The 283,897-nt window shown below is 46.2% G+C and overlaps 7 protein-coding genes and 1 non-coding gene across 24 annotated transcripts; 4 read left to right on the top strand and 4 right to left on the bottom strand.

The window, feature by feature from the left end:
* Window positions 1-99,302: 99,302 nt before the first annotated feature.
* KLHL28 (kelch like family member 28) lies at window positions 99,303-112,863 on the bottom strand. 3 transcript variants are annotated; one of them, XM_074821219.1, is made up of 6 exons: window positions 112,778-112,863; window positions 110,465-110,564; window positions 109,295-110,193; window positions 106,176-106,619; window positions 103,857-104,065; window positions 99,303-103,266 (listed from the first exon to the last, which is right to left on the bottom strand). In XM_074821219.1, the coding sequence occupies exons 3-6, from the start codon at window positions 110,191-110,193 to the stop codon at window positions 103,103-103,105; spliced, it is 1,716 nt and encodes a 571-aa protein (XP_074677320.1). In that variant the 5' UTR covers window positions 110,465-110,564; window positions 112,778-112,863; the 3' UTR covers window positions 99,303-103,102. The 3 variants fall into 3 exon arrangements, with proteins under 3 accessions (XP_074677320.1, XP_074677319.1, XP_074677318.1); XM_074821218.1 differs by lacking the exon at window positions 112,778-112,863 and adding an exon at window positions 111,016-112,716; XM_074821217.1 differs by lacking the exon at window positions 110,465-110,564 and having other exon boundaries at window positions 112,778-112,858.
* Window positions 112,864-113,226: 363 nt separating this feature from the next.
* On the top strand, window positions 113,227-158,788 carry TOGARAM1 (TOG array regulator of axonemal microtubules 1). 3 transcript variants are annotated; one of them, XM_074821213.1, is made up of 22 exons: window positions 113,227-114,772; window positions 127,249-127,405; window positions 128,755-128,889; window positions 130,867-131,163; window positions 133,214-133,479; window positions 135,324-135,556; window positions 138,167-138,267; window positions 140,653-140,814; window positions 142,761-142,859; window positions 143,301-143,458; window positions 144,642-144,795; window positions 145,121-145,255; window positions 145,984-146,137; window positions 146,742-146,847; window positions 147,250-147,485; window positions 150,906-151,064; window positions 151,627-151,753; window positions 152,042-152,160; window positions 153,565-153,754; window positions 154,688-154,907; window positions 156,256-156,342; window positions 157,905-158,788. In XM_074821213.1, the coding sequence occupies exons 1-22, from the start codon at window positions 113,264-113,266 to the stop codon at window positions 158,156-158,158; spliced, it is 5,058 nt and encodes a 1,685-aa protein (XP_074677314.1). In that variant the 5' UTR covers window positions 113,227-113,263; the 3' UTR covers window positions 158,159-158,788. The 3 variants fall into 3 exon arrangements, with proteins under 3 accessions (XP_074677314.1, XP_074677315.1, XP_074677316.1); XM_074821214.1 differs by lacking the exon at window positions 140,653-140,814; XM_074821215.1 differs by lacking the exons at window positions 154,688-154,907; window positions 156,256-156,342; window positions 157,905-158,788 and adding an exon at window positions 154,032-154,664.
* Window positions 158,789-158,912: 124 nt separating this feature from the next.
* PRPF39 (pre-mRNA processing factor 39) lies at window positions 158,913-174,209 on the top strand. 5 transcript variants are annotated; one of them, XM_074821206.1, is made up of 14 exons: window positions 158,913-158,994; window positions 162,085-162,448; window positions 162,725-162,850; window positions 163,491-163,609; window positions 164,369-164,536; window positions 165,313-165,478; window positions 166,138-166,245; window positions 168,279-168,443; window positions 168,761-168,887; window positions 168,981-169,249; window positions 169,843-170,027; window positions 171,389-171,463; window positions 172,045-172,165; window positions 173,456-174,209. In XM_074821206.1, the coding sequence occupies exons 2-14, from the start codon at window positions 162,119-162,121 to the stop codon at window positions 173,504-173,506; spliced, it is 2,010 nt and encodes a 669-aa protein (XP_074677307.1). In that variant the 5' UTR covers window positions 158,913-158,994; window positions 162,085-162,118; the 3' UTR covers window positions 173,507-174,209. The 5 variants fall into 5 exon arrangements, with proteins under 5 accessions (XP_074677307.1, XP_074677309.1, XP_074677310.1 ...); XM_074821209.1 differs by lacking the exons at window positions 158,913-158,994; window positions 162,085-162,448 and adding exons at window positions 163,029-163,097; window positions 163,201-163,363 and having other exon boundaries at window positions 162,734-162,850; XM_074821211.1 differs by lacking the exons at window positions 158,913-158,994; window positions 162,085-162,448 and adding an exon at window positions 163,254-163,363 and having other exon boundaries at window positions 162,739-162,850.
* On the top strand, window positions 169,340-169,425 carry LOC141923655 (small nucleolar RNA SNORD127). The gene has a single exon (XR_012623371.1). It is a non-coding gene; the product is annotated as a small nucleolar RNA SNORD127 (small nucleolar RNA).
* A 370-nt stretch (window positions 174,210-174,579) lies between the features above and the next one.
* Window positions 174,580-178,282, bottom strand: FKBP3 (FKBP prolyl isomerase 3). Its single transcript, XM_074821212.1, has 7 exons — window positions 178,135-178,282; window positions 177,949-178,050; window positions 177,759-177,866; window positions 177,263-177,398; window positions 176,237-176,304; window positions 175,247-175,344; window positions 174,580-174,786 (listed from the first exon to the last, which is right to left on the bottom strand). The coding sequence occupies exons 1-7, from the start codon at window positions 178,243-178,245 to the stop codon at window positions 174,732-174,734; spliced, it is 678 nt and encodes a 225-aa protein (XP_074677313.1). The 5' UTR covers window positions 178,246-178,282; the 3' UTR covers window positions 174,580-174,731.
* A 106-nt stretch (window positions 178,283-178,388) lies between these two features.
* Window positions 178,389-250,415, top strand: FANCM (FA complementation group M). 8 transcript variants are annotated; one of them, XM_074821201.1, is made up of 24 exons: window positions 178,389-178,938; window positions 179,625-179,797; window positions 181,531-181,608; window positions 182,302-182,460; window positions 204,380-204,511; window positions 205,297-205,429; window positions 207,306-207,434; window positions 207,950-208,051; window positions 212,969-213,165; window positions 213,838-214,044; window positions 216,932-217,166; window positions 221,975-222,132; window positions 222,738-222,890; window positions 234,828-236,790; window positions 238,735-238,814; window positions 238,931-238,999; window positions 239,525-239,653; window positions 242,328-242,484; window positions 243,448-243,554; window positions 245,407-245,973; window positions 246,915-247,278; window positions 249,031-249,322; window positions 249,496-249,642; window positions 250,198-250,415. In XM_074821201.1, the coding sequence occupies exons 1-23, from the start codon at window positions 178,500-178,502 to the stop codon at window positions 249,635-249,637; spliced, it is 6,165 nt and encodes a 2,054-aa protein (XP_074677302.1). In that variant the 5' UTR covers window positions 178,389-178,499; the 3' UTR covers window positions 249,638-249,642; window positions 250,198-250,415. The 8 variants fall into 8 exon arrangements, 6 of the variants coding, with proteins under 6 accessions (XP_074677302.1, XP_074677303.1, XP_074677301.1 ...); XM_074821202.1 differs by lacking the exon at window positions 250,198-250,415 and having other exon boundaries at window positions 212,972-213,165; window positions 249,496-249,727; XM_074821200.1 differs by lacking the exon at window positions 250,198-250,415 and having other exon boundaries at window positions 249,496-249,727.
* LOC141922107 (heme-binding protein 2-like) lies at window positions 184,358-197,160 on the bottom strand. Of its 2 annotated transcripts, XR_012622884.1 has the most exons (6): window positions 196,921-197,160; window positions 191,393-191,484; window positions 189,955-190,096; window positions 188,458-188,641; window positions 187,786-188,019; window positions 184,358-185,178 (listed from the first exon to the last, which is right to left on the bottom strand). XR_012622884.1 is itself a non-coding variant. In XM_074821199.1 (5 exons), exons 1-5 carry the CDS (start codon window positions 197,144-197,146, stop codon window positions 187,848-187,850), a joined length of 816 nt encoding a protein of 271 aa, XP_074677300.1. In that variant the 5' UTR covers window positions 197,147-197,160; the 3' UTR covers window positions 184,358-187,847. The 2 variants fall into 2 exon arrangements, 1 of the variants encoding a protein (XP_074677300.1); XM_074821199.1 differs by having other exon boundaries at window positions 184,358-188,019.
* Window positions 250,416-250,514: 99 nt separating the features above from the next.
* On the bottom strand, window positions 250,515-276,817 carry MIS18BP1 (MIS18 binding protein 1). The gene is made up of 16 exons (XM_074821315.1): window positions 276,313-276,817; window positions 273,240-273,368; window positions 271,724-272,232; window positions 269,964-270,040; window positions 268,023-268,153; window positions 262,325-262,415; window positions 261,846-262,006; window positions 260,495-260,661; window positions 259,464-259,569; window positions 256,491-257,349; window positions 255,545-255,717; window positions 253,365-253,507; window positions 252,023-252,174; window positions 251,522-251,606; window positions 250,979-251,030; window positions 250,515-250,855 (listed from the first exon to the last, which is right to left on the bottom strand). Exons 1-16 carry the CDS (start codon window positions 276,815-276,817, stop codon window positions 250,758-250,760), a joined length of 3,438 nt encoding a protein of 1,145 aa, XP_074677416.1. The 3' UTR covers window positions 250,515-250,757.
* Between the last annotated feature and the right edge of the window lie 7,080 nt (window positions 276,818-283,897).

Here is a 283,897-nt window from a genome sequence, read left to right as displayed (position 1 = left end):
ACCACCTCCGAGGAGAGGCAGGAGAACACTGTGCCAAGGAAATTACATAAAGAAAGCTCCAATTAAAGTGCCAACTGTATGCTCAGGAGAGAATAACTGTTCACCCCATGCACACAGACTTTTTTTTTTTTATATGGCATTTTCTTAGCCTTGAAGTTTAAAAAATCCCACTCTGTAGCTCTCAATGTACCTTGCTGTTTGTGTTCATGTCGTACTTTTTCCAGTCTTCTTCCCTCCCCCAGGGCCCGGAGACAAGTGAAAGCCTCATGAACTAGTTACCAGCCTATCTCCTGATATCAAAAGTCTTCTTTAAAGGCTGCTCCCTCACAGGGGATCCCTCATCCCTTCTGGGCCAGCAGCTCCAATTTGCATTGAAATACAGGTAGTAAAAAAATTGTCTTAGCTGTCAGCCTGCTAGAAACACCCACCGGCAGAGTCGGAAAAAGCTGCATTCTGTCCTAATTCTGGACTTAAAAAGCAGTGGGTGAAAAACAACAGTAAGGAAAGTGTGAATGCCCACCCCACAACCTGGAGCGATGCTCTGACAGAGCAGACAATGGGAAAGTCAGCTCGTGGATGCACGGTGGCCTTCCACAGAGCAGCGTGGCTTTGCCTCCGCACGACACGATTGCTCAGCTTCCTGCAGCCCTGGGGACCACCAGTGCCAACACAGCACAACCTGCACAGGGTCTGATGGAGGCATTTTACTCACATTATTTTATAGCACTGAAGAAAGTGAGCCACTGCGAAAAATGAGTTATAATGAAATCCTTGCCACAAAAACAGCTGAATGAAAGAGTTAAAACAGCGGCCAGCAGCTTGACTGAAACCCCAAGTAAAACTGACAAGCCAGCACAGACTGAGAGCTCCGGCAAGGAGCGAGGCACCGGCTGTGGGGAGCTCACTGGCACTGCAGCTACATCTCCAGCCGGGCTGTCACCGCAGCAGCAAAGGTATGTGAGACATCGCTCAGCACAGTGTTTCCTGAGCCCACTCGCTTGCTTCTTGAAAGGAGCTGCAGGACTAGGGATTTTAGGAAAAATGCAAACTTGAGCCATGAGATATTCAACCAAGAAACAGCACCAGTCACAGGAATAAGGCAGCAGCCAGGGAAAGGCTGAGCGATCTCCCATGAACATTAGAAGTTATGGCCAAAGAGACTGTTACACATTTGTACCCAAGGCCAGTGGTTTAGACAAGCCCATCAAAACAAGATCTCCAGAATCTGAACTGGCAAATAAAAGCACTTAAGTCCTGGAAAGTCTGCAGACTTGAACCTCTTGACACCTGGAATGCAGGTTTGGATGGGTTTTGGGTTTTCTTCATTTTGAATTGTCGTGATAAAAATCGTACCAACATAAAAAGCCAGCTGGATTTTGTACACATGCAAATCACCACTACACCCTGGAAGCCTGATACCAGGCTCATTCCTTCATCTTTCAACAAAATGTTTTGGGTTTTTTTACCACCAGCACTCCTGTGAGCATCAGCAGCAATGCTGAGGGGGCACCGGGACCAACAGGAGATCTGTCACTCAAGGGACTGGGATAACTTCCATAGAAAGCATAGAAAACACCATAGAAAGACACATTCTATCACAGAAATCTAATCAGACTACACAAAAGGATGCTGAGTTACAAATAGGATCTTGTGGCAAAGGGACCACAAGACCTGAGAAGAATTTCCCAAAAAGACCAAGCATACTTTTCACCACCGTCTTTGAGTAATGTACACAAAAACATTCAAGCCATCAGTTGGATTAGGGAGAAACAAAAAACCCAAGAGTCTACCAGTGCAACACACCTCAGGCAGAGAGCAGGGCAAAAGCCAGCTTGCTCAGCCCCATGTTGAGCAAGGGCTTCCAGGGGGGTGAGACAGGGGACACCAGCATGAGAAAAGGCACATGGAGCCTTGCAGAGGCAGAACAGACCAGGGACAAGCCACAAGGCTTCAGGCAACTGTCCATCCTCTCAGAGAGACCAAGAGTAGGGCTGCTCCACAAGGGATGACGAGCCAGGGGCTTAGAGTGACCACAGCACAAGCAGAGCCCTCACCAACCTGGTGCATCCAGCAGCATCCCAGTCAGGGCAGGTTGAGGACAGCGAGAGGCATCCCTGAGAACACGGCCATCTTCAGCCAAGGTGAGGCCTAGAATCCAGGGCAGCAGAAGACAGGACAACCTACAACATGGGCCTGGACTAGATCAGGAAACTGAGCACAAACACAACCAGCAACAAATCTCCAGCCAGGGCTCTGACCCAGGCTGGAGCTTAAATGGAGGTCAGCTGATTGCCAGGGTGGGTGGAGCTGCAAGGTGGTGAGGCTCCAGGTGGAGCTGGAGTGGCTCCAGGTGGCATTGGCCAGGACAATTGGGACCTACAAGGGCCACACACTTTGTAGTGTCCCTTGCTGGGAGGCTTGGGGTCAGCATTGCTGCCACCAGCTGCACACACCGTGCACCGAGGCAAGCAAAAAGCTGATGTGAGGTGTTGGGGAGCAAATGCCGCTTCTTCCCTCCTCACCTTTTTGGGGTCTTCCCATCAGCAAACCCTCAGCTCTGTCAGATGCCCCTTCCCTACCCTTGCAGGGAGAAACGTTGGGGCACACGTAGCCCATTGCCACAGGACGCATCCCTGAAGCCCCTGGGAATGGGTCCCTCCTGGGGTTTAACACCCAAAAACCATGCATAGGCCAGCCCTGGCACAACAATGTGCCAGGGGTGAGGGGTCCCGCAGGGCTGCCCCTTGAGCCCAGAGACACCCGCAGTGGGCTGGAGGAGGCAGAGGTGTTTGCAGCAGCTGTTCTTTGACATTGTAATGTCTTTGTTGTAAAGAGCATCCCCAGCTCTGATGCAGCTGTAGTGTGGGGACCTGAACAACTCCCTCAGACATGAGAACAAGCCATCACCTGCTTCGCTGTATCATGAAAATGAAAAAAGAAATCAGCAGCTGTTTTATTCTTCTGAGTTAGTTTACCAAAAGAGCATTTCTCTTGACTTTGGTACTCAGTTGCTAGCACAACCTTCTCCAGAACAATTTATTCCCAGCAGTGAATAATAAACGTGCAAGATTCTGTCACCTTGCAGTTAAAAAAGTCAGAAATGAAGAACTTCTGAGCGGTACTGGGAAGGAACATTTTGGAGCCAGTACCACAGACACTGCTGCATCAACACCAAACTTCTGGTGCCTCTGGTTTGGTATTTTTTTGAGCTTTTTGAGATGGCCGGGGGAGGCTTGCCAGAGCAGGGCAGAGCCTGGCGAGGAGGTGGCAGTTGCACATCTGAGCCCAGAGGTCCATGCAAGGGGTGGGACATGATGAGACGGGTAATGAATTATTGATCATAAAGAGGCAGCACGAGAAAGGAGGGTTCGAGGGACAGCTGTGACTCAATGGCAGTCGCATCCCAAAACCGTCTCTGCAGGGGCTGCGTCCATCCTGGCGTCAGATTGACTGCGCCCGGGGCAGCGTGACTGGCTGCTTGGCATTTCTGGTCTCCCTGGGAAAACTCCTTTGCTCACTGCTATGTGGTTCGGTGGCAAAAACAATTACTCTTACTGGTTAGTTGGGAACTGCACACACAGCTCCTGTACCTCAGACCGGCACCGTTAATATCGCCATCCATCTCCCCCGCGCCACGCACCTCATGGGCTGTAACATCTGAGAGGCAAAACCTGCACATCTAGAAATACACAACAAAGTCCTCAGGCGTCTTTGTGATAGCGCTGCTATTTGCTAACCACGATGGCAAGTGCGTTGTGTATTTTTATAAAAGAGGAAGCAAGCATAGCAGAACTGGAGCGCCCATCATCCTGCCGAGAGCCAGGACCCATCGCAGCATCGCCCAGGCTCGCAGGCAGGATCAAAACCTCTCTGGGACATCTGAGTGAGCCTCCCAGTGCCCAGGAGTGCTGAGCATCGCTGTCTCAAGGATCTGAGAAAAATGCTTCCCCACGTTTAGCCAGCCCAGTTTCTCTGCAGTTTACCCTGTAAGGTCTGCAGGAGCTCAGAGCAGACTTTTTGAGGGTCATGAACATTTTGGGTGTTCACCGTGGGAATGGGTGCCAGCCTCCAGCTGCCTTTAGTGACTCAAATGCATCTCATATCGCTTACCTGTAGCCTGCGTATGTGACAGAACCCATATCTGGAAATGCCTCGATATGTTTTGAAGCACATGCAGCTTAGCCCCTTTCTCTGATCCTTTTGCCATGAATTATCTGCCTCATGCAGACAAAAAAGTGCATGCATGCAAATGCTTAAATTCCTTAAACTATAATTCCATTGTATTATCAGCTTGGTAGTTCTGAGTCTATATATCCACCTAAAGGCTAACGCATTTTCAAGATTAAAAAGGAAAACAAAAATCACTCAGTAACTTCCAGCTAGGAGAAAAATATATTATTCACTTCATTAATCAAAATCTAGGTCACTTACCAAATACACATACTATTAAGGGAGACAAATTAAAATTTTCGCTTAATAAAAGCCACTATTTCAGAAACAGTTTTATGCTAGAAAGCTGATCTGCAAAAATTTCAGTACCATCAGCCAGCTCCGACACATTGCTAAGAACTAAGCTTCTTGCTGACCTTGTAACATGGATGTAACGACAGGAAAAGCCTTTTCACTGAACATGCCCAGTGTGGTGAGGCTCTCCCAGAGATGTAACAGGGTAAAGCCCTACGGAGCCCCCAGTGCCGCCTGCGCAGGGTTGATGAGTCTGGTAATGAGATGGGTCTGCATGGAGGAGGAGGTGAGAAGCCGGCAAGTCACCATCTCGTCCTTACCTTGGGTAAAAGTGCTGCCCTCATCCTGCCCAAGGGGCTGTGGCAGAGCCTGGGGAGAGGAGACTGATGGCTGGGGATATCCGTGGGGCGCATGGCCGTGGGCCAAAGCTGCGAACAGCGATATTTTCCAGGGAACGGGCCACTGCGATGCATTCTGGTGCTTATTTTTTCAAGATATTCCCTGAAGGATATACGCATTCAGGTCTATGAAATAGTCTAGGTCTGCAGGACCAGGAGGAGTGACCACCAGACAGAGAGGGGGCAAAGCAGATGCGCTTCTCTCCCTGCTCATGGAAGACACGAGCCTCATGGAGGGCAAAACTGTGCCCACCTGGTACCTCTGAGTATCTCCCTGCCTGGCCAAACAGCTCCCGGGCTGAGTCAGTAAAACCTCCATAAAGAAACAGTTCAACATGCATAAATACAAAAGGTGAAGCAAAACCCAAATCAGGCTCTCTGCTGCCATCCAAGAATCCTTCTCCCCGATTTCCTTTAATGAATGTGAAACACCATGCTACAAATCTTAATTAAATTCACATTTGTCAGTATTCAAGTATGTTGCCAGAAAATGTTCAGCTGGGTCTTTCCATGGGAGCACAGAGAAGCTTTTTAAGTTTTTAGGATTTGTCTTCCTATTTTCATTCTTAAAAAGTACTTTATATTCTTCATTCTTTCAGATCTAGACTCCAGGCACCCAGGTTTTGCAACTTGTACAAGTTTTTTCCATCATAACCGATGTAGTCTTAAAAAAAATAGCTATAATTCAAAAGTTTCTGTTTTTCACTCAAACCTTGTTTTTCTCAGCTGTCTCCTGGGCTGACTATACTTTTTATGCAAATTTTCTGTGATTATGCAAAAAGATCTAATTAGATTGATTGATATTGTCATATCAACAAAACCCAGACCTACTTTCAAATTCCCATGAAATATGTGTACCAGGCAGTATTATCGTTCCAGGCTTTTTCTTTGGGGACTCTGTTTTGCATTTGTTATTGTTTCAGAAACAGTGGTTGCTCCTCACATCACCTTGCTTGGAGATCATATTTCTTTAATCAGAGCTTTCACTTGTGGTGCTAATAATCTCAAAATTTTCCAGCTGGCTTTGATGCTGTCAAGGTAAGGAGAGGGGTGTTGGGCTGTTGTGCCTGCACAGAGAGCAGCAGTCACTGTGCTGCTACGAGACCCAGGGCCAGAGATGAGCACATCTGAAGTTTTTCTTGAAAATATAAATTCTGGGGGTCCTAGTTCCCAGAGAAATAGGAGCTGGCTAGTCCCCAGGTCAGATCAATGTAGCTCGTAGCTTGAAAATGAAGCTTTCTTGGGTGGAAGAAGCAGGAAGAACCAGTCTTTAAATATGAGATGATGTGTGTCTGGTACATCCCACACACATGAGGAGCCATCAAGACAAAAGGGGAACTTTTCTTCCCCAGCACTGCTGGGTCTGGGAGACATTGGGTCCCCAGTTTGAGCATCTGCAGTGCCTGAGCCCGTCCCACACCCCACAGCCAGCCTGCACTTGGCCACTCTTAGCCATTCATTATCAACTCAGAGAGGTCAGAGGGGCAGGAAAGGTGCACAAAACCAGGCAGGGAGCACAGTGCCCGGTAACTAACCCCCCCCAGTCCCCCCATCCAAGTGCCATACAGACATGGCCAAGGTGTCCAACACCACTTACCCTGAGCCCTGCAACTCTCATCCGCCAGAAAAACCTCTCTTGCTACTGTAAGTCTATGATAGGGAGCAGCATCCCAGGGGTGACCAACACTCTCCGGTGTTTGCCACGTCAGCCACGCAAAGCAAAGAACAACCTCATCTCTCCTTCGTCCTCTCCCTCCCTGGCTCTCATGAGAGGTGGAGAACAAGCTCAGCTGGGTGAAAACCTGCAAGTTGCTGAGGGGGGAACACACCTCCCTATAAAACCCCACCTGGTTAATTTTTCTGGGGAGTAAGAGGAGAGCAGCAAGCTCTGCAGATTTTCAAAGCAATGCAGAAACGTTGTGAAACAGAGGTTGACAGTGTGTCTGAGCCACTGACTCTCCCCATTCCACAGGACTCCTGAGGAGCACAGGGACAGGAGCGTGGGCATCGGGTGATGCTGTGCCTGGGGTGCACCAGGATTGCAGGAACTGATCCTCCAAGGGTTTCACACAGCTAATTAATGGCTGCACAGGTGTTAATGGTTGGACTAGATGATCTTCAAGGTCTTTTCCAACTTAGATGATTCTGTGATTTAAGCAGCTAAGAATATGGACTGTTTTTAACTCTGTTTGCTCCACACCACTGAGCTTGAAGGAGGAAAGCAACCAGTGTAATTTTTACAGTGGGAGACCTTTATCTCTTATGAGTGGGAACCAGCTGCTTAAGAGGAGACTGGTTAAACCCAGCCTATCTGGAGATACAAGTTATGGTAATGACTTTTTCTAAGGGGTAGGAGAGTCCAGATGGACAGTGACAGAGGCGGGAAAAGGAACTCCTGCATCTTCTCATTTGTTGCATTTAGCTCTAGGCTGCACAATACAGTCTGCAATGACACAGACTTTGTGGGCTGACACTCCAAAATCCCCACCACCCATGGGGGGACACACACTGGACAGAATAATAAATAACCTCATCCCATCCACCTGTCAATAACCCCCTCACTTTGCTGGATGCCTGTGTGTTCTCCAAGAGCCCTCCCAGAAAACAGGAGTTTTCTCCTCCGTTCATTACCAGTACATTTTCTTTTTCCAGAGTTTCTCTATGGCCGTGTTTCAGCCTCTAGCTTAACTCAGCAGCGATGATACCAGCTCCCTCCTCTCCAAAATGCAAAACGCAGCCTGTGCTTGGGACCCGACACTGTGGTCATTGGCACTGCACTGCAAAGAGGGGCAGGGACAGCAGATGACTTATTTTACCGGAGGCTCCGTGCTGACAGGAGCAGCAGACTGGGCTGCTATTCCCAGCCCTGTCACCGGCACCACAGGAAAGCCCAGCTGCATTACTGACAACTCTGTACTGCCTCTTCCCCCTCTGCAAAAGAAGGGAGAGAGATGCTAATATTGACATAACTTTTCAGAGAGGCTTGGAAACCCATGGCTAGAAAGTGATTAAGTTAGCATTTCCCTGTTAATTCACATAAGTGGAAAGATTACCAAGAAACAGAGTGAGTGTAATGCTCTGCAATTACCCTGCAAGTAGAGGCACATGATAGCTGGGAAAAATCTGCTTAAACAAACACCAAGCATGCTTAGTGAGCCAGTTCACGGGAGGGTACCTACAGCTGCGACTCGACAGTTTTCTGTTCACCTAATTCTTGCGTTTTAACACACCAGAAATATGTATAGTGATAAATATTTGTGTCTGACAATAAAAAGAAGTGCCCAGATTACAGAGTGCCAAATAAGTTCTTTCCTCTCTGCTTTGCTCAGCAGTGTGAGACCTGCGGATGCTCGTGATGCCTGTTGGGGTCTCCAGGACAGATGAGGGGATGGGACTGGCCAGTACTGACAAATGGAGGGAGGTTAGGAGACAAAGCTTTAATTTCCAATGAGAATGAGAAACACAAAGGCGTAAAGAAATAAAATATTACCTAGCTTGGAAAGCTGCTAGTCACCTACCTGAGGAAATAAGGAGAATAAAGATAAATACACTGCATAAGGAAAACATCAAGACTTTTAGGAGAGCTGACATTTTCCCAGTACGAAGCAGGAGAAAAAGCTCAAGAAAAGGAGCAGGTAACATCTAGTTAAAAGTGTCTTTAGTTTAAAGCCATGTGTTAAAAGTATCCAGTTTAAAGACATGTTTCTTAGTACTTCCTAAGATACTAGTATTTTACCCCATTTCTGCTATGCCAGTGCTGAAGATTATCCAACTCTTACTCTACTAGAAGGATGCTTCCCAGCTCATCATTACCAACACATTCCCTTGGCATGTTGTTGTACCAGCGTTGTTAATGAAAATATTAATGGTCCTTACTCTTGTCTTTCAGAAAATCCACCGGTAACTCCCTCCAGTCTAGGACTTCCACTAACACTATTGTTTTTCATCTCTCCTCTAGGCAATTATTCATCTCCTTGGTCATATTATGGCTTTTCATCATTATCCATCCTCTCCTATTTAAGCAGTAATATCCCATCTGGTACAGTGACAACTGTTTTATTCCCTTAGTCACTACTTTTAACATAAACCATCCTTATTGAAAATAGAGATGATGTATATGCTTCACTTTGACCAGTGTGCAAGTGACCTTTAAATTCTGTCCATCCTCTCTACTTCTTCCTTTATTCCTTTTTACTTTTATGAACTTTTATTTATATGAACATTTAGTGTTTAATATCCCTTATGAGAGCCAGCTGAGCCTGTCTGGAGGCACTCGTCGTTTCTCTCTACATTTCCTGACCTTGGAGCTGCTGGATTTGACTGTCAGTTCTTTCCTTCATTCGTTGAAGACTTATCCTTAATCCCTTTCGGAGGTGGATTTGCATTTGTTACCTTGAGACAAATTTTGCATAGTTTTGGTACTGTGGACTCAAAAAAGAAAAAGGGGTTTTATCAATATTCAACTACCTGAGTTGTTCTAACCACGTAACTTTACTAACAAACTCTGTGTTTCTCAGTTTGTCCCTTTGAAATCCAGAGTTCAGTTGAGAGCTTGCTCTCTTCATTAACAGCATAGCTCCAGCCTGGCTTTTTAATTCTTTCAAACACTGTAATTTAAACTGAAGTGACTTACATGTGTTCAGTTCAGGCCTTTTTCTCAGAAAAGATACCAGTTGTTTACAATGTTCTGCTCCCTGCTTACCCAAACACTCAAAATACCATTATCTCCTATTGATCAACTGACTGCCAGGTAAATAAATCATTTGACTACTATGCTCTGAAGTATTATTGACTTGCCATTATTGCTGCAACTTTTTTTTTGTCTTATTTATCCCTGAGAAGATAAAGTCTCTTCTAGTGATTTGATTCTCATTTACCCATATGAGGACAATAAATGTGCATACTTTGACCTGCCTCCATACCCTCCTCGAGGTTCCTCTGTTACTCCACAGAATCATTTTATCCACTTTTACTTCTTTTTTTAACCTTGTCATCCAAACACTCACCCTCTTTTCTTTAGCTATTGCTGTTTGTTATTATTGTCTGATTATCTTATGTCTCTGGGCCATGGATTCAGAGTAATACAATGAAAAATGTCAAAAGAAGGAATGTCAAAAAATAAAATACTTAATGCTCCTTAAATATTTTGAGAACAATATTCTAAATGGAAGGAGCAGAGGCTGCTGGCAATGCTCCTTTGAATTAATGCTGCTTAAATATACCAAATTTTGCTTTGATCTTATTAATTCCAATCACAAATGAAGCACAGCTTTTTTTCCTGAAAAAGATCAAAATATATCTTGTGTCCAGAAATTAAGCAGTTTGTTTCTGAGCTCCACAAAGTTTAATATTCCACTTGAAATGCAAGGGTAGGAAGCTTATTAATAGGAAATATATTAACCATGATTTATGCTGAGCTTAAACATTATGCAGTGATACATTAATATGATTTTGACTTATTTAAAGGTTTCTGACAAGTGAAAAGGCAGAACAATGTTGCCCCTAGACAAGAAGCGACGTGCAGTTCAGAGCTTCAATCAAAATCATCTGTAGGACGTGTTTCTGAAATTTTTTAAAAAAACAACAAAACACAAACACAGAGCATTCCAATGCTGCTCTCCTTGCGTGCTATTTACCCATGCTTTAACTGTGCACTGAGTGCTTTGTGCAGCTACAGATAATGCATTATGGAAATGCTTTAATTAAGAATCCCACGTGGAACGAGCCTTTCACCTATGCAGGTTTTCCCAGGCAGCCGCTATGCAGCAGCTCAGCCTCAGAACCATCGCTTTTGTTGGACTTTCTCTTCAGAAAATAACAAGTTGAGCCCTTTGTAGGTAGTTAGAACATAAAATCAAGGAATATTAGTTTACCTTACAAACTCAAAGACAGAGGGAACATTAGATAATGTATTCCTGCTCCCTTTACAGCAGTATTCAGGGGCTGTAATTTTTCTTTTTCCCGGAGCACTTTGATAAGCTGAGATAAAGCACACTTGCTAGAAGTGTAACCCCACTTGATGTGAATACTGCAGGAGATGGAGCGTCCACCCAGTTTATCGGTGTTTCATCCCAACAGCTCGTTCAACAACAGTAGAGTATTTAGCAAGCAAAACACCACGGTTACCCAGAGATCCTTTATCAGCCGTGATTGTTCTCGGGGCTGGGGAAGGTTCTCTGTGCTTTGTACGGCTCGTCCTCAAAACAGCTTTTCTCAGATGGCAGTGGCACAGCAGCAGCACCTATGAGGAGCTAAGATGCTTTCTCAGAGGAGCTTGCATGATTGTGCAGGAAAACAAATAATCAGGTAGGTCCCCTGCTGTACCGGGTAGGAGTGTTCCCCGGGGTACCAGACCTGTCCAGTCCCCTCTCCACAGTGGAAACACGTCCAGTAACTCCCGCTGCCATCAGATGATCCTCCCCAGTTCCATCAGGCAGCTTGTCCACCCTGGCGCAGCTCTGCACCCATCATCTGACATGCTCAACAACACGCATTTATTCTCTAATAAAGTTCAGCAAAAAAACAGTATTTGCTTTCTGTTTTGGTGTTTCATCTCGCTGCTGACTTTTATGGCACTCTCATAAAGCTTAAAAGCTCATCTTGTAGTGTAATCAAGCTAAAAAGTCATGTTATCACAACAATGTGATTGCTTATGCAATATGTTAGAGGCATTTTAAAAAAAACATATGTTCAGTCTGTTATAGAAGAGCAACAGGATGTTGTAAAGTTGATGCCTGTTGTTAAATCTGTCATAAACTATAACATTTTATTTAACTCCGAGTAAAACTCAGCTGACAAAAATACTTTATGGTTGCCTATTAATGTGAATAGGAACCATGCATCATCACTAATGCAGGAAACAAATCATGTGGGCCAGCTGTTTAATAAGAAATATCTTTTGCACTGTGTTTATCTTTGCCATCTAGCCCAACAGCTTTATCTTGTGTAAAGGTTCTTCCCTTGTCTTGTTTATACTGAATATTTGATATCACTGCTAAATGTATTAATTTCTGCTGAAGAGAAAAGAAATATTTCCCTAAGTTTGTCGTGGTGTCAGAATACAGACAAAATGGCTAAAACTTATGCACAAATCCCACTGAGAAAAATTCAGCATAACCTCCCAATGAGCAGCATTCCTCCCCCCCCAGGGCAGCCCAGAAGAGCAGCTCTACAGCTCGAGCCAGGAGGCATCAAACCTCCCGTCCACTGCTCCACTCCCAGGCACTCGTGTCCTCCTGAGACTGCTCCATCTGCTGCTGATGAGCCACGACAAGAAGCAGACTGATTTTAACATCAAACTTGCCTCTTTTTGCCTAATTACAACACAAATTGTTTTGCAGAGGTGAAAACCTTGCCAAAAAAACCTCCATCCTTTCGTCTTACCCAGCTCCACCGACCAAAGGAGACAACCCACGCAGCAGTCACACAAGTGTTGTCTGATCAGGCTTTCAGCATATGCTAAGGGGAATGTAAGACTGTGTAAGTTGCCAAGCCCCTGTAACACTACTTTAAATACTATTTTGTGGCATAGGACAAAGAAGCAGCAATAACAAGTTTGGCCAATTGAATATTTAAAGATCAATAATCCCCCTACTCAAACAACAGCACAGCATCAAGCCCAAAGAACCGGCTCTTTGTAAAACAACTGTAGCTCATTCAGGCAAGAACACACATTAGTAACACCAGGTACCTGATCGATGGCTCTGCTCTTCAGTCCACCCATTAATTAATTAATTAATTAAGCAGTGCCAGAGAACAGCCTGAGCCCCATCCCAGTAGTTCGCTCTTGGCTGTAGGTTCGTCCCTGGCGTGGGCTGGGGTGTGATGGTGGGACATCACGGGCACGGGCCCCCTGGATCCAGCGTGGATGAGGCCAGCTTGTCCAGCTGGGAAAGACATTCTGGTGAGCTGTGCAACGACGCTTCCCTCTGGAGCCAAAAGCCACACATTATTATGGGCTGGGGTGTGATGTGTGGGGCTCATTCTGTTTACTAGCAGGCAGAGCAAATGGTTACCTGTGGTGGAAAAGTGGTTTATGAGTCTGCCAGCTACATCAATTTGTTGCGAAATTAGTGATTATGGATCCTACACGACTTTGAGGTAGCAGCAATTTAAGATTCATTAAAGTTATTACGTAAATCACAAGATTAGGTTGTATGGTTTTTAACAATACTTAATCCTCAAACAATTACCGGAGTGATTTAATAAAATTTGCTCTAATCAACACAGCCACTTAGTTAAAGATTTGAAAATGGCAAGGTTCATGCAAGACTTACGACAAAGTTTCCTAAATCGAATTGCATACACAAAACACACACAGCTTAACCTATGATCAAGACTTTTCTCTCTTTGCAAATTGTAGTAAATTATTAGTACCAAATGATCTTTGGAACCTCACAAAATCTAATTGTAGTGAATTAATTACTACTCTCCTTCATCAGCATTTGTCAGCAGAGAAACTTTGAACCCTCTTCATCAGCATCTGTCAGTGAACAATCTTGGAAATCCTCATGAAGAATATTCTTTGAAATCCTCACAAAATCTACCCTGAGAAGTGTCCCAGCTCAGCGGATCTACAGGGTCATAGCCCGCTGCCATCCCAGAGAGCTCAAAGGGTCTCACTTAGGGTCACTTTTTATAGGATCATGACATGATTGACTTTGTTCAGTATTTTTCCATTTTGGTCACAATTCTCGTCAGGTAATTCTGGTACCTTCCAGAGCGGGCTGTGACCCAGACAGCAGGAGTTTCAGGTATGGTTGGGGAGTGCCTAATTGTCCCAACTCACTGCATTTGTACCCAAGACAAGAATACAATGTTGACTAGTCCTGACATCACAACGTGGCCCAGAGGGTCTGCATCCCCACATTACCATATCCTTGCTAAGCCTGGTGAGAAATAGCACAAAATCAAGTCTGTGGAAGCCGGGTCAGGTTAATGTCCTGCTGCACTGAACAGCAGCTCCAGGCGTACACTGCCTGCCTCCTCACCTGCCTATTTCACAGCTCGTGACAAAAATCAAGTGTTAGCTGGAGATATGGAACCCAGAGCCAAACCCAAGTTTTCCTGCATGCCCGGGATGTGTGGGTTTTGTTCATTCCAGAAAAAGTTTTGGGAACCAGTGGTAAGTCTTTCATCTGGAGTTTAGGTTTCAGCTCACCCCTGCAAGGTGTCGTTTCATTTGCTTTGAGGAATGTTTTCTTATGATACAACACCGCCTTGTCTGTGTAAATTATTTATACTGCTATTACAAAGTATTCAAAAGATCTGTTAAAGATACAAAAAAAAAAGAAATTATCTGGAGACAATCTCTTAACAATGAGATATTTGAAGGCACAATATTCAGAGTAGGAAAAGTGATGATGTTCACAGCTGGTTACATCCGCCACCATCAGAAATTGCTAAAAGAAGGGAGATCAACACAGGCCTGAGCAGGCAGGGAGAGGAGTGGCTGCCCGGACAGATCCCGAGTGCCTCCACCGAGCTTTTCCCAAATCAGAAAGCAAAGGAGGGTACAATCACTGCCTGACCCTTGGCATTGGGTCATTTGATTTTGTTGAAAGGTACTTCAAACGAACAGAGAAACTCCATTTAAAGTTTGAAGAAGGAAGAAACATACTCAATGTGTGAAACCATCAGTTATATCGGATGTATGGGATAATGGGCCCTGAGAGCAAGCTGCAAGAAATAAGGAAGTTCTTACCTGGGGATCATTAGTCTCAGTACCTACGTACATTCACTCTCACATATGTATGTATATAGTAATATAGAAATCCACTTACAGCAGAGGAGGGGCTACATTTTCAAACTACCATGTTTTACAAGAATGTAAATGTAAATTCCTACATCATCGATAGCAGAGAAGCATTTGTAATGCGGATGTGCACCCTGCTCTGGGGCGTGTGTTAACCCCATCTTCTCACCAAAATGTCCCTTTGAAGTGTTAGTGTTACCACCACCCCAGGTCAGCAAAGAGCAAACACTCCCAGAGTATTTCTGATGAAAATATGAGGGGACTCAGCAGGACCCTGCACACTGAAACCCCCACTAGAAAGTCATGGCGGTGCTTCAACCCGGACAACAGCGGCTGTTAGAGAAGTTTGTGCAGGACTCTCCCTGGGAAAGCAGACAAGGAGAATGTGGAGTCTCTGTGCCACCTTTTCCCAGCAGTAAAAAAAAAAAAAGAAAAAAGAAATGGGAATGGGAAACATTTTATTAAGCAGCTAATTTTGCCACAAAACTCAGCTTGATGCGATCTGTGACTCACAAGAGTGATACACTGTGGAAAGAGGACTCACGTGAAGCTGTGGTGGAGGCATGCACACGTAGAGGGGCAGCATCGTCAGAGTCTGTGTCGGAGCAGGAGGAGGTGGGAAGACCCACTAAATCCTCTGCCTGGGGCTGTGCACACACTCAGCTGCGATGCAGCAGCGGGAAAGAGGAGGATGAGGGTCAGGCTGGAGGGACTCGTGCTCCCATAGCCTGTTTCTATACCTGCCTTTCAGGCCCTCCCTTCCTACAGTTCCCCAGAATTTTTTAGCTGAGGTTGCAGCGAAGCTGATGGCTGCGGTGGTGCAACTCTGGGAGCTGCTTTTGCCAGAGGCAGCGCGGGGGGAACGAAGCTGGAAGATGCCCGTGGAGCGGTGGGTGAGGTCTCTGCTGTCAGCCGAGCAGAGGATGCCAGAAAGGGGGGAACAGTGCCCCAGGGCACGCACGGGCTGCGTGCCACTGATGGGAGGTGAAAGGGGAGCTGATACCTACACTCTCCTGTCAGAAACCACTAGGCTCAAAGGAGTCAAGCTGGCAACTTCCATATCTCCTCGGAGAGGGAAAAGGTCGCTGTACATTAGTTGCTCTGTCCTCTCCTGTCCCGCTGCAGCAGGGGAGCATCAGATTTTGTGATGGAAATGCAACCCATGGACATTGCTAGCAAAACTGATGGGATTTGTGCACATCTGAAGTGGAAGTAGTCTAGGCAAGCACTCAGAGGACAACTGAGCACCTCTCCTCCCAGTGCTTGGTTGGCTCAGTACTCACAACACGTACGATTCCTCTGAGCAGCATATCAGAAGTAACCACAGGTTAACCCAGAAATAAACCAGGAGCTAAAAGGTGTGGCTGCCTCTCGACCTCAAGGCCTGATCTTTCAGCTCAAGCTGTGTAATCTGAACACAACAATGTTCATTTATTATTCTTCATGATATGATGCATAATGTTGTACCAAAGTGTCTTCAGCAGGCTGTAACAGAGAAAAGCAGATGGAAGCCAGAGATGTGCTAATTAGGCTTGATAATAGAAATGTTAATTAAAAAACTCTGAAGAGGAAAGGACATTCTGTAATCTCCTGGTGCTCTCAAGTGATGCAAAAATGTCCAGCTGGAAGAAGCAAAGTCTTGTAACAAACAGTTGGACAGAACTGGCAGGAATGGGCTTTGCTCTGAGCCTTGATCCCCAAACCCTCCCCGAGGAGAGGGGGAGCAGAAGGCAGGACCCCTCCCAGGGATTCAAAACAGCTGTGTCTTGGGGACACTCTGGGAAGGGAAGCCATCGTCATGGCTCAACCTCATCCCTGAATCTCACTCCTCATGCCATGCCACCAGTGCCATCCCGTCACCATGCCACAGCCTGGGAACTGCTCCAAGGGCTGTGCTTTGGGGTGGTGGGGGGATCTGGGGGGGGACGGGACTCTGAACAGCAGCGTGCTTGGTGATGCTCTTAACTCCACTGAATGATTCCTGCCACTGAGGCAACCTAGGCTCTGGGAAAAGATTTTAAAATAAGGTTAAAGCTGAATAAACTAGCAGATCATTATTGCTTTATAAATTAGATGGAAACTGTAAAGCAACAGTTCTGAGCCTCTGCCAGTTGGAGGAACCTGTCACTTCCCAGGTGACCAAGCATTGCTCTTGCTGAGTATGGGACTTAAAGTTATCTGACCTAAACAGAAGCCAAAGCCCTGTTATTTGGAAACTTCCTTGCTGCTTTTCTGCTCAGAGAGTGCAGCCACAGTCCTGTGAGTCATTGCCATCCCAGCCCACATGGAAAAAATGTCCAGGAAACTTTTGAGCCCACTTTGTTGGCTGGGTGCAGCCTGACTGTGCTGCCCTGCAGACTGCAGTCCCCAGCCAGGAGAAACCCTCGGCTGCAAAAACGCCCCGTGCAGCCTTCAGCCACGTTCATCCCTCCAAATCCAGGCAAGGTGCCTTTCAGGAGAAGACTTCAGTCAGACATGAACCAGTGAGCACAACTGGGAGGCACAGCAGTGCTGGAGCGACAACATTGCAATAGGCTCCACAGAGGCTGGGATTGTTACAGGACCTGTCTGAATACACCAAAAAAGCCCACAGGCTCTCTTGTTTTCGTGCTCTGGTGTTATGAATGTGGAAAGGAGGCAATACTGGTTCTGGCCTAAAACCACCAAGAGCGCAGCATCAGCCAGGCATCCCTGGGCAGGCTCGGAGGCCGAAGAAGATTGATGGCATTCACTGGACAAATTACTCAGCTCTGTGCAAGGCAACTGGGTTATTGTGCTTATTAGCTGAAGTTGAGCACAGAGCCATCTGAGAGGCATATCAATTAGCAGGGAGGAGAGATATTTCAAAGATGATCTATAATTTATCTGTGAGCTGGATTAAACCAGGGAGCAGAAATTAGCCGAGTCAGCAAGTCCCTGTATTATCTCAGTGCCTCTCCAAGATGAATATCAAAACCCTTCCTGGGCTGCTTCAAAAAGAGTTCAGCTGAAACACAACTTAATGAAACCCAGTTGTCAACAGGAACACACTTATCAGGATAACCCTTTGATTCTGTCAAAACCTGCTGTGATTATTGCAGGTAATTAAAGCACGGTGCCTCAGCTGGTGGAAAGGTCCCATTTGCACGGCTGGGAAGGGCATGCCCTGGTCATGCTGCGCAGATGGGGGTTCCTCCGGGTGTGGAGCAGTCAGCTCCTGAGCTCTGCCTCCACCCTGGTGGGCACTGCAGAGTTGGTACAGAAGCAGGGTGGGCTCCTTCCACCTGAATGCCCAGCCCTGCCTCATTTCATTATTTAATACTGCATTGGCAATGAGAAAAAATGCACTTTTTTAATAGGAAAGCGATGGGACAGGTGCTGCAGAGGCTGCAGCTCCAGCTAGATGCCCAAGTGTGGTGGGATTTCAAGCTTTACAACCAGCCTTTTCCATGTTTTCTCTTTCCTTTCTTCTGCATCCTTCTTCGAGCCACATCAGTGCACAAGAAGCTCTCTTGCTTGACTAAGGGCACAGCAGTGTAGACAGAGGCCGTGTTCACCTTCCTCACTGCCCATCCTCTGCCTCACCTCTACTCCTGCTGCTCCTCCACCTGCTCAGCATCACGATCTTGGTCACTCTCCACCTCCCACCCCATGTTGCTTGTGCAGGTCAGAGATTGAGAAGTCACTGACATGTTCAGAGGACCACGTCCAGCCCTCCCCTCCTCACCCGTCTGCCTATACCTCTCTCTCACCCTGACTTAGCATCGAAGGTGCTTCCTGAGCCTCTTAAGAACATGCAGTGTGTTATGTAGTCTGGGAAAAGCACTTAAATTACAGTGCCTAAAGGAACACGGATAACACAAACCATACAACTTCCTTCAATTAATTCTCATGTAGCTTTTAAGAAAGCATCCAGTCTTCATTTTATTAATTTCCAGTGATAGACAGTCCATTACAGCTCTTGTTAAGATGTTGCAGTACTTCATTACCTGCAGTGATTTCTTGCTTCTGATCTGAACATGTCTCGTTTCAGCTTCAGTCACCAGATCTCGTTAGGCATTCATGTCCTAGGTGGAAACGCTCTGTATTGTTAGCAGTCCTACACTTACACAGGTACCTGGGGCAAGGAACAGGTTATTTCTTAACTCTCTTGAACTAACCATCCTTTCCTAAGCGATATACTCGCACCCTCTTTTCCTTCTGCTGGCTCTCCTCAGAGCCAGTGTCTTTCTGACTTTTCTGATATCAGGGCTGGACATCACAAGCCAATTACAGCACTGCTTAGCACAGGGTAAGATAACCTCCATCCACTTGCTTCTCGATCCTTCATTATTTTGTAGAAGCATATACTCATTACTTTCTGGATCTAGTCATCAGAAGACCTTCTTAGTGAGAAATGATTCACTGGAATGGCTTTAAATTATATTTAGGAACTATTTAATGTATCTTTCTCTGTTATTGTCATCGTAACATTGTTAGTCACCGTGAGCAGATATAGCCATTTCACCCAGGAGCCCTTGCACTACTACTCTGATAAGTTGTGTTGACACTAATGCTCCAGTTCCTGCTTTTCGCCTTTGAAACTCTTCAGCAAACCCACATAGCTGCCACCCTCCCTCAGCTCGGCACCAGCAGCCAGCGCAAAGCCAACAGGCCAGACAGTCTTTTAGACCAGCTCAGTGTTGAATGAAGCTGCTTGTCAGAAACTTCGTGTTCTCAGGTGCTTTTCTATGCACGTGTTCGGTGAGGAGGACGCAGCAGTAAGTGTTCCCCATCACTTGTTGTTGTCCGTGCAGTCACCACAGAAGAGCTCTGCCAAGCACCACAGAGAGAGAGATGGAGGTTGAGCAGAGGTCATGGAGGAAAGCTCTGCCCAGAGTAGCTGTTCACGTAGCTTGAGTACATCCTTGTTACTAGTGAGTCCCATCTATGCTGTCCCACAGCAGCTTGTACAGGCTGTTAGCCATGGTGGTTGCCTCCATGCCCACATGAACATCAGCTGTCCTTCAAAAGCCATATAATTTAATTTAAAGCAGTGGCCTTCAGGATTGCCTCAAGGCTCAGGCTGGTGATATTGATACAAAAAGCAAGATTGTGTGAATGGCAGCCAGCTTTAAAGTCAGAAGGCTTTAGGGAAAAAAAAGTTGGATGAAACTCAAAAAAAATCTGAGGAGGAATTTAGGATAGGTCCTGAAAACAATGGTAAAATAAGTGCTTTAAAAACCACTATAAGGCCTTACATGTCTCTCCTGGATGAAGTATGTGTCATGGGACATTTTCATAAATGTACAAGAGCAAGAAGCTTAAAGAGACCCAGTTCCCATGTTCCAGCCCCTCCATGGGAAGGGGTCTGTACCAGCAGGGAATGATGCAGCCAGTTCTCTAAGGAACACGGGGACAAGCTGAGTTCCCATCCACTGCACCTTAACAGACTGAGACTCCTGCTGCAGGCCCTCAACCACCCCTAGGGTCTGGGTAACATTGTTTTTCCCAGGGAAGCACATTTTGCTGTCACTGGAGAAGGTCTTGATATCAGAACTGCCCCAAGATGGCCAACATAATCACAGCTTTGTCTTGGCCAAGACATGCAGAGCCAGAGGAATAGATGGACAGATGTATAGCAGTCTTCCTACCCATTAAAACCAGAAAGTTGTCAGCAGAGACTCGTTGGACATTTCCCAGGTCAAAATCTAACATTTCTTGTTGGTTTCCAAAGCAAGCAGCTTAGTTCCTCTTCCATATTTAGAAAAATTTCTATGGAGGTGCTAGAAGAAAACTTCTACTGTCATCTAGCACACAATTCAACTTGACGAAAATTTGGTCAGCATTACTCAATCACTGACAGGTAAACACAAGCGTACCTGCACCAGTTCCACCTACTTTAGACCACACAGGGTCCTTCACATGCAAAATAAACTTACCTTCTTTCCATGAGCTTTAGAAGATTTTGGACTGCACCCCCAGACGAGAGTATCATCTGAAGTTCTGCCAGGGCTCAACCAGCTTGCCCGCCACACCGCAGATTTACGGTTTTACTCTTCCTCACTTTGTTTTCCTTTCCTTTGTTGCAAATAATATTCTAGATGTTCCTGCCAGCTGAGCATGCTCTGCTGCTCTGAGGCATGCCCCTATCCAGAAGGTATCACTTCTGTGACGTGACTTGACTTCCATTAAGACAACAGATGCGTTTACCTGCGGATGCATGGATAGAAAGCATGGGAGACGTAGCTTTAGGAGAGACCACTGGGATGAGATTCACTAAATGGAGAAAACCTGGACGGATCAGGAGCGGAAGCCCCAGATTAGATGATTTACTGAAGGACTAGCCATTCAAAGCAAGGCAGCTGGGTTGCCATCAGATTTCTGCCATGGAGTGCACTGCCTCCACCAGGCAGCATGAAGGAGCTGAGGTGGTGCTGAGGACGCTCTGTCTCACAAACTCACACCCAGACACCAGGCAGGACACTCGTGATGTCCTTCTGGGATATCAGAGGGCAAGAATGACCCAACCTCTATCAGTGGGGCACATCTACACCCACAATGTGAGCGTAGACATGGGCTGGCAGCAGAAGATAGAAAAAAAAATCCTGTACCTGTCATGTTCTCTCTTCTCTCCATTGGTGTCTCAGTGAGCATCGATGTTGCTGCCTGCTTAGCCAGATCTCCATGGCAACCGTCCAGGCTCAAATTAGCTAATGGCAGAGATAAGCTGGAGAATACTTAGGAAATTCTTATCAAATCATTACTGCTATTCCAGTTTGCTTCATTTCACGGTGTAAAAACGTCTTCCTGCTTGCGCAGAAATTACACGAGAACGCATTGCAAAGTGTTTGGTTTGTGGCTTGGCTGATTTCCCCATAACAAACCTGAATGAATTATAAAAAATGCAGAGTGCTTACAGGCACGAGAAATTGAAGTTTTATTTAGGTCATTACAAAGAGCCTCTATTAACTCACCTTGAGAAGAGTGCATATTAAAATGAAAATATGTCTCTTCCTTAACTGCCTGTATCTACTCACTAAACAGGCTATTTTTCATGCCACATACTATTATAAGTGCAATAAGTTGTTTAAAGTATTTCTTATTGTTTATTGTTTGTCCTGTAGCTCCTAGAAAAGCAGACTCCAGCATGCATCATAACACTCAGTGTGGCTTTTGGGCTTGCAGCCTACGTGGAGACGGAGGCTCATGATTGCTGGCAGATGTTTAGCTCCTGGCCCTGCAACCATCTCCTCGCTGGGCAGACTCTTCCTGGCCGCGGGGAGCAGAGGACCTCTGCTTTGACACGTCAGTCCACAAGTGCAAAACTGTCGGAACTTTTCTGGTGCTGTCTTTCATTTTCCAAATGTTGTTACCTGAAGCAGCCAAGTCACAGAATTTTCATTCATATTGCCTTTACCTGCTGGGTAATTGCACCCTGCCAACGGCTGGTGACCTTTCTGGGAGGCAGATGAGATCACACCTTGTGCTGGTGTCCTGGGCCATCAATCCATCTAAGGCTCCTTCTCTTACCTGCGGGAAGCGAAACCCAGCAGCCCCAAAGGAGACAAGGCCGAAATCAATTTTCTATTTACTGGTACCTTGCTTAGTTTGATTTGTACTTTGCTGAGACAACTGAGAATCAGCAATTTTCTCCCCTTCTGGAAAAGTAAGCGGGAAGTGACGGTGAAGGACAAGAGCGGGCAGCACGTGCCAGTGCCAGTGCCACAGCTGTGGAGAAGGGTGCCCTCAGTCAGCGAGGTGGCTACATGCCCATCTTCCAAATCAACCCTCTGCGAACTCCCCAAACCCACAAGTTACTTGAAAACAGAAGAAATTAAATATCTGCTCAAAGTCTGCAGTTTTGGGATGCTCTGAATTCACTGCTGTGGAAGAAGGACGAGGCTTGTCTCAAGCTCTCACACTGTCCAACTTGGTGCTTCATATGTGGAAGCAACAGCAGAATAAGAAAAACACATAACTCTCAAGTACTGTAAGAATAATGGCCATAGGATGTCACTGGAGCTTTGCTTAAGGTGACAGCTGAGACCAGGCTGCCTGTGCCCTGGAGCAGTGACGCCCAGGGATGCTCCCCAGGGTCCAGCTGCAGCATCCAGGCTCTGTCCCACCAAAACGCGGTATCAGTGGTAAACAGGAATAGTCCTGGGTCAGAGAGAAAGCTGACGACTGCTGCCAGCCTTTGCAGCCGGGATGGGCCTTTCCACGAGGTGTGGGAAACACGTGCCAGCTTCCCTGCTGCAGAGCAGCTCCAGGGCTGGAATATTAACTCCAGGGGAGAAAAAGTAATGCCGAGTTATTTTTTGCTGTCACAGCAAAGAAGAAATAAGAAGTGTTCAGTGTTATAGCACGCTGAATAGAAAACAAGTTTTTAAGACTGAAAGCGGTCTTTTCTACACGCTTTTTTTTTTTTTTTTTCCCATAGAGAGTCTTTTTAATTCTGCGACACACAGACTAGAAATAAGAGAGACCCCAGGGTGGCACACAGCCTCCTAACAACACAGCAAGCTAGACAACAATGAATTTCTTTGAGCGCATTTCTTATGAATTTTAGAGAGGGTAAAAGGGAGAACTTTTCTCTTTTTAGGGTTCTTTTCAGTGCTTTCATATCTGGACTCACCTTTTCGCTCAGAAGCTTCCCCATGTCCGATGGGATAAACCACGTGGGCTGAGGAACAGAAAGCGTGCCCAGATTAGCTGCCTATGGAAAAGAAGTGTTATTAAATTGTTCTCTTTCTTCTCCCTTTGTAGTGCACTGATCCTGAAAGTGAAGATGACTGCTGGCTTATTGAGGCTTGTACATCCCAGGCTGTTGTAAAGCAAATTGCCTTCTTGATCCAGGACGTGTGAGCCTGAGCAGATGAAAGGAGCTGGTGAGCGGTGGGTCAGAAAAGGCAATCCACTGCTGTTTACTGGGCTTCTGCAGCCTTCTGAAACTTGGCTCTGACTTAAAAGAGATTCTTATTTAACATTTGCAGTTAACTGCAGTGGATCTCTGTCTCCTTCCTCTAAGCTGGAGAAAGAGTAGCAAACATTTTACCACCAAAAAATTGTGTGCAGAAGATGTGAGTACAGAACTGGCCTGATTTCTGCAGCCCAGATGTTTCTCTTGCCTGTAGGTGCTGCTGCACTGAGCGATTCTCAGAGAGGGGTTCCTGGGGTTTGCTCCTCACTGTACAATTTTCTTTGCCTTAGAAGAAGGAATTTATTACCTATACCTAAAAGAAAAATAGCAAGCAGGAGAGGTATACATCATTTGTCCTTCACATCTCTTTAAAACTCATTCTTTTCTCATTCACAGTAAATAACCTGCAAAATTATGTGAAAATAAAATCCCATCACAATAAAAAAGGCTTTTTAGAGAGTTGACAGAGACAATTTCAAATCAAGGAAAATAGAACACTGGGAAATAACTCAATATTCAAGATATCAGACCATCTTCATCAACCTGTATTACTAGATCAACTTGTCAATGGAAAATCTTGATTTAGTGTTTTTTTGCAGAAGTTCTACGACTTAGTTATTGCAATGTTCCAGCAAATAGAGTGGGGCGCATGGACAAATCAACACCTTCTTTCAAAACATTTGCTCAGGGATTTAATTTGAAAGTTGAATAACTTATGACATTTATTGTCAGATCATTGAATGACAAGTTTAAACTTCAGTTAAACAGTCAGTCTTCTTTTAATATGGCACTTCCAATGTTTATGTATGGCAAAGTATATTTATTATTCAAAGAATAAAGTTCATGTATGGGAGAATAAGCACAGGAAGAAGAAAGTGTAATATTGAAGAAAACTGAGTATATTTTAGCTGTACCGCAAGCTACTTTTGACAATAATTACTCACTAAAATATTGTCTTTAGGAAAATTTTGTTAACTTGGAGCATATAGAGTAATTGTGATGTATTATAATTTCCCCAGGCTCCCATGACCACTCGTGATAAATCTCCTGTTCAAAATCTCCTGTGCAAGGACATGGAACACATCTAGAACATTTAATAGATTCCCATGGGATCACGTCACGTGTTTATTTTCATAAACTGTAAACTTCATCTTAAAATACATGGGGTTTTTTTTCCTCTTGTTGGGAACTATTCTATAATTTATTTTTCTGAATGTTAGAAACTTTCTTCTACTTTCCAGGCTAAACTTGTCATTGGAAATTTAAATCCACTTGTCCTTGTGCCAGCACTGTCCTTCAGGATAAATATTTCCCTTCCCTCCCTGGTGTCCAGCTCTCAATGTATTTCTCAAATGCAATCATATCACCTTTCCGTTCCTGTTTTGCTCATCTAATTAAGCCATCCTTTTAGCTTCATATCAGGGGAGAAGCTCTCTATCTGAACTTGTTTTAGACAGAATTAATTTTTACTGGACGTGAGTAGGACCCTTAGGCTGCTGGTCCGGCTCTGAGCCGAACCTCCTCCCAGCTCAGGACCTGGGACTGCATTTTCTTCCACTCCTACGTGACTCCACCACTTACCAGCCCTGGTTTAGCAGTGTTTGATGGCTTCTGCACCTACCCTGTGAAACAAAGCCCAGCACACTCTGATATCCATCTGCTGTCATGCAAACAAGCAAATAAATAAATAACTGATGAGGGAACAAGCTGTCCTTGCTCACACCGAGTTCATTACTTCTGAGTGCAGATTGTGCCTCTCCGAGGCTCCTTCTAATGAAACAAGCTGAATTCTACTGCCTTATCTGCAGAATACATGTGTATATAAAACAAAATAAGTACAAGGAGCCAGGCTGAGAGTATTTAAAATAGTAATCTGTAAGCATTTTACTGAAGCAAGCCTATGAATAAAACCCATACCATCTCACAGGAATTAGAGGTGTTGTTTCACCTGTCAGCTTTCACGAGGGAGTGCAGAACAGTGAAGCAACCCAAGCTTGAATTTCAAGTTTGTTCTGATTTTCTTTGCTGTTGAAAAAGGCTTCAAGCAGTTTATTAGTCTGTCATGCACACCAATTTTCCTTACAGCGCATCATCAGTGAGCACACTGATAATGTGATGTGTGTCGCCCGCTCTCCCGTGCAGCCAGACAGGCTGGTGTCTCCTGAGGAGGCAGGCTGGCAGCTCTGGCAACCATCAGCAGGATGTGGCATCTCCGGTCCTGCCAACGAGACATGGCTGTGGAGCAGCAGTGTGGACAGACAAGGTGAGTCTCTGCTCAGTGTTACTGTCATGGCAAGAATATTCAAGGAAAAAAGCAGTGGTATAAGTAGCTGACTCCTTTCTTCCACTGTCTTTCATCTGAAGAGCTTAAAAAAAGCTTGGAGATGTTAATTATCCTCCCCAACCCTGGGAGGCTGATAGGGATCAACTCTTCCGTTCATGTGCACCAGATGTCCGAGGCTGCAGCTCACCCAGAGCCCCGCGGGATGGCCAGGAGTCAAGGCAGGAGCCCTGGCACCGAGTTCATCCTCTAATCATCAGACAACTCATTAAAACATGCAATTACTTCTATAAAATTAATAAAAATACAGCCTAAGACTGGTTCACCAGCTCATGGTTTGTGCGATGACTACCCCAGGTGTGACGTTCTAGTCAACCTGTCTTCAGACACCAACCCATCTTCATGGGCTTCTGAGCCCAGGGCTTCTCTGGCCCTCAGGGTGGTCAGAGCATCGGAAAGCTCCAAACTACAACACCAAGGTGTGGTCAGTTATATATAAGATGGTCTCTTACCACCAGACCCTGGTATGCCACCTCCTTCAGGATATGCTGCACAAGTAGGAAGAGAATAAAGTAGATTTTCTTTTTGTACCACAGGGATTCAAAGCAGTTGGAACAAATCCAAAGAAAAATAAATCGGTATCCTCTGTACAGAGAGGAGGACATGTCTCAGCCCCCTTGTAGCGATGACAAATTAATGGGTTTTTTAGCTTGTAGGAATCAACCCTATCGCAAAATGCATCTGTAACACAGCTTGCAATACCTGCTACACATTATAGCGCAGTGGGTTAGTTTAGAACAATGTGTACTTTAAAATGGAGCAATGTGAAATAATCAGAAAAAAAATCTTCTTCATCGACACCTGCATGGCTTGAGTGCCACCAAACACAGGAGCTCCTGCATCCCCTACATTGATAAGACTCCTTCACGCCATAAACTTGCCCAGCTCTCGCCTGTTTTCTTGCCCAGCAAATTAATTTTTCTCAGGTCTCTGCCCCCCGGAGCTAGTCTGACCCACCCTCAGTGTGCCTGCTGCCTCCCACCTCCATCGTCCCCCTCAGCAGGAGGGCAGGGAGACCCTTGGACGTGACCTATCTGCATCTGTTCAGGACCTCTGCACCACTGCTCACCATGTTCTCATGGCCACAAGGTCTCCAGTGGCCTTTCACCACCTGAAACACTCCTGAGGATGGACAGCACGTCTTTGCTGCTGCTGGAAGCCCAGCTGCTAACATTCTCACCAAGAAAATGAAATATGGATCCACACACATCTCACCTCCAGACTGGGGAAAACCATCTCCAGCCTGGTCTCCTCACAGATGGTGCCTGTCAGCATTGGGGGAGTGAGTGCAAGATGAGCCTCGCTTGGGGTGTGCGTGCGTATGTACGTGTTTATGTGATGCTAAAGCACATTTTTGGCTCCCACTGAAATAAACCACTTCAGATCGACTGGGTACGTCTGCCCGTCTGTGGGAAGCGGGTCTCGGGACCTCGTGCCCCAAAGCGGCCCCATGCCCACTGTTCCAGGCAGTCGGACAGGCTTCCCAGCACAGACAGACAGCCCACCGCCTGTTTGGCGATGTCTTAGAGAAAAAAAAAGCCCTTCTTTGGAGGCCAAGCACCACCGACCCCTCGGACCTTGCAGTTTGGGGTGACCCATTGCCCCTTGAATTTCTGCTTTACCTGCAATTGCTTTGGCACTCTCAGCTGACAATGTTACAACAAAGCAACCAGAAACTCACCCTAAAACTGGGTTTGCCACCCTTCCACACCCCTGATGGTCATTAGGAGACTGGAACCAGCTTCTTAATAGTGTGCAGCCACCACCACCTTGCCCAGCACCCCAGGAGAACCCCAGGCACCACTCACACATCCTCCTACACTTGAGCCGTATCAGCAGCTCCTTCAGGCAGTGGAAACACTAACAGTTTTCAAGGATGTGGATCACTCTTCAGCTAGATGAGACGTCCCTGGAAAGCTGGGGAGCAGCCGGCTGAGCTGGCATCGGTCCTCAGCCTTGGTGAAGCACTTAAAAATTGCTGCTTCAATTTCCCTATAATAAAGAATTTTTCCTCATGAGGATGTCATGAGAAAAAATTTGTTCTTGTCTGTAAAGGGCTTTGAAGATGGAAATTGCCAAGTATCATAATTTGTATTACTTAATTACACCAGGAATGAAATTTAAATTAGAGCCAGGTTTACCTTGCAGTGTGGTGTTTAATAAGTTTGATGTGTTTTCTTCTAAGCTCTCTTCAGCTTAACCCCCCTCCGCGCACCCACCCACCCACCCACGAGCAGGAGCTGGCCTCCCTCCTCACCCAGTCCCTGCAGTCTCACGCCACTGCCGATTCTGCTCCCCCACTCAAGTTTAATGAGGTGTAACAAGTAAAAACGGATCAAAACAATCAGCAGATTTTCGGCATCTTTAAAGCTAATGGCCGTTTGAAAGCTCATCAGCAAAGCAGATGTTGCGTTTGATCTGCAGACTGGCGTGTGGCACCGTCTTAACAAACCCAGCACCCCGCGACGGCCAGGCCAGCACCAGCGGCCGCCGAGGGAGGCAGAACCGCCGCAGGATTGCCGACCAGATCCGTGTTTGTTGTTCGATTCCCTCAAAGAAGAAGGAAAAATATGGTGCAGGGACTGACAGAAACGTCCCCTTACCAGGGAGCGTGTTGCTGTGCTGCAGCCGCATCCGTCAGGGACCAGCGGGGCAGCACCCGCTGTGAAGGCAGCGAGAGCGTATTTCATTAATATATTTCACATTTTCATGTTATTGTGACACAGTGGTCAGAAGAGGGACTAGGCAAGGGTGGCTCTGTGGGGTGGCTTCGTGGACAGGCTGCCCATGCTCCTCCACCACCTGCAGCCCTTCCCCTGCGTGCTCCTGCTCCCCGCTCGCCCCGTGGCACCAACGCCAGCCAACACCAGTGTGTGACCCACTGCACCTCCCCACGCAGAGCTTCGCCGGCAGCACCAGCCACTCGTGTGTCAGCACCTCTTCTGCAAAACTGATCCCGACTACCATGGAGACACAAGTGGAGACAGCATCTACCAAAGCCCCATCTCCCTCCTACATGGAAGAGATAATGGTATGCCATGTCCTAGAATGAGGTCTTGTTTTTTGGGGGGAATACTACCTATAAATGGCAAATCTGCATGCTACTGGGCTTAAACACACAGAGTTTAAGAAAATACACAAATCTGGGGATGGGTGTCCACCGTGCAGCACCCACAGGCTGCAGGGGTGAAGAGGCACTGCTTGTCCCAGATGCAGGAGCACTGGCAGGGACAAGGTGTGTCCAGCTGAGCCCAATTCACATGCCACGTTTCCACAGTCTCCATACAGACTGTGAGGGGCAGAGCGTGTCATGATTAATGCTCATCGATTTGGATGTCCTGGCATGCAAAACAGAACCAAAACAGTCATGTAGCAGCCAGCCATAAGCAGCACGCTCATCTTCTTCTCACTGGGTATTTAGGGCCAACCACGTTGTGCCTGTTGGTCTCAGCTGTCTGTCTAAGCCTGTGTGACTCAGCCTGGAGAAGACATTCATGCATTTCTTGTAGTGTGCACCCAAAACCCTGCAGAGCCTGTAAGAGAAACCTTCACAGGAACAGGCACAAGGACACAAGCTTCACGGCCAGGCAAAGTTCAACTTCAACTCAGTGGTGAAGATCAACAAAATAATGCTGATCTGAAGAAAAATTATGTGCTCAAAGCAGGTTTTTAACAGAACATAACTGAGCCAGAAATGATGCAACTAAAAAAAAAATAATAATATTGATTGCTGTGCATTAAGGTAAGTCTCCACTGAAGCTGCACTCCATTTACAGCCAAAATCCTATGGAAAGCAGAGTACATAATCATTTTTATTGCACAAGAGTGGCAAGCTACAGAAGGAAGTTATCTATTTCACTGCTGCCATTCCACTATTTCTTCCAGTTATACCAATCGGTCTAATAGAATAAACTAAAGCAAAATAAAATAAAGCAAAATAGAATAGAGAGATCTGATTAAAAAAGAATGCTCTGAATTGAATTTGCAGAATGAGGAATGGACAGCAGCTCCCTTCCTGCCACTCCAAACACTGATGCTTTATTAGTGCCCCAAAACCACACAATTAGCGCATCAAGCTGAAATCACTGCCTTTGGGAAAAAACCTCCAGTATGTGGGGAATGCTCTTAGGAGGCAGAAACGCATCTCCGACTTCAGTGGTAAACACAGCTCTTAGTCTGTCATGCAGGAGATTTCAAGCACCTCTTACCTGTAAATGAAAACCCATTAGAGGAAGGATCAACAGCAATGGCAAAACTTTCCTTTTGTAAAAAATGTCCAGCTCAGTTGCTAACCTTGTAGCTGGAGCTGTCATCAGCGAGCAGCTGGCCTGCCAAGGAACATGGGAAATGAGCAAAGGGAAAAGAAACCAAAACTGCAAGATCTGACCCAGATGAGGAGATCCTGCAGGCTCTGAGCTACTGGGGACCTTTGCAAGGAGATCTCCAACAGCTCTTCCATGTCTTATGGAGCAGCATCTCTGTTAGCGCAGCTCGGGGGGAGCCAGGGCAGATGAATGTCCACCCTGGCTGTGCCGCTGCTGCATTTGTTGGCAGGCCTGCAAAGAATTTGGTGCCTCCAGGAGGCCAGCTAGGTATAGCACAAGCTTTTTATTTATTAAAACCAGCCTTTCTTAAGGGGCGCATTTATCATTAGTGAGTAATTGTCCTTTAGCTATAAGCAGAAGTCCTCTATATTTTCAGAAAAAAAAAAAAAAAAAAGGGAAAAGCAGAAGAAAAAAGGAGACTTCAAATGGCTCAGGTACAGATATATATCTAAATTTCACCCAAACACAACCAAACCACAGATTTGTCTCTCCTCAGCTCCTCATTTTTCTCTCCTCATATCCAAAAGTGCAACCCAAAGTCTGCCTCCCAAAAACAACAGGCTTCAGCTACAGGATTTCTTGGTGCCTGAGCCAATGCTGCTTTAAGTCAACATCCACATCCCAGCATGGGGACAAGCAGAAGAAACAGGAGGGAGCGGGTGGCCCCAGGCCAGCCAGCAGCAGAGCCTCGGCCGTGCCCGCACCAGCTCCCATGGGCAGCGAGGGGCTTGTGACGCCGCTCGCGTGCACTTACTGTAGTTGCAATTCTACATCACTTGTGTTTTCCAAACAGAAAAAACAGGATGGCTATTAAAGCTGAAATGAGGCATTATGAGAGCTTTTAGATTTATACAGTCAATGCCTCAAAAGAAATAGACGGCTCCATTATAATGAGAAAGAAAGAAAAACCTTTTCCAGAGCACATTACAAGAAAAAAATCATCAATGTCATCTGCTCTACAAAAAAAATCTAATTTAAGGTTTATGACAAACATGACAAAACAAGAGCACGCTTCTTAATATCATTCATGAAACACAGCAATAGATTGAAGAAACAGCCATAAGTAATGCAGTAAAATTTTGTTAATTAAACATTTAATGTAACCGAGCTCGTGAGTTGGCATGGGGTTTCTCTGCAGCTCTATTTTTAGTGCTCGCTGAGCTGAGCAGCAGTTCATCTACCCACACTCAGAAATTATGGACTTGGAGTTAATTATGAATTTAGAAGTGCTACCTGAGAAATTCGTCCTTATGCAGAGCAAATGCTTAGGTAGGTAGACAAGGGAGACGCGCTGCTCCTGCAAACAAGCAGCTTCTCTGGAGCCCCACGAGCCCCCGGTACCTTTGCCTCCTCTCCTCCTCGGGGCTCCCTCTGAAATGCACCACCCGCTACTGGCAATTGGTCTTATTTCAAGTGGCAACCCCAGGGAAGAACCAAATAAAGTATTCTTCTTCTTCTGACAGCCTTATTAGTATGGATGTTCAAATGCATCAACCTAATGAGGCCGTGCCATTACAGCAAACTGCTGGTTTGAGTATTGTTGAAGCCTCGGAATATCAGAAGAATTTTTGGGGAAAAGAAAGGCTATTAGTTAAACACAAATAGTCACAAAGTAATAGCAAAGACTGCCAAAAAATACATTGGTTTCACTAATAACTGCTGTGCAAAATGTAAAGGGGAGAATTTAAACATACTCATATTTTATCTCAAGGCACGAATAGCTACCAGCTACTCTCAGAGCAGCACAGACCATATAGCACTTACACAGCACAGGCAAGATCTATCACAGCCCTCCGACAGGAACATCTGAACCACACATTAAATTAGGCAAGATGAAAAAAGGCACATTATTCTAAAATGCCAAAGACACTCAGCTTCCCTCTCCCTTCAGCATTCAGCCAGTTATTGCAGATGAGGCTACAGCTGAAATTGGCCACGATGAGAATAAACGGGCGTTCACGGCACGGCAGGGAGGACGCAGAGACACCTCCACAGGCCCCCAGGAATTTTGGGTCAGAAATATCTGATAGAGATATTTAAAACTATATATCCCTAGTAAGCTTTCAGCACTTTTGTTATTTTTGCTATCCAAAAATAAAGCTTGAGGGAAGGGTAATTCATCACTGAGACACCGGACTGGGGAAGCAGAGAGCCAGTTTGTCTTCGGCAGATCCACCATGAGATTTCTGGGAAATCATTGCTTCTCAGCCTGCTTCTGCCTGCAGGCTGTATTTGCATCGTCCTAAGAAGGAGGTAAATGGGTATTTATTACCTAATAATTGGGCACACTCATAATTACAGTGAGTTATAACCCAGACAAGCAAAAAAATCCTCAAGAACCATGTAGGTGGAAGAGTACAGCAAGGTATCTGTCCAATCATCTACAAAAGAAGTCTCCATCTTCTCACGTCTTATACAAGCCACTTGCTTTTTGTAGCAGAATCCAGCCACCAGGAGTTTGGCTTAGTAATAAATTTTATTACAAAATTTGATTACAAAAGAAAACAGCAATAGTGAGGAAGACTGCCAGGAACAAGTGAGAACACCCTGTCCTGCTCCTAACCAAGAGCTTTCCTAAAACCATCACTTGACTGCAGATACTCTAATAAAGCAACCCCTCAATTTCACTTGAATTTTATTTTGTCTCTTATGAGCCATTTCCTCTCCAGAATCTGTGCTGATGTCCCCAGCCTCCTGAAGCAGCTCCTTCCAGCAGAAGCAGAGTGGGGATGTCCACCCCAGGGCAAGCTGCAGTGGGCGGGGGGGGGGACAGGCATCCCGATGTCGAAGGCAGAGGGCAACAAAAACTAAAACTTTGAAGAAATTTGAAGCTATCTGTGAACTTTTATCACAGCAACTACATCATGGCAACACAGCGACATGTAATTTATTGCTTGCCAAACACTTTGATGCACTGTTAATAAAATATGTTATATAACAGCTTTTTATTTTTAAGGATCTCAAAGCCTCTTGCAGCAGAAACCACAACTAGTCATTTATTCAAGACCAAAATATATTCAAAAGCATTCACGCTGTGTATTGAGCAGTCTGTTTGTGCCTGATACTCCAGCAAAACTGCTGAAGAACACTTTATCCCCCTGTAAAGATCTCCTTTATAATGCTGACGGTGGCAGCGAGGGCTCGGGTTATCTGCCGCCTGCTTGACAGCCAGGACAAAAGAGTTTCAAAGAAGCAGTTTTAACTTTCCAACTCTTTCTGAATTCACAATGTGATTTCTCAGTGAAGTTTTTTTTCCTTTGGAAAGTGTTCTGCAGCCTTTCAGGCAGGTGCCCCTGTTCCCTGCTCGTGCCCCGGGGTGAGCACCCCTGGAGGGATGGGGTCCCCAGCACTGGGAGCTGGCTTCTGCCCCACTGTGCTGCAGCAAACGGCCTCCTCAGCACAGCAGCCTCACAGTGCCACTCTGGCACTCCTCAAGCTCCGTAAACGTCACTGGGTTCCCTCCCAGGGTGATCCTTTTACCGCCGGCTCACCCTCATGGAGCTCAGGGATTCCCTGCTGCCTTCCAGCTGTGGCACGCTGCTCCCCAAGACATGCCGAGCACTTGGCAGAGCCAGACCTGTTGGTTTCAGGAGGCTTTGTGATACCTCCCTTTCATTTCGGAGGTTCTGGATCAGGCCTACAGCCAGTTCGTGCCTTTACAAGCAGCAGCAGATACAGAGTTTGCGTGCAAGGATTGCATCCTGAGAAGAGATGCTTGCCTCCAGGGACCAGCAGGTAGGATCTTCTCTATAGTTTAATTACTCATTCTAATGCTACAGATAAATACCCTTTTAAACTATTTAATAAATACGAGTAGAAGCTTTCCAACTGCAAAATGACACTTGGCTGCATTCATGAGCTGCATAAAGAGTGGGATTTATGTCTGCCAAGTTAAAGGGGACAGGATCCAGGTACAGCATTCAATCTTGCCCATATAAACACAGCAAAGGAGCTGATGCCAGGAGGTCAGCACGGACGAAGGGCCCCTCGGACCACTGCTCTGCACAACGTGGTAGCGCCAAGACAAGCGGTGAGTGCGTGCAAAGCACGTGGTGGCTGTCACACAGCAAGAGGTAGGGCACTGAAGGGTGCGAATAATGTTTTGGTAAACAGAAATAGAAACGTTGGTGCCTTTGGTGAGGGTCAGCACCAGAACACCTACCCTGCAGCCCACAGGCAGCGTTTTGGCTGTAATACACCCCCCACCAGGCTGCGCATTGGCGTGGGAAGCAGAGCTGAGACAGATGGGTGAGGCTGTTCGCCCTGCACTGCCTGCCCAGCGGTGCCACTGGTGAGACTGGGGACCCCTGAGCAAGTTAGAAAAGCAACTTTTAAATCAAAGATGTTTACTGACACATCAGTAAAAAGGCTGTACAAATTGTTTTGTTGAAGTACTACGACCGATGTTGAAGTACTACGACTAAGTCCCAGGGTTTAGGAGCATCTTTTCTTCCCAGCCTCTGCATCCAAGTCCTTGTGCTCTGTCCCTGGCTCAGCTGCTTGAGCTGCTCTTCCTTCGGGCACTCCCTGACAGCAAATCGTCCCTCGGAGCACACTGAGTCTCAAGGAAAGCAGGAGGACCAGCACCAGAGGAGCTGTGCACCCCTGGAGACAGTGGGGGGGGGCCCAGGCAGGAGGGTGGCAGCAATCACTGTAACACCAGCGCATGCAGGAACATGTTTGTGGGTCAGAAGCTTCATCCCCCTAGTCTAGGGCATGGGGCTTGTACTGTGCTACAGCCCCCACTCCATCAGAAGCCCTGGGCTGAGCCTCCCCAGCCACCGAGGTGGGCCAGCAATGCCATGGACACCAGCAAACCCTCCCCTGGCTGCAGCAGAGCCCTCTCCCCCAAAACCTTTTGCAACTCTCCAGCAGCTCATGGTGCGGGGAGCGCTGCTCACTATGCAGCAGCGTTAAGCACATGGTTGGCAGTTGGGAGCATAAGGAAACCCTGAGCTAATTGCTGCCCTAGGAGCAGGGGTGCTCTCGGCAGCCCGCAACCACCAGTGCGGAGCTCCAGGCTGGAGGGAAACACACCTCTCTCCTGTCTCTTTTTCTCCTCACCTTCCTTGCAGAAGGCCCACATTGCCCTGAAAACAGCATTTGGTTTTGTCAGTACTCGCTGTGCCCACTCTGATCCCTGCACCCAGCGCTCAGTGTGGGGGGAAGAGGATAGGGGGAGAAATGGGGCAGGAGGGCACCATGGGCACCCTGAAGGGAGGCAGTAATCTGCAGCTGGTGGGGAGCTGTTTCTTTGGCAACACAGAAAATTAACGTCTGAAAAATACAGTTTGGAAGAGGCACTGTAAAACAAGGGCTGGGCACCCATCGTGGTTTTGGGCTGTGCTTTTAATTAATCCTGACGTCTTCCACAGGTTGGGGATCAACAGCGGAGCTGGGGAGAGTCCAGCAGCAGCCAGCGCTGCAGAAGAGCCCCAGACTTGGAGCAGCCTGGGGGCTTTCCCTGAACCTTCTGAGATCCACAATTAATTGTCTGGTCCTCAGTCAGAAAGTGAGGTAGGATGATGAGAAATCACAGAAAGATAATGAATCAGAAAAATAGAATAAATTGGCCTAAATTATTCAACAACCTTGATGAGTGTAGCACTTCAAGGTGCTGCAGAGACGCTGGACCATCTGCCCTTAGTGCCTAACGTGGGTTGGCTGTTTTTCCCCCACAAGAGAGATTTCAGTTCACCCAGCACCCATCTGCCCTTTTATCTATTCCCATCACCAAATTTTGTCTTGAGTCAACTTCTCGAGCATCTTCTCCCATAGCACTCCCACCCACGCCAGTGGAGCGTCTGCCTGCATGAGGGCTCCCAGGTCCAGCTGCTGTTTAAGCTGCGGGACCTCCAGTTTCCAAAGCAGAGTGCTCCTTGGCAAGGTAACTCCATCACCTCGGTTGAAGAGCTCACAGCTCTCTCCTCGGGCACTGCACAGGCATTGCCTCATTAGGGCAGTGGCTCCACGACAGACTTTGAGTTTGGAGAGTACAATGAACTAGAAAGAAAAATCAGTCTGAAGGTGCAAATCTCATTTAGCCAGAATGCAAAACCCAGAGCAGCGCTGGTAAATTTGAGGAGAACCCAGTGACAATTCCTCAAGCCCTTGAACAGACTGATAGTGTTGGTCTGGTCCTTTTCAGCCCTTCCAAAAGGCATGTTTCCATCTTCCCTCTGCTGCAGAGCATTGCACAGCCATCGCAGATGAGCTGAGGTCTTTCCCTAGACACTGTTCCAGTGGCAACGGGACATGGTAATTTAGGATTTGCAGGTGCATTCAGGATCTTGCATTCGGTCTGCATTCAGAAATAGGAGGGGAAAAAAGTAATTCCCGCCCTCACTTCTGGGTTACTCTCTGAAATATTATGAAAATAAAGCAAAACTCCTTCCTTGCCCTCCTCCCCACACACACAATGATTGCTTTCTCACTTCCATCCGGGAAAGTTCAAAGGTAGCTAATGAAGGTACCACTGCACTGTGCCAGCAATCAGCTCGCAGAAGAAAATTGTGGGAGCCAGATAAATTGGCAAAAACTGGGTGTCTTTCTGCTACATCTTCATGTGCCAATTACAACAAACAACTATAAAACCTTGCTCTGCAAAGCAAATTGTTTGTTATTTTGCTACAAATCTGGGAAGGTTTCACTTGCAGTTTTATGAGGCACGTTTTCCAGGGAAACGTGGAGAGATCATTCCCATTCCTTTGAATATCGTGTGAAGGCAACAGAGAAAAATGCAAACAGTTGTCCCACCAAAACAGAGTTAAATTCCTATTTTTTAATTTCGATAAATGCAGCAGACCAGTAAGTTATCTATTTTGCCTTCCTATCACCTTAGGCATTAGAGCCATGAAATTATTTACACATATAAACACAAGACCCACAGACTAAACAACCCTCCCTTCGGCTGCCCCTCTCCGAGGGCACCTAAATTTCACCTCATCCCCGAGTCACAGTGCTCTGCCTACGTGCAGGTATCCCCACCATCTCCCACCCCTCAGTCCTGCTCTATCCCCTCTCCAAAACACGGGGCAGCTCCACGGCCGGACACCTGAAGGGAGGGAGATTTCACTCCTCCACTCTTTCTCATCCCAGTTTCTCCAGATGTTTCCCCCATGCTGCAGCCTCTGCCACTTGTTTTGCCCGTGCCTGCAGGGTTAAACTCGTCTCCTAAAGTAGAAGTGTTCTCCACATTGATTTACTTACAGGCCATAACCAAGCCACATCTTAAGTCCCTTTTCAATAGGGCAGGGCTCCGAGGTCTCTTCTGGTAAAGCACACTTTCCAAACGCCTCACCATGCCTCCTGTCAGCCGTGCTCATTACGGCTCATCAAGAAACATTTTCCTGAGCTCACGTAAGCAAAAGAAGGAACACAAGAAGGAACACGGAGTTTCTACTCTAATTGCTAACAAGTAGTTTGCTTTTTTTGTTTTGCTTGTTTCGTACAAGACCATTGCCTATTGTGGCAGATATATGTAATAAAATGAGGAACCCTCCGGAAACATGTACCCATTGCATTTCTAGAAAAAAATAATTTTTTAAAAGCAGTTCCAATGGGGTAATATCATACCATTCCAACTATATAAAATCATTTAAACTCCACCCTCCTCGCTAACCTGAGAGCTTATAAATAGAATTGCTAATGCAAAATTCTAACCTCTGAATACATATTTCTTTTCATCCATGCCAACATTAATACTCAGCTCCTGGCCAGTGTCAAATAAACAGCTCACACTCACCAGCAGAAGCAGTTCCTCCTGCATCAGAAGCAGCCTGGTGCTCATGAGTTTGAGCATGCTGCAGCGGGCACCACTTCTCATGAGTTACAGAAACGCGGCTCAGGTGTGCTGAGGGACTGGGAGAGACTCAGAAAAGAGAGGGTGTTTCCAGGTGGCATCTGTAGGGATAGGCAGGAAGGGAGTTCACCATCCTGTATGTTTTGTCCCTCATAGCCAGCCAACATGGTGCATCCTCCTTTCTTTTGTAGAAATCTCAGCAAGTCAGTCTGCTGCTTTCACTCCCATTTCAACTTCAGCTGGAGAACCTGCATTAGATTTCAGCTGCGATAGGATCCTCCAGATCAAAATCTGATGCATTGCCAATTAGGGTGTTTCAACCGCCAGCTGCAAAGGAACAATCCTAGGGATACTTTAATCTGTTCCTCTTTATTTGGTTGAGCCTGAATTCCTTGGTCTGAATGTCAATCATCAGGAAATATCCCAACCACCTCCAGCAGAAGGGGCTTCCGCAGGGTGCCTGGCAGGGGCTGGCTCTCCTCTGCAGCAGAGGCTTGGCCTCCTCATCCCATACCAAATGTAGGAGATTTTTCCAAGGACAGAGAGAGTTCACAGCTCCCTTTGCTGGTTAGGAGCTACCTTCCTATATTTTGAGTATGTGGCCAATTGACCAGGTTTCTCTGCTCAGACAGTGGCTTGCAACCTCACGTTGACTGTCACCTCACACTGCCAGGTGAAGGCAACCAGTTTCCTTATCTCACAGGAAAGTATCTGCTAATGTCTGTGAAACTGGGAGCTCACATGAAAACAATGTTTACAAAGAGGAAGTTTAGCTTTAAAATTTCCATATTAGTTACAAAGCAAGACATCCATTAGTACCCAGACAACAGTTAACGCTGTTTTTATCTAAAACTCTAATCTTTTTAGTATGTTGTGTGGCCATCTCTCATTTCTTTATCTGGGAAAGTGCAGTCACATGGCTGATGTGCTCACACCCGGTGGAACATCCCCCTCCAAAGGTGACATTAAGTAGAGACAAGAGGCAAGAAGATGAAACCACTGAGATAACACTGCCATTGTTAAGAGCTGGAGTAGCAGCGGCAGATGTCATCTCATCCCTGTGCTCCTGAAAACCTTTCCCACTCATTTTGTGAGACACACAGAAAAATAAAAATGCATAATCAAGGCATCTGGGATAAATTCCAGACCTCAGCTTTTCTACTACTTTGATTCACTAGTTAGAGAGGAGTGCAAGCTTTTCCCCAGCATCACCCATGTGAGCATTTCAAAGTGGGTTTTAATGACATTCACATGAACTGCTTCATGATCTCAAAAATAACCCAGAAGAGGTGAAGCTCTCTTTTTGCTGCTTTGCTGGGTAAAAGCAGACCTCACCTCATGAAAAACAAATATCTTGCCCTTCTTGGCTCCCTTCTGCAAATAAGAAGATTTCAAGAGAGTTAATGACTGTGCTCACGTTCAAGGTCGGTGTTCAGTGAGGTCGGGTCTGAACCCAGGCACAGGGTCCCCTCGGTACAAGTGCCAGCCCGGTGATACCAGCAAGCGTGACAACGGCTCTCATCCCACCCACCCTCCATCCCCATTTTTCCCTGTGGCTCATCCCACCTGCGGCAGCTGATACAGAATCTTTTCCTGGGTCAGTCATTTCAGCTTCCCATCAGCAACAAGCTATTCCCCAAAACTCCTTTTTCACAATGCAAATTAAATTAGAAGTCCAAAGCAAATTGATACACAACAACCTTTACAACACTTCATTGATAGAATCCTTGGGCTACTTTGACCTGAAATTATTGTTATCATGCATTTTCCTAACCCTACCTGAAACAGTATAGGACATTAACTTACAATTCTGAAGCCTTAACTAGATCAAAGTCACTTTACACACAAGGCGCAGAGCAGCAAGATAATAACAATTATGTGGTCTTTGTAAAACCTGTTTTCCAGTGGCCACAATGCAAACTAGCTGATGATGTTTCCTTCCTAAAGAAATCTATTTGCAGGGAACTGTCTGGAGACCCTAATTCTGGAAATAATGAACTTTGAGACCCTCAGCCAATGAACAGCCTGGACTCAAGCTCATTTACCCTTCCATTATGGTCACATCAGCTTTAATAGTGCAAAACAGGTGTGACAAGACAGTGCCAAATTTCTTCCCCGCCCACAGCTGGCCATCAGTGTTGGCCACCACACCTGCCAGATCAGAGTAGCCTCAAGAAGCAGCCGTCAGCCCAAAGAGGTGCCAGCGGTTGGGGACTTCATCATTTTGCATCCTTGCAGCTGGGCTGGGAGAGCTTTATCCAACATGACGCAGATTTCTTTAAGCACCTGCCCCTTCAGCATCTGCACAGGGGAGTTGGGGGATTCCACCCCAGATTAAGGGTTGGGAGCACAGGAAAGGCTGGAAAAGTTCAAGCAGCAAATGTCTGCTCAGCTGAGGGACCTGATGGCTGAGCTCCTCCCGCAGTGATGAGCAGCCAAGTGCTTGTGATGCTTCCCACCTCCCGAAAAAACGTTAACCCTCTGTACTTTCAGTTTGATTGCAAACTCCACAAGAATATTATTCTGCACCAATATTCTGGGGAACGAGCGTGCAGCACACTGCTTAGTCACTGTCATTGAAGACAAGGTGATTTTATGGGACATGGATCGAGGCACTGACTCCCAGACACAAACGGGTCCCACAGAGCCTCAATAATTAGTCAATAGCTGGTGAAAACTGCCTTATAAACAGAGCTCTCAGCTTGAAGCTGGAGGATAAGGGTGCAGCAGTGGCAGCTTGTGGCATATCTGGAAGATTGACAGCAACCCAGGGAGCCCTCATTAAGAAACAATTTTGTCTTTTATACTTATAATTTCTGTTTTAGGTTTGTATATATTTCTAGTAACTTTCATGTCATGCTGCAGGTATCTAATGTTTTGTCATTGTAGAACTTCAAAACATGAAACGGACTTGCATTTTAAAGTAGGATACAGATTTCCAACACAAACCATACTTTTATGCTCACTTCTCCCTGAACCCCCCACTTCAAAAAGCAATAGCTTAGTGCTGCTGTAAATCTCCTTCAAAATCCATAAAAACATAAAAAATCCAGGTTCAAGGAAGGAAACCAAAAGCACTCTGTAGCCCTTCAGAAATAAAACCACATCTAAGTGTATGAAATTAAGTCAAAAGGCTGCCAATGATCATTAAATTGGCTTGAAGTCATGGGATCTAAAAAAGAATAGTAACTCTGGGGACTTTCTGTTTTCTTTCTGGAATCTAAGTTTTTAGGATTTGTGTTTTAAAGGTTGATGCTACAAGCAAAGGGTTTGCTTTGGATTTAGAGCAACCTTTGAAAAGTGGCATTGCAGGGCAAAAAGCTCACACCATCTTAAGAATTGGGGAGCTGGTGCTTTAGGAAAGAACTAAATCCTGAAAGCGGAGCAAGCGGCAGAGAGCCCTGCCTCCCTCCCTGGCTCCGCTCCGGTGTGCTGTGGAGAGGCCAGCGTCACTGGGACGGGCAGGGACCGAAAGGGACCTTTTGTAAAGAATAGAATACTTTATATTGCCTGCTCACGTTGTTCGTGCCTAGTGCAAGTCTAGCTCTGTATTGTTTTCCTGTTCTGGTTTTAATGGGAGAAGCCAGGCTTTGCTTTGGGGCTGCATTATCAACTTCGAGGTGTGCTGAGCTTCCCCTCATCCCCCTCCTTCTGCATCATGCCCTGCAAACATATCCCAGCTGCCAGCGGAGGAGAGGATGCTGGGGTCTGGTCTGGAAGAAGAATATTTCTCAGCAGAGTAAGAGTTCAAGGCACTATTTTAATTAGCTGGGGGCCTCTGACACATTTAGAAGACCTTTGTTTTCAGCACTGTACATGCACAGAGGGACAGACAGCTGCTCTCCTGAAGTTTTCAGCACCTCAGCAAAGCACAAGAGAAAGGAAAACTTCCTTGTCCCCAGTTATGGGTGGAAAAATGAAAAAGGAGAGGCTGAAGGACAAGTGGGGCCGTTTCAGGAGAAAGGGATCCAGCAGCTCCAGATCTGGGATATTGGGGAAGCCTCTTCTCCAGCTGCATCCCACGGCGGGGGGTTGCTGATGTGTAAACCCAACTGCCCCTGCAGAGCAAGTGCCCGTGCCCAGGAAAACAGGGTGTGACAGAGGACTTTGACTTGCAGACAAAGGTAATGAGGATAAACTTAGTGACTACATAGGGATGTTTTACATTTTTTTTAATTATTTTTTGGTTTATGTGGGTTTATTCCTTTTGGCACCTTGCAGCTCCATCTTTCCTTTGCTGTTATTTTCAGTCTTCACTTTCCTTTCATGTCTCAGATGATGGTTTTGGTATCCCCTGGTCTCACACCGTCTCTACCAGCTTCTCTTCACCTGCAAGTGTCTCTTCCCTGCCACCACTCCTCACAGAGGGGTTTTTGGAGACCACAACCCCTGTGAGCAGCGTGCACAGACCCGTACAGCAACAGGCATCCCCCAGACCCTCTGATGAGTGTTTTACAGCCAGAAGGTGCATGTCTCCTCTCTTCCTAAAGCGTATCAAGAGGAAGCTGTTAAACAGGATGAACTACGTTGACATACTGAAGATCTTCGTAACAGCATCACAACCCAAGCTAAGCTGTTTTATTGCTATAAGCATGACAGAGGTTACAAAACCGAGGGCAGGGTGTGCTTGGGGGTGCTTCAGGAAGGCTGTGAGGAGAGCAGAGCAGCTGGAGTGAGAGGTGAGAGTAGATGCTGCCCTCACCTTGCCCCTGCCTGCCCACACGTGGTCCTCCCTCCTGCTTGGGCTAGTAGGAGATAAAGCTTTCCAGGTACCAAAAGGAATTATTTGTGTTACTCTTCAGGGTACAGATTTTTGTTGTCTGGTTCCTAAACCCAGTTGTTCTTTGCAGATGGGGCTAACACTGGGATTTCTTCGGCTGATCCCTGTCAGTTGTGGCGAGGCAGCTGGGTGCTGCACTGGGACGTTTGCTTTTGAAGCTCTGGCACATCCACATCTGACGGGTGAGCCTGGGGTTCACCCCGCTCTTGCTTCCCCGATGTGCAGCCTTCAGCTGCCTCCCCTCTGCCACAGCATCTCGCTTCCCTCCTCTCCTGCGCTGTGCCACTGCTTTTCTGCAGAGCAGCAACACCTGTCTGTTGGCTTTTATTCATCAGTAATTTGCCTGTTTTTCTCCTCATCCAGAGCCCTTCCCCTAGAGAAATAACACTCTGGGTCTGCTGAGCCTTGTGGACCACTTCTATGGATACAGCCACATTCATCAAACCCCTGGGGCTGTGGGAGGCAGCCCGGGCCCCCGAGGCAGCTTCTCCACTTCTGCCCACCTCACCGCTGTGCCAGGACTCATGTTCCACCGCTTGCAGCTTTTCTGGATCTGGCCCACCGCCCGCCTCAGGGATGCTAGTAGCCCCTTCCCCTCGGGACTGCTGCCTGGCAGGGTGCTGAGCTGTTTCATGGATTCTCTGAATTACAGTCTCACCCGTTTCCTCATCACAGCTGATCAGGATTTTCCCTGTTCTGCCCATCCAGGTGCTTCCCTTCAGACATGGGAGGCCGTACATCTGCTCAGGGGCCCCGAGCCCAGCTGTGGAGCCCTGGGACAGCTGCACGGTGTGTTCTGCTCTTGCCTGGTTATTTTTCCCCTGAAGTTCAGCTGTTTGTTCTTCCACCACAAGCTCTAGTGCCTGGAGATTGCCACACTCCAGCCTGAGTGTCAGCAGCACTCTATCAGAGGGCAGTGAGCCGTCCTCGCTTTGTTTGTCAGGTTGCTTTGACTCCCTTTCTCCAGGCTGGTGGGGCTGTGACTGCTGCCCTGGTACCTTCTCACTGCCACGCCGTGACTCCTGCCCTGGTCCTTGCTCGCTGCCACACTGTGACTTCTGCTCTGGTACACGCTCACTGCCACGCCGTGACTCCTGCCCCCATACTGGCTCACTGTGACGCCGTGACTCCTGCCCTGGTCCCTTCTCACTGCCATGCTGTGACTTCTGTCCCCATCCCGGCTCACTGCCACGCCGTGACTCCTTCCCCCATGCCAACTTGCTGCCACGCCTTGACGCCTGCCTTGTTGGCTGCTTCATTGTTTCAGGGCATATATCTGAAACTTCCTTTTCTGCCCCATTTACCGATTTATTCTCTGTATCGATGATCCTCTCAGATTTTTGAGCAGGGGACTTCAGGATTTCTTCCAGACCCTTCTTGCTCCAAACTTGACTCGTCTGCTGGCTCCTGTTGGTTACTCGTCTGGTTGTTCTTCGGCTGACCCAGGTCGTCCCCTCCTCAGGGCTGTAGGCCACCCTCCGCGCTTGCTCCGCTCTTTCTCTGGAGTCGGTGCTGAGCGGCGAGTCCCCACGCAGAGGCTGCCAGCCACTCTGCCACGGCTCATCCCCCAAGCAGGACTCTGGCCCCAGGGACTTCCAGCTGCCCCCCCTGGAGACCTCCTGGGGGCTGTGCCGGGAGTCCTGCCTGAGGGACCATGGGGATGCTGCCCGTGGAGACTCCTGCTCCCAGGCAGGTCTGCAGGTTTGCTCCAGCTCAAAAATTTGGCCCCAAAGTTCCTGCTTTTGAGAAACACTCACATCACTGCCAGCCTTCCAAGACACGTCAACCATCTCACTGCCTGAACCTTCAGTCTTCTGCATTTCTTGTCCCCCTGGTTCTTGGGCATCACCTGCTGGTTCTGGTTCCATTAGGTGTTGGCTGCTGTGCTGGTGCTCCTGTCCCCAGGCCTGCTGCCTGCCACACCGTGGCTCTGGTCCCCATGCCCGGCTGCTTCTCTGTGACGCCAGTCGCTCTGCTGCAGCCATCTCAGGACACATATCTGAAATTTCCTCTTCCACCCTGTTTACCAGTTTATTCTCTGTGTCGATGCCACTCTCATGGTTTTGATCAGGGGACTTCGAGGTTTCTTCCAGAGCCGTCTTGCTCCAAATGTCACTCAGCTGGTGGCTCCTGTTTGACACCTCCCTGCTGGCCTGAGGGCTGATGCAGACCGGACCCTCCTCTGCGCCCGCGCACGGTGCCAGGACGGGCTCCCTCACGTCTGCCAAGGGTCTCCAAGTCAGGGACCACTGGATGCTCACCCCCTCGCCCCCCGGCAGATCCTCATGGGGCATGATGGTCAGCGTCTCCTCATGGCAGGGGCTCACGGGGCTGCTGGTGGTGTCGTGGGGCAGGGTGGTGGTGGTGGTGTGGGGCAGGATGGCTCCTCTGCCCACCCCTGCCCTCCAGAAGCTCCCACCATTGTGAGGTCACCAGCCAGACCTGCTGCTGCCTGGATACCACCCCCCAGCCCCACTGCTACCCCCAGACTGTGCCCCCACAACCCCAGCGCTGCCCCAGCTCATCCCCCCATGCTGCCCCACAGCTGCCCCCAGTCTATCCCCTTACACCACCCCACTGCTGGCCCCAGCCTGCCATCCCCTCCCACAGCCAGACCCCTAGCTGGACACCCACACTGCCCTCCATGTCCTGTACCCCCCCGCCCATGCACCCCCTGATTGTCACCCTCGTTGCCCCCAACCTTCCCCAGCTGTTCCCTGCTCCCAGCCATGCTACCTTCCCTGTCATTTTTTTCTCGTTTATGTTTCATTACTAAATTAATTCAGGTTTTAAAAACCCTTAGCTCATTGCCCGGTTTGTTTGTTTTACTCAGCTTATTCTGGAGAAATGTCTGCTTTAGAGTATTTCAGCAAGAGATGGCTTCTCCCAGTCTGTGGCTGACAGGGAAACTAATTCATGAGCCAATACTGTTCCTTAACAATCTTGCACTCTTATGTGCATAATTTTTTTAAAAAATATTAAGAACCCTGTGGCTGCCTACAAAGATGTAGATTAACTGTGTGCCTCATTTGTGCTGTATGTACAGCTGAAAATCCCTTTTTAATTTGGTCTGTCACAGTTAAATATTACTGCTCATACAGCATATAACATCTTTTACGGCAGTAAGACAAAAAAATAATTTGGATAAAAGAAGCACAGAAACAAATTTCCACCCAAATCTCAGTGCAAACAAAACCCCACTCCTAGTTCATGGTACATAATCAAGGTTTTATTAATTCTAAATCAGCAGGTATATGTAGAGGTATATTGCAACCACTGGTTAAAAAAAAGATTTTTTCATGAATTAACAACGTAAGAACACTAAATTACGGAAAAGAAAAATGCCCAAGGAAGCAAATGAAAACTTAAGATGTAGAGGTAGAAACTCCAGGCTACAGCTGTTGTGATATGTACCCAACATAAACTTGAAAGTATCCATAAGCCCTGCCAGGAGTAACAGGCCCTGGCCTGCTCAAAATAAACTGGAATTGATAATGATTTTCAGACACGGATGCTTATGCGCGATGAGCTATGCTCTACCCTCACTCTTTCCCATGGGTCTGTAAAAAGCCTGGAGCACCACACAGAAAGAAAAGGCAGAAGGAGAAGAGGTTTAGTCTCAGCAACGCTACTTTCCTCACCAGCCAGAGGATCAGAGCGTGCCGCCCCAAGAGCCACACGCCCAGTGAGCAGGTCACCAGCCCCAGAAAATAAAGAATTCCCTTGTGCTGCACACTGCGGTGCCATGCGTGGCATGACAGGGTGAGGGAGGGACAATTTCCTCCGCTGCCAGCTTCACCTCGCAGCCAGAGACACGACCTCCTCCAGATGCATTGAGCACGGAGACGTGCTGAGACGGAAATGGGGACAGACTGCTGTCCCTGTCCTCTCTGTGGGTGTGTCACATCCCAATTTCTCAGGACAACGACTCAGATTCACCGACTCCCAGGTCAGGATTAAAGTGAAACAACACCAAGGATTCTTCGAGTCGCAAAACTCAATTTTTATTTGCTCACAACAGATACTGGCATGGAACTTTGCCGGCAAGCCTTGCAACCTCTGCAACAGGTTCTAAATCAGCACATATATGTAACATACACTGACATACATACATGCATAACATACTCCGACAAACCTTACAACCAACACCGACTAGCAGCAGATCTTATAACATGCCTCGACAAGATTTAAACATGCCCTGACAAGCCTTGACTTATACACAGGGATATGGGGATAGAGAATGAGAGGAAAAATGAGAGAGAGAAAAAGAGAGAAAGACCAAAAAAATAAATGTTTCACCAGTCCTCGTTCCAGCGTTGGTCCAGCCAACCTAGGGGTCCAGTTCTGGAGAGCCACTGCTGCCCAGGGCTTTGACTCATATCCTTTTATAATTCCTTGCCCCTCCTCCAGGTGGGCACTTGGACTCATTAAGCTAATTAGGCATCATGTGCAGTCTGTGCTTCTAGAATTCTCCTTGCTTTGGTGCATGCATCGTGAAAACGGCTTCTCTATTGGCTCTTTATGGAGTCACTCAAGATAGGGAAGTTCAGCCCCAGAAATGTGTGGTCCCACCTCTGCGGGATCCCCCCTCTCCCCGCATCTTCCTGACATTACCTGCACAGCCCTGGTGTTTCCATAGAAACCATTTCCTTCACCAAAGTTCTTTATTGAATGTTTGAGACATTAACTATGGTTTCATCGGACCGTTACAGGGTGCCATCACCCACCAGCATGGCCTGGGACACACACCCAAGGGTGCCACCTTGTCCCCTGGGACCGGGACCAGACAGTCCCTTCTTTTTCCTTTTTATTTTCACCCAGCCTCGATCATCTTGCTTCAGAGTGGTCAAATGACATATGAAATTCAGACTAATAGCAACCAGATTATCTGTTCTCAAAATACCAATAGATAACAGCCTCCTCTTCTGTAGTTTATTTGTTTCCCAAGTGACAGTTTACCATATGCCAGCGAGGGTGTGGAGCAGCCTTACACAGGAAGAAATTCACGTTAGTAGAAAGGTGGCGTTGGTAATCAGTAATTTTCTTCCAAACCTCACAAGATTCTTTGGCTTTTTGAATTTTCTTGCAACAAATTCTATTTCCTTCCAATGTTTTAGAGTAAAGATTTGGTTATGGAGGAAGTCATCCAAGCAACACCCCAGCAGTATTTCACCCCTCCTTGTAAATCCACTCTGCAACAGCATCAACCCGCTTGCAGATCCAAGGCCATTGCAATACCAATACTGGCGGTTCATACAGCTTGAAAGGGGGCATATAGAAGAAAAAAAATGTTTCCAGAAATGCAGCTGGGGAAAAGCGTGTTATTTCTCCTTTCTTTGCAAGACTCTAGTACTCCCTGGGGGACTCGAACTTTTGTGGAGGATTGACCATGGAGTAAAGTGCGTGGCCAATCTCTTTACTGCTCTCAGAAAAGTCACAATCTACACATAATCCCTACTGACTTGTCAAGCCTTCCCAAGTAAAATTCCAAAATGCTCTGTCCATGCCAAGTGTGCTCCTGCTTGGGGTGGGAGATCTGCTACGTACCCCGTTACTGCAGCAGCCCTCCCCAATGCCCCAGCACGCTCACCCCCATGACCTCAGCCATGGAGAAGGAATTGCCCCTCTGAAAGCAAAAGAGCAGCAGGGTGGAGGAGTTGTGGGTGCTCCTGTACTGAGCAGCAGAACAATATTCCTCCGTCTCACCACGTGCTCTGAAGTGGCTCCGCTGCTGCCTGCGCAGCAACACCCATAGCAACAGCCATAGCAAAGCCCAGAATTCCCATTTCGGAAGAGACTGCAGCAAGCTAGTTCTGGAGAGGAAGGGTGGCAGAAAGGGACTGAGGAATGGTTACTCATTGAAACCATCAGGGTGAGACAAAAACATTGTGTGATGATGTAATTAGACTGAACACAAGCACAGATGGGGAAGTTAAGCCAAGGTAAGGCTGCCCAGCAGCTTGTTGATGTTCCGGAGCCCGCAGCTTGCCGTGCTGAACTGTGTGCTGCTTTCACTGTCTGCTCATATATTTATCCTCTATCTCTTGTTTTATAATTCAGAAGTAGTCCTTTGGGGAGAGAGATCATCTCCTTGTTTGACATTTTGTGGAAATTAGTTTGCGTTTGCTGAGTACTAAATCTCCATTCCTCGGCTAGGGAATTCAGAAAAGTGCTTTTGCTGGGGACTACAGTCCTGAGGTTGTATTTTCTCCCTATAGAAAAAGAATAACAGCAGGAGAACTCTTCCATCTTCTTCTCTCTTTCTCTTCTCCTTTGAGTTATTACTATTGACTGTTTCAGGTTAGAGCTAGATATCTGTGTATATACAGATATATGTATATATATTTGTACATAAAAAAATGCCTATCAATCACTTCAAAATTTAGTTCTTTGAAAGTAGGCCAACAACAACATCAATTTTTCTCATCTACTTATGAAACATCTCCAAGGTAAAAGTTCTCAAAATTACAATAACTTCCTGTCAAGAAAGTCAAATTTAATGTTTGAAGTAGCCGCTTAGGGTTTCACTTCAGTAAGCACAGTAGAAATGCACACCTACATGGATTAGACAAGGGGGTTTTGAGGTTGTTTGGATAGGGTTAGGTTTGGGATTTTTACCTAATGTATTTTATAAAAACTTTTGAAAACAGTCTTAGGTTTGCATATGGAGTGTCTTCATTATATATTATGAAGTACCAGGGGTTTGATCATTACTTTGGATTTCAATTAAACAACATGAAAACCTGCAAGAAAAAGAATAAATCAATCACTTCTTCAGAAAAAGCCGTACCAGCCATTTGAGCAAAAGAGAGAAGATTTCTCAGCATGACACAAATTTTGTTTTCCTGGTGCAATGCTGCAGCACAAACGATGCACAAAGAGGGACTGAGCCTCGGGCCCAGGCTCAACAGAAACATCAGGACCACAGGAGCAACCTGCATGATGTTCTGTGTGAGGAGAAGGAAGATGCTAATATTTACACTGAAATAAGAATACAGCCAAACGTCTCTCTATCCCTTTAAGCCCTTATTGCATGGGATTTAGGTACCCAGATTTGATCCATTCCAACCCACTCATTGTTCAAAAGACAAAAAACCCTCTGAATTTTCACCAGGAAGTCTCACTTTTGCATCATCCATAGACATGCTGTTTCCAGCAGTCCTGTCTCTACCAAAAGCACCCAAACATTTCAGCTTTACTGCCATGAAATGGGCTCATCCCAAGCTGGATGAAATCCAAGGGTGGGTGTACCCATTCCTCCCAGGACCGTCTTTCTAATTCCTACACGTTTCTAGAAGTTGGGCAACTAAGATCATTTCCAGTAGAGCTGGTGTGGCCATCACCTCAGAGTGAGAAAAATGTGCAGCCGCTGTTTCTGTGGGCAGCCCAGGATGCACGTTGCCCCTGAGGATGGGTATCAATCTGTTCACGGGCACCAGTCCCCGTTGGCTTTGTGCTGCGGTGCATTCTCAGCAGCGGTCCCTGGCATTCCGGTTGTTGCATACATGTACAACTCCTTGGATGTCTGCTTACAGGGTGGATGTGTGCTCCTAAACTGCCATCTGGCCCACACACACAACCCGCCTTCGCAGGAAAAAGCTTGATAAACACTTTGCACCATACTTCCAGCTTTCTCTAGTTGCAAGGTCTGGGTTACATGAGGAAGCCTATGTGTAGAAATCACCACATTCCTCCAAGAGTTACCATCTCCACACAGCAGGTTGTCATCTGCCCACTCTTTCTACTTGTGTCCCTCATCCAGCAGTCTGAGACTCTGGGTTATGGAGGATGGAAAGTGGAAAAATGATGAAAAAGAAATCTGTGCTCAAGTTGTGCTCCCCATAAACTGCCATAATTGGATTTGCGAATCCAATTACAACTGTAGTGAAGGCCACAGCCGAGCTCTGTATTGTATTTGTGAAACTGTGCAGCTTGTGTATAAAAAAATGTGGGCAGAAATGAGCTAACTGCTTTTACCTTGAAACAGCTTGAGAAAATACTTCCTGACCTAATACTAACCTCACCGAAGTCAACAAAATCAGAGCCTGAGGCACTTCAATTAGAAATCCCCAAAATGTATTGAGCTAGGCTTTAAATAAAAGCAAGCTCTCTATTAGAGCAATTGCAGGTCTCACATTGTAAAGGAACCAGCCCAGTGCCCAAAAGACATATATAATTAGAAATAATTCAGCTGAGTTACAAAATTTCACTATTGCAAGAGGTGATGTAAGCCAAAAAATATTCGGGGACAGTGGGCAAATGCTGGAAAATAAAGAAAGTGGGAAAAATGAACCAAGTAAAATGAAATAAATTGTTAAAAAAAATTAATAAAATGAGTAGGTTCATGTTGCTACGGTAGAGAAAAGTCGTGCCTCAAAAGTCTGTTGCAGCCCCTTGATGAAGCCAACATCTCTGTGCATAAAGGTGGGTGGGTCACTGTAGCATATTGGGCATTAAAAACATTTTTCATCAAGAGCTTTGTAGAAAAGGACCTATTGTAGGACAAGAGGAAAGTCTCTCTCCTGGGTCACTTTACAGGGAGAAGACAAGCAGTAGGCAAACAAGGGAGAGGGCATCACACAGTGCAAGAGTGCCAGGGGACTTGTGTGCAGGGCAGCTAGCTCGTCAGGACTGTCATCTCTGCTCCAGGCAAGAAGATGTGCAAGGGGACAAAATTTCCTAGCGTGACAAAATTATCAAAATTATTCACTGTCAAAACTGAAGTTCATGAGGAAAACATTTCATAGTATGGAACAACCTGGCAAGAGGAAGGCTGATGGCACTCAGTGTTGGTCATAGAATCACAGAATCACAGAACAGTTTGGGTTAGAAGGGACCTTAAAGCCCATCCAGTCCCACCCCCCTGCCCTGGGCAGGGACACCTTCCACTAGCCCAGGTTGCCCAAAGCCCCGTCCAACCTGGCCTTGAACCCATCCAGGGAGGGGGCAGCCACAGCTTCTCTGGGCAACCTGTGCCAGGGCCTCACCACCCTCACAGGGAAGAATTTCTGCCTTACATCTAATCTAAATCTCCCCTTTTTCAGTTTAAAACCATTACCCCTCATCCTATCCCTACCCCCCTGATCAAGAGTCCTAAAATCCCCTGATAAAGGCTCAGCCTAAATAATGCACATGGGAAAAGCACAGGCCCCCTAACCACGGTTCAGCCTGGGAAAGAAATGCTCTGGGGATGGGATGTGACAGAGCAGGGAGACAAGCTCTGGGGATTGGGAGGCACAAAGAGCGAGAACAATTTTTCATTACACAGGTTATAGGTTATCTTGTGAAATTATTAAGCATTAAGCCGAAAATAAAGCTTAAGGGGGAGTTAATCACGTAGTACATAATTAAGTTGTGGAATTCACTCCCCCACAGACTATTGCAGAAACCAAATTATAAGTAGTTTCAAAAGGCCTAGACAAACTCAGGAAAAATAGATCCACTGATGGATATTAAGCATGATATGATTGCCTTTAAATTCCAAGCAGCTGTGAAGAAATGCCAGAGGAAAAATCTCCTCATTTATTTTTGTCCTCATAGCCTTTTCCTAAACTTTTTTACTGCGCTCTGACTGAGAATATATCCTTTGCAGGATATTTGCTAGAAATACCCCACGGAGGATATTTTCTCCTGTGGAGCCGTTCCCCTGCTCAGTCCCCACAGATCCCAGCTGGGCGTCGTTCCGATGTCGTACCGGTATGTGCGGGACTTGCTTTGTGCAGCTGTTCTCAGCGATGGCTGCCGAGGAGCTTCTCTGAGGGCTGCTGCAGGATCGCCACACAAATCAGAGCAACGGCTCGATGTTTCCTACAGAAAATAATGCTGCTGCTCACAGACTTATCCTTCTGTCTTTGAAATTCAGGCTACGTGAACTACAGCTACCCATTTAAAAAATCAAAGTATTTTCCTTACGTTGATGACTTAGTGTATTCGGCACCTTTGCTTTCTAGTCTATAGTGAATTTTAATTTTTCCAACAGTAGCAATTACCAGGTTTTTGAGTGAAAAATGTCACATGCAAACAATGCAAGGTTCAATTAATTGTTCCAACATGTAAACATGATTCTGATGGAGCCCTGCTTGGACTTCTAGCCTTCTTCCCAGAAACCAGGTGTTTTCACATCTGACAATACCATGGCTGACACACAAGGAAAACTCCCTTTAATTAAAACAACCTGAAAAACAGGAGATAAGCAAAAAGGACAGAGATCCCACACTGTTTTCCAAGTCTGGATTATCTACAGTATGTCACTAGCGTGAGGAGAACTGCTGAAGAAATGCAAGAGAAGGAGAAGGTCTGCAGGAAGCTCCGCCACTTTTGCTGACATGGCTGTAAGGGGTGCCTGCAGTCAGACTGCTCCCAAAGTCAGAGCTGCACAGGGGGAGTCTCCTTTCAAATGAGTGGTAGAAACGGAGTACTTCAGAGAGAAAACAAAAAGGCAGAGGTTTTCATGTTACTTGATGTAGTACATATGGTTTATGTATTCCACAATATATTAGAAAGAAACACTCAGTTGTATAACTTAAAGAAAAAGCCTTTTCCCAGGCCCATTCATATTTCCAATATGAATATGGAATTATGTGGGACAAAATGAAAATTGCAACAACAAGTTCTTAGAGACGTACATCAGTAGATGATGGGCGCTTCACTTCTTCCCCTTGAAGGGATATTTTTGTGTGGAGGTATCTGAGGTAGCTGCACCAGCTGCAGATCTCCAGGTGATGGCTAAAGGGGAAAAGGACTTGGTTGTGATCGTGCTGGGGATGTATGTTTGGTCCCACCCAACCAAAAAAAACAAGTGGAGGATCTGTTCTGGAGCCGTCTGACAGAACTGTCTAGTACAGGACTGGTGGTCATGGGAGGACTTTAATTATGTGAACATTCATTAGCAAAGGTGTGCAGACATGCCACCAACCTTACCTTGAACCAAGCGAGAACACGGACCTCTTCTGCTGCCCGTGGGGTTTGTGTAGCACAAAATGTGTTTCTGCAGGTGTACTGGATGAAACCAAGAGATTTGGGTTATTTATTCCAGTTTCCATTTCTTTTGCCAACGAATGGCTCTTGCCTGACGCATGTTTCAAGTGATAGAAGATAATCCTTAAAACACCAAAGTGTAAAGGCGGCAGAGGCAGCGCGTGGTGCTCGCAAGCCTGCATAGCAAGCTGGCCGGGCAGCAGACAGCGTGTCTCTTAGGTATAGAGCTCTGCACAGAGGAGAAATTTGTTACAGAGAGGAATCCCACCACGCCTGTGAGCCACCTGATATTTATCACTGAAAAGCAGAAGGCGCAGAAACAGCAACGCTCGGTCCCAAGCACGGAGCCAGTGAGATGTTCCCGCAGCCTTGGACCCTTGGACACGTGTAGGGGGGTGAGGGGGAGTCATGCTTCACCCCCAACTGGGACCCCAAACGTGCTCTGAGAGGGACATATATTCAGATCTCTTTGTTTATATATTTCTCTGAAAATATATCTGTGATATATTTTCCTTAAAATACATTCAATACTATTTCAGAAAGTGAAAAACAAGGGCCAGGAGCAATTCACAACTGCAATTCAAATTCAGGCACAAAAGGGAGAAGCTTCTGCCTTTTCTCTCTAGTGCTGACCTACATAATCTCTGTGTGTCCAAGCCTGGGAACACCAGTGTCTTTTTAGACAGTCCGGGTCTACCTCCGTCTGACCATCCCCTCCATCTGGATTTTAAGTCCTCCTATACCAGTACAGTACCTGAATTTTTAGGAGCAGATGGAACACAAATAACACTAAGAATAGGGAGTTTTTCTAACCCAGAATGATTGTTCAGTACAAAAGGAAATTCTCTGACGAGACAGTCACAACTCAAACGAGTGGAAATCAGGTAGAGATGTAAAACTTTGATTTGCACCTATATATTTGATTCTGCTAATTGTGCCCTCTGGGAGCTGAGCCTTTTGAAAACAGTATTTCTTTATATATACATGAAATAATTCTTGAATATTTCAAACATAGTTTTTATGTATAAGGTAAACATATGTTGATCAGTTATTTCTAGAATAATATGCCATCTGTTATTTGACAACATGTTCCTCTGAGTGTAGTGATTAGTGATGGGTGAAAGTGGAAAACCATTTTCTATGAAATTTTGCTCACTTGCAGACATCTTGTGCAATTTAGAATCTAGAGATATAAATCTTGAAAAATGGTCAAGAGGTTATTTAATCCGACCCATGGCAATGAGTAAAGAAGACCCTGCCAGATGTTTTCTAACCTGTTCTTGCAAACAGCCACCGGTGGACACACCATTGCCTCCATCGCCAGCCTCTTGGCCCCAAAATATAAAAATTCTATTCTATTGAACCATTTCTATTGAAAATGGAGTTTGCATTTCTTTTCCAGAATATCGTGTTAAAATTTTATTGCAGTGAAAATCACCTGGGAGCCGAAAGCTTATTTCATTACATCTCCTCAAGCCCTGCCCTGAGCACCCACCTGGGCTTGAGCACGTCGTAAAGGAAGTCCCACACACTGTCATGGTATATGGGATATACTGTGCTTCGCACCCCTGAAGCAAGATGCCTTCTAAGGGGGCTTTTTAGCCTGAAGTAATTTCATCCATCAGTGTTAACCATGCTCATGGGAAGCCCACGGTGGCTGGACAAGCTCTCTCTGGAGGGAACTCAAAGGACTCCTCAAACCGCCTTTCCAGCTCTCTACCAGTTGTGTGATGGAAAAGTCTACTCTCTGCTCTAGGAGGAAAATAGAGCTGCCAGTGTTTTACAAGTCAAACCATTTGAACTTTATTCCAGATTAATCCGATGCCTGATTTAGGCAAAATCTAACCATTTTGTGGTAGAAAAGAATGATTAAAATATAACTGCAAGAAATGTTGAAACAAAAAATTCAATTCAAACTGAAAAGAATCATTGTTTTAATTTCACAGATACTAACTACGACCAAGACCCCAGGATCCCCAGCACCTATCTGAAAAGGAAATTATGATTTTGACAGATTTAGGTAAATAATCACTTCTGTTTTCACTGGACTAAGTCACAGGGAAGCTAATGTCTTCCAAAGCAAGAAGTGCACTTGCTTTCAGAGCAGACTGAACAAGATGGAGATAAAACACCCTAAGTCTCAACAAAGATATATCCCAGCACGTTGGCAGATCATGAAAACGGAGGTGAAAACTTTCATCAGACTGTGCTGTGGAACACTCTCTTCATTTTTCAACTGCAAAAAAACTTGAGCAGCACCTGAAAAGCTCTTCTCATCCTGTCATCCTGAAGCCTGATGCAGGAACAAAGTACGAAGGGTGACAAACTCGGAGCACACCACGTAAAGCCCAGAGTAAAAGTGCTTTTTTCGTGTCAGATTCTAGGAGTTTTCAGTGTGGAAGAGATGAAGAAATATTGTTAGGAGCACCTCATAGCCCTCGCTGCCAGAGGAGGCTGGCACACCTAATGATATCAGTGTGGGCATCTGTTCTTTATCCATGGCGAGAGCAGAGGGAAGTCAAGACAGCAAACCCAATTCTGTACCACCCGCTGACCTACCTCCATTAAAGTCGAACTGGGTGGCAGTAGACACCAACTACAAGTCCCACTTGACACAAATGCTTTTTCTGTCATGCACAGGTTGCATTAAAGCCTGTATGAGATGAATGAGGGTGGCAAAAAAGAACAGGCCATAGGAAGATCGTGTGTCTCTGCTCATCATTCCATGCTCATGGAGACTGGGCTTCCTCACAGCTCTTCACAGCTTCAGATGTGCAGGGTCAGGAGACCTGTGCCTGCAGCACTTTCTGGCCTCATGGCCCTGTCTGTGAAATGCAGACGACAACACTGGTGACAGAGTTGAGGTTACTCTTCCCCTTCACCCCTGCCTTCTTTCCAGCCCCTTGTGTCTTTGTCCGCATCCCCTTTCCCAGCTGTGCCCCTGGCCATCTCCTCCAGCACTGTCCTCTCTGCCCCTGCACACCAAGCAGGGAGTGCCACTGCTGCAGAGGGACACACTCGCCACCTTTGAGACCGTGCATGCATGTGGCAGTAGTAAAAGGTTTGGGGTTTTTTTACTGCTTTTTTTATCTAAAGGAATGCCGATTGCCTCATCCTTAGAACATTTTTCTACCATATGTGTATTGGGAACACCAGCCGACATCCTGGTAACTCCCTCTTCTCTAAGTAAGCGCCAGGATGTAGCTATGCAAATGCTATACTGCCTACCCTGATAATTATTAACCTTTACAAAATGCATATTTCTTTCCATAGCTTTCATTTTTTTCACTCAGATTTGCCTTAACACCTGTAGTTAGCAGGTGCATAAATCACTGACACTGTGCATGCAAGTCCTCCGTTCCCTCAACTTTCTTCTTGTCATTAGTGAGAACATATATATTTTATTTAAGGCACTGCACTCTTTCCCTTGCTCATTTTTCTCTGTATTAGCTGAAGTGGCTTCTTTTGGAAAATATGCTCACAAACATCTCTGATCCACATTCATTAATCCTCAGCCAAGTTCATTAAACAGATTAATAAAATAAGCAAAATATTCTGTAGGTGGTATATGGTTAAAAATGTGATTTCTTTCATCAGATGATAGAAAACAAAGGTTTATAGGGCTGGCAGCATCAGGTGAAATAACCAGGGGGTGGCCCCAGCTGCCTCTCGTGGGCACGGCACCCCCCTGCCCACTCACCTCCCTGCAAAGCGAGTGGTTGAAGTCACCGAAATACAAACCTGCAAAACACAAGTTTGGAAATAAAAAAAATATGGGCCCAGACTAGCTTTATTTCACAGTTGGGAAACTGCAGAAAAGCACATTTGAGCTGCCAACATTGCGAGTGGACGATCAGGTGGTGCATCCTCTGCTGAAACATCACTGTATAGACTTCATACTAGTGTACATCCACAAGCGTGCAGGTGTATTTGAATATGAGTTTATTTATGTCAACCCCATACATTCTGGATGTTGCTGTGTAAATGTGCATAGACTGCAACAGGTTCTCAAGCAAACCCAACATTTCTGTATATTTTTGTCCACAAAGCATCCATGCCTTCAAACATCTGGGCTATCACAATGCAAAAGATCACGAATGATCTGTAGTATGAGAGGAGCTAATCCAGCCCATCACCTCCCGCCAGCCAGCTGCAGCCGCAGGGGCTGAGCTTTGCAGTTTCTCATGCATGGACATAACGGGACCCTCCTTCTCACTCCATGTCTTGGGTAGCAAACTGGGTTGGATTGGGATCTCCGCTCTGCTCGGTTGATTTGCTTTATCTCTGTTCCTGGCACCAAGAACTTTGCCTCAGTCCATCAGCAGACAATCTTTTCTCGGCTACCTATCGTGCAGGTACAGCCATCCCGACGCACAGATGGGACCACATTGCTCTCAGAGTTAGTGCTTGGTTCCACTTGCCCCATCCCGCTCCCAAATGGGGAACTTGAACTGAGATCATCTGAAAAATCCTTCCCTCCGAAATGCAGCTCCTCGGGTCGGCATCACCACCAGGTCACCTCTTGTGGAAGTGGAAGCAATCACCAAAGTGCTGGCTTGTTGCCAACGACCTGCGGGCTTTATCACTTAAAGAAGGGAAGTTTTCAGACAAACACACACAAATTTTCCTTTTCCCACCTTGGACTGAGGTGTGTCAGTCTGCTATTGCACGAGGGGCACGGCGTTAGTTGAATTTCCAGGTGAGCACCAGCACATCTTCCTACTTTTCCATGTGCTAAGTCTCACAGATGCATTTCAGAAAGATTTTCATAGCTGTGTGCCTTCGGGAAGGAAAACCTATAATTCTTTAAATGTTCAGACATCCAACTCCCAGTAGGTTTTTCTGTAAATAGCCTGCCCTAAGCAGAGCTCGGACAAAGTTGTTTATCCACAGGTACACCGCCATTTAGCACATCTCCATTCAGGACACATGAATAGTTTGCCCTGAGCTTGTGAATGCTCCTCAGAATTAGACTTTGATGTTTATCCAAAGTGGGAATATTTGTTGAATTTGCTTAGGAAATGCAGCACTATTTAAAATGCGAGCAGTCCCAGATAAAGGATGGTTCTTGCAAAAGCAGCTCTGCTCTGGATATCTGCAGACCCTGCACAAAGTCAGACAAGCCCATGAGAGGTCAAAGTTTCTTTATGCAGGAGACAGAGATGATGTTCCTCTCACGTCCTAATCCTCTTTTGTACTGCTCTAGAAGAAAGCAAGCGAGCAGGAAGGCTTACAGTGGCAAATCTGTCCAGCTAAGCGGGAGTTCACTCGCCATGTCCCATCACGAAAAGGTCTCAAGGAAGGGAGAGGCAGCGGTGGGTGATGTCTGTTCTCCCTGCAGCTCGGCACACAGGCACCAGCCTCCAACTTCTCTGGGCAATGGCCACCGGAGCTGCAAATCCTGCCTGCACCGGGCAAGAAGTGCAGCCAGTTCCCTGGAGGCAAGCAGCACCATCAGAGAGAGAAAATACTCTGCTTAGGAAAGGGAAATCTACCCCCAGCTGTGGGCTGGCTGAATTTCTCCCAGGAACTCTGAAAGCCCCAGCTGGTATATAGGACACAACATGAGGCACTCGGCTGCTCAGAATTGCCAGGCGGGCGTCACGGGGACTCGGGATCACCACACTCCTCCTAAAGTTCTTCTTCGACCTCAATATCTCTGCCTGTGCCTCCTTGTGCCCAGAGGAGATGGGGAAGGGGAGGGTAGGAAGATAGGAACGGAAGGATAGGAAAATGGGCAGCTCATTTTTAGTCTGTTAGAAAAATGTCTATTTATTATAAAAGCCCGATAAGGAAAGTACCATAGCCTCACCGCCCTTGTCCCTGCTGGGTACAAAAGTGATGCAGCCCTGGACTGAAGGGTGCTGGCACAGGGAGATCCCCGGGCTGCAGCAGAGGAGCTGGGGCCATGTGGAGGGCTCTGCTGCTGCCTCCTGGGACAGGGCCGAGAGGCAAACGGCTGCTCCTGGAAACCCATGGGGCTTGTGCTTTGAGCAGAGACCACCACTGGGCATCCAGGCTGCCCAGAAATCCTGCCTCTCCTTCTGGCTCCTGCCGTAGGTCACAGCAAGATGTGCCAACTGAACCACTGGGCTGGAGCAGGCTACAGAACAGAAGAGGAAACAAGTGAAATATATGTTTGCGTGTGGGAGCTAGGATGTAGCAATTCCTGTTATTTCCCCAGAGCAATCTAACAGTCTCCAAGCCTGCCCCGTCTGCACTAACCTCAGCAACCTGCCACAGGATTTGAGTTTAGAGGACAAAGGGCTGGTCCTGGCTCTGATCCTAACACCTTCAGATATTGCACTGTTAGGTATTGCTATAGAGTCATGTGGACAGTATATGCATCCATCCCAGCACACACCCCACCTTATTCCTCAAGACCGCACGGGGCAGAGGCTCCTCCAAAACATGCTGCTGGCAGAGGACTGTCTTTGACACAACCCATCCAGGTGTGAAGCTGAGGGTGGTGCTTTTCCACCAGTAAAGAAATTCAAGCTTTTTTTGTCACTCCTTCCTCATTAAACATATTGAACAGGCAGACATACCTGTGACAACTTTCAGCATGAAATCCAGGTGTTATTGGGATCCAACACAAACCCATGTCAGGAGGCAATGGTGACATTAGCAACCCCAGGGTGGATGCAAGGCAGGCAGGATTATCCATGTTAACTCCTCGTGTACGTGCCCTCTGGGAAGCTGGTAACACAGGGAGAGCATGGGCACAACAGCATGCACGTGTAACACAGCTGATAAAACATTGATTGTGTCATTTAGATAGCTCTGCGGAGATGGAGGCTGTAAATTCAGCTGCCTGGACTGAGCAGAGGTGTTGCACCAGGAGACCAATTAGGCACCAGCCACGGGTAATTGCCAGCCCCAGCATGCCTGTGGATGCCTGTGCCAGCCTGGGGAGATGCCAGAAGACAACTAGGATAAGCAAAGGGCACTCACAGCCCAGTTCTGGGCGCTGGACCCACAGATCCTGAGGCTCTGAGTTGCTTCGGGGCAGGGGGGTGAGAGGCACAGGCTCCTCCATGACGCCCCTCAGTGCACCCTCAGCATCGGGGGGCCAGGCACCCACCCCCTCTGGCAGTGATTCACCCTCCCTCCTCGCAGGAATGAGCTGAGAGCTTTCCTCTCCGTGAAAACAGAGCGTGCCGGGGATCACAAAAATCAACAAAGCAGAAAAAAAATATTTTCTGGTTGTTTTTCTAGATGGTTACACACAGAGCTGCGGAGAGGATTGATTCAAAAGGGTTCAGCCAAGAGACTGAAGATAAAATGTAAATACTTCCAAAAGTCAGTCTAAGCAAGTAACAGCCCTTTCCCTCCCTGGTAGCTGAGAAGAATTTGTACATCTGCCTAGTTCGAGGACAGTGCACTCTCCTCAACCCCACAACTTACCTTTAAGTTAAAATAAGAAATACTGAATATTGTTTCTCATTGCATAAGTTATACACAGGATAATGTTTGCCCACCTTCTCTGAGCCCCACAGCTGAGTTACTGTCGAGAAAAATAGCAGCCATCAGGTAAGATAAGCATATGCCTGTATTATTGGACGCATACTAGTACATAGGCTAGGTTGAAAATAACAGAAAACTATCCCAAATATATGTATATTTTTAATAGAATATTGCAGTTGGAAGGGTCCTACAACACTCATCTGGTCCAACTGCCCGAGCACTTCAGGCCTGACCAAAAGTTAAAGCATATTTTTAAGGGCGTTGTCCAAATGCCTCTTAAACACTGACAGGCCTGGGGCATCAACCACCTCTCCAGGAAGCCTGTTCTGGGGTTTGGCCACCCTCTCTGAGCCCCAAAACTGAGCTACCGTGGAGAAAAATAGCAAAGTCACTAGCGCAGGAGCTGTAGGGCTTTTGGGTAATCTCACAGCGAATCTATTAAAGTGAACAGAAGTCATTTGGCAGGTACACATCTACCGTATCAATATTTTGAGTTTGCAACATGAGTCACGTGGCCATAAAAATACAGGAAAATAACGAAACTTGAAGAGTGTGTCATGTCAAAATCAGGACAAAAGTATATTAAGACTTTCAAGAGTGGGCAGAACGTACATTAATTATAGGCCCAAAAGATTGCTGCAAGTTACTGAGATGACAGTATAAAATATTAGTAATTCCTTAGATATTATTTTGCTCAGTTTGCTTGTTTTCACAGCGTGTAAATGTTCTGATTTAACACTTAATGATCTGCTCACAGAAATACATGTGCAGCACTTTTCTCCCAATAATGATACTTTTCACGTTTCTTATGGCCATAAGCATGCAGCTGAAGAAAGGCTGGAATAATCACATTATATATTACAGCCATTTAGTTGTAGAAATGAAGCATGAAATAAACACTTTAGTTCATTAGCCCTAGTAAAGTAGCACAGTGTGAGTCTGCTATCCGTAATCACCGGTAATCCACGCTTAACCTGGTGACACGCTTTATTACCAAACCCGTGAAGCGGCTCAGGATCTCATCCTGGAAATGCAACGGGTGCCCCTAGGAAATGGCTTTTTGGAGGAAAGCGGCTGTGTTTCATTAATGCTGCGTGTGCACCGCCTGCCTGCCTGCCTGCCCACCGGCTCCCCACAGGCGCTGCCTGCAGGGCTGCCTCCGCTCACTCTGGGCAGGCAAACCTCGAGGTCTGGCTGGTTCAGCCCCTCAAACAGTTGGTTTGACATGACTCTCCTTTGCTCGGGGTCCGTTCCATCTGTTAATTAATCAGTGCAGCATCCCTGCTATTTAACGCAGATGCAGCAATGCAGCACCAGAGCATCAGCCAGGATGGAGCGGCTGGATGTCCCCAACAGGGTCTCATGGGGATGGGGACAGGGACAGTGATGGGGGGAGAGGAAAGGCCTCATGGCTTTGTGCTCCAGGCAGCTTGCACCCTTGATGAGATGTGGTTTGTCCTTGTGGGTCCAGCTTGAGGACCACAACACAGAAACTGTCACTTCCACAACAGAGATCTTCATACTGTCCGGGGATCGAGGATATGCCCTGGGTTGTTTGCAAAAGCGTAGCTTAGTGTTTTTCCCATGTCCAGGGCCAAGCTGTATCCCCGGTTTGGGGTTTGCCATTTGGAAGACTGAGCTGTGATCCATCTTTACAGAGTTTGATATGCAAGGCCATCAGGGTCGAGGTAAAGGCTTCCAGTGGCATGAGAGCAGGTTTGGCTGTGCCGAGACCCCCGGAGAGGAGGGCTACAAACACTGCTGATCTTCAGAACAAATCGACCTGGTCAGAGCTTCATATCAGATGTGAGTTCCTCTGCCCTGAGTTTCTGGGGTTGGGTACAAGCCCAGTTAGCCAAGAGCTTCAGCAGTTGCTGATCCCTGTGGGCACGTGCATCTCTCCAGCATCAGTGGGAGGCACGTGGACATGTGCTGTGGGGCTCCTCATCCCACCATGGCCCGATGTGAAACAGCAGCCCTCACAGCACCCTCTTTTTACCCCAGCACCCCCAGGGAAGACCTGCAGAGGAGGGATGGCACATGGAGCCGGAGTGATTTGCAACCCACTCAGCCGGCGCTGGGGAGCAGTGGCCATAGCAAGTTGCTTCCCAGCCTCCAGATGCTGAGTTTTCCAGCTGGGAATTTCAGCCAGGGAAGGGCAGGGTCAAATCGCCGTTGGCTGAGGGCTCAGGAGGGAGCACTGCACTGCCAAATCTCTGGAGCAGAGTCCTCCTTTTCCCTGCTTTCACTCCCAGCAAGGGCCTTCTCTGGGAGGAGGTGATGCCAACACTTTCAGGGAAGTCGAATTTAATGATGAAATGGGCATGAAAGTCTCACCTCATTAAAAGCAAATGGAGTAAAATCGACGCATAACGAGGCAAATAATTTGCCACAGCCGCCCGACCTGCCCTCCTCCAGAAGTCGTTCCTCCCTGGCCTCCTCCTCCCTGCTCATGAGGGTGGCTTTAAATTCTGGGAGGTGGAGGCTGAAGTTTCAGTGTTGGCACAACCCTCGTGGCTCCCTCCAGAGCTCTCGGAGCCCATGGCAGGGAGCAGTGCCACCCACCCCAGCAGTGCTGCGGCCACAGGAGGGATGGCACCCAGCACCAGCACCCATCACCGGCACCCAACACAGAGACCCGGCACCGGCATCCAACACTGGCACCTGGCACCAGACCGGCACCAGCACTCCCATTGCCCAGCTTGGCAGCTCTGGCTCCACACCAGCACCGACACCAGCTTGCAGGGATGGGCCCAGCAGAAACACTTCATTTTCTTTCCGCAGACCAAAGCCTTTTCTTTCATATCCATCTTTATTTCTTCTTTTTTTTTTTTTTTTTTTTTTCTCCATCTCACATCACTGCATGGCCATGGGGGCTGGCAGAGGACCCCACACTCCCCACAGCTTCCATGGAGGAGAAGGTGGAAAAATACCTACAGCAGACTTGACCAAAGACCTAGTCTAACCTGAAAGCCTTGTCTTTTTCTTTTAATTATCTCTTTTTAACAATAATCTGGCAATAATGAGAAAATTATATTTTCCACAGAGGAACAGAAGGCTGTTGTAGGCACTCCAGGATAAGAGACTATTTCAGAACATATTCAGTAACATATATGCATATTAGCTACAGCTTTATTCTGTGGCTCAAATTGCTTCTTGGGGGAAAAAAATGAGCCAGTTTCCATTGGAGGACAGGAACTACGTCTCTTTTAATAATCTCATGCCAAACCATGTAAAATGTAACTCTTGTTCATGTGTTCTATCAAAACCTGCACCCAGTAGAGTAACGAATGGCCAAAAAAAAAAGTGTTTAGAAGAACTCATTTTCATGCTCTGCAGGCTCTAACCTTGTCTCCAAACGCCAAGGTTGATGCGTCCCATGCCAAATTAAATCGAAGATGTATGCAGTAATGAAAAGGGTAGTATTCCATGAAAATCCCCACTTTTCAGTTGAAGAGGCCATGGTTTATTAGGTATGCAAAAATTACAATGTCAGGGTAACATTGCAAGTTAAGCTTTTTGCCTAAATGCTCAAGTATCTCACTGGAAGAAAGAAGATAGATCAAGATTTTCGTAACTTGTTACCTGGGTACTCTACATCAAAGAAAAATTGCTCCAGTGAAAATAAACTATTTGTCTCTTAAAACATGAGGGAAGCATCCCCTGATGGTGAGGGGGATGAAGCATCCCCTGATGGTGAGGGGGATGGAGCATCCCCTGAGAGGGGAGTTCGAGCAGAGCGGGATCCCCACAGGAGCAACCTCAGAGCAAAGCAGCTCGTGATTACATGGTGAGGCACCAGCAAAAATATCCGTAACCTTAAAAGATTTTGCTTCCCAACACAGAACAAAGGCCCCGACTTCCAGATCTGCGTGTGATATTTGACCTATTTACACAAATTCCCTTGCTGTTGGCAAGCTACAAATGAGAACGAGAGCTCGTGACTAATCTGCACAGCCAGAGGAGTACCCTGGGGAAGGCAGAGAAAAGTGAACCCCTGGGTCGAGGAGTAGCAGGAATTAACTGCAGCCATGGAGCTGTTTGGGGTGAACCCACGGGGCTCAGTGCAGTCCCACCCCGGTCCATCCCTGTGCAGCCCCGGTCCCTCCTGCTTTGGAGCAGGAAGAAGAAGAAAGGAAAAGGCAAATGGTATTTTACTGCATTTGTAAAGGGAAACTATGCATGAAGAAATAAAAAAGAGAAGCCGATTGAAACTCATTGCAAACCACAATAAGCTGCAGAGGACATTTAATCATGATTTCCCTTCCGAAGGGAAAACAATATTAGAAATCTGCAAGGCCTCAGATTTGCATCCGAGTCCAATATGCTTTCCCTTTCTCAACTCCATTCCCCTTAAATCTTTTATAGGAGTCATTAAAAAATGTTGTGCACTACCAGAGTCACAACAAATAAACTTATGCCCATTAACAGCTGCCTGGAGCACAGCAGGAAATCAGACAGATATATCAGTACCCCCATGCAAAACAAATCTGCTCCCAGTAACAGCAGGGCTTTCTGCACAGCCCGTACCAGGGAAGGATGCAACCCTGTCTCTCCAAAAGAAACAACCTTCTTTCTCCATGAGCTCCACGCTACCTCACAGCCCCAGCTCCCACGGCTCAGCCCCATCAGCTCTTTCACTCCCCAGTTATTGCATTAAAAAGAGAAGCAGAGCACGCTGCCCAGCACAGGCGAGAGGAAGGCGTGCAGGCCGCCGTCCCTCAGGCCGTGGCAGTCACACAAGCCTGCAAACCTCTCCTGGGAGAAGCCTGCTCACTACTAATGCTGTGATCAGCAGCAGCGTGCTCCTCAGCCATGCCTCCTCCTGCACGGGGCTCTCCAGACGGCAAACTGCACTTGGAGTGTGGGATCCTGCCAAGAAGAGTTTCAAGAAGGGTTTGTGAGCCCCGACAGGTTGGTATAAACCATGTTTGCTCAGCGCGAAGCCTGCCGAAGCGAACCAGGGGCTTTGTGTCTTGTGCTGGTTTGATGTGTGCTACCCTGATGGAGTCGGGGGAAGCGCTGCTGTGATTTATTCATATCCTAGCAAACAAGTCTTCATTAACTACTAAAACTTGCATGTGGAAAAAGCACATACTGTCAAGTGCTGGGTGCTGTTTAATGAAGAAAAATGAGGCGGCCACCAAATACATGGCAGTCAGAGCTGGATCTCTTATTGACTTTATTCCCTGGGCAGTTATTCCCTCCTTCTGCATTACTGATCAACATTTTGAGACTTCTGCAGCGTATCCTTCCTGTGAGTCGTGACAGCCTCCTCTCAGGACGCTGCCGGGAGCTGGTTCAGGCGGTGCCCCATCAGCCCCAGGGACTTTATGCTATTCCCATATACACACGGCCGCATCCTTCCCACGCCTGGGCAGCGCTCAGGGCTTTTCAGATCTCTGGCGCAGCTCCTGAGGACAGTTAAACCACGGGGTTTTAGCTAGCTTAGCATCCATCATCCAGAATAAAGAAAAAATCATGGCATTATCTTTTCCTTATTTTTGGTGCAGTCGACAAGAGCTATTTCTCTGCTTCGGGCCAAGAAAATTACACACGATACAGCACCGCATATAAAATATCGGGCTGCATTCAAAATTCACTTTCAATTGTAATGCATTTGAGGTTTAGCTGGCTATTCATGGAGAAAGAAATAGTACAGACGGGCAGCATGGTTAGACGTGCTTAGTGTAAAAGAGCAGCCTGAAGGGCCAACAGCTTTGGTCAGAAGATTCTCCTGCTCCCCCATGGCCTCCCATATGGACAACGGGGGTACAAGCACCCCACTCTTTGATGTACATGTAGTAAAAATTAGATTTTTAGTTTTAAAATGTTCAGGTTATAGGAGCCCAGGTTGGTTTGGGATGTTTCTTCATGGACGAGATGAACCGGTCCCTCCACACGTGGTGGGACACCCGTGGCATTGCCGCAGCTGAGGGGACCTGCCAGTACCCAAATCCTGTCCCACCCGCAGCACCCAACGGGGGTTCTGAGCAGCCTTTCCTGTCTGCAGACAGCCAGCCCCTGCACACAACTTGATTAAGCTTTCCATTTTTTTTAATTGAAATATTTCTCCTGCCTGCTCAAACACCTCTTCAAGAGTACTGATATTTATCTAACATATTGAAAAATTATTTTAATTTTGAGGAAATCTTTTTTTTTTTCTCCCTGGCAACCTGGCATAGATAACTAAACAATGAACAATTCTCATTCATTTCATGCATTTCTGAACATCGTGGCAACCACTGTCAGAAAATTTAATCAGGTTGCTTTCATAACATTTATTTTGAGTATTTCCGCAGTCATTCTGTGGAGCATGGCTGTGGCAAACATAACTTGCCTAAAGTCATATGCAAAAGATAGTCTGGTACTTCATCAAAATTTGATACTGAAAAGACCTGCAAAAATAAAAGCTTAGAATATAAAAGGGAAATGTTCATTGCACCCTTCTTGTGCTCTTCCCTGCCTTTAATTTAAAGCTTGCTTGTGGTAAATCGGTCAGAGTCTGCTTTTCCTGGTTGCGTAGGGAAAGGGTAAGCGACTCTCAAAAACTGCACTTCATGTGAAACACTTCTCTTTAAACTGATTCCATCGATATCAGATGTGAAACTGCCTCCAGGTTCATATATCCCAGCTTCACTTACCTGGATTTAGCAGATAATAATGAAGAAATTATTATATGCCTATAGCACCATCTGTGCACTTACACTGGTCAGCACCACTAATTAATTCCGCCTTGAACAGCCTTCTGGACCAGCCACGGGGACATGTGGGTACTAGTCATAAGTCCCAGACCACCTTTCCTTCGAGGCAATTCATTTGCGTTTGACATTTCAGAGTTCTCCAGCTTCATAAAATTTATTTCTGACTTGTTTCATGTAAATCAAATTGCATGAGACTTCTGCCTTCAGATTATAAATGATCACATTAAACCAGAAGATGCTCTTGGCCACAGCTAGTCTAAAAATGTGATTTTGTACAGTTGCTGTTCTTGTTCTTTTTCTGGTTTTTTTGGGTTTTTTTTTTTTTCATTAGTGAACAGGCAACTTTGTATATTCCCAAATCAAGTCATTTGCACATTTGTCTAAATACAGATTGCTACCTGGGCACATGCTGTATCCTGCTGACACCCCACCTGGAGTCCTGCATCCAGCCCTGGGGTCCTCAGCATAAGGACATGAACCTGCTCGAGTGGGTACAGAGGAGACCACGAAAATGATCACAGGGCTGAGGACAGGCTGAGAGAGTTGGGGGGGTTCAGCTGGAGAAGAGAAGGCTCCGGGGAGACCTTAGAGGGGCCTCCCAGGAGTTAAAGGGGCTACAGGAAAGGGGGGAGGGACTCCTGATCAGGGGGGTAGGGATAGGAGAAGGGGTCATGGTTTTGAACTAAAAGAGGGTAGATTCAGCCTAGATGTTAAGGAAGAAATTCTTCCCTGTGAGGGTGGTGAGGCCCTGGCACAGGTTGCCCAGAGAAGCTGTGGCTGCCCCCTCCCTGGAAGGGTTCAAGGCCAGGTTGGACGGGGCTTTGGGCAACCTGGGCTAGTGGAAGGTGTCCCTGCCCGGGGCAGGGGGTGGGACTGGATGGGCTTTAAGGTCCCTTCCAACCCAAACCATTCTGTGATCCTTTGATGGTCTTTTGGAGCAGGGTCACCACTCCCCACCATGTGTCCTGCGCAGCAGGAGGCTGCTGCATCACCTGGGACATCCCTTCTCTGAAGGCTTCTATCCTTCTGCCCTTGCAGCACCATACGGGCAGCCACACTGTGGGGGTGCAAACTCTTTTGTTTTCTGCTCAGCCTCAAACAGGCCATGAACACGCTCCGTTCCTGCTAGCAACCACCGCATCGCTTCATTTCCAATAGACAGACATAATTCTTACAGTAAAAACAAGTCACAGCAGCTTGATGAACAATGACAACAAGGTTTTGTTTCCTCTTTCTATTTTCCTTTTTTCCTCCCCACAAGCTGGCTGTTGCATGAAGCTAAGCACTGCAAAGCAAAGAGGAAACCAAATTTGTTACTTATCACAAACAGCCCGGGGACTCTGCCAGGGCATCCGTGTAGATGCCAATCCACTTAGTTATGCTAGATCATTTTTCTAATGATATTTAGATGCAATATGGGAAGATATTAGTGGGATTCAATGGGTTGGCTAGAAATGTCCTCCCAGATACCCACAGTTGGGATAGAAAATGTTAAAATAAAATCCAAGCATCCGGGAAGGGTTTTGGGAGCTTAAGCCATGGGTAGAAGCCAGTCTTTAGGTCACACTCAAGGGGGGAAAACGTCTTTGATCAGGCATCTGAGCAAAATCTCTATCCCTTCCTGAGAGCATCCTGCAAATGGGATCACCTCAGGACACCACAGCCTGGAATGGGTCCCCAGACCCCCGTGGCCACCGGTCCAGCCCCTACAGCCCCAAGGCGGGCAGGGAAAAGGGACAAGCCCGGTCTGCCCCATCCCCACTCCCACTGCTCCAGTCCAGGCTGCCTCAGGCTGGTTTCTTGTTGTTTCCTTTAATTAAGCAGGAAAATATCTCCCTGAGCTGAAGGTAATTGGCAAAGCAGCCTGGGCACTCAGGAACTTGGTAAAAATAAATGCGGGAGGCTAAATTTGTTTCAGCATTTTTAAGCTGCAGAACTGCAAAGGCAAAAAAACCCAACAGCAGCAACAACAAATATTCCCACTGAGCCTGGTTTACTTGAGGCTGCGGGAGGGAGGAGGGAACTCGAGCAGGACCTCATCCCAAGTGCTCCCACAGCCACAGCTTCCAGCCAGGTCAGCTGGAGCCAACACAGTGCCAGATCTCAAACACCAAGACCACTCGTGTCCGTGGGCACCTACAGCCACTGCTCCAGTCCCACCTGCCTTTTGGGTGCCTCCGTTTCAGGACTGACCCATGTTTGGGCATAAACCAAGTGGTTTAGATGGGTCTTGGTACCTCCTTTCTGAGTGCTCCAGACGATGCTCTGCTGCATCATCATGGACAACAGGGACTTCCAGGGAAATAATTGGGCATCTCCCCCGGGGTGGCAGGACGAGTGGGACAGCACTGGGGCACTTAATCCTGTGGCTATTGGATCCATCCTTGAGGGAAAAGAAAGAGCGAGCTGTGTCCAACCTCTGCCCAACATCTGGCAAATCCCACACTGTGCCATGAACCCACGAGTGGGAGCAGCTCGAGAGACCCTGCTCCAGACTGTCTGTAAACTCGTAATGAGCTCTGCCAGTTACACTTGAAATTTATTTCATCTCCTCACTGACAGCCTGCGGGGAGCCTCTGCTCGTAGGGCTGCTTGGCAGGGCACCAAGATGCACGAGGGAAACGGTGCCCTAAATCATGATGCTTTGAACGAACAGGATTGAAGGAAGTACGAAGCTGAAGTCTTTGGTGTATGAAAAGTATAAATAAGGAAAACGCTCCTGTGCCCAAGCACACATGTCCTGAAGGCATCGTCTGGCTCCACATCGATTGAAGCACTCTGTACTGCAAACCAAAGCACTCTCCCAGCCACCACCCGCTGCTCAGCCATGGCCTGAAGCACTGCAACACCTCAGCGAGAGAAAAAGCCTCAGCCCCCTCTTCCCTCATGGTCCTCTCCCCCTTCCCTGGAGGGCAGAGAGTGCTCTCTCCTTCCCACCATCCCTGCCCAGGGCAACCCTTTCTCTCCCCAGCTCTCAGTGAGGTTACCTCACCTACCCACAACCTTTTCACCTTTCCTTTAGGCCAGCTCTCACATGCCACCACCCAGCCTAGGAAATTTACTGCAGCACTACTGTGGAGTACCACGAGGTGATGCTGGTGGGTCCTCTCCCAGCGATGTCCCCACCCAACACCCAACGCCAACATGCACAAGCGATACCCAAGATCAGGTGCCAGCGGCGCTGCCCTTCCCGCTGGGCAACACCAGCCAGGCGAAATACGGCCACGGTGAGAGAGATGGGGTAAAGGGAAGAGCTGGCATCTTCTGCAAAGTGATAACATCACTATGTAAATAGATGTCTATATAAATACGTATGCATTGATTATATAATATTATAATCACATACAAATAATATTTTTGTCTTCTGTTACCAATATTTTGAAAAAAAACAAAAGATACACCAGACACTTCACCAAATTATTGACTCTGATTACTAAATCTCAGTCCTGGGAGGTTGAGACCCATCCAGGGCTGAGCATCCCCTCAGGCCCCAGCACTCGCAGGGGCTTCGCCGGGCAGAGGTCCCTCCCCCTCACATATACACAGCAGGGCACCCACAAACAGTGTACACGTGTCGGGGGGCACAGGCCAAGCCAGGGACAAGCTGTTGGGTTTTCATTTTAACCATTTAATTCTGCTTTCAACAAGTCTGAACCAAAAGAGTCCGTATCAAGCCTTTCTCTCAAAGACCACAATGGTTTCTCTCTCTTAATCAGGCTCTTCCATCAACACTATTTGATTATTTTCTGTGACTGGTTTCCCCAACAGGCAAATAGCCAACGTGTCACCCATCGCCCATTTCCCAGCTCAGCCCCGTGGGACATTTCCACGGTTTCCAGCTTCCACAGAAACCAAACAAGTGACATGAAACCCCTCAACAACCTGTAATCGGCTTCAAAACTTGTGCCAATTAGAACAGTTACCCGGGGACCCTCAGGAGAGACAGAGACTGGCATTGCAAACAAACATTACGTACACGTTTTCAAAAGAGGAATAGAAAAGGAAATAGGCAGAAATCTGCTTTGTTATTTTGTTACCTTGCTACCCTTTACGTTATTTTGCCACAGCCCACCCAAGACGTCCTGCAGAGACGGGGCGACTGGCAGAGCCCTTCATGACAGCCCCACGGAGGGCTGGGGGCTGCAGGGATGCTTGGCACCACTGCCAGCACTAAATACCAGAAAAAAAATACCTGTTCTTGTGTTTTAGGGTTAATCAATCCCTGTGCAGGCATCAGTAGGGAATTTTTAGACCCCCAACACAGCAAAACACAGAACCTCAGCCTAAACTCTTATTTCTAGCTACAACTTATTATTTCATTCTTGAGAGCAACATTTAAGTATCCACTTGAAGGGGGATAAAATTTCAACCGAGGTCCGATGGTGTGGAGGAGTCCCCACCAGCAAGTGTGGGACATGCTCAGGTCAAACCCAGGTCCTGCACAGACTCCTGTTCACCCAAATATCCTGCCTATTTTAAAGCATTTATTTAAAATTAAGTTTCGTGTGCAAGTTCATTAAAAAAGTGTGGTTTATGGATTTAATTAAAGTACTGCATATGAGACCTTGCTAATCCTGTTTGTGCTGCAACTGTATTAAAGTGCTAAAAATCAATATATTTGAGTTTAAATATTTTATTATGGCAAGCTGTTAAATATTAATGATGTAACAAGCAATCAGTGTCACCGCTTCTGTCTGTTCTGTAGGAAATGTGCAGGAAATTAGGAAAAAAAAAAAAAGTCTGTTCAACTTGACGACCAGGCAGCTATTTTTTTCTCAGTGCAGGAAACAAATGTTGGTGAGTTACCAAAGTCACAAGAGCATCCTCCCACGGCTGTTCTCGACTTCGTTACACAAGGACAGGTCTGCAGAGCAGGGCTGGAGGACCAGGAGCACGCTTGTGTGCATCAACTTCCACGGTGCAAGCCAAGGCACGGCCTTGCACCATGTCAGCTGCTGGGACCTCTGGGTGTTCTGTCCTCCTCCACCCTCTCCGTGGCCCCAGGGACATCCCCAACTCTCATCCCAATTGCTCTAGCAGCAAAAAGGCACATTTTCTGCCCTTCTCAGGATATTTTTCTGGGTTGGTCCCACCAGTGAAAGCTGGAGGAAGGTCCCAGGACACTCAGATATAAAGGAGGCAGGCAGGGGGCTGCAGCCCTGCTGGTTTATCAACACACAATTATAATTGTGAACCTTCTTGGGGCAGATAAAAGGCTATTTTTAGCACACTACATCGGGCAGTGGCAGCAACCTGTGACCTGATGGAAATCTGAAGCTTGCAGCCAGCTGCCAAAGGATTTTGAAATTTTTACACCCAAACCTTGTCTCTGAAATAACACAATTCTTAATGATGCTTATTTGAAAGCTTTACACCCAAACCTTGTCCCTGAAATACACAATTCTTAACGATGCTTCTGCTCAAAGAATGTCAAATTACACTGCACAAAATGAATCGCAAACACGGGTTTTGTAATCACATTTTAGAGAGATCTGAGTTTATTAATATACATGATCTTGTAAACCTGGCTCCTGTGAAAAGGTAATGCAGGAGCCAATTTGCTTGTGATCAAATCCTAATTTTAGAGCAAGTCAATCTTATTTTCTGTCCTGCCACCTTGCACACAGCACATGGCGGGGTGATTTCTGCCCAGGACAGTCTCTCAGCTGTGTCTTGCTCCTGGAGGAGGGCAGCAGGTGCAGGTATTCCCAGGGAAGGATGAATGATGGATGAAGGAAGACCCCAGCTCATGAGCTGTGTGGACTAGCTTCTTTTGGAGCACTTTCCATGACTGATCATTGTTAACCTCGTATTTAAAGACTCCATCCTGAGCATAAGTGGGGTGGGAACTATCTGACTGTCTGTGGACATTGGCCATGCAGATATCCACAGCTGAGACAGCCCAGTCATGCTTTTCTCACCCCTTCACCCCACTGGGAGTCTGTACCCCAGGGTGCTGGTCTGTGGGTGGCCAGTGCTCAGCCCCGAGGGTCTGTCAGCACTCGGTCACAGCATGGGATGTAGCTGGACACCGGGAGCATCTCCAGGTGTCCACCCAAAAACAGAAGAGGATGGAGAAACCATGAAACTCTGTGTGTGGCACGAGGCTGCAGTGAGCAACAGAGCCTTGGCAGCTTTATCCAAGAATATGGGCTCTCTTTTAAAGGCCAGATCCTGAAAAGTCTGACTCCATTAGACTCCCATTCCCTCTGTGGGATGAAAACACACATCTCCAGTGCAATTCCTGGGCCCCAGGGACCCGTGGGTGCCCTTCTCCCCCATACACTGGTCCTCGTGTTCAGCATCTGTTTGCCTGTTTCCTCTGTACGATTTGTTTACACCTTCCCAGGTAAATTTATGCACCGAGTTTCTGACACAGACTCGTTCAGCAGCACCGTGCATCTAATTTTTAATCTGACTAATAGGGTTGAAATGTCACACTAATAGCGACTCCTGTGCCTCATGGTTTTCTCCTATCAATCAGTCCTTCATTATCAGGTAATTGGAAATATTTATCTCATTCTCCATTGCACATTTTTTTTTCCCTGAACAAAATCTAAGTTGATATTTCCAAGGGGTAAAAAGGCACCGGGGAAGGGGAAAGGGAATGGCCCAGCATGGGGCTGGAGTCCAGAGCCTCCCCCAGACTGGGTACTACCCAAGGTCAGGTTGGAGAAGGCCTTCTCCTGGACTTCAGATCCCCATCTCTCCTCCAGACACACCTCATGCGGCCACTCATGGTCTCAAGGTGGGATCAAATCTTCGTTACCTTACTGGAGGGCGATGCATCCATGGCCAGCTCTGGCTCAGTCCAGAGATAGTGAGGAGCCCTGTCCCCTATCCCTACCTCCCCCAGGAGAGCAGAGATCTGTCCCACTGCCGTGCATCCCGCAGGGAGCCAAGGCAGCCCAGGAAAACCCCTCTCTGCTGGGATGGGAATGGTAAACCCTGACCATGGTTCCTGAACAGGAACAATCAATTGTCACCAAACCCCAGACCCCCAGCAACTGCAGGAAACGTCATCAGCTCCCACGGGTCCACAGCTCTTTGCTCCAGGGAAATGCCTGTGCCCCATCGTGAGCACACGAAGTCAGGTCCCCACAATGGGATGAGGATGGGGACACTGGTCCTCTGCCCACCCATGGCAAAGGGAGGCAGAACAACCCTGAGGTCACCTAATTCTGCTGTCATGTGTCACTAGTGTTTTTCCAGAAATATTTCTACATTTCAGTTTGTGTTTTCCAGGGGGTTTTTTCTAAGAAAACAAAAGACTGGGCAAAAAAGCCTTTTCAGGTTTTAGATGTTCCAGAAAGACAAAAAAAAAAAAAGCACACCAACATCAAACTGATTCTGCTTGAAGAGTCACTAAAATGTTCAAATGGAGAAAAATCAAGTATCTGTAATTATTACCCACTGGAAGTGGTTATTTTTCCTACTCTTGTTAGAACCTTCTTTGAAACTAATACCATCCTTCCTGCCAAATGAGATCCTCTTCCATTCCCTTACTTTTTTTTGCTATAAGGTAAATCACATCTTTGCAATTCCAGCTGAAACCGGTGCCCTTGTTTCTGACACCCAGACACACCCCAGCAGTGCTGAGCCCTCCCAGCGAGGACCAAGGAGGGACACAGCTGACGGAAGCCCCTGCCTGACCTGAGGGGCTGCCCCATCTCCCACCACTGCCCCAGACGGAGCTTTCATAGCCCAAGTTCCCAGCTTGGCTCTTGCTTTTTCCCCAGGGCAGCAGGTTTGTGCTTGGACATGACCCCGGGCCCAGCAGCAATGCTCCATGTGGAAGCATTATCAATAAAAACACCACTAGCTGAGTTTGCCGGTGGTTTTTTTCTGTACATACTGTTGCAAATCTTAATCCCCACTGCAGTTAGCGCTGTTCTGTAGCTCCATGTGAGCACCATGATATCAAATCACAAATAACCTCTTACTTAATGGTATTTGAAAAAGACAGAGTCTTTTTTAAAGAGTCACGTGCTACTGAAAATGCCCCTTCATCTCACAGCGCTTCTTGCTGCAGAAAATACTTGCCAGTGCTCAGCTGTTAAATTGTAAATCTGCTTTGGCTAGGTTTAAGGGAAATCAGGAGTTGTTATTTAAACCCCCTGAGTGACCCCTCCAGGTAAATCCCAGTTGCCCATCAGCAGCAGGTGCCATCAATCCAGGGTCCACCCCATGGATCTTCTTCCTCAGTCCCGCTCGGGCTTACAGCTAGACTGAGAACACACTTCTGGGTGTGACCAAGCAAAGGCACCTCTTCCCTTTCTAGAAAGATGTGCAAGAAGTGCAGTTTAATTCAAGGCACAGAGCACTGCTCTGTGCAGCAATGGGCTGCAGAAGAGCTTTGCTACCATCTGCAGGGCGCCCTCCGGGCTGCTCCGTGTCTTTAAGACCTGGAAGACAAAGGCCAGATGAAGGGAAGCTTTACCTGTCCCTTGGCTTAATTCCCTAAAACAAACCTGAGCCTTGGGTCAGTCACTATCACAGCGGAGAGTCACCTGAACGACCTGCCACCACCACCACAGGCAGCTTCTGCAGCCTTTTCACCTGTTTTTAATAAGACACAAGCACCAGGAATCAAAGGAAGTGTTTTACTGATGCCCCACTAAATAAACACCGATACCAACACACAATAAACGTTTCTCTGGCTCTGCCCCTTGTTGAAGCACTGCCCAGCTCCAGGACTGCTGCACCCCATGATCCTGGCACCAGTGCCCAGCCCCCGGCACAGGACAAGGGACCATCTCCAAGGAGATGAAGGACCTATATCCGTGTTTCCGTATTTGGTTTAGAAAAGAGAAGGAGCGATGGAAGGTGGTGCTGGCCGCAGGGCTGGTGTGAAGCCCAGGAGATGATGTTCAAGAGAGTCTGGGGGGCCCAGCAAGCCCAGTCAGCACCCCAGCTTTGTCTCTCCTCGGCAAAGCTGGGTGAGTGTTTTGCTCCTGCCACTGCAAGGACCGGACACATCTGATGGTGGGGAGATGTTATGACCCAGACTGGGAGCCCAGAGAGTTGCAAAGGTTCTGTGATCCCCTTGGGTTAAATTAAGGTGAAATGACACCAGACGACCAGTTAAAATGTTTTACCTGAGGTAGAAACAACTTAAACTTGGAAAAGGATAATAAGCAATGTGGTTTCTTATAAATCTATAAGAAAGAAAAGAAAGGAAAGGAAAGAAAAAGAAAGGAGATAAAGAGAATCAAAGAAATACAGATCACCACCTCAGGTTCCAGCGTTGTCTCAGGTCCAGTAATCTTGGGTGGTGGGTGCACACACAGCAAAGTTTTCTGTCGTCTTTTAAATTCATTTTGTCAGCTGTTTTGCATACTTGACCAAGAGAGGCGGGTATTCCACAAACTCATTTCCAGGAGAGAGGAGGAAAAGGTGGAGCAGGGATTCTGCATGCGAGTTGAGGGGGAATTGGGTGCATGAACCCCCTCATCCAGTTGAGTCAGTGGTCATCATCTCCCCCTGCCACCTTTACTTCTCTCCCCTTTCCCACAGATTTTTGCTGACTTCCTGCTTCTTGAGCAATCATCCAGCTTCTGGCACCTTCTGGGGCAGGAAGCACCCCTCTCGTTAGCAAGGCCTGGATCCTATCAGGCTGACACAATGGAACCAGTAATTAGCAGTCCTTGTGCTTGATGAGAAACATTTGTATGGGCTACAGTTCCCCCCTGTGAGACTTATCTAAGGAGTTTGGCAATCAGAGCCGCAAGGGAGTGGGGACATGTATCCTTCCATACACTCCCACTTCCCTGGGGGACATTCCTTAGACTAATCACAAGGCCACAGCTTGTCCTTGAGGTTTTCTGCATTGATGAATGTTTGAGGCATTAATTCCTTCAGTTCTTTACAGCGGGTCTCTGACAGAGGTGGGAATGCAATGCCCCCTGCCTTGCCCTGTTTTCCTGCTCCTTGAGTTCTCAGTGCAACGTAGATACCCACATTTCCTGCACACTCTCATTTCCTGAGAGAGCATCAGTATTTCTCAGCCAAGATGTCTCTGTTGCAGCTCCACTGACACCTCTCTACAAGACAGACTGTCCCAGCCACATGCATTTTGCTTCACATCTCCGAGCGACTGACACCCAGCAAGAGCGAGCGCAGAGGAGCTGCCTGTCTGCAGCAGCTGCCCCCAGGTCGGGAGGTTTCTGGGAGTCACGGGCAGCCTTCGCGAGGAACTTCCCTACCAAAAGCCAATCCCCTGCTTCCCATGGCTGTTCCTCAGTGGCACGGGACAGACCTCATCCTTCTGCTTGCATGGAGCCACCCAACCTCTCCTCAGCGCTGTGGTGGGCAGTGGGGTGGTGTCATGCAGGCAGCCCCCACAGCTCCATCCACCTCCAGATCAGTGGGGGCATTTGGGGTACGGGGTGGTGGACTACATGATCTTCAAGGTCTTTTCCAACCTAGATGATTCTGTGATTCTGTGGTGTCAAGGGTGGATGGCAAAGATCCCAGGCCAGCGCTTGCAAGAGGATGTTTTGCTGGCACGGAGCTGGAGGAGAGCATCCCAAGTGCTGGCAAGCGCTTGCTGGAGGGTCCCCAAATGCCCCCAGGTCCTTCTCATCCCTGGCACAGTGGTGGCTGTGCAGAGACCCTCATGTGCCCACTGCCTGCCCGCACGTGGCAATTCCCATGGCAACACGCTGCTACAGCACAAACGCCGGGTAAACCGAAATAGAAATGAGTAAAAGCAAATTCCATTGTCTGCTCTGGTGACAGAGCCGATATCAGCGTCCATCTGCCTGTGTAATCCCCCTGGAATTAGGGGAGAAATCAAGAGGGAGAGAAAAAGTGACAAATCAAACGTGAACTTACTGAATGTGACTGTCCTCGGTTTCGACTGATAATCGCTTCTCCCTTCTGCCCACCGCCTGTCCGCCCGCACCATCCTGCACCAAGTCGCTGTGATGCTGGATGAGAACAGGACCCCAGCCCCCAGGCCGTGAGGCTCAGCCTGCCCTCGGCCTCCCCGTCCCCCTCTCCGGGTGCACTGGCACCAGGGCTACTCCTCAGGGCCAGCACCCAGGCCCAGCCACCCCCTCAGGTCCCCTCCCGGACCAGGATGGATGCCCCTCAGGACCTCCATCCTCCCTCGGGACCACACAGCCTCCCTCGGGACCACCATCCTCCCTCAGGACCCCCATCCTCTCTCGGGACCCCCCATTCTCCCTCAAGACCCCCATCCTCCCTCAGGACCCCCATTCTCCCTCGGGACCCCCATCCTCCCGCGTGTTGCAGCACCGTGGCAGGGAGCTGACCCCACACACCGGTCTCCTGGAGCTCTCCAAAATGCCTGAAGGACCGGAGGCAGGAGAAGCTGCAGCTCCCCGCTAATTCCTGCCCTGTCCTCCTCTGGTGAAACTTGTAATTCGCTGCTTGATCGTTCAGAGAAATCCTGTGGCTTGCATTATTATTCAGTACAATCTCATCAGCTTTTATCCTTTAGCAATGACCTTATGATAGCAAGTTAAGCCTACAGAAATAGCATTTGTAATTAATCTATTTCCATAAGATTAGCATGCCAAATGTCACAGGGATACATGTAAGATCCCTTCGGAGCTTAAAATCCTTTTGTCCGAATTGCTTTAAAACTGTGACAGTCTCATCAGTAAGCAAGCAGCCCAGCGGGGGGGTGGGGGGGGCTCTCCGTGGACCCCTCCAGCTGGCCCCCAGCCTGCCACGGAAATCACCGGCCCTCAAAACCTGCTTTTTGCCCCATCCACCCAGCGTGGCCAATGCCAGAGAGCTCACCCTGAGCCAGGGGACAGGCCCCTGCGCCGCTGTCATCACATGGGGACAGGGGTTTGACACCATCACCCCCTCCTCCCAGCACCCCAGCCCCAGCTCCAGCACCTCTGCTGTGGGACGAGTTGGGCCATCACTGACCTCTTCCACTTCAACACGGATGCATTGTTTAAAAAACAATAGAAAAATAATACCAGAAGATATCGAGGGACTTATTTTATCTTTCCCTCACAGGAAAACATGGTGTACAAAGTCCTCCTTACCTGTAAGGAAAATCCCTGCTTCATTCCAGCACAAGACATTTTTGAAGTTTAAGGCCATGAATTCTCCCAGGGGTTGTTAGAAAACACCCCAAATCCCTTCAGGTCTCTGCTGTTGCTCCTCGCACAGCTCGGGTACCCTCTGCTCTCGCCACCATTTACGTTTCAGGGGTTTGCACCCCACGGTGTGCCCCGCACCCTGCCCCGGGGGTTTGTGTGCCCCACCAAGGAGCCTCCCTGACACCCCAGCCCCTGCCTTTGGTACGGGAGCAATCACCCAAAACCTTCACTTGTGCCCAGGTGACTTTGCAGCCCTGGAGGGGGCCTGGCCTGGGGTTGCTGCAGCCCCCCCCAAGCTGCAATCAAACCCATCGGTACCAAAGCAAACACCTGCCGAGGGTGAGGAGGGGTCTTCAGCAATTTCATCACATGGACTCCCATATCGCAGCCCCCCAACACACACCGGCCCTGTCCTGCTGCCCCCCAGGCCCCCCCATCTGCCCTGTCAATGCAAGAGATGGGAGTTAGCACAGGAGCAGGCAGGAGCAGGCAGGAGCAGGCAGCGTTATAAGTCCCTTTCCTTCTGGGGATGGAGGAGCTTTCCCATGCTGAAAGTTTTCTTTTGAGCTTTTATACTTTTTTAGCAAGATGAAAAATCTTGTTTTCTAAGCACAACCTTCTTTCCTCTCAGAAATTTCCACCTTTACTCACGTTCTCTGTTGAGTAAGGCTCTTTCTTTTTTAGTAATTATAAACGGATATTCCCCAAATAAGATTATTTTTTCTTGTCTTTTCTTTCTGCAGAATAAAATGTTTTCTATCATCAGATCCGCATAGAAGGCAAGGGCAGGTGCAATTCACTGGAGGAAACGCTCTCCCCTACTGCCAGAACGGGGGTTATCAATAACCCTGTTTGCTGACACCTCAGTTCTCTACAGTTTATGTCCCTCAGCACCTACCCCAGGAACAGGCAGGGCTGCGGAAGGACGCTGCAACACTGTGTGTGCATCCTCTGAGCACAAAGCGACGCTCAAATCCCAGACTCTCTCACTGAGATGTTGTTGAACGCTCTTACCTCTGCAAAAGCACTTTAACAATACCTGTACACACAGAGGGACAGACACAGACACACAGTCCCGGCTCTCCGCACCTCCTCTCCGGCTGCTCTGGATGGATCTTCGCTTGCACCCACGCCCACATTCGCCCATGGCCCTGCCCCAGGTGCTGCCCCAGGGACCCCCACAGGCACCGGGAGCCACCACCCAGGGGACAGGCCATGACATAAGCAGCCAGGACAGGTACAGCCAGACAACGGACCCACCAGCCACCATTTGCACAGGACCAGCCCTGTCCTGTCCCCTTACCCCACTATTTCCCCACGTTTATTCCTCCCCAAATCACCTGTATCCATCCTTTTCCCCACCTTTGGCTCTCCCCTGAACATCCCAGAATAAATCCCATGCAATCCCAAAATACTGTCCCCTGCATCCCACAATGTGTCTGTGCCCCAGGGTAGTTCTCCGGTCCCAAAGCTGCTCCAGCGTCGCTCAGAGCCCCTGGCTGCTCGCTCCCCGGCCAGCAACATGCTCCCCAAAGTGTGGGGGACACCAGCCTTGTTCCCCCATCCACTCCCGACATTGTTTTTTCCCAGTGACCCCATACACCCCGTAACTCCTGACACTGCTACCGCTCCTGACACTGCCCTGGGACCAGCAGAGCCACAGGAAGCCTCATCCACCCCTACCCCAGTTCTACCAGATCCCTCCTGGGCTTTCCCAGTTTGAAAAGGGAGGTTTAGGTTAGATATTAGGAAAAATTTCTTCACAGAAAGGGCTGTCAAGCATTGGAACAGGCTGCGCAGGGAAGGTGTGGAGTCACCATCCCTGGGGGTATTCAAAAGCCGTGTAGATGTGGTGCTCGGGGACATGGTTTAGGGGTGGCCTTGGCAGTGCTGGGTTAACAGTTGGACTCCATTATTTTAAAGGTCTTTTCCAACCTAAATAATTCCACAATTCTGTGAATTCCTACAAAGCAGTGACACCCCAGCCACGAAACGGGCTGCTCAGAGGAGTGCTGATGTTGAGCAGAGCCTGGCGCTGGCTCCATGTCTCCCAAATTACCTCCGTGTCACAGCTCATCTGACAGCATCTCCAGGGAGTATTGAAATGAATTTTTTTTTCCATTTTCTCACTCTATTTCTCTTTTTCCGCTTGGAAATACAGGATGACACTGTGTGATAAGGTCTGTCACTTTAAATTAAACCAGCTAGGCTGTTTTTCATCCTGCAATAATCTGAACGCAGATAAAATGTGATATCCCTGGGAAGAAAGAAACCATCAGAAGGAAGAAAGGGACCAAAAGCAGGACACCCAGAGACCTCCTGGGATTAACCGTGGGCTCTTCAACTCTATAGCTTCCCAGCAGCTTTTTAGTAACATAACACAAATCAGACTTTTTTGTCTTCAGATACTCACAGCTCAGCCTCCACAGGGTCATATTTCACAGTATGGATCAACTTGGCAAGAGGAAGGCTGATGGCACTCCGTGTTGATCATAGAATCATAGAATCACAGAATGGTTTGGGTTGGAAAGGACCTTACAGCCCATCCAGTGCCACCCCCCTGGCATGGGCAGAGACACCTTCCACTAGCCCAGGTTGCCCAAAGCCCCGTCCAACCTGGCCTTGAACCCTTCCAGGGAGGGGGCAGCCACAGCTTCTCTGGGCAACCTGTGCCAGGGTCTCACCACCCTCACAGGGAAGAATTTCTTCCTCATATCTAATCTAAATCTGCTCACTTTCATCTGGGGTGCTTGAATAGTGGGTATATGGAACATGCCTACAGACATATAGCACCTAAAATGCACCAAATAGCAGGTTAATGGGTTCTTTGTCTCTTGTACGTGTGTCAGCGGGTGCACGCTGGTGTATTTAAACCTGCATGGGAAACTTTTTGATTAGCCCATCATTTCTGGCTTTATTCTTTTTCCTCCGCTGTCAGATTCCTCCTCTCACCAGGGGGAATACGTGAGCTCCATTCTGGGGCCATATGCATGATGTTTCTGGGTAGGAAGCAACAATGACTGGCCCTGGAAATGCCTGCGGCTCTCGGAGCTGTGACCTGGCAGACAGTTGGCTTTACAGACCTTGCAGATGTCACACCTGGGAACAAAGACAAGTGACAGCGATGATGACAACCTTGGGCCTTACATCTTCTTATAACAATCAGTCCCCCAGCTGGCCCAGGGGAGAGAACAGAGAGAAATGGAGAAGTTGTTTAAAAAGAGACAAACTCAGATTATCTCCAGAAGGCTCATCAAGAGATGCTGATCTCACCCAGAGATGGTGAGGGATGGGTTCGGGAGGAGTGTGAGCCCTGGCAGTGCCGTGCTGGGGCTCCATGGCCACCACTGCCCTGGCCCTGGGAGAGGGGTGGGAGGGAGAACCAGGACAGGGGAGGGGTTATTCCCACCACAGGCACTGCAAGGTACTTTTCTGAGCAGCACTGGACTGAAGGACTTAGCCACCACGTTTTGTGGGAATGGCTGGAGCTCCACGTGCCACCCGGTGTTGGTGGGAAGGCACCGGTTTCACCAGGAGTATGCTGTGCTACCGGGACGGCTCCCATTTTTAATTCTTAAAACTAAAAAGAAATAATAAATAAAAATGCCACTGGAGATTTTGAGTAAGGATCTGACCACCCTCACACCCTGACCTGCTGAGGTATGTTTGTCCCCACTTCAGACACCGCTGTAACAGCAGGATGAAGATGCCATGTGCCATCCCACGGTGCTTCCCAGGCTCCCGGCCACGCTTTGGGGACAGGAGGGACAGCCTGGAGCCCCCCGTGTCCTCCTGGGGGTCTCTCCCTGCTCCCCCCACTGCTGCCTGGGCCGGTTCCTGGTGGTGCCTGTGTCAAGACCGAGGTGGTGAAGCTTCACGGTGAATGTAAAGGAGGGAGGCGGCGCTGGGGAGGGCCCGCCGGGGAATTGCCGCTCTCCGGGCCTCTCCAGCTGCCACCGCTAATCTTTGGTGTGTTCCTCGCAGCTGTCAGCACATGCCGGCTGCTGCTTTAGTCCCAGCGCCAAAGCCCTTCGTCCCGCTACCCGGCCTGAATGCTAATATCTGACCACGGTGTATGATTCATCTGATCAAAGGCAGGACAAGTTTTTTTAAACGCTGCAGTGATTCATGGTAATTAAAGAAACTCTTCATCCTCTTCTCCTCTTTCTCCAGCCTCCCTGCGCTGGTGTGGAAATACAAAATATTTGCTGTTTAAGATGATGGGAACAGGACCGCCAGCAAGCTGGCACCCCCGCAGATGCGCCTTAAAATATTTCATGAGCAGGACATTCACCCTAAAAGCACAACTTGATTCCCAGCCCTGGTGCAGGGTGAGACCCAGGCCGCTGCCCTCAGAGAGTCCAGGGAGCTGCCAGAGTGTGCTCTGATGCACTTGTGCCCTCAATAAAAATTAGGCAAAACCCAAATCTCTGCATCTGTCATGTGCTGAGCAGATGTGGGGGGAGTGGTGGGGGCTGTGGGGAGGCACCAGGGAGGATGGGAGGGTGGGTTACTGCAGGAAGGCAGTGGGGGTCTCCAAGGTCTCATGCTGGAGCAGCCTTCGCAGCCCTTCCCTGGCACATGGAGGGTCACCCCCGCACTGGTACAAGCAAACTGGTGCCCTCCCAGTTCCCACACTGGGGAAGGTGGTTTCTGCCCAGAGCTGGCTCCTTGCCCGCACTGCACTGGTGTCTTGTCCCACGCGATGGGATACGAGGGCGTGAATCTTTTGAATTCTCCCGTCTCTGCTCAGCAGAGCGGCAGGGCAAGGCGAGTCACCACAGTGACTCAGAGGAACAATTTTGCTGGTAACTTTATTAACTGATAACTTTAGTGAGTGAATGGAGACAATTTGGCACCAATCAACTGATAATCTTGAATGAATAAAGGCACTCTGGCGATGAGATCATAACAACCCATCGCAATCCGTAGAAAACTTATATACATGAATACATGTAAGAAGGAGAGAGGGAGAGCAGAAAGAGGAAAGAGAAGAGGAGGGGATAGGAAAAGGGAAATCCCCACCCTTGGATCCCACACTTGCAGAGTAACAAACTTGGTTTGTAGGTGTTGGGTCAACAAAGACACAAGTGGGGTGTTGCCTTTATATGATCTTTCTTACATCAGCACAATAGGTTGTTCCAGAAGGTTCTTGTGTTCCCTGGTTTGCTCCTGCACAGTGAGGCAAGTTCTGTCTCAGGGCAACAAAAGAGGGTGGGGGAGAGAAACGGCCACTGACCCCCTCTGCAGAGCTCGCTCTGCTTCTCCCCCACAGGGCGTCCCACGTGAGTTGTTTGAGACATCCTCTTTACGAAAAGTTTCTTGTTTACGACAACTTGTGACAACTGGGAGTGTCAGTGCACTGTCCCAGCACCCCGTCCCCATGAGTCTGGCACCAGCTTCAGTCCATTGAAGGATGAACATCGCTCTGCTGAGAGCTGGCCCTGCCTGGAGATTGCCAGCGACAGGGACACGGTGAAGGATGGCTCGTCCCCGGTGGAGCAGGGACCGCAGGGACCTGGTGGGAAGATGCTTTTTCCCCCTCTGCTCAGCAGCTGACATGAGGCACTGCAGGAACCAAGGGACCACAGGGACAAGCCTGCTCCCCTGTCACCCCCCTTCTCTCCTTCCCTTTCCCACCCTGCCAATGAGGAGGGCCCAAACCCAGCCCCTGGATCTGAGCACATTCAGCCCACAGAACCTCTCCTCTCCTGGGATTTCACGGCCCCTTCATTTCATTTATTGTTTTCACAGCTTTCTCGCTGAGCTTGGTGAGGACTTTGAAGGAAAAAAAAAAAAAGACTGTGTTTGTTTCCTCATTGGGTACCAGCCTGAACTGAATTAGTTTAATCTGAATAACTGCAAACCCTTTGGGAAATTCATGCTAAATTTATAAAATATTATTATCTCAAGCTCTCCAAATTAATCTGCACAAGTAAAGTACTTTTTCATTTAGGACAATTCAGGATTTAAAATAAACAGTAATGCAGAGAAGACTCAACACATACTTTGTGTATGTGCCGGCACACCTCCTGATACTAACTTTGATTTCCAGTACCACCTGGGGATGGGGTAGAAGCTTGAATGCTCTGTTTAGGAGACACTTATTCGTAGCCTCTGTTTTTTGGTGCAGAGGGAGATGAAGGAGGCTGGATACTGCAGTGCCGGCTGCCTGAGCGTGGCTGGGGTCAGCAGCTTTGGCCGGGTGGGCAGATTACTGGGGTGTAGGATGTGTCGGTGGGTCTGGAGCGGGGCCGGGGGGGCTGCGCAGCAGGAGGGGGGGTCCCACCGCAGGATGTCGGGTGAGGGGGGTGAGCTCCAGCGAGGTGGAGATGCTCGGAAGAGGAAAGGGGACCCCAAAGTGGTTCTGCAGGGAGAGCCACAGGGGAGAACCAGGAGCAAGGGATCCGAGTTCGGAGCTTTTGTCCCCTATGGAGATATCTGGGGCAGACCCTGGAGCAGGGCCGTGCCAGCAGTGCCCAGCAGCATGGAAAGCCTCTGCCTGCCCGAGGAAAGAGTCTCTTGGACACCAGAACCCCCTTCATCGCCACTTTTCCTTTGCTATCTATAAAAACAGCTGTAATCTGGCGGGGAGGAGGAGGAGGAGGACATGAGCAAGCAAGGCAGCCGACTGCTGTGAGAGTCAATGGAGCCCGTTATCGAAACGTGGATCCATGGAAGGGAGTCCCTGGTGTAACTGTGGGGATGTAGCCACCACTCTGGCTGGGAAGAGCCCAGTTCATTAAAGTACGTTCTGCAGGTGACTAAGAGAAGGGCAAGAAAAGCTTCCTGGTAATCCCTCTGCCACAGCGAAGGCTTAGCAGCGAGAGACTGGTGGTGCATTAACACCTTTAATTCCAGCTAAAACCCATTATTGCAGCAGCCCGGCTGCAAAGCTTGGCATTTCCCAGCCAGCAGCTGGCATCTCCCCTCACAGCAACCCAACACAAGCCCTTACAGGGTGTTTCTGCACCTGTCAGGGCTCTGCGGGAGAGAGGGGCAGCCCATGGCGGGTGAACCCCCCAAGGATGGGAGCACCCCTCGATCTCAGTGCTGCTCCCCGCAGCAGTACTGGGGTGCTGGGAGGTGTCGGTACGTCGGGCAGCCGGGAAGAGCAGAGGCACCGGCCCTCCCCGCAGCTCCCCAGCTCCCTGCGCTCGCAGCCGGGCCTGAGTCCCAGTCCTCCTCCTTTAACCACGGGTCAAGACCAGGCACTTTCCACATCCCCATCCCCATGGCAAGCTCTGGGGCTGCTGGCTGACGCTGACAGGGTCCTTGCTCTGACCTGGCCGTGCCATTTCCATCCCTTTGTCCATCTCTTTTTCAGCCTCGCAGGGCAGCCTCAGCAGCTGAGATCCGCAGAGGGAGACTCGCTGCCAGCCCAGCGCTGCCCGAGTGCAGGTTGGTTTGCAGGGGCAGCCCCCACAGCGTCCCAAGGTGAGGAGTCCCAGCTCCCACATGCATATTTCCATGGCCCATATCACTTCCCTGAGGCCCGGGAGCTGATCAGGGGCGAGCTGCTGATGAGGGGACACGGATCACATCCCACAGCCCACTCCCCAAATCGCTGCCACAGAGGACGGGCTGCTGAGGACCCTCTTGCCCACCTTTCCCAGGCATGCGTGGCCTTGCGGCAGAGGGGACAAGCCATGCATGGGTTGGGAATGATGAAATGTGTGCAGGGCTCAGCCCTGGACCCCGGGGAGAGCCCCAGCGAGCCCCAGCAGCATCGCACTGGAGATGGCAGTGACAGGGGCACCCTGAAATCTGTCCCCACGGCCACAGAGAGGATCGCGCAGTGAGTGTGGTGTTGCTCGGTTTCATTGAACCCTCCGTGGCCGCTCCTGGGCAGAGGAGTCCCGGCTGGGTGCAGTGGGGGTTGCCGGGGTGCCTGGGGGGTCTGAGACCCCCCCCAACTTGTGCCTGGCCCTTCGTGAATCAACACTGACATCCAGTGACCGCCCAGCCCCACTGCAGGTTTCTGTTCCCCGCCATCGCTCAGCGAAAGAGCTCGCAATAAAAAAAAATACAAAAAAAAAAAAAAAAGAGGCTTTTCATTTTCCTGAAAACAGCCTTTGAAAGCCCGTTCCTCAGGGAAACACTCTCCCTTTCTCCAGTCTTTCTAAACACGATGAATTAAAGCTGACAAGGAAGAGGCGTGCATCGCTGGAGGAGCTGCAGCCAGCCGTGGCCTGAGCAACCTCTGCCACCTCACCTCTGCCCCGAGGTGCCCCATGGCCTGGCCACCACGTAAATCCCCCCACACTCAGTGTCATCTCTTATTCCCTAGTTCAGGTACCAGCCCTGGGCAGGGACAAGGGATCTCTCCTGTCCCTAAAGCCGAGGTGGTCCTGGAGCAGCACAAGCCGGTTGTCCAGGCAGGGAGGGCAGCACAAGGCTCTGCCCAACTTCCTTCACCTAGGGAGGGAGGAGCTGGACTCCCCTTCTTGCCCCAAAAATGCATCCCTGCGCCTGCCAGGCTGTCACCGTCCCACACCAGTGTTACTCGGGCTGTTCCCTTTTGCAGCGCCTCTAACGCAGTGGCAGCCCTGGGGCTCTCGCAGCATCCTTCGTGCAGCAGAGCAGAGCCTGAAGCTTGGGGGTAGTTTGGGTGCCTGTCTGAGAATATAAGAAAGTAGAAACACGAGTATAAATTAGTCTCCCTCCGCCTCTCCTCTTGCCGTGCTGTGGGCACGCCAGAACCACCCGCCCTGGGCTGAAACGTGGGGGATTTGTAAGCCCACCTGTGCCTGCAATTGGCAGTTTGGAGCTGATGGATTGGGTCTTTCAACATCCCCTGACCACTCGAACATTTATCTGTGCTGGGTGCTCTAAGGAACTGAAGGAATTAATGCCTCAAACATTCATCGACACAGAAAACCTCAAGGACAAGCTGTGGCCTTTGGATTAGTCTAAGGAATGTCCCCCAAGGAAGCGGGAGTGTATGGAAGGATGCACCCCCCACCCCCTTGCAGTTGCGTTGTCAGACTCCTTAGATGAGCCTCGAAGCGGGGAAACTGGACTGAGTGAAACCAAATGTTTCCCCTCAAGCACAAGGACCAAGCTGTGGCTCTAATGTCCAAGCCAGACACCATGCTTGCCTTGCAAAGTTGTGCCTTCGCCACTGAGGTGGTAACAAGAACTGATAAGAGCTGATCACCTCTAGGATAACCCATAAGAAGCATGAAGTCAGCAAAAATCTCTGGGAACAGAGGAAAAACCAAAGCTGGGCAGGGCAAGTACGACCACCGACCCAGTTGGAACCCCTGCTCCACCTTTTTCCTCGTCTCTCATGGAAATGAGTTCATGGAATCCCTGCCCCTCCTCCTCTAGTATGCTAATCAGCTGATCAGATGAACTTAAAAGACAACAGAAACTTTTCTGGGTGTGCATCCACCACCCAAGATTACCGGACCTGAGAAAATGCTGGAACCTGGGGTGGTGATCCAGATTGCTTTGACTCTCTTTCTCTCCTTTCCTTTTCCTTCCTTTCCTTTCTTTTCTTTCTTATAGATTTATAAGAGACCACATCACTTATTGTCCTTTTCCAAGTTTAAATTGTTCTCTACCATAAGTAAAACATTTTAACCAGTCATTTGGTGTCATTTCACCTTAAATTAATCTGAGGGGATCACAGAACCGTTGGGATTCTCTGGGCTTCCAGTCCGGGTCATGACAGAGGCAGAGGAAAGTAAACACTTTATCTCATTATATTTTTCCTGGTGATATACATGTTAGTAATTTGAAGACATTAACTTTTTATTTAGGGCATTTAGGGAAATACATCCATCTGTTCATCCCTGAGACAGACAGACAGAGATGCCTGAAGGTTTGGGCACTTTTTTTAACCATGTAATTGGGCTCAGCACCCCCTGGACTCTCACCAATTAACCCAGCCTGACCATGCTCAGCACAGCCTGAGCATCCCCAAGCTCCAGAATAAACGGGTCCCCCCAGGGCCACCTGGGAGCCCCCGGGAGCAGCCACCAACCCCCCACCGTGCCAAACCTCACAGCACAGCCCTCAGCATTGATTTTAATCGGAGCAAAATACAGAAGGGAATTAGTCTCAAAATAAGTCCATCCTCCTGGAAAGCAGGAATCGTTCAGAAATCCCCCTGGTCCTGAGGAAGGAGGGTTGGCAGTGCTGGTAACCCCTATCAGAAAATGTAATTCAGCGAATGAGCCACTACTGCCTCACAGCGAGGTCCAGCGGGAACCACCACTGCCCTGAATCCCAATTATCCAGGGGTGGAGGCCACATTTACACCCATACTTCTCACTCTCGGCATTTTCAAGTTTATCCCTTCTAAAGTCAGAAAACTTCCCAAATGACAGACTGTGGCTGTTCTTGACAGGTGTGTATTGCTTCTGTTGGGCTGAAATCATTTCAGGAAGGAAATTGTGCGGCAGATTGTCAGGGAAGGCAGCAGGATAAAGGAGGAGGAGGAGCGGAGGTGACGGGAGATGCGGCCGGCGAGCAAGCAGCAGTCACTGGTGGGAAGCAGTGACACCAATTCCTGCTGCTCCTCTCCCCACTCCTGCCAGCACTGCCAGGCGTTGCTCTGCAGCGGGGCACAAGGACACCCAGCCCAGCTCCCCCACACACCCCGCCTGGGCTACTGGGCAAAGGCATGTTGATTTTCTACAGGAAAGCTGGGGAGGGACTTGTCATCAGCAGGGGTAGGGATAGGATGAGGGGGAATGGTTTTAAAGTGGATTTAGATTAGATATTAGGAAGAAATTCTTCCCTGTGAGGGTGGGGAGGCCCTGGCACAGGTTGCCCAGAGAAGCTGTGGCTGCCCCCTCCCTGGAAGGGTTCAAGGCCAGGTTGGACGGGGCTTTGGGCAACCTGGGCTAGTGGAAGGTGTCCCTGCCCATGGCAGGGGGTGGCACTGGATGGGCTTTCAGGTCCTTTCCAACTCAAAGCATTCTGTGATTTATAAACAGACTGAAACTGGCCCAAAGGGCAGCATTCAGCACTCACTACTGTGTGTTTCTGTGTTTCATGTTGTAACTGTAAAAAATATTATTGTCTTTTTAAGTTTGCTGTGGTTGAGTGTAAAATAATACAGTCCCTGTCGCTGCTGTAGCTGTCCCTGAAGCGGTAGCAGGTTTGCGGCTCTCCGGGAAGCTGGGGCCAGGAATGTGTCTCCCCAAAGAGCCTGGCTCTGCTGCTGCCACCAGCATCTCTCCTGGGGACCCGCGGGTGGGCAGGCAGAGCTGTCTGCAACCAGCCCTTATTTCTGGTTTGTTTTACCTCCCCGTTTGCCCTTTCTGTGCTTTAAAAAACACGTTAGCTTGTCTGCTGGGAAACCCTGACCTTTGCTGTTTGAAGCATGAAAACCTTTCTCTGCGTGAACGCTGCTGGACCCAGCAGAAGGACCCGGCAGCGCAGCCGTGGCAGTAGCCACCGGGCACAGCCACGGCAGTAGCCACCGGGCACCGGTGCCGTCCTGGCTGGCACAGGGCAGGCGGTGTGGGGGGGCAGCCTGGCAGTAAGGTGGATAATCTCCTCGGGGATTCTTTCTGTGGGGAGGCACAGACCAACTGCGGGGAGCCCGATTTTAAAATTCAGTGGATGGCAACACTCGGCAAGGCGTAAACCACGAATTGCATAACATCAAATGTATTTTCTGCTGCTTCTGCTACTTTCAGGCAGCATCAGTATTAAAAAGTCCATGGGGGGAACGGCTGAAGGTGGCAGGGCAGGAGAGGAAGACCGAGGCTGGGGACAAGCAGGATGGAGAAACCCGGGGTCCCAGCTGGGTCAGACCCAGGCGGGTGGAGAGAAAGCAACCTGACAGAGGAGGTGCAGCCTTCTCTAACATTTAAAGACAAATTGGGGAGAAAAACCCAAGCTGCAGCTCAGTTGTTTCCATGCTTCCAGGCCCCTCCGCGCAGCCCGTGGGTGGCACATGGAGCGGTTGTGGGCAGTTGGTGTATCTACCTGCTCGGAGGCTCCGCTCCCACCCGCAGCCTGGCTCTTACCTTCACCTCACTGCTGCAGCCCCGTGTCACGGCCCTGGCTGGAAAAGGGGCAGCGGCTGCCTGGACAAGGCAGCGGATCCGTGTTTGTGCTCAGGAGGCTGCGTTTGCTTGCAGGAGGGCTGGTGCCTGCTGCTGTGTCCTTTCCACGCCATTTCTCTCCGTGCTGGCTTTCCAGCAGCATTTCCCTGCATGATTTGTGCATTAGCTGGGCGATTCTCCTGCTCTGGCTCAGGCCTGGTGTCTGCAACTGAGAAGAGAGGGCGGCAAGCTTCATTTCAGAGATTATTTGGAGAGCTGCTGCATCACAAGTTGATCTAAAGGGGTGCTGGCTGCATGGGTGTGCAAGGAGGCTGTGCTTCATACAGCTTCCCTGCTTCAAAATGCCACTCAGTTTAAAGCCTTGGGGGAGTTTTTGTGTTTTATAACCTACATGGCAAAGAGGTCACCCCTAGAGCACAGGGTCAGACACAGGCAGTGCGTTGCCCTGTCAGTAAAACAAAAGCAGACCCTGCAGTGGTTTGCTCACTGGTGCAGGCAGATGCTGGGGCTCTTGGGGAAAGCTTTTCAACCCCTTTTATTCCCATCTTCAAACACTTTCCCTCAAAGAGACAAAACATGTTGTGCCTTAAGGGTGCTGGTGCTGGCAGAGTGTAACAGGATGGGTCCGTGGGGCCCACAAGCACCCTCGAAGGTTGGACCCTCGAGGCCCTGAGCACCTTCCACAGCGCTGACTGCAATTTGGGGTGTCAGCGCCCAGCATGGGGGGAGCGGGCACAGCCACAGTCCTTGCTCTTGGAAACACATGCAGGGAGATCACATTCCCCCCTGCAGCCCAGGCACAGGCGGGGTTTGGGGGTGTGTTGAGCTATGTGTCCCCGTTCCTTTCTCTACAGCAAAACCCCACAGGAGTATCCAAAACAAATAGTGAATCCAAACATGGCTCTGGGTTACTGAAAGATTTTTCACTGGAAGCTGAAAAAATGTGGTTCATCATGATCATAACAAGGGAAATAAACTGGGCTGCTCAGGGCTGTGCAGTGCCCCCGACCCCGGCAGCTCCCCTCCTCCTCCTGACTCCAGTGACCCGCAGCTGGGATGGACGGGGGCAGTCACAGGAAAAATCACCAATAGACACCAATATACAGTTTTTTTCAAAGCGCAGCCAAGCTGGTACTTCCCATCTGCAGGAAACTCAATAGCCCAGCTGTGTTTCGCTGGAGGCCAAACCCCCCCCGCCGTGCTGGTGCTCCCCCAGACGTAGCAGGAGGGGTCCCACACCCCCTTGCCCACCTCCCTGGGGATGCTCTGGGCACCAGTGGGCTTATTCAGTCACACAGCAGCCACCTGGGCAGAGAGTTTTCTTTTCCACGGTTTTTTTCCTTCTTCCCCTTTCCCTAGGCACTACTGGAGTGGGCTGCTCAGTGACACTCGTGTTCCCCCCACATGCTCTGCTCACCCACACTGAAGAGCTGCAATTGCTCACGTGGGCAGAGGAGCAGATCAGGTTGTCATCCATGCTTTTTCCTGAACTGTAAATTGGTTTTGGCTTCAGCAGGGGTTTTCTTCTCCATTTGCCTGGTCTGCTTTCCTGCAGACAGCAGTCCCTTGCTTCCAGGCTGTGAGGCCGCATGTTCTTCACCCTGGCTAGTCGAAGTCTCTTCCCTCAGCTTGTGTATTGGCAGTAGTTGTAGGATCACAGAATCATGTAATGGTTTGGGTTAGACAGGACCTGAAAGCCCATCCAGTGCCACCCCCCTGCCATGGGCAGGGACACCTTCCACTAGCCCAGGTTGCCCAAAGCCCCGTCCAACCTGGCCTTGAACCCTTCCAGGGAGGGGGCAGCCACAGCTTCTCTGGGCAACCTGTGCCAGGGCCTCACCACCCTCACAGGGAAGAATTTCTTCCTTACATCTCATCTAAATCTCCCCTCTGTCAGTTTAAAACCATCACCCCTCATCCTATCCCTACCCCCCTGGTCAAGAGTCCCTCCCTGCTTTCCTGTAGCCCCTTTCAGTCCTGGGAGGCCACTCTAAGGTCTCCCCCGAGTCTTCTCTTCTCCAGCTGAACCCCCCAACTCTCTCAGCCTTAGCCAAGAGGTTTCTGCTCGTCCCCGCTCAGCTCACGCCCTCCGTAGCCCTGGGAACCAGCCCAGTCCGTGGGGTCCCGCTGGGACACCGGCTCACGGGCAGCTTCTGCCCCGCTGCTGGCGCGTTCCTTGGCAAACTTCTGCTGAGGGCCGGGGGAGTGTGGAGCAGCCCTGTGGCGATGGGGAGAGGGGTTTAACAGGACTCCCCGTTCTTCCATCACCCCTTGCTGCCTGCAGCAGTCGTGCAGCTGAGAGGTACACACTATTGCATTTAGTTTAGCACACGTGGGAATCTTAAAATATACCTATTAATAATGCAGAATGTGATCTCTTCGCTCTGCATTGTTCAACGTGCATGGAGGGATCCTGCAAGGCAAATCCAGGTCCACATCAGAGTGAAATACCCGCTGCATCCTAACTTTTATAATAGGCCAAACAACTGCTCTGCAGCCTGGAGGCTTTAGGACTAAAATATGTACCCAAATTTGCAGCTCAAAGCTATTGGTATTTGAATTTCGTCTCCAATTAAATAAAGCACTCAAGCATGCACTCAACTCTAACTCTCAAGTAACATCACTGAAAGCAATATCATTTTTCTACTTCAAAATGCACGGGACTTGAATTTCTAATAGAAAGAACACGACCTGCTGTATGGCTCCCTGAGAGGGGGAAAAATGAAGGTTTTTCTCTCCTCTGGAGAAACGAAGGGCAAAGGCTGTTCCCCTTCTAGTTAAACGCTGTTCTACCTATTCTGAAGAATAGGTTTTGAAACCAAAGCATTTCCCTTTTCTCCTCCACCTTCCCCAGCCCTGCGGTCCCTGGGTCTGGGGCATCAGCTCAGGCGAGGAGGCAGCAGGAGAGGCGCAGGGTCATGTCCCACCAGCCCGAGGGGTTCCGTGGGCAGGGTGTCACCGCAGCGTGCCTTGCCAAGGGTGATCTGCCTCTGCACGGGTCAGCGGCCTGAGCTGGGGAGTCGGCGTGTAAACACGGCGAGTTATGAAACAGTAATCTGTGATAAAATAAGAAACTACCAACAATGCTGTGGTGTGAGAGCACCTGATCAGGACAAGCTATGCAAATAAAAATGGCATCTTGATGCGTTGCCCACAGGTGCTGAAACAGCCTGGGTGAAGGACGGGCGGGTGCAGGAGATAGGATGCCCCACGCTGGGTAGTGGGGACTGCGCCAGGCGCTGGCTTGGAGGTCATTACCTTTCCTGAGGACACCACCACAGAACGGCTCTTTACGTGACTCCTCAAGCTAAGAAAAAGTGCTTTTCTTTGGGAGGAAGAGTAACAGAAGTTAGGCTATGTGGTTGACTTGTTCTGGCACAATCCAGGCATTGGATGAGTCCTGCTCCCGCTCCCCGCCCGCACTGTCACCGCGGAGCTGCCCGGGGACGCTCCTGGCAAGAAGCTGGGGCTGGAAAGGGCCCAAACTGGGGAGTCTGGGCAGGCGGGAACTGCTTTCCCTGGGGCAGCAGCTGGTGGAGGCAGCCGAAGGCAGCCAAAGGGAGGCTGCAGAGAGGATTTCCCCTCGAGGTTTCCTCCAGAACTGGGCAAGGCCTGGGGTGAGGAGTGGTGAGGAGCAGGGGCTGCGGGGCTCGGGGGAGGCTGGTCGGAGGGCACGCTGGGGCAGGTACAGCGCGGGGGGACTCAGCTCTTCTGCCCGCTCCGGATGGTCCCGAGGTCCTTTCAGCAGCTCATGGTTTATGGCAAGTGTTTCTGCTCCTTGGCTTGGCCGGGCCGCAGGGAACCCCACGGCGCTGCCCTTCCCCTCGCTCTCGTGGGACTCGGGGGCAGATGTGGGACATCGGCCATTGGCTGAAGGGACAAGCTTTTCTCAGTGGCTGTACGATGGGAACCCCAGAGCAGTTTGGATAGGTGGTCATTCCAGCACAGCTGAAGGGAGAGTAACTCACTGCTGTGTTGCTTAAGAAGACAATGAAATCATCGGAAGGATATTTGTATTCTCAAGTATACTCTGTAATGAAATTATTTCAGTTTTGCCAATATCCTGTTTTTTTGCAGGTGATACGTTAATGTTTGGGAACGCTTTAATCTATCCATAGAGGATAAACATGTGCTTCCAGCTCACAGACAATCTGAGGACTCTATGTAATAGAGTTTCCAAATCTTTTCCGCTCTCGCCAGAGGCATTTCAGAATTACAGAAATGCTGGGAAATACTCAGGCATGGTGTCTGCAGTTTGTGCAGCTCCTAAGTTCTCTAGCTATAAAAAATTGCTTTGCAGAGTCATTAAGACATCATCGTCACAATTTTTAATTCTGACAAAGTTCAAGATGATGGAAAGACACTTTAAATGACTGAATATGTCTCGTTTTACAGTGCGAGAGTCGTTTTTATGACAAGTCTTAAAATCGGAATACTCTGATCCTGTATGTGCTGGAGCTTGTGAAAGTGCATTAATAGTAAATTAAAGCAGTACCTGGGCAAAGAGATTTGGTGATAAACTGCCTTCAAAAATTGGCGGGGAGAAGGGGCCTGTCGCAGTAGAGACGGACGCGACAAACATCAGGTTGTGCAAAGTGGCTACTTTATTGTTCTAACAAGCCTTTTTTTATATCCTTCTTCAAAGTATGTGTTCATCCAGGACTGGTTTACTTAGTAACTAACAGTTCATGATTGGGTACTAGTTTCCCTGCTGAGTCGTCAGGACAGTTCCTCTTATCTTTGCCTTGCAGTTCCTTAATCTTGTTTACATAGCTCTTCTCGGGACTTTCCGGCCCCTCATGGATACACTGGAATTTCGTCAAGGCTAAATTCTTCTTCAATCAGGCTGGTGGCAGACCTGCTGCCTCCCCCGACAGGGGCCAGCAGCCACAGCAGCGTGGTGGGGCCAGAGCTGGGAGCAGCAGCCCCCGGGGCTCCAGGACCCACCGTCAGACTGCTCCCACCCACACGGCCACGGGCAAGAAATAAATACTTTTTAAACGCATCTTCTTTATTCTATTTTAAATCTGAGTTTTCACAAAATGGGTGATTTTTATGTGTGTGACTTAGAAACAATTGTCATTATTGCTCTGCACTTGCAGATTATTACAGTTTAATCACCAGATCATCATTATTTCCACCCTCCTCGAGGAATTCCTGGTGGAGCCCGGCCTCAGCTGGCCGTGGTCCCCAGAGGGAGCGCTCAAATGTGCCGGGTGCTTTGTTTTACCTAGCAGCCCTTACTCTGGCTTGGGAAAATCACAACAGCTAAAATTTCTGTGCCCATGTCCCCTCCATACCCTGGCAGCACCGTGCCAGGGCTCTACCCCTCTGCTCACGGCAGCTTCTCTTGGAGACGCAATTTCCACGGGCGAGGGGCCGGACCCATGCCTGCCCTTGGTGCAGTGAACCAGGAAGGGGACGGGAGTACAGAAAAAAATGAGGATTTTTTTGATTTGTTGGTTTCTTTTGGTCCATAACTACGGGAATGACCTTACCCAAGTTGGAGACCACATACTAGTTCAGCGTAGCAGAAGGTAAACGCAGGGTGAATTCAGTCTGGTCACTGGGACTCACTCAGTTCATCTGAAACTTTACCCCACGGGAGTGTGAGCACACCACGGCTGATGATAATGTTTTGGGTTTTTTTTCTAGACTGGAGCTTTAGTAGCAAAGAAAAGTACCATTTGAGAAGTTTCATGTAATGCTGATCCAGTTTACTTTGCTCCCAGTTCTCACTTCTCCCGTTTTTATGGTTTTTTTGGTTAAATCCAGGTTCTGGGTGCCGAGGAGCACGGAAGGCCGAGCTGCCTGCTCCAGCCTGGGCACGGCCCGCGGCACAGCCAGGCCAGGGAGGGAACGCAGGAGATCAAAGGGATGTTTTCCAAGGAATGTAATAGTTGTATTAAACCTTCCTAAGCTGAAAAACGGGAAAATCAGGTCACCTCAGGGAAGGGGAGAGGTCCCCAAGAGCTGGGTTGGGGGTGGCCCCTCTGGGCGAGGGCAGGGGCCTGCCACACGCTCCCTCCGCCAGCAGCGCCTGCATGGGAGGGCTGTGCTCTCTGTAGGACTTTCTATTTTCAGGCATTTATTGGAAGGTTTATTTTAATAAAGAAAAGCACCATACTGCAGCTTCCCACATCAGTGCAAGCACCTATGGTAGGCTTACAAATTTTTTTTTTAATATAAAGCACTATTTTTTATATTTTTTGCCATCTCTAGTTAACATTAGACAGCTCAAACCCCCTAAGTTATGTTCCCTTCACCATTATTTCCTGGCCATTCCTAAATTAAGGTCTGTGCATTAAGTATATTTGAGACCCAAAGAGAATGAGGACTACAGTACTGCCCAGAGCTGCTTTAAGCCAAATGTTATGTCAGATGTTTGAATTTTTCCGACACAATTTTTTTTTTTTTTTTTTTAAAAAAAAGCTTTATGCTAAAATAAACTGGAAGAAATCTTCACCTGCCCTGTCTGTCTGTCGAATGTGTTCTGAAGTAGCTGCCACATCAGTGCGTAATAGCAACCTTTAAACTTAGGGAAAGGTAAAACCCAGTCCTTGAGGGGTATTACCTGAAAGTCTTTTATTAATGTACTAAATCTTTTCTCCCCCCCCCAAGAAAATCACTTTTTGTGCCAGCTTCAGCACAACTAAGACTATAAAAGGCAGTGTTTTCTAGCTGGTGTCCACAATTACACGATTTTTAAGGACACGTGTGAGTACCAGTGGTGAATGGCATCTCCTACGGCAGCAATGTGAAGCTGAATTCAGGCCTTGGGCAAGAGAGAGTTCAGCACTCAACCCTGCTCTCAGCTGTGTAAAAAAATCAGCCATTTCTGCCTGTATTTAGATTAAGACAGCGAAAAAGTAATTTTACCGTGTAACTGCCGAACCTTAAATTCCCTTTTCACCCCTGCAGAGAGAGGGATGCCTGGTGTTCCTTCGTGTAAACCACCACCCCAAGCCAAACCACAAAGGTGAAGGAGTAACAGCAGGCTGAAATTATTTATTTGCAACCCTGAGCAGACGGTTTCTGCAGTGGGTCAGGGGTGCTGGTCCTCCCCAGGAGAGCGTGGTTCACACGGAAAGACGCTGTAAAGTGTTTTTGGGGGTCAGGGTCCCCCAGCCAGCTCACCCCCTCCGAGATGGGGGAACATCCTCCTGCCCTTCGCTCCAGCTCCCACCGGGCAGGGCTGAGGTAACACGCTGGAGTAACAACTCAGAGGTGTTACTGCGCTGGAAGGCTGAAGCTACAGCACATTTATAGTCACCATCCAACAAAACGTGTAAAAATAAGTTTTTTCGCAGGTTTATTTACTAAATCATTTCACATTCAATGAAATCGTTACAACAATACTTACAGAGCATTTTATCACAACAGCAAACACGTCGAGAACGCTAGTAAAGACCGAGAATGCAGGTTACAGTTATTTACCTGTTGAACTCAAATGCCACTTTTGTAAACAATAACAAAACCAGAACATTGCTGCTAGAAAAGATGAACACGTAAAAACACTCTACGTACACAAAACTACATATACCATTTTATACTCCCAACCAAAGCACTCTGGTCAAGTCCGAGTACAATTTGGTATTCTCTGTACAGTTATTAAATCCTGCTAAAAATTATAGTTATCCTTGGGTTTAAAATACAGCACAGCGCATAAGGCAAAAAAATAGGAATTATCATCCAGTTCTTTGCGTTTCAGTTAAATATCAAGAATTTAAGGCAAGTTTGGACAATTTGCATTGTTTCATAGAGTGAATGGGGACTTACAGATGGCAAATTCACAGAAGTAACACACTATCTCCCAGAAACAGTTAACTGCTTGTACTGCAGACTGGACACACTTGCCCCTCTAGAAATTCCAACTAGATTTCTGAAAGAAAAGTATTCCTAGGAGGAGAGGCTGTCAAGAAGCTTACAGATGAATAGCTTAAAAAAAAAAAAAAAAAAGCAGAAATTCAGGAACTGTATGTACACATATAAACTCATACCCATTTTAAAGTGCTTTACAGATAATTTTGAGTGATTAAGAAATAGAACTGGATGATAATTTATAGTTGTATGACATCTTATTTGAAGGTCCTTAATTTTTAAACGGCAAGACAGACATTACGATGAGAGCACTGTTCTTCAAACGCAGGTTTAAACGGATTGTTGTGTCTGATCTCCCTATAACCAAGCACTTCAGTGAGCAGGACAACAAGCCCCCAGAACAGAAAATGAAGGTGGTGTGATTTTAAGTGACACGACCCCAGGGTTGGTACTGTTCAAGCTGTTGCCAGTTAAGCAGTTCATCTAACAACAGTGTTATTTCATTAGGTGTTTTTCCCATTCTTCAGACCAAGCCTGCACACTAAAAAAATCGTTTATGCTGCTATTTTAAATGGAGCAATACGGGGTCAATCTCCGTGACCTGATTTAACATTGCCACTGCCTAGGTAAAGAGAATAAAACATTTTACAATTTTAAGTGCTTTGACTTCCCTAAATGAAAGATGCTTATATAAACACCGAATAACCATCAACACCACCCCGACCTCTTGTTCTGATGAAGCCAAAATGTTTTCTGTACCCTGCACCACTTTCTACTAACTGAGAATGGTGGTTACTGGTATTTCCAATCAGAACATGTATAGGAACACCTTCATTCACAGAGTGCCTCTGCAGTTAAGCTCTAGCAGGTACAGTACCAAACTGCGCAGAAAGCCTCCTATCAGCGTAAAATTCTCAGTTAGGCAAGGAATTTTTCTTATTTTAATATTAGTTTTTGAAGCGCCCTTATCTCTGGTGTACACTGGACAACGTGATCACCAACGGCCTCTCTGGAAAACAGACTGAAGAGCAAAACAGCCCATGGAAGCGCTGAGCTTGTGCACCTACCCCGACGGAACGAGAGGCGAGCTACACACCAGGCTGAAACACCTCCTGGACCCCAGCCCCGCGCTGCTCCCCTTCCTCCTCCTCCCCACACACCCACACGCAACACACCACCACGTAGCTACACGTGTCCTATCAACAGTCACCAGAATAATTAATTTACGCTATTATTGCTATATAACCAGAATCCTTATTGGGTCAAAGAAACTGCACTGAAAACACTGACATTGTTCATTTTATTTACTTTTCAAGTCCTGCTTAATTCTACCAAATTTGAAGAATTTGTGCAGGATCTCATGATCTGTGCAAACACCTGTTATCAATGAATAATGTTACATGGTGAAAACAGCCTCGTCTCCTTGACTGCTAAAAATCTGCACAGTAGCGTACAGAAGACCAAGGAACACCACTGGGTGCCTGGGTGCCACGAGCTTTGCAGGGACCTAGAATAAATCAAGTGCACTCAAAAAACCTCCACTTAGCAAACTTATCAAGAAATGGCTTTTAAAGCAACTATTTCAAATATTATTGCACCTTCAAAAATAATACTACACAGGCTAGAAAAACAAGGGGAAACAAACATTAAATTAACATGTTAAAACAAGGGGAAAAGAACTCTGGAGGCAGAAAAAATTCTTCAGTACCAGGCCTGGCAATACACGTACAGACATCAAAACAGAAATTCAAGATAACCATGGTTCCTAGTTAAAATCAGAAGACAAACCAAAGCATTCTAAATTAGCTAAAATTCATATTTATGCAGCCATCTATTTTAAATAATGGTTATAACCCACAGCCTCACTTTCTATTTCTCTGCCCAAGTTTTCTCTAAGTTTAGGGCTATCCCAAAGCTGCATCTCCTGACATTCTGGTCAGCCACAGGAACCAACCCTCCGTGCTCCGTCACGCAAGAGACACACTTGGGATGAGCAACTCCACCCCGTGCTCTTCATTCACCAGGACTCGTGATAAAGGCAAGGCTGAAGAACCCGAGACTATTCGCTCCCTATTTATGTGTTTGTGAGAATAGGAAAAACAAACATAGATCTTCTGGAAAAAAAAAACAACCAAACCGTGACAAACGTAGAGCTCATTCAGTACATCGTGTTATTCTTGACAGTTTTCTTAGGCACGAATGTATCAAGCAAATAAGGAACAAAAACACTAGAACAATCAAAACAATCATGCTTTATGCATACTGCACTAAAATCAGTAACAGCCTTATTGTTAAGTCCTACATTTAGCACCATTTTTATATCTGAACACTCTGAGAAAGCAATCATACATTCTTTTAAAAAAGGATGTTATACGGAATATGGACACAAGTGCGCTTGGGAGAAGGATGGGAGGGATTCATTTCTGAGTATTTATTTTATATCAGGCTACAAACGCTGCTGTGGCATCTCCCGACACACTACTGCTGTCATTTTTCCTTGTGTTACGATTGAAAACACACAGCAGACTAGCAAGATGAAGTCATTCAATCTAGCGCTCATTTATCCACTGAAAGAAAATATAAGGGAAGTTAAAAATGTAATTTCTCTTCATCAGATCCAAAAACTTCATTAAGAGGCAATAAATCCACCCTGTAAATTTCCTCAAGTGGTTACTAATTACCATCCCAGCCCTCCTACCGGTAAGCGAGTAACAAAGGAGAGTGTACAGGCAACAGACTATGGCATTTATTATTTACAAACCTTGAGATACGGAAACAAGGCAGCCCTTTAGTTACTGTTCATAAAAAAAATGATGAAGCACTGGCGTTTTCTTAACATGAAGACACAACCAGACGACCACCAGCGAACTGTCCAGTCGTACAGCACACTCACACGTCTCTCACCCCAAGCACAGTAAACTTCATGTTTCATAGTAGGCAGGAGGAAGAGAGGAAAGCTCTAGAAAGTGAAAGGGTTAGATATACAGTGAGTTTTCTAACCATATCCCAGGCATGTACAGTACTCTCTAGAATTCACTGCCATCAGGAGGATGCTAAACCCAGCTGGTAACAAGCTTTCCCGTCGTCCTGGCCGTGTCACTAACGTAACAAAGGCCGATTACCGGAAGAAAACAAATCCTTCCTCATTTCAACCCCAACTTCACCACGTTCCTCCAACTTTCCAGCTTCAGAAAACGCAGCTTACAGTCTCCACCAGCAGGGTTTATTTTCAAGCAGGTTAAGCTCCACCAGGTCCATAAAGTCCTGCTTTTCATCAAAGTGCAGTCAAACCAAAATTGCATCGACAGTACATCATCCCAGCAGAGTCCAGCCAGGTATCCGAGATGGGGTCGTATTTCTGTACAGTGTTCAGATAGGACGACCCCGAATGACCTCCAACTACATAAAGGTAGTTATCAATTACGGCTGCACCAACTCCTGTTGGAAAGAAGAAAAAAAAGATAAAAAAAGATTGCGTGATCACCAAGTGTGGAAAGAAGGAGTATTTCTGTTCCTACTTGGAAACAACATCCTCCCCGCCTGCAGCGTTCTCACAGCCTCTCCTTTTTCGGGCTGTCTTTAAGGAAAATGAGTCCCTCTCTGTTCAGGGTTACACTCCTTTTTTACTGTTCTCATACCCTTTCCTACGACAAAGCAATGCTCTTCTGCCCCAACACTCCTCGTCAGGGAGGCAGGAGAGAGGATGCACTACTGAGTCTCAACGTGAAATAAAATACAATAGAACAGCAACCAACAGAAACTCACTCAAAATCAGTGAAAAAATAGAAGGTGGAGTAGAAATATTACTTCATATTATTTTTGTTGCAGCTCAGCATTAATAATCTGGACTCTAATTAAAGATAGAGAAATAAATACTCATTCTTTCACAGAGCTGATTAAGTGATCTTCATTCACAGGTGAAGAGCAACACTCTGTAGGCAACTTTATTGCAGCTTCTGCTGGGACAAAGGGCAGTTTCTTTCCGAAAGGAACCCGAGTTAACCGCTGAGAGCGTGGCGCATCCCTACCTGTCCTGGGTTCCTTCATGGGTCGACACACAGTCCACTGGTTTTGATGAGGGTCGTATCTCTCGATGCTCGATAAGTGAGACACACCGTTGTGTCCTCCTACTACGAAAATGAAGCCCAGCATGACACCGACACCAAAGTTTATTCGCTTATCAGCCATCGAAGCGACCGTCTCCCACGAGTTTTTACTCGGATCGTAACGCTCCATGCTGCCAATGCAAACAAACAACTTGTGAGGCCTGGATTTTAGTGCCGCTTGAGTTTCACCCCACGAGAAATCTGCGTTTGTCAGAGGTACATCTAGTTCTGCCAACCAGTGCTACCCCGCACGGGAATAACCCAACACAAAGTGCTTGAGCTGATGGCAAAATCTGCAGCGTAGCTGCTTCGCACCACCCAACTGTAGCACAAATGCCAGTGTTATCACCTCAGAAGCATCAGTCACATCCCAGGGTCCTTCGAGAACACAAAGCAGCTGGAGGTTCTCGACAGAGTGTTGCCAAAAAGCAGTTTTAACATATTTCATCCCGACACAGCAGCTGCCGTTCAGCTGCTTCACCAGTGTCCTCACGCCACTGCCCTGGATCTTCAGGTTGCAGATTGAAACTAAGCACAATTTTTCAAAGCTGGCCTCAGAACTGAAAGCTCTTTCAAGGATGGCTGCTGCTATTTATAGAAAAAGCAACTCATGAGAAACCGAACACAATGCAGATCTGAAGTGTATCTATTTGGGTAACACATCAAATCAAAAACTTCCTTGAGGCTTGCCTGAAAATAACAGAGAAAAAACTGTGGAGAGCTATCCCTCAGGAAAAGCAGTAAAGAGGCTGCTTATCAGAACACTAAGGATAGAGGAGGCCTTCAGGATACAATGGAAATGAATCATCATCATCATCACTATTGCTTTTTTTAAGCACTGGGGCTGTACAGAGGGTCAGAGTCATTAACACCCTCATGGCAAGCAGCCCTGCCCTGTCCAAAGTGCAGCTTCGAGGGGACAGAGAAGAGGGGAAGAGAAAATCTGAAGCACTACAGAGTTGGAGAAAAAGCGCTCAATTGCACAGCGGGCAGCTTGCTTTTACTGCAAATTTACTGCAAATTCACAAATTCCCATGTGAAGAAAACTTTCAGAGATGGTTTGCTTGTCTATGAAGTATTTCAACTGCTATTACGGTTCATAATTTAAAATACAAGAAATCAGAAAAATGTCACATTAAGTTTCATAAAATCCTGTCACCGCCGTACCAAGCAGTTTAAGTTATTGCTGGTTTTATTTCAGTAATTTAAAAACTTGGAAAACTACTTCTCTATACTTTCCTACTTGGGAACTAATCCTTTGCTTCACCAATTGTTTCATGTAAACATGTATCAAATGTAAGAAATAAGTACAATTAATGACTAGCACAAGGTTGTTATACTACACTGTTAAACAACCAGTGCATCCCTTCCTGCAAGCAAGATCCTAATTTTCATTCTTTATTCAGCTTTTTACGTTTGTAGTTTATTAATTTGCTTCCTGGAGGGACATAGGGCTGATTCGTTCCCATTTTAATGACGAAAAGAGTAGAAATTATTTCTTTGCATAACTAAACGCCCCTGTCCATCCATATGGAGCGACGTGGAACAGAACAACTCAAGGGCATGCTGGTACCAGGAAACTGCCTGTGAAGGTGAGGTCTGAGGCAAACCCACTTCCACCCAGGAGCCAGGGCAGGAACCACCAACCTGAGCTTTATTATCCTCATCACGAGTACTTTAAGATTCCACCCAAGGTGTATATTAAGCATGTGAAAAATCCTATTCGTGTCAACTCAGTGTTTCAAATGTCAAAGCTAACCACGCCGCCTAATATTTTGCAGGCTGTGGGTAGAAGGATTTACATGGTGCTGGCACAAGCCTCTCCCCAGAGCTCAGCAGCCGCGGTGCAGCGCCGTGACACTGCCTGGGGGCCTGAGCACATAAACCCACACAGCCGAGCCGCCGAGCCAGCCAGCCCGGGTGTCTACAAGGCCATGGGTCTTACACCACCTTGCTTAGTGATACACAGACACGCCTCTATCATTTTCCCTTCTGAAGGATTTGAAAACCAAACCCAACCCAAAGAAACGAGGTCTGAGCTGGAACACGTGAAGTTAAAATAAAGATTTCCCAGTTGAATTATTAGACTGATACTGCAGAACAAGGATTAACAAGGCTCGCTGTGGATTACGAATCTACCTTAGAATATTTTTTAATTGGCTGCCAATAACAAAATCTTAACAATGAGTTTTGCTGATTTCCAGCTTACGACATGGAGCTACACCCACCAAAAGCACATACCTGTTCATATGGGCAGGACCGTAACCCCCAATGGCATATATCATCCCGTCCAAGACAGCTGCAGCAAAACAACTTCTTGTTTTGTTCATTGGGGCCACGAGCTGCCACTCCTTCACTTTAGGAATGTATTTCTCTACAGTCCGTAGGTACGACTGCCCGTCGTAGCCACCTAAGGCATAGAGCTCGCCAGCCAGCACCACCACCCCCAGAGTACTCCGGCTCTCAAACATCCTCTCGAGAGACGTCCAGGTGTTGGTGTCGGGGTCCCAGCACTCCACGGAATTCTCATGCTTCCGGTAACTGATGCCTTGGCACACGTGGGTCGCAATCCCTCCCACAACGTATATTTTCTGGTCTAGGACACATATTCCAAATTCGTAGCGGGGAATGCTAAGAGGCGCCAGGCCTATCCAGGAGTCATTCTGGGGAAAATACATTTCAACACTGAAATAGAAAAACAAAGACTATGTGAGCAAACATAGCTTTCTGCAGCTGTGTGAACTGCAAACAGCATCAAAGAACACAGTCTTAAGATTATTTAATATGTCCCATCCATTGTTTGCTGTTTCTTCCAATAGCCCAGATGTAAGCTAAAAATCAAACGCTGTTTTCTGCTCTGAAGAGTGAAAACCCCAGGGCCTCACCACGGGCAGGGCGATGCAGCAGCCCAGCAAGCAGCCACGGCACCAAGTCCGAGACCTAAAATGATGGATTTTGAAAGTACAAACCAGGCAGAGCAGGGAGAAGGTGGGATGCATTGCGGGTAACGGAGGGAAGACAATACAGGGCTGATGGCACGGCAGCTTTTGAGGTAGGCTGTGACTGGGGGAAGCTAAAAACACAAAGCAAAGGGACAAGAAGGGAGCACTGGGAAAAAAAAAAAGAACAGTCACAGAGATGGGAGAGAGAGAAAAGGTGAATTAGAGAGGGGGAAGCACATGTCTATATATACAAACATCCTTAGAAGGTACAATTTGTAGTTTGATAAACACATATTTGGCATGCACTGTGTAATTTCAGTGAAATGTCGAAGTAGAACAAAACAATCTGAAAAATCAGTTTTCAAAATACTGCTTATTTGCCTTTTTAATTAATGTTAAAATATGGTGGCTCTAGCCTATCACGCATGAAATCCGGTCAATCCACCTACATAGTTTAGTTAATTACTTAAATGATTTAAAAGACTCTCTAGTACACAGGAAATATGATTTGTTCAAACAACATCCAAGAAAATGAAGCCGCTGGAGAGCCGATAGCCACTGACTAAGAACCCAGGAGCAAGGACTGTTGAAACACCAGACTGGCTCCTGACAGCAGCAGCCCAGTTAGAAACGAGCAGGATTAAACATACTGGAAGTAATTTTGTTATCACAAAGCAGCAGCTAACTGTGAGCTAAAAAAGCAGCCTTTCTGCAAGTACAAAGGGAAAGTAGAATGAGAATAGTGGAATTAAGGGTTCCTACTTCCCTGTGAGGGTGGTGAGGCCCTGGCACAGGTTGCCCAGAGAAGCTGTGGCTGCCCCCTCCCTGGAAGGGTTCAAGGCCAGGTTGGACGGGCCTTTGGGCAACCTGGGCTAGTGGAAGGTGTCCCTGCCCATGGCAGGGGGTGGCACTGGATGGGCTGTAAGGCCCCTTCCAACTCAAACCAGTCTGTGATTCTTTACTTCACAATTTTAATTGTATTAGATATTATTTAAGCAACCTGTGACTTTTTTTGTATGTCAAAAGCAATTGTTTGAACCTAAGTATTAACTGAAATGACAGTTTAGGAAAGAATACGAATAATAAATTAAGGAAGAACAGATTTTTGTATGCATTAAAACATGGTTAAAGTAGTAAAGAACATTTTTGTTTTAAAAAAATATCAAAATAATCCAAACTACATTGTTATATAACATTGTTACAAACACTGAAGAAGCTGTGAAAGAAACAGAGCTGAAGAATATCAGAGGACAACTTTATTCACTCGAACAAAGGGATTTTTTTAAGCCCAAAACCCCTTTTATTTTTTCAATCTATAAATCCAACAATTCCCAGTCCCAACGTGTAGTTTACTATCAATCCCTATTATCAGGGAAGTTAATTTTAAGTAACTTTGACGAGTCTAAACTCAGGGAGGAAGAAGATACTGATCTTCCCAGGTTTTTAAGTGTATGTATATATATACGCAAACACAGAATTGTCACAGAAAAAGAGTATCTCGGAGTAAAATATTACCCCAGGATTCAGCTGCAGAACCAGTTCGGGTAACGTGCCCTGACACAGGAGGCATTTACTGAGCTGATAAGGGCACATTCCACACCACAGCACTGTGTGTGTATCTATAAGTACACATACATGTGCAGACCCACACAGTTTAACTACCACTTCTGGCAATGTTAATACAACATGGTGAGTAAACCCAACCCTACCAGTATGGGGAAGAAAGCGATTTTTCTCTCTGTTACATCCCTTCTGCTCACACAGTTAGCCTCAGGGATGTGCTCCAGTAACTGAAGAGGAGGTTTATGGTGAAAACTGGGTAAAAAAGGATGTGCCCGTCCCTGTTTCTGCCGGCAGGGATGTGGATACCAACCCAGTGGCTGAGAGGGATGGCGTGATTACACGATGGTCAAGAGCGTGACATTGCTAAGAATTACCCCGTTGTTCTACTCTGTTAAGTCTATTTTAAATCCAAGGACTTCTGAGTTACCAGGAAGCATATTTTATGGTTAAATTTTATGATTTGATGGTCTGGAATAGTAATAGATCAGGGAAAAATTATGTAAAATGAAAAGACCTGAAGGATAAAGAAGTAGCATACAAACTTTTATCAACCACTTTTATTATCCAAATTCTCAATCAACAGAATTAAAATGATAAGATTTTATAGCTATTTCTGTTAGCACAAACAAAACCCCACAACACTGAAGATTACTCGTTGAATCAGAACATATTTTGGATTCAGTGCTCGGCCTTGTCAAAAAAAAAAAAAATATACTTAAGTAGTTTTTACGAAAGCAAAGAGTAACTACAGACCTGCAGAGCACAGCTCTTCGACTGCCTTAATCCTGATCCACGTGCTAACGAACATGAATGTCACACCACGCCAAGTGCTGCAACATCTTTACTATCACTTACCTTTCCAAACAGGCAAAGAGTCCAGCTTTCCCTCCGACAGCACACAGAACTTTAGGAGCACAGCGAGGTCGCGTCATCAGCATGGTCTGGTGGGAAAGTCTGTGTTCAGGCATGAAGTGGTATTTTAGGGCCTCATTTAGCAGATGTTTGCAGGTATGGTCATCACGAATGAGATGATTTGCTTCATATAACCTCGTGAGGAACTTAACGCTCAGCAGCGGCAGTCGAACGCAGTGGAGCAGCTGTGCCAAGTACTTCTGCCGCTCCTGCACGTCGTACTTGATCCAGGACTCCAGCGCGTAAAAGACGGTTTCTTCCGTCACAACGTTCAGGCAGTCGTTGGAAACGATTTCATCCAGTTCAGCATGTGTCAGCTCAAAAAACTCTTCCGTCTGACAAACATCTTCAAAGTTTTGGCAAATGTACTTGTTAGCAGCCAAGTAGAGGTCGTGGCAGCCGTAGGTCTCTGCGAAGCGGGAAATCCCGATGCAGTTGCCGGGATCGAGCTGGCTTTCGAGGAACGCGCAACACTCCTTCACCACCAGTTTGATCTGGAGGAGATTGGCAGCTGGAAGAAGCGACTCCACAGTGTCCTGGGAGATGAAGACGGTGCCCGTGTAGGCGTACTCCACGATGGCCTGCAGCGCCGCCTCGTCCACACACTGGAACTCCACCTCCGAGTTCTCCTTCTCCGAGAGGTTCCCAGTGAACATGGCTTTGAAGTAGGGGCTGATGCTGGCAAGCACCACTTTGTGGGCGTGGATCTTGACATCGCCGACTCTGAGGATAATGTCGCAGAGCTCATGATGTTGGCGAAGGAGGTTCAAGCCTTGCAGGAGCTGTTCAGAATGCAAGTGGGTTAAGTTGGCAAGCATGTAGGTTGGAGACGACTGGTCCATCTGTGGCAAACACAATTTTTAACGCATTACTCAGGGCTCCACTTCAACAGTTTCATTACTCATGTTACTTAGACATGCCGTACAGAACGTTTAAAAAAATGTTTTTCCATTTTTGCTTTTATCTTAATTAGGTTTATTACTTTCCAATTTACTTTTTCAATCCTTATGCGCTATGCTTTTTCACACAAGTTAAATCCAGGACAATCAAAGGTTTATTAATAGCATATGCTATATTAATCATTGACTCGGAAAAATAAAACTGAACCACCACCTTTTTTTTTTTTTTTGTTCTGGAGTAAAACACGTATTATCTGAAGTGCTGAACGCATGATAGGATTTCACATCAGGTATTTGAGAAAACTAAACAGCAACTGAAACAGAAATAAATAGAGATAAACAAAGAATAGAACTGGCTTATTTCAAAGAAAGTTTTAAAAGTTCTTCAACTACTTTCTGCTATTCTCCCTAGTGCTACCATGGTGCAGCCAGGGCCCTGCTGTGCATCCCCCCAACCCTGGGACCAGTGCTGGGGGCAGAGCCCCACTCCTCCCATCACCCATCAGTCCCTCCCCCTGCACGAAGAGGCAACAGAGACCCGCAGAGGCAGTGGGGCTGGGGGCTGCAGAGAGAGGGGGGCTGGGGCAGAGGAGAACATCGCCAGGAGGGGCAGAGAGAAGGATCCTCATTCCCACCTACAGCTCCACAAAACCCCCAAACGCTTCTTGCAGAGAGTTTTCCTTTGCCTCGTGACACCTGAAGGCACTATGATACCCGCTCTAATTTCAGTATCATTAAAATTCAAACGGTGCTGCCCACCACTACCTGTTGGAGAAGCAGTTCTTCAGTTCTTTATTCAGGCTGAATTATTATACCAGTGAGAGGGTGGAGGGTAGGAATGTGTCAGGATCCTGGACCACGAGGAAATATAACTATTGTTCTACAGAGAACACTGCAGCCATCCACTTTCTGAACTGAAAAGCTGATTTCATTTTGATTTGCTAAATGACTACACAAACCTCAAGATCTCGCTTATCTTATTATTAAGAAGTTAATCATTTTTACAGCTCCTTAACTGACATCTAATTTGCAGCGAGCCTACTTACAAAGTGCTGAATCTGAAAGAATAAATTAGTTGCCAACATTTAAATACAGAACATAATAGTACTGACAGAGAAGTGAAGGCTTACAGCTAGAGATAGAAAACCTCTCACCCATTAAAAGCTAAGCTCCTATTACAACCCTATACTGGGAACCACCCCCCCCCCCCATATCTAAAAGAAAGTATTTTAAGCATATCTGCAAAAGACAAGATTCCATACAACAGCATTTTCCATATAACTACATTTTTGCAGTACAAATTATACGGGGGGGGTGTGGGGGGAGCTGTTCAGCCCCTAAAACATTTTCTTTTGTGTCTGCGCCCAGTTTATAACTTGATTGTACGTATACACAGAAATTATAAAACACCAGGTAACACCACATGGAGGGAAAAAGGAACGGTTACAGTTCAGATGCAAAACCTGTAAAAACAGTTATAAATAGGTACATTTAAGTTATTCCGCAGAACTAAAACTCTTTGTACCAACTTGGTCGAGATGCCTACTGCCATATCTCGTGTACCTCCTGCATGGCAAAGCTCGCCCACGCCACATATTTGCATGTTTTTTATTTTATTGTTGAGCAAGAAATCAGAAGCTGGAATGTTAACCAGCCCTGAAGAACATGTGCTAGTCCAAAAATCTGTGCTCGCAACAGAAATCAAATATCTGCCCTTAGGCGCCGGGCTGGCAGATCCTTTTCACAGTGCGTGGGTAAAACTTATCTTGAATAGCAGGGAAACAGTTACTGGAAATAAAAAGGTTAACCAGAAACACAACTACCCAAGCTTGCTTACTGAAGGTTTTTACTCTTCTAAAAACCACGGTATGTGATGATGCCCAGCAAGCGATGCCGAGCACAGCATTTTCGTTATGTGAAAACAGCAGGAAGAGCTCCAGGCACTTTTCTGTTTCAAGGTAATATTTAAGCGCTCGCCAGTTCCTTATTTAACTACCAAATGCTTGGGGCCAGGGAGCGACTTGTCTAGTTTCGCTACTCGCTAGAGACCATAAAACCTCAGAAGCACCCGCCCTAAGCACCGAGCTAACTTTGGTGCTGAACACCCGGCGCGCCGCAAAAAAACCACCTTCTGCACGCCAAGGAAAAAAGTAATTAGCAAGCAGAAACCGTCTTGCTTGTGAAGTCTTCTGCTCTGCACGCCGCTGCGCTTCCCCTCATGCTCCAGCCCCAGCCCGTTTGGCGGGGCAGAGGCCGAGCGCCCCGCGGACGGGCTCCACAAACCAGCCGCCGCTTCCCTCCCCGCCGCCAGGCACCAGTCCCCCCGACACCCCCGCGCTGCCGGCCCGGAGCTGACACCCTCCCGCCGCCGCTCCGCTCAGACGAGCGTCCCTCCGGCCCCCCCCCGGCACGGCGCCGGTCCATCCCGCCCGCCCTCCGCGGACCGAGCCGGGAAACAGCAGCTGCCGCCGCGGAAGCGCTCCCGGCACGGGCCCGGGCGGGGGGCAGCGGGGCGGGCCGCGCTCACCTGCGGGCGGGGGGTGGCGCAGGCCGCGGCGAGGCCCGGCCCGCGGTACCGCCGCCTGGTCGCCTCCGCTGGCTCGGCCGCGCGCGGCACCGCACACGCGTCACTTCCGGGCGCCGCCGCCGCCCCCCGCCCTCACCCAGCCCGCTGAGGGAAGCGCCGCACACCCACAATGCCCCGGGACCGGGCGGTACCACTCGCGTACCGCGGGGGGGTGAGCGGGCGGTAGTTCCACTTCAGCGGAGCATCCCCGGCACCGCCCGCTCCTCCCGCCCCGCGCTGGGATCGGTTACCCGGCGGGTCTGGCTCCGGGCGCCGGTCGCGGCGTGGGGCGGAGGATAAAGGGGGCGGCGAGGTGTCTGTCAGTCCCCCCCCTCTCGCCGCGCGGTGGGCGGTTCCGCGCAGGCGCGGTGCGGGCCGGCCCCTGGCGACGCGGGGCTGTGGCGCGCGGCGTTGCCAGGGCGGGGGCGGCCTCGTCCTGCGCCGCCCATGGCCGCCGCCCTCGCGCCGCCGCCGCCCGCCCGCGCCATGGAGGAGCCGGAGGGCGGCGGGGGCGGGGGGGGCTGGCTCCCGCCGTGCCTCAGCCCTGAGCGCGGCGGCCGGGCGGCGGGTGATGCCGCTGCGGAGCTGCCGTGGGGGCCGCGGCCGGCGCTGCGCGGAGAGGCCCTGCGCGGACGGCGCCGCGGGCCCGGCCGCCCCCCTCGCCCGCCCGCTGCCGCCTCCTCTTCCCTGCGCTCCCTCACGCCGCCGCCCGCCGCCCGCCGGGCTCTAGGCGAGCTCTCCCGCAGCCTGGCCTGGCAGCTGGGCGGCCCCGGGCCCGCCGGGCAGCGGGAGGAGGGGCCCGGCGCTGAGCCGTTCCTGCCTGCCGGCCGGCAGCGACTACTGGAGGGTCGGCTGGTGGGTGAGGGCACGGCCCCGCCGCCCCCCGCCCGGCCCGGCGGCACCGGCCTGAAGTTCGGGCTGTTGCCGCCGGAGCTGCACGCTCGCCTTCTGGACCAGGAGGACTACAGGAACCGCACGCAGGCCGTGGAGGAGCTGAAGAGGGTGGTTGGAGGGACCAGCCAGGCCGCGGTGAGCTCTGCGCCAGCCCCCAGCCTGCTGGGTCTCATCAGCTTCCTCTACACCCTCCTCGATGACTCCAACTTCAAGGTGGTGCTCGGAGCGTTGGAGGTGATACATCTGCTGGCCCTGCGCCTGGGCGACCAGGTCCAGGCCTTCCTGGCACCTCTGGTCTCCGCTGCTGCTAAAGTCCTGGGGGACAACAAGGTGGCCATCCGGCAGGAGTACAACCGCCTGCTGCTGCGGCTCATGAAGGCAGCGGGTCCTCAGCAGGTGCTGGGCCTGCTGCTGCAGCGGGAGTACCTGCAGCACAAGAACTCCAAAGTCCGCGAGGAGGTGGTCAACATCTGCATCGTGGCCCTTCTCACTTACCCCAGCGAGGAGCTGGACTTGGCCACGCTGGCCTTCGGACTGGCTCCGGCACTGGTGGACGGCAAGCGCAGGGTCCGGCACGCTGCCATGGAAGCGTTTGCTGTGCTGGCGTCCTCCCTGGGCCCAGGCCAGAGCACCCTTCTCTTCAAGGCGGTGGATGCCGTGGAGCTCGAGGACAATGGGGACGGGGTGATGCATGCTGTGCAGGCCAGGCTGGCCAGGAAGACCTTGCCAAAGCTCGTAGACCAAGGGTTTGTGGAGTACGCTGTGCCCTTGCCGTCATCTGGTCATAACAGGGGGTCCTGTTTGCCCCCTGGAGCAGATACAGACTGGCTCTTGATGGGCAGCAGAACTCAGAGCGCGCACAGCTACTGTGGGTATCACGCCAGGGACGATGCTCTGCAGAGCTCCGGCACGCACGGTGTTTGTGCTGAGCCAGGGTTGAGTCCAAGAAGAGTCTTGAGTGCAGGTAAAGGGAAAAACAAACTGCCTTGGGAGAACGAGCACGCTGGAGACAGGGAAGGTGATTCAGGAGTCAAGATGCCTTTTGCAAAGGGTGTGGAGCAGGTATGTACTGGTAGCTCACAGGGCTCCTTTATTCTAAGCATGTGCCAAGGGGACATTTGAAAGTTGTCAAAGGTTTATTAAATGACAGGTATTTGTGAGGTGTGACTAACACTGCTGATACTTTACGCGTGAGGAGCTCTGTGTGTATGTTGATCTGGGAAGGCAAATTTGAGAACTCAGTATGTCAGATTTGTAGGAACCAGACAATTTATCACTTATACAAAAAAAAGAATCTTTTATTAAAGTTAACTGGACTGCAGGACACACTTCTCACATCTAACGGTAACGACCTGCCTCTGACGATGGTTACGTAAAGCCTGTGGGATGAGTACAAGAGTGGGGAAGCTATTTCAGCGCTTCTGTTTGTACGTTTGCGGCTGAGAGTGGCTGACTGCAAAGACTTTCCTAAATACACAAGATGTTTGGAGGAAAACTGACAAATTGAAGGCAGAGCCCTGGCATAGGGCTGAGCCAGTGCTTCTTGGCACTGCGCTGACCGGTAGCCAAATCTGGGGGTTGCCAAAAATCTCCGTGGCTCTCGTTCCTCGCTCTGATTTGTCGAGGAAGAATGTAGGTCAGGCTGGAATAGCAATTCTGATTGAGCCCAGTTTTGCTTTTACCACTTGCTGACCGTGTCAGCGGCTGCAAAGGGAAGGAACCTTTGAGAAATTGTTGAGGTGCTTTTTACGTTGGTGGTGGCTCTGTTCTGGGACATCTGTTTTGGAAACCATCCGTGTGTGTGAGACCTGGGGAGTGTGCCTGTGTGGGGTAGGTTTCCTGTTGTGTTGGGTTTTTGTTTGGTTTTGGTGTGGGCTTTTTCTAAACTCAACAGGTTTAATTTATCATAACTCGACCTCCAGTGAGTGAGTTTAAGCAAGTAGATGTTTTTTAGAAAATCAAAAGCTGTATGGAATAGACTTTCTCACTACCACTGTTACAGATTCAGAGTTTAATTCTTAGTTGTTTAGTTTAATTCTTAGTTGCTTAGTAACCTGTTCCTGTATTGGATGAGGTCATGAACAGTGCTGCTTTGTGATGGCTAGCTTTTAATAGTCTCTTAATAAAAAGAAACGTGAGTTAACATTATTGTAGTGTAAAAATTCTGAAGTTCACGTATATATTTGTACGCACGCGTGCCCGTGCCTTTCGTTGGGGTGTGTATTACTGTTATTCAGGCTCCTAAAGAGATCTGTATCTTTCTGAGTCGATGAATCAGGCAACCAAGTTCCCTTGGGTTATCCACAAAGCAAATGGGGTCTGGACAACCAGTTATGTAGGAGACACAACTCCTTCTTAGAGCAAGAAGGTTTTTCTCTTTGTAACAGCTTTTCGGTATTAATTAATGTAACTTGTAGAAATACTAGTTAATTGCCAGCATTCTCTGGGCAAATGGGGCTGAGTTCTGTGCTGCTGCTGGCTGGGTTTGTGTTTTTCTGAGCCTGCGAACGAAAAGCAAGCCAATACATGCACCAAAACCTGTCTGTCCCTTGGAATGGTGGAAGGTCCTCTGCCTGAGACAGCCCTCTCTCGGGGTCAGCTCGGTGCTGTGGAAATGGTTTGGTTTTGGGGATTGTTTTTAACCTTTTTGTACATGTGGTTGCATGTATCCCTGTAAACTGGGGGGAATGCCCAAAGCTTCCAACCCTGGAGACAGGGAGGCAAAGCAATTAATTTATGTTTTGTGGCATAGGTAAAGTGCATTTAGAAATGGTGTGAACTTAAATTTGACCTGGGGAAGTAGCTGCATATTCATGGCTTCAAGGCAGTGATAACGAGGCACTCGCTTTACTAGGGAGCATCCTCGATACTAATACAATAAAAGTTTTTTTAGATGCTGTGCATTTTTATATGTGTAGTATGAGCTTCCTGGGCATAAATCCCATCTCATAATGCTGGGATGAAAACCAGCCTAAGTGTGGGGATCTGGAGTGCTGAGCATGCCTACGTGGGGTTTGGTTTTGTTTACAGTATTACTGTCAAAGGTGGGCAAATCCTAAGGAGGCTGCAGGAGGCTCTCTTGTAAGAGAGCCAGTTACCTGCTGCATGTAAAGCCTGGCAGGAAAAAATAAAGACCTTCAGACTGGCTTCCTACGTCTGACAACCACTTGGCTCGTCTCTTCGTCATCCTAGCGTCTGTCCGTGTGGCTGACTCGTCGTGGGATGACAGCTTTTCTTCTTTTCTCCTTGGAAGACTTTTCCAATTACATAACATCATGCAAATACTTCAAGTTTAAATTAACATTTTCCTTTTGTGATCATCTATTCTTACATCCTTCTGTATCGTGCCAAATATTTCACTTCGTTCCTGCTTATGAACAGATGCAGAATTAACATTTGCGTGATCCGGTTTTGCAGAACTAGAACAGAATCCTTCTCAGCCTCTGCCGGGTAGAAGTGCCGTTCTGAGCGGGAGCTGCTTGTGCAGGTCACCCTCCCGAATCTCTGCTCCTCCACCACTCTGCCGGGACTCGGGCTGTGAAGTTAACCAGTCTTGCTTTGCTTTTGCTGCTAACACATAGTATACAGTAGGTGGCAATGAAAAATACTTCTACAGGGAGAAAATCCTGCTTGTCATATACTGTGTTTATTCCTTTTTAATAAGAACTATTTTTTTTTTGCATCTAATGACTGTTTTTCTAAGACATCCTGTGCCTCCTAGAGATTCTGTTTGTTCCTGTCTCTTCCCTCTGCTTGTTCTGTTTACCTCTCGCTTCCATTTTATGTTGTTTTCTTGCATATTTAAGTTGGTAGAAAGCAGATCTGTAACTGTGAGGTGTCAGGGTATGAAGACTTCATCAGCTGCGCTCTATCAGAGTAAACCTGTTAATGCTCCTTTTGCACTCTTGCTTGAAAGATGTCTGAATAACCCGAAACCTCCACTTAACCAGAATTCATTTCACACTGAATTTTAACTCCTCTCCACATAGCTTTTCCTTACATGCAGGTAAGTACTGACAAAAATAACATTTGACGTCACGTTTGATAGAATTGGAAAGTTGCCGATTTTGACTTGGATGTGGATGAACACGGTACCAGAATTAGGCCTGCGTTACCGGGTGGCTTTAGTGGTGTTGGTTCACCTGATGTGAACTATGTCAGAAGTGTTGTGCCTGTCATTACAAAGAGACATCTGAAGGCTGGTACAATACAGCAGGTAATATTTTGTGTTCAGTGAGTTTGGAAAATTTGGTTCAATCCACGTGAAACTGCAAGCTGTTTCTTTGCCAGTGGGCACTACTGGCAGACATAACATTTGACAATTGCTCTTCGAGTGGCTTTTGGGAGCTGTGGTTTTAAAAATGACTGTGAATTAACAGCTGCCCACCTGCCAAGCTCTTTCAGGATATATTAAGTCCAACGTAAGTTGAACCTGGCTCAAGGAGTAGCTTTGTGTCTCTACAGTCTTGCACCAATTGAGCCCCCTTAGGCTGCTGTAGCCATCGGGCATCCCTCCCTCCCTCCCTCCCACAGCGGTTGTTTAACTGGTGCTGGTGGCACTTGCTTGTCACTCTGAAATAGTGGTGGCGCTCAGTTGTTCAAATTCCAGCGATTCCTTTTTCCATCAGTGTCTGTAAAAGATAAGGTCTGGCTGTAGCAGTGCCACGGCGAAAGGGAAGAGCATGATTTAATGTAGGTACTGCGTCCTTGCCCTCTGTGAGGGAAAGGGGTATGTCAGGGAGGCTTTTTATTAGAGGGCAAGGCAAGGCTGCTCGTCACTGTGCATAAGGGAGGAAGAGGAGGGCTTCCTTTTAGTTACCTGCACGGCGATTGCTTCGGCAGCCCCATTGTCAGTGGAGGACTAGTCTGAGCAGTCAGTAGAGTCTAGAGAGCTGACTTTGTGGCCAGGGATCTAATTTAGCATGAGGTGAGTTGTTTTTGAGACTTTGAGTCCTATTGGCTAGACCCACGCTTACTGTAATGGAAATTTAAACAACACGTGTTTTAAGTAGTGAGATATTTCCCCAATTGCGATAGGTTGACAACTTGTTACTCTGTCTTCACATCCTGATCACTTGTCTTATCTTACTGTTACATCTGTCTGAATAGACTGCGAAGCTCTCCAGGGCAGGGGACATCTTTTTATCTGGCTTTGTGATGGTTTAGGTACAGTATTTGCTGACTTTGTGACGGTGCTTGTTTTGTTACATCCATGCCATGAAACCGCTTTTATCCCATGGTGTGTTTGTATCTTCGATGCAAGTAGCTTGCAGGTAGATGCAAACTGGGATGACTAAACTTGGACAGTGTTTCCTGTGCTTGAAGACATCCCTTCTTAACTGAAAGAGATTGCTGTGAGCTGTATAAATAAAGCTCTTCTCCATGGGGCATTTAGCAACCGAGGTGTGGGGGAGAAAGGAAGTTAGCCTGGTATCTCCTCTTAACTATTTTCAGTAATGTCATGCATAATATTTGGGTAGTCAACTTGTTCATGTAACTGTAAAAAATTAATTATTAATTCAGACATTCCTTTGAAGTGAATTTGCTTAAAAATTAACTTTCGGAGTCATTCTGTGGCTGAAAGGATGCATGAAATTAGCTTAATATTTAAAGTTGGTTTTCTACTAGTGTTTTTAAGGTCCTGTTACACAGTGGTTGTCCAAGGCCACGTCTAGACTTTCCTAATCAGATAAGATGTGAAGTAAAACATGTGTAAGTTAATGTGTACTAAAACTGTAATGTAGATAAAGCACATTGCCTTGGAGGGTTTGTCTTTGAAGGCAGGTTCTGTCACTGATGTTCGATTGGGTTATTGATGAAGCATTTCTCTGACGTCCTTTGAAGCTGATGTTGTTTCACACCCAGCTGTAAAGTCTGGCTTGCAGGCCGTGCCCAGGGTTCGGGAGGGCGATCTGGCCGTGCCGCCCCGCGCAGCGTGTCTGTGCAGGCAGGGTGCGGGTGTGATGGGGTGACATGTCGAGTGGAGGCGTCGCTGCCTCGTGACTGGTGGCTCAGCGCTAGAGGTGCAAGCACAGACTCTCCCTTAATTTGTTAGATTTGCATGAGACCGTAGTTAGGTTCAACCTGAGTGAGAAAATGTGGAGTCAGAGGTGCTTGACCTGCCACCGCCTCAACTTCCAGGGGATGCCCTTGTTCTGTGTGTAAGGAACTGAAGGAATTAATGCCTCAAACATTCATCGGCACAGAAAACCTCAAGGATAAACTGTGGCCTTTGGATTAGTCTAAGGAATGTCCCCCAAGGAAATGGGAGCGTATCGAAGCGTGCACCCCCCGCTCCCCTGTGGTTGCATTGACAGACTCCTGAGATGAGCCTCAAAGGGGGGAAACTGGACTGAGTGAAATCAAATGTTTCTCATCAAGCCCCTGCTAATCTCTGGCTTCATTGTGTCACCCAATACTGTGTGGCTCTGTTGTGCAAACCAGACACCATGCAGGCCTTGCTATCAACTTCACCATTGGAGAGGTGATAAGGACTGATAAGGGGGGAGCATCCTGCCCCAGAAGGTGCCAGAAGCTGGATGATTGTTCAAGAAGCAGGAAGTCAGCAAAAATCTGTAGGAAATGGGAGAGAAGTAAAGGTGGCAGAGGGAGATGGTGACCACTGACTCAGTTGGACGAGGGGGTTGGTGCAGCCCATTCTCCCTCAACACATACTCCTGGAAATGAGTTTGTGAAATACCCGCCTCTCTTGGTCTAGTGTGTAAATCAGCTGATCAGATGAACTTAAAAGACAACAGAAAACTTTTCTGGGTGTGCACCCACCACCCAAGATTACCAGACCTGAGACAATGCTGGAACCTGGGGTGGTGATCCAGATTCTTTAACCCCCTTTCCCCTAGACCACATCACTTATTATCCTTTTCCAAGTTTAAGTTGTTTCTACCGCAAGTAAAACACTTTAACCGGTCGTTTGGTGTCATTTCACCTTAATTTAACCCAAGGGGATCACAGAACCTTTGTGATTCTCTGGGCTCCCCACTCGGGGTTGAAACACAGCACTTGGAAAGGAGTCTTCCCCCGCCTCGTAACAGTGGAAGGAAAGGTGACTGATTTACTTTACTGCAGTAAACCCTGCAGGGCCTTTCTCAGGAAACCTGTGCCTCCAGCTGCCTCTTTCGGAGCCAGCTAGTGCCATCAAAGGCCCAGGGGGAAGCAGCGAGTGCAGCAGGACTCTCTGGTCACCCGAGGAACCACCTTGCCCCAATGCTGTGGCCGATTTGGCAGAAGTCCCACGGGCATGGAGCTTTGCTGCAAAGGGAGTCGGCACCGGTGACACAGCTCAGCAGTGTTCTGCCTCGAGGTGCTCTTACAAAATGTGACATGCATGGGGTATATAGCACACACCCCTTGGAAAGGTCATTAAATAAAGCATTTATGCCAGCCTTTACTGAATCCGTGGGTCTTATTTCTGACAATTTGGTTAAAGTGCATAATTTCATCCTTCAGTGAAACTGAAGGGTTCTGGCTTAATACCTGTTTGTAGTACCTCAACTTACCAGTTTGCTTCCTGAAAGCCAAACCTGCATTTATCAGCTAAAGCATAATTGTCTGTGCTTCTGTGCTTCTCGTTCTTGGCAGCTGCACACATCTGCCAGAGCTACGGGACAGACTCTGCCTTTGACTCACCCTCTTCTAAAGCTGAGTTTGAGTAGCCTGACCTCCTCCTCCTTACAGGGGACAGAGGTAGCTGCTGTCACCACACAGCTTGCATCAGTAGGCTGAAGCTTCTCTGGTTTCTAGCTAAATTAATAAAATGGTAACTTTATTCTTAACTACCTTCAGTCTTACACTGAAGCATATGTTTACAGGAGCCTTATAACAGCATCAGAGGAACTTTGCTAGAAATAGGAGATACTTGACAGTGCAGGATGGTAACAACAGGTATAACCCCATGAATATTTTCCTTTGTACCTCAGTAAGGTCCCGTTTGTTTCTAATCCCGAGCTGGCAGAGCCAGGCTTGTGCTGTTCAATTTGTTATCTGTAAATCCCGTGGATAAAGTTCTCTGGAGTCGCTGAAGTGAGTGGTCTCTTTCTGGGGATACTGATGCACTACGTCTGCTCCCGCTCCTTGGGATTAGCCTTGGACAGGGTAAACAATTCCAATCTGAACCAGGTCATATCCTATCCTGAAATAAATGTTCATGTTGTTTTCTTTAGGACTTGACATGCTCTACTGATCTTTTGGGTGCTGACGTTAAGTAATTGAAATTAGCCTGCTGTGACCAAACGTTGCATTCTCCAGGGGTTTCCCAGCTTGTGCCGTTTGTGAGAGGTCACACAAATGAGTTTAAGAACACTTTGCTAGCAATCCCATGTTCCATTTGTAACTCTCATCTTCTGTAATTCCAATTGAAAGAAGCTATCAGAACAAAAGCACTGTGTACTTTGGGGTACTAAAAGCACATTTTGAAAATCTAAATGCTGCTTTTTCTGCAGCCTCTACTAGCTCCGCTGCCCTGCTGAAACGTGAAGAACAAGCAAACTGGCTGCCACAAAATCAGCTAACAGTGTGCTGGGAGTTCCTCACCAAGCTTTTGGCAGCTAAGCCTGCCCGTGTTTACCTGGAGAATGGAGTGTGCCCTATGTAAAACATAACATGCCTAGCAGCTGGCTGAACATGAGCCAGCAGTGTGCCCAGGTGGCCAAGAAGGCCAATGGCATCCTGGCTTGTATCAGCAGTAGCATGGCCAGCAGGGACAGGGAAGGGATCTTACCCCTGTACTCGGCACTGGTGAGGCCGCACCTCGATGACTGGGTTCATATTTAGGCCCCTCAGTACAAAAAGGCCATTGAATGACTCGAGCGTGTCCAGAGAAGGGCAACGGAGCTGGTGCAGGGTCTGGAGCACAGGTCTGATGGGGAGCGGCTGAGGGAACTGGGGGGGTTTAGTCTGGAGAAGAGGAGGCTGAGGGGAGACCTCATGGCCCTCTACAACTCCCTGAAAGGAGGGTGCAGAGAGGGGGGATGAGTCTCTTGAGCCAAGTAATAAGCGATAGGACAAGAGGGAATGGCCTCAAGTTGCGCCAGGGAAGGTTTAGACTGGCTCTTAGGAAGGATTTCTTTGCAGAAGGGGTTGTTGGGCGTTGGAATGGGCTGCCCAGGGAGGTGGTGGAGTCCCCATCCCTGGAGGTGTTCAAGAGTCGGGTTGACCCAGCACTGAGGGATCTGGTGTAGTTGGGAACTGTCAGTGCTAGGTTAACGGTTGGACTAGATGATCTTCAAGGTCCTTTCCAACCTAGATGGTTCTGTGAAATTCTGTGAAATTATTGCAGGATAAGTGTTACCATTTTTCCCCTGTGAAACCTATCGCTGTGGGTCCCTGTACCTGCTGTTGAAAGCAGGGCCCTTTGGGGGAGAAGCAAGAGCATTTGTACATTTTACTCAACTTTTAGGCCATGTTACAAAGTGCATGAACTAGGCACAGTTTCACATAACTGCATTGTTCGGCAATATGTGTGGAATTCTGCTCCGTTTACATATTGATCTGATAACCAGAGAACTTAATAGCTGGACTTTATGAAGACCTTGGTGAGTGTTCAAATGATCTGTGAAATCAGTTTTATGAAACAAATACTCTGTTTTCCCCAGTGATAAGGAGGATTAAAGGGACACGGAGGTCGACCTGTCTGTGATAAAGCTCTCCTTTCATTGTGAGTTGAGGTGACAGTCTCTGGGACGTGAGCCATGGTTTTTCTGGAGGCTGGGAGAGTGTTTTGGGGAGATACCATTATATATTTGTGCTGCTGACCTCTTCCCTGGGAGCATGTTGCTGATGGCTGCTGGGTATTTGATGAGGAGGATCTTTTGTCCCACCCAGTGCCGCTGCTGAGCTGGGAAGGGGGTGTAAGAACGGAGCATCCCTCAGTGATGGGTCACGCACAAGGGCTGTGCTTTGGCAATCAAGTTAATCTTTCTTTTGGTGGATGGATTCAAATATTTTCTGACATTGGTGATACTAGTGCAATTGAAACAAGCCTGAAACCTTTTGAGAAATCCCTTTTCCAGGATCTGTCATCTACTCCTGTGAAAAATCTGGCAGCTTTAGGTTTGCATTTATTTCCCACTGCCCTGCGTGCCTATGTTTACCCAATTTACAATCCCTGTAATTATAATTTGCATACAAGAAAGCAGACAGTTTTTATTCCTGTAGCTGGGATTGGAACAACTGAGCAGAGTTGTACAATTACATCACTGTGGTGTAATTTGCTCCTTCCGCATATGTTGCTTCATCTGTACGGAAAAATGGGGTGTGAGTTGTACAAGTAACATTTATTTACGGACTGAAAGATGCGTCAATTGAAAATGATGTTTTCTAGCCAGCTGATTGCAGAAGCAGGAATGCCGAGTTCTCGTCTCCTCTTTTATCCTGACTTGTAATAACCTGGAACAAACCAGTTTGCCCATTTGGCTGCTGTTCTTTTTTCTCATTTGTAAAGTAAAACCGGTGTCCCTCAGGGTACCCGGGTGATGAAAAGTCAGCGGAGCACTGAGTGTTATCAGTGCCGCTGCTGTGATTTAAGTCATTGTTCTTACTCTGTATCCAGCAATCGGAACTCGGTTCTTATCTTTGTAAAGCTTCATATTTCCTGCTCTGGTCTTACTAAATCATTTCATGGCTGCTGGATTCCTTCTGCCATCTTCCATTAAAAATGGAATTCAGACTGATCCATTCTGTATCGAGGCTCGGTAAGTTTTCCCTCACAGTCGAATGCTTTAAGGAGTTGTTTGCAAATATTTTAAATGAGAGTCTAATCCCTGAAGGCCAATTAAAAAGTCTGGTCCTGTATTCACGCTGGCTTTCAGGGAGGAAGATCTTATATAAAGTTTCAAGCTTTTCAGCATTTCGGTGGGGTTGCTTAAAATGCTTCAGACTCGAGACTTTGCCTTGTTACATGGATGACTTTAATCAGATCTGCTGATCTTGGTGCCCATGAAATAACAGTAAATTGGAACGTGCATTTTTGTAAGTGAAGACAAAATTTTTGCCATTTTTTTTAACCGCAAAACCCCTGCCAGGAACAGGGAAGCTGTTTCATTCAAGAGCCTGTGTCCACGTGGCTGTGTGCCTTGGCGCGCGGAGCAGGGGTGAGCGGCCGTCCCTTTGGGGGCTGCTTGGGTTTTTAAAGCACTAAATGGAAATACAGGCAAATTGCTGCTTCACTTACTTATTTACTGCTAACAGGTACCATGTGTGAGTTATTTTTTTCATTTTTAAGGGGGGACAGTCTTAGAGGGAGGAGAATTAGAAATACATAATTTAAAAGTTTAATTGTGAAGTTTAATTTTTGAAGAGGAATCTCATGGGTTAGGGTATGGAGATTTGGTTTCTCTTGGCTTCTGTGTGTATCTTGCTGATGTGTTGTGAATCTTCTTGGAAGGGACCTGAAGGTTTTGTTGAAATTATTAACTTTTTTGTCTATATTTCATAGTCATAAACAAGTCTATTTTTAAGATACTATGTGACAAATAAATGTTATAATGATTTAAAAACAATTAGTGGATGCCACAGTCATGCTACCCATCTCACAGCTGCGCCGCTTCAAGTTTTAAGTTGTCTGTGCTTTATTTTGTGATGCTTTTGTGAAACCCCGTTACAATATCAAATTAAACCCCCCCAAGATACTGAATCAGAGCGTTTAGCGACTGTTTATTTGAGCCAGTCATTTAACTTCCAAGACACAGTTATCTGTTAAATGGCCACGAGATTTCTCCTGGCTCAGGGAGCGGTTCCGCAGGCTCTGCTGTCCCGGGCGCTTGCGTTGGGTGGGCCAGGCTGTGCCCTGGGGAGATTGTTGACTTACAGACTAGTGGAGAACTGCAGATTCATATTGCAAGAGTTTTTGTGAAGTTCCCCGTTGGAGAATTCATCTTTATGGTGAACTGAGATTTTCAGTGAAGTTAAAAAATGCGTATTTTTATAAATGAACGTACTGTGTATGTGTTAGACTGCAAATTCTCCGTTCACACAACCCCTGTATTGAGTAAGGGAGGTTTTTAGGCTTAACATGATGCTGTTCTTTCCAATACTGAATAAATATTTCCATCTCTGTTCAGACTTCTCTTCTGACCTCTGTGTGGAGCCTTGTCTATGAAAGGGGAGAGCAGAGTTAATACAGCCTAGAAATGATTTAAATTACTGATTTTACTCATTAAATCAGAAAACAAGAAACCTTTCTTTAAAACATGAAGTTTTCTTTGCTAAGTGTTTATATTATTCAGATTTTTCCTTTACCTATAACCAGTTCTCATTACGAGGTGCTGATATTGCCAGGTCCAGCTTTTAGACTAAATCTGACACATGCTTTTTTCACACCTCAGGCAGCTCCTGTCTGTTTAAATGCTTACATAGCTTCATGTACATCATTCAAAACATGTTTAATTTGTAAAATTGACAACTAGTGCATTTCTCTACCAGTTTGTTTTGTTGGGGTTTTTTTCCCCTCTGTGTGAATAGTGTCAACCTGTATTAGAGTAAGACCTGGAAAGCAGCTAAAATGCTTTCTAATGCTTGAAGTACTTAAAGTATTGGGTAGTTGGGAAATGAAAACTTTCGTCAAAATGTTTTGTATTTAAAAATCAACTGCCTTTTATTAACAGCAGAAGTCTTGGCGATTTGTATTGATGACCCATGGTGCTCAGTGCTAAATTTTAATGTTTTAAAAAAAATTCTCACTTTTTTTTTTTGTGAACGATCTGAATTTTTGAATTGCTGACCTGGTCACGCTTCAACAAACTTAACGCTTGGTTTCACGACAGTGAAAGGTTTAATCTCTTATAATCTTTTAATAAAGGGTTCGGTGAGACTCTTTAATGTTGGAATACAGGATTAGTTTTCTTTAAAGCTCAGGCAGTGCTTTGAGTTTAGGCTGGGGGTGGCTGCAGGAGGACGAGGATGACGGCCCCGGGTCAGTGCCAGGGCCTGGGGACAGCTCTCCCTGCTCGGGGCTTGGGAGTCACCCCTGTGGCCACGCACCTGGGGCACTGGGCAAGAAGGCAGCTGGAGCCCAGGCGGTGTCTGCCCGTGGGTGCTCCTTTCGGCGCCTTTTTGGGCCCCATCCCCCAGCACCGCGGTGCTGGGCCACGCGTACCCCGGGCAGCTCCCACTTGGCGCAGGGACGGCCTGACCCGGGAGCTTCTGCTCTGACCCATTCTTGACATCTGCTTTTTGTTTTGTAGACCCTTTTCTGCTTTTTGCTCTCTTTGTTCATTTATCTGTGGGTATATGCATGATGAATCCCATTTGCTTCTGTGGGTGAAAGATATGGCTCATGCACTCGCTCTCTTGCTTTTCATTGTCCGAGTGATAGGGAAGAAACCCCTTTATTTTCCATCAATTCTGTCATCTTAAATGTGTTGACAGTGGTTTGTGTGGCTTTATTGTAAAGAGAGACAGGTCTGGGCTGTGGTGGGGTCTAGCTGTCAAAGTTACGCAGGTAATTGTGCTGTTTGCACAGAAAAGGGTTGCACATTCTTTTCACACACATGAATGTTTCTTTATTTTCCTTTTTCCTACAGTTCTCTACATCCAATGATTTTCTTCATTCTCCAAGGTTAAGGCCCTCTCAAGGAGTACCAGTCAGTGATGAGTTATTTTTTAGTAGAAAAAGAGCTTCAAGGAATTTATTTCAGAATAGTGTAGATTTTCTCTCTGAGCATTCTTCTGTTTGTGCTGGTAAGTATTAACACAGAAAAGTGTTTGATCTGCCATTTACAAAACAGATTTAGAAGAACCTGCGCTTAAATTTGTAGCTTCATGGGCATGATTTATCATTTGTTGATGATTTGATTTGTTTTGTTATTTATTTTCATTTACTGCGAAGCATTAAGTACTGGGCACAGGGCTGTGCCTCCAGCTGAAGCACGTGTCAGCGGTCCCCTCCCTGCTCCTGGAGAAGTGTACGCCACCTCAGAGCCTCGACTGCTGTCTTCCAGTCCTGCCCTACACACTCTGATTTTCACTGGTTTAGATAGAACTAACAGAGTTTCTAGATCAGCTTGTTTTTTCAGACAGCAAGACCAAAAAGAAATAGTGTGGTTGTGTGAGCACGTGTATTGAGCAAAAGGACTCAGGATATCCCTGAAATATAGAGCTTTCTGGTGCTTTTGCAGGGTTAGGAAAAGGAAGTACCACGTAGATCAGCAACAGCCAACATTCTTTCACGCTGTAAAACACAATATGAATTGCAGATAAAGCAGTAAGTTAAAAGGAGACACAGAATTTTACTGTCTTTTAGCAGGAATACTGTCAAAAGTTAGCTGGTAGTGGGGGCAGGGTTGGGAAGGTCATAACTAGGTGTGGCAGGCTGTTCGGGAGAGCAGATCGGTGCAGATCTATTCCAGGTGTGCATATTTTCTCTTTTTACTTTGTATAAGCAGCTAGAGTAGAAAGCTCCCTGAAGAGTGAGCTCTAAAGATTTTTTTAAAGGGTGAAAAATGTCATGTTTTTGAAAACCAGGTCTGTAAAAGATTATAGGTATAGCGCTCCACTTAATTTACACTAGCAACGTAGACTCAGTGATTTGTATTTTTGTGGCCAAAAGGCATGTGAAAAGGCTGGGCAAGACCAGGCCTGATTAATTCCCTTCACTTGGCAGTAGGTTATATTCTGGCTTTTTCTGAGGAGCGCTGGCGCGTGCGGCATGCCAAGTTCACTCACTGTGCCGCCGTGAGTGACATCGCTCTAAAGAAACTCACTGTGTTTTGGGGTTTTAAGGTGTTGCCTTCCCTTTATTGTCATCTATTCAAAGAGGGGATTGTGCTGGGTTTTTCTTTTGCCCCCCCTTACAGTTCTCAGTTGGAAAAGTGCCCCGGCAGAACGGCCAGTCATTTCCCAGTTTGTGCCTATGAACAGCATTATGAGGTTGCTTAGAAACTCTTGAATTAAATACTTTGAAAGTAGTTATATTTTACACTGAAATTTAAACAGAGAGTCTTAATTCACTATGAAATATTACTGTGTATTTTTTGTTGAATACCATATGTTAAGTATTTATCTAGTTATTTGTGTTTTTCTTTTGAAAGGTGCTATGGGCTCTCATCAGCCGCAAATTTCAGGGAAATGTGGAACACTTGGATACACGCAGACACGTGGGAAGAGTGGTAGTGTGGACTCTGATTTACAATTTTTAGGATTAAATAACTGTCAGCAAGACAAAGGTATATGGACTCTAACTGTATCATATGTCAGTGCATGTTACTTTGAAAATGTCTCTTTATTTCTATGCTGTCTTGAGAAATAAAAGCTATTACTAAAGCGTTGTTCAGTCCCTATTCAGACGTGTCGGTGCCTCCCTCCTGTCTCAGCTCTTCAGTTGTGGTGGTTAATGTGCGACCCACACCTTTGGTATCTGACTGCGTCAGGTGCTGTGTAAAAAGCGGTGCGGTAACACAATCTGAACTTCTTTTTGAAAAATTGTTTTTTAGAATCGGTGTAGGTCAGATCAGCCTTACAGCAAGGCTCAGGCCTGAGCCTTGCCCTCTGAGACTGGTTCAAAGCCCCTTTTGGTGCTGTCTGAGGTGTCTCGGCAGGAGCGTGTGCAGGGGGAGGCACAGGCTGCTCCTTCCCTCCGCGCTCACCGGCCCGTTGGGAGGGACCTGGGTGTGCCCCGGAGACGTTGGTGCAGGTAGAGCTTTTAATTCTCATAGTGTTGCTTTAATTTGTGGTGGTCTCTGTACGGCTTTTAGGAGACAGGTAGCCAGGGAGCTGCTGTGTCAGCTGCTTTTGCTGCTGCACTTAGTCCTAGAGCTGGAGCCTGAGGTAAATCAGGACACACAGAAACTTGTCGCTCATCAGTGGTAATAATAATAAAAATTCCAGGTGTATGCTTAGTAGACGACTGAACTCACTGTCTGGAGGAACAGGTGGTAACGATGGCACGTCTGTGGGCTAAGCTGCTTTGAGTGGTCCAGGTGTGTTGGACAAGGGATAGAGCTGACAGCCTTCTCGCAAGATATGTAAAAACTTTGCTTACTTCTGGCCACTTACGGGCTCTAGATGCTGTGTTTTTCTCATGCCTGTGGGAAGAAAGGAGAAGTTTCCTCTTTGTTTTTTGCCTCTCTAACTACAAAGTCAATGTTCTCTTAGCCTCGGTCTTCAGAAGGCTGTCAGGTACTTTGCCCACGCTTGCTGATTTATTTCCCTGCCAAATATTTCCCTGCCAATTCTTGTGCCAGATATTATTGTTCCTCGAGCCTTTCTCCAGTAGTACAACCCACACCTGACTTAGCTGTCTCAGTTTTGCTGCCCCGCGATACCCGGGGAGTGCCGGGATGCTGCAGCCTTGGAAAGCAGCAGGAGCAGAAGAGAGACCTTGGAGCCATGATTTGTAAAGGGATTTTTTGTGCTATAAGTAAAGGCACAATGAATGGTTTTCTGTGGAGTGACGCAGAGGATTAATGGGTTCTCTGTGCCTGACTCAGACTGTTGCTTGTCCTCGCTCCGGGCTGTGCTTTCCCGTTCTCCTGGTTGTGCCGGTGGAATTGTCCGGGGGCTGTTCTCTCAGCAGGATTGCTGAGGTGGCCCAGCGCACAACCATCCTTCCAGAGCCTCCAGGAACTTTGTTAAAACTTCTCCTCCTCTTCACTGGTACGGTTAAAAGCTTGAGTGCGTGCAGGGAACACGCATCTGCTTTTCCTGGGAAACAATTAAAACAGTCTAGTTCCAAACCTACACTTATCTGTCCATTTTTGACCTACTGGTTTCCGGGAAAAATTAACTTTTGGGTTTTTTTTGTTTTTTTAAAAGGAAATAGAACATTTGTGCTTTATTTGTACTTTCGTATCACGGAGTTTTGAGAGTGTTTGCAAATTTTCTGCTGTGCAGGCTTGGGATACGGAGCAGCAAGCAGCAGAGTCATGTTCAATGTACTTGTATCATTCGTTTTTTTAAATCTAGTTCTTCAAAACATGAGTGCAAAGTAGCTTAGACTTAAACTCATTTGATCAAAATTGATGCTTTGAGGGACAATGCAATTTGCAAAATGAAATTAGCTGGTTTGTCTGTCTGCTTGGGTGAAATGTTGACCTTCAGTTTTTGACTGTCTGGATGGTGTATTATTTCATTGTAAATTATTGTTATAAGAGCTGTCAAAGAGGCTAATTACCACAAATACTATTCTCTTTTTCTCTGCTCAGTTTCTGCCAGCCTAAATTTTTCCAGCAAGACCCAGAGAAGTTTTTGCAATCAAGCAGAGCATGTCATGTCCTTCCAAGGTCCTAACGCAAGCCAGGGCACCTTCATCCTGCCGTCTTACCCTCTGTTGTCACCCAGGAACAGCCCAAAGCACGTCTCCTCTCCAGCTGACTCTCCAAAGAAATCGCAAGATAACACCATGAACTTCTCAAACTCCTGGCCGCTTAAAAGCTTTGAAGGACTGCCTAAGCCTGGTTCACAGAAGCAGCTTCTTGGCCAGAAGTCAGGAGACAATACAGGTAGGAATGTCGTTGGTACAATGAAACCAGATTTCAGGTTTGCATTTTGAGTGGCTCGAGCAGGGGTCAGGAAACCTGCGGTGGCGGGTGAGCAGGGAATTATGCAACACTCCAGCTGCAGTTAGAAACGTGAGGGGTTTGGGGCTTCACTGGGCTGCTCACATCACTGGAGGCTTCTTTTAAAAAGTTAAGTCTTTGTATTTTGGTATTTGAAATATTGGCATGTTTTGGTCCTTTTGTCTTTAAAATATGTGAGATAAAGCAGAATATGCAGCAGCTCTGCTTTTCTTGTCAGTAACATATCAGTGAAAAGTCTGCCTTCAAACTGAAGTAAAACCAAACCCCAAAGTCTAGCACTTTTAAAGAAAGCCAATACAGAAATAACTGCTACTTTTAATAATCTAATTAATACATGTGCAAGAAAATATTTTTCATTGCATTTTGGCTTTTTGCCTCTTTATTTGCCTTTGGATACTGGTGTATTGAATTTCCCAGGCTCAGAATAGCCCTTTAAAACCTGGTGACACACAGCTGCGTCTCTAACGAGTGGAATCGGTGCTGATTTCATCCCAATGTACAGACACCTGACAGCAGAGACTGCAGTTCATAGTTGGGTTTCCTCTGGCTTTGAAGACCTCATGCACACTTTGGTTAACCTGAGATAGTTTTGAGTTTATTTGATTACACTTGCTTAAACAATTTAGCTGTTTTATTTCAAATACTTCCTAAAGACAATCTTATTTTAGGTTAAAAATAGCTTTAGTATCTGTTTAGCTTAAACTGATTCCTGATGACTCACGAGGCACACCTTCTGTAAGCAAAGTAACAGTTTCCATGTGAAATTTTGCACTGATTTAAAGAAATCTGTTTTAAATTTCATCTTCTTCAAGACCCATACTTTTGTACATATGTAGAAAATTTCTAAATTAATTCTTTGGAAGTCACCTGTCCCTGGAATCTTGTAGATGCGTGTTCATCACTTGCTGATTTTCTGTATATTGTCTATATGCATTTCATTTTTTACCTGTTTCTTTGAAGTTACTTTATTGCTGTTACAGCAGCTTACAGGAGAGCTTGTTAGGGCACTAGCCTTTTTTTCTTAATTGAGGAAGTTGATTACTTTTTAAAGGTACTAAGTAGATCTTGGTTTGCACACGCATGAAACACTATATTTTTTTAAAAGGAGGAGACACTAAAAGTAGAAGGAATTGGTAACTGCACTTGAAATGCAGGGAGATGGGAAAGGTCGAGTCAGGTTATAGAAAATACCATTCAAAGAGGCAAGTCTGGTAATGATCCTAATGATTCTGTAAAATTAAATGTCAAAAAATGTGCATAAGTAAGTATTCAGGAATGAGGGTTTGGTGCATTTGGAAAATTGATGTTGGAGAAGGAATATTGAAAATTTTTCAAATTATGAATGGTATAAAAATAAACTTAGATAGGGAATCAGTGTCTACTGGTTCATTTGAGAAACTTACTTTCCTCTGTGTGCGTGTGTATATTTATATACATGTATGTTTATACACATGTGTGTATATTTATACACATGAATAGGTGCGTACATGTGTACATGAAGGAACTCAGGAAGGGGTTCGGTGACACCAGGTCCTAAATAAAAGTACTTTTTTAATGCTCATTGTGGATCCAGCTACTGCAGGCTGCTGAAGATGCCAAAAGCAAGAATTTATTGATAAAGGAAGTGGACGTGTGTACCAGGACAGTGGGTCAGCTCAGGTCAAACCTCTGACCAAGGAAGTTCCTAATGCCTAAATGGATACTCTTGGGCCTTTGTCTGACTCACGATAGCTATTTTTATGTTCTTACTGGTTCTATTCAAATTATTTAAACAAAATGTCCTTGAATTTATAATAATCCTTGTATTTATAACAGTAAATAAAATTGCATGTGTAAGTATGTTTTTTAACACCCACCTCATTGTAAAAGGAGCTTTCTGGTGTGAGGTAAAAATGAGATGTGAAGTTTATTCTGGTGAGTGCTGTGTTCCTGCCACCCCTCCAGAGCTGACCTCTGCTCCTGTCTTCTTCAGGGGACAATTTGCAGGAGAAACATTCTCCTCTGCAGCTGAAACCCACCCTGGTGAGACACCCGGCCTCCCGCAGGGGCCTGAATGGCACCAGACCCGTCCCCCCCATACCCCGCCTCGCCAGCCCGCTGCCCGATAAGATTGAATTAAATGTGACGAGGTGGAGAAACGAAGAGAGTGAGGAGCTGTGGCTGAATGAAGTGGACAGGAAGCTTGCAGCTGATCTGTCAGAGCTAAATGTTGATGGCGAGGAAGTGGACCCAGAAGAGGTTGGTTTATATATGACAAAACACGCTTTCAGCAGCTGATGCAATGTAAGCTTTTTATTTCTAAACAAGAGCCAGAAAATAATGTTTCTGACTTATATTTTGTGGCGCTGTCATCAGTGCAGCAGGCTTTCGGTGAGATTCCACTGGGCGTCTGATAGAAGTGAAGCAATAAATGCTGATTTTGGAGCACGATCCTCAAGTCTGTTCCAGACACCTTAATTCCCCTTGTTTTTCTCAGAGCCAAAGTTGTAATGTTTTTGGTTATTGTAGTACCAAGGCAGAACTGTGGGCCTTCATACAGCTTCTGTTCTCATTATCTTCACTTCATTTTAAATTTCATGCCAGATTTAAGTAATAACCCTCTCTTTAGTTATAGCAAAGGTCCTGAAATAACGAGTAACTTCCTTGATGACGTTTTACCTGTCTCAGCCCGGGAGTTTCCTCAGCCCCTGCCTTTGCTGGAGCGGGCTGTCCCCGGTACCCTCGCAGCGTGTCCCAGCTCTCTCAGAATTCAGTCATGTTTCCACGGAGTAGAATGAGACAGACTGAGGTGAAGCTGGGTGAATGTGGCGTCACCTGTAGCAGTTCGATGTGGCATGGACACACTTGGCATTGGGCTTGGCCGGTCAGGATCCCTCCTGTACGTGGAAATCCACTCGTAATCATTTAGGCTAGTGATGTGTATTCAGTGGCCAGTGTTTTGGGTGTGCCACACAAATACTAGAAAATATTTGAAATATTTAACACCTTTAAAAATCTATCCCTTGCATGACCCATGAGACTCGTTGGACAGACTTATTCTAGCATCTCCCTTTTCTGTTCTGTGAAATACTTTGTCCACTGAGATCCCCGTGTGTCGGGGAGCCTGTGAGCGTGCTGACGCCTGTGCCCAGGGCGTGCCGAAGGATCCCGACACTCTGTTGCTCAAGTCTCTGATGTTTGAGAAATAGCAAATAGCTGCCCCAGTCTAGGACAGAGGAAGATACTGCAGAGGCCGGCTGGATTATTTCCAGGGGTGGTGGGAGGTGGAACTGCATCTGCAGTGTCCTCGTCAGTACAAATCGAAACCTTTGTGACGTTGATTACCTGAGAAGCGTAGGAGTCACGTCTGATTGGATTTGGTATGATCTTCCCTGTGTGATCCCATGCAACACGTCCTTATTTCTGTCACAGTTCACGGGAACTGTTTGAATCTCAAATCCTGTCCTTAGTCCATGTGATCTGAGAGCAGTTGCAGTAGGGCTTAATGGCTTTGCCTCACTGTCTTCCATCCTCTACTCACCGCTGAAAGTAACTTGAGGTGGCAAACAGGCAGAGGAAGAATGGTTTTTTACATCAAATATATTCAGCAAAAAGAGGAGAGAATATGCAGTAGCATGAAACTCTAGTGATTATAGATTTTCCTGCTTATTTGAGCAGGAGCTCTGCTAGGCACAGTTCTCAGGATTCACTTCTGCATATTTTGCAGCTTTGTGCAGTTCTGTTGTGAAAAGCCTGAGGTCCCAGCTGCGTGTGCTAGCAGCCATCAAACGCTTCCTGTGGTTGATTATAAAGATGAGAGCAGCTGAGGTATTTTTGCAGGAGTCTGTTCTTGTGTTTTGCGACAGGAAGCTGGGATAAGCTGTCACTGTGAATTGGTGTTTACTTGCAGGGTAATTGTGAAGTACAGAGATGAAAGGGATCGTTGTAATCCTGCATAACCTATGTCAGTGGTCACTCCTGTTGCCCAAGAGAGGCATGTGCACTGAACTCCCCTGAACACTTGGAAACATAATTTCTTTTCTTAAAAAAGCTTTTCCTATGGAGTGAATAAAACCTGTCATTTTGTTTTCAATCCTGTTTAGATGCAGAATTCACTTAGATCTCTACGAAACAGTGCGGCTAAGAAAAGGGCAAAGCTAAGCAGCAACATTTCAGACCTTGAAAGTCCCGATTCTGCTCTTAAACTTGATCTGTCCGTGGACTCCCCCTCCCACGCTTCCTCCCCCAGCGCGGGCTCCTGCAGCGAAAGCGGAGTTTACAGCCGGGAGTCGCTGAGCTCGCCCGTGCCCGCCGTGCCCCGGAGGAGGAGAATAACGTGAGTGGAGCTCCTGTGTTAGCTCGGCTTTGAAATGCTCACACACAGTCTCTGCTGGTGTTAGTTAAATATTAAAGGGGGCGAAATCGGTAATGTATCTTTTTTATACGATTGCTTGATTTTTATCTGTGAATTGTTTTCCTCACTAAAAATACTTTGCTTTGTACAATGGCTGCTTAATTATTTTATTCTAGTTTGTGCTGGCTTTTAATTTGGAAGAGTTCCCGGGCGCAGCCTTAGTAACACAGTGCAGGGAGGTACTGCCAGGGGTAGTAAATATTTTATTAAGACTTTAGCCTGCCTTAGAAGGTATGTGAACCATAGCCAAACAAATGAGTAAGAAGGAGAATGAGTTAAGAGAAAGAATAAGGTTTGCTTATTATAGCCTGGAAACTGAAGAAGGAATGGGTTGGTTTTTTGTGGTAAGAGGAGGACAGTGTAGATGTTTCTTATTACTGTGAATCATGAAATGTTTCCATTGTATTACTGACAGACTATTGTTAATTTAAAATGCCTTCACAGAGCTCTTCCAAAAAGAAATTGTGTGATGACACATGCTACTCTGATTATAAAGAGCAGTGACCCAGTTGGTTGTGAGCAGTATAAACTATTTCATATTCTAATGAAATAAAAAAGTTTTTGAGGAATTTTGCAAATTTTGCAGCACAGAATCTCCTTTTCTGCTTCCGGAGCCCATGATAAAGCTGCTTGTAGCTCTGATCTGAAGATATCTTCTATTTTTGTGTGGACTAAATGCATCTTTATATAACTGGCATCCAGCTGCATTAACAGAATCAAAAGGAAGAGAGGCACTATACAAAAGAAAGGTTTCTGAAACAAGGGGAGAGTGGAATGAATCACAGTTGTGCAGTCTCAGAACTAATTTCTGTGTACATATCTGCCCTGTCTGCATTACTGCTGAATCACAGTTTTAAAAATAATCTTTAAAATAACACATTAAAATGCCAGAATACCTAAAAAGTCAAGACTATAAACTTCTGTGTGTAATGTTCTTCCAAGCAAGGTTTTGACACATTCTGTACAACATGCCATTTCCCTTACTCAGTGACACACAAGCTTAATGTTTTACAGGATTCACAGGTACAGGAATTCTGAACTAGCATGGAAGAGAGGGGGCATCTGGCAGTAAGACTGCATTTGTAGAAGTGACAAAATATATCCCAGAAGACATGGAAAGCCTTGGAATGTTCATAAAAATATCAGAGAGTTCAATTCAGGTGCTGGTTTGCAGCATTGGAAACTGGCATTGTCTGTTCACAAAATCCCTGTAGTTGGGCACCAAGAATGTAGGTTTGTTCTGTGTATTTACTTTTAGAAGGATTGGTTTATCTACTGATAAACTACAGTGAGAAATGGGAGCTTGATACTGGTATTAGCACATGGGCTTTCCTCAAGATCTTCAAAGCAAGTCTTCTAGTCACAGGTATTTCAGTCCTGGCAGAGAGTGGATCAGCTGCTGTTTCCCTGTGGCTGTTACGTGGCTCGACACAGTATTTACCAGCAGGGCCCTGGGTTCCCTCGTCTTTAATAGCTAAATGCATCATTTTAGAAAAGAAATATCAAGATTGTCCTGTAGATAACGGCGTTTTCCTGGTGAAGGTCTGTCTGCTAGGCACTGAGCTGAAACCGGCTCATTTCTGGAACTGGAACGTTAGTGGATTTGGGCACTCGTTTGCCATTCTTTGCCAGATTGGAACCTACATCGTCAGTCACAGGGAAGGGATCTTACCCCTGGACTTGGCACTGGTGAGGCCGCACCTCAATTACTGTGTTCAGTTTTGGGCCCCTCACTCCAAAAAGGCCATTGAATGACTCGAGTGTGTTCAGAGAAGGGCAACGGAGCTGGTGCAGGGTCTGGAGCACAGGTCTGATGGGGAGCGGCTGAGGGAACTGGGGGGGTTTAGTCTGGAGAAGAGGAGGCTGAGGGGAGACCTCATGGCCCTCTACAACTCCCTGAAAGGAGGGTGCAGAGAGGGGGGATGAGTCTCTTGAGCCAAGGAACCAGCGCCAGGACAAGAGGGCATGGCCTCAAGCTGCGCCAGGGCAGGGTCAGACTGGCTCTTAGGAAGGATTTCTTTGCAGAAGGGGTTGTTGGGCGTTGGAATGGGCTGCCCAGGGCAGGGGGGGAGTCCCCATCCCTGGAGGGGTTGAAGAGTCGGGTTGACCCAGCGCTGAGGGATCTGGTGGGGTTGGGATCTGTCAGTGCTAGGTTAACGGTTGGACTAGATGATCTTCAAGGTCCTTTCCAACCCAGATGATTCTGGGATTCTGTGATTCTGTCCCTAGGCCAAACGATTCCTTAGCTTTTCGAATGTAGGCTCAATTTAGTCCTAGTCTAAACTTTATTCTTAAGAGTTGTCTTCACAGTGTTCTTCATAATGGACCTGCTCATCAAAAAATTTTACCGAATTAATTTTCTCTTTCTTCTCAGTGTGAACATTTGTGGAAGTGTACTTGAAATATTTGTCCACGAAGTACATTGGGGAGGAGAAACTGAACCCTGTTGTCCTTGCTACAAAATGTCATTTAGCTGGGCTCTGACTGGTGTGTAGAACTGCACCTATGAACATTGGGTTTATATTTTAACAGGTCAGACACCTTCCCGCTACTGGGCAGCAGATCACAGCCTGCGAGATTATCTTCAGCAAGAAACAGAGACCCAAATGTGGCAGACCTTAACTCCAGCACAGGTATTTCGCTGTGCTTCTCAATATATACCTTGCTTCATTGATGGAACAGAACTTGCTGTGTCTGTTCGATGAGCTCGTGTCCCCTGAGCACTCACAAAAAGGTGATTGCTCGGTGCTGTGTGGGCAAGTTGAGGTCATACGACGGTACTGCTGTTCTATTTTACACTTACAGTGAAGCACAGGTACCTGCAGATTTCTGTGATGAGCAGGAACTGATTGTTTATGATTATTGATGTTTAATCACTTTTGATTGCACTGAATGGAGGAAAGCAACGGAGGGAGGTGTGTCCACAGTTCTTTTCTGACCTCTCTTCCCAAAGACTGCTCAGTTGCACCCTACTGCAGCCTCAGCAGCTATGAATTTTTTCCAAAAAGTTTACAAAATTTAGTTAGGATTGGAGGGCATCTTACGGCCCTGAATTTGCAAGGCCATCACATTCAAAAACCAGTAGTTGCTACTGAGACTCATCATCTTTTTTTCAGAAATTGAAGCTATTGCTCCTCATTTCAGCTAAGGCCACTTTTCTCAGGATAAATCAACAAAGGGTTTTTTCAAGTAGCAGCATAAGTCAGAGAGCACACACTGCACGTAGGTAGCAATACCTGTTGAGGTTAATGATTTTGCATTTGTTATATGAAAAGACCTTCTGTGAGAAGTTGACCTTCAATGTAAAATAATGAGCAGCACATTTGTTTTGCTTATTGAGCCAGTTAATCAGCCCGAATGCAGAGCACTAACGGGGAAAAGAGAGTCCTCTGCTGCCACTGCTGACCGGGCTTGGCCCATCACACAGCTCAAATCCAGAAAACTCTCCATTTCCACACTCAAACACGGAGAACTTGTAAAAATCAGAACAGGAGAAGCCTTTTTAAGGGTTTTGGTACGGCTCTTGGTCTCACGGGGATGGGTTGGGCCCCTGGCGTAGAGCTTTGGGGCCGGTGGGAGTAGGAGGGGGAAGGTGGTGGAGCAGAGCCGCTGCCGGGGAGCCCTGGGAGTGTGCTGGGGCCGTGCCCACGGCCCTCTGAGCGCTGGTGTTGCCGCAGTTACATCACCTTGGTCGTGCCTGTCAACCCCTTCAATTAAATGTGGGGTCAGTCACGTGGAATTTATGGAGTGTGCAGTAAGAGCGTGTATATGAAAAGACTTCTGTCTTTTTACATATTTTTAGGACCATTTGGAAAAGCAGAAATTATTCTTTAAAGTATTCCTGAAGTAATTAGTGTTGTTTTCTTTTTTTAACCAAAACCAACTAAATTCCTGGCTTGCATCCGCAATAGCGTGGCCACAGGGACAGGGAAGGGATCTTACCCCTGGACTCGGCACTGGTGAGGCCGCCCCTCGATTCCTGGGTTCAGTTTTGGGCCCCTCACTCCAAAAAGGCCATTGAATGACTCGAGCGTGTCCAGAGAAGGGCAACGGAGCTGGTGCAGGGTCTGGAGCACAGGTCTGATGGGGAGCGGCTGAGGGAACTGGGGGGGTTTAGTCTGGAGAAGAGGAGGCTGAGGGGAGACCTCATGGCCCTCTACAACTGCCTGAAAGGAGGGTGCAGAGAGGGGGGATGAGTCTCTTGAGCCAAGTAATAAGCGATAGGACAAGAGGGCATGGCCTCAAGCTGCGCCAGGGCAGGGTCAGACTGGCTCTTAGGAAGGATTTCTTTGCAGAAGGGGTTGTTGGGCGTTGGAATGGGCTGCCCAGGGCAGGGGGGGAGTCCCCATCCCTGGAGGGGTTGAAGAGTCGGGTTGACCCAGCGCTGAGGGATCTGGTGGAGTTGGGAACTGTCAGGGTGAGGTTCATGGTTGGGCTGGAGGATCTTCAAGGGCTTTTCCAACCCAGATGATTCTGGGATTCTGTGATTCTATATTGAGAACATTTTGCAGGCATAAAAATGCTCAGTTGCTATTGTCTGTAATTATAATATTGTCACATCCTGCTCAGATGAGGGGGACAAGCCTGTTTTTACAAGTCGTCTCTCAACAAACATAAAAATGTTTTACAACTTCTAGGGTACATAAATAGAAAGATTCCTTGTGTTTTAACTAGTGTTTTACTGTTTTCACTTAGTTGACTTATATCTTAATTTGGCTTCTAGTGCTGACTTAGTTTTCAGTTGTTCATATTTGAAAGCCTTTAAACTAAAAAGTAATTTTTCAAGCTTTGTGTTAGATTTTCAACCGGGGTTTATCTGTAGATGAAAGCCTTTGCCTGTGAAAAATGAACAGGGCCTGAGCATTGTTGTTGAAATGCTCAGTAGGCAAAAATGCTCATACCGAAGGTGTGAAGCCAGTCTGAGGGTCTCTGAAAACATGACTACTTCAGAATCCTGCAGTACGCAGGGAAAACTGTTTCTATTCTTTTTTTAATATTTTTTTCTTTTTCATGGCTAGCATTTGATGATAAGGGGACTTCTAATGTTGGTGTAGTTGGCCAATGTTTGAACTGTGGCAACGGGTATGGAGATTATGAGGACAAGGAGCAAGGAGAAGTGTCACGTACTATTTTTAAAAGTCAAGATATGGAACATCAAAGAAATTTTAAGCATTCAAAAGGTTTGTGAGTTTGCTGTTCATCTGAGCTCTCATTTATGGCAAAAACTGAGGCTGTCTATAGCCTTCTGTAAAACAGGTTTTACAGACAATGCTTTTCAAGGTGTTTAGTGTGGTTTCCTCTTTTCTAGTCTCTATACTTACGCTAACAAGTTGGGCTTTTTTCTGATGTTAACTGAAATTAGACTGCCAATTAAATTAAAATTAAAAGTCAAGCAATAATACGTGGCATGAAAAAAGCACCAAATTGTTATATATCTCAGTGTGAATAAATGAGCAGCTTTAAAAGTTTGGTTTTAAATTACTCTGTTGTTCACTGGTAAAATTAAGGAACTTAAACCATTACACTTTACATTTCAGTTTTAACTGTGCCATTTTAATGCATCCTAGGAGCTACTGTTCCCTATATCAGAATTGTTGTGTGCACAATACAGATGTATTTTCCAACTATAAACTTGTTAGAATAGAGCAGCAACTCCTTTTTTTTTTTTTTTTGAACATCAAAAGTAAAGTGTGGAAGTCAGTTTAAGGAGCATATGGGTTCACTATCTCTTGTTCAGATCTCAGGGTTTCAAGTAATCATGTTTTAGTGATAAATAGAAAATTAAATAGACATTGATTAGACATTGATTAATGAAGATCTTTGTCCCAATAAGAATATTTTGTTTTCCCTGTCTTTTGTTTCAACACTAAACGTGGACGGTTTTGTCTGTTCTCAAGGTTTTATAGAAATGGTGGAGTGCTATTTTGTGTGAACCATTTGAAGCTGAGCAATGGAAGTAAAGTCTGTAATCAGATTTGTAAATACTTCTCTTTTTTTGTTTACACCTGCTTATGCTGTGATGCCTGTGAAATGGAAGATTGTAAGTGTTTTGGGCTGGAAGCTGAGGTTAAGACAGAAGGTCTTGATCTGGGGGTAGGCTCCAAGAGGATCCAGTATTTGATGCCCGTTCAGTTGCTCTAAGAGAGCAATTGCTCATGAAGCCTCAAGATTATATTCCAGAAAATCCCAAAAGACCAGTTTTGACAGTGCTCAAATGTTAAAACTTGAAATATTCTGAAGACAGTGATTGGGTTTGTGGGAGGACAAAGTGATGCTTTCAAGAGAAACCTTTTCACTTCATCTTTCTTCTCATAAAGCATGAAAAGGAGAGCTCTAAAATTGAAACTAGGTAAGCAGGTAATTTGTAAAGTAAAGAGGCATCTGTCAGTGTCTCACCTGTGATTATTTTGGGCAAACTGAAGATGGAGATAAGGGCAGAAAGCGTGCCAGAGCTGTCAGAGTCCCAGCTCGCTGCGGAGGGCGTTTGGCAGCCGCTGGAGCTGTGGGCAGAGGGCTGGCGGTTTGCCAGCGTGTTGCTCACCGGAGATGGTTCAGTAGCCCACGGATTTCATTTTCGCCCTCTCTAGAAGGTAATCAGGCTTTGCTCAATCATCTTTTCTGGTTAGAAATTTCAGATTGTTCACGTTCAATAGCAGAAGCAAGGGGTGCCCTTCTTTTGTCACAAACTGTCACTTTTATCCGCAGCCAGTGTAGCCAGTACAGGAGTGCATAATTATGGGAAACAGCATTAAGTGCTGCTTGGGGAAAAAAAATGTAGCAAATTCTGGTTTGATTCAGTTGTGCGGAATTATGTAAGAAACAGTGCGATACTTCCACTGGCTTAGAAACTTCTGGGGTTTTTGTCAGTGGAATCAGTTGATTTAAAAATCCTCTTACAAACATTGGTTTGCTTTATGATCTTTTGGCAGAAATTTTGTGTGCTATGTGCTTTCCATGATTTTGAGGATATCAATATTTAGTAAATCCTGTTAACTTCAGTAACTTGAAAATATACTGATTTGTAAAAGTGATAAATTCAGATGTCGGTGTGTGATGGCATTTTAGAGAACATGTACCAAAGCGTAAACTTCATGATTTACATTGTGTGATTTATTTTTTTTATAAGGTCTTGCAGAGTCAACGCCTGGTTTTCCAGAGATGAACAATCTAGATTTCATTTCACCAAGCGTCCTGTCTGAAGATGCAGTTGTAATTGTTGGTAAAGGTATTACAAAACCAAAATTATCTCCTATATCTCATCACGGTATTAAAATGAGGGAAAATGTACCTTTATAGAGTGGGAAAAGGAAAAATAGGTTCTGTACAACATTTTAGATTGTGAACAATCTCCAGTTTAAATGGGAATAATAAGAATTATGCTTGGAAGTTTTGCAGTTCCTGGCTATTCCATTCCAACAACAAAGAATGGCAGTAAGTGATGAAGGTCAGGTCTTGGTGTGCACACGTGTGCGTGCATCCATCCTGCTTGGTAGAGTAAAGGAAGAGTACTTTTGGGTGGAAATTGGCACTAACAGTGTCATAGCGTGGCACTAATAGTATAATGGTTTTATCTTCTTGAATTACTTTTGGTTTTCTTTAGTTTTGACTAAGTTCTGCCGAATACAAAGGTTGTGTTGGTGAGGGCACGACGTGATTTGCCTTTCAGGTGTTTTTGGAAGTCCTCCTTCTGCACGGACACACAGCCCGTGCACAGCGTGTGTGGCGAATGGAGGCGAGGAGGAGACCGAGCTGTCGCCAGGGAGCTGTGCGAGGAGCAGCCAGCAGAACAGTGCTTCTCATTTCCACGCTGAAAATGAGACAGAGGTGAGAGCACCACAACTTCTATATTGTCTCGCTTCCTGTTTTTATATGTACGAACACAGCTCGGTACAGTTTTGCAGTCTCTGTGCTGTGGTAGACAAGAGTGTGATTAAAACAGGCTGTAGCCATCAAGCTGCTTCTCCCCGCTCTTTCTTTTTGGATCCACCTGGGTATTTTCTAATGGCAAATTGCTGTGTCAGAAGGTTCCCACCTAACTCAGAAGTCTCTGGGTGAAGGGGCTGCAGCGGGGAGTGGGGCTGGAAAGCGTCCTCTGACTGCCACAGCACACACAAGTGTGGAAGGAGGAGGAATTGGCTGGGCTTGGTCACGTCTTGTTTCTCCAATGGACATATTAATCTAGCTCCATTCATAAGTTTTTTAAAAAACACTAGATATTTGTCCTATCATACAGTTTCACCCGGAGTGGTGCTGCTTTGTTCAGTACTACCTGCATCTGTTATAACATGGAGCAAGACTTATCTGAGTGAAGTGTGACACAAATTTTAAAAAATTTGAAATGATAATCACAAGCCTTTTTGAAAGCATTTAAAATAACATTTTAAGATGAGTGAAACTTTAATTAATGATAAACAGTGGTTTTGCTTTCTGATTTCCACTGAAGATATGAATGCTTGGAGGGATCAAATTCAAAGGAGTAAATGGAGGAATGTATTAAATGTTACAAAGTTTTCATGAAGAACTGCAAGCGTCTCAAATGTATAAGAGACTGGGGTCAGATCACACTGTTAAAGACACTGTTTAAAAAAAACCTGTGCACTTAAATGTGAGTTAGCCCAGCCTGTGTATTTGTTAGTTAAAATTCTAGGAAACTACACAATACTGCCAAGGAACAGAAGACCTTGTCTTGCAGACCTTAGTTCTCTAACTATTCAGCTATTTTAGAGTAAGTGATTATTTCCCTTAAATGTTTAAACCTGGAATGTTGCTTCTTATTGCCAGTAGGACTGCTTACCATGCAGAAGGCACACACTTGGCTCTTTTCAGGATGGGATTTAATATTTATGTGAATAATTTCCTTTTGCTCTGTAGAACAATGGTGAAAATAGTAATTTTCCATGCTTACCTTAGACAGTATCAAGAACTGGGCAATAAGTTATTGGGTAACTTGTGCATTGTATTGTATATTATATTGCATATCATAATGCGTGCATTGGGTTTTTTGCAGCTAAAAGTGGCCATGTCAAAATCTGCCCAGGATAAGATGAGGCGGAAGAAAAAGGAACAAAAAGAACATCAGGAAGTCAAAGACCTCGAAGGAAAGGAAGAAAACCCTTGGGAAAGACTTAAACTGAATGAACCAGAGAATATGGCAACAGAAAGTGAGAATTAGTGTTTGTCTTAAATGAGTGATATATTGTTAAATGCCTCTGAAATGGAAGTTAAAATTCTGTGATAATTACCAAAACCCACGACTGTTTAGAGTGACGTGAGGTATTACTACAATTAATTATACACTGCAGTTTACTCTTCAGTCATTTGTCGTCAGTCTTATAATGCAAATGGTGGAGAGTGAAGGGCTTATGGGAAATATTTGAAAGACTCGTTAAGAGAAATCTCAAAAGACAAATTAAGACTGGAAATACTAGTTTTTTCCTTTTTTTCTGATTTGTTGTTGTAGTTTGGACATTTCTTTCTATTTTGTAGAGGTAAATCTCTGTGAGGATATATTAACATCCCCAAGAAGTGTATCTTTGTCATTAGAAAACATGGCCTTGAATCCTTCGTTAAAAAGAACATCCAGTTTGAAGAAGACAAAATGTTCAGCCTTGCTGGATTCTGGTAAGTTGTTACAGTAAACTAAAGACTGTTAAAATATTTGGACGAGTGGAGTGGGACAGTTCCAAAATACTATCAGGTTTAATACGGTTTATTTGTACAATGGACAGTCCTGAGGTGCTCTGGAAGATCAGTACTTTGGGGGTGGTGGTGAAGGGGATTAGAATTCATGACTGCCCCCTTGAAACATTTTTCATCTATAATTTGTTAGGAAGATGTTTGAAGCATGAGAGGGGTTTTTATTTGCTCAGCAACTTAAGTGATGTAATACATTAATGCTGAATCGACTCCCTTCTGTCTCCAGGAAAAACATTTCTGGGTACATTTTGTCACTGAGATACCTTTAAAATACGCAGTAGAAATCTTTTCAGAGTAGGAGCTCGTACAGGTGATGGTCAAAGGTCTTCAGAATTTCTCAAGTGGCTCTTTAAGTTTTACTCTCGTGTCTTACCGTGCTGTGTTTTAGCACACGGTCTGTCTGTTTTTACATTAAACAACCCACTACATTTGTGTTTGCGGCTTTTTTAAGTGGTGGTAGTTTGCAAAAAAAAATACATTCACACAAGCGAAATGCTGAATGATCAAGGATGTAACTGGGAAAGCTGTCTTTTTGAAAACCTGGTCCCTTAGTCGCAACAGGCTTCACCTCAAACTTTTTATATTTCCTTCCTTTGAATGAATTAGTTTCTTCAGATGATGCTGATTATTTCTTATGCTTCACGACTTTGCAGATGAAATTTCTCTTGGGACACGAGGGCGCTATAAAGACCAGACCCCATCAGTCACTCATAGCCCAGAAATAATGGACCCATCAGAACTGCAGCCCTTCTCGAAGCCGGAGGCGGCACTGACCGAAGCCTTGGCGCTTTTAGCTGATGATGACTGGTAGGTGTAAACGTCTGCCCACAACCTGAATGTCATGTAGAAGGCATTTGTTTTGATAAATCACTTTGAAAAGAACAGCGAAATGGACATAATATCAAAAATAGAAGGATTGCAAGTGGAGAAAAAGTAAAAAAGCTTTTTTCGGTCCAAATCTAGATTCAGCTGTAACTGTCATAGGCTGAGGCTCAGTAGCAAAGCTCAGAGAGGTGCAGAGGTGTCTGGGTTCAAGCGCTGTTCTGGAGAGGGTCCGCACTGCTGCCTTCTCACTCGCTGCGGAGCACAGGGCTCCCCGTGCCTTGGCTGCCACAACGGGGTGACAGTGCTGCTGCCTTCTCACCGCAGGGGAGGAAAGTCACCCTCTGCCTGGCACTAGCGCGAGCTGCGGACAGAACTGTAGGAAAGAACTGTGAGACTGGGGTGCTAAAATAGTCCTGCCACCTCATTAAAAGGAAGACTGGCTTTAAAAGAATTTCCTACACTATGTCTCATTGCTGTATATTACAATCTAATTTGTTTGCTGTGTGGATTCTTAGCATTCTGCGGTTTAACATTTTTATGAAAATTTGCAAATGTTTTGAATTTTTTTTTTTTTTTTTTTACATAGGGAGAAGAAAATTGAAGGTCTGAACTTTGTTAGATGCTTGTCTGCCTACCATGCGACTGTTCTGACTGCAAAGCTACATGAAACGAGTTTGGCTGTGGCTCAAGAGGTTAAATTTTACTATCAGAATATTTCACTGACTATATGTGTGTATATATATTTTATAGCTCTCAAACACTGAAATTAAATGGTATGTTCATCTGTGGTTAGTTTTCCTCTGTTGGACAGTCTCAAAAGGATGAGTTTGTCATTCAGCAAAGCAGCTCATACTTCAGATACCAGCACTTGATCTGATTTGCAAAGAGACTGAAAAAATTTAGATTGTAACTGTATAACGTTTTTCATTGTATGTATTTTAATTCTCACACATTGTGAATCAAGTTAGAAATGTATTTCTCAGTTGCTTTTAATGTTACTTAAAAATTACAAAGGGAAACTTTAAGCTTTACTTATTTTAAAGTATATTTTATAAACATTATTCATTGTTTGTTTGGGTTTTTCCTGTGTGCAGGTCAAGAATTTACGCTCAGGTGTTTCTCGAGCTGCTGTGGTCTGTTTAGGGGATTTGTTCACCTACCTGAAAAAGAGCATGGATCAAGAACTAGATAATACAGTAAAAGTCCTTTTGCACAAAGCTGGTGAATCCAACACTTTTATAAGGGAAGAGGTAGACAAAGCACTGAAGGCTATGGTTAATAATGTGACTCCAGCACGTGCACTTTGTTCTCTTATAAATGGAGGGCAAAGGTAATTCTTATAAAGACTTTATAAAGAAATAACTTGTGAATAGATTAAATATAGTCTTTTTAAAAAAATATCAAAATACAATAGGCAGAAATATGAAAATATAGTAAGTCAGCTCTGCAAAACTTCTACCCAGGGCAACGTTTGTTGTTGGCATAAAAATAAAATGTAGCCCCCCTGCTTCTTTCTGTACCTTATATAAAGAGTTGACTGTTGATTTTGGAGCTTGGTATATTTTCTGGTCATTTTGCAACACTTCAGTAGTTTTATTCACTGTTTAATATAGTATTCTTAGGAACCTGCTGTTTTGCTTTGCCTAGGAAAGCTCACATAGCAGTCTCGTTTTTCATGTGCTCTGCAATCAAATGCCTGTCTTCTTCGTTTTTCAGCACTACCTTTTATTTAGAAAGATGATTTATAACTTACAATTCTCTAGCTGCAACTATCTCATTTGATTTCCGGTTCTCCTCTAGACTGAGCTGGTTAATAGTCCTCTTGCCTGCATTTTAATTTCCTTTACAGTGGTGGTGGCCATTATTTTCTTGAGCACCTCAAACGTGACAAGCCTCCATTTCTGATTCTGAGCTCTAGCTCACCTCAGTCTGTAGTAGAAGTTACGTTCCTTTCTGTCACTTCCCCTGCTAAGTATGTTGTTGGTTTATACCCTCGTTCACTGTAACAGCAACACTTAATCAAGCCATTAGGCATTCCAGTATGTCAGATATGTACCTACTTGTACTTAATCTCTACCTGTCATCACTTAGATAACATTCAGTAGGCTCCATTTCTCATGGCCTCTCCCTTCCATTAAATATTTCAGACTCTACATTATAAATTGATCCTTAGACTTTCTGCACAGCTACAAATCATGAGTTAGTCTTGATTCAAAATGTTTTGTTTCCCGGGAAGCTGGTTGTTGTGGAATATATTGATTCTGTCTCCCGAAAGCCAGTGAGAATCATACTGCAATTACCTGAACTTTAAACTGAAAGGCAAATATCAGCCTTAGGATTTGAATTATTTATGAACCATCCCGCACGTAGCTGTTTTAGTGAGTCAAAGAACAGCAGATGTTGCTTTAATCCAGAAGCCATGTAAAGTGGTCTGTTTGTGTACTCCCATCTTTTCTTCAGAAATCCTTGGCCAAGCAATACTCCTGATCATAATTGGCTGCATCTGATCTCCCCATTTTCAGTGGCAGATTCAAACACACTGACCTATCCCTGAGTTTTCTAGACCTATAAAGATTTGGCCCCTCCAGTTTGTGAACTTGGGTACATTTTCAGATATCTAAGGCACCAGAATTATCCGAGCTGTGAGTCTGAATGCAGCATTTGAAGCAAGGATTAATTTCTTCACAGCTAAGACGACTTCAGTCAAATCAGTGTCTAAATCATGGAGGACAGTGTGTTTTTAATGCAAACACATCAGGGGATGGCCTAAATAGCACTGGGAGTTACAGCTTTTCTAGTGTTGGCTTCAGGAGACTCTGGCTATCATAGCAGCAAAGCCCCTGCAGCACATACGGAGCTATCATCTCCAGAGGCTGTAACAAGGAACACAAGAATTATCTTTCAAACTGGAAATTTGGGAGAAAAATGACATGTGTCTTCAGGATGAAGTGGAAAGGTTCTGTTTGGCACAACTGTGTAATTACGCAAAGGCTATCTTTTCTAAATTTGGCATATAGATTGAGCTGCTTATATTCACCACAGCTTACGTACTCAGGTTAATAGTTACGGTTTTGCCCACAATTCTTAAGACCTTTTAAAATTTACCCGTTCTCTCCTCAACACTTTTCAAGCCTACTGTGATCATAAGTATTAATGCTTGCAGCCCTGAGTAGGTATATACACTGATTCTTAGTCAGCTACAAAGCTGGTTTTGACTTTACCAACAAGAGTAATGAAAAACATTTTCGTTTGCTTTTGTGAGATGCTGCTCTAAAGCTACTGGACTGTTGCTCTAAACTCACCTCTGTGGACAGGACCTTGATCCAACAGCATGATTCCAGGGCTAGATCTGAAAGTGATGGTATTTCAGGAGTTTTAGAATCATGTTTCTTCTCTGTGTGGATTGTGTTTAATTCGAAGGTCTGTCGTGCATACAGAAAGATTTCCAGCTATCTTGCACGAGCAGTGGCCGTTCATGGGGAGCGGGGCCTCCACATGGTGAGGTCTTTAGGCCTCACAGTTCTCGTGTTGCCGTGGGCACACGCAGCAGGAGTTAGTTCTCCCAAGCTCCCGAGATGTCTGGCTGCTGTCCAGACGGAACTGCAGGCGCTAAGCACGACCCAAAGCCAGTCCTAAACCAGGTAGCTCAGTAGCAGCTGGGGCACGGCTGTGTTACAGCTGGGTTTTGCAGCCCGGCCTCTATTCTGAGCTGCCACGTTTTGCAGTTTGAACGACCCGCTTAGTTGTCTTTGTGCAAGTCCAGTGGTAGCTTTACGTCCAGAGAGGCCGTGGCAATCTGTGGAACCAGGGAGAACTAAAACCTGGGTGAAATGGGGACCTAGTCATTCAGGAAGAACGCTGGATGTTGATGTCAGACTGCAAAGCTGGGGAGCCACTCGTGGTTTACCAGGTCAACTCTTTTCTTAGCTCCCTCCTTTAAAGCTGTATTTCCCTGTGAACAATGAGCCACACAAATGTCTTGTTTACTGTGCAGTGAAACTGTCCTCAAAGGAGGATTTTTAGTCCAAAGATAAAATTGGAAAAATTTGAATTTGCAGCACTGTGTACTCTGAAAACATATGGGATCAGCAGGTACAGCAGAATTTATAGAAAAGGTTAGTTTGCTGCACAAGTTTGAAAACTGATTCCAGCTTTTCTCTCATTTCCATCAGCATAGGTGTTTAATGGCCCCCATTTTGTAGAAAATAGACCTCTGCAAGATTTTTAGAAGTTAATACTGCTTTATTTCATTTTAAATTGATATAAAATACATAGGGTATGTTTCAGAGCATAAGGACTTGTTTTTCATAAGGTTGATGGAAAGAACATGTAGTAGTGTGCTTTCTAAAATATTTCACAATTATTTTAAGGAAAACTAGAAATTAAATTATAAAAAGAAGAAAATTACTAGTTTTATTAATCCAAAAGGTGTAGTTAGAGGTTGAAACTGCCTTGAAACAAAAAGAACACAATTTTTCTTTTTTCATTTGCGTTCTTGTAGTTTGGAATTTTAAGCAAATGAAATGAAATGTAATCAAATGTATTATCCTTTTAAATGAAGCTATTTGTCTTTGCTCCACAAGGTCTCCTCTGTACAGCCAGACTAAGTAACTGCATGTCGGCAGTAAACTAGTCGTAGGTTATGCTAAAGATGAAAAAAGAAACCTTGTATGCCCTGTTTGGCAGAGCACAGAGCTAGTGCTGTTCAGTGCTGCCACGAGCTGTGACTAAGCTGCTGTGTTCTCTTTAGCCACCTGCACTCAGCGGTGAGGAGATGCACAGCCCAGCACCTCTCGGACATTGTAGAACGGATGGGACCGGAGAGGATTCTGTCTGGAACCAAAGTCGTGGCAGATCGCGTTTTCCCTGCGATAGCCAGGTTTGCGCAGGACAGTTCCCAGCAGACAAGGTCAGTAAGGGTCACAGTTCAGATCGGTGCGTGCCGGGTGGCTGAAAGCTCTGCCAAGCTCGGCATCTGCTCCTCTGCGGCGATGGAGGACAGAATCATGGAATCATTCGGGTTGGAAAAGACCCTTAAGATCATCGAGTCCAACCATTAGCCCAGCACTGCTGAGACTCTTAAGACAGCGTGTGTGACAGGAATTATCAGAGCGCCTGCTGCTGCAGGGGGAAGAGGGGCTCGAAGGACACACTGTGTCCTTCAGACGGGGTATGGGCCGTGGCAGGAACGCTGGCACTGGATCCACGCTGTCTGACTGACAGGGCTGCACCATCCTGGCTGAAATGGCAGACTGTTCTCATCAATTTGCTGGGTTGTTGATTAAATAAATAAAAGTTGTGACTCTTGAGCATAGTTTCTCTGTGGGAGGATGACAGGGGTGTCTGGTTATACATACAGATAGTGATCTTCCTGCACTTTTATATTTTGGAATTACACACCTGTAGTTATCAATATTATTATAAAACAACTCAGTGTTCATGGATGTATGTCGTGGTCTGTTGCCCTGCAGGTATTATGGTCGAAAGATGCTCTTCAGTATGATGACTCATCCTGATTTTGATAAAACGCTTGAAAAGTACGTGCCAACCAAGGATTTGCCTTACATTAAGGAATCTGTTAGCAATCTACGTGAAAAGGTGTGTGGAAAAGTTCTTGTTTAACAGCTGAGACATGTAAATCTGCACTAGTGGTGGCGAGGTAGCTGCAGGGCAGCGGGGAGGGCGTTGGGAGCAGGACAAGCGATGGGTGATGGCAGCTGGGCGAGGCACTGCTGGTCCTGCCCTGGGCCTGCCCTCACTCCTGGCAGAGGCACTGGGGGAAATGCACTTTGCTGCTTCGTGTGGCGGTCAGACATGCTTTTACGGGGCCTCCAGCAGTGCAGAACTGTACCAGCTGTGCTAATTAACAGTCACACCTTTGTGCAGGGTCTGGGGGAGATGCCGTTGGATACACCCTCAGCAAAAGGAAGACGTTCCCATACTGGTAGTGTTGGACACTCGAGGTCGTCATCTACTTCCAGAGATGCTCTCAACATCACGGACAGGTAACAATCAGTGCTCTGCCCCGTTAGTAACTTGGCCTCCGGGATAACGGCCTCGCCGTGGGGAGAGACGTTCACAACAGGGTTGTGAAAATTAAACATAGCTGAAGGAAGAGGAGAGACTTGACATCTCCCAGATAAACTCTTTTAAATTGGTAATATTAGAATGGCTTTGTGCATTTTGAAGTTAATTTGTCTGCGGAGTGCCTGTGCAGATACACGCAGCACACAGAACACTGGGCATTCACAGCAGAGCCCTGGCACCGTCGGTTCAAGGCGCTGCCGTCTGACCCCATGGCACACACGTGCCTGGCGATAGCCGCAGTACAAATGCTCAGTGTTTGGTGAGATCCTGACTGGGGGTGCTGAAGCTTTCAGATAATACTCTGTCCCGTTTTAGTTCTCTGTTTTGTCCTCTAGTAGGTTTTCTATTGAACTGTAAACGAAACCCCACAGAATTTAAACCAAGCCAAAAAACTGCAGCCCAGAGTAGAGAGTTCGTAGGGGCTGTGACTGCCTCCAGGCTGAAGAGTGTGTCTGTTCAGAACAGATTTAATACACTCTCTACTATTCAAAATAATAACTGATTCCACATTTGATGGTAAATTTTGCATTGGCATGTAAAAGTACATGTCTGCTTCCTTAGAAGAGGCAACTTCCTACCCTGTGCCAAACACTCCCTTACCTTTGATTCGGGTCCTTTCAGCAGCCTGCGATGCACTGGCAGGGCAGGAGGTTTCGATGCCACCTTTTGTTCTCACAGGGCTGAAAGGTTTGAATTTGAAAATGCGAGAAAGATGCTTATTCCATTTGCCATCAACAATTTCTGTTCACAAATTAGGAATGAGCTAGCGACTCTGGACTGGTCTGTAAATGCAGGATACTTACCCGGGCAGGGAGTGATTCCACAGATTTTATAATTCTTCCCATGCTACAGAAAATTTATTTCAAAATACCGTATGCAGAGCAGTTGAATTTCCACCTCAGCATGGCATGTTGCTTAGGTGCCACCTAGACTGGGATCACTGTTTAAAGTACTTTGACAATAAAGAATTAAACTACAGTAACTTTATTTTTTTTCCCTGTTGATGTGAGGGAAGTTCACAGCTGTTACTGGTCACACCCACAGCTGCTCTCAGGTGGAAGGGCACAGGGTCCTGCCTAGTTGAGGCTTATCTCTTGTGTGATAGGTAGATACGCATTTGGAGTGGAGTGTATATTGAGACTTCAGGAACAACAATTACTGTTAGGTGATTTTTTTTTTTTAATCACCATGTTTAAAGTGAAAGTCCTTCATCAGATTTTCTGCTTACTGCTGATATTTGCGCTTACATGGAAAGAGAGTGTCTGAGATTAAAGACTCCTGTTTCAACTGTGCTCACTGAATAACTTTTTCCTTTCCCACAGAGAGACTACAGAAGTCCGTGAAGTCACACGAAAAGCAGCTCCTCGTAATTCACTGGAAAGTGAAGAATATGTTAAAGACATTATAGGTCTATTGAATGGAAAAGACTTCCGTGATCGAATAAACGGCATTAAGCAGCTGTTATCAGATACAGAGAACAATCAAGGCTTTGTTGTTGCAAACATTGTGAAGGTAACTATATGAAATCATTTCATTTCAAAGGTCATTAAAGCTGTGTCTCAAAGTTTTCTGATAAAAATCTTGGCTCCCTTTTTCAATAAGAATGTCTGATGAACCAGAGAACATTGAGGAGTAGGTGAGAGATACGTAAGCTACAGGCTAGTAAAGAGTGGAAATAGGAGGAAGAAGCTGAACGTTTTCACTTAGAGCTAGCACTCTGAACTATTTCTGGAATACTGTCTGCAGATTTTCATGCCATTGCTGAGTAAATATCAAAATATTGGAACAGGTTACTAAAAGAGCAGCAAGGATTAATCCAGATCTGAAAAACTGTCTCTGAAACACAGCTGCAAGTTCTGCCTGCTTTGTTTGTCTAGGAGAAGGTGAGGAAAGGTCTGTATTGTGATAAAGTTTAAGGTAAGTATCCTTTCTAATAGGAAAGGAGGTTCTTTAAGAGAAAAATCAACAGTTGTAAACTAGCGATAGATATAATGAAAGGAAAAGCAAGATTGTCTTGTAACAGTGCAGTGTCTTTGCTGTGGAACTCTGAAATACTACTGGGGAATTTCGCAATACCTTAACTGTGAAACTTTTTGAAATCTTTAAAACATTAATTTTTTTGCTAAATACAGCTATGTCTTGCTAAAAATACTTGCTTGCAGAAAACGTTAGTTGTACTGAAAGTTACAGATGGCTAGTTTACCTCCAATACATTGTACAGGAATGATTCAAATTCAGATGAGGTGAGATACAGTTGAATAATACACAGTGTAAAAATGTCAAATGTTGCTTTACTTGCTAAGAACAGTATCTCTGGTATTTGCATATCAGAGCCATCTTTTGCTAAAATGGACAATTAAAGTGTAACCATAAAGTAGGAAACGTAATATCCACCTCAAACGTTAATTGTTAATTCTGGTGAATGCTGTTTGGATACTTTTTCAGATCTTTGATGCTTTCAAGTCTCGCTTACATGACTCAAACAGTAAAGTAAATCAGGTTGCTTTGGAGACAATGCACAAAATGATTCCATTGCTGAAAGACAATTTATCCCCTGTGATCAACATGTTAATTCCTGCCATGGTAGACAACAACCTGAACTCCAAAAACCCAGGGATTTATGCAGCTGCCACCAACGTCATTCAGGCTCTGTGTCAACACTTAGGTAAGTAATTGTCCTGGTTTGAGCCCAGAGGGCAACTGAGCAGCAGGCAGCCCTTCACTCACCCCTTACCCCCAGCACTGGGAAGGAGAAAATGAAGCAAAAAAACATAATCGAGATAAGGACAGAGAGGGGTGACCCACCCATTACAGTCACAGGCAAAAGACAGACTTCTCAGAGGAAGGAAAAGAACACCACTTTAATTCAAATGCTAACAAAACCAACACTTAGCAGGCAGAGTGGGACAGTGAGAAGCGTTACCACATCTTAAGAACACCTCCCCCACCCCTCCCTTCTTCCCCTGCTCAGGTTTGTTCCCGATATCTCCACCTCCTCCCCAGTGCAGGGGCAGGGGATGGGGGGTGCGGTCAGTCCCGCTGCTCCTTCCTCCTCGGGGGGAGGACTCCTGGCATTCCCCAGCTCCGCGGGGCTCCCCTCTCACGGCAGACAGTCCTCTGCAAACTCTCTCCACCGTGAGTCCTCCCCACGAGCCACATTCTTCTCGAGATGCTCCGGTGTGGGTCACCCCCACGTGTTGCACCTCCCAGCGCCGAACTACAACAGCGGGGGCTGCTTCTCCCCACAGAGACCCGGGTGCTCCCTGGGCCGCGGGTGAATCTGCTCCTCTGGTGACCCCCATGGGTGCAGGGGGGTCCCCGCGCTCTCCCCACGGGGTGCAGGGGGGCTCCAGCGCTTCCTCCCTTCCTCCTCCTCCCCCCTTCCACTGCCCTCGGTGCTCACAGAAGTGTCCTTCTCCTAACTCCTCTTCAAAGTCCCCACTGCCCTCTCTCAGGTTCCCCTTCTTAAATACGTTATCGCAGAGGTGCAGCCACCGTCACTAATTGGCTCGGCCTTGGCCAGAGGAGGGTCCGACTTGGAGCTGGGGCAGCTTTGAGAACCTTCTCACAGGGACCACTGCTCTAAACCAAACCAAAAACCCCCCACACAAACCCAGCACAGTAATTTACTCCCTTTTAATTTTAAAGTTTTAATTGTATTAATTAAATTCTAAATGTAAAGATTGCCCTTTCCAGTAGTTTGCATCTGGTCATTATATTCTGTAACGGATCATTGGTTTTATTATTGTAACGAATTATTGGTTTCACTTTTTAAACCAGTTTAGACCAATTTAAAACCTATAAAGTCATCTTATTATTTTGCTGGTCCCAGAAAGAAACGCAGCTGGCTGCCCTTGTCACAGGTGCCTGGGCAGGTGTGCTGGTTTGCCATCGCAGGTGTTTAAATACATCAGAAGTAAGGTTCTTATTTATGTTTTTTCATATTGTATTTCTTTCCGGACTGTTTAATTTTCTCTTTAAGAATTTTACTGTGTTTTGTTCTTTGCCTTTAGACAACTATTTGCTCCTCCAGCCGTTCTGCACAAAAGCTCAGTTTCTGAATGGAAAAGCAAAACAAGACATGACAGAAAAGCTTGCTGGTAAAGTGGTGTTGTACTTTGCGTGTTGGTTTGTTTGTGTACTGTCCTAATCAGGCAAATTCATTGTAGGGTGGAGGTGGCTGTATACCTTCCCTTGTCACAGGAGGTTGTGGGCATTAACGAGGCAGCAGTTGTCAAATTTCACCCCCTTGTAATGCAAATTGAAGCTATTGCTGACAAAACAGAAGATTATTATAATATAGTCAGATGGAAGATAAATACCTGGAAGATGCATAGATACCTGGAAGATGTATGAATACCTTAAGCTTATAATAATTTTAAGATGGAATCGGAGAGAATGAGGTTTGGTTTGTGGTGAGTTTCAGTCTCTGGGTAACGGAGTGAGACTGGCTGAGGAGCAGAGGCTTGCCTGCCTCGCCCCTCACTTCACATTCCCTCTCGCAGTTCTCACTCCCTCATACTCCTGCCAGAAAGAAACAAAAAGAATGAGTGAGTTTTTCCAGCACAGAAAATATACTGTTCTCTAAGGCTGGCTCCGACTAACTCCTGAATTTTACTTCTGTACCTTTATTTTTTTCGCAGTTGGTCTTATTCTCGTTTTAAGGCTCTTGGTAACACATGCTGCCGGTCGGTTGTAAGGGAGACAAGCTGGCAGGCTGAGCAGATGGCAGACTTCGTAACAGTCTTCTGCCTAAACTGGTGTCAAAAGCTTAAAGACAAATTTGCCTAAAATTTTAAGACAAAGTTTAACTAGAATTTATATACGTATTTCAATATTGGGGATTATTGCTAGAAGTGCTGGATTTTCCTTTGATGTTTTACGTGAACAAGGGATGTCTTTATCGGAAATATGCCTGAACCAAACAGACGTTATCTGGCTTACTCTCAGAGTAGTTCTGTGTGTAGTAGCTATGAAATTAGACTGAGTAACATAATGGACAGTCTGTCCTTGAAATATTCCTAAATTTATGCATTCTGAATGTGTTAGTCACCGACCTTTAAACAGTTCATCTCTTGCTGGGATTTTTTTGGAGTAGTTTGTATTATATATCAGGAGAGTCCATTCTAGCAAAAAGGCAAGTGTTTGCAAATAAAATACTTAATTCATGAGGTAATTGTTGAAGTAGGGAAAATGTTTCATCGTATATTTATAGTGTGAGGCTACTTTGTTCCTTAAATACCTACTGCATATTTCTGAGATAGAGGGGAAATCATAAAATATCGGATGTTACACAGTGCATGGTGAGAGATAAAGGTTCTTGTGATAATATTAGCTAAAAAAACCTCAAAAAAACTTTGTTTCCTTTACGTGTTTTAATTTAATGGAGAATTGTAATTATCAGCAGTACCAGCGCTACTGTGTAAACTCCTGAGAGAGGATAGAAGGGGTGTTTGTAGGGAAAGCTGGTATTTTTTATCGGAGCGCTGATGCTGTTGCAACAAGCTCTTGTGTATTAGCAAGCATTCCTTCGTTAGTTGCTTTGAGAAGGTGATTTGACATTAAGTGCTTTTAAACACCTCTCAAAAGCAGGGGATATTCTCAATCGTGTTTTAAAAATAATCTTCTGACACTGTTTGATGGCCTGTTGTCTTTCCTGCAGATCTTGTTACGGAGTTATACCCGCGGAGGCCTTACGCGGTGGAGCAGAAAGTTCTGGCTGTCCTGTGGCACCTCCTGGGGAACATGACCAACAGCGGCTCTTTGCCCGGCGCCGGAGGGAACATCCGCACAGCCACAGCGAAACTGTCCAAGGCACTTTTTGCACAGATGGGTCCAAGTCTGTTAACTCACGCCGCGTCCCAGCCCCCGCACGTCAAGAAGAGTTTAGAAGAATTTTTGGAGATTGCAACCTAAACGAAACGATTTCTGGGCCTGCGGGAAGCTCCATCAGCCCACCAGCTGTTTATAGCCCCGCGTTCTGACTCGCAGAGCTGGGCCGGGGCCGCGGGCGAGCGCCGGTGACTGGGACAAGCTGGTCCTGCTCGCCCGGCCTCGGGCAGAGCCAGCGCAGCCCCCGCGGCTGTGGGGCGCGGATCAATAAACACACTGAGCACATAGTCATGTTTTGACTTGCTTTAGCACTAAAATTTACATCAAGAAGCGGAAGAAATTCCTGGAGGTAATTACACAGTACAACAGGGTTTTGCGTGGCATTTGTGAACAATAGTTATTTTTTTAATCCACTGACACGGTTGCACAGTATTTGCCGGCCGGGGCTGTACGGTTGCCCGGCGGCCGGGCGCGCTCCTGGGCTGTACAGCCCCGACGGCTCACAGCGAAGCACGGCGGCAGCTCCGGGGGAAACGGACCCTTACCCGTCCCCTTCCTCTTCCCTCATCCCCTTTTTCCTTTTCCGCTTCCTTTTTCCTTTTCCCGTTCCCCTTTTCCCCTGGCAGCGGCGACACCCGCGGCCCGTCCCTCCCGCTGCCGCTCCTGTACGCGTTTTACACGGGAACGCCGTAAATAAACGGATTTATTTCTGTACCGCCGCCTCCTTGCCTGAGGGGACGGGCGGGGGGAACGGGTGATCCGCCGCCATTTGGCGGGAGGGCGGGGCGGCCCGGGCGCGTGCGCGGCGGGGTGGCGGCCGGTGCGCATGCGCGGGGCGGTGCGCGCAGGCGCGTCCAGCTCTCCCTCAGGCCCGGCGGCGGCAGGCGCGCGGCGGGCTGGCGGCCCGCGGCTCCGCGGAGGTACCGCGGCGGGAGGCGGAGGGGAAAGGGACGGGGACGGTGGGGTGGTTGTGGGGAGCGCGGCCCGTCCGCGCGGGGGGCGGCTGGAACAACGCGGTGGGCCCCGGGGGGTGCGCGCCTCGCCCGGGCAAGGGGACGGGCCCGGCCGGGCCTGGGCCGGCGGGAGGCTGAGGCGGGCGTGGGGCTCGGCCCGGCCGGGAGCCGCGGGGCTCCGCGCTGGCCGTGGGATCGCCCCGCCGGCTCCTGCAGCCGTTCCCCCGGCAGCGGGGACTCGGGAACCCATGGGAAACCCTGCCTGCCCGCGGCTTTCACCCATCAGTTCTGTGGGGAAAACTCTTTTATCTTTACGTGCTGTAATAGCCGCTAAACCTCTCAACAAATAACAGGCCCGCTCAGAGCCTTTGAGTGCTTTACGGTTTATGATATTACGACTTTATTTTTGGCCGGCAGAGCGTTGGTCTTTGGGCAGAAGCGGCGAAGGGACCAGGCGGTAACGCCCGAGCCCTCCTGCCTCAGAAAGTTTTAGCAGCTGCTTATCAGGGTTGTGAAACCTTGTTCGCAGGGCAGGGGAGGAGGTGCGCTGGGGCTTGAAATCCCTCGGTGCTGCCCGCTTGGGGTTTTTCCTAGATGTTTGCCGTCAGTCCATTCATATTTATAAAGGCCAGTATTGTACGCGACCAGCGTTTCATTGAAGCAGGCTACAGAGTGTACGTTGACAGGAGTTATTGAAAGCTGGCGCGTGTCGTTACCGGCTATACTTGCGTAGTTTTTTAGCCTGAGTGAGGTGAGAACTCCAGGAATTAAGTTACTCTGTTACGCGGTTGTGCATCAGCTTCGCCCCCACCGCCCCCCTGGCTCCGTGGGGCCGGGGGACACTCGTGGGGCACCGGGCAGGTCGATGGTGTGGGCTGTGGCCCCCCGTTACGGGAGGAGTCTGGGCTGTGCCTTGCTGCCCTGCGGGGTCTGGAGAGCCTTCAGTTGGAAACGAACTGTCAGACTTTTAGTTTCTGTTTGAAACCTTTGTGTAGAGGTGATCCAGCGCTGCTTCTCCCTCTTTTTTTTTTTTTTTTTTCCCCCCTCCCTTCCCCTAATCTGAAGACAGCTGGATTTTGGGGAGCTGGTTTTTAAGCTGGAAATCCATCTGAATCAGCTAGAGGGGGAAAACATCTGTCAAATGTCAGGATAAGTTCAGGTCATAAATTATTGTATGTTTAAAACCAGTTGTATTAGCGTTCTCAAATTTTAGAGCTGTAAACATCCACTAAACTGTTTGTTTTCAAGTGTTGGGGCTGCTGTTTGCATCACGCCACCCTCTTACACCTTGATTTTATCATCTTTACAGCGGTAAGCTCTGAGTGGTAGCAGCTGGTTTTGGTGATGCAGATTCCTCTGTATGTCTCACCAGTAAAGGCATAGCGATACTGCTTTGATGTTTAATTTCTTAATTTATAAATTATGTTTATTCTCAAAATCAATATTGAAGGCACCTCTCCAAGACTCACTAAAGAAACCAGCTTTTGATGCAGGCTTTCTAGAGTGGCCCAGCATGTGGGGAAGAGCCAGTCATTACCGAAAGAAACAAACTGCTCGTCTTACACAAGCCGTGTCTTCTCCTAGAGAACAAAAGCACTACAGTGCTCTCTGGAGTCACATTGTGTTCGTGTGACTTTTAAACGGCAGGAGCTGTTCGCTTTTATGAACAGTTACCGTATAAAGTTGCGAAATTATGAACTGTTTACCTTAAAGGAAAGAAGTTGTATTTATATGATTGCCAGATGATGTGTACAGTGGAGAATAGAAATAATTATTTCAAAAAACAGTTATTAGAGGACTTACAGAGTAGAGCACATGGACCTTTTAACACGACGCCCAAGGTCACTTGGCTTGCTGAACTCCAGGGAAAACGTGAGCTGTTACCTCCCGTGTTGACGCTGCTGGGGATAGGGGTGTAGATTTTTTACCTTTCTGTCAAGAATTTTACCCCCACTATATTATTGATGGTTTATCAATGTATGTGTTGAAGTGAAAGCAAGTGGTCTGTCTGTTCTCTTTTCAGGCTTTCCGTGGGAAAGAGTTCTGGAGGTACAGAGTGGGGTGGGGACTTTCTTTTTTAATGCCAAACTTATTTGCTGTCGTCTTCTCTGAGGAGAACCAAAGGGAAATAGGAGTGGCAGCTGCTACAGTGCATTTGGGGATGATGGTCTCACACTGTTCTTCATCCAAAATACATTCAGAGCTACGAGCAATTGTATTCTGCGTGGATATTGTGTCACCCAGAGTCCATCAGTCATCCGGATCCAGCCTGCATGTGGGGACGGCTCAGCTGAGCACCTTACACCCGGGCTTCAGGCGGTGAAGGCCGAGCTCAGCTGAGCGCTGCTTGGCGGAGCGGCATGCCGCCGAGTTAGGCTGGACTGGCGTTGGCGGAGGAGGGAGGGCTGGGCAGCTGCCTTTGGCAGGGAGATGAAAATGGAGAGGGGGAGGAAGATGAAGTCTGTGAGGGGCAGGAGGAAGCGCCTGCCGTGTGAGCTGTGTGTGGCAGTGAGTGAGGGGCTGCCCTAAACCTTCTCCATGGCCCCCTCTGATGCTGCTGAGTTTATCTAGACGTCGCTGGCACGGACTGAGTCTACTGCTGGTAGTAATTCTCTTCTTCACAAAGTTATCGCTTAAGCAAGTTCAGCTAGGCGTTGAGCATACATTTTAACATATATTTATTTTGCAAGGAAGTTACTGATTTGTATGAAGTAGGAGAATTGGATAAACCTGAACAAAATTCTTTCTTTGGAATAGACTTCTGCTAGGCTCACACGAGAAGACTGTATTGGTTCCCTTTTGCACCTCAATAGCTGCTTGTAATAGTTTTTTAGAAAAGCCACAATGATGTGTACGTGCAGATGTTAAAACATACGACCCCTGTTAACGTGTGTTTAATTGTGATAAGGCTTGTGTGTGAAGCAGGTCTAACCGAGGAGGGTTTGTGGTGAAATACATGGGGGCCTGGAGCACGTGGGAGACTCTTAGCTGATCGTTCAGGGCCAGGTTGTGCTTGAATCTTCACGGCATGAAGACAGAATCGTTTTATTTCTGCAGGATCTAGTGCTCCAACCCAGCAGTAACTGCAGCCATGGAGAACGCAGACAATGCAGAGGAGGAGAAGCCGACTGTAAGCAATGACAGCACAGACAATGGCGCTGAAACGGTGACAGACGAACAGCAGATGGACTTCAGTACGGAAATTATGAGTGTAACTGAGATGGAGCAATCACCCGACAGTTCCCCTGACCTGAATGAAGAGAACACACAGGAGAGTGAAATTCCAAATATTGAAAGTTTACAGACCACAGATATTGAGGCTTGCTTCCCTCCAGATTTTGACAAGTTCTGGAAAGTAGTAGAGGACAATCCCCAGGATTTCACAGGATGGGTATATCTACTACAGTATGTAGAGCAGGAGGTTAGTACTTGCCCCTTCTTCCTCAGCCTTCCAGACGTAAACAAAGAAAACCAAAACCAGTCATGGGTATTCCAGTGACCAGTCTAGAACCGTGCAGCAGGCTTCCGGAGATAATGTTTGAAGACAGTTACCCTTGCCAGTGTCCTCAGCAGAGATCGCAAAATAAAAACGATTGTTTTTAAGACTGTGTTAAAACAGTACTTGTTTTCAAAATAGTGTGTTTTTTTTTTTTTTTTAAGGAAAGGATTCATTGCTTTTATTGTGTATTTCTTGCAGAACCACTTACCAGCTGCCAGGAAAGCATTTGACAGGTTTTTCACGCATTATCCATATTGCTATGGGTATTGGAAAAAGTATGCAGACCTTGAAAAGCGGCACGACAACGTTAAACAATCTGATGAGGTATGTAGGTAGCTGGGCGCAGCTATTGCCATCGGTCCTGTTGGCCAAATAATGACTAACCTACCGCGAGTCATTTGGCTGCCAGTACCTGCCATGTATGGTCAGGTTTGTAGGGATTTTGTTTGCACTTGTCACGTCTGTGGCATTTGTAGCTAATGTTTTTTCTCTTTGTTGGCAGGTGCGTTAAACCTCTACAGTTTGTCAAGCTTTGCAGTGCAAGCCTCTGTATTACACTGCAGCTTAACAAGTAGGGCAGGGCTTTTCTGTCACTTACATTTATTACTCATTTTCAAAACAATATAGTTGGTTTGCTGGTCACAATTGCTACATCTTATTGCATTTTTGGTCAGACGCTGTCAATGATGCTCTAATGGGTCTGTGCCCTATGGTCTGTACCCCAAAGCCTGCCCACACAACCTGGTCAGAATGCAGGGACCGCTGCGCTTTGAAGATCAAGACTCTGCACGTGGAGATCAGAACATTGCCATGTTCTATCCAACCTCCACCCAAATGGTAATGGTAGATTATTTAAACAAAATTCCAGTAATTAGTATTTCTAAGGTTCACCGGATAACACAGTGTTGCCTCTCTATTAGGACGCCATTAAGTATTTGAAGTACAGTTCATGTTCTCTTCATAGGTTTATCGCAGAGGGCTTCAGGCAATTCCTCTTAGTGTTGATCTTTGGATACATTATATAAACTTCTTAAAGGAGACCTTGGACCCTGCTGATCCCGAAACTAACAGTACGATTCGAGGGTAAGTTGGGAGCAGACGAAGCCCGTGTGCGTACGGCTGCGTGGCAGTGTGACCAGGTTAACGTGTTTAAGCTAAGGGGCCAGCTAATGACAGCCTGCAGTTGCTTTAAGGACTTTTAAGAGACAGTGGAGCCAGATTCCATAAGAAAGGGCAGACGATACCGTGGGGTGGAAGGGTTAAATGTTGTGACTTGAGAGCTTCAGCCTAGACTTTAGGAAATAGCGCAGCACTTGAACAGGTTCCCTGTAGGATTTTTGGAATTTAGTTCCTTGTAGGTTTTCAAGGTATGGCCAGATCGTGTCGTCAGCTGTTGCTGCCAGCGGTCCCGCTTGGAGTAAGAGGTTGGACAAAAGTCTGATCCAGAACCTTAACTGAACTTTAACTGAAGCAGCTTCTAGCTGCATGGTTGGTGTGTAGCTTTTGTGTGTCAAACTGCTGAAGTAATGGGTTTAGAATCTTTGCCAGATAGAAGACTGTCTGTTTTCCTAAGATCTCGCACTGCTGCGAGTGGCTTTTTCTGTTGCCCTTATTTGTTCTGTTGTGGTAGTGCTGGAGGAAAAAAAGCGTATGTGAACTTTCTGAATTTCTGGAGATCTTGCTACAGGTATCTAGAAAATACTTTGAAGAATTTGAATAATGAATATAAGTGTGGTTGCAAGTAAATGAAGATGCTCATAATTTTTACATAAGAGCCAGAACTTTTCTTCCTTGTTCTGTCACCGCATCCAGAAACAACTGTAAAATTATTTCATTTTTCAGAGCCTATGAACATGCAGTCTTAGCTGCTGGGACAGACTTCCGTTCCGACAGACTGTGGGAAATGTATATAAACTGGGAAAATGAGCAGGGAAACCTAAGGGAAGTTACATCCATCTATGACCGCATCCTTGGAATCCCAACGCAACTCTACAGTCATCACTTCCAGAGGTAAAGAGAAAACAAAGATTTAGTTAATGCTGTGAATTTCTTAGTCAGATGTTAACCTACTTCTGTAAATGTGAAATTGTTCACTCGGAACAAGAACTGGAAATCGTTACTTAGTTTTATGTACTTACTTAGGTGCTCATACAGTTTGAGTATTTTAAAGTACTGATACACGCTTTAGGAATTTGGTTTTAGATAAATTCACAAACTCTGCTGTGGAATAAAGGAAGGCCTTGGAATTGTGAGGAAGAAGAGAGGGTGTCTTTAAAAAATCAGAATGAGCGGTTTTGAGCTTCACTTCTTCATGCAATGCACACGTGTGGTGAAACACTAATTTAATTGACTAAAGAGAAATATTTGGTTAAGTTTTAGATAGTAGAATTCTGCGTCAGTATGGAGAGATTAAGAGGGAACCAGAAACTAGTTAAATTATGCCCCAATCTTCCCCATAATTTCTACTGATCTTTTGGTTTTGGAAATGAAACACCTTCCTCTAAAGCTGCTCTTGTCCTCTGCCATTAGTTTTAAGTGGCAAGGGGTCTGTCTTTGCTGCTGAAGGTCATCATCCTTTCATTTCTCTTTGAAACGTGAAGCTTTTGCAGCCTGATCCATAGTGGCAGTTGCATTTTGCATTGTACGTTGTCAGAAGCTGTGTTCTCAGCGTTGCTCTAGATGGATAAAGTTTTGCAGGACCCCAGTAGGATCTGTTACTCTGCTTGGGCAGAGCACTGCAGCATGGAACGTCAGATTTGTGTGGACTTGTTTGGAACTGTTCTTAGGTTTAAAGAGCATATACAGAACAACCTGCCCCGAGACCTGCTGACCACCGAGCAGTTTGTTCAGCTGCGCAGAGAACTGGCGTCTGTGAACGGCCACAGCGGGGAGGACGCGCAGCCTGGAGACGACCTGCCCTCCGGCACTGAGGACATAACCGACCCTGCCAAGGTACGCGCCCAGAGGGGCTTTGGGGGCGTTTCTTCCCTGGCTCTGGCTGAAAGATGAGTTTCTCTGCAGACAGCTCAGTGTGGCGGAGCTGCCCCTGTAGTTCCCATGCATATCAGTGCTCTGCGGCTCACCTGGTGACTGCTTTTGTCGACAGGACATACCTTTGCGGTGTTTTCATGGGTGTGCAAGAAAGGGAGATAAAAAAATGAAAGAAACCATGTATAAAACTTTAGGAATGAGTATTTGTTATTCCAGATGAACAGGTTAGGAACTGCGGGCTGGGGAAGCTCTTCATTAGCAATAGTCTCTGCAGGTTGGTAGCCCTCACAGGCAATGAGAGCTTGGAGCCATCCAGAGGAATTGCTGACTGGGAAAGTGTGTGCACATTGAAATCCCCTTTGGCTTGGTACAAATTAATGTTAATCTCAATCAGCTTTAGCATAAGAGCAAAACTTCAGGTGGAAAGGCAGTTTGGTTGGGTTGCACTGAGGGCCAGGGCACCATTGGGGCAGGGTCCCGTCCCTTCCCCCAGCTGTTCAGGGGAACATTTAATGCATCTGTGATCGTTTTAATTCACACGTGTTACGGTCATCATAAAATGCATTTACAAAGGTGATACGGTGTCTACCTCTGTCACATTCTTTACAATTGTGTTTTAGCTAATCACTGAGATAGAAAACATGAGGCACAGAATCATTGAGATTCATCAGGAAATGTTTAACCACAATGAACATGAAGTCAGTAAAAGGTGGACGTTTGAAGAAGCGGTAAGTTTGGTTTTTTTCTGTAAGGCAGCGCGTGCCAGAGTTTTGAACGTAAGGCTGGGAATTTTGAGGAAGGCCTTACAATTTAAACTGGTGTGGGGCTTCGAACCAAGATAAGAGTTTCACTTCTCTTGCCATTTTTCTTGTGAAAAGGCAACTTGTGAGGTCAGCTCTCAACTGATGATTTAAAATTCTTTAAGCAGTATTTGGAGAGAGGTGAGATGGTGTATTGTTTACTGAGCAGTCTTTAAATACACGTGTGTGAAATGCCGTGGGAGTTAGTACTGCCTTGTGCAGCGGGGATGCTGCAAGATAATGAGGGGCTGAAGGTAATTCTGATGGAAAAGGTAAGCCTGTCCTGGAAGGAGAATGAAATTTGGATGTTGTTGTATTTTAGCATTACACCCTTAAACCTGAAATCAGTTAACTTGTGTTTTCTGAAAGCAGCCATCATAACATGCAGCTCCTAGGTATTAAAAGTCATTAAACTAATAATGTGATTGCTGTCAATACAGGACTTTTTCTGTCTAGAATTAAGTTCAGTTCCTTTTGAAAAAACAACCGCAGTTTTTAATTCTCAGACTCTTTCTTGTTTATCCTGGCTAATCCCATATTGCATAACATGGTTCTTGTTTTAAATTTACTTTCCTTTTAAAAAGTACATTGAAAATCTGTCCCAGCTCTTTAATACGGAGCCTCCTTAGCGGGTTCGGTGATGTCAGACCTGTCATGTTGCTGGCGGCACTGCTGGACTAGGCCAGGTAGCCCGTAAGCCAGCGGGGCTCGGGAAGGGGGTACGCAGCCGGCCCTGGGGCCGTGGGCAGAGTGGGGCGGGTGCCCCCTGGGCGCACAGGGTGGTCCTTGGAGCGGGGTCTGTGGCGGGAGAAGCGGGCTGGAGGGTACCTACGTGAGTATGGGTGTTCCTGGCCTGGGAAACCATCAGCTACAGCTTAGGGAAACTTGGGAGAATGCTAAAGTGGTGGACAGAAAATGTGTAAGAAGCAGGGTGTCCACTCTTGCTCCGGGCTGCAGTCAGTACCTTTCCTACCCAGAGAGTACAGCTGCTCTGTCGATAGCAGCGTGCTGGGTCTGGGAGGAGTCTGAAATACAAAGTTAAACGTGTCTGTATAGCGGTCAGAAGTGAGGCAGATCGGCAGCAGATGTCACAGAAGTGATGGAGACTGCTTAGACCTGATTTACTTTATTTTAGCAGGAACAACGTACCCGTGAATTTGTCACAAATGGAAAAAGAGTGTTGGGTTCCGTAGTAGAGCTCAGTGAGGAGCGTGAAGGGGGTGACCGGCTTTAAATTTCAGGTGGCCTTGAAGAATTGAATGTTACTCCTTAATTATTGTAAGCGCTCTGTCCATTCGCGGGGGTGTCTCTGAGTTGGAATTGCAGTACAGGAGAGAGGATCGGGTAAAATTAAAGATTTGGAGAGAAAAAGCACAAGTCCCTGGAAGGACGCATTGCTACACGTAGTTCAAAGCAACGGTTCAACTTTCCATGCCGAGCTCTGCCCCACCCAGCTCCTCCTGCAGTCACCCATAAATGCAATCTCGCTAGCTCGGAACAGTCAGCTCCGTGTCACTATTGAATAGGAAGCTCCATTCCGTGCTCTGTCTTTCCTTGCTGTGATTCTCAACCAAATTTTGAATTCGATGTGTAGGATACACGCTAGTACAACAGTGAGTGCTGTAGTTGGCTGTACGGATGCACACAGACAGTATCGTTCGTTGTTCACAACGTCATCGTTACGTGGTGGCCACGGGTTTGCAAGGGAGTCACCACGCTGGGTCCTCTCTCAGCTGCTGTGAACACTTGCACTCGGAAGGTTTTCTAGAACGTAACTGAGCGCCATCTCTTGATCAATACCTGGGGACCCCCATGTTAAGCTGGATAGATAATGGTGTGCGGTTCTGTGGGCCTGGTGGTGAAATGGCACCGCTTGAACGGGCTGTGGCTGTTTGCTGCTTCTTTAAGCAACTTGGGGGTATGTGTGTTAGTCATAAGTTGCTGTACTGTGACTCTTGCAGATAAAGAGGCCTTACTTTCATGTAAAACCTCTGGAGAAAATTCAGCTGAAAAATTGGAAAGAGTACTTAGAATTTGAGATAGAAAACGGCACTCATGAACGAGTCGTGGTCCTCTTTGAAAGATGTGTTATTTCCTGTGCCCTCTATGAGGACTTCTGGATTAAGGTAAGGGAAGTGCTCTACCACCTCTCTCCTACCGATTGCATACCTTGACCTAGTGACTAACCTTTTGTACTCTTGTGGAACGTTGTTCATATATAACTATATCTGTTGCATTAGGAGATGGTCTGCTTGCAACCAGATTTGACTGCTGCATATGCCAACTGCGTTGCCTCTCTACGTCCTTCCTTACAGAAACTAGTCTAGTGGTTCAATAAAGGTGCTGAATGGGTTTAAACAAAAGAATTTTATCGTTCTGTCATGTTTTTAAAGACGTATATAAGCTTTAAATTCTTCCATCTCTGCTCTGTTTTCAACTATAGTATGCCAAATACATGGAGAATCATAGTATTGAAGGAGTGAGGCATGTCTACAGCAGGGCTTGCACAATACATCTTCCTAAGAAACCAATGGTCCACATGCTCTGGGCTGCCTTTGAGGAGCAGCAGGGTAAGAGCAAGGGTAGCTTTTGCTGGGAGGGATTCTGGTTTTAAGAGGCTGTTGGATGTCTCATACCTGACAGCATCTTCACCGGTGTTTTAGGCAACATCGATGAAGCAAGAAGAATCTTGAAAACATTTGAAGAGTGTATTCTAGGGCTAGCAATGATTCGCTTGCGAAGAGTAAGCTTAGAGCGCAGACACGGAAACATGGAAGAAGCTGAACACCTGCTCGAAGATGCTGTTAGGAATGCCAAATCAATTAGCGAATCGTCGTTTTATGCCATCAAATTAGCTCGACACCTCTTCAAAGTACAGAAAAATCTTCCAAAGGCAAGAAAAGTGCTGTCAGAAGCCATAGAAATTGACAAAGTATGTGTTCCCTCTTTGCTGTATTAAAACAAACAAACAAAAAAGATCCCGGTACTTTTCTCTCTTTCTGAACCATGTTTTAAAAAAATATGGCAACAATGATGACAGGAATTGTAACTGTATGTAATGTTTCATTACTGCGTGGAGACACCAGTCCCTCTAAACTGATGTTGCCATATTTGCAGCTTGCAAATCCAGAAGCTCGTGGGTTTTTTTTTTTTCATCAGAATCACAATGTGCTTCATACCTTCATTTTTCCTTTTTAGACACTTAAATGTTACGTGAACAGAATTGATCCCGTAGGCAGTGCTTGTAGATTGTTTTGTGTAACCGCAGCAATATTTAGCGCTCCGAGTGCTGTCAGCTCACGAGTAGCGGAGCGTGGCCCCTGTGTTTGTGGTGTTAGATCACTTCTAATCTATCTGTGAAACAAGGCGGGTCAAAGATGACCACTGTAAAAAGAAAATCTTTTTATTGACTATTTTAGCATATGTTTGTGATGTTAACGTTCTGGTATGCATCTGGTAGCTATACATTCAGCGTTAAATACCTAACGTGACCGATGTACAACTTCTAATGCATCTTTTGCACAGGAAAATACGAAACTGTATCTCAACTTACTTGAAATGGAGTACAGTGGTGATCTCAAGCAAAACGAAGAAAATATCTTGAGCTGTTTTGATAAAGCTGTCAATGGCGCGTTGTCTATAAAAATGAGGATTACGTTTTCTCAGCGAAAAGTGGAATTTCTTGAAGATTTTGGTTCTGATGTGAACAAGTAAGATGTAATCCATGCAGTGGCCAAATTAGGGTCACCCAAAGAGTGCTGGGAGAAGTAGTAGGGAAGGGGCAGGGTTAGTGGCATCCGTTCAGTTGTTTCTTCTGTGCCATCAGCTCTTTGAGGGATTAGCGGCTTTTCTAAACCAAATTCCCTTTTTTAAATAGAAATATATTTTCAGAAAATTACCCCTTTTTTGTTCTGAAATACCTAATGCCTCGTGGAGCGAAACTGTGCTGCCTGTAACTTCTCACTGTAGTTTTCTCTTGCGGAGCCTTACGGAGGAAGACGCTCCTCAAAGAGGACGGGAGGGGTTTTGTGACACAGGTATAATTTGATGCTCCCCTACCCTGTGAGCTGCTGCTTGAGGTTTCCAGAAGTGCCCTGATTTGGTCTGAATGTCTCTAGAAGTATTAACGATGCTGCGCGCTTGTGCGGGAACATCAGATGCTAGAAGGGCAACTTTTAAGTTAAATACTAGATATACTTTTTTCCTCTTAATTCTCTGTTGTAAAGCAAGCTCTTGGTTTTATTTACATTTGCAGATAATTAACTTGGAAGGACTAACCATGAGTTAGTTTTTCTGCTTTGTATGTTTTTTAACAATAGCTGTCCTTAATTTCTGCTGAGTGACCGCTCTACCTCACGTGGCAGCCAAGCATGGCAAGGTTGGGATTCTAGAGAGACCGAACAAAATTAAAATTTCAGCTCCCAAGTAATACTAGAACACAGAATAAGTAGAAGGAAGGGTTTTCACCAAAAGCAGTATCGACAGAAGCAGCAGTTTTCATGGGATACCTTATAAAGCGTGGCGTGCGGCAGATGAAACAGTATTTAGCTATTTGTGGGAATTTCAGCTGGGACTCTTTTGTGCTGCATGAAATATATTTGTTCTCCCCCCATGGTTTGGGAAAAGGCTGTAGGTGCTACTTTAGAATTGTTACAGTGCTGTGTAATACTCGTTTCCAGTATTTAAAGAAATGTTGATTCCTAAATATCAGTGGTGCTATGGATGGCATCAGCAGGCAGCTGAGGGGATGCAGTCACTGGAAGAAGCCGTTTTAGAAAACCTTGTTATACAGGAACTTTATAAAAGACCTGCCCAAAGTGTGATAAAAGTTGAGCAAGTTGGGAATTTCTGAGCTAACAGAAAATTCCACGCTGTGGAATCAAATTAGGTTTTTTGGCCTTCCCATCTTCATGATGGATCACCGATTAAAATTTGATGATGATTGAGTTTGTTTTGGATTGTTTTTGTATTTTTAGAGTTTCAAGTAGACATTTTAAAACAGTTGCTCATGTGTTTAAACTGTCTGTGTGAAAATGGTGAGTAGAGCTTGCTTTCTTTTTGTCCCCTTCAGGCTTCTGGATGCCTACGATGAACACCAAGCGCTTCTGAAGGAGCAGGATTCCTTGAAGAGGAGAGCGGAGAACGGGTAGGGAGCCTCTGCCCCGAGGGCGTTGCTGCCTCGGTGGGTGACGCAGCGCGGGGTAGCCAGAACATGTGCTGAGCTGAGCTGCAGCTGGTACGAGGCACTTGGGAAGTGCTTTAAAAATAGCTCAGAGAACAGTCTCAGACTGGGGTTTTCTTCTTTAATCTGTGAATATACATACATCTGTTTTTCAGCTTTAAACCTACTGCTTGCAAAACTGGAATCGCTGTTTATTAATCACGGAAAGTATAAACTTAAATAGGGCTACACTGTTGGCTAAAATATTTGGAAACATTGATTGGAAAATAACTTTAAATCACAGAAAAACGAAACAGTGCTGGTACCCTAAGCAGAAACGTGCTTTTGCTGTCTCAGTTTGAGCACCAGAATGATTTAAAAACCAGACAGTCGTTCTGAAGTGCAATATACTGCTGTCTGTCTCTACATCCAACTCTCGCCTTGTTTGGACAGGGCACCAAGTCTGAAAATATAACTTACCCTTTTCTGTTATAACTCTTCCCACATAAAGAGACGCTCAGCGTTTCATCTAAGATGCCATTTCCAAGCGTGTCTTAACTTCACAGATCAGAGGAGCCGGATGAAAAGAAAATGCTGACGGATGACCCAGCTCTGGCGTCGGCGCAGATGATGGACGGGGACATGCAGGTCAATCAGGCGGCGTATAACTACAACGCCTGGTACCAGGTGGGTGCGCGCCGCCGCTGGGCTGAACGCCCGCGCTCTGAGCCTGTCCCAGGGACCTTCCTCTGCCTCTGGCCCCGTGCCAGCGGGTGAGGAAAGCCTGGAGTGAGAAAACTGGTGCAGGGTCTGGAGCACAGGTCTGATGGGCAGCGGCTGAGGGAACTGGGGGGGTTTAGTCTGGAGAAGAGGAGGCTGAGGGGAGACCTCATGGCCCTCTACAACTCCCTGAAAGGAGGGTGCAGAGAGGGGGGATGAGTCTCTTGAGCCAAGGAACCAGCGCCAGGCCAAGAGGGAATGGCCTCAAGCTGCGCCAGGGCAGGGTCAGACTGGCTCTTAGGAAGTATTTCTTTGCAGAAGGGGTTGTTGGGCGTTGGAATGGGCTGCCCAGGGCAGGGGGGGAGTCCCCATCCCTGGAGGGGTTGAAGAGTCGGGTTGACCCAGCACTGAGGGATCTGGTGGAGTTGGGAATGGTCAGGGTGAGGTTCATGGTTGGACTGGAGGAGCTTCAAGGGCTTTTCCAACCAAGATGATTCCTCTTTGGCCTCTCAGGCGAGCGTGCGAGATTTCTGGTTCGGGCCGAGGTGGGCAGTTTGGTGGCAGGTTCTTCACTGGGAGGGAAGTGTGGCAGCACTCGGGGATGTCGCTGGTGAAGAGCAGCCCGGGCCATTGTGTGCCGAAACATTTTGCCCAGGAGACTCGCCTCGGGGTGCCAACTTACCCTGTGTTTTGGGGGTTACTTTCTCCAGCCAGTGGCTCCTGTAGCGTCTCGGGGTGGGTTCTGCTGCCCTGGTGCATGGCGCGTGCCAGGCCCAACTGTCCAGCAGCCTGTCCGGGGGGATTATGCGGGCACAAACGTGACTTTCTCCGCTGATTTTTCTCCGCTGTAGGGGCTTCCTGTGCCAACTGGGCGCATTGTGCCTTGGGTTCCCCTTCTCGTGTGGGGCAGCAGTGGCCCCCAGCATGGGCTCTGCTTGTGCCTGGGCCCTCCCCGTGCTGGGGCTGGTCCCGGGGCCGTGCTGGCGGTGTCGGTGCAGACCCCGTGAGGCGGCTGCTCCGTCGGTGGCTGCCCGGCCCTGTCCCGGCCCGGGAGAACAGCCCAGACGCTTCCCGAGGGAAGGGGGAGGTTGGTTGGGGCTGCCCCAGTGCGTGGGGCTGCGGACCCCCAGCTCAGGGACAGCCCCAGCGCCCGTCTCTGGCTGCAGCGGGTGTAGGTAGCACTGTCGGCCCGCTGCCCGCCGTCCATGCGGATGGATTTGCATCACCATTATCTTTTTTTTTCTTTTTTCTTTCTAGTACAATTACCAGAACGCGTGGAATTACGGGCAGTATTATCATCCAACTTGATCTGAAGAGCAAGTGAAGTTCGCTGTGCTGCAGTTTCGAGAAAGATGGAATTAAAAAAAAAAAGATATATTTTTCTAAATTAGGGATGTGAAAGAACTGTTGTAATACCTGCTTTTTGGTCTTTAGCATGTGAAATGAGCTGATGTTCACAGGGTATGTGTGAAGCAAGATTTGTGTGCTGGTAACTGATAAATTGGTATCTCTGTACAATTCTAGTTTACCATAAATTCATTTTTTTTTTTTAATTCCCTGCACTAATTTATGGAGATATCTGAAGAATTTTTTTTTCAGTCTCATAATGATTCCATAAATCCAATCAGTAATGCTGTAGGTTTTTTGTTTTTTTTCTGGGTTTTTTACCCCCAAAGGCGCTCTGCTGCCACCGGGGAGGTGCCCAGGCCGGGGCTGTCCTGCCCCCTCCCCAGCCCTGGAGTGCTTCGTCCCCTTCATCACCGTCACAACCCTCCAGCTGAGCCCAGGCCTCTTATTTTTTGTTTTCTATTCTACAGGGAGGGGGTGGGGGGTGGTCAAAAATTAAAATGCAGTGCAAAAGGCTGTTGCATTCTTTTTTAAAAAAGCACAAACTATGTTTGGGATGATTTTTGTATTTAGAGTTTTTCATGTACGCAGTGTGAGCAAACTTTTTTTCATTTTGATCAAAGTGATCATTCCCGTTTTTGTAATAAAAGCAAGGAATTCAGTAGTCCTCTGCGTTTTCTTGGCTCGCCTCCTCCCAGCTCGGAACAGGGCACTCCCGGCTCAGCGCCCGTTTTGTTCACACAAAAGATGCTTGAAAGGAGACGCCTGGGGAGGGTTTTTCCCCTCACTTCAGCAACACCGAGAGTAGGAATGTAATTTTTTTTTCCTCTTGTACTGTTTTAGGTTAACTAACGTTGTCAGAGCCAGCAGCTAGAGCCAGGGCTGAGCTGGCAGGGAGGCACGTGCCGGAGTAAACGCTGTAGTAACAACAGCGGGGGCTACTCCTCCTTTACCACTGCGCTGGATTGAGGCACTTTGTCCCCGAGTAAGAGAAAGGTTCAGAGGTGAGCGCACACACAAGAAGGAAAGTCACGTGCGTGTATAAAGTGTTTTCTTTAGTGGTCTGTTACTGTACAGCAGGGAGAACAAACTCCATTTCGGTACAAGGCCACAGTGGTAACTATTTCCTGAAGTTACCAGAGCTCGGAAGCTTCCCCGGATCCCCAGCAGCAAAGGAAACTTCGTTTCATTCGATATCCACCAATTCCACTTCAAAGAAGAGTTTAGCGTTGGGTGGGATCCTGTTTGCACCCTGTTAAGGAAGATGAACATCCCTTCCTGGGGGGGCTGGGGTTACACTCTGGGGTTACCTGGGCAGCCCCAGCCTTGGTTCTGGTTTTGGGGGGTTTCTGCGCTACAGAGGCAGGATGTGAGTGTGAGGGAACAAGTGTTGGTAAAAATGAACCTCGGCTGTGTGGGACGCTCCAGGCTCAGCCCCTCCATCCCCCTATTTGTGCCCCAAAACCGGCTCCCCCAGGCCTGGCTTAACCCATCCCTGCACAGGTGCCTCCTCCCGCCCCAGGGAGCTGCAACAACAAAACCGGGTGGGTTCTCGCAGAGCTGCTCCAGAACAGGCAACCCCGGCCACCCCCAAACTCACAGAAATTTTACGTCATTAATACTCTAAGCCTGCTGGGAGTAACAAGTGAGGGCTCCTCCCGTGAAGGCCCTTTTCCCTGTTCCTTGGCCGCAGAAGGATACTTCCCCTCGGGCTGCCCTTTCTTGCCATAGGCCCACTCGGGTTCAATTTCCAGCTGAGCCTTCTCTCCTTTGCTCATTGTTAGGAGCGCTTCATCCCACTAAAAAAAAAAAACAACCAACAAAACAAAACCAGCTCAGAAAACAGCAGAAGAACACAGCCCTCTTGCAGAGCTTAAGAAGAGGTGCCTTGGGGCTTTTCCAGCATGCCCATCGCTGAGGCAGTTCCACCTCCTCCTCTGGGGGAGCGCTTCCCCTCAGCCTGTGCTCCCCGCGCCCCCGAGGGCAGATCGGGGCCTTTTGGGGTGATGAACCACAGCAGCAACATGCTCCTTTTTGAGGTAGGATCCCCCTGTTTCAGGATGCGTTCCGCAGCAGGGCACCCCCCCAGCGGTGCCGAGGGGTTTGTCTCTCTGCCTCACGCTTTGCTGCCGCCCTGCAGCATCCTCAGATCAGCCTCTATTTAAGGCAGATGCTTAAAGCCTGGTTTTATTTCCGCCTCTGTCCCTCTTGAAGCCTGGCTGCTGGAATGCTCGGGGCAGGGCTTAGAGCAGCAAACTGAGTCATTTCAGTGCACGACAGCGACCAGAAATTGGAGTTTCAGTGGCCAGTTCAGAGTTAATGGATGAACTAAACCAACGGAAACACCAAAAAGATGCTGAGGGGAAACCTCCAAGGGACTAAAGCACAGCGGATGCCTACAGCGACCTGACAGCCCATCTGCTGCGCCCAAGAACACGGCCTCGTCAGGCTGCTTTCCACAAGCTCCCTCACGAGAGGGGCGACACTGCGGGTGGATGAATGCGTCCGCAAAGAATAAACACTGTGTTGTAAAGAATAAATATGACATCCCGTGGGTGTAAACACTTCCCACTCGCCTTTCTACCTCCACAAGAAACAAGAACAGCAGCTCAACGTTGGCACCCCGCTCATAAATCCTGCAGAATGAGAAGCCTTTTTGGATTCTGAGGGAGTCATGAATGGTTTACTTACACCTCTGATTACTTTTCCTACGCCAACTTTGAAACTTAAAGGTTTGGCTGCTTTTTTCTTCTTTGAACCTGAAAAGACAGTTTTATGTTCATTAGCTTTAACATCACGCCAGCACATACTGCACTTCTGTCTAAAATTACTACTACAATCGTGCTTTATATAAATATCTGTTCTTATAACATTATTTTTAGCCCATGATCAGATTTTTAGGGGAAAACTTAGTGCTGTACACTAAAAACATTATTAAAAGCTTAAGCTGCACCAAGAGCTAGTTGATGAGCATCCTTCAGATGCTGAAGCAGTGAACCCCAAAGACTCATTTCAGAATGATTAAAGTTGATAGTACAAGTCATAAACGCATTAGTGAAGCAAAAAGAAGTCAGCAGGGAACACAAGCACTGTTACAAGCACACTGGCTCTCAGACAGCGTTCTGGCGACAGCCCTGCTGTTCCTCTGTGCTGGACAGGGCTGCTGGAAAAGCATTTCCAGGATTGCAGCATTTCATGCACCTATATCCTCCGATGGAGAAACTGTCCCAAAAATACCAGCAGGCTTTTCCGCAGGGTGAGGCTGCTTCACATCGCTCTTGTTCCAGTGCCCCCACGTTTAAGGGTTCATTACACGAGTACACCAAAACGTCTCTATTTAGAGGACTTGCCGCACTCTTGGTGCTCGAGTTCCAGAGATAAGGGAGCTCCCGGCGCAGGAACCATCTTTCCTCCAAAGCAGCGTCAGCACTGACTAAATCCCTGCATTTCACATTACCTACGGCCTGGAGAATGCCAAATGCGAGGCCTGGCAAGATGCAGCAGTGTCACTTGACACCAGCCAGTCCTAAAATACTGCCCTGCATTCCCTCACGGAAAATCGGGCTGCAGGGACACCACCCCCTCAGCCCAGCACAGCTCCCACCACAGACACCTTCCAGAAGCAAACACCTGCCTGAGGTGGCTTTAATGAGCCCCGTTAATTTCCTGCACATGCATTTGCAACAAAAACCAATCTGCATATACACATGACCTTACTTGTTTGAATATTGGTATCGAAGACAGTTCCATCCTGCAGTTTTCCTGTATACCAGCAATGAACAGTGTCTCCTTTCTTTGGAAAGTTGGTTTTATCACCTTTCTTTAAAATTGATTTTGTATACTTCGGCGGCCCCTAAGTTTATAAAAACAGAGTTACGACTGCTGTGTTAACTAGTCTCAGACCAACTACATTCAAGACCGAACAGCCCCTTAGCTCAAGGCACCGAAAGAACACATGTGGTGTTAGCGAAGGGCATGTTCACGCGTTATCGCAGGGCTGTAATATTTGGGGAAAACGTAGCAGCATTGGTGCAGTTCTCAGCAAAGACTGAAGCTTTGGGGGAGAGGCATAGAGCCTGGCACTAAATCAAGTTACAGAAGCTGCGTAAGGTTAATGCACGGTACAAACGCCAGTAACCAGGATTTTGAAGATGTGGTTAATTCGGCTGCCCCACGCAATCGCCCAAACACGAGGCGGGGGTGCCACACCAACCTCCTCCACGGCCTCCTCAGGCTTTGCCGCTTTCCCCTTGGCCTCCTCCGCCTTCGCGGGCTTTGCCTTCTCCGCCGCCTTCTCCTCGCCGTCCGTGCCCTTGAACCGCTGAGGGGAAGAGGAGAGGAGCAGCAGCCGTCAACCACCGCCCGCCCCGCAGCCCCCCGGCCCCGCCGCCCCGGCCCCGCACCTGCGTGTGGAAAAGCTGCGTGTAGGCCGCGATGAGCTGCTCCTTATTCGCCGTCTTCGCCACGTTCTTCACCTGCCCCAGCAGCTTGTGCTCCGCCAGGAACTGCAAAGACGCGCCGGTGAGTAGCGGAAAGAGATTTCCCTCACACAGAGGCACACACACACACAAACCCCGTCCCGCCCTTACCGCCTGGGCTGCGTGCTCCTGCAGGAACTTGATGATATCTTTCTTGGGCAGCGCCTCGCTCCGCAGCTCCTCAGCGCTCCAGGGCTGCGCCGGACCCGCCGTCGCCGCCATTTTCCCGCCCGCCACCGCCACCTCCTCCTCCTCCTCCCGCACCGCCCAGCTTTCCCGTCGTTCCCGCGGGAGCCGCCGCGGGGACGGAGGGGGTGGGACAGGGAGGCGGCGTTGTCGCCTCCCTGTCCCACCCCCTCCGTCCCCGCGGCGGCTCCCGCGGCGTTTTCAAGCGGCGAGAGAAAATGGCGGACGGCTGGCGCGTGCTACCTCAGAGCGGGCGGGCGCCGCGCGCCGCGGCAGCGCCCTGAGGGAGGATGAGCGGCGGGCGGCAGCGCACTTTACCTCAGGCCTGGTGGGCGGCGGGCGGGAAGGCGCCGGAGGAGGCAGACGAGGAAGAAGAGAAGGCAGACGATGACCAGCTGCTGGTGGCGGCCGCGGCGGCAGCGGACCCGAGCCCGGTGGCGGGTTTCTGTGAGGTGGCGGGGTCCATTTGGATCTACCCCACGAACTACCCGGTGCGCGGTTACCAGGTGCGCATGGCCCACGCCGCCTTGGTGGGGAACACCCTGGTTTGTCTGCCCACCGGGCTGGGGAAGACTTTCGTGGCCGCCGTCGTCATGTACAACTTCTACCGCTGGTTCCCCTCCGGCAAGGTGCTTTTCCTCGCCCCTACCAAGCCGCTGGTGGCTCAGCAGATGGAGGCCTGTGCCCGCGTTATGGGCATCCCGGCCCGGCACATGGCCGAGATGACAGGTAGGGACGGGGGGGTCTGCTCGGAGGAGCCGCAAACAGCTAGGCTGCTGAGCTTAAGGGCAAACAACCTGTAAAGCCGCAGTGGAGGGAAGAAAAAAAAAAAAAAAGCAACCCTTTTTTAAGGCTGAGAAGCTTTTGAGGGGCTAACATTAGGTCTTGCAGTAGTTAAAAGCCCAGGTCACCAACCTGAGGGCGTTTTCACCAACTCGAAGATGTTTTCTGGGGTGCAGCGGTTCACAGAGCCTTAGGGTTTCCTCACAGAGCTGTAAATGCCTGCACCATAAATATGCTCTTTATGAAACTTAAGCCAAAGAAGAACGGCCTTCTATTTTATTCCTTTCTTTTAAAACGTTCTTTTAAACCCCATGAACTGCACTTTATTGCTTGCTGAAGTCACAGCCTTAATGACTGAATCCATGACCCGTTTTTAAGCACAAACCTTTGCCAGAGGTGGTGTAGATACAGCTGCGGGAGGCTAGGGCTTTCTAGCCTTGTTTTCCGTGCTTCTGGATTTAGTATTTTAATGCAAAAAAACTTCCTAGTCATTGTATTCACCTCTCTTCCCTGTGAATGGGACTAGCATTAAGGCCTGTGCTATTTTAAAATTTCCCAAAGCCAGCCTTCTGCTGTCCCTGTGGTGTGTTCCCAGCAGAACAGTTCGCTAACGTTGTTTCTTTAATTTTCAGGGGGAACCCAAGCTCTCGGTCGGGGGGAACTGTGGACTACCAAGAGAGTCTTTTTCCTGACCCCTCAAATAATGGTGAATGATCTTTCTCGTGGGACGTGTCCTGCTGTAGAGATTAAATGTTTGGTTATTGATGAAGCCCACAAAGCCCTTGGAAATCACGCCTACTGTCAGGTAATGCCGGAGTCACCCCACTCCTGTCTCACCATTACAAAAAACCTCCCCCAAAATCACTTCCAGGATCTCCATAAAGCACCACTTAAAAACAGAGGACTGTTTGATGTCCTTCAAACAGAGCTAAGGACCTAAAGGACAATCTCCCTACAGCAGTGATATCTTGTTTTTAAGTACAACCTGCATTAAAACTTGGTAAGGTGAGGTGGGAATTTTTGTAATGTCTGAATAAAATTGTAACTTTTGTTTCAAAATATTTTTTTGACTGGGGTGATTTAAAAAAAAGTCACTGTGCTGTTTCTTTCAAATGTGTTTGCATTTGCAGGAGTACTGTAGTGTCTTTATGCTATGTTGGAACCGCTCTTAAATGGGGGGAGGTATTTTTTCAGAAAAAGGTGCGGGGTGTTTTTGTAAAGTTCCGCATCTTAGTAAAGTGAGTTCAAGAGTTCTTTTTAAAGTTGGGTTTTGTCTTGATGAGGGAAGAGTTTGTTGTGTTATCCTGGCTTAATCTCCTCATAGCAATATGTGACTTAAAAGACAGTTACAGCTTTATAGACTGGAAAAATTGACTGAATGTATATGGGGTTGTGCCCAGTTGCTTCCTAGGCCTCTGTAGAGGGGAGTAGGTGGTTTTTAGTGCTTGTCCAACTTGGCATGCTGGAAAAGAGACAGTAGCTTGCCAGGTTAAAACAGTACATGTTGATTTGCTAGTGTTGCAATTTTCTTCTACCATTTTTCAGAACTATAGCAACTTCATTTTCAAAGAATTCAAGCTTATAGGTTATTTCAAAATACTGTATAAATATCTTAAAATATTTTACTGTTACGGGAATCGCTCTATAGCATAGAGCCGCGACTCGAGTTCATTAGCTTGAGAGTTGTCTTATCTACAGCCCAGAAGAATCTTCCATCACCCCTCTGCAGTCCCTGTGGCTGTGAAGCTGGCAGGCTTTGTGCTCTGTTTTAGCTGTGCCTTTGTGTGACTTCCAGTGGAACTATCAGCACAATTTGAATTCCTCTTTAGTCTCCATTCACTTATCGTCTGTAGCTTTTATGTTATGTTGTGTTATTTGTCTGTTTTCCCTGTCCCTGTGTGGCGCAGGGTGGCTGGTCAGAAGGTGTGGTGTGCGCTGGTAGCGTGGGCAGAGTTCAGCTCTGGGGGACAATGAAGCAGGGAGGTGATTTGGTTATTGCTTGAATGTTCACCAGCTGTTGTACTGGTCCCAGTTTTGCTCTTGGAGAGGGTTGTAGAATGGGAACATGGCGAGTCTGAGGAGTATTCACCCATTTTCCCAATGGCTAGTGCAGCATTTCCAAGTGAGGCTCGACTGAATGCTGGTTGTCATGGTGGTTGTCATCTAATCTCTGTTCAGGTTTCATGGGACTAATCATCCACGATTTACTCTTTTTAGAGTGGTTCTTCAAACTTTTTGGCAGCTCACTTGAGTTAGTGTGCTGTTAATCTTTTGATTAAATCAAGGGAAAAATAATTTTGAAATTTACCAAGGTTGTTCTGCTGAATAAGGCTGGGGTAATACACTTAATCAAGATTAAGTGTTTTTGGATAAAATAGTTATAAACTGAATGCTTCCTGGTTCCCATTTGATTTTAGGTATACTCTTTTTAGAGTATTTCGTTAAGCTCTTTCCATTTAGTGTATGTTTTCATCAATACAGTTTGTATAAGCAAATAATCTCCTTTCAGGATATTAATGGAAACTTTCCTGTTCTCAGGTTGTAAGGGAACTAAGCAAATACACAAATCAGTTTCGGATCTTGGCCCTAAGTGCCACACCAGGCAGTGATACAAAGGTGAGTCAAATCTACTTGCATGGTTGGAATGATGAAGTTTCAGTAGCAGCTGTGTTTAATACTGTTCGATACACTTTGAACACCGTGGAGGATACTGGAGTCTGTTAGATTTGCGCATAAAAAGCGAATCTCTTCACAGTCCATTAGTTGTTGAGGGTTTGTCTTTTTCATGCTGTAGTCTTTGTAATATTTATTTCCCAACATTTCTAAAAGGAAAAAATACCTTTTAGTTTTTGGGAATACAAACCTACTTGAACCAGAAAGAATATACTCCCAATGCGAAATGGCTTTCATATTCTGTTTGGTGTGGTGTACTGTGTAAATATAAGTAAGGCTTTGGTTTTTAGTCTAAGGCAGATGGCCGCCCCGGTTCAGTTTAAGCTCATAGCTTCAGGTTACGTCTCATCAGGTATTTCATGGTGCACCTGAAGCCAAAGGAGAGTTCTGTCCCTCCAGCCCTCCTGCATTTGCACACTGTCTGCGTTCACGAGCTTGCCATACTGCCTCTTTGTGTACTACTTGAGATCTTCCGGTGGAGAGTCTTTCCTTTTTCATCTGTAGCTAGTCAGTACCTTTTCCTTACAATTATATTCAAGGCCTGCTAAAATATGGAAATAACTGCTTTCATGCGATACTGACTTGCACTGTTGGAGTGTTAACAAATACATTATTTTTTTTTTGGTGGCTTCTCAGGCTGTGCAGCAAGTTATTTCCAACTTACTCATTGCCCAGATAGAGCTATGTGCTGAAGATTCTCCAGAAATTCAGCCTTATTCTCATGAGCGACAAGTGGAAAAAATTGTTGTTCCACTTGGTGAAGAACTGGTGGAAATCCAGAATGCTTACATCCGGGTGAGTTGTTGTGTTTCTTTATCATTAAACAGACGGTGTCACTAAATACATCATCTCCCTCCCTATTGTAACATTTCTGTCTACGCTGGCAATAACTTATAAAGGTAACACTTCCCTATGAAATTAACTTTGCCTTTGAGTATAAGGCAAAGAAAAAACATGGTTTCAACTACACCAGCTGCTGTTTCACTTTGCACCAATGGTACCTGTTACCTTGCAATAACTTAAAAAGCTCTGGTGGAAAACTTACAATTTGATTAGTTTTCTCATCCTCTTTCAGGAGTCCTTGTAAAATTGACATGAGACCTAAACTGGGGGTTTCTTAATTTGGCTGAATTGAGTAGTATTCCGATGTTGAGAATGGCCATGCTTGTGTTGTCCAGGTTGTTGCCAGCCTTAAACTGTATATGGGCTGAAACATTGTCTCTAATTAAGAATATTCTTTAGAGCTTTAAGTCATCTGTAAGTGTACTTAGTTCTCCTTGGGTTTTTTGTTTGTTTGAGTTTTATTTTTGTTTATTTTTCTCTTGAGAGCTCTTTTCTCTTTTACCAGTAGGTAATGCCCAAATACAGGACGGGCTAGCAGGGGTATTACATCAACTGTTAGCCAGTCGATGATGACTTAAGGGTCTGTGTCTCCTCAGTAAGGTACTAGCAGACAAATGGTATTACATAAGATACCACTCTGAGAAGTTCAAAATGTGTGTTCTTTTTTTAGTAACAAACATTAAAAAAATGGGATTAAGTTAGTATCAGACCATTGACCTTGGAGTATGTTTTTGGTTAAAGTTTAATGATTTCGGTGCAGTTATGTGAAGAACATTGGAAGGCAAACTTCATTCATATTCTAGATTGAATTAGATCAGCTGTTTTCCAACCAGTAACCTGAGAGTGTATTTAATTGAGGAAGTTCTGCTGATAAGCTAGCAACAAGTTTAAAGGTAGTTTTGCGTCACTGCAGGTGCCTCTGAACGCTCGTGTTGAGTGCGGGGATTCCATTTGAGGTGTTTCACTGGAGATTTCGGCTGAAATCAGCACGTAGGTTTGGCTAATCTGGTGTAATTGAGGAGTATAGACAAACCTTGGCTAAATTTTCACTGTGGCTTCAGTGGTTTCTGTTTCCTTTCTTTGATCTGGTATTTGCTGATGCTTTACTTAGGAAATAGGGCTTGTAACAACACAGGGTGAAGGGGTGGTGCCTTGCCTGTTCCCCTGTTCCTGGGCACGCCAAGCCTTAGTCTTAGACCTCAGCACTTCCAAAAGGGGCTCAGTTCCTGCAGAGGTGTTTGTGTGGTTGTGCATTTTTCTGCAGCACAGCGACAGGACGGTCCTCGGCTGTGCCCTGAAGTTCAGTTCCACCCTTTACCATGCTCCTGCGTTTTGGCTCCTGTGCAGTTTGAGTCAGGATGCAACGTGAGTTCAGGCACAGAAGCAACAAGTACCTGTTGCGTTAGCCTTGTCTCTTGCCAAAAGAATCAGCTGTGAAGTATGTTCGGAATGGCTTCAGGATTTAGGAGAAAACTCATGTTTGATTCTGACACCAGTCCTGCCCCAGTCTGTGCTCCAGTAGGAACTGGGGAGGCTGTGCTGGACGCTTGACTGGAGGGGGACTGCAGAGGGCTCCTGCAGCCAGGAGCAGGGAGTTGGCTGGCACACCTGCTGGCCGCAGCATGTAGACACACAGCTCCAAATGTGCATGTTTATATCAAAGAATGTATGGGTTTTTGAAAGTTATTTAAGTTTTTGGGGTCTTAGAGCGACCATTTCAAATTTGGGGCTTAAATGGCTTTTGTAAAATCAGAATAGCAGCTTGGGACTTCTGCTGTTCCTGTTCAAAGGAAAGATAGCAAAAGGACTTGTATGCTACAGAAATGAAAGCCTGGTGTACTCTGCACAATAAAATCATTATCTTTAATTTTGACACACCGTGACAGTAAACAAGACAACAAATCAGTGAAAATGAAGAACAGTGTAAAACAGCACAACACAACAATGCCAGAAAAATTACATTTATATTTGTATACATACAGTAAGCAAGGCCCTGAGTATCACAATAGCTGGAATAAACTTATTAGGCACTAATGCTTGTTTGAAAAATACACAGTATGCAGGACAACATTTATCTGTTAAGGCTACATCATTTAATCTTCTGAAAATATGGGTGAATTCTGTTTTATTATCTCCTTTGAATAGTGGAAATCTAAGAGCTTCAAATTAAAAATGAATATCCATTAATGGCTTCCAAAGTAGAGCCACGGGTGGATAATAAAACACCTGTTCTGGGAACAAGTAATCATGCTTGACATGATGTTTTCAAACTCTCTCAGATGATGTTATTCAGTAATCGTAATGTTTCCTTGGCATTCGGTGGTGTACCTGTTAAGTAAACTTTATTGTGTGTCAGCGAGAAAACACAATTCTTTGTGCCGGTGCTTGTGAGGGCCAGTTACATGAGTTGGTGCAGTGTTCCACTGCCATAAAGTGTATCTTCAAACGTGAGATTAATTGGTCCTCAGCTGCAGAAGCTGTCTAACCTAAGTCCAAATAAATACTATCCTGGAATTCACAGCTTTACATAAAACAACACTGAACGCTTTGCTGCGGTTAGGATATCGGCACATTCAGATAAATACCTTATTTTTATATTTCAGCAACAAGAATGTTTCTATAACATACCCACAAGTAGCTGAGTCACAGAAGTATTTAGGTGAAGATTTCCTATGGAAAGAGACATAAGATACAGCAAATGCTTTTTGCAATAGACGTTTAAAATATGTACAAACTGGTACTTTATGGTGAGAGGATTTAACTATTTCCAGTAGACGTTTGACATTCGTTGTGCCAAAGCATTAAAATAATTTCTATAACTGGCAAAAGCAATCAAATTGCAGAAGCGTCTTTAATTTGCCATAAAATCTTGTCAAACGTGAAACATGTTTTTATTTGCTCTTAAAAAATTGGGGAGGGGGGGGTGAGGGCAAAAAAAACCCTGTTATTTAATGCTTCCCTGGGCTCTCTGCTCAACTCAGTTTTTAAAAACTTTTTATTGTTTTCCATTAATTTGTTAACTTTCACTTTAATACTGGCTGGCATTGCCAAACAGTTTGAGGAAATGTTAAAGAAAAGCAAAATAAATAAAAATCAAACAGGAAACAATTCAACATATTGAAAGGGAAATCTGTTTTTTTTTATTTGCCCCTCCCAAGCTATGATCCTATATCTTGAACAAATTGAGAGGAATAAAAGACATGACAGGTACCTTCATCGTCTCGTTCTGTTAAGTAAGAAATACTTTGATGTGCATTTAAAGTGGCACATCAAAGCGGTTCTGAGTCGTAGCCACAACTGGCACAAGCATTTGTGCTGTCACCTGGCAAGCCAGATTTGATTGCTTTCTGGTTGGGATAAGAAGATCCCAAACCCAGAGTCTTTTCAGAGATTTCCCCGCCTCGGTTTAGCGTGCAGTGAGTTTGTAGCAGTACAAATCTCTGTGCTGGACTAGGGCCGGGTGTCTGAACAGCCGGGATAGCAGACATTCAGAAGAGAGTGAGGACTGCTTTTTTGGTTTTTATCTCCCCACAAAGACTGTCAGTTTGTTTGTGTTAAAACGAAGGCTTTTCTGTCTTTTTTTTTTCTTTTCTTTTTCCTTTCCTCCTTCTCCTCGCCATTCCCTGAGGCAGCCCTGGGGGCAGTGGTCACCAGAAGCCACCTCGGTCCTGATCAAGGACGGTCAGCGGACCACTCCCTGGTCCTGCTGCTCAGCCAGAGGTTTGAGATTAGGCATAAAGTCAGTTCTGGGCAGCAGAGAGCCTTGTGGAACCAGGAGTTCCTGAGACCTGTACCTCTGTTCCGAAGGACTACACCTTGTTTGGCAATTTCCTGTAAGCCAGCAGACCCCGGCTCTGGCTGCCGTTTGCTGCGTTGTAACCGAGTGACACAAAAGCTCTATTTAAAGCCTAAATCCTGTAATCAGTAAGTAATGCCGGTGATGTACTTCATGACATTTTATGTAAAAAGACATTTACTTCTGTTAAGTATTAAACTCAACTATCGTATCTGTAAGGGGAGACGTTAAGAAGGGATTTCTGGGAGCAGAACTGTTTGCTACCCCGATTCTAAAGTGCAGGAGGTGCTCTTTAACTGTAGGAAACAGCGGAGCGCGAACGCTGCCTTCAGACCTTCTGAGGTGTGCGGAGCTAGGGGAGCTTGGGGCTCAGTCACAGCGTGCTAGACTAGCAGTTGTCTGCTTGAAGAATTACCATATAGATGAAGGGTAAAAGAAACAAGCTGCAACATGGAAAGTTAGCTATGAGGAAGGAAAATTCTCACAGTGAGGGTGGTCAGATAGCGGAACAGGGCCCAGAGGGGTTACGGGCTCCTCATCCCTGGAGATGCTCAAAATGCAACTGTGTGAGGCCCTGAGCAGCCTGGACCAGGTGACTGCCAGAGGTCACTTCTAGCTGAAATTTTTCCTGTGGTTCTGTGAAATATTTGTATCATTTATAACATTAATAATGTGGTACTGCCAGAAGAGCGTAAAAAGTACTGAACAAAGTACTCGCTTCAGCTGCAGTGTTTTAACATTCAGCACAGTTGTAAGAAGAAAGTGTTCAGAAAACTGAAGAGTTAAAAATAACCACTTTCTATTTTGGAATGCCAGATATGGTCATGGGGTTACTATGAGTGTGTCAGGTAACCTGTGACCTTTGCTGTCAAAACTTTAATGAGCATTAGGACTGTTCTGCTGCCTTGGTCTCTTCTCAAGGCTAAAAGTACTTTGGCTGGATGCTTTTTGAGGTAAGCATTAAGAATCTCTGCTCCACAGATGATGACATTAAAAGCAGTCAGCGCTGGCTGACTCTTACTCCCTGGTTTAATCCTAGTGGTCTAAATCTGGTAGTTCTCTTCAGACATTAAGAGCTGAACATTTTTTTTGTGAAGCGCAGCCTGTGTGTGTGAGGTGGCTGTAAGGGGTGTCCCACCATCCGGTGGCTGCTGCGGCACTGGGTGCCCAGAGCAGCCGGCGCGGGGGCTCCGGGATCTCCCCTAGGACTGTCCCAAGCCACAAGCGGTCTAGAGGCGCTAAGAAGCGGACGAGGAGAGAGGTCTCTGTCTCCCTTATCTTGTAAAAAAAGGTGAACTAACTTTTAAAGTGCTAAAAATCTCCATAAAAACTGTGTAAAAACTGTAAAAGCTGACATAGGAAACTGTATGTTTCCAGTGTTAGCTCTGGTTATTCCGTTGGAGTGATTGCCTTGCTAAACTGGCTAAAAGCCACATTTCTAAAATCTTTGAGGGTTTGAAATCTAGTCTCGCGTGATTCACCTGTAAGATTCTGCCAGCAAATCAGAATGATCCCAGTGAGGGATGGCGTCAGAGGTGGGAGGCTATGGCCTCTGAAGGAACCATATCTCGTTGTGTCGGTTGGCAGCAGCTGGATTCGTATATCCCGCGATGATGAACGTATCCTGCAAACACAACTCGGGACTCTCCAGGATTTCCGCCAACAGGTTTATTTCTCTCATTATAGAGTCTTCATTGGTGATTCCTCTGAAGCTCCTGTAACAGTCAACTTCGTATCAAGTTCTTTTTAAAATCCATGGGTTTTTTTCCAGAGTCTAGAAATGCTTCCTTCTAAATTATTTAGTCAAGTTTCACAAATGATACGACCTGACGGTGATTGATCTCAAACAGATAACAGGTTTTTCTTAGAATTTGCAGTGTTATGTCAGATGCTTTGTTCCCGGCTACACCTTAATCTGTGTTTTGAAATGCTTGTATGTCACATTTACAGATGCATCATTTTACCAAGTACATTGGTAACCATTATTTCCTGAATACCCCAGTTTCCTAAAGCAGGCTGCTTTAACATTTACTGAAAATCAAGTTTTACTGTTTGTCAGCTTTTAGAACTTGATTTAGAAGGTGTAACATGCCCAAATTGAAAACTGCCTCTTTTTACCATTTTTACTAGAACAAAATTAAAATGTTTCTTACCTGCTATAAACAATAGTAGAAGGCCACTCTTCAATGATTATGTCGGAGTCAAAAGGATGGGGCGGCTCGTCCTGCAGCACTTCGGGCAGGTAGTACGCTACTGTCACTGACGGCGTCATCTCCGACTGAGACTCGTTTGTATGGACTATGGTCACGATGGGGATTGTTATCCCCAAGTACAGTCCTGAGAAGGGAGACACGCGTGACTTTTAGAACGTACCAGAGGAGGTCTGCATACCGTGCTTGACTTCTGAACTCATATAAAGTGACTGAAGAATTTCTGAGTAATATAAAAAGACTGCCAGAGCAGAAAGAGTTTCACTACTAAAAGGAATTCAGTAGGATGCTTTAGAAAATGGAGTTGTGTACTCCGAGTGGAAGTAGCATTTTATTATCCCTTGTAGTTTGTGTGTGTATGTATCTCTAAAACCTACACGTGCAAATATGTGTGCATGTATGTCTACAGTGTGGTGTTTGATGAGCTCTCCCATCTTCATGTAGGGCAAGGAGTTTGTCTTAACTTCTTTCCCCCTCTTAAGAGGGAAGTGTTTATCTTGTAAACCGACCTTGTGTCACGTTTAAATGTTTGCAAGCGAACAATCAGGCAAGACAAGGGGGCTGCACTGTGAATTCATTTAGGACTTGCTGTTATCAAACATGCTGCTGTGTTTTGGCAGGGCTATAGGAAAAGGTTGTGATTTTGACTGTGCAGGTAGCAGCGATGACTGGGAGGGGGAACTTTGCTTCTGTACACAGTTCAAAAACAAAACAGCACTGTTCTGGAGCCAAAATTACGTTTAAACCGTGTTAAAGTGCTAAAAGAATGGGGAGAGCAGGGAAAATACCTGATTAAGGAAAAGCTTTTGTGAACAGTGTTTTCTGTCTCTTGGAAAGAAAATTAAGGGTTGACTTGATTACAACGCATGTATTATTACAGAACAAAACACTGGGCACTGCAATACTTTTTAATCAACTGGAGAATGAAAAAAAATGAGAGCAGGTGGCCAGAAGTTGAAACTGGATTAAATTGGATTGGAAACTAGGTGCATATTTTTCATGCAGGCAAAGCTATCAAGGACACGGTGGACTTGCCCTTGCTTTAAAATACTTGAGTTAAAACTGGATTATCTTTCTAGAAAATATGCTTCCACCACACAAATTTTTCAGTACTGCTGTGAAAACTAAACCACTCAAATTCTGTAGCAAAAGCCTCATTTATAGCTATAAAAATAGCCAGTGCCAATTCCCAGGCAGTTGTGGTGGTCACAATGCCCTGGAGACAGCGGTGGCTTCCCGCAGAGGTTCTCTTCAAGTGTGCATGCAGAGGGAGCAGCATTTTGGTTTGGACTCTGCTGGAGAGGCTGGATTACAGGAAAATGTCCCTATAGACAGGGTGGAGCATTTGGAAACAGCTGATCTAAGTATCTCCCCAGGTGGGAGGAGCTACTGCGGAAATACAATGTTTTAACTTTAATGTAGAATTGTGGTACCAATTACCTGAGGAATTCTGCTCACAAATGTACCTCATAAGCTTCATGAATCCAAGGCATATGCTCTGTTCATACTGTTTTTCTTTCATTTTTATACAAGCCCACTTGGCTTTTCCATACTGACGTTTTTCGTAAAGCAGATCTCCAAGCTGCAAACACAGTAAGATCAAAATTTTATATTTTAACTTAATCACCTAAAATACCTGAGCAAACAAACAAAAGCCAAACCATATTTCAGTGCTTTACTTAGAGCATCAAGAAACCAGTTTCCCTAGGTGTACGACCAGGAGAACAGCAAGCATGAGGGATGGTTTTAAGTCTTGGTGTCAGCTTTACCTTAAGCACATTCTGTTTAATACTTAGTTCACCTGTGCTGCATTCCAAGGTCTGAGCTGGTATATAATAAGTAGATATCCAGACCCTGTGCAGTGTCTGCATCTTACTGGAGTACAAGAATAACTGCATCTTTTGTCATCTGTCAGTGAGATGATCTTGAAAGGAACATGTGAATTTCAGTCCTTCCTCCTGGAAATCCAGAAGGGATATGCTGCTGATCTTGGACCAAAATTTACTTCAGCAGCCTTCCAGGTAGTTCTCCTTTAAAATCAGGAACTGCCATCTTTTGGACTTGCAGTATTAAACATTTAGTTGCAGTTAACACTGGATAACCTTATTTTTATCTGTAGTTATTACAGTAGTACTGAGAAATTGCTTTCGAGCATTTAATTACAACACAAGTAGTCAGGAGTCCCAAACTATTCAGATGAAATACACTCCATCAAACTGCGATATTTATAAATTTGGGTTATATAGATCTATTTAAATGACATGTGACAAGAAATCTTCATATATGGTTAGTAAACGTTTCCTTGCTTTGTCATATATTTAAGGTTAGGCACTTGTTTCCACATTTCCTGAGCTGTAAACAACTTGCTGGACATCAGTTTCGATTTTTCATTAGAGGATGAGATGGTTTTGATAAGATGGGTTTGCAAATTGCTGCTTTGTTTGATAATGATCCATGATACAAAAGTACATGTTTGGTTTTAAATTCATGTATTAATCTTTTGGGTAATCTTTGCTAAGGTTTTGTTAACATGATTGTGTAAAGAAGCAAATGCGTTGATTTAAATGAAAAAAATAGGCATTTTATTTCCAATGTCAAAATATGAGGGTTTTTTGTTAAAGTAATTATAAAATGTCACAAAGACTCTAATTCCTGTCTGTTTTCTGACATTCCTGCTAGTTTCTACCTTAAAAAAAACTCACACATGTAAAAATGGTGATAAGTTAAAAATGAAATGTAGTTATCCAGTTACAATGCTTTGCACTTACGATGTTAAAAATCCCAAATGGCTAAAATAATTTTATGAAGAAAGGTGGTTTTGGAAGCTGGGTAGGAATACTGAAAACACTGTTACAGCCTCAACCAGGGGAGGTTGTACCTTTTCTTTGCGCTGGATCAGAGTAAATGGGATGGTCTGTCTCTCCTGGGGATTGTTGTTTCTGGTCAGCTGCTGAATTGGCTCTGCCATGTCTGCAACAAAATAACACGTGTGCAATTTTAGACAGAGGCTGTGGAAAGAAGAATGCAATGTGTTTCAGTTCTTAGTTAAACTTCAGGGGACTTCGTTGCTAGTTTGCTCTTCAGTAGTTATATAAAGGTGACCTGACTTCTGTACCCTCAGGAGCACATTTCACCCTCCCACCCCTCACATGTTGCTGTTAAACAAGCACCCACAGGGAGCTTTTGGCGGTGCCGTTTTCCGTCCCTGCCCAGATGATGCTGCCAATTCCAGCGACTCCTTCGGTGCTGGATTAACGTGTATCCACATGAAGACGTGAGCCGAGCTGGCTGCTCTCGTTTGCAGGTTCACTACTACTGTGGGAGCTCCTGTCACTTCCAGAAGATGTTTTATGTCCGGTATTTAAGTCCAGTGTTTGCTGTTAGGCCTGTTTCAGTGCTGTGGCTGGCCAGGATACACGGCGGGCGCGTGCAGCCCGTGTTGTCTCTGGGAGCTATGGTGCAGCCGGGCTGTTGGCCGAGTGTCCTGGCTCGACCGGCAGCCGCTGGTGCCCAGCTACCGCGGTGGTTCCCTGCGAGAGCCCCAGCAGGGTGCCGTGAAGCTGCTCTTCACGCCGTGGTACAGCAGTGGCACTGCCGACCCCGGGGTGCTGCCGGCTGGCTGGGGCAGGGCAAAGCACTGAAGGGGCTGTGGGAACCTGAGGTGCTGGGGCTGGAGGGGAGGAACTGACGGTGGGGTGTGGAGGGGGATCGAAGTGTGGAAGCTACAGATGAGGAAGGAGAAATGTGTCCTGTTAAAGTAAGGAAATATAAGATGAATTCCTCAATGTATCTTTCAGTGGAGAACTTAAGAAGACATGCGATTGTTTCGCAAAGAAATTAGAACATAGATTTGCGTTAACAGATTTGCTTTTTGTTGCATAGTAGTTTTATACATACGTGCTGTCAGATTAGATACAAGTACATTAGATGAAAGGTTTTATTCCTGTTTGGAAGGGGCAGAAGACTGTTGAGAGTGAATATTAACATGTTAGCAAAATTGAATAACTTATATAAAGGCGGGAGTACAGCAAAGCAAGTTTCACTGTTCTGTTTGTCAGGTCCGTTACACCTGACAGCAGGAAGTGGAGTGGTTCAGCCTTCTCAAATAGTCACCACAAAGCATTTGTAAAGATGAAATGGAATGTGCCAACCTTCTTTGCCTAACAGGGACACCGTGTGCTTTGCATGCTGCTTGTGTTCGCCGTTATCTGTGGTCTTGCCCTTTGGAAGAAGATGGGCTTGGAGTACGGTCTAACATGTCATTGCTTCTGGTCTGAGCTGGCACATGGTGCTGGCGGATCATTATGTGAAGGAGAGTGTTAAGAGCTGACTCCTGGTGAAGAGCTCTAAGCACCCACATGCTCGCTTACCGATACCGAGTTGGAACTGAAATGTGCTGTGACTTCTCGAATGATTCTCACATTTGGTAAGAAATTAAATGCAAACCTATCCTCTGTTTCTAGACGCAGTGACAGCAGCAATCATCCAGTCGGTATTAATCGTTACACCTCCCAGCCGAGCTCAAAGAGAGAGAAGCAGCAAATATATTATACCTGCCTATATAATACTAACATATTCTAGTACTTCTGTGCTCCTGTCACTTAAATGAGGTTGGATTAGGTGTATTTGCAACCGTGGTTGCCTTTGATGCCAGTTCGAACTGCAGTTCGTAAATAACTTCTGCTTAGAAGTTGATCCCGAACAGACGGGCTTGGCAACTCGGACTATAAGGTTAGTCTTTGGAACAGAAAGCCTCTCTTCCAAAAGAGTTAGTCCCCAGCCTTTCAAAGCTGAAGTAATACAGACATTTCTGAACTTTAGTAGAGGATTAGAAACTTAAATTTTATGTAGAGTGTTTGAAAGTCTGGATGTGAATTTCTGCCATACTACCTCATGGTATGTATCAGACCTGCGTGACGAGGACTAACGTTTCAGCTGGAGTAAGAGCCCTTCTCTTGGGTGTTTTAAGTGCCTCAGTATCTTAACTGGAAAAGGCAGGATGATGGGGGAAGAGAGTATTGTCCATGTCTCAGAGAAGAGGAGAATTAAGATGCAGGAGAATTCACATGGCCTAGGTTACCTGGAAAATCTGTAGCTGAGCTGGGAATCAAACCTACATCTCCTGGCAGCCAGTGCAGGGGTTTGAGCTTTAAGACTATTTGGAATAGTCAAGATCCTTTTAATAAAGGGCAGAAAGCTAGACTTCAGTTCATTTTAAACATTTTTTTTTTTTTTACATGTCATTAGGAAACACTTAATGTAAGTAATAACTGACATGTAAAGTCAATGTCTTTGGAGGCTGAGAGAAAAATAAAAGTAGATTAGACTTCAGCACTGAATTTTCCACAGAGTATTCAAGAATCAGGAAACGTTTTATGACTAGAAAAGTTAACTCTATTTTTAATTCCTTTGTTGATGAATGTGGGTTTTTTTTCTTTTTTTCCTTCTATATTAATGCACAGGATAGGGATTACAACTAATTAAAATCCTTTCAGGAGCTTTAGTCTTCAGTGTGTGAATCCATGCCCATATGACAGTATAACATTTGGGTTATAAATATTTTAACCTGCACAATGCTTAAGGTGATACTGCCCTAAAGCAAGTGAGTTGCTTGATTTACATGTCATCTGTCCAAGCGTACAAACCTAAATGCTGGTGTGACAGGACAGGGCAAGATGAGTTGTAGCAGTATAGGGAGGTAGGTAAGGGCTTGGCTTAATTGCATTTCAAAATTGCGATTACAGTTGGTATTATAGGTAGGTATTGTGGAAGAGGCGAATCTTTACAAGGGGATTTATACAGCTAAGGCACATTTGACAAGACTTGTCCAGAACATTATTGAAATTGTTGCATGTCTTAATTTATGTCTGACCGGAGCTGCTGGTGGTGTCACGGAAATGGGGTGTACTCATCAGCTGCACCCTTAAATAACGTTCACGCACACAGAGGAGTAGAGGAGATGGCCTGCGTGGTGCTGGCAGCCAGAACTCTCCTGCTGAAAAGCCCCTGGGCCTGAGGGATGGGACAGCAGCTCTGGGAGGTGTCTGCGGGCCTGGGGCTGGTGTCAGCAGGGGCTCCACAGCCCTTCGGTGACAGAGGTTGGGCTGTCAGCGGCCTCGCTGCCGCCACGGGAGGTGACCCCCGCGGGGGAGGTACACTGGCACTGCTGGGAAACCACTGGCGATTCGGACCTAAAGTCTGATCTGGAGCTGGGGTCTGTGAGCTCGGAGCGTGCTGCTCGTACGCCGGGTATCTCTAGACAACTTTGTGCTTTAGCAAGTAGATGGTTTTGATGGATGGCAGCTTCCCTGAGCTTGCTTAGGAATGAATGTTCTTACATGGAAATTAGAATTGAGAAATTTAAAAGTACTGCTGTAGCATGTTTCCTGCTTCTACTGGGAGTAGATAAAATGGGAGTTTTCAAGCCAAGTAGGTTAGATTATACCTTTCTTCACCTTTAATTTACCTTTTTGTTGCAAGGTTTGGCATAGCTCAGTCAGACTATAGGATTAAGATCTTCTTAACAGTGATAATTACATGGCTGGCATATCAGTTTATCTGTTGTTCACATCTAGCAAAATCTTAGATTTTTTTTTTAGAATGCTTATAGTCCTCCTGTTAACCTTAAAAGGTGCTAAACAAAAACTACAGAGTAAGTCATCTTTTTGAAAGGATTACTGTCACCATAAAACAGGTGTCAAAGCTTGTGGCATGCAGAACTTTTGATGGGAGGGAGGGTAGTGTTCCTATCTTTCAGACTTTACCACTTGACTACAGGAAATCCTCATTCTGTTGTTGAGGTCTTGAGTGCTCTGTCGGCCAAGTAAAGGTCTTGTATTTTCCTACATCGTGGCTGCAGTGACAGCAGCCGCCTGGGTGCGGCACCTGAGTCAGGAGGGGCCGCCTGCTCCCTACGGACAGGGGAAACCAGCCTGGGAAACTCTTGGGCTGTTCTAGTTGAGATGCAGTCCGCTCCTGATGTACAGCCCTTGACAGTGTCCAAAGAAAAAACTACTATTTAGATTCTTGTAACATTTGCTTAGGGTTTATAAAGTAAACCTTTTATAATACAGTAACTAAAATGTGGTAAAATACTACTTTGGACATATTTCCTAGACTTGGTTACCCACTTAATAAATCTTAGCAATTTCAGTGCCTTGTTTCACCTTGTATCAGAATACCAGGTAATTCTGTGGGAAGGAATCTTGTTCAAAGAGCGATGTGGCATACCTGCTCATGCCTTGCATGTTAAGTAGGAGCCCCGCTCTGCTCCTTCGTGCCCCCGCGCCCCCAGAATTGATGTGCTGATGACAGACGCAAACCACAGTAAGGGGGGGCAGGTAGGGGGGGCAGCGAGACTCAGGCAAGCCCGAGGCCTCTGCTCAGGCTCCCCTTGCCCTTCTACTGCCTGACAGGGCGTTAATTTTCATTGTTAAAGCATTAGAAAGAGAAGATGAGACTTGTAGGTGCGGCTTGAAAGGGAGGTTGTACCCTCTTTGCTGTGTTGGAGTATAGAAAAGGTCTTTAAATAAGTCGTTTCACTTTGGTAGTGTCTAGTGCAGTCTGTTCAAGGCTTTGCTGCCTCCCGGCCTCTCAGAGGTGATTTATCTGACAGCAGAGATGCCAAAGATCAGTCTGTGCTTCTCTAGGCGGGGCAGTGCAGATGAGTTAGAGTTTGAGGGAGCTAAGTTGCAGTTACTCTCTGCTGCTTGCTGGGAGTTATCTTCCTTGTTACAGCCTTTCAGACTCTTCAGTCTTTCTTAAAATTGAAAATAACCAATTTCTTAATAAGATAAGCCTGGAGGCTCACTGTCAAAGGGCAGAGTTGATCCTTTTACTTGTTTACCCTGCGCCATCTTTCACTTCAACCATCTTTCTCAAAGGACTGAGCTTTTGGGCAGGTGCAGGAGCTATTCTTGAGAACGCTTTTGCAGGTGGTCAATTTAATATTTAATTTAAGACTGAAAACTCACCCCAGTGCTTTTTAGTATAAATAGGTCAATCCACTGCTACTGCAGCCGCTTCTCTAAGTTAGAAAACCTCTGAGCAGCCCTGCGCAAAGCTTTACCTCAGGCTTAGAGTTGCCAGGCTCGTCCTTCCCGGCGCTGCCCTGTGGGTGGGGGGGCCATGAGGGGGGCTCTGGGAGACAGTGGGGGGGCCACTCCCAGGACAGGGTTCCCTGCGCTCTCTGGGGGAGGTTTGCAGGTTTCCCGCTGGGGAACCTGTCACCAGCCGCGGGGAAGCCCGCGGAGCTGCCGGGGTTGGGGAGGGGAGGGAGGGGAGAACGACACCCCGCAGCTGAGGGTCAGACATCAGCGCGGGGTGGGGGGGTGGCGGCGCTGGCCGGTAAAGCTCCGGCTCGCCGCCGGGCTAATCCCCGCCTAAAGGCTCGCGGGCGGCTCTTACCCCGGGGCACGTCCACCTGGTGGCCCCTGCCCACGCTCTGCCAGTAGCTCAGCAGCCGCTCCTGCTCCTCGTCCTCCATGCGCTCGGCCTCCTCCTCCAGGCTGCTGCCCTGGCTGTGGTACGCCGAGTCGGGGCTCTCCTCCGCCAGCCCGTCCAGGTCCTCCAGCGTGATCATGGCCGGCGCGCTCGGCTCCGCGCCGCTCATCCGGCACCCGCCCGTCTCCATCGCGCCGGGCTGAGCCTGAGCCGGGCTGGGTGCGCTGCCGCCGCCGCGCCGCCTTATGAAGGGGTGTGAGGGCGCGGGGGGGCGGCCCCCGCCTCTGCCCGCCCCGGGGTAGGGCTGGCGGGGAGGTGGCAGGGCCAGTCCTGGTGCCGGTGGTGCGGGATCCAAGCTGCATAGATCCTGGAGAAATTCGTGTTCCGCAGGCTTTTTCCGTATTAACTCACTCTCTCTTTCCTAGCTGCTCTCTTCGACATCTTTCTCCCCCGCTGCCCTTCACGTCCTGCTAGTCCTTCTTTACTGAGACTTTCTTTTAATATTTTCAAACCATGCTTGAAAGTCGGATCTTTCATTTTATTCAGGAGCGTCTGCGAGGTCATCCCAAGCTGGCTCCAGTTAGGAGTGCAAAACCTGTGGGTCATTTTCTCATCAAAAGTCCAGCTTTGGAAGTTGACAGCTGTGTAATTTTGCCATTGCTGAGTCAAGCCTCCATGAGAAAGAGGTAGATGAGCAGACCTCTTACAGGGATGGCTATAACAATTAAAGCAGGGTCTGAATTTGAATCAGGGGTCTGCATGGAGCATGCAGTTCTATTTGCAGTTGCCTTTCATTCTGACTTTAATGTGAACTAAGCGTTGTGGTCCTTTTCGCACAGGCAAGAAAGGGGAACCTCTGGGCTTTTAGAATTTTAGAATAACAGGAGGGGAAAATAGCGCTCTCCTGTACACTGTTGAGATGCTTGCAGGAGGAGACCAAAGGTTGGGGATGTAACTGTTGACTCTGTGATGTGATGCTTAATCTTCCCTCTCCTCTTTTTTTCATTTTTCGGATCAGTATCTTTGTCCCGGGCTCAGCTTTGGTTATCTTACCCCAGGGGCTGATCTTGGTGTGGCAATGAAGTATTAATTCCCTTAGAAGCCAGGGACTTCCAGTCCTGACTGTACTTCTGACCCTACAGACTGAAATCCTGCTGTTCCTATAAAGTGTTTCCTCTGTCAGCCAGAGCTGCCCAGCCAAGGCAGCTGTTTCTTGGAGAATTTGCAAATGGAGGAACAACTGCCAGTGGGCATGTCCTGAGAGAGCGGGTCTTTCCTGGTGATTTCATAGCACGTGGGGCTTTTTGCGGAAAAGCGGAGGGCCCTGGTTGTGGTAAGTGTGGGAGGGTGTTTGGCCCCTCCGCTGCGGGCAGTGTGTCAGCACCACACACTCTTCTCTGAGCTGAAACTTACTGGGAAGGCAAATCCCTGACAAACACTGGAGATGATGCTTGTTTAAGCGTTTGGTTGTCTGATGATTTTGGTTTCATGGGCAACTACCTGGTGCAGGGAATCGCAAGATTCACTGAAAATGCCCTGCAGTGGACGGTCTTTTTTGGCAGTTCCCAGCTTTTCCTCGCAAAGGTACTGTTGAACTTTCTTTGTGGGGCAGCTCCGTTGCTGCAGGTAGGTACTTTGAACTAAGGCACGGTGGGAATCGATCCACATCACAGGTCATGGCTTAAATTACATTTTAGTGCAGTGCAAACACTGGCTGCAGTTTTAAGGGTAAGGAATTTTCCACGTAATTTTGGAAGTTGGGTTATTACTACTGAGTGAGGGCATCCTGGTGCTTGAAGATTTCTTCCAGGAAACCCTTATGCTCGAGAAGAGCTGACTGTCTGAGGCAATGTGTAGAGGCTCTTCCTCTGCCTATCCTGCAGAAATAATTCTGACATGTTCTCACAGAAAACAGTCCCAACACTTTTGTTCAAGCCTTAATTACAAGAATAAATACTTGCTTAAATTAACTGATTTCTGTTTAGAGGATTGCTAAGTATTGTTGCTGGAGACGGAGAAGAAAAAACCCAACAGAAAAATTGTCTAAAATCACAACCAAATTTCTCCATTTGTGAGAAAATCCACTGAGTATTGACTGGGTACCTATGAGAAAGGCTGGTAGGAGTTTAAGATCCTATTTTAAAGCTCCACCTGCACAGATCACTGCGTGTGTATTTGATTTGGTTTTAGTTTGTGATGTGCTTAGTAATTATGTACAGAGGGCTCCATCTGACAGAGTACTGAAGAGGTCTGTGTCTAGACGCTGCTGTCAGCTCAGATAATAGAGGAACTGATTGTTACTGGAGGTGAACAAAGCTGATTTTTGTTGTATTTGGCTTTTTTTCCCCCCAACTTTTAACGTTGTGTGTGACTGCTGGCTAATAAATGGTCATTCTTGAGATAATACAGTTTTGGTAGTGCTGTATTCTTGGTGCTTTCCTGGCAGGTTACATGTCTGAATATAAGAGGAAAACAAATATTCATTCTTGCAAATTGAGGATATGAAACATCCTCAGTAGGATGCTTCTTTCTGTCCTGTGGCAAAGTGATGCTGTTCAGTAAGGGTAAATTCAGATTGATATAGAAAAGCCACCTGTTTCTTATAAATTCTTAAGTAAAAGAGTAAAAAACTTCTCAGTGAAATGAGTTGAAAAGTAAAAACTGTAGGCTTTTTTTTTTTTTTTCGGTAACTTTTAAGAAATGAAAAATACTGTAATAGGAGAAAACCTAGATGTTAGAAGAGGACCAACTATGGTATCTTTTTGGTGAAAACCAGCTTCCAGGGAAGATGTTCAGTGCGTAACGGATCCCTGGAGGGTGGGAAGACTGTGAAGTGCCTGAATGAGTTAATATAAACTTGCAACAAAACTTTCAGAGTCACCAGGATCATTACTAGGTTGATCGGTATTGGTTTTGGAGAATTATAAGAGCAGCTTAAAAACACTGTACCCTGCTGTGTCCCTGTTGCTTTATTTTCATTATTGGAAAGGTAACAAAATGTCAGTAGAAAGCTTACATAAAATAGCACTTTTCTCCCTTTTGTTTAGAGTTTGTTTGTCTTTGTTGTGACTCTGAAGTTTTACAGGGAAAATAACTAAACCGAGTGCTAGTCACAGCTCCAAATGCCTTTCTCAGGTGCCTTCTCTGTTGTAAAACCACATTTTTGTTTCTATTAATAATTGTCCTCCTTCTCTTCTTTGATGTACTATACTGTGAATTGAGAGGCTTCATCAAATGTTATCATAAACTGTTCTCACTCTGTACATAAACTTTATGTACCCTGTGCTGGAGAAGTTTCTCCACGGTGAGTGAAGGATATCCGTGAGCTGCCGAGCTCATTCTCGGGGGGCTGGCTGGCTCCCTGACCGCCCCTGGGCTCCACGACCCCAGGCTCTTTCTTCTTCGGTGGGGTCCCAAGACTCTCTCACTCAACCTGAAGTTAGGGTTGGCAGAGACTAAATGTGGTTTGCTCCTGGGACTTCCTCCTGGCAGTCACTTTGAGGACTATTAGGCTCTTGCACTGACGCTTCTGCAGGCAGCAGAAACCCAAACCTTTCTAGTCGCAGCACTACAACAGAGCAGTGAATGCTCTAGATCCTCGACCAGCTCCCCAGAGCTGCAGAAGGCCTTGGATGGTTTTATGCCTTCCTGCAGAGTCGGTTTGCTCTCCCCCAGCACAATGTGATCACAACTTTATTGTGAAGACTGGTGAGAAATACACCTTCTGAGCTGGCTTTGCAGCTGGGGATGGCAGGGGCAGAGCCTGGAAGAAGTCTTCCCTTTCCCTTTCTTGTCTTCCTTCCCTCCCTTTGTTGAAAATGTGACAACCTGGAGCAGAGAGCAGGAGCAGTGTGATGTCCACGTGGCGCACGGCCACACCAAGAGTGTGGAGCTGCTTGTGTCACTTCCCCACCCTGGGTTTGAGCGGGCCCTGGTTAAGGCAGACCAGTGTGTCGGTGGGGCCTCTCAGTGTTCCCGCACAGCTTTTACTGTGCCAAGAGAAAACAGATAAATAGCAGTTTTTGGTGAGGTGTAGCTGAAACGGTAACAGTTCTTTGCTTATACTCCACGTGGTAGCCCTTAGCTAATGTTGTAGCTCCAAAAGCAGGTCCTAAGCTCATCTCGGGTACGAGCTTTGAAAAATCAGTATGATTTGCTGTGGGAGACACCTCTTTCAGCAAAAACCTTTATGTTCTTGGCAAGTTCAGTGCAGTATGGGATAACTTTACCAGTTCTCTTTTATAAATTGGTAGTAAATCCATCCATTTCTTGAACTCAAATTTATTGATCTAGAAAAAGCCATCAGTCCTAGTAAGCAATTAATTTAAACTAATTCTACAGTTCTGTTTTTTAAATGGGTAACATAACACTTAAATGTTTTGGAAAGATTGATAAGACTTCCCAGAAGTATTATCTTTTTAATTAAAAATACAGGTATGGAGGCAAGATAAATGTAATAACTCTGAGTAGTTTTTGTTTCTGTATCTCTTCTAAGTAGGTTATGTTTACCATTCCTTATTACTTTTGAAGCTACAGGTGACTGGATCCTGCTGTCTTTCATAATAGTCTTCCTTGGTTTGTTTTGCAGAAGATGATTAAATCAGACAGGGGTGTACATCGAGCAAACAGTGACAATATAATTTTCTTACATGTTATAAACTAGGTCAAGGGATTAAACATAAAAGTACATGTAATGGAAATTCCTTTTTAAAAAAGGCTATGCAACAAGTATAGGAAATAATAAACCAGTGCTGAAATATTATACTTTCATGGGCATTACTTTTTAATGGAAACATTAATTTATTTTCTAGAGAAACATATTTGTGTTCAGAGGTTGCCTCCATTTCCACTTCCTGAGACATAGTTTAAGCTTGATCTTCAGCATTTCAAGTGTCCTCATGTCCAACTGTTTAGGGTTTGATGGGAAGGGAAAGTGCTGTTTCAGTGGTATCCCATTAAAATAAACAGCACTGAGATATTCCTTGCATGGTCAACATTTCTATTTTTTTAAATACTTTTTTTTATAAGCTGGCACAGATGGTTCCATCTCCGTCCTTTGTCAGATACAGGCTAGACTTAAAAACAACATAACAATAGCAAACTGCTAAAAGACAAAGTTTTGAATTTTAAACTCCTAACTGAACCAAATACAAGGAATTAATTTCTTGTGCTTTTAGACTTCTGAGTGGTTTGGTGAATGTTTCTGATTGTATTTTAAGAAATGATCATTTGATTTCCTGTCTTTTTTTTTTTTTTTTTCTTTCCTCCAGAAATTCCTAGCAATTGGTGTTTGCTTGTTGTTAGTGGTTTCTTTGGTCTAATTAATCCCTTAGTCTTAATTAGAAAGCATGTTTCAGGGAGGAGTCTTTTGGCTGGGCTTTGGGTAGCCTGGGGAGCTGTGCCAGGCCATGACCTGGGCTCCCTGTAGGTACAGGGAAGCCTGAAGATGGGGCTCGGAGGTGCCCGGGGGCTTTTGGGCGCAGCTGATCTGACACGGATCCCCCAGGAGACAGGCAGCCGGCAGGGCTCCCCAGCACCCTCCTGCCCGCGGAGCTGCTCCCGTGGACATCGCCCGCTGCCCTCCAGCCGGGAGCGGAGGAGCCCAGCTGGCTGCCTCTGAGCAAAAGCAACAAGCTGCCCCAGACCTGCTACCCTGGTCTGAAGGCCCGGAGGAGGGAAGAGGAGCAACTGAAGTTGCACCAAAGCATTCAGAGTTTGGGCTTCGTTTCTATTATTTCTCAGCAGCCTTTATCTGTTCTAATCAGCTTACCCTGCTGACTCCAGCTATCTGTTCGCAGGCCCACAGTGGGCAGTGTGGAAAGTCCCCAGCACGTTGTTTCCCCAGTTTGGCTGGTGCTTTCACAAGTTTTCCTTCACCCTCTGAAATTCTCATTGTGTTTTTGATTCTTTGGGGGTTTAATGCTGCTGTAGTTGATGATGGCAATTATTCCCACCCCTTTTCTCAGGATTTGGCACATGGTGCCACACAGGCACTGTCCACGGAGTAAGAAGCTAAAGGAATACCAAGCTATAAAAATAATCAAGCAGAGAGAAGTTAAACTGAGCTGCCACTGCACTGACAGGGTACAAGTAGAGTGTGGTTGTTAATAATATTTGTGCTTCCTAACAGGTTCTGAAAACCCAGTGTACACTGAATGGGTGAAGAGGACAAACAGAGTGTCATTACTTAGTGTGCAAACATGCATTGCACTTTTACAGCTGACTTTCTTCTGTTAGGGCATTTTGCCTTCCCAAGCTGAAGGCATACTTAGATCAGTGGTGTTTGCGGCCTGAAAGTCAGACCTGGTTTTGTTGGTTCAGCTGGACTTGGTTTTCAGCGGGCTGAAAGAACAGCAAAAAAGGGATTAGGTACTTGTTGTGCTGTAGCTGCCTCGGCACGAGAAAACTTGGGAAACACTGTGCGTGTGTAAGCAGCTATCGGGGGCTATATGTCAACCAAAGTCAGGACTGCCTTTGGAGAAGCTTGTTACCGTGCACCAAGGTGGTTCTGGTGCCACTAGCCAAGTGGGCCAACAGATTGTAAGTAATTTTTGTAAACCAAATCTGATTACTCCAATTATTACAGAGTTAGCGCTCATGCAAAACTAAGTCTATGAAAAAAAAAAAAACCCTGACCACCTAAGGCTGAGAAACAAAGAGGAAAAACAGGATTAAGATGAATTAGTGCAGGTCAGTTCCCTTGTTTCACCGATGTGGAAAGCAGGTACATGTGATGTATAAAAAGAAATGTTTTTTTGGCATGGCTTCCGAAGGAAATGGGGCACGCGGCTGTGCCGGGCCCATCTGGCAAGCACTCGTTCCTCTCCGACCCCCATCCCTTCCACACACAGCTCTCTGACCCCATGGCTAGTCCTCCACCTGCGGTAATTTAAACTCCTCAGAGATGAATACAGGTTTTCCTGAGACTGAAATGCCGTTGAAGTCAGGGTTAGCAGTAAGAGAGGCAGCTGCAGCGTGAGTTTGGTAGCTGGTTACCCGTCCCGTTCCGTTTCCTCCCTGCTCGGTCAGTACTCATGCGATCACAAAAGCACGGTGTGTGTTTCCCCTTCTCAGTCATTTGATGGATACGGGGTTCTCTTGGGGGCAGGAGGGTGTTTGTCTGTAGGACGGAGGGCACAAATCCTTATGCGTTCTACTGGTCTTAGAAAAAATTGTGTAAATTAGCCTAGAAACACCCTGATAATGGAGAACCTTACAGTGAGGCAGAGCACCAGGTTGTCATCTGGTACAGTAACAAGTTATTCAGAAATCAGTACTGTGTGTTTTGAAAAAGTCAATGTTTCAATAAAATAAATGAGCTGCTTGTGTTCTGCTGTGTAAGATCTGTAAAAATAAAACTGCTTCTAAGGACTAAATACACATACCTTCATATCTTCTGTATGTTTCTGTGTTTTGTTTGCAGGTGCTAGAAACATTTGCTGGACGCCTGATTAAAATAGGAGTTTTAGCAAGGCGGGATATTCCCAGCCTTACGAAGTACCAGATAATTCTAGCAAGGGATCAGTATAGAAAAAACCCTTCTGCACAAAATGCGGTAAATGTCTATTTATTTCACGTTATTAAATTAGTGAACGAATAGTAATGCTCCGTAGCGTACAAAGTTTCCTGATACATTTGAAGTTAGGTTTCCTTTGTAACATTCTGATTTTAGCCCTGGAATAAAATATGCCTACTTGTTCCACGTTTCTTGATGCTCATATGGGAAAGTTAAGGAAAAGATGAATGACTCTGTTTCCAAACTGAATTTGAGAACTTAGATTGTGATTACTGACTGCCAAGTTTACACTTTCCCCTCAAAATGACATTACAGCTCCTATTTGTCTGTAAATTGTCATGGAGTGTTCACATTTTGCAAACTTAGAAAAGAATATTACCAAGAAAAAAAAAAAAAAAAAAAGCGGTGTACCTTAAAAAGTACATTGGGAAATACACTTCACAGGAGGCAAGCCAGCTTCCCAGACTTAGATTTTGTAGCCTGGGTAGACATGCCAGAAATCTCCTGTTTTGCCAAATAGTGATGGATGGTTCAGCTGTCAGGTTTTGAGTGTTGCTGCGTCGAAAGTAATGAGCTAATCTGGGAAGACAATACAGGTATTTTGGAGGTGGTTTCGGAGGTGGAAAAAGATTGCCTTCATTGATCATTGGGAACTGTGTAACCTGTTTCCTGAAGGTTTTGACGGGCGGGCTACTCGCTGTGCATTAGTTTGTGCTTTGGCTCTGTTTCTCAGATGTCAATCTTGTTTTTGTCAGAAGAATTGCAGCATGATTCCTGCTGCTTATCGACTTCCTAATGTAATGATGGCTGTTTTGTTTCCACAGGGAATACATCAAGGCATAATTGAAGGAGATTTTGCACTTTCTATCAGTTTATATCATGGTTATGAGCTGCTGCTGCAAATGGGAGTACGGTCATTATTTATCTACCTTTGTGGAATTATGGATGGATCAAAAGGTGATGTGTCTTCAGAAACATCCTTCCTTTTGTCTCCACTCCTTCTCATTTAATTTACATCATCTGTTTGGCTGGTTTTGCACAAAACACCTTATATAATGGGTAGCTTGCAGATATAATCGGTATTTTGTTCCCTTTCGTCCCTACTGGAAGTATGTTAGCACAGTGTTAAAGATAGTGTGTATTTGGGAAAGCAAAGGTGTTTATATGGCAGCAGTTCTGAAAAAAATAAAGCACAAACAGAACTCAGAGTAAGTGGCAGCTATATCTCTGGAGAGACAGAGAATAACCAATAGACAATTTAAACTGAGAAACCGTTTGGTCTTGTAAAGCAATTCCTCCCCTATAGCAGAACTCCTGTATGCATGAATTTCAAGCATCTTTGCCAGAAGATTACAGATTTAGACACATCACATGAGAATTTCTGTCCCATTTGTGTGACATCTTCCATGCTCACTAAGCAAAATATAAAGTTGTTACTGTCCTTCTCTGCACCTCTTCTCATTTTCTGAAATGAGACGTTAAGAACTGTGCATGCTACTCCAGATGCAGATACAGCACGAATTCATACAATGACGCAACAATATTTTCTGTTCTGGCCTCAGTTTATTTTCCTAATTCTATCACTGACTATTGTGAGTCTTTTCCAACTCTCCACGGTCATTTTTAGACCTGTTGGGTTGTCATTGCTACCTTCAAGATCTGATTTGGTACTGACATCTTTTTTTGAGGGGACAAAGTTCAACATGGCAATGTCAGTCCAACTGCAAGGTTTTTTTTTTTTTTAAAACACTGAATGTGGGAGGGGAAGGTTCCAGCCATCCAGAGCACCCCACAGTGTGGCTCTCAGGTTTCTGGCTTCATTTTGGTTTACAGTTCACTCTGTAACTGTGCAGTAATTTATAGAAGCTACTTCGCCTACAGCGCTGCTTCGTTAAAAGACACTGCTTTGTCCTGCCTCTGAACCAAAAGCGTGCAGTGCTTATTTCATATTATAGAATATCTATAGGATATATTTTTATAGTATGCATGTGCTAAGAATTTTATGCTTTTGACATTTTTACAATTTATGACTTTCATATGGGCAGATTTTTACATTTCTGATGGTGTAGTGCTGCTGTTAGACCTTGGCACTGGAGAGCATTTCATGTATTTCCTAGTTTCTCAGATTCCTTAAATTCCTGTCTGCTACTGAAAGAATACTGGTGGGAAATAGTTCCAATAAATAGGTCTGCTCTACCAGTGCTCTGGTGAGTTTGGGTTCTGGTTTGAACAGAACAAAATTCTTTTCAACATTGGCATGAAGTCATTGATGAAACTGCTTAATTTTAGCTTTTAGTTTTAAGTTCCCTTCTCTTTTTCAGCAGCATTTCATAGAATCACAGAATCACAGGCTGGTTTGGGTTGGAAGGGACCTTAAAGCCCATCCAGTCCCACCCCCCTGCCCTGGGCAGAGACACCTTCCACTAGCCCAGGTTGCCCAAAGCCCCGTCCAACCTGGCCTTGAACCCTTCCAGGGAGGGGGCAGCCACAGCTTCTCTGGGCAACCTGTGCCAGGGCCTCACCACCCTCATCATTTCTGTATTGGATGGCTTTTCTAGTGCTAAAAGGGTGACATAAAACTTTTTAGTTTACTCGCAGGACCAGACTTCTGTCTATAGATATGTTTTTCATGTTTAAATTCTGTAACGGCACCTTCCCTGAAGAAATATTGATGCCAAACAATGTTTATTACATTTTCTAAAGCTTTTAGCTCTTGAAAGTTCTTTCAGCTCTTGGAAGGAGCTTGCTACTTCTGAGAAAGCTTGTGTTTTGGATAGCAAAAATTATATTCGCTCTGGAGATTAATACTAAGGTATTTCAACTTTTTACAAAGGGTTAATCCGTACGAAGAATGAACTTGGTCGTAACGAGGACTTCATGAAGCTGTATCAGCAGCTTAGAGACATGTTTTCAGACACATCTCTGGCTTCAGTGAATGGGAATGTTTACAAGAGTAAAACAGGTCAGTATTTCCCTTTTAGGCATAGAAAATTTACTTTCTGTTTAAATGAAACAGTAGACACCTCTACATAGTTTGTAGATGTGGGAAGCTACTCGTTATGATACACTCAGCTAGTATTCTTTATTCCAAATTGTTTTCCCCAGGCTCTTATCTAACTACCTATCTATCTGCTCTCAGTGGTTTTAGCAACCTTCAAACAAGTTTTCTATGTTTGAAGTTTTTAATTAATTTAAAACGAAAGGTTAAAATATTACTGTTTGACTGTATATCTTTTAGAGTGTGACCGTAACAAAAGTAACAGCGCTTTCTCAAGAACTGAGTTTAACAAATGTGCTTCTGTAAGTAGCTTCCTAATTTGTTTAGGTGACTGCAATTAGAACTAGCGTCAGGAATTTGTGTGTCTGACTCAGGGAATTATAACGGGAGGAAATTAATTTCTCTAAACCCTCATATGTGTTGCAAGTTTACTTACATCTTTAAAATTACATCTTTAAATTGCTTTATTTCATTTTCAGCGTTAGAAAATAAAAAGGAATTTATCTATAGCCATCCAAAATTAAGGAAATTGGAGGAAATCGTAATAGAACACTTCAAATCCTGGAAAAAGCGATGTTCTGGTAAGTGCTAACAACTCAAAAGAAAAAGCATCTGTTGAACCTGTGGATGAAAACAAGTAATACCCTATTGTTTGATTTCCCAATTTGTTCAAGTGCTTCTTTATTGTTTTGTATGTTTGTGTATCTTATGGAAAAGTCTTCTTTAGGACAACTATACCATAACATTTCTTTAAGAAAAAACATTCTGTAAGTTATCATTATTAATTTGATATAAACTCTTCTAACAGCTTAGTAAAACAGTGACAGTAAAATCATTCCTAGTGCTACTGTGTCTTATGATTTTCATAGTCACAGACTTTGTTCTGGAAACCATCTCTCAGGGCAGTGCTACCATTACCTCCTGCATGGTTAGATGCAACACATTTATGGAGCTTACGGATAAAAGTTCTGATATCCAGGCTGTTGCCAAGGATGACAAACTCTGAGGCATCCATTTGAAGTTTAAAAACCTTCAATTACATCCGTGTCTCATTCTTTTTCATCTTGACTGAAAGGGAGAACAAAAATGTGTCATACAGCAGCATGAGATTATGAAGCAAAGTATTCTGAATCCTTTGGATGTTTTAGGAAGTTTCAGCTTCTTGATCCAGTTGTTGCTTTTGGAATGCTGACATCAGTAGCAATTTTTTTTGAAACTGCTTCACTTTTTTCCTTGTCTGTTTGGATCTGTGTGCTCTATGACGTTCTGATAATTTTGGATCTGCCCTTCCGTTTCGTTTTGGGGGTTTGTTTGCATTTTTTTTCTATCTTAGATGCTTGATTCTCAGAATACACTTTAAATGACTGCTTTCTGGTAAGCAACTTTAAGTTTCCTCATTTCTGTTTTTGTTAGCTTATAATATGTCCAAATGAATTTAATCAAATTACCTTCTTTTTTTTTTTTTTTCCCCCTTTCCATTCATACTTCTTTCTGTCCTCACTGCCTCCCTCCATGCCTCTGTCTTGCTTCCTGTAACAACATCTCTAAACTGTTGCCTTTTGTTTTCAAACTCTGTATTCTGTACTGAAGTTATTTTAACTAAGTTTAATATTCCTCCATCTTCTTTTGAGAGCATTGATTTTGCCATCATATGAATCCCGTCAGATATGTTTTTCCTTGCAGTGTTGGTTAGACAATGTCTCTTACTGTCACTAACAGGTAATAAAGATACAAACGCTCTGGCTTGCATCTGTGCGCATGAGTACCCATGAATCATAGAATAGTCACAGAATGGTTTGGGTTGGAAGAGACCTTAAAGATCATCTAATTCCACCCCCCTGCCATGGGCAGGGACACCTTCCGCTAGCCCAGGTTGCCCAAAGCCCTGTCCAGCCTGGCCGTGAACCTTTCCAGGGAGGAGGCATCTACCACCTCTCTGGGCAACCTGCTCCAGTGTTTCACCAGTCTCATCATGAAGAATTTCTTCCTTGTATCTAATCTAAATCTCCCCTCTTTCAGTTTAAAACCATTCCCCCTCATCCTATCCCTACCCCCCTGACAAAGAGTCCCTCCCCACCTTTCCTAGCTGTCAGTCTTTACCGTTACAAATCCAAAATTGCAGTAACTGTGCAGGAAGAAATGCACCGTCTTTTATAGCGTGAGTGGTGAGCTGTGGTAGCGTATCCGGTTGTATCTTGAGTTGGGTATGTTAGATTTTCTTCTGTCCTTCCTCGCTCCTGATCCCTGTAACCTCCTTTATCCTCGTAACTCAGGTGCAGGGCAAGGCCTTGGGGAATATGAAGCAGTGTCTCAGTGTGCTGAACAGTTCTCTAGATGCCTGTAGTTAAAGTGAGTACAACCAACCAGTCCTGGAATCTTTGTGTATGAAGCAAGGCCAGAAAGCGCTTTACAGTTCAGTCTGATCACAGAGCTGGAGGCATTCTAGTACCTCAGGGAACGGAGGAAGGTCCAGCCTGTGTCTCCTGAGCTTGTGCACCTCCAACCCCAGTGCACTGGGCACTTGACAGAAACACTGAGACAATGTGAATTTGTTGATTTGCCTTATTATTCACTGTGTCATAGCTATCTCTGAGGATACCTTTTGAGCAGTAAACCTGTATTTCTACCCCTACTCCCTGTTTCTTGCAAGTAAACTCTAAATTCACACGTACACAAGTTACTACACCCTCAACTCTGGGTTTGGACTCTGACTGGATAGAGTACACCCCAGTGTCCTGAGTTCTCCCTCCTCCAGACAAGAATTTGTCATGAGTGTCAATAAAAACTTGAGTACTTATTAAGATTCCAAACTTAATTGCATGTATCTTTCTTCATTAGAAGACTCTGAAATAAAAGCCTAAATCATTACGTGAGCAGTGGAAAATACATTCTGCATTTTTTTCAGGAGCTCATGCAAGTGTGTGGTATCTCTAGGGGAAAAAAGCCAGAAGCAAACAAAACCCCTGAACTTAACTCTGCTCTCTTCCAATTGTGCATTACTGAATGATTCTGAATCACAATTTACTGTGTCCACGGCTGTGTAATTTTTAAAGTGAATAACTACTTCTGCAAAGCATTTTCCCTGAAAAGCCCTACATTAGAGACAGACAAGGGGAGCGTTATTAACCTCAGGAGCAGCACTAGCTCTTTTTCCTCCATTTGGAGTGAAACCTCTCCTGTGAGAACTGGTGGGAGTCGTGCTGAGCAGCCTGTGCAAACTCTGAACCGTTTCTAACTAGTGACCAACCAGGTGAAGTCTAAGCTTCCTGACCACGTAGCTACAGCCCCTGCTGTGTGAGAGGCTCTTACCAGTGATTGAGGTCAGGGCGAGATAACGTTCTGGCCGGCCCTTAAGAAATGTTGGCTCAGCGTGATGAGCTCCTCCCGGCCAGTCTTCCATACCTGGATTGCTTCTCTGATTGATTGTGGGCTGCTGATGTCTTGAATGTTCTAACTCTGGTTTTGGATAAGGTCGAGGAGGTAATGGCAGCAGCGTCACGTTTTTTACAATACAGGGACAGATTCTTTATTGCTGTTCAAGTCATGAGAACGTGCTAAAAATAGATACAGAATAATGTTGTTCAGAATAAAGTTAGCGGAGGAGAATAATATGAACTCAGGTAAGTAAGATTTCTCCAGCCTGCACCTCTTCTGGAATATATATATAGCTTGTCAGTCTGCGCAGGGTGGAAGATTACGTAGAACACATTATGTCAGTGTGGCAACTGTCTAGTTTCTAGCTAAAAATACTGAATCGTAGTCACCGTTTCATTTCTAGGCCTTCGCTGGGGACTGGTTTCTGTACTTGACAGATGACCTCCCGTATCACCTGCAATTTCCTGACATGCTGCAGTAGAATATCATAGAATAATTTGGAGTAGTTGGAAGGGACCCCTGGAGATCCTCTTGTCTAAGCTCCTTGGTTGTCAGCCTCGAGAGTGAAATTTGTTTGACCAGAGAGGTACCTGTGAATTCAAGGCTCATCTTAAAAAGAAATGGGGAAAATGGTTAGCTTCAGCTTCTCCTTTTTGGCTGAAGCTGCTGAGAGCATTTCTGCATGTAGATATGCACGACTGAAAACTAAACCAGGATTTCTGGTAGTTGATCAGAAAGAAATATATACTTATCTGTTACATGTGATGCTTTAACTTCAAAAAACAGCTTGATACTGGGATTACAGGCATAGCATGAAACTGGTGTCCGTTCTTCGTGTGTTCGGGGAAACATCTTTTTGCACATTTAGTCTTGAGAATTTTAATTCCTTGTCTAACCTTTCTTTTAATGAGATAAAGGTGTTTTGCGGAGAGTTGTGTAAAAGAGGAGATCTTCAACCCCTTTGATTTCATCTGAGGGCTATGGCTGGGTAGCGCATGCAAGCTGTGCCAGTTTTGGTAATTCATTATATCCCTTTAGAGAGTCTCTTTTTAACATACTGGGTTTTTACTTCGTAGCACACAGTAACGGGCATGTTGGTTTAGTATTTGGACAGGATAAAGGCTGTTCAAGACTTGGGTGTTGCTTAGGTAGCTTTGGCTTGTGCTCATGAAGGCAGATACCCTTAAATGTTTAAAAAAAAGAAAAAAAAAAGAAGGGAAAAAAAAAAAGTTGAGTAACTGGAAAAATGTGTGATGGTATAATGTAAGAAATGTGGTTTTGGTCAAAGGCACCTTGCTAAGAAACCGTGTAGCAATGGAATTATTTTTCCCTTTTCTTTGAAAAGTTATCTTTGGTACTAAAACAAGAGATATAATCAGTTATGACGACAGATCATTTAGAAGCAACAGATTATGGTATTAATTTTTCACATTTCTGCTGTTGTAAGGATCCTAAGCTGTGGAACTGGAGATGACTTTCTGTGGTAGATCATAGAAAGCTGATACACATCTCTTACTCCACCGTGCTGTATCCTAGACCAATGGTAACAGGTTTTTACCACTATATATTGCCAACCTCATCTGACTGGGTATTTAAGTAGCAGATTTAGAAGTCACATTGTAGCCTCTTTGGAAAAAAGCATCTGAAACTTTATTTCAAGAGACTTGCCATCAAACCTGAGCTTTGATGGTACCTCAGATATGAGACATTCTCACCATGGTTGGTGTAAATTCTCCAAAATTAGAATATTGCTTTGACGTCAAAGAGGAATTGTTTGAGCAGGTGTATCTCAGAGCATTTTCTGGGAGGTTGGTCTAATTGTCAGTTTTCTCTACTGCTTGGGTTTTTTTCATTTATTTACTTAGATTTTAAAAAATTAATTAATAAATTATTATTATTAATCGATATTTTATAATTTGTATAAATTAATAAATAAATTAATAAAAATAATACATTAAATTTCTTTTAAAGGAAATTTCTTTGAAAAAGTCAAAATGGAGTATACTTGGACAAAATCTTCCCACTAAGTGAGATGAGAGCTGTGAGTGTGTAGCTTGTGGGATGGACCTCTCCTTACTTTTTTATTGGCAATAAAAGTGCTTTTCTGGCTTTTTAAAATTGAGCAGATCAAGTCACGACTGGAAGCACATCTGTGGATGCTGCAGATACCAGAGTGATGGTCTTCTCGTCGTTTCGAGACAGTGTGCAAGAAATTGCAGAAATGCTTTCCCGGCTCAGTCCAGTTGTTAGAGTAATGACGTTTGTTGGCCACTCCGCAGGAAAGAGCACGAAAGGCTTCACACAAAAGGAACAACTTGAGGTAAAGACAAGATATGACTTGTATTAGGAAACAGTGATAAAGAGTATCAGTTGTGTAAATAACAACGTGAGTACTGATACAGGTTGCATGGCAGTGACTGAGCTTTAAAGTGCCAGCAGTAAATTCCTATGTAATTCAATTGCTTTCAAAGTGTCCAAAATTACACTCACTGAACAGAATGTATAAGTAGAAATATTTTATATATTTCCATTATATTGACAACTTCTAACTTTTACATATTTGAAAATCTGTGGAAATACTCAAATACTTGCTTAGGGGTTTTTTTTCCTGGTAGTTAGAAAACATAAGATATATCCTTAAATGTTGATCTAACAAAGTTTTTTTAAAAAAAACCCAAACAAACAACAAAACTATTTAAAGTTGGGAAGATCAATTTTTGAAGAATGCCATGGTTGGAGTCCGAATAAGGTGTGATTTTTATTATTTCCCCCCTCACCCCTTTATTTTAGAATTGAAGGGTTGATATGTCAGTGTTGATAACATTAGTGCATGGTATTTGATCATAAGGTAATAGTTGAGAAATTCAGAAAGACTAAGTTTTGTAGTTTTAAAATACAAATTAATTTTTTCAACTTCTGTCTGAACCTAGAACTGCAAAGGCTGTATAAGGTCCCTCTGGCTAACCTGTTACACCTAACTTTGTTTATTCAGGTGGTGAAACGCTTTCGTGAAGGTGGCTATAACACTCTGGTCTCTACCTGCGTCGGGGAGGAAGGCTTAGACATTGGGGAAGTTGATCTCATCATCTGCTTCGACGCCCAGAAAAGTCCAATTCGCCTTGTGCAGAGGATGGGCCGAACGGGGCGCAGGCGGCAGGGCCGGATCGTGGTCATCCTCGCCGAAGGGCGGGAGGAACGGGTGAGCGTGGAACTTTCTTCTTGCTGGGAGGACAAAGTGACTTGTTTAGTCTGTTCCAGGAGGTTGTACACTGTGTGTTAAAAATCAGCAATCCTGAGCGCCCCGGCAGCATCTAAACTGTTCCTGCTGGAAAGTGTAACAGCCCACGATAGTCTACAAATATATATGCTGTCTCAGTGTGAAGGGCTTCAAGCCTTTGTTCTCAGTAACACTTATTTTGTAAATGATAAACTGGAACTGGGAAAATACAGGGGTTTTGCTAAGGATACAGAACAACGTGTGGAAGGAAGAGGGATGGGGCTCTGAGGGCCGGAGGACTGGAAGCGACTCTCGGCACTGCTGACGACACGGCGCTTTCAGACAAGTGCTTAGCGGTGGCAGGCTCGCGTCTGAGGTCTGAAGGGATCAGCTTAAGTGGAAATCTACTTTTGCTAAATTCCTGAACCTTAGCGCTCCACTCAGAGTATAATTAATTGTCTCTGAGTGCAGGCTGCCCCTTGGGAAACTAGTGTACCCGTGGAAGAGTTGTGAGTTGTGTGGGAGCAGAACCAGCGCCCTGCCCCGCTTCGTCCCGCAGCCACCCCACTGCGAGGGCTGCTCCAGGCCCCTGGGTTTAGGTGGCAGGAGGCAAGGCCGTCCCCATTGGCGTCACTCGTGGGTGAGGTGGGCTGCGGAGTGATAGCAACCCGCATCTACAGTTTCATCCTGCACACCCCATTGAGACATGAGCCATTTTTCGGGTGCACGTCACTGGTCTGGCTGAACACTGATGCTGTTCTTTGTTGGTTTTGTTTACTTGAGAGGTTGGTTTTGAGTTGAGTCAGGTTTCATGACAGGGAAGTCTGAGATCTGGGTAAGCTCATTGTAAACCCAAAATTTTAGAGTTTTGCTGTTATTTCATTTATTCCAGTCAATGTTGTGCCTCTGGTTTAAATTTGTAGGTAGCAGGGATTTAATTCTAAATGAGCGTCCCAAGAATCCTGCCTGTGGAAAAAAAGCTGCTTTGAAGGGATGTGAGTTAATTATAAAAGTGAATGGTATTTGTAAATAGGTATTTTTCCATGCTGCACATGAAGACTGTTTACTACTGAAAGCTCCACTCTGTAATGGGATATTAAAATGATCCCTTAAATTCCTTGAAGTTAAGCAGTTGGATTACTGGGTTCTTCAGATTTTCTTAGAAATCTTTGAGGCAGAACCTTCCCCTCAGGTAGGATAGTAATTTTATATATATATTTTTTTGTTTTGACATCATGAAATAACTTTAATTGCTGAACAATATTGGCTTTGCTTGTTTTTGATTGAGTCTCCTTCCAGATCTGTTAATGTACAGATTCTTCCCCATCACATAACTTGCAGCTAAGTAATTAATGGTCTCATGTTAATTTGTGGGAATTTGTTTGCTTGGAGTTTATTTAAAATCAAACCACTTCAAGTCAGTTATACAGCTTCTGAAGAAATTTTATTGGGAAAAATCGTTATGCAGAGGTCTGGAAGTTTGGGGTTGGACAGGAATTTCTGTGACAGAAGTGTTTGTGGCCTTGCTCGGCCCTTTCCCGGCCACGGAGCTGTCCCTGCGCCGGGCATGCGCCTGCACCCTGCTGCTGCCCTGGGTTCCCTGGGCGTTCGCTTTACCAATCTTCCACCTTTCTGGCTCGGCCGTGTGCCGAGATGCGCGGTGTTTTGATCTGGGTTTTCTAACCTCTTGTGACAGCTCAGCTGCATGTGCATTGGCCTGGAAGGGAGCCGATAGCTGTGGATTTGACCCCGTACAGAGAAGGGCACAGGGGAGCTCACAGCTTCTTGGGCTCCTGTCAGGCCAAGCTGACACTCTGTGGCACAGAGGAGAAGGAAACGTTCTGAGTAACAGCAAAGTAACAGTTCTGTTAAGCAATTAATTTGGTAATACAATTTTTGTTTCCATAAAGAGACTTTTTTGCCTATTCTAGGATGCAGATGTTTAGTGGAATGCCTGAATTTATTAGAGCTAGCTGTTAACCTCTTCCAGTTTTATTCAGAGAGAATCTTTCTGTGTCTGTCTGCCCCAGTCCTGGCTTCCAAAGATCATCTCTCTAAAGGCCTAGCTGCCAGACTGCGAGCGCTTAGCCTGCCTCGCCGGGCATGCCGGCCCCATCCCTGACCTGTTGCAGGCACTCGGAGAAGAGGATTAGGGCAAGAAGTACTTGGAGGAGGGGGAGTTTTGGGGGGGGACGACCGGTTTCTTTCCTTAGTTGTTTCATCTTTGTCTTGGTTTCTCTGTTGCACAAGAAAAGTGGAATGTAATTAAAAGGACTTGGAGCATGTATGACATTAACAAATAATCTTATGCCTCTTTTTTGCTTGACCTCCTTTCTTTGTTTTGATGTAATCTAATTTACATCATCCCCGAATCCATTGCAGATTGTAAATGCCCCCAGGCAAGGGCTGGGTTTCTTTTTCTCTCCAGTGCTGTGCCTGCTTCTGATCTATTTACAGAGTGTGAAAAGCTGTACAGTGTTTTGTGTTGTTTGTAACTGAAGAACAATCACTGTTCTTTGGTACCTCCTTGCTTTTTGTTACATTGGCTTTGAATGTTTCCCCCTCCCTGCTTTGGTTACCATAGTGTGGAGCATACTGCCAGTCTTGATCTTGCAGTTGGAGAACTTGAGCAAGCAGTTAGGTTGACCTAACTGATGATAGTCACAGAAGAGGGAATATGGTTGGCTCTCAGGGCATCATATTTTGTTTTAGTTGTATTTAGGGGGAAAAAAAAAGAAAAAAAACCCCCAACATCTTGATGATGGAACACAAAATAATGAGAAACCCCACAGATACTCAGGTGTCTTTTTACTTTTGATCAAGTCCTAAAAACCAATCCAACAACATATGATTTGTCTTCTCTTTACAGACTTACAATCAAAGCCAGTGTAACAAAAGGAGCATCCACAAAGCTATTTCAGGAAACAAAACGCTTCGTTTCTACCAGCATAGCCCACGTATGATTCCAGAAGGCATAAATCCAAAGTTGCATAAAATGTTTATTACTGCTGAAAAATATGAACCAAGCAATTCAAGAATGCTTTCCAAAGAGAGAAGATCTGGTTCCCTCCAGCGCAAATCTGCTCTCTTTTCCTGTGTCACCGGTAAGAGGATTATGGTGTTTCTCTAAGCACTGCATAAGCTGCTATCTCATGTTGTTAGATTACAGCATATCAAAACTGTGTGCTCACACGAGTTTTGGGTCTCTAGCAAAGGTGTAATTTCTGTCAGCTGTAGCCTTTCTGCAGGGATACTGTGCTGACTGCTGCTTTGATTCCTCATCCTTTAACATCCGCAGATCACTGGTCTGTCCTTAAATATCTGTGCTTCAGATCAGACATTTGTTTCATCTTTCTCCATAGAGCTTCTTGTGGAGTCAGTGACTGACAGTCAGAAACTCCAGCCACAAACAGAAGAGGCAAATGTTAATGATATACCTATGTCAGGTGGCATAATTGTCACTTAAATGTTCAGTGACAGTCCGATACCAAATCTGGTTTTGAGCTTTAGCAGTTAGGTTTAATGGGGTTTTTAAATACAAGAAGAGTATGTCTTATATCTTTATAAATGGCAATAAAACAGAAATGCTTGAAAACTAAAGGATTTTGAGGGGAGGAAAAGGAGGAATCAGGAGTAGGATATTTATGAATTGCACACACCCTTGGAGGAAAACTAATCTAAGGAGAGAAATGGCTCATTAGCTGATGCAGTTACATGGCACTGAAATTCTCAGTAAGCTGAACAAAATTATAAGATAGGAAGAATGAGTTAAGTCTTGTAAATACTTGGAAATCATCATGCTTGATCTCTTTGGTTAGGTGCTTTCTGTAAAGACCAGTAGCGACTTCTTGAAAGAAGAAACTCCTAAAAGCCTTGGGAAACTTTCTGTTTCAGTATACGAGTAGTTCGACTTTAGATTTAGTGGTTTTTAAATGCTTCTGATCACAAAAATTCTTATTATCAAAACCTACACCTGACCTCTTCCCAAACACCAGGCAGGGCAAACCAAAGGCCGAACACAGCAGGGGGAAGCAAGCTACAAAATCAGGCAGAAAAAAAATTGGCTTTCCCTTTGGCCTCCTAAGCATCCCCCATGTTGCAGGGTAGAAATGTAAAGGAGAAGAATGAGGGTTGACAAATCCATTTGTACTTGCCATCCTCAGCCCAGGCTCTCTGTCAGTGACGTGCTGCTGGCATGGCTGATGATGCTCCCAAGGGCGACATTTCCTGTTCTGCCTCGGGAGCCTTCGCTAAGGGACACTTCTGGGGTTTGTGCACAGCCCGAGGGTGGCCCGAGAGGAACACCAGGGATGGGATAAACAGACACAACTTGCACGAAAATAAGCAGAGCAAAACATGGAATTAAAATAATCATTTTAGAACGTTTGTAAGTCTGTCCTAGAAAACAGAAATGAGAGGCAGGGAGTGCATGGAGAAGATAATATGCTGAAGACATTTCCTGCTGAGGGACCAGCACTTCAAAGGCTGTAATTACCAGGTTCCTTTTGTGTGAAATAGGTTAGCAGCTGCCACAATCGAAGCACAGTGTGCGTGGAGGCCTGTCGGTCGCTGAAGATGAACACAATTGACTGCCCATATTGCAAACAAGTGTTACGGGAGTGCAGATTATTGAGCACTGGCTTTGTGCTGAAGTCCCCTCATTACTCTGTGAAGCAAGTGGCTGTTTCTGATTTTAATGATACTCAAGATAAACCTGAAAAAGAAGAGAAAGAAAGGTCTTTATTTTTTGCGTTTTCTCCTTTCCTTATGTCAATGCCCCCTTCCGCATTAGGAAATTGAAAAAGCCAGCAGTGATGAATAAGCTGTGTATGTTCTCGTTTGTGCTTTCAACTTTTCATTTGTTCTTGAGGTTCCATTGATCTTCGGGTTTGTCCTTGGAAGGATACACGTGCACAGAATCTGAAGTATCGTGGGTAGAAGTATCATAGTCATCTTGAGCATTCTTCCTTTCTAGTCAGATATTTCCTGTTCTTCTTAGTTTGATTCAATTTCTATTAATTTTACACTATCCTTCCACTTGAAAACTTCTTTCATAAATTTTATCTGTTTGTCGGTACCAGGATACAGTATTCTTGCCTTGCCCCATCACTAACCAAATGTGTTCTTCAGTTGTATGAGCTTTTCTTCAAAATTACAGCAACAGGAGCAAAAATCCCATTACTCGGCAGTGCTCTTATATTGTTTCTTCTAATTTGAGATCTTTTCTCTCCCTCAGTTTTGTGGTTTTATTTTTTTTTTGTTTGTTTGGTTTTTAAAATAGTTTGCTAAAATTGAGTAGCATATTAGTAAGTGCAGTAAAATCAAAAAGCATTTAAGAATAGTTTTGCACTTAAAATGACTTGGACTCATTGGAGGAAAAATCTCCTAACAAATCTCTGGAGAGAGCTCGTGTATTTATGCTCATCTTTTTTTTACTTTATAAAATGAGAATAACTATCCCATAAGATAATTGAAAAGGTGAAAGTGCTGAAAGATCTGGATAATTATCTCTAATGTTATTATCTTTGCAAGTTGTCTGCCAGTCTCCCCGCTCTGGGAGAGGTATGAAACCGCAAGGGGCACGGCAAGAAGCAGCTAGCGTGCATTAGAAGATGCTCTTCCCATACCCTCCTGTTCCTGGTAGCTGAATGTCGTTTTAAGCTATCGATAATCTATTTCTTTTTTCTTTTTGCATTGCATTTGTCTCGATGACATCTCATTTTGTTAATTCTTCTCGTTCTTCACAATTACTCCCCCCTTTTCAGATTGCATCAATTTTGAGTTGCCTGTAGCTTTGTTTTTTGTCTGATTTTACAATTTCACGTTATTTCTTTAATTGCTGTTTTTATCTTAACAATGCAATCTTCTTTTACTTCTTTTTCTAAAATATACCAACACCTTCTTTAGTCTTTAGACCTTTGTGGTTCTTTTATGCCTTTCCAGTTGCCTTTTAATGTAGTTGTGGCAAGGCCTTTGGATGGCTGATAAATTTTCTGAGTTCATCTCCTATTTGCCTTTCTTGGGTTACACCTTTCATTGTTTTCATGATGACAGCTACACAAAACTTGCCTAATAAGGTGGTGGGGTTTTTAAAACTTGTTTCAGCTACGCCTATTTTGAATTATTTCTTTCAGCCCATGATGTGACTTCTCCAAAATACCAATCGCATCTTCTTCTCTAGTCACGCCTGCCCTAAACCGGCCACGTGGGCTGTGTGTGGGAACACCAATATCCACTGTACTGGCCAAAAGTGACCTCAGCACCACGTTGTGCTCATTGCTTTACCTGTCCTCCTTCCCTGCCCACTTCCATCTCCCACATCCACACCCATCTAGTAAAGGAAGCATTATTCTGTGTCGGTAGTGCATAATTTCTTAGGTAAACCAGCAGAAGTTTCGGGCCGTTGAAGTTTCTTTTGCACTAGCAGCTGTCTTTGTAGTGAGAAGAGGGACAGCTTATGACAACGGATTGGAGGTGTCGTGGCTGGCTGTACTGTCCTGGTCGGTGTGGTGCTTCCAGTTCCTTCTTCCTTGCCCTTAAACAGAGGTTTTTGCTCTGAGAACTGACAAATTCCCTGCTGGCTACAGGCTAAATCCACCTACTTCCACCCCTCCAGGATATTTCTTGCTCTCCTCCCTGTTGAAGGGAAAGGAAAATATTTTGTTTCTGGAGAAAAACGTGGAAAGTAACATTGATGATTTTAATGATGTGTTTGTCTTTGGTAGTATGTTGCATTTGTAACTCATTAAATGTTCTTAAAGATAATTACCCTTAAAATGAGCCTGTGCTACTTCGCATGAAGGGGAAGGGCTGTTGCTAATTACTAAATTCAGCGGGGCATGGTGGTTCTCAGCTCTGTATCCAAACAGCCTCATCAGTCTCGATTAGGATGGGGATTTTCTTCTGTAAGAGCTGAAGAGCTCCTGATACTCTGCAATTACTCAGTAGTATACAGCTTAGGTTTCTACAAAACACTGTAAAAAGCTAGAGCTTATTTGTATGACATTAATGAGATATGTGTGTCTCGTGAGATTTTATATTCCTTAAGTGGGTCTGTCCTTACCTTTGGTCTGATATTACCCATGATCTAAGCTATAAATTGAACTATACTGGCACATATGTTATTATTCATTATATATTCTGCTAATCTAGTCAATGTATTTTGGAAATGTCTTTGGCTCCTTTTCTTAATTTACTTCTAGTTTTGAGAACTCTTTCACCCACACAGTGTGTTTTAGTAATCTCTGAACTGTGGGTTTATGTAAAAATGAAGCATTTAATAATTTTCAGTATTTGTAGTATTCTATTCAGCTGTAATAACTCCTGATTAGTACTTTAGTTCTTTCCCTGCTCCTGAGGAATTTCCATAGTACTTTTGTTTCTGTCCTCTCATTCATCTGCATGTCCTTAATAGAGGAGATTGAGTCAAAAAATGACTAACAGATATTTTTGTCATAACAAATTAATGTTGCTTTTCAGTATTTAAGGAGTAACTGTAAAAAAAAAACCCAACACTTTTACTTATATGTAGTTTGTTCCCCAAGGTCTCCAAGACACACATTTAGAAATGCAAGCCATATGCTTTCCCTGTTTGCTATACTGTCTTCAGGGCCTATAGGTATTTGATATAGATATATCTCTATTTATATCTGTCTGTCTGTCTATGTCTGTCTTTGTTTATATGATGCCTTCCCCCAAAACAATTGTTTAATAGATAGATTACTCCATAATTATAACGCATACAACTAATTTGGTACTTGTTTCTGCATCAGATTCTCTATGTCTGGTTTTGCTTCTGGCACAGAGAAGGTATTTTTTCTTTTGACCGGTGTCATACAAAGTTCTTTTTATTCTGTGTATGCTTTTTCTTAAAGTAGATAACATTTTCCTGTTATTGTTTTTCCCCCCACAGGCCAAAAGCAAATACACTGTCAGGAGAATTGGTCTCTGTCACCTGAGGAATTTGAAATATGGGACAGACTTTACAGAATTAAGGAAAGTGATGGAATAAAGGAACCGGTGCTGCCTCAAAGTCGGTTTGAAACCTTAGAAAACCTGGAAGAAGTATCAGTGAGTTTAACCTAAACGTAATATTTCCTTTGACATGAGGCCTAAAGGATACCCTAAGTAACAAAGGTTACTCCTTCCTTGAAGGAGGTCGATGTTAAAAATGAAATTTTGAGATTTATATGTAGGTTTTTGAGGTTAAGAATGTAGGAGTTAGATGTTTGTAATGGGTCTTTGAGGTTAGGTCTGTAAATTAAAAATACATTAAGAAGTCTCACAGTATCCGTTGAGTTCTGTTCCTGTTTCTAAGAATTCCATGCAGGATGCTGTATTCATGATGGTTTTATATCCACGCTTTTTAATTCCCTTGGTTATAGAACTGTAAAAGTGTTACTGAAAGAAAAGCTCAAGTTCTCTTTTCTGATTCAGAGAAAAGCTTTGGAGCTTTTGTCATTTCACCACTTAAAACAACCTGTCTTCTATGGAAAGCCATGACAACACAAAGCATGGAATCGTTTTTATTTAAACCAGACTAAACATTTGTGACAGTGTTTAGATACTTTTCTGCATTCACAGTATTTATGGTCCCTGGCAGAGAAATAGACATTAGTTTGGCTAAACAATTTCTTGATTAAAATCTCCTTGCCTATCTTAATTTTGAACTGCAGAAGCGTGAGGAGGAGGCCACTCATGAACTTTCCTTGTCTGAATGGAGAATTTGGCAGAATCGTCCTTTTCCTACAGCCATGGTTGATCACTCGGATCGTTGCTACCATTTTATCAGCCTTATGGAAATGATAGACCTGATGAGAGATGAACAGGTAAGGTGGTTACGTTTGGCTGCCTGTAAACATGCACAAGTATTTAATGCACAGTTAGGCTATTTAAAAATAATATGTGCTCTAGTTCTGTCTGGTCAGCTGAAACAGAAAGTGGGGCTGTTTGCATGGGGCTGTTAGGCATCGTGAAATGAATAATGTGTGTTTAATTTTGTTTCAAAATGTCTCCCACTGGTGTTCTGTAATTTTAACCTTTTCCACAGAAGTTGCTTAAACTAGTGTTTCCCTGCACAGAAAAAAATAAAAACAAACCACCCATAAATCATTCTTTTTTTAATGGATCCAAGTACTGGTTTTTTTACAAAAAGACATTAAATATGAGAGCTATATATGTCAAGGAGCAAAGTCACCAAGAATGGTATTAGAACTGTTGGCAATAATTTTGTATCACATATGTACCTCAAATGCATCCCATAAAAATGATGCGGGAATGCATTTCGTGTTTTAAGGTGGTTGTGTTTTGAGGCTTTTTGGTTTGTTTTCTGTGAAAGCTTTAATAAAAAACCTAATAGCTCCTGAGAATTAAAGGATAAGAGGAGGGCAGTCAAACAAACATGGATGAAAACCATATGGGAGAGGAGAATTTTGTTTACTACCAGTTATGGATAGCAGATATGCCTTTGTAAGGAAAGGCACATACAAGAAAATGTGTGCAGTGGTGGATCTGTTGACAGTACTGCAGACATCAGTTGTTCACCACACTTTTCTCCTCCAGTTTAGCTTTTCTGGGTTCCACACATACTGCTTTTAGTGTGTTGAAGTTTTCTAGGTCATCAGAATCTGTTGCTAAGTTGCCAGTTTCCTGAATGACTAGACTAATCAATGAGGAGAATAGAGACATTGTAGCTGTACTCCTGGCTAGGAAGGTGTGTTAATGGAAGGTTGTTAGTAGACTTTCAGAGCTAAGATGAGTTTCTCCACTTTGTCACAGAACAGTGGCTTCTTGACTTCTTCCAGAGCCTGTGTTCCCAAGCTAGGGTCAAGAACATACTGCCAGAGAGGACTCTGGGGAGAGTTCAGGTGTAGAGAGCCCAAGGAATTCGAGAGGCAAAGAAATGGTTAAAAATTTTAGAATTGCTCTTCTAACTGAGGACTTCCCTCCCCACCACCAAATCCAGCGCATGAAGTACAGGTGATTTAAGTTCCTTTTGTAAAAGTGTATCGATACCAGAAGTCTGTTCATGTTCCCAGGTGCCTTCAAACCAACGTCTGGCACCCTTAAAATAATTTACAGCACAAATTTGTTAGTCACCAAGCAAGTCTTCTGTCTTCCCCCAACTCTGCCAAAGTGAGTGCCAAGAATTGTAAGCAAAGCAGAGTTTTACAGAACTTTTACAGAGATAGGTCTGGCTGCTGTCCCTCACAGGAGTGAGACAGCCCCGCTCACCTACCAACAGAGGGGATGTCCCTTAACAGGCGGGACCCAAAACTGTGGCTTTTTACACTGTGATCATCACTTTCCGTTCTGCTTAGCTCTGGTGATGGCCGTCCAGCGTAGGCAGGGTGCGTGGTGCTGCATTTTCTGTGGAGTCGTGCTGACATGTGCCATCGTAGCTCACGAGCTCTCCCCGGTGCAGGGAGCAGCCCTGCGTACAGCACGTTGTAATGCTGCAGAGCCTGCAGACAGAGTCGTGGAAAATGCTGGAAGATCTGCATCAGAAAAGAAGGGATACAGCTATTAATTGATAACAAGTGATAAACTTGCACTATTTCTAATTTAACAGCTAAATGTCAGCTTAATCATGATGTATTGTAGGTATTGCTCTCACAGTTGGAAGACTGGGACTGCCTGTTGTCTCATTCAGCTGCCTCCCAGCTCAAAGTTTCAGGCCTCATCTGGATTGATTTCCAGCCAGCTTTCTCTGATCTGTCTTAACTAGTCATAGGTGGAGACACTGAACTTTCTCACCAGTTAGAGGAGAAATCGTAACTGGATGTCACTGGCATGCTGAAAACACCTTCTAATGACTCCACTGAACGTGAGAGGTTACAACATGACACATCACTCCACCCTCTTGAATTCTTCTAGGGAAAAAGAGAGTGCTAGAAGTAACTCTGCCCATGGAACGGGAACTCTGCCCATGTCTGACAAGGCTGGTAAGGCAGAACTGTAATCGGCACTGACACCCAGTTTTTAAACTTCAGTGGTTCTTGGCCTCTCTCTTATATCTAAACCAAATTGTCAAGGTTCAGGGACATCAAAACTTCACCATAACTGTTTCACAAAAGCAAAGACGCAATGGGTCTTATTTTGTCAGCACTGACCTTACATGTAAATTGTATTAATATTTTCTTAAGTTCTCCTTGACTTCTCTGAAAGGCCCCGAGACATTTTTATTGCTGACCCTGACTGTCTGCACCTTCAGCAAGTTGGCAGGTGACATGCTCCCTGCATGTCCAGAGGTCCCTCAACAGGATGGCAGAAACCTCATGACAGGGCAATGAGAGCAGTGGTGCCCTTGGGGCAGCAAAGGCCACGGCTCCCCAGTGCCATCAGTAGGGCAAGGGAAGCGGTTGTGCTTGCCCAGGGCACCGACAGCTCAGGACAGGAGCTGAGCCTGGATTAACGTGTCCCCGGCATGTTACACACACCCAGTGTACAGCACACGGACGGGCTGGGCTGGTCCCCGTGCAAGCGTGGTGTTTACGGGCTGCTTCTGACATTCTTGGTGAAGATTGTTTCCAGAGCAAGTTTAAACCTTCAGAAGCTTTGCTTTACTGTAGTGTTGAGGTGTGTCGTGAAATTGTAGGAAGCGTTATTATTAAACAGTGGGATAGCATAAAGGTGTATGACTCCAGCCTCTGGGAAATGACCTTTAGCAGAAATTAAGACTGTAAAAATCTATCTAAAACGTTAGTCTTAGATGAAAACAAGTGGATGGAAACAATAATTGTTTTAGCAGTGATTCAGAGGTTTTTGCATGTATGTACTGTGCATCCAAGTTCCTCTTATAACTATTCTATTGCCAAATGTACCACTGCTAATTTGTCTGATGTTAATTTACAGTTCTTCATAGCAGAGAGATTTAAGACAAATACGAGTCAAACTATTTCCTCAAATAACTAAGATATTGAACTTCAAACCATAGTTCTAGTGATTATTTTCTTACTGAGGGAAAAAATATAAGAACAGACAAAGCATGATTTTCCTATGAATAGCCAAATGATCTGGAAGTTTCTGATGAGACTACTTATTTCTTGGGAAGGATCTCATTCAGATATTAGTAGTAACCTAATACGAGCCAGCTCAGGAGGTATCTGTGTGTTCTTTATGAGTGTTTGCTTTTCTGTTACAGAAGAAAGCTTGGGAACTCACTGATGTGTAACTTTCCTTTCCTTGTACTCATTCAGTGATTCCAAGAAACCTCCTGTGCAGTTGTGTTGTGCATAACAGATTAAAAAAAGTCAATTAAAAGGCTTAGATATTTTTAAATAGATGAAGTGAAAATGCTTGGAAAAAAGATTTTTTTACATTGTATTTATATGCTCTTAAAAACTTAGAGAAGAAGTTGGCACAATCAAAAGAAAATAAAAAAGCAAAAGAAATCCCAGCTACGAACCCTGCGACAGGCACATCCACTGCAGAAAAGCCTTTAATGCCTGTGTGGCTTTATTACTACAGCAACGAGAATGGGGCAGATGGGGTTGGATTTTCTACAAGCCACGAGCGGGGATTTTTTGTGTAACATGGTAACAAATCAAGTTGTCCTTATGCAAAATAATTCAATAGCTTTTAAGCATTTTTGAAAATTAAACTGTATTGTTTGGAAACAAGGTCAGGACAAAGTAATCATTTTAATTGAAATGATATTTGTCCAAGTTTCTGAGGATAAGTAACAGAAAATATTGAAGTGCAAGTGCATTTTTTTTCTGGAAGGTAGGCAATTCTTAATGACTTTTTAATTGTCAAATGTGGGAGGATGACTATGGGTATCTGTTTCCCACTTCAAATTGGCAGTGGGAAGTTACAGTCAGATTAATTAGTCTCCCTAGAAAGACAAAAGCAAACCCAAAGACTCCCATTAGGAGGATTGCTTCTCTTTTTCACTCAAGTAATCTCCGATACCAAACACCTGGGGAGACAGGGTTTAGAAGATGAACCTGGAACAGCTGCCACTAAAATCATCTGTCGCTTATCATCTGTCTTGGGTTGCCTTGAAGGATTGATCGGATGAAATGCATGACAGCAGGGAAGATGTTCCCAGGATACCCTGAAATTCCAGAGATCCTGAAAAGGCTTTCCATGATTTAGAAGTTTTTAAATCAGGGATGTTCTGGGGGGAAAACAGAGTGTTTCCAGACAACTGTGACTTTTTTCCCTGGAGATACCAAATGCAAAGTTAAAAATTATTCAAATAAGGACAATGAAATACTTTTATTTTTGTTTTAGACCCTCATTGTCTCTGGTTAAAATCCTTATCTGAGATGTGGCAAGGCTGCTTCCCCAGCCAGTAACAAATCATTTAAGACAGCAAATGACATTTAATTACAGTGTTTATGGTGTGCGGCCTAATGCATCTGTGGAGCTGCTGGCTTGAGCTGTGGGACGCTGTTTCTTGTTTGGGCACTGGATCTGGCTTAAGCAGCAGAGAACAGATAATCAAAGCCAATACCCCGTCCTGGGATTCTCAAAAGAAAGCTGTGCAGAGGTGGCCCAGCTTGTTCTTTATTCCAGAAAAGCCCAAGGGGAGCACGCTTCCCAGCGTGAAGGTGCAAGGGTGTCTGGTTTGTTCTTAGAGAGAACCTACAAGGCCAAAAATCCCACTTCTCCAATTAAAATAGTTTCTTTGTGCCATATTGATTCTTCTGATCTTGTTGCCAATTGATTTGAGTCCGAACACTAATTGAGACCCGGGTTAGATTGTTCAGACCTTTAATTGCAGGTGCTTTCTGGTTTTAATGATCCTGAGGGGTTTTGTGCTCTCAGCGAGAACAGAGAAGTAAGAGTGATTAGGCAAAGGCTTTTGGGGTGTCAGCCGTGGGCAAGGGACAAGGGGATTGAGCAGATTGTGTGGCACCGGGAAGGGCTTAGCTGGGTTAATTTGAGACAGTATCTGCCATGTTGAGGGGTGACTGCTCCTGGAGCGTGCCCCACGGAACCCTCCCGCAGCCCTCCTGCCGCAGGTTCAGACATACAGAATCACAGAATCAACTAGGTTGGAAAGGAGCTTGAAGATCCTCCAGTCCAACCATTAACCTAACACTGCCAGTTCCCAACTACACCATATCTCTCAGCGCTATGTTGACTCTACTCTTAAACACCTCCAGGGATGGGGACTCCACCACCTCCCTGGGCAGCCCATTCCAACGCCCAACAACCCCTTCTGCAAAGAAATACTTCCTGACATCTAGTCTAAACCTTCCCTGGCGCAGCTTGAGGCCATTCCCTCTTGTCCTATCGCTTATTACTTGGTTAAAGAGGCTCATCCCCAGCTCTCTGCACCCTCCTTTCAGGTAGCTGTAGAGGGCGATGATACCAGCCAGAAATGTTCTTTCCACCCAAGTGAAGTGATCCCAGTTTTCTGGAAAATGCACCATAATATAACATCTTTTGGAAAGCAAATAAAATATCCAGTGTGTGATATGGGGTTACCAACTTCAATCTACAGACAAGAGGAGCTTCAGGTGTGTTCCGTGGCGTGGGAGCTGTAACACCACGGTAGAGCTGCCTGCCTTTTGTGGGTGCTATTGGTATCTCCCTCCCCACTGGCGAGAGGGTAGCAGAGTCTGGCTACTGGTGACTTTTGCGTTTGTTCCAGTGTTATTTTATTTGTTTGGGGGGGTGTGTGCGTGTACAGTAATTTTGCATTTAGGTTTCTGGATTTAAAATAGCTGTGTGCTGTTTCTCACAAACTGCCAAAATATTTACGTATGTGAATAATTGGCCGGTTGTTCCTTAAGCTCTTACAGAAGACTGATCTGGCAAAACTTTGACACTAACTGTGCCAAGTGCAAACTGGCATTTGTACAGTCTTGGAACTCTTGCAGGAGCTACTATACACCAAATGTCTTTGAAGATACTATTTATGTTTTGAGAGGGGGTAATATTTTTAAATTGTTTTCAATATTATAGCACCACACAGGTGACAAAGTTTAGTGCAATATAATCACATTTATTCAGAACACTGAACTGCTACTGCAGTTGAAAAACTGCTTTTAGATGCAACAGTCCTGCTATCTGCTTGGATAGACCTGTTGCTGCTTGTATTTTTAGTATTGGCATGAAAATGCAGTGGGCGTAGGAAATAATGATGGTCACTGGGATTCAGCAATGTTTTGCTCTCCATATTTTCATGGAAATTACGTACTGGTGCCCCGGTCAGTGCTGTGTGTCTCCCTGAGCGTGGTGGCTCCCCCTGTCCCCCCGTGTATTTCTGTGATACTGGGCACAGGGACGTGCCAGGCTGAGGCAGTCAGACACTACATGTCAGCTTTAACCTGCCTGTGGTGTCAGATAACAGAACAATCTGCAGTTACCAGGTCACACACCTCCACTACTAACTAGCTATCACTTCTGTCCAGGAAGTTTTATAAAATAAGCAGTGACTAAACCATAGATTAATGTATTTTCTGACACTTGAACATTCACTCTTGCCTCTGTAGCTTCCTTAATGATCCCTGTTCCAACAATTGCTAGGGTACATGCCCCAGATTTTGCTAACAAATCTTCTTAGGGATCTTTTAAGTGTTTTTATTGTGTAGCTGTGTTTGCTGTATAGACAGATGCTCTCTCAAATTAGAGTTATCAGCAAAAGAATACAAGCAGATAAATGACTAGTAGCCGATTGCTACTAAGCAGGACCAGATGGTGGCTCTTCAGGAATTGCCAGCCTGGGTGTCGTGGGAGTAGAAGGTGTCAGACTCTGACTTGGGTTGTGAAGAAGAGTGTTGGGTGGCTGCATGAGAGAGAATTTCTGATTAATTCCAGGCAAGCTGCCTGAAAGCAAAAAAAGCAATAGAATTAGTAGGTACATCAACAACGTGATACCGTTAGGAAGAGAAATATCGCAGCTTTTGTAGAAGGAAATTGTGGTTTCTGTGTCCCTTGGGTTTCTTTTGTGAATCAACTAAATAGATTTTTAAGGGTCATCTGGTATACTCTACTTGAACTTCCAAAAAAAAGTTTTTGACAGTGTTCCTTCCTCTAGAGTCTTTTCTGGAAACTAAGAAATCATGGAATAAGAGGGATTGATTATTCTGTTCATTAACAGGTTCCTGAAAGATATAAATAATGGCCTGTGCTCCGATGGTGGGGAGGTCAGCACTGAAATCACATAAGCATCAAAATTGTTTAACCTATTTGTAAACAGTTTGGAAAAGTGATCATTTTTACAGCAGTAAAATATTGGTTTTGGTAATAGATGTAAAAGTTAGTCATAAAGTTACAAAAATTCCTAAAGAATTAGCCAGTGAGCAAGATCTAAAAAGTTGGTGAATTAAATTCCGTACCAGTAAGTTCAAAGTTGAATGAAGGAGGAAGCTGCCTTAGCCAGGAAAGAGTTGTTTTGGATACTTCTGTGTAAACATTACGTGTGAACAGTTTAATGATCATTGTTACTCATAAAAGGGATTAGAATTTCAGAAATGTGACTGCATTGGCAGTGTTGGCTCTGTGGGGTTTAGCACTCAGTGTGAAAGCTGAAAATCCAGAAGCCTTTCTTCCCTAAAGCTGTTCTGGGAATAGGTTCTGGTGTGTGTCAGAAAAGACTTAAACGCCAGTTGTCCATGCTGCTTTTACCTCTGTTTCAATCCAGCTTTCAATTCAAGAAGTTATAATTGTTAAAACCTATATTGTATCTGTTTACAGAATTACCTTTTCATTTTTAAATAGCAAAATCACCGGGGTTTTGGCCGACATCTGAATCTCGTCAGAAAATGTACATCCAAAGCAGCTTATGAGGAGAGAGAGGTTAATTTTAATTTTGGTAGTAGATGCCTTAAATTTAAATGCTAGAAACCATCATCTATTTATACATATATTTATATATTAACATTGAAAATTTTAATATCTTAGGTTTACTTTTTCCTTTTTCTATATTAAAATACCTATTGCTTTTTAAACTGAATCAGTAATTCCAGGCAAGGGTATTGATTTGGTACAATAATACAAGAGAGATGCCTGTTTTTCTACTCCTGTGTGACCTATTTACTGAGTCGCTGGTACACGCTGGAGCTTACTAAGTTGTAGAAGAGCTGATCAGGTGATTTAAGGTTCTACAAGTTGTATACATTTGGGCTAAAATGTGATAACTGTAATTCTGTCCTTTCACTCCATCAGTATTAATGAGACTCATGACTAAGTTGAACTAGAAAACTTATATAACTCCATGTAAGCATGAAATTAGGTTACTGAAGTTTGTCCTAGATGCTAAATTTGTCTTCTGGACTGTTCTCCTGGCACACAGCAGTTCTGCTAGACGTTTTTCAATCTTCGCCTCCCCGAGTTAGAACACAATCATGGGTATATACAGTAGCCTATTGAAGTTCTTCAGTGTAACAACTCCTCCCTCCTCCTGTTTTCTGTGTTGTACCCAATTACTTATCCACGCAAGAAACTTCCCTGTTTTGCTCTCTCTTTAAAGATTTTTTTTTTTTTAAAGACTTGGGGATTTTGGCAGGGACTTTTTGAAAGCCTTTCAGAAAGCTGGGAAGATAGTATGCGTGAGAGCATCTCCATGTTTTTGCTCGTTGGTCTCTTCAAAGACATCTAATGGATTTGTAAGGTCTGATTTTTTTTTTTTTCAAAAAGAATATTGACATTTCTGAAGAAGGCTCATCCAGTACTTATGTTATCTGTTACAGCTTCTACTGATTTATTCAGTATGGAGATAAGGTTAGCAACCTGTTAGCTTCCTTCCTGACCATTAAAAAATGGCATCACATTTGCCGCCTCCTGGTTCCTGAGGTGTGCAAGCAAGAGATTGCATACCACCATTTCCATTTCAGGAGCTTCATTCTTGAGCTCCTTGAGGTCCTTTGGACGACGTGATACGGTTCTGTTACCCCTTACCCTCCTAAACATCCAGCTCCGTGTTTGGCCATACAAAACCAGAAATGATTTGCTTGTACCTGCTCTACCTCTGGTCCAGTTGTGATCTGAATTATCCTTTTACCTGCTTACAATCTTGTCCTGCAGGTTTGATTAGTTTTGGGTTGCTTTACTTGGGGCTACTTAAAAAAAGCAGAACATTATAGGGCAGGGATGATCTGCGCTGCGCCTCTTAGAAGTGTATCGGGCAGGCAAGAGCATCACCTCCTTCTGTTTCAGTAAGGTTTAGTGGTTTGGCAGCGAATCAGTCCTTAATCCATTTAATATCCGTTGTGTTCTTAAAATGCTTGGATAGTTTAATTGAAATGTTATGTAACATTCAGTTGTTACTTACATCGATCTAAACATAATGTCATTATCGACACCGTTATCTTGTCAACCAAATGTGCAATCTCCTCAGATGACATTTGTGAAGTTAATTGGACCAGGTTGTGTTGGTGGTTGGTTGTTACTCCTCTTTGATTTCATACCTCTTCTTGATTCTGTGTTTTGGCTGAGCTTGAGGGAAGCTAATTACTTAGAACCTACACACATCAAAATCATCCTTTAACCCTTTCATAGTAATTATTTTCTTCATTATTTTGGTATTAAGATTTTGCTGTTCATTATTTTGATATTAAGGCAGCCTGTATAATCTGAGGATCTCCTTGACGATCTCTTTTTTTAAAAATCCTAACTTGTAGTTCATTTGGATATGTTTAAGAATTAGATAGCCTAAGCCTAGGCACTAAGTGTGTAGCAGCTGAGTAATATCTGCTGTAGTGACACACAGAGTAGGTGTTTCACAGCCCTTTAGAGGTGAATCTCTGGCAGCTGAACTTCCTCCCCTGCTCTAGCCCTCTGCTGTCTGACCCCATGGAAAAGGCACCCGCTGTCGCCGAGACACGGCTGCCATTACTGCCAACAGGATTGGTAACCAGCTGACCCCAAAACAGCCTCTGCACAGATTCTGCCTTATTTATTCTGCATATCATCCTTTCTGTGGAGTGTGTGTGAGGTTAGTAAAATCAAAATATTGATGATGACGGTTGTTGTTATTACCGAGAGTGAAAAAATGCTGTTAGTACTGGATGGTGTGCTTTATCTACTGCAACCAGAAAGGATCCAAAACTGTGTGAGGATGTGACAGTCTTCAAATGCATGGAAGGTGGCCTCAGATCCCGTTTTCAGGAATACATTTAGACAAGCCAGGCAGCAGTAATTGTAGGTATGGTTATTTCTGCCTCAAATTCAAATGTGTAATGGGGTAGAATGACTTCCCAGAGTATTTTTCAAACCTTTTTTTCCATGATTGACTCCTTTAGCTCCCATAAGGAGTCTGGCAGTAAAAGGCTGTTGAACAGCAGCTCCAGGTGCATCATCTGTGGAAACCCCAACTGTTTACTTTCTTGGCCATCTCTTCGGGAAGAGACACCCTAGTGGTCCCAGTTTTATCAAGCTGTTGGTGCCACAGTGCCAGTGGTTAGAACAGCTCTGGAAACTTTCTTAACAACACAATTACACAGAGACCGAGTGTTGAAGAAACGAGAAGTCACGTTCTCTGTGCGTGAAGACCGGGGTTACGGCCCTGGGAGAAGAGTCTGCCCATCGCTTGGGTACATGGGGTGGGGAGGGAAGGGTCTCACTGGTGGAGAGCTAGAGAAGGGAGATACAGATGTTGCTGGAGTTTGAATAGTGAATATCAGCATGGCTAGCACAAGCTGAAGTAGAACTGCTCTAGTAATATTCTGGTGGGACAGTGAGGACAGTTCAGGAGGTTGATTATGACAACCTCATTTTTTTTCCTACTTGCGTACGCTAAGAGTTTTGGAGAATGATACTAGTATAGGAGGCAGGTAACCTCTTACTGTAAAACTATGTTTTATCACCCACTATTTTATAAAGGTACCTTGTTTAATTTCAGGGATTAATGAGTCTAGGGATTCACCTGACAGAACTGCCAAAAAATAATTGTACCTTCTGTTTAGATATTACATCCTCATTTGTATGTTTTTATTGGTGAAACAAGTTAGAACTTTGGAGTGTTTCAAACTATTGCTTTCAGACCCTCATTTGACCCTTACTGTTCCTTTTGGAAATTGCATGCCTTAATTTTGAAATCTTAATTTAAAGGAGAGAGTGAGAAGGACGATAAATAAATAGCTTTTCAATCCAGGCAGTCCTTGTGTGGATACCTACCTGGGAGTGATGTCAAAGTCTATTGTGTTTTTTCCAAGTGTATTTTTTAAAGAGTTGGTTGTCTAGATCAGTGCCTTTTAACAGAAGATTAATAAACTTCTGTGGGGAAAAAAAGAAGTTCAGAGTATGTAAGTGAGAAATTCGTAATGTGCCATCAATGGCAGTAGCCAAATTACAAAGAATAGTGCAAAGAGCACAGAGAACTCCAGGCTCACATGTGCTCGAGTAAGGGTTTCTTCTGCCCGCAGCACCTTCCTCAGCCTGGTAGTCCTCCCAGAACCGCAGCCTGCAAGCATTACCCTGCCTGAGGACGTCATGCCTTGCACATTTTGTTAGCAAAGTGGCGTTGCTTGCTGTTGGTGTTCTGAGAACTGCATCTTAACTGCACGACACAGATGCTCAGCGCAGAATGTTAAGTGCCTTCTTTACTCATGCATGCTATCTTCTGGTCTTTCTAAAACATTCAGGGTTGACTACCCAAGCATGGATTTGCAGTTGATGCCAGGAAACATTTTGTTTGAAAGTTGTGACCTTAAATGCAAAGCACTTCCCTTTTTTTTTTTTTTTTTTCCTCCTTTCTAATAACGTTTAGGAGTATGAAAACCTTTGTCACTTGTTTTAAATGTCCTTATGACAAGTCCTTGCAAGTCTGTATGTATTTATAGTAAATATTACACTGTGTTTGTCACCAGGGAGATTGCAGCTATGAACTGGAGATTCAGCCTTACTTACGTATCGAAGACGTTAATGTTCAAAGGAATAAAAGTCATCTTTCCACGACCACCTCCACACTTGATCAGAAACCACACTCATCTGGCAAAGACGTGGCACACAGATCAAAAGTAAAACCATTTTTACCTGATCCAGATGATCATGGGAATGAATTCTTTACCACGTTTAAAATAACAAAACCAAAACCTCCCAAAAGAACTTCCGGATTAAATTTGGAAGCATCTGTGGGTACTAATACTTCGGCTTCTTACTCAGCAAGGAGTCTTGCTCTGGTTGAAAATACTGACCAGGCCAGCCAAAAGGATGAGGAACTAGAGGTGACATTTGACTTAAATGAATGTATTGACCTATATGACAACAGTGAAAGTACTATAATTCATGAAAGTGCGGCAATAAGGGAACACAAAAGTGTAGATCAAGCTTGTGGGTCACAGGGGATGAACCATGCAGATTCGGGATATAGCAGCTTCACAGTTGAGAAATCACCTGTGTCCTCTGACTTATTTTATCTTCCTGAATCATACGTGGATTCATTTGCGCTTGTGAGACCATCTGAGGAGCCTTCTTTGTCAAAAGGAGTATTTTCCCATGCGAAAAGGCTTTTATCACAATCTCCTCCCTCTTTAGATAAACTTTATGATTTTGAAAACATGATGAGAAATGAAGAAACAATACGTCCTTTTCAAAAAGTTATTTCTGATACTTCCTCAGAGAGACTGCAGGACAAAGTCTTTCCTGCATCCTCAGAAGTTGATCGTTCTTTGCTGCTCTTTGAAAATCCTGAACTGAAAGTCACCAGTGAATCGTGTGCTTCTGTAAGTAATTGTTTTTCAAAAACTGTATCATCTTCTGAGGCTGCTGTTGTTAAAGCCGAAGAGGAACTTCACTGGGATGACAGCTTTGATAGTCTGTTTGAGAATGAAGAATTCACTGAAATTCAAAAGAAAACTCCAACAGTAAATCAAACTCTGACAAGTAACCCTACCAATAAGTATTTTGTTCAGAAAAGTAAAGAAGATCCTGAAATTAACACAAAAAATGTGATTATTGATGAAGAGAAGAGTATATATTTATTTGAAGATGACCAAGTTTATGACGCAAATAATGGAGGTTTTTCTTTGAGCAATGAGCATTTAGTGGGGTCAGAGTCAGGTGCGAGTGTCGTTCGGCCCGTTGGGGAGCGTGGCTCCGAGGGCTTCCCGTCAGAGGGCACCTGCCGGGAGCGGCCGGTGGGCGGCAGAACCACAGCCACCCAAACGTCAGCTGGTATCAGCGGGACCGAGCGGTTAATGGATAACGATGATCCTTATGACAGTTCTCAAGAACTGTTTTCTGTTAACTTTGATCTGGGATTTTCCATCGAAGAGTGTGAGAGCGAAATCTTTGAAGAATATACAAATGCTAATAATGCCAGGAAATTAAACAGTGCCTCGGGGGGTCATGCAGATGTTAAATCCACTGAAAATAAAAAAAAAATACTGAATGATAGCTCCAGACTTGAAACGCCGCCAAAACGGGATTGCAAAAGTCTTGAGAGAAGAGACATTTCCCCGCTTTTGCCACTCCAGAGCAGGAGCCTGAACGATAGAGAAGGGACCGAGCACGCTACCGCTGCGGGGCCGCTCTTGAAGTCAGGAGGCAGAAGAACGGGAAGGGGATCACCTGGAGCTGTGGCTTCTGCACTTCCCACCCCAGCAAGTAGAAAGGTTACGAATATTGAAGCTATCAAAGGAGTTCCTATGAATGTCTTCTCTAGTGCCAAGGAGGAAATTCCAGAGGTGCCGCTGACAGAGAAAGTAAATAAAAGCCCCCGTAGGCAGAACTTTAGGAGTCCAGCCATGGGTGCGCTTGATTCCCCTTTAGGAAGAGCTGAAAGCCTGGGAGACGTCGACCTTCATAGTTCACGTCTGTCTCCTGCTGAAGGTAGGGATTTCTGGGGTACGGGTGGTTAACACCTTCACGTTTAAATAGATAGAACCCAGTATCTTTTGGATCCGCAATGTGGTTTCATGACTTAGGTGGGAAGGATGAAAGGAAAAGGGAATAATGGCTGTAACACTAGAAGTTGGGTCAAGGAGGAGACTTTCCAGAGGCTTAAGCCTGCACACGAGCTTAGCCATTGGGGGCTGAGGGGCAGACTGGGGGACGTACCCAGCGTTAAACCCCTCGTACCTCCTCACGAGTGCTAACAGTGCAACGTGTGAGACATCGCTGTGGCAGCTGGAGCTGCCTTTAGAGCCCGTCTTAATCTTCCCAGTATCTGACTTGTAATCAGCTGGATCTGTTGCACTTCAATCCCTGAATCCATGCTGTGGGTATTTTCCTGAATCCATGCCGTGATATTTTCCTATCATTGTTCCTGGGGAGTAGAAACTCTACTGATGGATTTCTTTCAGTTTAGTTGCGTGACGACTGACTTGTATTTACAATTTTCTGATTATAACTTCAGTACAAACCTGGATGGTCTGAAAAATACTGTTTGTAGGCTCTATTCTGTTTTCATTCCTCCCTTCTCTCTTCCCTTCTGTCTTTTTCTGGTTTAGGACCACTATGCCATAAAAATATATTTTGTATTCAGATACTGAAATATGTATAAATGGCCGTCACTCTTAACTCGTAGGTCACTTAGAGGTCATATTCACACCCTTCCATGTGTTTATCTCTGAATCACCTTGAATTACTCACAAAACAATTCAGGCTTAATAGTCCTTGGTCTGATTCATAGGGCACATCAAGTTTTTCTGAATGGTTTTGTTACTGCCCTTAAACATTGAAACAAAGCATAAACAGTCCTTTTGGTGGTTAAAGCATCTTTTTTTCCTTCTCTTTGAATTTGTCTGATAGCTATCATATTTTCTGAAGGTGATTGATTGTCAGATGCCACCTTTCTTCCTGAATCATCACACCTTCAAACTGATATGTTAGTTTGAATTCAAAAATATGTTAGTGTTGAATTCAAAAATTGTAATCTATTTAATAAAAACTAAAAAGCCAAATGCCAAAAAAAACCAAAGCACAAAAGGCAACAAATTGCTGTTTTAGAATTGCAGGGTTAATACTGACCCTGAATCAGTTTGTTAAGGACTGGAAAGCCTCCCTGGACAGCGTGTGTTGTTGAAATGATAGTCGCTGGTATTTAAATACAATATTTCAGAAGTGGAATACTTGGGAATTTTGTGCTTTTCCTTAAAGCAATTCAAACCTTTGAGTGATTTAGTCAGAACCCACTCTCCATCCTGCCATACCCCCAAGCAGACAGGCAAGCCTACACCTGCCGCAGCTGCCGTTCCCCTCCAGGCTGCTTCGGGGCAGGGGGGATCTACAACAGGCACCAGATCTGCTGCACCCAGTCCGGGGTCTCTCTGTCAGAAGTGGAGCTTTGTTGTGCAGAATGTGAAGGAAGAGCTTGTATTTCCTAAAGACAGTCCTTTGTAAAAACAAAAAAGGCTGCAGTGGTTTGAGGCGGAATTGGAAAGAGGGCTTTGTAGTGAGTTCTGGTGTTGCTTCAGTGCACCCAAAGGGATAAGTATTACAAGATGCTTCCAGAAGTGTAACTCTTACTCAACTTTAAGCGGCTTCTTCCGTTGGTTTCGTTTTTCACCTCCTTTTTTCTGTATCTGTACTGCCTGGAGTAATCACTTCCACTCAGAGACTCTCCAGGAAACTAAGATTTATTGTACATCTCAGCTGGAGATTAGTTATTTTGATTAACAAGGCTAAAGAGAACAATATTTGCCACGCAGATCAATAAGTAATCTCCGTTGTAGGTACTTCTATAAGAGGTGGATTTTGATTGCTCAGTTATAGCAATATTGTACTGTGAACAATGAATTGCCTTGTGAATGTTGTTTACTATTTTTTCTCTAGGAACCAGCAGTGAGAGTGAAGAAGAGATCGTTTTCCAGAGAAAAAATAGGAAAAAAAAGAATGTTTTGAAGTCTCCTGATGTGAGTCTTGGGGGGGGTGGGGGGGGTGGGGAAAAGCAGCTAAGAGAAGCAAAATGACAAGTCAAACACCAAAACAAAAATCCCCTTTGCAATTATACTTCTTTCTGTTTACGCAGGTTACGAATGATAGTGATTTTGAATCGCCCATTCGTGCCATCAGGAAACGTCGACACCCACTTAACATGGTAAGTGCTTAGGTGAGACAGAAGAAAAAGAATGCAAACTCATTTATGGAGCAGATATTTAAACATTTGCTCTTTCTCCAGTCAGTAGGCAAGTGTTCTTATTAAAAATACTTAGCCATCTGAGCTAAGGTGTATTAGAATGTCACTGCTTTCCTTCCTTCAAGTCTTCCCTGAGCTCTCCAAAGATGACTCTGTAGTTGTTGTGTGGCAGTGAAATATTGTTATGGGCAGGAGAGCTGAGCCTCTCCCTTTGTGAAAGGCAGTAAAATAACCTTTCTTCCGCAAAGCTCTTAATCCAAAAAAAAAAAAATTCATGTCACATTTGACCTGATTTTTTCTTGCAAAGAATGTTTTCCTTTGGTATTTAATAAGATTGGCGTTATTGCATTATTTTGTCGTAGCAGGTCAATCACAAAAAAATCAGGTGTTGCTTAAAAAAGCCAGATGTTGAAGGATGACCGTGTAATTAAAATATTGCTTGCTTTAGTCTTTATTTATTGAAGTGTTTGTGAAACATTCCTCTAGTCAGACGTGTCCAGTGATGACAGCATGGATTTTCACAAGAGCTCAGGGAGGACCACAAATAGCAGCTGTAACAAAAACCAGCCGAGAGGCACGAAACGGCAGAAGGTCAAGAGCAATTTCTCATATGAGGTATGTGACCTCCTCACGCCTCGCTTCCTATGCTGCGGGTGCTGCTGGGAGCAGCTGGCATTGAAGTGTGCTGCAGAGAACTGTGGTGCTTTGTCCTGTGTGTCTGAGTGTGTGTGTGTGTGTGCACATTTGCAGCAGAGCAAAAGCTGCTTCGGAAGAATGTGTCCTCGAATGTGAGCAGCACGTGCTACCAGACAAAACCAAAGGTACAGACAGTCAGTGAGATCCTGCTTTCTCTTCAGACTGCAAGAATGAACTGAAAGTATTTTCTAATTTGTCTATTTTTCAATTTAAAGAAAACATGAAAATGACAGAAATGTTGAGCACTGGTTTCACGTAGGTAAGGTGGAAATTTAGTGTGTCATTGAGTCACTCCTTCCGGAGCTTGTGTGTGTTTTATGGCCTAAAAAATGGAGCTTCTGTCTCTTTTGTGGCCTTTGTAGGATCTCAGGGTACAGCTGTATTACAGTAGGCCTGCAACTGGGCAGTTGTTTGTTTCTAAGACACCGTTTAGGAGGGCTGAGGCTTGTAGCTATTTCACACAAGTTCATAGCTTCACACAAGAGGAAATCTTGAAACGCTGGATAATGACCTTAACCCTCACATCCATTGCCTGACTTTCAGAGGAATCTGCAGGGCCCTGCCTAATAATGTTCTGCAGGAAAATAACAAATTACGTTACAAGTGGAAGATACTCAAAGCTTAGTCAGACTCCGGAAGCTCAGGTTCTTGTCCAGAACTTACGCTATTAGGATCATATGAATTTACCACCTACGCTGATGGTTTCAGCTTTGCACCCTGTAAGACAGCAATGGTGCCTCGACCCCAGAGCTTAAATCTTAACTTGGTGTTTTACACTTTAATCTGTCACTGCATCAGGAATGGATGCAGGAGAGGATGCAGGGCTGGGATCACATATTCATAGTAAGTTGAAAAGCTCTTAAATACACATGGATGTGGTTCCACTAGGCAAAAGTTACTGTAATCAGGGCTTCTTGGGCACATAATGTTGGTTAGTTTTAATGTTTAAAGATAATCTTCATTATGGAGGCTTCCCTATAGTATCAGTATTTTGTGTTCTGGAAAACAAAAGATGAAAAATCCATTTTTCGGTTTAATTGGGACATTTTTTTTTTATGTGAGGCCAAAAGGTTCGTGGATAGAGAGTGCGTATACTTGTGAAATTCTGCTCTGCCTTCACACATCTTACCCAAACATCCATAGCGATGAACGTGACAGAATTTCAGATCCACAGAAGATCCAAGAGATCAAAATCATTGTGCTCAGCCACGACCAGTCGCAGTGTTGGGTCAGAAGTACAGGTAGTGGAGCTGTAGGCGCAGCAGAGAGTTGCAGCTGGATTAATGGAGATTGTGAGAAGTCCAAGGGGCCCAAAATAGCCACTGGCACTGAATTCAAACATTCAAAAAATAATTTAAGAACCTGGTAACTTATTGTTTCCCAAGTGTAACCAAACTCTTGACTGTTAGTTTCTGGTGTCGTGGTGCTTTCCACGCTGCAGGGTTTGTCCTCTCCGTAGTCCTTCATGAGGAAGAAGGATTAAGACTAATTGGCAATAGCAGTGAGAGTTCTTTCCTGTAAACAGGTGGCCTCCTGGGTGTTTCAGGATAATCAAAACTGTTCTAGAAAAGGAACTACTGCTAATGCCTGTCATTCAGGCTTACTAATTGGTGTAAGCAAATAATTAAAAGACTTAGGAAAATTTGAAAATCAGATATGTCACTTACTGTACCACAAGGCGCCCCAGTCTTCCATGTACTAAACTAAAATTCACTGCTTTCTGCTTTTTATTCAAAGTATTTTGAAGGCAAGCAAATAAATTTTTTGGAGTAATTGGGATACATAATTTTTTTTTTTCTTCCACGTTCTACTTTAGTACTTTATAGCTGAAATTGTAAGAGAAAGTTAGCTTAATATAAAGTCTCTCTGACAAAACGTCTTCCTGAACTCATTTGTTTTGTTTCCATGTACATTCTTGTTAACGTTTTGTTGTCTCTTTTTGATGGAACTTAGTACCAGGGTTTGTATCATGTCTCCTGGCCTGCAGTTCGTGTGGGAAGTGCCTCATCTTCCCTGAAAGAAGAACATTTTCTCAATAACAAGTTGCACTGTCTGATGGATTCATGAAAAAACAAATCCTGAGTCCTAAACAGAAAAGGGCAAACCAGGGTGAAGTTTGTATCTGAAGTTTCTAGTGGACTGGGGTTCAGAGTAATCCCACGCTTCTAAATCAGGTTTTTGAAAGGAAACAAAATGAGTAAAGCTAGCTTTATAAGTTCCAAAATCACCTATTATTTTTCGGGGGCTTAGCTACGACGTGTTGGTAGACTGTGGCGGTAGCACTAACTGGTGTGGGTGCGGACAGCACTGCAGGCTGCGGTTACCTTTGGTGGGGCTGGGATCGGGGCGCCAGCCTGGCCCTCTGTGCTGCTGGGACATGTGTGTGTGCTCAGGGGTTTCACTGAACTTTGTGTTCTTTCCATCTCCTTTCCCTGTGAGGATTCTCTTGGCAAAGCCAGAGGCCTAATCTGTGACCATCTAAGCAGCTGGTGGTCTGGAGTCACGACCTGGTTTAACCAGAGGTGTCATGTGTAACATTTAGTAAATCAGGAGCCAGCTTCTAATTACAATTTGGGATTCTTTTCTCTTTCAGACTGCAGCAAGACAGTTTTTAGATGAAGAAGCAGAGCTGTCCCAGCAAGACGCCAGTGGTGTTTCATCTGATGAGAGTGTTGATACGGAGAACGAGCTGAACTCTTCCCTTGCTCAGTTCCTGAATGATGATGTAGAGGTCACACAGGTGCTGAAAGGTGAATAAGGGGTGTTGCTCAGCCAGTGGTGTGTGACGGGCATGACCACGGGACCAGCTAATACCTCAGCCTGGGCCAGATAATGAGTGGTAACCTCCTCAGCTGTGGTCTGTCAGGTGCTTTCCATTATCTCTTTGTACCTTTTCTGGTTTTATTCACATGGGTTTCTTCTGTAGTAAGTTCCTCACTGGCATCAGTTCTTTGGGGATTGCAGGGGCAGGAGATCAGCTCTTGCTAAGTGTCACCCACCTGCCTTTTACACCATTATGGCTGAACAGAAACACAATTTTCCATTTCACTTAGAAATTTCTGAATCTTTCAGGTCCTCTCTTACAGAGAGACTTAAAATATGACATGAAATAATGATACAAGTGTTAAAGATAAAATTACAGTGTTGGCACTGACAGAGCTGAGAAGGTAATGCTGGTTTTTGGCTGAGATGATTTATTTACCCCCTGTGCTTATGACCCTTGCCTTTCCCTGGGACATCTGCATGATGGAATCGTCGTGTTACCACTTAAGATTCCTAGGTGTTGCTGAGGATTTTCCTCCTTCACTGAAATTGTGAGTTGCTCCCTGTAAGATACGTGTGGGCTTCAGCAAACCCATCCCTTTCTCATACAGTCTCTGAAATCAGTGGTGGCTGTTTGGGAGAGACTCACAACACAGAAACCAGAGTGATTTGGGTTTCCTGTGGCTACTGTTGCCCTTATCCCTGCTGCGGGAAGCCAGGAAACCTTCTGTGTGGCAGCTTTCCTGGCAGCAGGCTGGGTGGGCCTAGTCTTTTGCTTTTTGATTTCCAGAGACATCTGGAGAACTGCAAGTTTTTGTTTTATGAAATAGAGGGGTTTAGAAGACTGTAAAGGAATTACTTAATATGGAAAACACAGTGTAACAATAATGAATAAAAAATTGTATCCCTTATAATACTTAATAATCTTTTATGTTCTCGTTTTAATTCAGACTGTGAGATGAAAGGAGTTTACTTGAAATCTGTGCGTAGTCCAGCTCTTGGCAATAGATACAAAATGGTTCATCGTGAATTCGACAACATGGAGATTTTCTCACAGGTATGAAGCAAAACGACTGCCGTCCTTGTGAAATTCTGACTGTGTGTGACCATGTTTAGGGTCTAATGCTACTTTAAAGTGTAGCTTGCAGCCTGTTGTTGATAAATGATAAGTTCCAACAAAAGACTGTTGGCTTCATTTTGATTTTGGAGTGGCAGTGTGCAGACCCTGGTGCTTTGGCAGAAGCATACCCCCCCGTTCTCCAGCTGGAGAGGGGCTGTCAGCCAGTCTGCAGTGGAAGGGCAGGGTTAGACTGGCTCTTAGGAAGTATTTCTTTGCAGAAGGGGTTGTTGGGCGTTGGAATGGGCTGCCCAGGGCAGGGGGGGAGTCCCCATCCCTGGAGGGGTTGAAGAGTCAGGTTGACCCAGCGCTGAGGGATCTGGTGGAGTTGGGAACGGTCAGTGTGAGGTTAATGGTTGGACTGGAGGAGCTTCAAGGGCTTTTCCAACCCAGATGATTCTGAGATTCTGTGATTCTCTGACAGCATCCCAGCTCCTGCCTGTCCTTCCACCATTCTGGTGTGGCTGTAACAGGTGTGGGACCAGCTCATTGTCTCTGCTCCGCCGCCTCCCTCTCACAGAGGAGACTGGTGACACTTCCCAAGGAAGAGCCCTTTTCCCCCGTGTGGGATGTTCCCAGTCTCTTCACCCACTCCCCACTTTGGGGACCCCTGCCAGACAGAGGTGTAACCACTTGGGCGTGTGCTGTGTGTCACCCTGCCCCGTGCCCTTGTTGCCAGACAAGCAGCAGTGCCAATACACCCGATTTCTCAAGCGATTGGGTTTAGCTCCTGAAATGGCCGTTTGGAAACCAAAGAAAATAAAGTAGCAGGTGTACCCATGGTGCCCTGCTGCGGGCCATGTCCCCCCCCCAAGCCCAGCTCTTGCCATAGCGCATTGTGGCGGTTCCGTCGGCTCCCAGACATGTGGCGGAGCGAGTGCTGCTGGGGTGGGAGCGGGGCGTCTGTCACAGCTGGCTGTGTCACCCCCTCCCTCGGAACGGCCTCTGAACTCTTCAAACAGCACCTGACATAAATCCCTTGTATGGTTGTGTTGGATTGGATGGAAAACCAGGATCTTATGCTCTGTAGGGCTGTTGCATTGGTGAGGTTGTCAGCTAAACACTAAAATTTGTTTTGCTTTTGAGGGACATTTAATAAAGGCAGAGAAACACGACTGGATCCATCACTCACTAGTTACTGAGGCAGGGAGGGGCAAGTTAACACCAACATTATTAACTCACAGCGTTGGAAAAACAGATGTGCAGGATGATTCCTTACCTCCTCACCATTTTTTTTTTCTGTTTCCTGTATTCCTGGTTTTTATACTACCTGCAGCACAATAAAACAGAGATCTAGATTGGATGAAAAGGATGAAACACTTATTTTTTTTCCTGCTAACACACAAAAATTCAGGTTGTGCTCACTGATTATCTGCAAGCAGGGACTCGATTTCCCAGCCGCCTCGGCTCATTCTGTCAGACCTGTTGTTTCAGCTGAGGCAAAGCCTGGCTGAAAATGCAAAGCCTGACCTTCCGTTCATTTCCCACCCTGCAAAAGCGTCACCCAGTGCTTCTGCCAGCCAGGCCCGTGCCTGTGCTGCGGAGCTGGGGATGTGGGGGGTGGGCTCTCCCTTGTCCCGAGCGTCGGAGCCCTGCGGACACGTGGGGGAGATGAGAGTGCTCTGCAGTTCCGACCTCTTTGACAGGAGCGTGAGCGACTGAGTCTCGCTTCTGCTGTGATCCTGCAATTAATGTTCCCACTAAAAGCTCTCTGGGGGCAGCTGGTGGGCAAAAGTGCCTTTATGGAGAGGAGCAGCAAAGCTGACTGGGTTTGTTTTTTTCCCTCTGACAGATTCCTGAGCAAGACCCTGCTTATGCAGAAGACAGTTTCTGTGTTGGAGAGGAGGAAGAGGAGACTTGCAAACAAAGTGAATCTAGTGAGGAGGAAGTGTGTGTTAATTTTGATCTCCTAAATAATGAGAGTTTTACTAGTGGAACAAAACAATATCTCACTCGCCGCAGAAAAAAGTTAAAGGAGGCCAGGATGGAAGAGGACTCCTCTGTCCCAGTCCAAAAGAAGAAACTGTCCCGAATTATTGTTCTCAGTGATTCCAGTGGGGAAGAAACAAGTGTCAGCAACGAGAAGCCTGTGAAAAAAGACGGTTTTGGGGCAGAACAGGAACATGCTCCGTTACCCCAGTCACTGCCCTCAGACTCTTCTGTGCAGCACAAACCAATTGCTGGGGAAATGGTTGTTCCTGGGTCTGTGGAGGAGAAGAGTGAGATGCTCCTCGGCTTGAAAGCTTCAGTATCTGAAACGCTGGATTTCCATGCCGACGGCAGAGTCAGGAGCACGTGCTTTCCACCGGCTGCTGCCCGCTCGGGCTCGACCAAGGGGGATCTCCAGGCTCCCGCCGAGGTCGGTGCCAGGCCGGAGCAGGGCCCTTCCTCTCGCCCCCCGTGCTGCTGAGCTGCCCCGCGGGTCCCTCTCCTCTGCACTGGGCTGGCGGCTGGCGGCGGCCAGAGCCGGAGCGCTGGGGGTGCTGTAGGAGCGGGACGGTTCTGCTGGGGCCGCTCCTCGCCCCTGGCCCAGGGAGCTTCTGGGCTCCCGGTGTCGCGTGGTCAGTGTCCTGGCAGCCGGAGATAAAACTGGGATTAGCCACCGGCCTGAGTCTGGCACTCACGGGGGAGTGGGATCTGCTTCAGGTAGTAGAGAGCGTCCGCTAATTCTTTGGGTTTGGAGCTCTAAAATAGCTGTTCGCTGCCCTGAATTAAGACCCTTCATCACCTGAGGTTGGGTTCCCCATCCCCTGCGCTCCTCGGCCTGGCTTGTGTCACCGGGGAACTCGTGAGTGAGGCTGCGCACCGGGGTCATCCGAGCTGCTGCAGAGTTAGATCAGCTCCTGGGGGAGACTGGTTGTAGGGGATTAAAGTGTGAATCTGAACGTGTTAGTGTTTTGCAGTATTGAAAAATACCTTTTTTTTTTTTTAAGATTGTAGTAATTGGATTTTAACAAAAAGCGGATCCTTTTTAAATTTTAAAAACGGAACATTTTTAAATTCTAAAAAGTGGAACTTTTTAAATTTAAAAAAAAGTTGAACCTTTTAAATTTAGGAAAAAAAGTGGAACATTTTTAAATTTACAAAAAAACCCCTGAACCTTTTTAAATTCTAAAAAGTGGAACGTTTTTAAATTTAGGAAAAAGAGCGGAACGTTTTTAAATTTAGGAAAAAGAGCGGAACGTTTTTAAATCTAGGAAAAAGTGTATCTGTTAACCATCAGTATTTGAGGAGGGTGGTTTCTGTGTTGGCCCGTTGCTGTGTGACCCGCAGACACGGGCTGTGCTGTCCCCTGTGCAGGTGCAGGGCCCCGGGCAGAGCCCCCGCAGGCCGACGCCGGCCCCCCCCGGCCCCGCTGCCCCCCGGCCCCCCGCAGCGGCCCCGCAGAGGAGCCCCCCGCTGCGCCTGCTGGCCTCGGGCCGCGAGCTCTGCGCCGCACCGGGGCTCATCTCGGCGCTGAAGGCCGCGCACGGCGCGGAGGTGCAGGTTTGCTCCCTGCGCGCCGGCTGTTACGTCGTCAGCAGCCGCACGGCCGTGGAGAGGAGTCTGCACTCCGAGCTGCTCAGCCCCCGCCGCAGGAACAAGGTCGCCCAGCGGATCCAGCGCCTGCAGAGGGTGTTTGAGAAGATAGTGGTGATCGTGGAGAAGGACAGGAACAGAACGGGTGGGTGTGCAGGGGCAGCACGAGAACGGGCGGGCGTTTGGGGGCAGCGTGGGGCCCCGCTGGTCTCTGCCCAGGGCTCACGCTGGCCTCACTGGCTTTTGCGTGTGATACGGGACAGAAAATAGATGGAAAACCAGGATCTTAGGGCTCTGTAGGGCTGTTGCATTGGTGAGGTCATCAGCTAAACACTAAAATTTGTTTTGCTTTTGAGGGACGTTTAATAAAGGCAGAGAAACACAACTGGATCCATCAATCACTAGTTACCGAGGCAGGGAAGGGCAAGTTAACACCAACGTTATTAACTGACACTATTAATAAGTGCAAAAAACCCCAAGTTTGAGACAGATTTAAACATAGAAAGTGAGAATAGTAAGATAAAGAATAAATAGAGAATAATAAAATAAATACAGAAGAATAAAGAATAAATACAGAACAAGCACAGTCCTATCTGTGCTCAGCACAAACATAATAGTGGGCTCAAGCACAATATGTTTCCTGGCAGCACGCTCAGGGGTGGTACCTGCCAGACCCCATGGGGAAACTCCACGGTTTAGGCCCAGGGAGAAGGGCCTGGAGGCACCATCCACATGTTGGGGCTGTCTCCAAACTGGTAACTACTGGTGCTGGGACAAGCAAAAGATCATCAGCTGAATTAAATCAGTTTTTAAAGACAGGAAGAGCACTCCTACACAGTGCTGCTCGGGGAAGGCCTTGTGTCATCAGGTGCAGAGTAGGGGAGTCCCAAAGATGCCTCCTGTCTTGATTAGACATTTGTGGGAAATTCAAGGCTATTTCTTTAATTTATATATGTTGGACAAGCTTAGTTTTAATCTTAAGCTCCAAATTAGTCAATCAAACGATATTGCTGATGCTGTCTGTTCTCAGTGCCACTAGAAAATAATTGGGGCCTTCCTTGCAGCTGCTTCCCAGGAGATGGAACTAGAGCTCACGACTCCAGTTAGATTACAGATGTTCTGGGGTATAAAACTCCTGGAATCAGGTCGTTGTGGAGGCAGCTCTGGTTTTGTGATGTAGGTCTAATTTATTGATGGCTCAGGTACAGAAGCAATGGTAGAGGTGGGCACTGAAGATGTGGCTTCTCAGCAGGGCTGGAGATAACTGGGGTGTGTTTGAGCTGCCTCTTTACCCACTGCTGAATGTGCCGTTCATTTTCACCATTTTTATCCAGTTTTTCTCATTCCACTCTTTCCGGAGTGCTGCCAGTTTCCTGTTTGTTGGGTCTAAGGGCATTTTTACTGTTGGAGCTTTACCAAACCTTTTCTGATTTGGGCTGTCCTGTTGTTCCTCACTTACTACGTGTTCCTCCCACCCCTCTCTCCTATTGACATTTAATTTGCAATTTTTACCCACTGCTGTTGTTCATTTTCATCATTTTTGTCCAGTTTTTCTCATTCTGCTGTTTCCAGAGTGCTGCCAGTTTCCTGTTTGTTGCGTTCAAGCTCATTTTTACTTTTGCAGCTTTATCAAACCTTCTGATTTGGGCTGTCCTGTTCCTCACTTACGTGTGTTCCTCCCACCCCTCTCTCCTACTGACATTTAATTTGTGATTTCGGTGTTAATTCCTGAACTCTCTCCTGCTCCTGCGCCCCTCCCACCTCCTTCCCCTGGAGCTTTCCCCTCAGCTCTGGTTGCGAGTTCTCAGCGCGGGGGACTCCTGGAGCCGTTTTGCTTTGCGAGTGACTGGAATGAGGTTTTTTCCCAGTAATTGAATTCTCCCTGTTTCTCCTGCAGGGGAAGCTCCGCGCTGTGCCCAGCGGACGCAGTGCTACGACGCCGCGCTCTCAGCCCTGGCGCGGGCCGGGCTCCGACTCCTCTTCAGCTCCTGCCAGGAGGAAACGGCCGTGTTGCTGCGGGACCTGGCGTGGGCTGAGCGCAGGGAGGACGCGGCCCTGGCGGTGCCAGCGGCGGTGGAGGGGCGCCGACAGGAAACCCTCAACTTCTACTTGACCATTCCCGACCTGGGCTACCCGGCCGCCCTCAACATGTGCCACCGCTTCGCCTCCGTGCGGGCCCTGGCCAACAGGTACCGGCAGCGGCGCAGGCAGGGGCTGGGGCTGCCACCAGGACCCTCCCCGCGCCCCGAGGGGCTGCCAATGAGGCGTCCCCATCTCGAGGTGTCCCCATCGAGATGTCCCTGCCAAGGCATCCCCATCTCAAGATGTCCCCATTGATGTGTCCCTCTCTGTTCTCTTCCAGCTCCCCCTCGGCCCTCGCCGCGGGTGCCCAGCTCAGCCTGCGGAAGGCAGAGCAGATCCACCGCTACCTCCGCTACACTTTTGACGCGCAGCTGCTGCCCGAGAGCCCTGACCCCAAGGGGAGAAGCACCGCCAGGAGCTGAGCGGGGTGAAATGGGGCTTTGCTTTTCACTGCACTTTAACGAGTTTTCCTTCACTGTAAAATATGTAAATAAATCCTTGCAGAGAGCTGAGGGGTGTGGGGACGCTGCGGCTGTGCTGTGCAGGCAGCTGCTCTGGGGGCGGGGCTGGAGTGTGTCCCCTGGGTACCACCACTCCAAAACTGCTTTAAAAATGGGAATAATGGCTGAAGCGGTGGGGAGGCGCCTCCCTGCCCTTCCTCACCAAACATGGAGGGTCACGAGGGTGGGCCCAGGGCAGCCAGTGCTGGGACTCGGGAAGGAAAGTGAGGGACAGGAACAGATAGATCAGATATAGAATATGTAAGATAATATATAATATCCAATATATAAAATATATAAGGATATATTATTATGATATATGATATATAGAGAATATAATATATAAAATATATACTATGATATACTATATATGATATATAATATAGAAAATACAAGTATATGTTATGATATATAATATAACATATATAATATTATTATGATACGATATATAGATAATATAGGATATATAATATATAACACAGCGCAGCTCAGCTGTTCTGCAGCTGAAAAACGAGAGAGGATGAGAAGGCGCAGGCCCAGCTCCCAGGATAAGCCAGGCTCAGGGACAGCTCCCAAACGCCGCTGCTCCCCCCCAAAGAGTCCCATTCACACGTGAGTAAAACAACTTGGGCTTTTTTATTACATTCAGGAAAGGTAAAAGATCCAAATGCTCAGCGAAGTAAAAAGCCATTCCAACTCGTTACAGACTGTACTGGTGTGAAGGCAGTGGACAGCCCTATTTCAGAGACATTTTAGCTTAAAATCAAAACTTGCCAGTACTTGGTATCCCTGTACCTCCTCCCCCTGGGGACACGGGGCAGGGGAGGGAGGAGCCGGGGCCGGAAAGTGCCGCTTCGCGCACACGAGAAATGGTGACAGCGGCACGAGGGGGCTGGTGTTCATAAACCAGATAAAAGTGCCGTGGGCGGGGGCGTCTGGGCAGATCCCTCGGTGTCGCGGGAGCCTCCCCGAGGGGCGCCCAACCCCTCTGCTCCTCCCGGAAGGCGCAGAAACACTGAACTAATAAAACCCACCAAGTTCATTAAATGGAAGAATCGGAGTCGTCCCGCTCTTCGTCGTCTGACGAGTCTGCTGCCTCGGCCGTGAAGAGCTTCCCCACGAGCGAGCTCTGGGGGCCCCCTGCAATCAGAGAAAGGGGGGGTCAGTGTGTGACTGGCGCCTGGGAAGGGCCAAACCCCTTCGGAGGGGGTTCAAACTGCAGCGGAGTCACCAGACACGGGCAGGAGGGAAACGAGCACTCACTTGTATCCTGACGGGCTGCACGTGAGGCCGGCGTTCCCAGCACACCCCCGGCCTGTCGGAGGAGAGAAAGGCTGGGCTTAGGCCCCTGCCACAGCCTGGCCCAGGCTCAGCCTACGGCGATCCAGCCGCCGCGCCGGCACCGAACGTTCAAACCGCTCAGCTGCCAGAAACGCTTCCCTAGAGGGGAGCTGGCCGGATCTCGGCCTCTCCTGGGAAAGCTGGAATTAAAAAATCTGGGATGCTGGGGGAGTAAATACATAAATCCAGGGAGGGTCTGGTCCTGGTGAGATTTACTGTTTCCCACTGCACAGAATACAGCAGGAACTTAATGTACCTAAAGATCAAAAGCAGTTCCAAATCCTGAAAAAATTAGTGTCTTCAATCCTGACAAGAAATAGCTCTTTTCTAACAAAAAAACCCTCTTCTCTGAGAGAAGTGGATACAAAAGTGGGGGAGAAGTGGGGGAGGGTTCCTGGTTTCCACTCTGGGATTCTTTTGCCGCGTTAAGTCAGGTCTGGCCGCGCCCGGGGAAAGCAGCCTTACCGACTTCTTCTTGACCTTGTCCCAGGTGCCTCGGCTGCCCCGCGTTGTCTTCTGCAGCCTGCAGACGTGCCTGTCATAGTCCTTCCTGTGGGGTGAGAGGATGTGTGGGCGTTAGGCCTTAATTTCAGCTCTAATTGAGAAGGACAATTAGCGCGGCCGTTAGAAACAGGTGTTGGTCAACTAATGTAACACCACAGGAGTGGTTAATCAGGAACGCTTAACACAAGCGTTGGGTGGAGGTTCTCCACCTCCCCGGGTGACGTTGGGTTCCTCTCCCTTCCACACAAGGCTGTGGGTTTCAGGCTGATTCCAGTTTATTTCAGGAAAAACTGAAGCAACTGGGTTAACGAGCAGCGAAACCGTAGCTGAGGCCCGAGTTGCTCCCTCCCAAGAGCTGCCCATCCTGCGGGAGCGGGAGTCCCAGTCCCAGGCGTGAGCTTTCCCAGGAACTAATCTGGGATCCCACAAGAGAGGGGGGGAGCTCGGGAGCATGTGTCCTACCTGTTGATGGGCACCAGCATCCCAGGGCTGATGTGCTCACACTGGGGGGTTTTCATGGCAGGGAAGGCGGCCGAGGAGGGTGTGATGGGGTTGTCCGTAAGCGCAAAGTCATCGTCATCGTCGTCGTCTCGGCTTCGCCGGAACGTTGGCAACTACAAAGCCACATTGATCAGAGCAATGGGTGACCTGCCCTTGGGAATGCGAGTCTGTGGACTGCTCAGGGCACGGGAAGGAGAACAGAGCCCTCTCCCCTCCTCAGGCACTTCAGCTGCGGTTTTTGACACCCCCCCCCCCTTTAGTCTGGAGAAGAGGAGGCTGAGGGGAGACCTCATGGCCCTCTGCAACTGCCTGAAAGGAGGGTGCAGAGAGGGGGGATGAGTCTCTTGAGCCAAGGAACCAGCGCCAGGACAAGAGGGAATGGCCTCAAGCTGCGCCAGGGCAGGGTCAGACTGGCTCTTAGGAAGGATTTCTTTGCAGAAGGGGTTGTTGGGCGTTGGAATGGGCTGCCCAGGGCAGGGGGGGAGTCCCCATCCCTGGAGGGGTTGAAGAGTCGGGTTGACCCAGCGCTGAGGGATCTGGTGGAGTTGGGAATGGTCAGTGTGAGGTTCATGGTTGGACTGGAGGATCTTCAAGGGCTTTTCCAACCCAGATGATTCTGGGATTCTGTCCTCTCCCAAGACACAGAGCCCAGGGCGGGCGAGCGAGGGCTCTGTGCAGCAGCCAAACACAGCCTCAGTCGTACCCCTCACACCCCTCCCCTCGCTGCCCAACGTCCTCCTGGTGCTTTCTGGCTGCTGCTACACATTCAATAAATAGTTTCTGATTAAAGTGACAACCTTGAAGCAGACGTTACTACTCAGGAGGAGGATTTTGGGGTTACTCAGTGTGAGGAACTGGAAGTGTTAATGCCTCAAATCATCCATCCAGGGAAAGCCTGAGGGCCAAGTCGTGGCCTTTGCCTCAGTCTAAGGAATGGGTCTAAAGGATGAATTATCTTTGAGGGAAGCACAGGGCGGATTGCAGGGTGCGCAGCTCCATTCCTTCACAGCCAAATTCCCCAGAGAAACCTCAAAAGGGGGAGATGTAGACAGAGTAAAACCAAGCATTGGGGGCGAGGCTGGTTTTACATGCTCCGCTCAGCCTGAGGCTCCTCGGCACAAGCCCCCTTCTGCGCATCCTCGCTGCCGGCAACCCAAGGGCTGCAATAGCCCATCCAGGAAACGAGCCTCTTCCCCTGAATGCACAAAATCTGACTGACAGGACTGAACCAGCAACTGGAACACCCCCTCGAGCCGCCGACCTGATCGGCGTGCGCTCACGTGCACCGTTTCCCCAGATTTACCTTCACTCTTCTGTTCTGAAAGGGCGTGGCGGTGAACACGTCATCGTGGTTGTCCTTCGGCAAACGGTCCAGCAAATCTCTCACCTGCTGCTTTCTTTTGAAGGTGCCCACCTTGGCGGTTACCGTGGCCGGCTCCCTCTTATCTATGTGAATGGAAACAGGAATTGAAAACACATCAGCGACGTAGCGAGGTTTTACAACTGGCTAATTACAATCAGTGCTAGTGGGACAGAGCCCAGGCTCTCCTTCGTGGAAATGCGGCTTCTTTGTGAGCCTTTGAGTTCTTACACAATTTATGCTTTCAAAAAGAATTTCTCTACCACGCCTCAATTGGAAGCTTCCTCTAGAGCTGTACGTTGCCCTCGCCAGGGTCACAAGTCAGATGTTTCATTGGGATTTTAACAGAATTATCCCCGCAGCTGCAGTTAGGAGACAAAAGCCCTGCAAGTTATCACCCATGAAGCGCCCAGACAAAGGCTCTGCTGCCCCCAGAGCCCGCCCGTCGTTCAGGGAACGCTGCTCTGCCACCATGGCAGACACGGGCGTGTCCTCCACAAACGGGATAAACGAGGAGGCACTGACCCTCCTGGAAGGAAGGGAAGGACCCCGTCACCGCTGGCACCGGGGGCCTTCCTGACCTCTGCTTCCCGCTACACGTTAAGCGCTGGGCAAGTTCAGAGGAACATCTGCCTAGTATCCTCATCGGCAGACAGAAACTGAAATCAGCTACTTATGCAGACAGTCAAGTAAACAGAATTAATCCACAGCTCACAGATTTTCAGGAGAATAAAGTATTTCTACACTACAATTCGTTGCTAATGGGCCGCAGTCGCCCACTGAAAGGCAGCGAACGCTCCTCACTGCCAAGGGAGATCCTTGTTTACTAATTACACAGTCCTTTGCTTTGCCACCGTCATTTCAGTGTGTCGGGGTATTCCAAAGGCGCGGGGGACTCCGAGAGGTCCCAAACATTGCTGTCCTGAACCCACCGTGGCAGACTGACCCTTCACAAATGCTCACGAACCACAACGGTTGCGTGTTCTGCCGAGCTGCTGGCTGGGGGTGTCAAACATCAGCCTGAAATGGGGAAAAAACTCACTACGGGAGATCGGCAGTGGAGAAATGAACCGCCAACAGCAGGAGAAGCTGGCAAAATCACAGAAGTGCTGGGAATTTTGATACCACACTAACAGTCAAAATAAGATGGTTTCTGCCAAACACTCGACAGCAAGACCACCGCTATGGAATTCATTACAAAAGCGACGCCCAGCAGATTCTCCCGCAAATTCTGTAACTGCAACAAGCATTTCAAAGACACATTCAAGTAAAGATCAAGTGCATTGTCCTGCACCTGAACCCTCAATCTGCTGCTTTTCCAGGCTGTGCAGTCACAGTTCAGCGACTTCAGAGGCAGGGAAACCTGAGACTGCCAGCTCCGTCCCGCTTTGGGGGCTGCAGAGCTGGAGCCAAGCGCTCCCGCCTGACACCCAGGACCACGAGCGGCCGCTGCTCCTCGTTTTTAATGTGATTTTAATGTTTTCAGTCAGCGGAGGACCGACACGTGGCTTTAACCACCGGGAAACATCCCCGAAGTTGTCTCTGCCGGCTGGAGGAGCCACTGCCCCGTGGCTCTGCTCACCTTGGCGCTTACTGTGTCACTGTAACCTCGCTGTTAAATAACCGGGCTGAGCATCCTGTGCCTTCCTCTCCAGGGCGCGTGTGCTCTCCGTGAACATGAGTTACTGACCTCAGAAACGACCAGCAGGCACGTCGGCGCCAGACGCCAGAGGACGTGACTCTGCTGCTCCTACTCCGCATCGCCCTTGGCGTGTCCCAGCACCCCAGATCCCCGCTTGCCCTACGAGCAGCTTGTTACACCAGGCCTCCGGGAGCCCCGGGAGATACAAATCACTACATTCCCTCAAGCAGCACGGCCAGTTTAAGCCTTCCAAGAAAGAAGACTAGAAAGAAAGAAAACTAGAAACCTCTAAAAATACCCTTTCGCATTACTTCAGTCATTTATGACGTCCTCTGAGCTCTGCAACAAACCTTTATACTACAGGGATAACCTTCACTGCCAGACCCTGACGTGTGCTTATGTCTGTATCTCTCATTACATAATAAACACCGAGTTGAAAATTATTTAGACAACAAAATACCCAGAATCACGATGTCCGTACCTCTCAGTTCTGCTTTGCCCGAAACAGCAGTCTTCTTGGTGTGGGCTTTGGAACCTTTGGCCTGTTGTTCCTCCACGTACTTCTGCTGGCACTCCTGGGCGGAGCGGGACCCCACAGCCATGGCCACCTCCACCCAGAAGCCGCTCCTGTGCTTGGGGAAGGTGGCGATGGCCCTGCCGAGAGAGCAAAGCCACACGCTTAAAACACACGGCGTGATTGGCACCGCCCTAAGCAAACAGCCCCGTTACAAGAGAAACCTCATCCTCCTTTGCAGCAGGGCCCCCCACCACCCCAGACACCACCTCAGGCCTTGTCATTCTCATCTAAAAGAAACAAAACCAAACGTGGCTGGTTTATGACTTAATGTACGTATTAAATGCTGCCCAGCAGTTTAAGTAATTGGACGATGCGTTAATTAAACATTCTTGCAGTTAATCTCGCCTCTGCAAAACTGAAATACAGAAGCAGGTCACGTTTAACATTTTACTCTATTAGGGGAGAGAACATGTGACCTCCGACTTACTGAGTCATAGATACAAACGCTTTTACCGTATTGTTTACCCACTCACGTTTTTCAGTTCCACTCACAGGAACATTTATCACTTTTAACACCATGAAGTACATGATTTCAATAGGTAGAGGAGGAGATGCCCAACCTTTTGCCTCACACCCCTGTTCCTCTCACTGTACACTGATGGCAGCATTACGGGCTGCTGCAGGCTCAGGCATCTACCATCATTTTAGAAAATACTCAGTTGTCTCCTTTATTTCATTACTTTTTAATTTGTTAACAAAATTTATTTTTTTTAAGAGGTCACTAAAACGCAAAGGAAAACTTTAAAGTAACGTGAAGGAGACTGAATCTGAAAAATCCAAACGCAGGCCACCCCAGCCCCCCCGGTGCCTGAGGGCAGCTCTGCCCTGCGAAGGCAGCACAGCCACTTGCCTGTAGAGCTTCTGCAATTCCTTTTCAGACCAATCGCCAGTTGTCCTTGGAAAAAGTTCTAGAGATTTCTGCACCTTTTCCCTCTCAGGTTCTCTTGATTTTGCTGCTGAAGACTTGGCAGTATTAGAAATTTTACAATTTGGGTTTTTATCAGATACTTTGGAATGCTTTTTTTTGACGGGATATTCCTCTTCACTGGTTTCAGACTCAGTGTCAAATTCAAGGTAATACCTTGGAGTGTTGTTTCTGCTTCTTGTCCTCATTCCCAGCCGGGAAGTACTAGACTCATCAGAAGGTGTTTTTCCTTCAAGTAAACCAGAATCATTGGTGGATTTGGGTAAACTTTGCCTTGACGGCACATTGTGAGAGGCACGAGGGTGTTTTACCTTCCTTTGTTCACACGACACCTTGTTTGCATCATTCTCTGAACTTTTAGAGTTGGAGGAAGACTGAAAGTTTTGAGTCTCTCGTTTTAATAGAGGTTTATTTCTCCTTTTGACAGACAGTGGGATATCTTCACTGGATTCCTCTTCCTCATCGTTGCTTGACAATTCTGTTGAAGGCTTGTCCTGGAGTCGTTTGGCTGACCTTAAGGAGCACTTGTAAGCCTGCTGATACATAGTCAGTTCTCCATATTCTGTTTTTCTCTTTTCCTTTCTCATTCCTGGGATTCTGCTGTTACATTTGTTCAGTATTTCAGGTTTTAAGGGAGTCATCTGAATGGAAAGCTGCTTTTTACTTTTCATACTATTGACTGCACCATCACTTTCATCGTCATCTGAAATGAAGTGCCTGGCCACCTTGCTTCCAGCAGATGTGGTTTCTCTTTTGGAATTTACTCCTTGTTCATTGTTTTTCCCTGAAAGAGATGATGGCAGTATCATATGACACACAAGTCATTCCTGTGGTCTCAGAGGAGCAGAGCCCAGCCTGCTGCAGGATGTGAGGTGTCCCACGCCCGGGAGGGTCTGAGCTCGGCTCTGCTGCCGCGGTCTGTAGGAAGGGGGGAGCAGCACCCGCGGGTGTGCAGCTCCCCGTGTCCCTAGAAGCCTCTCCCCGCATTAATGGAACACCAGAGTTCTTCGGGACAGGGAGATGTTTTGTTGAATGGTCATGTAGGGATACAAAAATAAAACAAGCACTGCTTCCCTCCAAAACACAGCAAAGTGTCACCGAGCAGGGAGGGAAAGCGGTGATGCTGGGGAACATCTCACCGTGCTCTGCACGGCCCGGCCCTGCCCCGTTAAGTTGACCTGGCAGGTAACTATGAGCCTGTTTCTGCTGTCAGGGGATGTCCGCGACGTGACCAGAATCCCAGAATCATCTCGGTTGGAAAAGCCCTTGAAGATCCTCCAGTCCAACCATGAACCTCACACTGACCGTTCCCAACTCCACCAGATCCCTCAGTGCTGGGTCAACCCGACTCTTCAACCCCTCCAGGGATGGGGACTCCCCCCCTGCCCTGGGCAGCCCATTCCAACGCCCAACAACCCCTTCTGCAAAGAAATCCTTCCTAAGAGCCAGTCTGACCCTGCCCTGGTGCAGCTTGAGGCCATTCCCTCTTGTCCTGGCGCTGGTTCCTTGGCTCAAGAGACTCATCCCCCCTCTCTGCACCCTCCTTTCAGGCAGTTGCAGAGGGCCATGAGGTCTCCCCTCAGCCTCCTCTTCTCCAGACTAAACCCCCCCAGTTCCCTCAGCCGCTCCCCATCAGACCTGTGTTCCAGACCCTGCACCAGCTCCGTTGCCCTTCTCTGGACATGCTCGAGTCATTCAATGGCCTTTTTGGAGTGAGGGGCCCAAAACTGAACCCACTCATTGAGGTGTGGCCTCACCAGTGCCAAGCACAGGGGTAAGATCCCTTCCCTGTCCCTGCTGGCCACGCTAGTGCTGACACAAACCATGTACCAGAACATACCACACATGACTGAGCACAGCTGGCACCTCCTGAAGCTTCCCGAGGCAGCCCCATCTCCCATCCCGTACGTGCACCTCAGGAGGGAACACGAGGCCCTCGCACATACCCTCCTACTGATTTGGGGTTCAATTCTTCAGGATCGAGAGGCGACATGCTACAGACACGTCCCAGCAGGCAGTCAAGAAGCAGAGAAACTCCACTTACACATGACCCTCACAGAGAACAGGCAGGATGAAACCAGCTCTAAGCCCTGAACTCCCTGGGCCAGGCTCCGAGGGAGCACAGTGGGGGGGCCTGCTCCTGCCCAGCACGCTCCCATCACAGGCTGCCTCCAGGAGACTGGAAGAACCACGACTGTCAAGGCTACAAAACGTGAAAGTATCAAGCAGATAGAGAAAAAAATAGTAAACAGAAAAAGTTGCTAAATCGCTATGACTGATGGAGCAAATGCTGATGTCCCCAGAGCTCTGCTTGCGCTGCCAGTAGCTTTGCCGCAGGAAACGTTATGGTTGCTTTAAAAGAGAAACTTCTGCTTTATATTTTATATTGTTTCCAGGGTTCTATTATTTCCCAGATTTTATGAAAACAGAAGTTTTAAAACTCTGCTAATACACTTTTTTTGCCACCACGGGCATTTCACTTATTTTAATTCATCCAGCTTAAAAAGTAAAGGCAGAGCCGCAGCTCGCTGGAGGGGTGAACTCCACTTCTCCTCAGGCTCTCCGAAGTCACCTGTAATAGCTGTGTTGAGAGATCCAAAGTACAGAAGCAGAAACTTCAAAAAAATCGTAATCCTTTCATTTCAATTTCCAGCAAGAAATCCGCATGTTATGTAAATAAAGAAGGGATTTACAAACATAGTTTGTATTTGGAGCTGTAAAACCAGGCTTTAACGCTACTCTGGTAATTCTTCATAGAAGAAGCAATCGACCATTAAAAGATTTAAATAATTTCTCTGCATTAACAGGACATCACCATACTGCTCCGGCACCCAACTCATAATCCCGCTGATTCTAGTCAAGAACGTTAAAAAAAGAAAAACAGAAAAAATTTTTTACCTTTACTTTGGCTTTTTGGTGTTTCTTTTGTTGCCTTCATTACTTCGGTTCTTGTATTCTTAAAGATGGAACTGGTCTTTTTTCGGGATTTTTCACTACTAAACATCTTCAAAATAAAACAATTTAATCTAAACTTCTGCAAGAGATTACATAGCAGGCCTACCGACGCCAGCTCTGAAAAAGCCAAACGTTTACAGAATTGGTAGATTTAAGTGTTGCCTACATTGCCCAGTATCTACTAAATCCTATTGGATGAACACAGGGGTTTGTGCAAAGGCATGAAACCAAAGCAACTTAGCCTGGCTCCCTTTAAGTTTAAGTATTCTAAACACAAGGTAAAATCTGAAGGCCTAGAACTGCTTGAGTTGGCGGTAAATCAGACATACACTGTGCTGCTGGCGGGGGTTAGTACAGCCCCCATTCCATAAACCGACTAATCTGAGAGAGATTAAAAAAAAAAAAAGATCACAACTACCACAAAGAATGCTGCTCTCCTTCACTGGTTATCAGAATATCATCAGATTGCTCAAAGTGTCATAAGAGCAGCACAGCTGGGGTGGTGACCTGGAGAGGTCAGGACACCTGGTGACACCCCGCAGAGGAAGGGGAGACCTGGGAACAGCCCCGAGGGACCCAGACCCCCCCTGCAGCGCTGGCAGCCCCTCTGCGACCAGACACCGCGGCACGGGCGCAGCGTTACAGTACGACAGAAAATGCTTCCCCCAGGAGCCTCTGTGACCCAAACCTGCACTTCCTGTTTCATACATTTATCTTTCAAAAAAAAAAAAAAGCCCAACTTATTTTCCCAGAAGTAATTCCCCATGATCCCCATTTTACAGACAACAATCATCTGATAAGACAGAGACTCAGACTATCTTTTTGTTTGTTTTAAAAGGTTTTTATGATGTTTTCAAGATTTCCTGCCTCTTCAGGTACTTGGTAAGAGCTGCACTCTTTCTGTTGGGTACCTAGGCAAGTTTCTCCATTACATTTAACACACATTTACATAACAATATGCAGAGGACTCTTACCATGCTCAGGTAATCCGTGCCACCTTGCTCTAGAGTAACATCTAGTCTGTGATCAACAATCTCTCGTTGCCCACACCAGAAATTTAACGGTGGTTTAACGAGACGGCCACTACGGGTGTAAACTCCATTTGAGTTATTCACGATGGAACTGCGCTTTGGCGGCGTATCTACGAGAAAAAATGAAGAAATATAGTTTTGCCCAAAATACTCTGTTGAAAATTCACCCTTGCAGACTTCACAAGCGGAGGAGCCATCTTGTGTTTAAACCAGGTCATCTGCACTGACTACATGGAAAACATAAAACTTACCACCATGTTACGCTGTTCTTTGAAAAGCGTTCGGGTGAGGAACAAGCCTACCTTAATCTGATTCACAAACTGTAAAAGCTACTTTGGTGAACTTTTTACTTTGTTTACAAGGTTAAAAATACTGTCAAAGTCATGTAGGAAAGTCGAGTGATAAAGAAAAGTTGTCACACTGAGCAAATGCTAATTAATGAGAGAAAAAATAAAACAGCTTTTACAGCGTCAGCAAGAAAATCTGATTATAGTATTAAGAAAGAGTAGAAAGAAGTTTGGCCAAAGCACTACAGGAACCTCTGACAAGATATTAAAAGCAGTGAAAGTTAAAACCAAAAGCTACTGCATCCCTAACAAAGCCAGGATTGCATTCCAAAGCAAAGAAACACCAGGGGGTCCCTGAGGCCTGGGCTTCAGAACCATCTCCTCTGGAAACAAAGCCAGCATAAGGAACCTTTCCACAACCAATTCCATCCATCCCCAGTTGTCATCACTGTGCCTCAACTGTGGCAAAAACGTTAAGATGCCATAAAACAAACCTGCTCAAGGTCTTGATGTGAGTTTAAACTGACCCAGCTAAAAAAGGGGGTGGGCGCTGCAGGGGGGGAGCCCCAGGGACGGGGCCTTGCGGAGGCGTTCACTCCCCTGGGCGTCCTGGAAGGACTGAGGAGAGAGTACGTTACGCAAATTAGCAACTGGAAAAAAGTTAAGTCCAGCTTGCTGTCAGAATAAACAGCTCTGGAGTCACTGCCTCCAGCTACTACGGACCAAAACAGACTGCAGCTTCTTTCACCCTCAGGACAGCCCAGAAACACTCATGTCGTAGCTGTTGCACATCAGCAAACCAGAAATAAAGAAACAAGGCTTTTGATCATTGTAGCCTAAGTGAGCACAAACAAAAACTTCACCCGACAAGAGGTGTGTTACTTCCTCCCTACAGCCTAATTAACAAGACACAAACCAGACAGGTACTAAGGTATCTTTTTCTGGGGAAAACAGCTCTCAAAAAGACCCCCACTTTTTTCTGAAGAAAAGGATTATTAAATACCCACAAGTATTTTCATGACTCTTCGGTAATACTTCATAGGTGGTGTTGTTTCTGGTTTCAGGCTTCCGTACACCTCTCGCTGAATCTTCTGCGTTTTTCAACACGTCCGTATGCACCACTGAGCCACTCTCTTTATTCTCACCAGTATTTTGTTTTCCTTCTTTCCTAATGATTTGGAGTTTAACAGAAGAAATCATAAACACCTGAAGCGGTTGTCCTTTAACACATTAACCTACGTAAACTCAGTCTTCTCCTCAGCTGGGCCAGAGCCCAACAGAGGAGCGCGAGCACAGAATCAGTGAAGCCCTTTCCTCCTGGCCACCCTTCCGAGGGAGCGACCAGTGTTTGTCTGGAACAGACACATCACACAGAACACACACATCTACAATCTTTTATACTCCTCTAGCATAATATTCTTAAAAAGCAAAATCTCAATAAATACTTAAGAACATTGCAATAAAACAGAATCCCCAAAGGAATTACCTTTTTTTTTCTTCAAGAAACTCCTCAACATATTTCTTCCACTTTCTGGAAAACCCATGTGCAAATTTTTTGATGAAATAGTAGGGAAATCCTGTTTGAAATAAAAGTAGCGTTACCGGTAGCTGAGCAATCCTTTCCATCAGAAAGGGCAGAAATAATAGTCAGTACAACCACACTTTTGTCAGTGCCTCAGAAGCTCACTACATCTTCAGACACTAGAGAGACAGGTTTCCCCAGTTTAAGAGAACAACAGACTTCACAGAAAAGTCAGCCCAGGGGTCACCAGTTACAGGTGTCAGCACCCCGAGGCAGCACTCCAGTTTGGGGGACTGGGAGCAGAAGCCCTCCCAGTCCAGAGCACCAGAACTCCCTCAGAGCGCCCGAGGTTCTCGGGCTCCTGTGAGGGCCAAGCTGCTCAGGACTTACCATATCCAGGAAACTCCACCAGGAAGAAAGCTTTATTTTGCTTTGCTGCAGAAGCTGTGCAATCAAGAGCACACAGAGCGTTCACGAGGCTTAGACAAAGAACAACTGCATCAGGATCTGGTGCAAAGTATCTAGCAACAGTATTATAACCCGAGAAGATCTTCAGGTAGCAGATACAACATAATGACTCTAGTTTTGTCTCTGAAATTGGAAAAACAACCCTAAAACCAAATATCGATGGAAGAGTATCATGTAATCCTTTGTTGTAACAGAGAAGGAAAAAAGCATCCCTTGAGCTCCAGCCTTTCTGAGCAAAACACTGGACATTTAACGCTCCGTCGGGCACCACCACGTAACCTTCTCGTCAGGAGGATGGGAGCTGTGCAGGGGCAGGACCACAGTGCTGAGCCATGCTCACGCCTGGAACACCAGCAGCGTTCAGCCTCTGACCCTGAGCAATGGACTTCTGCAAGAGGGGTCTGCAACACGTGGCCAGAAAGGAAGCTTAAGTGGTCACCCAGTTAGCTGGAATTCTGGGAAGCAGTTATCTTTACTGGGAAGCCTTCAAGAGGCACACGAGACAAGAAAAGAGATCGCATTCACAAACTGTTAATCCTGAGAGCTCCAAGGCTCTGAACGTCAGCCTGCACCAACAGTTGCAGGAACTGAGCTCCTCCAGGAGGATGGGAAATGAGACAGACACTCCTTCATTAATTTATTTAGTGTACAACCACAGCCCACCCAGCCCCGACCAGGGAAAGGGTACTAACAGCAGAGGCCAGAGCAATATAGAAGCAAGGCAAGTGTAGAGGAATATTCCCCCCAAGCAATCTCCCACCCTCCAACTGAGAAATCAGCACTGAGTTCTAGGTATTTAAGAACCCTAAAGGAGTTTGTCTTCCAGGAAATTGCTCCATCTCCCATGGAACTCATGTAAAACTTCAGCATCTACAAGATCCTGTGCAAGGGTTTCCACAAATGAGATGCACATAGCATGGAGAAGATTTTATTTCCCCTCTAGTAGGTGGTTTTTATTTCCTTTATTCTGTTATTGCAAGAGACTGCACACAACTGATCTTTATTTACCATCTCCCTTCCCTTTGTTACTTCTTTAACCTCTCCCACACCTCCTCCCCAGTTTCCCATTTCACAGGCCAAAACATCATAACTTAGTCTGCCCTGTGAAAGCCCTCTTGTAACTTTAAACACATTATTCTTCTCCACACATTCCCTACTTCTTCTGCATTCTTTCTGAGAGTAGGTTGTTGGGGTTTTTCTGCAGGGAGAGGGAAGGAAAGATTCAGAGCTGTGGTCAGGCTTCAGGATGTTGATGTATTGTACAGCTTTACAGCCCATTGCAGTCCTTTTGCTCCGTTCATTTTCAGTGTTCATGTTGTTTAACTGCTGGGGAATGTGAAGCTGACTCCGTAACAGAGCCACCCCTCAACCCCCAAACCCTGTTCCTTGGTTTTTACAGCCACTGAGACTCTCACAACACCCATCACCAGGTACTGCCAGGCAGGGGTTGGGCTAATGATCTTTAAAGGGCCCTCCCAAACCAACCTATGAACCCCTTCTGTGACAGATGCAACGCCGTGCTTTCCCCTAGCACCATTTTACAGTTATCAAGGTTGAATTTCATCATTTTGATGCCCATTTTGCAGCCCTTATGACATGCTTTGGGGCTAGCACTCACCCTTACCCTGCTGATGCAACTTAGCAACATCAACCAACAGCTGCTGCTTCCCAGCTCATTCTTTTCTGCAAAGTTTATGAAACTGCTCAACACCCCCCATCATTAAGGGATTCTTTTTATTCCTCTCATTTTCTGTTGATATCTAAACCTGCAGAAGCTCCTCCTCACATAACTGCTTTGCATCGTTACAATCTTCCCAAGAGCCCTGCTAGAAGCCCAAAGTCCAGGGGCCCCAAAGAACTCCTACCCCAGGGCGAGGCATTACTCCACCCGTAGTAGTGCTGCGGATGCCTTCCCCCGTACCTGCCTATCTGTGCCTCCACCAGGCCCCTGCGTTACTACCCTCTTCTGCTGCTTTACCTCACGGGAATGCGAAACTCCACCTTCCTTCACTGCAAGGGACTTGGGAAACAACTTAGAAAGCTTTGCATCAGGCGCCTTTCGGGCCCATAGGTATCGAAGCAAGTGTTACACGCTAGTTACTCCACCCTTCAGCTCCTGTGAAACGCTTTAGGAGGAGCATTTCATTCCAGCACATGGGTTCGTTCTGTACATGGACTGGATTCGGTATTTCCCGATCAGCAGGGAGGGCTGCAGGCAGAGCCCAGCAAGTGCCACAGCACAGACACAGGCTGGAAGGGAACGAGAACCTCGGGGGGCTGGGTGCAGCGTCCCTGCTGCGGGGCTGTTGGGACACCAGGCCCAGAAAACACCTTTCCAGGAGCAGAGCCCGTGCAGTTAAACACTGCGTTGTCCCTTGAGTGTCACCACCAGTGACGAGGTTTGGTAGCACACCCAGAGCCCCAGAGCGCTCATAACCCTTCTGAGAACAAGGCAGAAGCAGGTAAGGGCCCAGCTCTTACTGCAACATGTTTCATGAGCGATTTTGCCACTCATGGCTTGGAGGACGGGTACTCAGCGGTCAGGGATTCCCCCAGGCACAAGTTCTGTGCTGCTGCAGCTCTGTTCACAGGAAACCCACAGCTTGGGCTGGAGCTGGGGCCTTTCTCCTCCTCTCTGCCTATGGCACCTGGTCTTTAACATCTCTTTTCAATCTCTCAGGATTGAATCTGCTCAGGGTATTTGCCACACCAGCCCTAGGAGGGTTTCTCCGGGTGCTGGGGGATGGTGGGAGGTGAGGGGGAAGCTGAGAAGGATGTTTTGCCATAAGTGCCAAGTCTGAAGATCAGAGGAACTGAGCCAGCACACATTCACTCTTGGGCTCAGGAAACCTCCATAGGACTTGAGCCACTCTGCTCAGAAGTCTCTTGCTGTCAACTTTTCCATCTCAGAATTAAACATAAACATTTAGCAGAGGAAATAAAAACATTCAAGGAGCAGCCAAGTCAGGTATTTATCAGAATGCAGCCCAGTACTGCAAATGCGAAGAAAAAATTAAAGCCACAGACACAACTTTGGATGCCTTGTGCTAGGCCTGAAAGAGCAAAGAGTGCACACATGCTCCTTGATCCCACACACAGGCACGTCAGTATTAAGGCAAGCGTTTATTCCTTCTGTGCCACAGATCATGGAATCACAGAATCCCAGGTTGGAAGGGACTCAGGGATCATCCGGCCCAATCCTTCTGGCAAAAGCACGGCCTAGACAAGCTGGCCCAGCCCCCTGTCCAGCTGAATCTTAAAAGTGTCCAAAGTTGGGGAACCCACCACCTCCCTGGGGAGATGATTCCAGTGGTTGGTTGTTCTCAGTGTGAAAAATTTTTCTCTTGTGTCCAGTTGGAATCTCCCCAGGAGTAACTTGTACCCATCACCCCTCGTCTTTTCCACGTGACTCCTTGTACAAAGGGAGTCTCCACCTTCTTTGTAGCTCTTTAAACACTGGCACATGGGGATAAGGTCTCCCCTCAGCCTTCTCTTCTCTCAGCCTTTCCTCACATGGCTGCCCAGTCCCTTGATCACCTTTGTGGCCCTTCTCTGGGCCCTCTCCAGCCTGGCCACAGCTTTTTTTGTACAGCGGGGACCAAAACTGAGCACAGAATTCCAGGTGTGGCCTGGCAAGCGCTGAACAGTGGGATAATGACCCCTTTACTCTGCTGGCAATGCCCATGTTGATGCAGCCCAGCACCCCATGGCCTTCCTTTGCTGTTGCAGCTCCCTTGGTCACTCATGTTGGGCTCATTGTCCCCCAGGTCCCTGTCCCCAGAGCTGCTCCCCAGCAGGTAGATCCCAGCCTGGGCTGCACTCCTGGATGATGTTTTCCCAGGTGCAAGACCTGACACTTGGCCTTGTTGAACTTCAGAAGGTCCTTCTCAGCCCACTCCTCCAGCCTGTCCAGGCCTCCCTGCAGGGTGACTCTCCCTTCCGACACGTCCGCTCCCCCACTCAGTTTGGTATCAAACTCCATCAGGGTGCACTTGATCCCACCATCCCGATCGCTTATGGAGATATTAAACAGCGCTGGGCCCAATGCCGATCCCTGGGGGACCCCACTTGTGACTGGTTGCCAGTTTGAGAAGGAGCCATTTCCCACCCCCTCTGGGTGCAGCCTGCCAGCCAGTTTCCCCCCCCAGACCCCTTGTCTAGGCCATAACACACCCATTTCTCCAGGGGGTGGCTGTGGGGAACCATTATCAGACACCTTGGAGAGATGCAGGAAGGTGATCAGGGTTGCCCTGGGTGAATCCACGCTGGCTTTTCCCAGTCACGTGCTTCATTTGACTTCTGAAGCCCCTGGGAGGATTCCTTCCAGAATTTTCCCAGAGGTTGAAGATCGATGGGGCTGTAATTTCCCAGATCCTCCTTTAAGCCTGTCTCGTAGACATTGACGATGTCACCATTGACATTGGTGACATTGGCCCTCTTCCAGTCTTCTGGGCTCTCCCCTGATCTCTGCGACATCTCAAAGATTATGGAGATGACCTTTACGTTCCTAGAGCTGCCTGTAAGCACTAACACGGCAGCTCTTTTACTAGTCAACACGACAGAGGATGCACGTGAAGCAAGAAAAATGGAATAAAGCCTAGACTAACTTTAACTCTGTGTGTAAATTGAATTTCCTTTAAAATTCCACGTTTTAAAACAATCTGAAGCAGGAAGTCTTTCTGGACTCAGACCCTCAAGATGGATCAGTTTACTAAATTAAAAAGCACTGACACCACAACTACTCTGTCTCCAAACAGAAATTCCACGTAGCGTTGCAGAGCTGGTTGTTAATTACTGGATAGTAAGTCACAGATGGAATGCAAACACCAGAGTAATTTCAGTAGTGTATGAACAATCCCTGTTTGAATGTCTTTGCACTATTTAAATGCCAAAGCACTGACCAAAATTACATAAAGGCAACCTTAGCAACCCAGTTTAAAACAACGTACCCGCTAGCCAACTTCACATGCTGAAAGCCCTCTCTGTGCCCGCAGCACCCTAAAAACACCAGCTACAGTTAAAACATTAGCTAGTTTTCAGAAATCTGGTGCTGGAGTCACTTCCCAGCACATGCTGAATACCCACTGAGCCCAATTAGCAGGAAGAGACAAAGCGTTCACTTCAGCAGTATGTTCAGTCATAAATTTAAAGCCCTTCTTGGTTTGTCACGTTACATTAAGAATCATCTTCTTACCTTCCTTTCTCATCAAAACTGAATTTATCTTTCCCTGTAGCGAGTAGATACAGCCAGACGATGTCTTCACTTTGTTGCGCGCTATGCGTTCCGTAACTGCGTTACTACACCGAAACACATCTTTTGAATGTCTGAGAAAAGACAGATAACACGAAGAATAGAAATAAAACAGCATTTCCATAAAAAGGATTCAAAACTAGAGTACTGGTATTCCATATGAGACTGGCAGCATTACGTATTTTCAGAGCAATATAGACACTGGCAGGCTGTGCTAGGTTTTCTTCTCTTAGCTTGGAAGAGAAACAGTTCTGGCCTCATCTAATACTTGGTCAGGAGACAGAATGAACACGTCAGCTACCACAAACGTGAGTCACAGAACATCAGCCTGACATCCAGCTGCAGAAGCAAAATGGACTAAAGGACTCCATCCAGCTCATTACTGCTGTGACACCATTACGCAAGCTACAAAACTACCATTATACAGGTCAATTGTTTATTTTCCCCAGGATGATTGTATTTATTTCTGCCCTTCCTATTTAAAGAGAAGAACAACTGAAGAAGGAGCCATTCTTCATGTGCAAAAATTGGAGTTGTTAAAGAAATTAAGGGACTTCTCCATGAGAAATAAAAACCAGACCCAAGCATTAAAGTAGAAAATCTACATAGAGTGCTGGGGTTGGTTTTTTTGTTTTGTTTTGTTTTTTGGGTTTTTTAAAATACACTTTTACAACAATAACCAACAGACCAAACTACAGATCAGTATTAAGGACTGAAACCCAAGATGACAGTTCAAACATTCAACCGTGTAACTTGTCATAAAATATCAGCAGCAGCAGTCAGTTCAGAGGGTCTGTAAAGCAAATCAAACCTATCATGCGTAAGCAACACGTTTCAAATACACCAACACAAGTGAAAAGAGAAAATGTTGCTGGTAGGGAAGGGTGTGAAGTGAGGGGATCAACTGTTCCAGCCATGAAACAAATGTCAATTCCTACTACAGATCCTAGCACAGGATATGGAGCCTCCTGCCACCTCTCTAAGTTAGGGAGGTACTAACCACAGAAGAGTAGAATACTCTTTTCCAAGGGTGTATTTTCACGTTGTCTTCAAACAACTTTATTGCAAGCTAAGCCTCTCCTTTGTTCTGACACTTGTTTTCCTGATCTTATCGCTATTTGAATACAAGCTGACCAAAAACATAACCAAAAAAACCGCAGAGACAGTTTTCAGGTGCATCAGCTGCCGCCGTGGTTCACCCTACAGCTGTAGGAGCAAATACTACAGCACCGAGTTTGACTTAAAGCAGCCACAAAACAGGATTTTTGTGAAATGAAGTAGAAGCTCCTAAGACCCCTAGTCGGCACCAGCTGGGGGGGAAATCTACTAGACTCAGGACTGGACTTTGGAATAATTATTTAACAGTAGTTTCCTGCATGCAGGCACTCTACCTCTTGCACAACAGGAAGGAATTCACTCTTCCTTGGTAAGGAAGTTGAAACTGCAGCATCACTTTGTATTACCAAAGGCTAAGGGTCAGGTCTGTGAGGGTGCAGCTCCCGTGGCCACCTGAGCCCAGCTAAGGCAGGACAACCCTGACTCCTCCTCCCCCAGTGCCCCTCAGCCCCCGGGAACCAGCACAGCAGGCTCTGAAGCAAAGGGGCTCAGCGTGCTTAGGCAGAGAGAACTGTGTTTAAAAAAATAACGGTAAGAGCTGTAAGCACTGTGACAAGGGTTAGGGTGCAAGCAGAGTGTTCCCATGGCTGGGGAGGAAAGCGGCAGAAGCATGGGGAGCTGCTTCCAACAGCTACCAAGATATTCCAAGGATATGAGTCTCCGAGGTGGAGCTACTCAGCCAGGAGATGGAAGAGCCTTCCTAGCTCAGGTGCTGAAAGCCCACCAACAGGTTTTGCATTACATTTAAATCAGAAAATTTTTTCTTACTTCTCTTTTCCTTCAACACATATTGCAGCATTATCATCCAGCACTTTAACTCTCCAATTGGTTAGGCAGACAATTTTCTGTTACAGGGGAAAAAAAAATTCATTTTTAAATTAGACTGAGCTATGCAACATCACCAAGGCATTAGCAAAATAGAAATTAACTCCTGTATAACTTGAAGATATTTAGACACCATCCTCCAGACCAGAAAAACTGAAAATAACCATTATACACATAAATGTTGAAGCATAATCAAGCTGGAGTCTAATGCATAAGTGAAGTCAGGAATTTAAATTATAGAAACTTTTGAGTAATTGAATGTTGACTTTCAGAAGACAAAGTCACTGGCCAAGGCCTCTGGGAAACCCAAAAAGCTCCTCACAAAAATACCAACACTACACCATACCTCTTACATTTTGTGATCAGTCTTCTATTACTGTTCATAAAAAGTTATCCATGAAAAAGTGTACGTATTAGCTATGTTATTGCTAAAATTTAGACAGTATTAGAAAGGCTAGATCTGATATTGCCAAGCACTGACACACACCCAGCTGCAGTACCTCCATTTTGCACTGAGCAGCCAGCCAGCCCGTTGCGCTTGAGTTGCAGTTTGGAAAACTGTGTGTGAAAACATGCCACTTTGTTTTAAAAAAAGCTGCTCAGAAAACTGCTTTTTAACATCTGAAACTATCGCTATTTCCCCTCACAACTTCAGTGAATAAACTCCAGATCCCTTCTTTAATGATGTTAGCCTCTTGTCCTTGACCCCACCGAGGATCTTCCTGCAGAGTTCACACCGAGCGTCTGCGCCAGCACCTACTCCATGCTCAGATCTGTAACAACATCCCTTTTGGCATCTTCTACTCAGCTACAAATCTTCAATATTAACAGATACCTGTTCCTTATCTAAATCAAGGCTCATCATAAAGGTAATTTTTTTTTTAAATGCAGGAAAACATATCAAACATGCTTGACAATGGTGAGGGAGAACGAAACAATTAACCTGCTTAATCTGAAGAGGACTGCAATCCCCCAGATTTCTCCAGGGAACAAAGGAAACTCCCACCTGGGAAGGCATCGTTCCACTACTTCCCTGGGGTAATCCCTGAGGAAGGCAGCACGCTCCAAATACACCGCTTTCCTTCACATATATTCAGGAAGTTGTAAATACTGCCAGGCATATATGGAACTGAAAATAAGACCTGCAGACTAGTCTCCTAGGAAAAAGATTCTTGTCCCACTTAACTCTACAGAAGTTTGGATATTCTGTAGGAAAGCCAAGACTTTTCCCTCGCCATCTGCTGTACAGATTCAGATTAACTTTAGAACCATCCCCAGTGCACAGCCCAGAAAGATCTCTCCTCCTTGGCTTTGCGTAGGCAGCCGAGAGCTGGATTGGCCAGCAATTTGTTTCATGTCCATCATACCAACATGTGGCAATTAACATCTTGAAGGGATGAGGTAGGAGGCTCCTTCAGGTAGAGAATGCTTTCAGCCCATACAATGGCTAAATACTAAAACAAAAGCCCTTCTTTTATACAAAAAAAAAACCCTACAAAAAAACTCCTGAATATTTTCATCTTGGAGTACAGGAAAAAAATAATTTAGATGGAAAAGTGTTTATTAGTAAGATCTAATAAAATAATACTCTCTTCTGAACGCTCATTACTTTTGACAAGAAAAAAGATAAATAAATCACAACTATGAGCTACAAGCAGCCCACAGGAATATATCAGCTGCCCTAAAGTATTAAGTTCTCCCACCTCTTGGTCTGCTTCGCTGGCAGCTTGATCTGTATCGGGTTTATCCAAAGGGACCTTACAGCCTTCTTCCAGCCTCTGCTTCCTCGGAATGTTGACTCTGGGAGAAGACAGAATCATCCTGCAAAAGCACTGTGAGGGCTTCTGGGGATTAGTCTCCAGTACCTCTTGCACTCCGTGAGCAGCTTGCTTATTGCTTGGCTGCAACTCTCTTCCGCCTTGATGAAGTTCAGTACATTTTGCTTCTCCATTTCTCCCCCTTTCTTCTAACTGACCCCCATTTTTTAAAGGGGTGGAGTTTAAATTCACAGAACTAGTCACTGTATTTTGAGATATTTCATCATCAGTATCCATTAATTCCACACAGAAACTATCCTGATCCTCTCTATCGGAGGCCACACGCTTGGGGGGATCATTCCCAAGCTGCTCAGCAATAGCAGCTTCGATTAACGGCTTTTCTGTAGCTGTGGAGGGAGGAACATTTTGCGTGATGGGGTTTGGAGGTGTTGGATCTGCCCATTAAAAAAAAAATAACAAAGAAATTAGTGGTATTTGAGAACTAATACAAAATACATTCACAAAGTTAGCTCCATTTTTAGTAAGAGGAGGTTGTATTGATTAGCACTGCAATTGCGAAAGCTCTGCCTGTCTCAGTTGTTAATATTAACAGCAAGTCACTCTTTGCATTTCTTCAGAGTAGCTTTTCCTCACCACCAGATCAATACCCCTGCTGTTACAGACTTCCAGATATCCCACTTTCCCCCAAAACCAAGCCAATGCACACTGTATCTGTTAATAGTGGATCTTTACCACTCCTCTCTTTTCTTTAATGGATTCTCCTTGCAGAGAAAAATAAAAATACCTGTTTTCACAAAACCCAAAATCTCAAATATTTCCACCCTTCCAACTTCAAGACCTGGACTTCTGGCCATGCTGCTGCTCTGCTGGGAGCTACACGCCTTGGGTTTTGAGTTTTCAGATAAATTAAATTCAGTTTGAAGTTGAACACTACTAAGACTTTGGCATGTGTCATCTTCTTCACCTGCATTTTCAAAACTGAATTACAGGACAGAAGCATATACAGGGTCACTATCAAGTAACAACATGGAAAAAACCAAATACAAGAGAACTTCTCATAGAACCAAACCAATTCTCATTATGTATTAAAAGCTAAGGGGGACCAAAAAAAAAAAGAGCCAGCAAATAAGAGGTTTAGGATTTTTTTTCCACCAAGTTTCACATTCAAATGGCTTTTGTTGTCAGAGGAGACAGCGCACTCAAACGGAGTAAGGATGTCAAGCTCCAAGGTCAGAAGCCCGCAGCCCTAAACCATAGTTAAACCAAGCCTAAGGCCATCTCCAGGTTTGAAAAGGCAGGTTTGCAGGTTTCTTCCTCTATTTGCCACTGCATGCAGAGTGGGAAGAAGAATGATACTCTGCCAAAGTATGCGAGAGATGACAAGGAAGAGCAGAAACCCCAAAGACAAGCTGTCACAGTGTTTCAGAGCAATACCGGGTACCTCTCTGCTGCTGCTGCTGCAATTTCCGCTTTATCCGCAGGAAGAACTTCTGAGGGGATTCCAGTACAAGAGGGTCTACGGCTAGTGCTTTCATGGTTTGCTTCTCAGGAATCTGGGTGCAAAATGGTTCTGGAAAATAGTAATAAAAAAAAATCTTTGAATTTGGGCAAGAAAAATATTTTTATGATGGGGTCAGGGGAAGCAAAGTACATACTTTGTAAAATATTAAACTCCACTATATAACAATATGTTTTCTTTTCTTTCCCAAGATGGCTGGGCACTGCAACCTTTCCCTTTTCATCAGTGAGAAACACCCTCAGGTGTGTGTCTGCATGTGTGGGCATAACCCAACCCACAGCAAACAGGAGCTTGCAGGTACCCACAAATCAGATGTGTTTCAGAGTAGTAAGGTCTAACAAGTAGCACCAGTACTAACCCCCTTTGATATTAGATCAAAAGTCATTATCAACCTGTGATGTGATGATGAAAGGGCAAAAGTTGAGCTTTGGAAATCTGCTGTTAGAAAGGAAAGAACACTTTAGGAACTTTCACCTTTCCTAAAAAACATAGAATCACAGAATGCTTTGGTTTAGAAGAGACCTTAAAGTCCATCCAGTCCCACCCCCCTGCCCTGGGCAGGGACACCTTCCACTAGCCCAGGTTGCCCAAAGCCCCGTCCAACCTGGCCTTGAACCCTTCAGGGAGGGGGCAGCCACAGCTTCTCTGGGCAACCTGTGCCAGGGCCTCACCACCCTCACAGGGAAGAATTTCTGCCTTACATCTAATCTAAATCTCCCCTCTCTCAGTTTAAAACCATCACCCCTTGTCCTGTCCCTCTCCTCCTGATCAAGAGTCCCTCCCCCCTTTCCTGTAGCCCCTTTCAGTCCTGGGAGGCCGCTCTAAGGTCTCCCCAGAGCCTTCTCTTCTCCAGCTGAACCCCCCCAACTCTCTCAGCCTGTCCTCACAGGGGGGTGCTCCAGCCCCCCGAGCATCTTCGTGGCCTCTTCTGGCCCCACTCGAGCAGGTCCGTGTCCTTCTGATGTTGGTGCCCACAGAGCTGGACCCAGCACTGCAGGGGGGTCTCCTGAGAGCGGAGCAGAGGGGAGAATCCCCCCCCTCACCCTGCTGCCCACACTGCTCTGGGTGCAGCCCAGCACACGGATGGCTTTCTGGGCTGTCAGCGCACGTTGCTGGCTCACAGTCAGTTTTCCACCCACTAACACCCCCAAGCCCTTCTCCTTGGGGCTGCTCTCCAGCCACTCCTCGCCCAGCCTGTGTTTGTGCTTGGGATTGCCCTGACCCATGGGCAGGACCTTGCCCTTGGCCTTGTTGAACTCCATGAGGTTTGCAGGTCCCCCCTCTCCAGCCTGTCCAGGTCCCTCTGGATGGCACATCCCTTCCCTCAGTGTGTCACTGCACCACACAGCTCGGTGTCAGCGGGGAACTTGCTGAGGGTGCCTCGATCCCACTGTCCGTGTCATTAATGACGATATTAAACAGTCCTGGTGCCAACCCCGACCCCTGAGGATGCCACTCGTCACTGCTCTCCACTTGGACATCGAGCTGCTGACCACAACTCTTCAAGTGTGACAGTCCAGCCAGTTTCCACCTATCAAATTCATGTCTCCCATTGAGAGAGAAGGATGCTGTGGGGGACCATGTCAAAGGCCTTACAGAAGCCCAGCTAGATGACATCCGTAGCTCTTCCCTTGTCCCCTGATGCAGTCCCTCCACCCTAGAAGGGCACAGGTTGTTCAGGCAGGACTTGCCCTTGGTGCAGCCACGCTGGCTGTCCCAAATCTCCTCCCTGTCCCCCATGTGCCTCAGCACAGGTCGCAGGAAGATCTGCTCCATGAGCTTCCCAGGCATGGGGGTGAGGCTGGCAGGTCAGCAGTTCCCAGGGTTCTCCTTCTTACTTTTTAAAAATGGGGGCAGTTCTTTCCTTTTTCCAGTCACCATAATAATGGTTTCATCTAATTTTTACTGTATCCAGCAGAAATACTGAGAGCAACAAGTGGTTTTATATTACAGCCGGGAGATTTAGGAAGACTTTTTCATATCTAACCATAAAACGAGGGTAGTGCCACCTCCGTAACTGCAAGTTCTTTTGAGAACAGCTCCACAATCCCCTGGTGAAAGCTGTGTACAGCTGCCCATGCTGCTGGCCAGATAAGACAGGCTGAGCACTTTGCCTAGTTTCCTGCAGTTATACCTTAAAATGAACGCAGACAAACCAGATAGGTCTTAACCCCCACCCAAAACTGGATAAGTTTACCACAGGAGATTCCCAGGTACTGCACTTCAAACAGGAACACACATAGTGATAAAGCATAACCCTTCTGCTCAACCAGGCAGTATTTCAGTTGGTCTCCCACTCCGGGTGGTCACAGCATGAGAATAACAGGGCAGCACCGCAGGACACCTTCCTCGTTAAACTATCTGTCACCTTTAGAGATACTCAGGAAGCAGAAGGAAGGTTCCCCCTCGGCTACAGCACCTTTACAGGCGGGGGCACAGCGCTGGCAAATTCACATTATGTCAGTCAGAAACAGAGGATGCACTAGAAAAGCCATCAGAGCAGGCAGCCCAGGGAAACACTCCAGAAGGATTTGAAAATCCAAACAATTCTTCCACCAGCCTTTCTCATTTCTGTATTGATCGTAGGGAATAGTTAAAGGAATGGTTTGATTTTTTTTTTAACTTATAAAGTGTAACCCTCTGAAAGAGTCAATCCCATTCACAAATGGAACAGAGAGAGTAGCTAAAGCCAGATTGAGCAAGAAAGGAAGAAAATACCATAGGAAGGAATCTTCTAAGGTAAGGAAAGGGGAAGAGAAGTCAGCTGTGCTATGGCCACATTTTAGCTTCCATCCAAACTTGTTTTTTCCTAAAAAAAAAATCCCAAACGCCTTGGGGAAAACCAGTACTGGCACCAATAGTTTTTACACCTACGAACACGCGCTGGCTGCCTTTTCCAGAGCCTGGAAGAGTCATAAGCCAAATACAGAGAAAGTCACCCCGAGCTACACGTTAAACACGAGACAACTTTCCCTGAAAAATCAAGCGAACAAACCTTTCTCCGGCTGGACGCACCCACCGGGCACCTCGGCGGGTCCCTGCCCGCCCTCCGCTCTGACGGGTTTCTTCAGCCTTCGCCCCAGCTCCCCGGGATTCAGGGTGGGAGTCAGGATCAAGTCGCTGCTGCAGGTGCTCGGCGGCGCCTTTCCGGCGGGCAGCCCGGCGCCCTGCTTCTGCTGCAAGGCCTTGGACTTCATCCGATGAAAGATTTTAGCCGGGGACTCGTGGGCGGGAAGCTCGCTGGCCCGTCGCTTCAGCCACCACCCGGGGCCGGCGTCGTCAGCCGCCGGGCCCCCGGCTCGGCTCTCCCCGGCTCGGTTCTCCCCAGCTCGGCTCTCCCCGCCGTCCGCCGGCTCGGCGGCGGCCTGGACGGTGCCCTGACACCTCAGCAGCTCCTTCAGGGAGGTCAGCGTGCCCGCGGGGACGCTGCTGAGGGACACCGACCGCAGCGGCAGCTCTCCTTGGCGGCGGGCGGCGACGCGGCTGGGAGTCACGATCATGTCGGCGGGGCCCCACCAGGCGGCTTTTCGCCCCCCTCACGGCTGCCAGCCCCCTCAGGGTCCCCCCCCTCCCCTCACGGCCCGCGCGCGGCAACCCGCTCCGCCATAACCGTGAGAGGATTTGAGCGCGGCCGCCGCGCTCGGATTGGTGGAGAGAGCCCGTGACGTCACGACCCGCCTGGGCGGTGAGAAGCGGGATGAAGCGGGGGGGGGGAGGGGGGAATGGTACCGACCGGACGCTGCAGAACGCGCTGTGGGGAGAGGGAGGGAGCGGCAGCGCCCCTCCCCCCCCCCCCGGCGGGATGGTTCGGTCCGGGCCGCGCGGTGGGCGGGGCCCGCTGAGGCGCGGGCGCTTGAGGCGCCAGCCAGAAGGGAAAAGGGCGGGCGGCGGCGCCTCGGCGGGGCTGAGGGGAGGCGGCCGGAGCGGGGAGTCCCGGAGCTGCGGGGGAAGCTGCCGGCGGGAGTGGGGCTGAGCTGCACGGAGCGTGTCATAGAGTCACAGGACGGTTTGGGTTGGAAAGGACCTCAAAGCCCATCCAGTGCCACCTCCTTCCACTAGCCCAGGTTGCCCAAAGCCCCGTCCAACCTGGCCTTGAACCCTTCCAGGGAGGGGGCAGCCACAGCTTCTCTGGGCAACCTGTGCCAGGGCCTCACCACTCTCACAGGGAAGGATTTCTACTTATTATAAGAAGTTCCATGTCCTTCTGATGTTGGTATCCCCAGAGCTGGACCCAGCACTGCAGGGGGATCTCCTGAGAGCGGAGCAGAGGGGGAGAATCCCCCCCTGGCCCTGCTGCCCACACTGCTCTGGGTGCAGCCCAGCACACGGGTGGCTTTCTGGGCTGCCAGTGCACATTGCTGGCTCATGGTCAGTTTTCTACCCACCGTCATCCCCAAGTCCTTCTCCTTGGAGCTGCTCTCCATCCACTTCTCGCCCAGCCTGTGTTTGTACTTGGGATTGCCCTGACCCATGGGCAGGACCTTGCCCTTGGCCTTGTTGAACTCCATGAGGTTTGCAGGTCCCACCTCTCCAGCCTGTCCAGGTCCCTCAGGATGGCACATCCCTTCCCTCCAGCGTGTCACCGCACCACACAGCTCAGTGTCGGTGGGGAATTTACTGAGGGTGCCTCGATCCCACTGTCCGTGTCATTAATGACGATATTAAACAGTCCTGGTGCCAACCCTGACCCCTGAGGACACCACTCGTCACCACTCTCCACTTGGACATCGAGCTGCTGACCACAACTCTTCTAGTGCGACCGTCCAGCCAATTCCTCACCCACCGAGTGCTCCATCCATCAAACCCACGTTTCTCCAATTTAGAGACAAGGATGTCGTGTGGGACAGTGTCACATGCTTCGCACCAGTCCAGGTAGATGACGTCAGTTAATCTTCCCTCATCCACCAGCGCTGTAACCCCATCGTAGAAGGCCACCAAACTCCTCAGGTACAGCTTGCCCTCGGTGAAGCCGTGCTGGTGAAGGCATCAGCTGGGCTGGCTCTGCTGGTGTCTGCCACCGGCCTTGGCTCTGGGGGCTCTGAGGGAAGTCGTGGGGCTGGTAGCACTGTCGGTGGGGAGGGCAATTGGAGAAGGGGAAAATGAAAGAAGAGCATGAAAAAATTAGAACAGGAATGGCAGGAAAAGGCTGTGTTCATGTTTTACGTTAGTTGTTACGTGTCTGATGGTTGTATACAACTGACTGTCCGTACAGCTGGTGCAGGCTCAGCCTGGCAAGCACAGCGCTGGTAAGCTGAAAGTAGAAGAGCAATCAGTTTCATACACTGTAACGTTATCAGTTCTTAAGTGTGTATTGCACTGTAATGGTTCAGCTCCTCTTAAAAAGAAAAAAAAAGTTCAATCCACAATATATTCCTTATCTCTAATGTATCTTATTGCTGCCATAGTTTCTTAAATATTGATCAGATCAGCTTTTGCCTAAGTAATCAAAAGCAAAGAAAATTTGTTTTGCTCCAGTTACTTGCAGAAGCTATCCTACTTTTTCTTTCTTTCAGAAAAAAAAAAAAAAAGTAGAATGCAGCGAGTGTTGTGTGAGTGGTAGTTCCTTCGTTCTAGTAAAAGATAGGTTTGTGAGATTTGGGGGTGTAGTTTAGGTAGTTGTATGTTATATACTTATTATAAACTTTGGTAACAGGGCAAAGCAAGCCCCCTTTAGTACATACTACCAGCTGCCAGTGGAGCTTCCTAAATAGCATTTCTTGAATAATTTTTAAACTTGTTTCCTGATTCTTTGTTCCATAAAGAACAGGTTGATTATATAGAGAAGAAAGACTAATCCAGACTAAGTACAAAAAGCTGTTAAGGTAAAAGGAATGAACTTGGTTTTCACTGGGGAGTGTGAGTTTGGGTACTGAGTGTAGTTGGAACAGCAGCTGTGTACACAGGACAGCTTATTCTGCGGGGGAGCAGGTACCTCTGGAGGCAGGTTTCCAGTGGAAACACAGTCTGTGCTGCTGAACGTGAGGCACTGCTTAGAGCCACGTAAACTGAGGTAGAGATGTGACCAGCAGACCTGCCTCTGTTAGCTGCTTGCTTTGGGCCCCTTAGAGCTGATTCACCAACCACTACGGTCATAGATACCTGTATGGAAAGGAATGCCAAGCCTGCCTGAAAAACTCTAAAATGTTATTCTCCTGACTGGTCTCATAGAAGCTATTTTGGCAGCACCTGCAAAAATACAAGACATAAAGTCTGTGTTGCACATTGCATGTAAAGGCCAATGATCTCAGAGCCAGGTCCATAGTGTGTGGTAAAACTGAAAATAAACCCCTTGCATGTTGTTTGGCTGAAGGGTACATGGTTTTTCACATTTTTTTTCAGGGAAATACTTAAGGTTTTCTTGGTTTTGGGGGGGTCCTTTTAACAAGTACTGTCAGTGAAGCAATTCTGTAAATTATACATACATATAAGAAGTATAGAGGCATACGAATACATGTTTGGAGTCCTCTGAGTGGTTTTACCTTATTGCAGTCTGGCAATCACTCTTCTGTATAATGTTTTTGTCCTGGAGGGATGCCTAATAAATGAAAGACCAAGGGGACAAACAGATTCTGTTAGTCCTTTGTCATCTGTGGCACCCATGAGAGAATGCCAAATGTTCTGTGTTCCCAAAACAAGGTTCCAATGGGAGAAATAGAGCAAAGGGAGGGAGCTTGTTTAAAATTAAATATCTTTTACTGTATCCTATTTAGCCAAGATAGATTACTGCTGATAATTAAAGAAATGTCTTCTTGCCCTCAGGGTTTCCATTCTGTATTCCTGTAGTTATTGTGAAGCTCTGTGAAGAAGCTTAGTCTTTTATTGCTCCTTTCCTTTCTGGAGCTATTTTTCTGGTATCTCAGTAATTACGTTGGTCATATCTACACATCTGCCTCGCTGACTGTTGTGTGACTTACTGGTGATACCCTTACTGTGCTTTACCCAGTTTTTTATGACAGGTGTACTCCCATTTCTGTGAGAAAAATAATTATCTTAATTTCCCATACTTTTTTATCATTCAGTTTCTCCTTCATTTGGATTTTTGAGATCTTAAATCAATTAATTGTACAGCTAAAAAATACCTTACTGCTTCCTTTGTTGGGGGGGCCAGAAAAAAATACTCATATATTTCATATATGTATGTGTGTAGGTATATACAAGATGGTTTATTACTGGCTTTAAAATGCAGAAATACAGAATAATCTCCATTAAACCTATTTAAACCTTTTCCTGCTACAAATTACAGAGACACTTCAGTGCATCTCAGATCTCTAGCCTATGTTTTACGTTCCTGGTTCCTTTGTAGGATGATCTTGGGGCAGCTGAATGAATCAGTTACAGTAAAGCTCTTAGCTGTGGAATCTTTACCTAAGCTTGCTTCAGTTGCCAGAGGGCTGGCAGGTATTCAGTGAATTAACAGTCAGTCCTGAAGATAAAAATGATCCCGTGGTTAGGCAGGCAAGTACGCCCTGTGACAGCTTCGTGCTGTCCCCTGCCGGCTTCTGGCAGAGCTCAGCAAATGTCCTAAAGCATCATTTTCATGGGCAGGCTCGTACAGAAAATATTGCTTTTTCTGAGAGCCAGATTAGTAAAAGGTCCCAAATACTTGTGAGACCTGCTGGAGTCAACAGAGATGGCTGAGCCGGAGGGACAGCGTGGCCTGGGGAATGCGGCCAAGTCCTCACTCAGAACTCTGCTCCTTCTGCCTCTGCTCCTGTACCTCTCCAGTCCTGGCCACAGCAGGTCTTCTCTCCTCAAAGTGAGGATGAGGAGGTTTCTTACAGCTTTTTTGATGACCTTAATGGAAATTTTGGAGACACTTACGTTTTCAATTACATTAGAGAAGTGATAGCCTTTAATTACATTAGAGAAGTGATAGCCTATGCCGATCACTTGCTGCAGTTACCAGAAGAAATTTTGATGGTGATAATTGGATTCCATCCTCCTGTAGAAAAAACTTGTGCCTTGCCACCTGCTGTCTTGGAAAATACACAGCTGACCATCCCCTTTTGTGGTGAAAAAGCACCTGCAGTGGCTGAGCACTGCCCGTGCCCAGCTCAGAAGGGACATCACTTCTGCCAGCGCAGGAGTCTGCCTTAATCAGCGGAGGCAGAGGGTGCCATTTTTTCCCAGCCTGCTAACTGTGACCAAGGATTCCCTCTGGCCTGGGGGCCTGCCTGAAGCATCTCAAATGCTCAAAGATTTCCAGAAGCAACACTTGAAAACATGGGTATTGTGACTGGATGGGGGCGTAGTGAGGGAGTTATGCATTTCCTGCTTGCTGCTCTGGTTCTTGAATGCCTTTGGCCCCATCAGACTTGCTCATGTTCCTGTGTGCTCTCTGCTGGGAGAAATTTCTGTGGTATTTTGTACTCCATTTTCCAAAGTTAGGGAACTTCTTTCTCGCCCAGGGAAAAAGAGCTTTATGTTCTGAGCTGACTTTTCACAAAACCCATTTACCAGCTGGTCTTCTCAACACCAGCCAGAATTAATAAATTAGTGGGACTATTCAGGATAGTTAAGCATAAGTTTAACCACTCATAAGATTAGAGGAAAGGGTGGAAGTCTGTGGCATAGCCTGAACACATTGTTCATGCAACTTTTCATACGTTGACTGTGACTCGCAGGCTGAGGCCTTGCTCAGTCACTTCCCTGGCTTTGGAGCAGAGCAGTGTGAAGCTCTGCCACAGGACCAGTTTTAAACAACCAGAGTAACTGTTGCCCAAGACTTGCAAAAGCATCATGATTTTCAGTTGGTCCCATCCCTGGGTGTGAGAACCATCACAGATTTTAATTTTCAGAGACGTGAGCCTCTCTTGTTCAGAGTGGGACACCGGTAAAGTGTCTCAAGCTGGATCCAGTGCAAAACTTGCAACAGGAGAGAGCTCTTAGGATATTTTTAAGCATTTATCTTTTGTTTCAGATTTAAAGGTCTCATTTAACAAATATTTTTAAGAACATTTCTGGTTCCTGAACCCCTAGCTATACCTGTATCCTCTCTCTGTCATATGCTAACAGTCAGTTGGTTTGGTTATTGGTCAGACTTCCTAGATAAAGGCCTTGCTCTAAATTGACTGAATTAGATCAGATTTGAAGTTTCAGTTAAACTATTTTTATTTTTTCCACTTTAGGAGTAGGCAACCATTCCCGTCCTTACCATGCGTGCTTGCCTGTATTTCACATTGTGGTTGGAATGTCTTTATTACATTCCACCTTCACGCTGGCTGTTTCCTGTGCTGATTGACATTTTGGCCTGCTCTTCTTGTTTCTGGCCTTGCTAATTGGATTTCTGTGAACTCTTCTCCTGCTGATGTAGCAATGGTGCTCAGAGCCATGTGCCTTGCGCTTTTCTCTAGGGCTTTTATTTTTGTTTCTGTTTATTCAGCGTATCAATATCACCTATTGCAGTGCCATGTCCCTTAGTAACCAGTCGCTCCTTTTCATTGTTATTGCACTGAGTAATCTGGTCTTTAATGAGAGTCTCTTAATAGCCCCGTTCATCTTTTTAAAGTTCCTCTACTGTTTTCCTGTCATTTTGTGGTGTATTTGTTACCGGGTTTGGGAAGCTCAAAAGAAAAATGGAAACAGAACAAAGCCATGCTTCCCTGGAAGATGTCATGGCTGGGCTTGGCTCACTGGTTCCATAAAGCCAGTGAGATACCCTGCAACCCCAGGGAGGAATCCCAGCCGAGCTGTGGGCAGTTGGAAACAGACTTTGGCAGAGGCCAAAGATAGCCAAGGGCAAAATTAGGACCTGAGGTCTGAGCAAGAGGAAGCTGGAGGAGCCAAAGGCAGAAGCATGATCACAACCCTGGGTAGAATGTCAGGAGATTGAAGAACCTCTAATTTAAGGTAAATGCCAAGACAAGGAGCCAGAAGGACTGGTACAAGGTCAGTGGGCTGACCAGGAACAAAAAGCACAATGCTGAGCAGAAAGGAAAGAGGCAAAGTGCAGGCACTGAGGAGTGGCTGAGTGGCACGCTGAGCACTTTGACTGTCTCATCATACATCCACGGGCTGTGCATCAGACTCAGGCTTGGGATTTTGAGATGCTGTCCTTCTTTGTCAGTAGAGCAAAGGCCTGAAAAAGTGGAGAAGGGCTGGGATGCAACTGAGATACAGAAAAGAGAAAGGACTGGACCAGATAGAGTACCTTGCAAACAGATTGGAACAGAAGTGCAGCCAACCTTCAGACATACCAAATTACTCCTCATCCCTCTGAGCAAGGACATTTGTAGAAGCCATTTCATCTATTAAGTGAACTCTTAGCAGAGGAGATGGGGTTGGTTCTGTTTAATTCTAAGTTTCCAGTGATAATTACCTTTCAGGGCTATGATGAAACAAGCACTCACAAAGGAATAAAAAGAGAGGATAAAAAGAATTACAGGCCTCTGATGATACTGCCAGGAAGCGGGAGTGGGGCATGCGGAAGGGGAGATGGAAGAGGAGCTCGGTGTCCCTGGGCGGTTCCCTCCATGGTGCATAGCAAAGGCCAGAGAGCTGTATCTGTATGTTCTCTAATGATACTTGTTCTTTAATGACCTTGCCCTTCTCAGTACATTTCAGCTTTGTTCTCTACCCTT

This window comes from Strix aluco, chromosome 4, assembly GCF_031877795.1.
Source record: "Strix aluco isolate bStrAlu1 chromosome 4, bStrAlu1.hap1, whole genome shotgun sequence".
In the NCBI taxonomy this organism is placed as follows: domain Eukaryota; kingdom Metazoa; phylum Chordata; class Aves; order Strigiformes; family Strigidae; genus Strix; species Strix aluco.
Note: the sequence above shows the minus strand (reverse complement) of the source record. Positions and strands in the feature narration are given on the sequence as shown.

Coding starts and splice junctions, on each gene's coding strand:
- KLHL28 (XM_074821219.1), bottom strand. CDS start 110,193: ATGGACCAGTCGTCTCCAACCTACATGCTTGCCAACTTAACCCACTTG. Junction 106,620..109,294: donor CTCTTTGCCTGTTTGGAAAG/GTAAGTGATAGT, acceptor TTTCTATTTCAG/TGTTGAAATGTATTTTCCCC. Junction 103,267..103,856: donor CATGAAGGAACCCAGGACAG/GTAGGGATGCGC, acceptor TCTTTCCAACAG/GAGTTGGTGCAGCCGTAATT.
- FKBP3 (XM_074821212.1), bottom strand. CDS start 178,245: ATGGCGGCGACGGCGGGTCCGGCGCAGCCCTGGAGCGCTGAGGAGCTG. Junction 177,867..177,948: donor CGCAGCTTTTCCACACGCAG/GTGCGGGGCCGG, acceptor TCTTCCCCTCAG/CGGTTCAAGGGCACGGACGG. Junction 176,305..177,262: donor CGATACCAATATTCAAACAA/GTAAGGTCATGT, acceptor CTGTCTTTTCAG/GTTCAAAGAAGAAAAAAGCA.
- TOGARAM1 (XM_074821213.1), top strand. CDS start 113,264: ATGGCCGCCGCCCTCGCGCCGCCGCCGCCCGCCCGCGCCATGGAGGAG. Junction 146,138..146,741: donor CTTTTAGCTGATGATGACTG/GTAGGTGTAAAC, acceptor TTTTTTACATAG/GGAGAAGAAAATTGAAGGTC. Junction 147,486..150,905: donor CTTATAAATGGAGGGCAAAG/GTAATTCTTATA, acceptor TGTTCTCTTTAG/CCACCTGCACTCAGCGGTGA.
- PRPF39 (XM_074821206.1), top strand. CDS start 162,119: ATGGAGAACGCAGACAATGCAGAGGAGGAGAAGCCGACTGTAAGCAAT. Junction 163,610..164,368: donor ACTAACAGTACGATTCGAGG/GTAAGTTGGGAG, acceptor TTCATTTTTCAG/AGCCTATGAACATGCAGTCT. Junction 172,166..173,455: donor ACTACAACGCCTGGTACCAG/GTGGGTGCGCGC, acceptor TTTTCTTTCTAG/TACAATTACCAGAACGCGTG.
- MIS18BP1 (XM_074821315.1), bottom strand. CDS start 276,817: ATGATCGTGACTCCCAGCCGCGTCGCCGCCCGCCGCCAAGGAGAGCTG. Junction 273,369..276,312: donor GTGCGTCCAGCCGGAGAAAG/GTTTGTTCGCTT, acceptor ACTATTTTCCAG/AACCATTTTGCACCCAGATT. Junction 253,508..255,544: donor GGGCAAAGCAGAACTGAGAG/GTACGGACATCG, acceptor CCATTCACATAG/ATAAGAGGGAGCCGGCCACG.
- LOC141922107 (XM_074821199.1), bottom strand. CDS start 197,146: ATGGAGACGGGCGGGTGCCGGATGAGCGGCGCGGAGCCGAGCGCGCCG. Junction 188,642..189,954: donor TTGTGAGCAGAATTCCTCAG/GTAATTGGTACC, acceptor CTCCCTTCTCAG/GACTGTACTTGGGGATAACA. Junction 188,020..188,457: donor TCTACTATTGTTTATAGCAG/GTAAGAAACATT, acceptor TGACTGTTACAG/GAGCTTCAGAGGAATCACCA.
- FANCM (XM_074821201.1), top strand. CDS start 178,500: ATGAGCGGCGGGCGGCAGCGCACTTTACCTCAGGCCTGGTGGGCGGCG. Junction 213,166..213,837: donor CACAAAAGGAACAACTTGAG/GTAAAGACAAGA, acceptor TTGTTTATTCAG/GTGGTGAAACGCTTTCGTGA. Junction 222,891..234,827: donor ACCTGATGAGAGATGAACAG/GTAAGGTGGTTA, acceptor GTTTGTCACCAG/GGAGATTGCAGCTATGAACT.